We start from the raw sequence: 288,358 nt of genomic DNA on the forward strand, positions 1-288,358 counted from the left end.
CAATGATAAATGCCACCACCAGATGCGAGCAAGAGGCAAGGAAAGGTTCTGCCCAGTCATAAATGGAGCATGGTCCTCCCAACACCTTGATTTTAGACTCTGGTCTACAGAATTATCAATAGAAGAGAATAAGTTCATGTTGTTTTAAGCTGCCCAGTTTTTAGTTCTTAATTACAGCAGCCCTAAGAAATTTATACAATTACCATATACTGTTGTTGTTTTTTACAAAAAGGACACAAATTCTAAATTGTTATTTGGTACCTAGTAAGTTAATATTTTTTCATCATATGTTTACTGGCCCTCTTAATTATTTACATGAATGTTCTGTTCACACACTTCCAGGAAAGGAAATTCTTGAGGCTAAGAATTAATCAGCACTCCAGCTTAGGGCTCTGGTGCTTTAGGAATAACCACTTGGCCAGCCCCAAGGCTCTTTGCTTGACTCTGAGTAGGAATCCAATGTTCTGAGAGTTAAAATCTGATCTCCTCCATTGTTTCTTAGTTTCATTCCAAGGTGTGGTCTGGCCACTGACCTAAGCTTTGTCTTTGTCATATAACATATTTATTGCAAAATTATTCAGCTTAAATTGCTTCCAATGTTTTGAACACGTTTCCTGTTCCAGAACCATAGAATGAACACAAGTACAATAGCTTTAAAAAAAATTAAACATTGCATAAATTGTCCAATGGGCTCTCACTATAGTAAAATTCTTGGCTGAGCATGACTAGAATTGAAGATGGGTCCAACTGGGCAGGATGTATACTTCTTCTCTACCCCATTCCATCCTAAACCAAGCCCTCCTCAAAGCCCCAACACTTTGGAGTGGGAATTTATAGAAATGAGAATCTACAGAGTTGGCTCCTTCTACAGTCTTCTTCCCCATTCTAGTCAACCACAGGCTTCCCCCACCCCCCACATCCCAGAGGAAGCTGACCACACGGCCAGGCTGATGAGGAGGGAGTGGGGCATGGTCATGTTACAGGAGACACACTGTGGCATCAGTTACATACCCAGTAGCTTCAAACTATACACCCTTCTAATATGTAGGGACTTCTAAACATCATTTGTAGATATAATTTTTCCACAAGAAATCTTTATCTGTTTTAATCTCAAACTAATGACTTTCAAATTAGGAATTTGCAAAGCAGTTCAAACATAAACCTTGATTCTATGATAGCCATTATCACTCTGTGTTGTTGTATGTAGGTGTATAAATTTCCACACTATATCATTAGATTAGAAATTCAGAGTCATGGTTTACTTAGAGGATGTTAAAAAGCATAGAATCTTAGATCTCAAAGGGATAAATCTTAATTTTAGATGCATTTCTATAAGCCACCACTTAAGGACACCCAAATTAGGAAAAAGAGTGGACAGGATTCTCCATTCTTTCTGTTGCTAAGGTTCCAGGATTCACACAGCAATAATACTTCTACTCAGATTTGACTAAGCAACTATAGGACTGTTTAAATACCCCCAAATTTGTGGTCCTGATGCCCAAGTTCTTTTTTTAAAAATATATATATATTTTATTGATTTTTTACAGAGAGGAAGGGAGAGAGATAAAGAGCTAGAAACGTCGATGAGAGAGAAACATCGACCAGCTGCCTCCTGCACACCCCCTGCCGGGGATGTGCCTGCAACCAAGGTACATGCCCTTGACCGGAATTGAACCTGGGACCTTTCAGTCCGCAGACCGACGCTCTACCACTGAGCCAAACCAGTTTCGGCCTGATGCCCAAGTTCTAAGCCATGTGGCAAAAGGTGAGATGGAAGTTATTGCACCTGAACTAACTCTTAAATACCGGGTGCATGGTTAATAGAATACAAAGCTATAGCACCTAAAATAACTCATATATACTGGATAAATTAGGTTAATAGAATCCAAAGCATGAAAAGAATCACAAAAAATACTCATTCTTCTCTATTTCCAAAGACAGTGTCCAGGTTCTGAGCCAGAGGATCCTGACTAGATTGTGTTATGTAACCACATTCATTATTTCTGACAAGTCAAGTTAGCCACACTGTTTCTAACTTGGGCAAATCACATTGCTTCTCAAATTTGCTGCTCCCTAAGAGAAGATGCAATCCCTCAAATTTCCATTTCTCCTTTATGGTCTTGGTGGTCATACGAGTGTCATATCAATGACACATAACTCTCCTGTAATGTTTTTATAGCATCATGCTTGAGTGGGCCTTAGGCAAAAGATGATTAATGACACCCCATCCTCCTCCTCCTTCAGTGAGGGGCAAATGAATCAAACACCATACCAGGAAGCATTGGAAATATGAATCAGGTATCTTATTTAAAGTTTTATCTCTTACTAGTGATATAATCTTGCAAAAGTCCCACTAGGCATCATTGATTACCTCATTTAGAATGAATTCCCCCTTCAAATCTAATTGAATTGCTATTTATTATGAAATAGTTTTTTATATTTTCACTGCTTAAATATTTTGGAGGACAAAGTACTCTATCCAGGTATTTAGACAACTGATGACTAAAACACCAAGCTGATGCACATAAAATTTGTCTCCATAGCAGCAATTTAAAACAGAGGAAGCCTTTGGCACTAATTGCTCCACAAAGGAGAGAAGCTACTTTGTACAGGCCATTTTGTTACATGAATGTTTTTAGGGCATTTGCATACAGCTGGCAAAGTTATAGCCAAGGTAAGTTGAGAAAAAAAGTTATAGCACAGATAACTGGCCTCTGAAATCTTAATACAGAATCATCGGGATGCAACTACAGAAGTCCTCATACAGTTAAAAAACACCATAGATAATAACTCTGAGTTTGCCACTCAAGTGTCTTCAGTAGTAAACATGTCTCATTTATGGTCTCTGTTTTCTTCAACCACCTCAAAAGGCGCTATGACATTATTAATCTCTTCCTTTACCAGCCACAGTGTCTAAATGCAGTTCATATGATGTGTCCATATTCTTCACTATTTGACTAGAGCAGTCTCATCAAAGAGATGCTCAAAAGCGCCGGCGGATGCTAAAAGGTCTGGGCAAACTTATTCAACAGGAACATTTCACATATAAAGATCCCCTTACAGAGTTTATTGAATGCTTATGTTAACTTTGACTTTGACGGGGCTCAGAAAAAGCTGAGGGAATGTGAATCTGTGCTTGTAAATTACTTCTTCTTGGTGGCTTGTCTTTTCATATTTGAGATTTTTATCACATCCACCAGTGTATCAGCATTTACATGTTGGCAGATAAATTGAACATGATTTCAGAAGAAGCTGAAAGGCAAATTGTAAATTTGATTAGAAATGCAAGACTGGATGTCAAGTTTGATTTCAAAATAGGTCATGTCATTGTGGATAACAATGCAGTTTCACCATATCAGCAAGTGATTGAAAGGACCAAAAGCCTTTCATTTGGAAGCCAGATGTTGGCCATGGATATTGAGAAGAAACTTAGTCAGCATAGTAGACCAAAGGCTCCTAACTGGACAACTCGAGACTTTGGCTTCTATCTTGAGTATGCATTTTGGAGAATTAGTAATATTGGCTGTATTACAAAAAGAATAATAAGAAGGAGCAATAACACACAGTCATTTTTTCCTCCAAGAAGTAAATGAATTCATTTATCAGAATTAAACCAAGTCTTAGTCACTTGATTCCCAAGAAGTAGAGACATTTAAAGCTTTTTAAACTACCTCATTTATATTACTAAATATACTAATATTGGTACTTATAGTGTTTATATTTGCCACAAAAAATGAAAAAAAAGAAAAAGGGAAATTGTCCACCTATAACCCACAATTTCTTCTTTGATCTCATTGCTAATATAGCCATTTCCTTTGATTTTTCTCAGGCCCTTTATTGACCAATAGATATAAAAAATTGCCAACCCCTCAGTAATAAATTTAACTTGATAAAACTATACACTAGAAAGGGGATGCTTTGGAATATTTTAGAAAATAAATTAAAAGTTGGGTAAGGATTTTTTTTTAACAATGAGCTTCTTTAGAGCCCTGGAAATCATAGCCAATTTTGTGTCCTGTCACATAGAATTCCTTCAGCAGACATGCTGTCAACCAAGCATAATTTTATGGATCACCATCAACTTTGAACATGAACCAATTATCTATAAGTCAGTTCATGGCTCAGCAACTTTTCTTATGATTCAAAACTGAACAACTAAATCTGACATGATTTTCAAAACTGCCTAAGGCTGTAAAAGTGAGTCTGAGAAATATGTACATAGCCCAGGTTAGCCTATGTAACAAGTCCAAAGGTTTCCTGGTAGGCAAAGGTTTAAAAAAAAGGGCATCAACACTTTCCTTCCATCCACCAAGCAATGCTTTTTGAATGAAATTACTTGAGGACCTCTGCCAAGAGCAGAGCTAGAGATAATCTAACAAATTCTAATTCATTGACTCCATGTTTGCATTTCCCCTCTCACTCCTGATATTACCCCAGAGTTATGAATTGAGTAATGGTGAAGGTGAGTTAGAACAATAATCAAAGACTAGTCCAAGTATAAAGATGGACAGAGAATGGCAATTTAGAGTCAGGTGAATTGCTATATTACTCCATTTAACCACTGAACCAGTTAATACGCCATGCAGCAAATATGCATGTGATCAAACATTCTCAGTGGTAAGTATATGTCGACTTTGGAAGCATGCCTCATTTCTCCAGAGGCCTATTTAAAGTTTGGTGGCCTCAGCAGCCAGGGTGAGGTGAGAAATTCACCGAGTCAGAGAAGCTAAGATCTGTGGGCATATTGCCATTCGCCATTCACACAACATAACACTTGGCAGGAATGGGAAGGCCAAGTCTGCACTCTTCCTTATGATTATAGGAGGAATTTCATGCTTCGCCAGTCACAAGGATTTATTTCTTACTATACTTTCAAGGCTTCAATGCAACAGGCCTAGCTATGACCTACCCCAGAAAGCAACTGAATGGGTTTTAGCTTTTTGAGAAACAACCAAAAACTCTTGACTATATTTGAGAAATATTCTATCCCCAAACATCTTTTACATACCAATATCCATATACTATGGTGCTTAACCAACATATGCATATATTTAAACTTTTGTCTCAACTAAAACCTTATCCTTGACTCTAAAGCCATAGTATAATGACCTTTCTGTAAGCAGCAACCGTAAGGTATACCTGAAACCTGTATTTAAAACTCTCAATCCTTGTTATCACATAAATAAATATATCCCAGTCCATTCTCACATGATATCAACTGGTTATAAAAGCTTTTACATCCAAAGATTAGACATGATACAAATTAAAACTTGACACATCATATTTCTATCACACATCATAAAACTGCAGAAGGAATCAGTCATTATGATTACAAATGTTTATTGAACATGTGTTAGGAACAAGAATTAGAAATATTTGAGAAGTTTCAAATTTAATCAGGAGAGGTAGGACATAAACAGGGGGCAAGAAAGAACCTGGAGGTAAAAAATCATAGATATATAGAGTTATAGGGGTCCACAGTGGGTATTTCTTCAGCCCCATCTCTGAATTTCCTCCCTGCAGTCATAAGTTCAAAAATCTCACTTATGGTTTAAGATCCAGATCAGTGGCCTTCCAAGATTTATTTGATTTACCCCCCAAAGAAGTAATTTCCCAGTTCCTTCGGCTCCAAAGGCAGCTTATGTTTTCTCCTAGAGCTTATTTAAGGAAATAATATCTAAGAACTTCTAAATATGAACAGATCTAATGGTAGTATAGACAACAATATAATAATGGTAGGGAACTTCAATGCCCTGCTTTCAACAATGGATAGATCATTCAAAAAATAATCAATTAAAACACAGTAGACTTGAACTATACTTTAGACCAAATGAACCTATGGAAATATACAAAAAATTTTATTTTGTATATTTCCAGCCAACAGCAGCAGACTGCACATTCTTCTCAAGTGCACATAGAACATTCTCCAGGATAGATCAATGTTAGGTCTCAAACAACTCTTAAAAATTTAAAAACATTAAAATCATGCCAAGTATCTTTCTTTCTTTCTTTCTTTCTTTCTTTCTTTCTTTCTTTCTTTCTTTCTTTCTTTCTTTCTTTCTTTCTTCCTTTCTTTTCTTTTCTTTCTTTTTCTTTTTTTACCAAAATGTATGAAAGTAGAAATCAAGAACAGGAGGAAAGATAGAAAGTACACAAATGTCGCCGAGACCAGTTTGGCTCAATGGATAGTGCATCGATCGGCTTGGGGACTGAAGGGACCCGAGTTCGATTCCGGTCAAGGGCATGTACCTTGGCTGCGGGCATATCCCCAGTAGGGGGGTGCAAGAGGCAGCTGATCGATGACTCTCTCTCATCGATGTTTCTAGCTCTCTATCTCTCTTCCTTCCTTTCTGTACAAAATCAATAAAATATATTTTTTTTAAAAAAAGAAAGTACACAAATGTGGAAATTCAATATTTATGAATAACCAATGAATGGGTCAAAGAAGAAATAAAAGGGAAATAAAAAAAATATCTTGAAGCAAATGAGAATGGAAATACAGCACACCAAAACCCATGGATTCAGCAAAAACAATTCTAACAGGGGAGTTTATAGCAACAAACACTCACAACAACAAAAAAGAAAAACCTCAAATAAACAACCTAATTTTATACCTCAAAGAGTCAGAGGAAAAAAAGCTCAAAGATTGCATAGGGAAGAAAGTAGCAAAGATCAAAGCAGTAATAAATGCAATAGTGACCATGAAAACAATAGAAAAGATCAAAGAGAAAGCTGGATTTTAAAAGAAATAAGCAAAATTGACAAAATGTGATATACCATATTAATATAAGGAAAGATAAAAATTATATAATGATTTCAATAGATACAGAAAAAAATTGACAATATTTTTTATAATAAAAATGGTCAACAAATTAGGCATAGAAAAAATATACCTTAAAATAATTAAGACCATACAGGACAAACCACAGATAGCATCATACTCATCAGTGAAAGCTTAAAAGCTTTCCCTCTAATATCCAGAACATAAAGGTGCCTACTCACTATATCTACTTAGCATAGCACTAGAAGTTTAGTCAAAACAATTAGGAAAGGGGAAAAAATAAAGAACATCCAACTACTTATAAAAGCTTTTTCCTCCAAAGAAAAAAGTAAAACTGTATTTGTTTGCAGATGATATGATCTCATATGTAAAAAACCCCCAAAGGCTGCACCCCCCAATAGAAGCTGTTACAATAAATGAATTCAGTAAAGTTATGAAATCAACATACAAAAATTATTGTGTTTCTATACACTAGCAATAACATCTCTGAAAAAGAAAAAAAAAATCCCACTTATAATAGCATAAAAAACAATGAAATATTTAGGGATAAATGTAACCCAGGAGTTAAAAAACCTATACACTGAAACCTATAAGCCTTTGATAAAAGAAACCCAGGAAGATGCAACAAATTTAAAGATATCCCATGTTCATGTATTGGTAGAATTAATATTGTTAAAATGTTCATACTCTCTAAAGTAATCTATAGATTCAGTGCAATCACTATCAAGATTCCAATTACATTTGTTACAGAAAAAAATAATAATTCTAATACTTGTATAGAACCACAGAAGATCCTAAATAACCAAAGCAATACTGAGAAAGAACAAAGCTTTATCCATCGCAATTTCTGACTTCAAGCTCTATTACAAAGGTATAGTAAAACAGTATGATGCTGGCATAAAGAGACACATAGATCAATGGAACATAATTGAGAGCCCAAACATAAAGCCTCACAAATACAGTCAACTAGTATTTCACAAGAGAGGCAAGAATACTCAATGGAGAAAAGTCAGTCTCTCCAATAAATAGACCTGAGAAAATTGGATATTTAGATGCAAAAGAATGAAATTGGAGCCTTATCTTATACCACTTACAAAAAATTAACTCAAAATAGATTAAAGATTTAAACATAAGACCTGCCCTGACTGGCTTGGCTCAGTGGATAGAGCATTGGTCTGCAGACTGAAGGGTCCCAGGTTCCATTCTGGTCAAGGGCATGTGCCTAGGTTGTGAGCACATTCCCAGTGGGAAATGTGCAGGAGGCAGCTGATCGATGTTTCTCTCTCATTGATGTTTCTAGCTCTCTATCCTTCTCCCTTCCTCTCTGTAAAAAATCAATAAAAATATTTTTAAAAAAATAAAAATTAATAAACATAAGACCTAAAATCACAAATCTCTTAGTAGAAAGTTTCCTTACCATCGGTCTTAGCAATGATTTTTTTGTATGACAACAAATGTACAAACAACAAAAGCAAATATAAACAAATGGGAGTAAATCAAACTAAACATTTCTGCACAGCAAAAGAGACAATTAGCAAAATGAAAAGCAACTTACAAAAAGGGACAAAATATTTGCAAGTCATATATCTGATAAGGGGTTAATATCCAAAATATATAAAGAACTCTTACAACTCAATAGCAAAACAAACAATTTGATTTAAAAAAAAAAAAATAGAGATATCTAGCCTTGATTGCCTGCCTCAGTAGGCTTTTATTGGAATTTTTATCTTTAGATACAACCAGTAGGGAGAACACATGTGTTTACATTGTCTTCTAGGCAAAGGCATCCAGGGATTAAGCATAAGGATTTCAGTATACACCTTGGGGTCTGCCTATGCACAGGCTTGTTTGGAAAGGTCAAGGAATAATCAGGGGTGCCATCTTTGATACACCCCTAAGTCTGCCCTAAGTCGGAATTCCAATAAACAATTCAGGTAGCCTTCCACACACTTCCCTTTTCTCAGAATGTCCTCCTTAAACTTCCCAACCAAGTCTCTGTGCTCTCCCACATATACACACAATGGAATATTATTCAACTACTAAAAATCCTGCCTTTTGTGACAACGTGGGTAGATCTTGGGGGCATTATGCTAAATAAACATGTCAGACAGAGAAAGACAAATACTATATGATCTCACTTACATGCGGAATCTAAAAAAGTCAAACTCATAGACATAGAGAGAACAGGTTGCCAGAGTCTGGAGAATGAAGGAAGTGGATAGTTGTTGGTGAAAAGTTGCAAACTTTCAGTGATAAGATGAATAAGTTCTAATACACAATATGGTGATTCTAGTTCATAATGCTGCATTATGTACTTGAAAGCTGCTGAGAGTAAATCTTAAAGGTTTTCACCAGAAAAAGAAAGAGCAATTAGGTAACTACTTCTTATCTTATACCACTTACAAAAGGGAAATGTTAAGTAATACTATGGTGTAATCATTTTGCAATATATGTGTATCAAATCAACACAGTAAACCTCAAACTTATACAATGTTATATGTCAATTATTTATCAATAAAAATGGATGAAAAACACAGGAAAAATAACCATACTATGCAGATGTACCACTCTGAGATCCTGGGACAGCTCTTCAGGCTCTGAACAGACATTTCCATTCTAACCTTAATCTATTCCTTCTCCATCCCCAAATAATTCTAAGAAAGGACTTGGTTGACTTTTTCTGCTAACTAAAGGAAAGCTAATATATTTTCCCTTCCAAAGAGAAACTTATAAGAAGAAACTATTTCAAATGCCAAATATTTTCTTCTAGCACTGGGTTTACAAGATCAACAAAGGTCCTATTGTTAATGGGAGAGAAAGAAATGCAAAATAAAGCAACTCTGTTTGGGTAAAGAGCATGCCTAGTACTCCTTCTATCACCTGGTTCACCTGACTAAGGCTAAGTGCTGCCACCACTCACATACACTAAACCTTCCATCAATACTGATCTGAAAAGCAAAGATTCCCTGCAAAAGGGGAGGCTGGACCTCACAATGGTCAAACAGAATTTCTCAGCAACAGTTTTTCAGAAAATGTGAAACTGGATCTTGATAATTGGGAACCTGCCATCATCATTAAGCAGAAAAAGCAGACAGACATCTGTTCTGTTCGGGAACACAGAGAGCATACTAATTACAAGCCACTGCCTCGTACAGAACACAGTAGCCTCAGCTTGGACAGGCTGTCCACCAGGAGGACAGAGGCTGAGAAAGCTGCAGTAAGCCCAGAAGCATTGCAGTCTACCATTGAAGAGTCTGGTGGCTTGAGACTGCCTCTCACCAACAAGTGAATGAATCATATGGCACTCCTCCATCACTGCCCCATCCTCCTCTTTTGGACCCTGAATTTCAGGAACAAATCTCTTAACTGAGCCTGCATGATGAATAGTGCTTTTCATTCCCTAACCCTATCAACATACGCTCTTCTCTCCTGCTTTTTCCCAAAATTTATCCACCTGTCAAGGCTCACCTCTAGATCCACATCATTCATTCACTAATTTGTCCATTCACAAAAAATGAGTACTTAATTTGCACAAAGTAATGTACAAGTCACTTGTAAAATACCAAGTGAATTGTGGATAATTCCTTCCTTTATGATTTTCACAAGCCTAATGAGGGAGAGTAAATAGATACCCAAATGCCAATCCAAAGCAAAAACAAAAAACAAAACACAAAGTGGTACATAAGACAGGTATAACCAAATGCTTTAGGGGTTCAAAGTAAAGAACAATGAATCATATTCAAGCATATTCAAATAAAGCTTTATTGAAAAGGAGGTGTTCATGCTAGGACTTGAAGTAATGGGTTATACTCAGAGACACACATATATGGGGGAAGACTCATAGAGAACCACCAAAGTAAATAAAGGGAAGGAAAAAAATACAAGTGTTTTTGAAAAACACAGAATATACTCAGTATGATAAGAAATGAACTTTTAAGGGAAATCATGAACTGTAAGATCACAGGGCAGGCTAAAGCCTAATGTCAGCATCCCTTCGGAAAACCACCCAGGAAACTACAACCTCTGCTGAGACCTCTTCTCTGTGACTTTCCATAATGCTTGTTTGGATCTCACCTTTTGTGCTCTAAATGGCAGACATTCAGTAAATGTGTGTTGAAATAATGAATTGAGAGAGTCACTGGTTAATATTTCTGTGAATGAATCTCCATACAACAGGGAAATTGTGTGATATGTTGTAAATGAAAACTTGGTTGTTTCAAGTGATCATCTTTGTTCCTTCATGTTTGCAAACCTAATAAATAAAAGTTGTAGTTTGTGAAAGGTGAGATAATGGTGGAAATGTAGTACATTTTAAGGTTATTTTGGAATGTGTAAATCTTAACTCACTAATTCAACAACTCCAGGTTGAGAGAGAAGCAGAGGTAGACGTGCTAGTGGAAGGTGGTAGACCTGTGCTGCCCTAAAGTGCCTGGATAGGCATGTGCACTTCTGTGCCACTCCATCAGAAATTTCCTCAGAGAGGCCAGTGATGGCACAAGTTGGAAGTAGATTTGGTAAAACAAGAGATGAGGCAAATGGAGAGTGCTTAGAAAACCAAACTTAGAAGATTTGAGTCTCCATGGTGAAAATTTTCATAGACTCCCACATTTAGCTAAATAATAATAATCTATATATAAAAGCCTAAGCCACTGTTATGACTAAATAATTGGAACTACTGGTTGACCAGTCACTATGATGCACACTGACCATCAGGGGGCAGATACTCAACACAGGAGTTTCCCCCTGGTCATCAGTGCGCTCCTACAGCCAACCTCCCGCAGCCTCTCCCCCGAGCCTGCTGGCCCCCATCGGCCCCTGGTGCTCAACCATTTGTAGAGACCTGATTGGGGTTTTGTATGTAGCAGAACAGCTTCCTTGCTATGATCTATTGAAAGTCAGCCCTTGAAATTATAGTCTGTCTTTCTCCCATCCTCTTCCTTCCTAGAGGTCCTCCTGCCCACTGTGGTGGCAGTACAGCAGTGAGGGAGGAGGGGAGGAAGGAGGGAAACAGAGGGGTATCAGGGCATCCATTTTTTCTGTGCCCAGCCTGGTGACCATTGCCTTCTCTCCCGACCCTATTGGGGCCTTCAGGTCCCAGGATGAGACAGTCAACTGGGAGTGGGTGGCAGTGGACATGGCCCCTTTCTCAGGGAGGCTGAGAGATGGCTCCCTCCTTGGGGCCAGTGGCTAACCTCCTTCTGCAGTCTATCCTCCCAGGCCAGCCATCTGTGAACACCCCATTCATAAATTTGTTCACCGGGCCTCTAGTAATATTTATAATTTATTGACTATTATGTTTCAGTATTTATTGAATATTTGTTGTAATAAATACTTTATAAAAATAACTTCACTTAATTCTAACTATAAGAAATATATATTATTATAACCGTTTTATAGATGAATATAACATGGTACAGTTTGGTGAAGAAACTTGACCAGATTGAATAGTAGGAATTAGCAGTGTCAGGATTAAAACCCATGTCTGTCTAATGTCAACTCCTATTTGAACTACCTTTCTGAATTAATGGATGATGGATTCTTCATGTGTTGTCAAAAGAGACCAGGTGCTTAGCAGAAACCAGTAAGGTAGACATTGAGAAGTCAGCCCTGCCCTTCTTGCAGCCCAATCTCTGACAAAAGTATCACTGGGAACCCCCAGATGTTTGCATGTGTGCTGATTCTTATGGGCTTTCATGGATGGGAAAGCACACGGGTCATGTCACAATCTAAGAATAAATAATTATTCAACAGATCCACACACTAAATATGAGAATTCAACAAGCAACTTGTCAAAGCTTCCAAAAAATGCACTTTCATGAATACTGAGAGGGGAGAAAGAAAAAAATGGCACCTAACAGACTTAAGTAGTGTTGAAAAGTATAGTAATCCTCCCTCCCCATCCACGGTTTTGCTTTGTGAGGTTTCAGTTATATGCACTCAACCGAAGTCTGAAAATATTTAGTGAAAATTTCCAGATATAAACAATTCAGAAGTTTTATGTTGTACACTGTTCTGCATAGCATGACATAATCTCACACCATCTCACTGTCCCACCCTGGACATGAATCATCTCTTTGTCCAGCTTCTTCACACTATGGGTGCTCCTGCCTGTTAGTCACTTAGTAACCATCTTGGTTATGACGTCAACTGTTGAGATTTCACAATGCTTGTGCTCACATAATCCTTATTTTACTTAATTATGGCCTGAAAGTGCAAGAAAAGTGATGCTGGCAATTCGACTATGCCTCAGAAAACCGGTAAAGTGTTCCCTTTAAGTGAAAGGTAAAAGTTCTTGACTTAATTAGGAAAGAAAAAATCCTAAATTATAACTTGAACTTTGTTACAGGTGTGTGTGCGCGCGCGCGTGTGTGTGTGTGTGTGTGTGTGTGTGTGTGTGTGTGTGTGAGTGTGTGTGTGTATTTGGTATATACAGGGTTCAGTGCAACTATTTGGGGTCATGGACCACATGTTACTTGGATAAGGGGGTCTACTGTAGTGTTGAAACTGGGGTAAGACTTGTGAACTGGTAGAACAAAGACACAGCCATCCCTATCCTTGATTCCCCTTGAAACATTTGCTCAATAGTTGCTTTGGTTTGTTCACTGTTTAATAAAAATAATTGTTTCTTGTGATTTTTAGGCAAAATATAACTTACACCCTAACTCCTCTCCAGGATATAACCCTGTAGATTCCAGCCCACCTCTCCCCTTTAATGGTGGCCTGCAACGAGTAATTGCCAGCTTGTATCATCATGGATACAAGTCATTTCTTTCTCTACCTCTGCCTCTTCATCTGTAAAACTGGGGTAAAAAGGAAGACTTACTACTTAGGGATGATCTGAGGATTTAATGACATAGAATGTGTGTAATTAATGTGTGGGTAATGTGCTTAAAGCAATAACTGGCATATAGTAAACACTATGTAAATCAGGCATGGGGAAATCTTTTCTGCCAAGGGCCATTTGGATATTTATAACATCATTCATGGGCCATGCAACATTATCAACTTAAAAATTAGCCTGCTATATTTGGTCAAACATTTAATTAACTCACCCCTAACACCTTGGCAGGGCCAGACCAAATGAATCCGGGTGCTGGACATTCCCCACCCCTGATGTAAATGTTAGGTGTAATTATTTATATGTAGAATGGTTGTTTAAATATTAACTACCCTGGGAATAATTTTCATTAAATGCTACTTACCAGTGCTACAGAATATCTCATGAACCTAGGGTCATTCATATAATCTCTTGTCTATACCCACACAAATTTTCTGATTTATTCACAGGTATTTTATTTTTCTGGTGTGTTGTTGTCTTCATGCGTGTGTATGTGTGTGTGTGTGTGTGTGTGTGTGTGTGTGTTCATAAATATCATCATTTAATCCCTTTCCTTCATTGTTCTCCCATCTCATCCATTGAGACTTCCTGATGTTGGAGTCAAGGGCAAGATGTGGAACTGAAGGCACCCGATGCAGACAGAGGGGAGCAGGTTCTTTCCTCTGGGCAGCACTCTGGGCGTCAGAGAAGCTCTTCACCCATGTCTCCTGAAGGAAAAACAAAACAAAACAAAACAAAACAAAACAGGGTGGGAGAAGCCTCTACACATCCTAAATGGGATGGTGGTGGAGAATCAGACATCTGTCTACCTTCTCTATTCATTAAAAAATATACGTGTACTGAGCCTGGTATGGCCAGCCAATGTGCTGGGCAAGAGAAGAAAAGGGTGGACATGCAGAAAAGCAGACAAGGTGGCCGATCCTAGCACCATGAGCTTCTTCAGGGCACAGTGACCAGACTTTCACATAGCAGATGCTCTCTAGGGAAGTACAGGCCCTGAGTGCTGGCCAGAAGACGGCCCAGGCACCTCAGAGCTCGGGACCCCGCCCACTCACCACTCGGGACCCGCCCACTGGATGCTAGCCGACACAGCTTGGATCCCGCCCCTTTGGCGGCAGCAACAGCGGCTGCGCAGAACTCGGAGGCACAAGCACGAGGGCACCCAGCTGTCAATCAGGCGCGGGGTGAGCTTGGTGCGGCGGGAGCGGCGGGGAGGCGGCGGTGGCGATGGGACCCCAGCGAGAGATCTGCGGCTAGCAGGCTGCACTTGCTCCACGGGTCCAGGGATTGGAGGGGACAGGTAAAGCCCAGGGTGCGGTGATCTATACTCGGTTTGTCCTCCAGTTCTCCCTCTCCTTCCTCTCTCTCTCTCTCTCTCTCTCTCTCTCTCTCTCTCTCTCTCTCTCTCTCTTCTCATCTCTCTCTCTCTCCCCCTTCCCTCCCTCTCATTTCTCGTCACGTGTATTAATGTGCATAAATCTACAAAATCCACGAACAAATCAGGGTTTGCAAACTCCATGCTTTGACGATTTGTTATGTAAGAATTTGGAAGGTATAGGGGGAAACTTAAGAGTTTCTTAACTGTGAGACAAGGTAAGTTGTATATTAAGTAAGAGTAAATGTTGTGTATTTGGAGTTTGGGAAGCTGGTTTGATTTGTTTTCCAGGCTGAATTTAACCCCCACTTGCTCTCCCCACTCCTTTGCCACTTCTGAAAATGTCTAAGTATTTTGATATTATCTCAGGACCTAATTCTTGTGTGGTTAGAAAGGGGGGTTGAGTAGGGGTCATACTAAGGCTGATGACCTCAAAGAAAACGGAGCTGCAAATTAAACAGCTGGTTTTCTGTTTGTTTTTTGTTTGGTTCCTGGCTCAGTAGCAGAAATGTTTTCAGAACCTTGGAGAGCTCCTTGGCTCCAGGCCAGCCTTTGGTGAAGGGCAAGTGTGGAGTCAATTCCTGCAAAGAAAACCGGCAGGGTGGGGGTGGGGGTGTGTGTGCAGCAACTGATAAAGAATGGAAATTTAATTGATACAGGTACAGATGAGAGAGAGTGGGTGGGTGGGCGGGTGGAGAGAAGGGAGGGAAGAGGAGGGAAGGCGAAAGGGGAGAAAGAGAGGGGAAGGGAGGGGAGGGGAAAGTAAGGGGGAGAAGGAAGGGAAGTTGCTTGTTTTCTTTTGCTTATCAGATTCAGGATATCTACAAAATAAAAATTTGGAGCAAAGAAAGGAACCTCGGAGAAAATTTGGCTATGATTCATATGCACTGAACCTACAAAATACTGAAAACAGTTAAACAGTTCTCAACTAGGTTTATTCAACCTCAAATCTTTGAGGTTTTCCTTAAATAAAATGGGAATTGTTCATCAGAAAGAATTCTTAATGATCTCTTGAAAAATATGCCCCCAGTTATTATTTTATTTTGCATGACTAGAGTAATGCATGAAACCAATAGCTCTATTGCTGGCAATGACTTTTTAATTAAATTTTGCATGGGCACCTGGTTTTCTTAGTCAGATGAAAAGTAAAATTATCAGGATAGGAAGAAAATAGATATAGGAGTGAAAACCAACCTAATGGGTAAATCAACCAAAGAGTCTTAATAAGTCTATAGTGTATGTACTAGATCAGAAAGTTCAATGGCTATAAAACTCACTTATTTTATAATATAATAGAACAGGCACCAAATAGATTTCTTTTGGAGTATCTAGGAAGCATGTAATCTTTTTACTTATAATTTGTAAAGTACAAATGAATCAGTCTAAGTGGTATTATTTACTGCATGGGATATAATTTATATAAAAATCATAATAGTGTTTGCATAATGTGTTATAGTTTACAGGGCTCTTTTCATTTGTATTATCTTATTTACTCTATAAACTCACAAGAGCCCATTAAAAAGTTACAAAATGTTATACTTTTGTTAAAAAGCTATCTCTTTTCTTGAACAAGAAGTTCTTTGTTAATGTTTTTGTTAACATTAAAATGATTCTTTATAATTTGTAAAAATGGCTTATGAAAGTTAGGTTTTTATCTAGATCACATTCTTCAGAGATTTTTTTTTTTCTTAAATAGGCTTGAAGAATGTGCCATTAAGAAGAAAGGTCAAAGAGTAAATAACAAAAAGAGGAAGAGGACTTCAAAGGTCAGACTCAAACCTTGTCACGTGTTGATTTATGAGCACCTTGTCATTTGCATGTAGACAAATAAGAGATTTTAAAAAATATGGGTTCTTTTCATTTTGATTTTAGACATTATATAGTTTTCTTAAAAATACATCTTGAAGGAGTAAAATAATAAAATAATTGCATGTCATCACCCCTCCTTTAAAAATTACCTGGTAGATGCATAGCCATTGATTTCCAGGGTATAAAAAGCTCTAAGATAGAGCCATGAACTCTACCACTATTACAGGAGAATGAAATACCTTTGAAATGATCTAGAAACACATTTTCAAGTTTCAAGGTTATGCTTATATAATTCTAGGATGTTGCTTAAGAAATGAAAAAGCTGTGAACAGGCTTTCACTTCTTCCTGCATCTACTGTGAGTCTGAGTCTTTTAAGTGAATTGACCTTTTGGTTTGGTGCTGGGTAAATGGTCTAAATCAGCCATGTGCCTATACCTTGCAGAGCTGGCCCTGTGGAAAAGTGGCTCTAATGGGAACCTCACTCTCATTATCTCAGAATGATTTTATGAGAGAGAAAAGCAGTATGAAAATGGAATGATATTTCAAGTAGAATAAATAGAACAGGGCCTGTGCCTGGACTCAACAACTGACTCACACACAGAGCCATGGGAAAACACTCATCCCTTTTATGCCTCAATTTTCTGTCAGTCTTCTCTCAAGGAGGCCATGAAGACAAGTAATATAAAGTCAGTAATATTCTTAGAATTTCATGAGGCATAAATATTTATTTCTGTTTTCATGGCTATGAACATTTTTTAAGTAAAATAAAAAGTAACTACATATACTAGACAAATTCAAATTTCCAACAAATTGACACTGTAGTATATTGGCATACATAGAAATCAAAATAACACATGTGTGAGTTTATTTGCCAAATAGAGGAATTGTTCAAGGGATTCTCAGTAATTGTACTTCTGCTGCAAATGGAACGGTATTGATACTTGTTCCACTGCAATTATTGCCTTATGAGGACTTCTCCTTCAAATCCAAGGGTCTATTGAGAACAGACTGTGCCCTGCTCATCTTTGTAACAGTATCTCACATAATCTAGCACATAATTAGGGCTTTAGAAAACACTGAAGGAACAGAGGAATGACAAATGAAGGACCACTCAGGCCATCACCCACATCAACCCAGGCAGAGCTCTGTGCCAAGAAGTTTCAAAGTGCTTTAGATCAAAGTGGTAAACAGGACAGAAGTCCCTGCCCTTGTGAAGCTCACAGTCTATCATGTACCTGGCCTTCATGGCATACATAATGGATATCAGGTAGTAACAAAAACAATGAAGACAAACAGATTTTACAGGGAGATAGAGATTGATAGAGGGTGAAATTTAATATGCAGATTGCAGAAAACCTCTCAAAAAGAGTTTGGAAGGGAAATGATTTTCTCCTCTTATGGGTTTCTGGGATATGATAGGTATGCTGTGCTGCTAAGAACTGAATATCCATTTAATGTATAAGTGTACATGCAATTGAGATAGAGAGATTACAAAAAAATTTAAAACAAATGGATGGATCCTCACTTATCAGTACCTAGAATGTCCTCAGGAAGAACAAGAACAACTGTCTCTTCATAGATGACCAAGAAACCAGAGTTGCTTGAGCTCCATCAAAAGGGCCATGTTAGTCCATTAGACATGACTCTGACTTATGAACTGGGAGGTCAAAGTTCGATTCCCCAGCAGTGCACATGCCTGAATTATGGACTTGATCCCCAGTGAGGGTGTGCAGGAAACAGATGCTCAACAATTCTCTCTCATCATTGATGTTTCTCTCTCTTTCTCTATACCTCTGCCTTCCTCTGTGAAATCAATGAAAGTATATTAAAAAAATAAAAAAGATGGCCATGCTGGAAATGAGGATGCAACAGGCTCCACAAGAAGTGTTTATAAAATGAATATTCACAGAATTCATTTAAATACAATACTGGAAATATTTTCACTCACCTCTTCCACCCCTTTTCATGCATTTCTTGGGGTACTAAGGGTTTCTTAAAAAAGGGGAGCCCTCTAGGATCAGTCACTTCACAACAGTCATAGATTTAACATTACTGTTTTTGCTGTTGATACTGCTATAGCTATTGAAATACAAATATCAGAATTCTCATGGAACTTGCTCATTAAGCAAATAATGAGCCAAGCTCAAAAGCCTTTAATATATCTTCTATTTCTTCTCTAATTACTCAGTTCTTAATGAGGCCCCGTGTATCCTATTTATGATACTGGATGTATTATTTAAGCAGGTAGATTCCAATTACTGTAACATTTTCTATATTGGGCCAAAAGTTGCTGGCTTATGTATGAGGAATGTAACTCTTTGTTGAGATTTTGTAGGGGAAACATTCTCATTCCATTTTGTTGTATTTTAACATTCATGTTCTTCCCAGTGATCATTCTTCTCTTGGAGTTAATCCAAAGTTATATGTATGAACCTCTAAGGCCCCAGGAACTACTATTGTGGGCTACATACAATGATACTGAAGTTAATTTATTAAACAAACCAAACACAACCATTTATTCTACTAAATACCAAGTAACTAACCCAATTAGTAGCTTATACGCTCTTTTGAACTGAAGTTCCCTACATACAATAGTAAAGCAGAATTTGGGACAATGACAATCAATTAATGAGAGTTTAGAAGGAGGTGGGAAATTAGTAAACCCCATTCTTTATCCAACAAAAATAATTGACCCTCTCTGTAGATTCACGGCCAAAGACTCCTGCACCACTATATCTAGACAGAATGAGAGTACAACCATCTTATTTTAAGGTTTAAAGCCAGAGCCCAGAGTGGTTAATGAGTTTGCCTGAGATGACATAACCAGTAAATTGCAGATCAAGAACTAGCATTAAAGTCTATTCTCTGCTCTGATGGGTTAGCACAGTGCAGACCACATTGCTGTGCTTGGAGAAAGGAGAAAGGCTCATTAGGATTCCTTTTCTGGAATGTATCTAGCATCACTAAAATCCATTCTGACTTAGAGTATAGCCTTCCATCACTCAGCCTCAAAAACATTTGTTTTATCACACTTCCTGTCTCTCTTATGATTTTACCCATGTTGTGTTTAACAAAGTTGCATTGTGAGTCTCATTCTATAAAGCAGAAACAGTTAATCTGGTGTGCTGGAGACAAGCTGTGCAGGGAATGACTAAAATATATCACCCAGTGCTACTCTGCATGAAAGCTCAATCCCAAGGAAGAATGACTTCAGAAACAAAGAAAAATAAGTCTTACTATTGCTATGAGGGATTCTTTTTCTCCCATAATATCTATTTTTGCCCTTTTTTATGTTAAAGTTCCTGACACTTTATAGAAAAATCTGAAAATATATATTTGAATAAGTTGGTTCTAATCATCTAAGTATGTGACTCAGTGCATGTATTGTCATGTTTCATCTGCTCCCTGACTCATGGTATAACCTTTAGCAGATGATTCATCTATGCCTCAGTTTCTTCAGTAGCAAAGCAGAATTGGTAATAATAATCCTATCACCTTTTGACTGAGATTTTGTTAGAATGTCTTAAAAGAAAGTGCCCTTAAAAGTGTTCTACTTGTAAATCACTAGTCATAGTCCTTATTAATCATCTTCATTTTACAAGCATTAAGTAAATAGTACTAAAGAAGTCATCCTGGCATTTAAAATATGAAAACTAGGTTAACAAAAGAAGACATTGGCCATGAATCCACAGACTGAGTCAATGCTTTTTGTTGGATAAACAACTAGGTTTACAAAATCTGATCCATCAGACTTTGCTGTTCTAATTAGGCAAAGTACATTCTACACTCTTGATTTGAAATGTTTAAAAGCTAAAAAAAAAAAAGTCTCTCTTGATCTCTCCTCCTAGATCAGTGGTTCTCAACCTTTCTAATGCCGCAACCCTTTAATATAGTTCCTCATGTTGTGGTGACCCCCAACCATAAAATTATTTCCATTGTTACTTCATAACTGTAATTTTGTTACTGTTATGAACTGTAATGTAAAATCTGTGTTTATATCATGGGGCAAAAAAGTGTTAAATATCCCTGGCTTCAACTTTGCTTTTAGCCCATGAGTCTAGTATGTCCAACCAAACTAAGTGGCCACACAGGGACACTGGATACAAATTTACATTATTTTTTCCTTGTGGATATGCACAACTACTTGGCTTCTTGATAAGTAATTCGAAATATTTATTATATCTTCTGTTAACTTGAATTATAGCACAAGCCCTGGTTCAATTGTGAAAATGCCCTTCTATATTGTTCCTTGCTTTGCATTTTGAGATTATGTCCACACAAGGAAAACAATCTAGAGGATAATTGAAAAATCTGAACAATATTTTATACCTCCAGCTACACAATACTCTGTTTATATGGAGATCAGAAAACCAAAGAAAAAAAACAGAGAATAACTGAGAATTTTCTTGCTCACTAAAATTGTTATCCCTCATTAATTACTTTCCCCCACTATGGATTAATAATTAAATGCCTTTCTCCATGGGTAATGATTAGGTCAACCAAGAAGAAGGCAGGGTCCCAAACAACCTATCTGGAATATAGTTTCATTTAACAATTATCTGAATTCTTATTCATACTAGCCACTTCATAAAAGATAATAAAAGCTGGGTCTACTCTCTACATTATGCTTTGGCATCTCACATGGACAGATGTAACCACAAATAATTACTGAACTACCTGATATTACAGTTATTGAGGTGTAAATTATTGCCCAAGTCATTTGTGATTAATAAAGCAGAAAGCACAAGTTTCTCAGAAGCTTTTTAATAAAGCTTCTGTACAACTTGATAATTAGTTAAAATGTTAGAGCAAGATACATTAGATCCAAAGGCAGAATTTCAAACTACTAAGAGTAACACCATCTAGTTTCCACAAGGGAACACCATTGAGCATCTGAGAGGACAGCCCAAGACAAATTCCATCTGTAGAAAATAAGTGCCTACCTATTTCTTTACAAATAAATATAAAGACTATGGGATTCCAAGAGATTAAAGATTACTTTGTCAAGACAATGAAAACTCAACCTCTTTGTTGCCATTTATCATGTCCTGCATGCTTACATTTTCACATAGTTTAAGTGAGCTATGATGTTATGTCTGATTTTACTCATGGAGAACAAATTCTAATCATTGAGTATTTACAGAAAGTTTGCATTAAGCTTACAAGAAGGCAGGTTTGAAAAGTGTCTTTTCTCTTAATAGCATTATTCAAATAAGCTGACACTACTCAGCCTGGTTCTCGTCTTTAATATGCCTTTTGATCCTGAGGCCAGAGCCCATGAGGCTGATGCACATGGATATTGTCATTCCAGCTGGGAAGGATGAGTTCTTGCAGCAATGTCTGTGGGTCCAAGTCAGCACCAGCTGCTGCTGAGGGCGGGTACCAGCGCTATGGAGTCCGGTCTTATCTGCACCAGTTTTATGAGGACTGCACCACCTCAATCTGGGAGTATGAGGATGATTTCCAGATCCAGAGATCACCTAACAAGTGGAGCTCAGTATTCTGGAAGGTAAGTCAGAAGCATGTGTTTAACTTAGGAAATGCAACAGCTATTGGATATGGTAAGTACTGTAGAGCTGTAGAGAACACTGAGGTTAGGAACGGAACTAAATTTGTGCATCCCTCCTGGAGATAGTAGATACAGTTTGCTTCCCTTAGGAAAGTAGAATATAAACCTTGAGCTGAAGGAAGTCTCTAGACAGCATTTTTGTTGATTTTCAGGTTAAACATTAATAAATACAATTGCCCTCATTAATTATTATTTTTGCTACTGTTATTAATGTGTCACTAAATTCATCAATTGTGAAGCCATTCATTGGCAAAATACTATATGCTTTCAGCATCTCTTACAGTCTTGGTGAGTATTATTTAACAAGTTATAATAATTACTAGAAAGGAAGTAATTGGGTATTTAAAGAGGGTAAATACTGGGACATAATAAAGTGGTCTGTATTCCAGCTCGAGCTCTACCAGATATATGATCATCAACTTCCTCTAATGAAGGAGCCTCACTGGACAGTATATTCAGTTATTCAACATATAATTAGTGAGCACCTATTCTGTGCCAAAATGTTGCAAAATGCTGGAGATTTTGGAGGGGTAAGCAAGAGGGGTAAAAGCCCTTGCTCTCATGGAACTTACCATCTATCATGGTAAACAGACCATAAAGAAAGAAACCACATAATAGAATGTCAGGTAGTGACAAGTACAATGAAGAGCAATAAGTCAGGAATAGAGGACAGGGAGTGGTGGAGGACAGGTATGTAGATATGCTGATCATAGAAAGGTTTCCATGGTAGATATTTGAGCAAATATGAGGATGAGCTGAGGGAGCAGACCATAAAATTATCTAGGGAAAATAACATATCTAAAGCTCTGGAATGAGAATAAGTTTGATGTATTTGAAAAAATAATAAGAGGTACAGTCTTTTTGGAGTGGAATGAAATGGGGAAAAGGAAAGGTGATGGATTCAGGAAAACAACAGGGCTCAGATGACATATGTAGAGCCTTAGAGATGATAGTGAGGACTTTTGACTCTTACCTGGAGAACCATGAGAAGCCATGTGAACATTTTATGCAGAAGAATTATGTGATCAAATTAGTACTTTAACAGGATAATTCTGGCTAGTATACAGAAAAGAGGTTATAGAAGGAAAAGCATAGAAGCAGCTAGTATAGGAGCTATTAAACTACTCCAATAAGACATAATGATGACTTAAGGTGATGTTAGTGGAGATGGTGATAAGTAGTCAAATTTAGCATAAAGTTTGAAGGCCAAGCTGTCAGGACATGCTGAACTAGATAAAAGTAAAAGTGGAGTCAAGCATGACTCCAAGGCTTGTAGCCTGAGCTGTTTAGTGAATGGTGTTATCATATATTGGGATGGAGAACACAGGAGAGCAGTGGGATGAGTGGGTAACTAAGAGTTTGATTCCAGCTATCCAACCATGTTGGTGATGCCTGTTAGACACGCAAATGGAAATCTCTAGTGACAATTTAACTATACAGATCTGCAGTTCATGAATTGAGAGTCAGTGGTATAAAGAATGTATATAGCCGAAACTGGGTTGGCTCAGTAAATAGAGTGTTGGTCTGTGGACTGAAAGGTCCTGGATTCCATTCCGGTCAAGGGTATGTACCTTGGTTGTGGGCACATCCCCAGTAGGAGGTGTGCAAGAGGCAGCTGATCGATGTTTCTTTCTCATCGATGTTTCTAACTCTCTATCCCTCTCTCTTCTTCTCTGGAAAAAATCAGTAAAATATTTTTTAAAAGAATATATATAAAGCACTAGACTAGATGAGATCCCCTAGGAAGACAGTAGGGACATAGAAGAGAAGGGTCATTGGGACATGCCAACATTTAGAAATAAAGAAAAGGCTGAGGCCGAAACTGGTTTGGCTCAGTGGATAGAGTGTCGGCCTGCAGACTGAAAGGTCCCAGGTTCGATTCTGGTCAAGGGCATGTACCTTGGTTGCAGGCACACCCTCAGTAGGTAGTGTGCAAGAGGCAGCTGATCTATGATTCTCTCTCATAGATGTTTCTAACTCTCTATCCCTCTCTCTTTCTCTCTGTAAAAATCAATAAAATATATTTTAAAAAAACGAAAAGGCTGAGGATTTGGGAAGGGGTTTTGAGAAGATACAGCCTTGCATGATGTTTCTGGTCCCCTCCAAGTATAACATTCTGTTCCCAGGGGTTTCCAATCATTCTGACTTTCTCCCACAATATCTCACAATTTTAGACACTGATATTGACATAAACTTGCAATTTATTGGCAATAGTGTAACAAGAGACAATGCAATATTATGATTATGAACATGGACTCTGTCCTCAGACTGCGTGGTTCAAATATCAGCTCTTCCATTTAATAGTTCTGCAACTTTGGACAGTAATTCACCTTAGTGGGACTCTTATGGTAATAATTATAGTACTAACTAGATAAAGTTGTGAGAATTAAATAAGATAATATTTACCTAGTGCTTAGAACAATGTACTCACTCAATAAGCATTCAATGTAGTAGTTACTATTACCAGGTGCCATATGGAACATTAAATCCTGAATTGGAAATAAAACTGGAAATCTAGTTAATAAACAAAATATTGGATAACAGTTGTTAACATAGATTATCCAAGACCTGTATTAATTAAAAATCTCACTAGGGTCATGTGCTCTGTACTAGAATTGGTCAAGCTATCATCCTTGCCCTGTCACCTCTGATGAATCCTTACTGGCCTGGACCGATGAAATAAAGAGCCAAGCTTGGCACATACTGTATTTACCCACAAAGTGGGTGGTTGCTTCAGTATGTGTCAAAAAACAAATATTTGCCTCACAGATCTGTTGTGCCAAGAGCCTAAAATGCCACTGCCATACAGAACATTGTCAGCATTTATGTGGATCCAAAGCACTGATGGTTATGTGATTTATGCTGCTGTAAGTTGATCAAATAATAAAAAAGTTTGTATTTGAAATAAAGAACTCACAGTAAATTACCAACCCCAGGTTTCAGATTTTAATATTCAATATTTTCTCCCTTTTATTTTTATTATTTTTAAATATATTTTATTGATTTTTTACAGAGAGGAAGAGAGAGGGATAGAGAGTTAGAAACATCTATGAAAGAGAATCATTGATCAGTTGCCTATTGCACACCCCCTACTGGGGATGTGCCTGCAACCAAGGTACATGCCCTTGACCAGAATCAAACCGGGGACCTTTCAGTCCACAGGTTGACACTCTTCCACTAAGCCAAACTGGTTTCGACCCTTTTATTTTATACAAACAGAATCAAAAAGTATTCTTGTAGAGAAGAAAAACAGGCAAAATCCATAGCCTCATAGAGATTATATTATAGCAAAATCCAAATCTTAGACTCATATTCCAATCATTAACCTGGACTGGGCATTCAGAACCCTTCATTCAACGTGAATAACCTAGGAATCACTGTCTTAGAGACCTCACCCCTACAAATGGAATAAACCAACCACCCTTGCCTTTCCTCATTGTAAATATAAATGAATTCATTTCAGTAGATTTTTGAAGTGCTCTCTACCAATACAGAGAAAGGAACTGTCTATGCATATGTTTCTGTTATTATTCTTTTTTATTTTATTTTATTTTATTTTTTCATTTCAAATTGCATATGTAGGTGGTTCAAGCTCTGAGCTTCCCCTTCCCCTCTTCCATTATAATGTTGCCATGGTCATGTTGATATCTCCCTGGGGACTCGGCTCATAGTGTCTCAATGGGACTCTGCCCTCAAACCAGCTCCCTGGCAGTGGGCAGCATGGAGGGGTTAATGAGAATGGGGATTGGAATCAAATGGGGCTGAGGTAGATTATTTGCTCTGTCATATGAATCTACATAGCATCCATCTCACTGTGCTATTCTTTCTACAGATGTTTATAGGTCCACTATGCACAAAATATGTGTTAGACTCTGGAGTTCAATTGTGAATAAAATGCTATTCTTTACTTGTGAATAAGGCAAATTACTAATATAGCAAATGGAAAAGATAGACACATACAAAGATTGTTACAATCCTAAATTCTAAACATTTCCTTAGAAGTAGTCAAAGTAGTTAGAAGCACAGGATGGGGAGAACCTGATGCAGCTGCTCCCCCTCTTTTCTCTCTAGACCTTCCTCCTATCTGCCCCGATCTCTCCATTTTCCCCTCTAAGCTAAGTCAGAATTTAAACTTACTTTTATTTCTCTTCAAAGTATTACTAGATATTAAGGAGATGATTTCATACTAGAAATGAGAAACACTATGGAGGCCTCTTAACAGACAATCCATGTGATGTTCGTTGTATTTTTAAATGTTTTTCTTAGGACTTGAAGAATGCATTAAGAAGGATATGTCTACCAATGGAAACCATGAGAATGCTATTGTGATTATCAGAGCAAGATATAGTAATGGTTTGAGCCATTAGAATAGCTGTGATAATTCAAGGTTCAAGAGAACTTTATGAGATAGAATCCATATGATTTAACTCACTATTAACTATCAATGTAAGGAAAGAGTCAGTGAATGGGTGGCTGGCAGGAACACAGATAGGAAAAATGGAAAGGAAGGAAGGAGTACCATTTTGAATATTTGGGTTGATGAGTTTTAGGGATATACTCTTGTCTCTCCCCCCACTTCCCCACTGAGTGCTCCCAGTTACTACTATGACTATTTTTAGGGGAGTGTTTATCATATAGGACTGTAACAATCCTCCTATTGACTTATAAATATGAGGCTAGAGACCAGGATAATTATTTAGGCTCAAGTTGTGAAGATTTGGAAGTCATTGGTATATAGGTGGTATTGAAACAGATTAGGTCAGCAGCAGATTAAACATTAGAAAGAAAATATTGAACAAAGGGTATGAATCAAGGTGGAAGCCTCGAAAACACCAATAATTAGGAACAATGTCTGGCAAAGCAGGATGAGAGTAGGTTGTTAAAGGGGAAGATGTAAAAAAGAGAAGAGAGTTGTATCAGGGGTAAACAATAGGTGAGGATTTGAAGGAAGCATGAGTGTTTAACACAATGACTGCAGAATATTCAAATGAGATAAGAAAAATCACATGGCATTTGAAAATTAGGAGGTCATTAGTGACCTCAGAGAGAGAAATTTCATGGAGGACCAAACTTGGCTGTCAAAAGCAGGAATGACTTGAAGCAGTAGCTAGTGAGGATCACAGAGTTTTAGAACAGATATTGAAGATTGAAGCAGCTGGATGTGTTCATGTGCGAGAGAGGAACAGAGCCTCTGTGAAGTAGAAGAACTAATGCAGGATAATGGGTACCACCACCCAGGTGAAGGGAGCTTGAACCCTGTAGGAGGTAAGGCATGTAAAAGGACCTAGATACTAGTCTGGCATAGGTTTTCAACTTTGTAAAGCTCAATGTCTCGACAGGTAGGTCAGGCAAGAAGGTCAGGGATTAAGCTAGAATTTGTTATCTCTGCTGGCAAGCTGACACTACTCATAAGTCAGCTCCTGCTAAGGAGAGGTCAGCAGCAGCCCTCAGGGCTAATGAAGAAGAAAAGCCAGTCTTCACTCTTGATGTGCTTCCCCTGAATTACCTCTAACCCAGATGGCTCCTTTCACATTTAGCTCCATCCAGCATTTCCCCCCACATGCTGCTCTTCCCTGCCATACTAGTTCTTGCTTCCAACAGTCATTACTGCCTCCTTGCTGCCAGAACAGCTGCGTTGCTACTGCTGCCAAATCTGTTCATTGGAGTAAACTGCATTTTCAGAACTCATCAGCTCACGGAGATACAACGAAGGGGATGTTGGTCAAAATAACAGCATTCTCTGGCTTGTTGCCCCCAGCAGCAGAATTTCTGGAATCCAAGTTTTCCTCCCTATCCAGTCCTCTCTTCCAACAGCAAGGAGTGAGTTTTCACACATGCTCCCTCCCCACAGCCAGGGGAATCACCAGAAACTACAGTTGAAAAACTGTCCTTGCTGCTGTCTTTAAGCTTTGTCACAGCTTGGGGAGGTCTTTCTCTCTCACTATTGGTATTAATCTGAGCACCCCACAGCTCTGGACTGCTCTGGTATGCCTGGGGAGGCCCTTTGCCACAAAGTATTTCAACTCTTCTGCGTGGCCCTAAACAGGGCTGCTTTGCTCTCTTCAACCCTCTAAAGATCTATGTATTGCATTTTTTAAAACTCCATTTAATAGAGCCCTTATCTTCTTAGATCTAGGACCACTGCAACTTAGAGACAGTGTGATATTGAGCATCTCTCTCAAGATTTTTTATTCTTTCCAGTATTCCAAATTAAGCTGATGCATGCCAGCATCCCTCCCCATCTCCATTATATGCTGAGGGAAGTTAAGATGCAGGGAAGTTTGATTCCATCTATGCTCCTTCATACTTACCATCCCAACTTCTCCCTGATGTGTTTTAACAGGTTTAGAGTGCCTCTCTTGGAGCATCTCTTAAAGATTCCCATTAGACTTACATTCGTGGTACCTTCAGACTCTTTGGAGGTAGCTTTTCATTACATCGTATTTCCCTCCACAGATGGTAGGCATCTATCTCTCTGGTACATGGATATCACAAGGAAAAGGGAGAAGGCTCAGGGAGGCCAGCCACTTTTCAGTTCTTAAAGTGAGCAGACATTTTGCCATCTACAAGTCATAGTTTGCCTTTTAGCCTTTGACGGCTATTCCAAAGCATGAATTTTGAACCCTAGAGCACTGCTCAATTGAAGAGCAGACTGCTCTGAGAATCAATGACCTGGCTCCATATTCAGCAGCCTGGTGGTTCATGTTAGCCAGTCAGGAATATTTATTGAGCACAGGCTGGAATCAGAGCTGTGGAGAGACAAGACAGAAATAGAAGCTGGAGAGCATTGGCCTCAGTTACTCTTAAGAAATTTAGAAGCTAAGATGGATACATTTTTGCTGCCCTCAATTTTTGAAAATTATTGCCAGTTCTTAGGGAGGAAGGTAATTTAGTGACATATGAAACAAGTCACCATGGATATTTAAGTTAATTTAGTTTGTGCATTCAAAATTTTCCAATGTGAGTCATTTTTTAAGTTATGTTTAAATAATGGTTAGTCTTTGATGGTGAATTTATTCACCACCATTTTTAGAAAAATGTAGAAAGCTATTTGAAATTATAAAATAGAAAGCTATTTTATAACCCAATTTTTTTCTGTACTACTTATGTCTTATGGAGAATAGTTTCTCTCTCTTTTTTTTTTTTTTTTCAGAAGAGATTATATTGACTTTTTTTGTTTGTTTTTCAGTTTCCTCACACTATTACATAATGGAATTTTGTCCATTTCTGGTAACAAAACTTTGTTGTAATAAAAGCAAATAATATCAGGCAGCATACAAAATCATAATTGGTGAAGTATCATGGGAGAATAAAAGAGGTGGAGAGCTTAGAAGACCTGGGATAGAGGCCAATCAAACCATTTGCTAATTATAGGACCTTTAACTATGCTTCTTCAACCCTATAAAACACAGCGTTTGATAGGTGAAATAGGAATAAAAATATCTACCTCTCGTAAGGCTGGTGAGGATAAAGTGAAAAGCACATCTAGCACTAGGCCTAAGTGATAATAGATGTTTTCAGCAAAAGATCACTGCCACCATTCCAATGCGAACAAGAGTCCCCAATGCCCAGTGTGGTAAAAGTAGAAACTTTACTCAGTTAAAACAGTTTGCAAACTGGAGAAACTCAGCCTCCAGCAGAAACTGAAAGTCAGCTCCCCAAAGACCAAGGAAAGGTTGCCTTATATAGGAAAAGCTTCCACCTTGGTCCCAGATTAGTCTATTTTTATGTAAATCGGGAATCCAAATTTCCACAGTTCGATTGGTCCAAATAGCAGTGTCTCGGTTGGCTGGAATCCTATTCTGATTGGTTATTATGGAGCTGCTCTGATTGGTCAGTAAATATGTAAATGAGGGGATAGCTCTGTAGCTCTGATTAGATGAGGCAGGTCTCAGACTATTGGTTGAAATATGATGCCAGGAACTCCTTTATAAGAGTCAGCTCATTTTGAGCAGGAGTACAATTCAGGTGACTCACAGTTCAGCCTGTGGCTTTCTTATGAGACCTCTGCCAGCAACAGTTTTTAGACTCTGATTATGAATTTGAGTCCAATTAATCATCAGTTCTTCTTTGCAGATATATTTCTTCTTGAGGTTCACAATGCTCACTTATACTAATTTTCCTTTTGCCCTTTTGTTAAGGTCATGGGTTTGCAAATATGTTTTTTTTTTCTATTATATAAACCTTCTTTATTAGTGTATTACCATGGGATTTAATTAATAAATAAGTTAAGTAAACATACTTTAAATGTTCAAGATTAAATAGTGTTATGCATTTGGTTATTTTTCCTACCTTGTTATTCTAACTAAAAGCAATTAGAGACAGGAGGAAATGAGACATATGTTTAAAAAATAAATAACTATGTTAGCTGTTCTTTATTCTAAGTATTGAGCAATTGTAATGTGGTTGCCAATGTAGCGTAATTTTAAAAGAGGTACATTTCCAAACAATAACTACTTATTACAATGTATTACTTAGGCAAAGGACTAAGTCTTTCATGAATATCTCTTAGTCCTCATAACAACCCTATGAGGTGGGTACTATTATCATTTATCATTTTATAGGTGAGGACATTAATAAGACTATTTAAGTAACTTTCCTTATATGATTCATTGCTAGTTGGCAGTGCTAGAATCCAAGTCTGTGTCTGTTAATTCCAAACCTCTGAGTTTAAACCACCAAATGGTATATTACTTTCCATCTTCAGCATGTTACATTTTATTACAACTTGAGCTCATGTGGTGTAATTTCCATCTGCTATTCCTACCACTTCTCAGCATCTGCACAAGCCCAACCAAATAGCTCCCTGTTAGAGAAAGAGCACTGGCCTGGGGTCAGATATGTGGCTTCCAGCCCTGCCTCTGCAGCTTGCTAACTGTTCATCCTGGGTCGTGACCTACCCACTGAGAGGTTACATCTCCTCAACTTTAAATGGTTATGGTTCCATCCCCACAGACTTGGAGAAGGGGTAAGTAGTTAGTTACACAGACTGTCACTGTCTTCCAGCCAGAATCACCAGGAAATATCTATATGTGAACAGTTAACTTTATTAAGCATCATAGGGAGAGAGATGACACAGTAAAGGCTCCTGGACTATTTCAGTAAGGGAGTGTGAGGAAGGACATATAGGATGTGGGCTTTAGTTAGGTGAGTTGGGAGAGGGCCTAAGGGAATAAGAGCTCCCCCTAGATTGTCAGGGGCAATTCTATGATTGAATTTCTTAATGAGTCTTATCTGCAGGGAGAGACTAAAGCTGCAATTGGTCTAGAAGCAGCAGTCATTCATATTGGACGAGAGGAGAGGAGGTGTTGGGTATTTGACCTTGTTTTGGTCTGTGCTCAGAGAAAACTGCGAAGTAGTCTTACTTCATCCTGGGGCAGAAAGCACCTGTCTGTTGATGTTCTGTGGGACTGACTGTGCCAACAGGAGGACAACGTGGCCTCTCTGTGAGTTCTGGGCAGCTGCTCACAACATCAAGGCCAGGGTAGACTCAGGCCAGCTCCTGGATATCAGGGCTGCTTTTCTCTTCCTCGAGACCCAGTGAGACAATGTAAGCAGAAGGGAGCTTTGTCAACAACAAAGCATTGTGCACACCGAAAGCTCAGAGGAAAAATTAAGACAGCACTGCAGTTTCTGAAAGGTGCTCCTTTCACTGTCTTCTTTACCAGAAAATTATATAGGCTTCATATATGTATTTGGGGCTGGCTGGGAAAATCCACTCTCCCTCTTCCCCCCAAAACAAGGCCCATCCTGGACGGCTCGGGGAGAGCTGAGGCTCTGTGCTCACCTTTCTCGCTTTATTGTGTCTTTCTTTCTCTAGGTCGGACTCATCTCCGGCACCATCTTTGTGGTTCTCGGACTGACTGTTCTGGCAGTGGGTTTTCTTGTGCCCCCCAAGATCGAAGCTTTTGGTGAAGCCGATTTCATGGTGGTTGACACACATGCTGTCCAGTTTAATGGAGCCCTTGACATGTGCAAGCTGGCGGGGGCCGTGCTCTTCTGCATCGGGGGCACGTCCATGGCAGGGTGCCTGCTGATGTCAGTGCTCGCAAAAAGCTACTCCAAAGAAGAAAAATTCCTGCAGCAAAAGTTTAAAGAGCGAATCGCAGACATCAAGGCCCACACCCAACCCATTACAAAAGCTCCGGGCCCCGGGGAAACAAAAATACCGGTCACTCTGTCCAGGGTTCAAAATGTCCAGCCTGTCCTGGCCACCTGAACCCCTTCCCCCACCCTCTCCTCTCTGATTTACACACATGGCTACCATGGAGCAGGCCAGCGTTTGAGAAGACAAGGGTTTGGCCTTGATTTGCCCCGTGGCTGTCCTAGGCTGTGGGCAGCAGAGGGCATGAGTTCACACTCACTGGCTCAGTGGCCCTGGTGAGGGGGATGCCATGTGCCGACCGGAGCACAGGCACCAGCTGCTTAGAGGGTGCCTCGGTGTGCCCCCAGGAGCCCCCTGAAACTCCCCTCTAGTAGATTGTGGCTCCGTGTCATTTCCCGTGTTATTGGAAAGCCCTGGACATTTTAGACCAGCCTACCAGTCACTACCGTGACCCCTTCATTTTCTAATATTCGTTTTTCTATTCTTTCCTGTGTGGTGCTGCCTTCTGTTCCCATCTCATTACATGTAAGATATTGTCATATGTGTTCCTAGAAAAATCGAGTTCCCCGATTTTAACCCGAACATTATTAGTCTTTTCACTATATCTTAACATGAGGTACTTGAGATTGGATACATTTGTCAGAGATCTTTACAAATCCTTTCTGTTTAGGTTTGTTTGTTTGTTTGTTTGTTTGTTTCTCACTTAAGCTGAAATTGCCAACTCTAGAATCTTCAGAAAGAAGTTTATGTTGGGAGAATCTATGGACACAATGTACCCAAAAGCACATAATTAGAAACCAAGAAATTTGGGGACTTCCTACTGCTAACTAGCTGTGAGACCTTAGGGGAATAATTTAATTCCCCAGGCCTCATTCCCCCATCTGTATAATGGGGGTGCTGGGCTGTGATGTCTGAGGTTCCTTTTTTGCCATCGTCGCCAGGCCTCCCCCAAGTATGTTCATGATGCCCTTCGGTTCTCACCATGGTGAGGTGAGATTCTTTGAAACTTGGACTCCAGGAAAGCCTCCAAGTCAGTGGCCTCCATCCATCTACCCTTCAATATCCAACCCTGGCAGTTTCTAGGAGGCTGCCATATTTTTATAAAGACAATAGTAAGCCATCCTCAATTAAGAAACCACTGAGTAGATATTAACCTTGAAAGGGTTTTTTTTTCTCTCCAATAAGACATTTTATTCTCCAGCAAGATATTTGTCTCATCCCTTTGACTTGTATTAAATATGTGGATCTAAATGGACTGAGGAAAATGGAAGATGTGACCTTGGTATTTATTCTCTCAGAATTTGTGCCCTTTGGTGTTCTCCACCTCCCCCCTCCCCTTCCTTCACTGGATAAATAAAGTATGTGAACCAGCAGAACCCGAACTGCATTGTCATTCCTTCAGTGTGGCTATTTTCTCTCCATCATGTAATTTTCCATCCTGAGACTGAATGAGCTCTGCTGTTCCCTGGCTAAATGGAGGAATAAATGAAGCAATTAGTGCTCTTTTGTGCACACTGTTTGTTTTGCCTAGTCTAGCGTAAAACACGGGCAAATCGGTCCTCAGCAAGGATCACTGGCCAGATTTGGGAGAAATCCTTCCAGTTCCTCGTGTTCTTTACCTCCCTATGGAAATATTTTTTAAAAATTTATTCTTTGAAGCCTACAAGCCCCCGAGCACCTGCTCAAGGCAACAGCATTTGAAACCTCCCAGCAGTGCTTCTGTGTTGGGTACCAATGAGTCTCTGAGGACGAGACTGGACTTTACAAAAAAAATTATTGGTTGATTTGAGAGAGAGAGAGAGAAATGGACTTATTGTTCCAGTTATTTATGCATCCATTGGTTGATTCTTGTATGTGCCCTGATCTGGGATCAAACCTGCAACCTTGGCATATCAGGATGATGCTCTAACCTACTGAGATGGCTTTTAAAAGCCTTCAAAATGAGAAATAATAGCTGTAGGGCATGGGAGCTTTGGGGTATAGGCATGCTGGCAGCCACTAAAAAGAAGTTCTATTCCTCAAAGGCCTAAAAGGATTTGAGATGGATACAGTAGGATCTGGGTCTGAAAGATTAGCTTAGCCTAAGCCTGTCCTTCCTGTCCTGCCCGGGCCTTGAGAGAGTGGGGACTTATAAGGAGGAGGGATTGAGAGATTTTGTAGGAAAACAAAAGAGGCTGATTGGTATAGAAAACAGAAGTTTTTTTTGTTTTGTTTTTTAATTTATATAGGTTATAGATCCCCTAACATCATTAATTGCCTTACTTATTCAATGCATAAGCACATGGGACCACAAGCCAGAGATCTTGTAGGAAAGCAGAAAAGGCTCATTGGTATAGGAAACATAACTTGATCTTTGAAAAAAGCACAGGTCCTGGGTAATCTGAGGGCAGGGAGTAGCAGACCAAATGCTTTCTAAAGTGATTTTCAGGCTTGGTTGGGGAGACCTTAATAGTATGACATACCAGATGTTCTTAAAGCATTGGCCTCAGCCTGTTCATTTGCACTGAGCCAAGCCTTCCCGTCTGTACTGAAACTTCTGGAGGAAAGTGTAATTACGTACCTATGGATGGGGACAGAGGCAGGAGAGAAGGTGCTGGAACTGAGAAAGGAGATCTGGCAGGTAGATATGTAAGCAGAGGCACATGGAGTTGGTAGAAACCTTATGTTGGCCCACCCCAGGCAGAAGGCCCCACCCACCTCAAGTCAGCACTGATCCAGCAACTTCTGTCCAGTTGGGCACCTCAGTGGCTGAACCCTACTGCCTCAGAGGGTAAGCCGCCACATCTTATTAGGGCTCTGTATGGCTAGAAAGCTTACTCTCATGTCTTTCCAAAACCCATCTTTCTAACTCTTCTGCACATTGGACCAAGTTCTAGAATTCAAAGTTACCTACAAGTCTAACCCCTTTTACAAAGGACCACCTAATTCACCACCTACCCTAGGCTATGAATTTTTTTCATTCCATTATTATTTTTAATCCTGACATCTCCTAACTGTCATCTTCAGAGAGATGGTCCTTTATGTTCTCAACGTTCCTAATTGTCCATGCCAATGATTGAATGGGGTCCCTAGAAGTTTTTTTAATTTATGTAGGTTATAGATGCCCTAACTTTGTTAATTGTCTTACTTATGCAATGCATAAGCACACGGGACCACAAGCCAGAAAACTGATGACAGATGTGAAAGCAGCTCCTCGTGCACTTCCTTGGCCTCCTGTGACCTGCCCCATCCTTTCCCAGTTTCATTCTGGCACATGTGCTGGAACCTGCCGCTCTCTCAGCCGCTCTCTCCCCAGAATGTGCCTGCATTTTCTTGCCACCCTGCCTCCACTCACAAAGCTGACTTTCCCAGCAATAACCATGGGCCCCTTCTCTCTACTGATCCTCTCATTTAAGGCCACATCAAGAAATACAGTCATAGCAATAATGATGAGCTAATATGTATTGAATGGAAGGCACCATGGAAGCATTTTATGTATAGTAATTCATTTACCCCTCACTAACACCCTAGGAAGTCAGGCTATTATCATTTGCCCATTTGACACATGCAGAAATAGGCAGAGATAACATATCTAAGGAGAAGCAGTAAGTGATGATGGAGTCGGGATTCAAATCTGAGCAGCCTGGCTCACAGGCTGCAGCTGCACTTTCGTTCAATAACAGTTCTGCCTCTGGAAATGTCACCTTCTCTGAGTATCTTTCTCTCTCACTCCCGCTCCGTCTCCCAGGTCATACTTAATGTCTCTTCCTCAAGTGCCAGCACTTTGTACAAACACATTCTGTTGCACTTATCTCCCTTTATTATAGTGATTTGTTTACACATCTGTTTCTTCCATTAGAAGCTAGACTATTAGTTGCTTGCGTACAGGGAGCATGACTTAATGAGTGGTGAACCCTCAAGAGCAAATGCATAAAAGCTATGGGCTACTATTACAGGGTCATTTAAAACAATTATTGCATTTTTTTTAACCTAGAGCTAGACATTGTGCTAGCACTACAGAAAACAAAAGAGATGTTTAATAGGGAGACTAAAAGATTTTATATTTAATGAATGTGTGTGTGTGCACGCGCGCGCATTTGGACTGAGACTGAGAATATGGCTATGAGTACCCCAGAGCAGAACTTCTTCTCCAGCTAACTTTGGGGTTTGGGGGACTCCAGTCTAATGGTTATCTTGCCATATCCCATCTAAACGCAACATTCTCCAGCCAATGAGCCCTGCTTGCTGACAGAGCTACCAGTCTTACCTCCTGTTCCTGGGGGAGGGTGATGGACGAGCTGTGCCTGCCTAGAGAAGAGCAGAGTCCATAGTCTCCAGCAGCTCTGGATAAACACCTGATCCTTCTTTCTTACATAGGAACGTACAACTGGAACCATGACATCTGAGGAAAACCAGCATCTTGAAAGAGGATATACATAGAAAATAATAGACTCCATGGGAGATATAAGTATTTCAGAAACCATAGGACAACTCTAAAAAAGTCTAGTCTTCAAGAAAAAAAAAATTGCATAAATTAGATAAAAATAGAATACTATGAAAAGGAATATCAAGTAGTTTAAAAACAACACATTCATAAGAGAATAAGTTGAAGGTATTTTCCCAAATAAAATACCTCCCATAAAAATAAAATTATGAAGCAAAAAAAAAAGGGGGTGGGGAGTAATATACAGAGAATCAGTCTAAGAGAAAAAGATAACAGGAAAAAGTAAAGAAGAAATTATTAATAAAATAATAGAAGAAAATTTCTCCAAGCTCTAGAATATAGAAATCTTTATATTGGAAGTGCCTGCTGAATACTCAGCAATGTGAATGGTTTAAAAAAGTCATTTTTGACAATATACAGATGATGTATTATATATATGTGCACTTGAAACATATATAATTTTATTAGCCAATGTCACCCCAATAAATTTAATAACAATTTTTTTAAATCCAAATAAAAATTGAAACATTCTTATGAATTTTGAGAACACAAAAGATAAAAAGGATCTAACAAGCTTCCAGATAGACCAACAAGAACGAAGCAATAAAACTTAGATTGGAACGAGAAAAACTGTGATTGCATGCAACTGATAGTGAGGTAACTTTTAGTCTACAAAAAATAGATATGCTCTATGAAATAGAAAAGATAAAAACCATAGAAACTCCAAAAATAAAATTTTAATATAAACTGCACAAGAAAATTACAGCCCAAATATTAAGCATGACTGTGGAATCGTGGGGGAAGAATTGATAGAGTGCAAGAACAAAGGAGCCATTTGAACTTTGACCTTCCTATTGGGCACATCCATTTCTAGTAGAACAGGAGCTGGATGCTGAGGGCTCTGCAGACACAAACATTTCACAAAGTCCAACCAGTTGTTTGCTTCTTTCCAACTTCCAAAGTCAAACTATGTACAAAAGGAAAATCTAAATAATGATTATAAAATAGACTGCATATGTGATAAATTTGAAGATATTAAAATAAAGGTAGATGAGGAAAAGGATTAAGAGGAGATTATGGTGTAAATACTAATGCCCTCATCTAATTTAGTGAGGAAGCAAGGGTAATTGTCTCAGATTTATGAAAAGAAATAATGGCCTCCTTTATAGTGTGCAGTTATAAAGCTAACCCAATGAAAGAACAAAAAATGAGACATTACAAACTTTGGAAAGAAGGGGTGAGCATGAGATGTAGAGAAATTAAATTAAACCCTCCTCTTGCATGGTAGGAAACCAGTCTCAGTTATAAATCAGGAAATAATAAGTATGTTATTTACAGTTATGGAAGAAGCCAGTGGAAGAGTTCCAAATAGGAGATATTAAAAGGTTTCCTCTGAGAGAGGCTGGGGGTGGGCGTGGGGAGGGAGGTTGTCGGAGAAGCTGAATTGTTTATATTCACAAAGTACAGACCAGGACAGACAGTGTCTGACCCCGTGCCCTTTATATAGACTTGAAGCAAATCACTGATGTATTAGAGGCTTCAAAAATAAAATAAAAAGCATCAAGGGATTTTGTTTACATGAAGGGATTTATTCTAGATAAGATTCTAGGCAAGCTTCCCTGAGGACATGATATTTAAACTTTATCTTGAAATAAGAGTAGAAATGAAGCAGAGTGATCCTGGCCTCAGGAGGAATGTGGTCCTTTGGGGATTGGGGATCGGCAGTGGACTATGGGAAGAGAGAGAGAGGAGCTTTCAAGGCAGAGGCAACAGCACCTACCGACTCCCAGACCAGTTGGGTACATTACTACAGATGCCCTGGGGAGAACTGGCATCTATAGTGACAAGGTCACAAAGCTCTCCAGCTCCAATGTGAACAGCTCGCTCCAGGGCTATGCAAAGGGCCAGACTGGAGGATGAGGCTGAATCTCAGTGGAGGCTGAGGTTTCCTCCAGAAGACCAAGATCAGGCCAGAGAAGGAAAGCTTGAGGATGGTAGTAGAGCAGCCCCAGTGGGAAAAGCTGCAGGGCCCAAACCCTAGAGAAGGGAGAGGGAGTGCTCTGTACCCTAGCGCTTAAGGTGGCCTTGGCTTTCTCTCAAGGTTTCTGTCTCCACTACAGCATCAACTGCAGAGTCTATTCCAGAGGAATTGCTCCCTTGTTACTTCCTTTGCTTTCTCATAAATGGAATATCAGCAAGAATTGCTGAGCCTGTTGTTTCTATATCTTTCCCCTGGGCCAATTTACTATCTGCTCTTGGGGAGTGGGGAGGGGGCAGGAGGAGATGGGAGGATGTATAAGCTTTGTCTTGCTGGAGAGTCTCTTTCCAAGTACTGCTTGAGGAGATGGAACTCAGAAGAGGAACAATGCCAAGAAAACAATCAAAAGAGCTTACATGTATTGAGAGCTTTCTCAGTTGCACGCACTGTGATAAACATTGCCATGCAGTTTGCATTTAATTTATTCTTGAAAGCATTCAAAGGGTGACTACTTTTATTTTCTCCATTTTATACATAAGGGAGTCTAGGTTTATCCAAGAACATATAGCCAGAAGTGATCAAACTAGCATTTACACTGAGGTGGGCTGACTCTCAGAGGACATCCCTGTGAATAGATTGTTCTAGAAAGGATGAGAAAGTAGCTGCATCTCATCTTCGTCCAAAATGTCCGAGTTTAAACATGTCCTTTATCACAGAGCTCTGCACTTGCACAGAGCATAAAATGCTGGCAGGAAATATACACGTTACTTCTACATGGGAATCAGCTCAAGTAATGGAGGTGAGACTCCCTAATGCTGAGTTTACAGAAGATCAGTCCAAACTGCTATTTTTGTTTTCCCAGAAATTTTATAAAAGGTAAACCTGCTCGTCAGTGAGGTCCTTGAAAGTTGATATTATGTCTTACTCATATTTCTGCACAACACTTACCAAGGTATCTAGTTCACAGGAAAAGCTCAATAAATCCTTGCTGAAGTGAGGCTTTTTAGCTAAAAAAACGGCAATAATTTTTCTTACCCACCCAACCTCCTGGTGACCTCCACACTTTGTGTGACATGGGTAAGAACACATTTCCCATGCAGCACCTGAGAACTTTGCATGCTTTGACCTGTCCTAAAATGTGGTTAGGGAATTCCTGGATGGTTTTAGTGCCTTAAAACCCATGGGTGCCATGTGTACTTTTTTTAAACGTTATTTTTTGTTGTTGACACTATTACAGATGTCCCCACTCTCTGTCCAGCCTCTGCCCCCACTGTCCCTGGCCATCACTGCACTGTTGTCTGTAGCTTTGGGTTGTACATATATACCCTTTAGCTCATCTCTCACCTTCTTTTAAAAATATATATTTTTATTGAGTTTTTACAGAGAGGAAGGAAGAGGGATAGAGAGTTAGAAACATTGATGAGAGAGAAATATTGATCAGCTGCCTCCTGCACACCCCCACTGGGGACATGTCCGAAACCAAGGTACATGCCCCTAACCAGTACTGAACCTGGGACCCTCGAGTCCACAGTCCAATGCTCCATTCACTGAGCCAAACCGGTTTTGGCTCACCTTCTTTTACCCAGTCTCCTCCACCACTTACCACACCCCTTCCCTCTGACAGCTTTCAGTCTGTTCCAAAAATCCATGCCTCTGGTTCTATTTGTTCATCAGTTTATTTTGCTCATGATATTCCACATACAGGAGAGACAATATAGTACTTGTCTTTATAGTACTCATTCCATTCAGCATAGTCATCTCCAGTTTCATCAATGCTGTTGCTTATACATTTTTTATTTTTTAATAGATTTTTATTGATTTTAGAGAGGAAGGAAGAGGGAGGGATAGAAACATCAATGATGATAGAGAATTATGGATTGACTGCCCCTTCACCTCCCCCCCCCCAACTGGGAATAGAGTCAGAAACCTGGGCATGTGCCCTGACCAGGAATCAAACCATGATCTTCTAGTTTCTAAGTCGACGCTCAACCACTGAGCCACACTGGCCAGGTGCTCATGCATTTTTAACTCTGGGAGCACAACCCAACCTGACTGAGGGAGACATCAAAGCCTTGAGGTTAAGCGTGCCGACTCTCCACTCACACGCCATACATTTAAAACTTAGCTCTATCACTTTGCAGACCATAAAAGTTTGGCCAAATCATTACAACCTTTTGTGACTCAGTTTCTTCAGCCTGTACTTACCAGGATTGCTGATAAGGACTACATGAGTTAATGCATCTAAAGCACTTGGAAGAATGACTTAAAGAGAGCTAGCCCTTAATAAATGCCAGCTGTTAATACCTTGGGTGTGGCTCATTCAAACTGTACCCGTGTCAGGCTCAGGGGACTGCATAAGGCTCTCATTTGCCTGTGTACACATTTTCTGTCAGCCCTACCGTTATCCCTTCTGACGGGTCTGAAGTGATTTGGAACCTTCCAGACAGGGCAGTGACCTTTTCAACATCAAGTTAATTAAGGCTGGTGAGTAGCTAAAGTGTAATGTTTCATGTCTTTCCATGTAGTTCAGAGAGAAAGATTTATTAACTCATTAAAATGTCTTGTTAGTTATTTTCAGCTACTCAGAATGACTGCTCCTTCCAACCAGTGACTTATACCAGAAAAGACCAAGAATAGAATCTGACTTTATTGACTTCCTAGGTTGGCATTTGCGTCACTAGATTATGTTGCTCCAACATTAGGATAAAAAGCTTAAACAAGTGTGATGGCTGATTGACATTCACCTGCCTCTGGCGACATGCAAAAGGCTATGGAGGCCCTGCCAGACTGGTGGGGTATGTACAGTGCAGCTGGCTGAGCTGGCTGAGCAAGCCCGTTCCAGGAGCTGGGCCCCACGAGGTACTGATCTGGCTTCCTGCAGACCAGCTGGCTGAGTCCCCGACCTGTCCAGGTGGCCAGCCAACTGGTCCTTTTCTAAAACAGAACCTGGGCTGCTTCCCTGTCTGCCTCACCCTATTCCCTCAATCAAGTTGCAAATGAATAGTCTCCCTGTAGAAGTTCACTCTTATGAAGACAGCAGAAATGCTACTCGACATGCAGCTTCCCCAATTTCCACCTCACCCTCATCCTGCAAAATGTGCTTACATCTCATGTGCAATAATACATATATGCTGATATTTTTGGTCTATATGTGCACACACTCTCCGTTTTCCAGTTTTTCAGGTTAGATCATTGAAGCAGCAGAACATTGATAATGTAAGCTGGGAAGGGGTGAATCCAGACTCTTTGATACACCAGTTGTGTGACTTTGAGCAAATTATTGATTTTGTGTCTCATGAACTTCAATAAAATGGAATAATAGTACCTTCCTCATATGCCTGTTATAAGAATTATTTAAAAAAACAAAATAACTAAGATGCTTAGGATAGTGTCAAGCAAGAGTTAAGTATCAAGTTAATACTGTCATTTTTGTTCTTACAGTTGTTACAAGCTGCTAGTGGACAGGGGTCCAATCACTTCCTCATAGTGCCAAGCAGAGCTCAATATTTAATAAAGTACTTATGATAATGGCTATTGATGAGAATAAGAATGAGGGGCAAAATGCTAAATAAGGTGTAGGTTTGTAATAAAGTAGGCAAAAATGATTCCCTGAGCAACCAAATTTCTGAATGTGCTTCTACCATCATCTCAAGCTTCCTATTTATTATGACAATTTCCTGCTTTCAAATATTGAACACTAAACAGGAAATTAGTTTGAGGATGATGGTCTCCAGCCAAAGAGAGGAAAGCAATTTCCGTGGCTAGTAACCAGATACTCTTCTGAGGAAATTTTCTTCAGAAAATAAATATTAGAACATGGAGTTTGAAAAATCTCAGTGGACTTAAAAACTTCACTCCTAGAAATGAAAGGCAAAGTTGCATTTCCTCATCTGAATAGCCCAAATAATCATCATTGATTTTATTTTATTTTCTAATTGGGGATTGCTTTCAGACACACAAAGAAGAACCAGAAAGCAGGCGGCTCTCTGGTGACCCCCCCACTGTGTGGAGCCACTTAAGGTGCAGAGGCAGAGAAAGGAGGAGGCAGAGCTTGGAGGTGGAGCACATTGCAGGGCGCACAATAAATATTTTATTAAATACTAAGATGACAATTTTTAAGACTTCACAGAAACATGATGTCCAAACAGGTATCTGGTTACCCATTAGTATTTCAGAGGAAGCCTAATGTTGATTACTTCAAAGATGATCATATTGCATAATAGAAACTTTCCAATATGCATTCATCTATGGCTATTCCACATGGGCTGGAATCAACAGTAATTAAGGCTCCCAGGTACAGTGGTGCCTCACACAACGAACTTAATTCGTTCCAGGAGCAAGCTTGTTATGCGAAAAGTTCGTTATGTGAAACGTGTTTTCCCATAACAATACATGTTAAAAAAAATAATTCGTTCTGTAGCATAAAATATGCTAAGATGACATAAAAAAAATATGCTAAGATGACATATTTTTATTTAGATACATCTAAAAACATAATTTTTTTTTTTTAAAAAAAAACACACATTTTTTTAATTTTAAGACAGACTAAGTAGAGTCTACCGAATCTTGCACATCTTCATCCATTTTCTGCTTTTTGGCCGACGGTTTCATGAAAAACCTGTCCAAAGTTCGCTGTGCGAGGCGTTCGTTATGTGAGGCACCACTGTAAATACAAAGGCAAAACCCTTGAATTTCACACGTAAAACAGTTTGTGTGTTCAATATTGTGAAGCTTACCAAAAACCAATGCCAACATGAAGAACATCAAGCAATAAGAGCTTGATCTATCCTACTCTCATACATCCACACCCTCATACACGGTCATCATCATCAACCCATCCTCCCCTCTTTACATGGCATATCCTGAAAACTAATCAGTAGCTCTAGAAATAGGTTGTGAACCTAGCCAGCCCAAGGTAATACAGGTAGAGATGAACAGAGCTTTGGGGGATATTTTTGTCATTAATGGCAAAGCCCCAAGAAAAATAACTCTGGCTCCAAGGTGGATAGTAAAGAAGCAGTAAGAAGCCAGAGAAAGTTGGCAGAGCTTTAAAAAGAAGGTGCCAAAAACCAAGTCAGAAAGCTAATAACCATAATATCTAACAGCTGTGTTGTGCTTGCTCTGTGCTGAGTGCTGTAATTGCATTCTCTCTTTAAATCCTCCAGGTCAACAAAGTAGCTACTATTATTTTCTCCTCTGCAGAAGTGAGAAAATAATTAGCTTGATTCTGGTATATATATATATATATATATATATATATATATATCCATCACATTACATGCCTTAAACATATACAGTTATTATTTGTCAATTGTACCCCAGTAAAGCTGGAAAGAAAATGACTGGTATTCATTTTTAGAAGCTCTAGTTAGTTTTTCAAATTTGTTCTTTTGTTTATTATGAGGTCCTGCTCTTTTATTATGTTTTCTATCCATTTTATAATTTTAATGATTTTGAACATACTTAAATATTCAATTAAAGACCCACAAGACTTTAAAAGTTATTATTTCTACTTTCTTGGTGTCTGTTTCCCCACTTGTATCTGTTGCCTTGACCTCATGAAGGTCATTTCTTCATGTGACTTGCATATCATTTTGGGGAGCTGTTTGTGGATTATTTTGTGTGAGGATTATATTCCAGGATGTGGAAGTGTCTCTGTAGAGGCTTTACATTTCCTTTACTACTGCCTTAGAGGTCTCATGGTTCTTTTACGTACATCCTTTATTTTAGGAGTCCCATACTATACAAATAATATAAATTTGAGAACCTATGAACGTTGCAAGACTGAATTTTTATTTTGCATATATATATTTACATATATATATTCATATATTTACATATATAAATATATATATATATTTACCACCAAGAAGCTAAGGTGGTACCAAAAGGCCCATGATATTTCTAGGAGCCTATGAGCACAGTTATCTAAGAACATAAGAATGGTTGAACATTTGGGAAAAAATTAATGTAATTCACAACATTTAAAAAACTAAAGAAAATAATAAAAACCTTAATGAATTCAGAAACATTTATCCTTTCAGAATTTTCAAGTAAAACACCTCTTAGAAAACTAGGAATAAAAGAGAAATTTAACCTGATGTAAAGTATCTACCAAAAACATAAGTAAATGTCATATTTAATGTTAAGTACTGAAAGCATTCTCTTTTTTTTAATCTTCAATTTCTTTATTGATTAATTAGGTTAATGGGGGGATGAGAACACATATGGAAGCATTCTCTTAATGTCAGGGGAAGGCAAAAATATGTGCTATTGCTTGTAATAACAACAGTTTAACAAGGTGCTAAATAGAAAAGCAACTTATATAAATCAATGACAACTCTACATATCAATAAATAATTGAAAAACAAAACAATTTTAAAAATTATTCTATTCATAATAGCAACAGAACTAAAATATCTGGAAGTAAACGTCATAAAAGATGTGCAAGATCTTTATTTTTAAAATTATACCAATTTTTGGAAGGACTTTTTAAAAACTTGAATAAATGGATGCTTCAAATTTATAGATGGGATATCACAATATTATAAAGGCCTATGAAGTTACAGTCAAAATCTCAACAGGCTTTTTCACAGAACCTGACAAGTTGATCTTAAATTTTTATAAGTAAAAAGACAAAATATTTTAAATATATTTTTATTGATTTCAAAGAGGAAGAGTGAGATAGAAACATCAGTGATGAAAGAGAATAATTGACCAGCTGTCTTTTGCATGTCCCCTATTGGGTATCAAGCCTGTGCCCAGATCAGGAATTGAACCATGACCTTCTGGTCCATGGGTTGATATTCAACCACTGAGAAAACTGGCTGGGTGATACAAAATAATTTCAATTGAGAAGGGAGTTTCACTCAACCAGGCATCTCTTCTTATTATAAAATTATCATCATTTATAATTTAGTGAAGTTTTGGTAAAGGAGCCTAGTAAAACAAAATGAAAACAGAATATCAGACTAGAGAATCTATGGATAAACCTTCTTCTATAGACCATTTTTTTTTAATGAAGAATCTTTCCTTCATCTATGAAGACAAAAACTTAATAGGCTATCACAGGAGAGCTAGTACCTCTAGACTTGGGTCATTTCCATCCTCAAAGATCATTATCTAAAAGTTACCAAAAAGGGAAGGCGTAAAACATGGGAGTACAACATGCCTCTTCATACTGCACTTTGTAATGATCATTTTTGCATGCTATTTTTATTTGTTTGTTTGTTTGTTTGTTTTGTGTGTGTGTGTGTGTGTGTGCCTTTCAATACTTTAGATGGCAACATGTTTCCCATTGTATTTTACTTTTGTCAACCATCTATAATATAATAATAAAAGCATAAAATGCTAATTACACCAGACAGCTGACCTACCTTCCTGATGACTTTCTAGACAAAGCCAAGGCAAGTCACTGCAGCTATGAGGGCTGAGCCCCTTGCACAAATTTCATGCATCAAGCCTCTAGTCCTGGATATAAAAAAAATAGTCACTACATAGGTGAAGAAGCAATGTCCAGATTATATTTGAAGAGCTGGACCCCATGCAGCCCTCTTTGGATCCACTCCTCCACTTATACAGCCTCCAAGATAATCCCCTGCCAAGGGTAGCAGCTCATTAGCAGAAGACCAAGAAATCAATATGGATAAAGGGTGGTAAAAACTTAATGTTATCTTGAGAGTAAAACAAAGAGAAGTTTGGGGAGAGGGGAGACACTTCTAAACTACTATTTTCTATTTTCTATTTAATATTCACTGACCCAAAAATAATAAATAAATAAACCCCTGTTATATAATTTAGGACTCAGCAAGGAGAAGAGATTTGGATTAGTCTGCTCTGGCTGCCATAACAAAATAACACAAACTGAGTGGCTTAAACAATGTATTTTATTTTATTTTTCTCATAGTTCTGGAGGTAGGAGTCCATAATCAGATGCTGGCAGATTTGGTTTCTGGTGATGCCTCTCTTGCTGGCTTATATGGCTTTTGTCTGTGTCCTCATATGGCTTTTCCTCCATGAGCTCTGGTATCTCTCCCACTTCTTACGAAGACATCAGTCCTGTAGAATTAGGGCTCCACCCTTATGACCTCATTTACCTATTATTGCCTCCACTAAGGCCCTATCTCCAAATACAGTTACATGGGGGTTTGGGTAATTCAACATACAAATTTAAGGGGACACAATTCAGTTCATAATAGGAATCTCCTCCAATCTTGAATCAAGAACTTCCCAAAATACAAATGAGAACTGGACTTATTTCTGACTACAAATCAATGGGAGGGGGGGGGCAGCATGTTTAATAAATAGTGCTAAGATGTTTTTTTTTTTAACCATATAAAAAAGTATAAGAAAACTAGAGGCACAGTGCACAAAATTTTTGCACAGAAGGGGGGTGTCCCTCAGCCCAGCCTGAACCCTCTCCAATCTGGGACTCCTCGAGGGATATCCGGCTGCCCGTTTAGGCCCAATCCCAATAGGATCGGGCCTAAACATCCCTCTTACAATCCAGGACTGCTGGCTCCCAACTGCTCGCCTGCCTGTGTTCCTAATTGCCTCTGACCGCTTCTTCCTGCCAGCCTGATCACCCCCTAACCACTCCACTGACAGCTTAATTGATGCCTAACTGTTCCTCTGCCACCCTATTTGCTTCCAATGTCTCTCCTTTGCTGGCCTGGTCACCCCTAACTGCCCTAAACTGCAGGGTTGATCACCTCCAACTGCCCTCCCTTGCAGGCCATCTTGTGGCAGCCATCTTAGGTTCACATGGGGGCAGGATCTTTGATCACATGGGGGCAGCCATATTATGTATTGGAGTGATGGTCAATCTGCATATTACCCTTTTATTAGATAGGATAGAGGCCTAGTGCATGGTTGGGGGCCAGATGGTTTGCCCTGAAGGGGTCCCAGATCAGGGTGGGGGTTCCCTTGGGGCATGGGGCAGCCTGAGTTAGGAGCCTGTGGTGGTTTGCAGGCCAGCCACACTTCCTGGCAATCCAAGAGGTGGCCCTGATATCTAGAATTTATTTACCTTCTATAATTGAAGCTTTGTAGCCTTGAGTGGAGGCTTTAGGCTGGCAAGGGGAGGCAGAAAGCTTGGCTTCTTCTGTTGTCTGGAAAACCCAAGCCTCCCTCCTGCTCTGTGTGGCTGTAGCCATCTTGGTTGGGTTTATTTGCATACTTGTTCTGATTGACTGATGGGCATAGCTGGTGGGTGTGGTTTCTGGGTGTAGCAGTGATGGTTAATTTGCATATTACTCTTTTATTATGTAGGATTAAGCCCTAATTCCCATACACACACAAAAATACATGCCTAGACAGATAAAGTCCTAAACGTGAAAAGCAAAACTTTAAAAAATTAGAAAGTATTACAGAATATAATTGACATTGAGGTTCAGACAAATTTTTAAGTAAACTAGAAAAACCCTGTAAAATTTTTTTTAAAATATATTTTAGTGATTTTCCACAGAGATGAAGGGAGAGGGATAGATAGCTAGAAACGTCGATGAGAGAGAAACATCGACCAGCTGCCTCCTGCACACCCCCTACTGGGGATGTGCCCGCAACCAATGTACATGCCCTTGACCGGAATCGAACCTGAGACCTCTCAGTCCGCAGACTGACGCTCTATCCACTGAGCCAAACCGGTTTCGGTGAAACCCTGTAAATTTTTAAGATATTAATATATTTGACTACATCAATATGAAAACTTTCTCTAGGCTAATATCATTTTTAGAAAAGCAAAGAAATTAAAACATAAGCTGACAGAGATATTTGTAAAGCACATAACCAGCTAAGGTTATGAAGAATTTATAAAAAAAAAAAAAAAAAAGCCCTTCAAAGCAATAACAAAAAGCCCAAAACCTAGGGGAAAATGAGGGAAGCATGTGAATAAATGAAAAACCCTCAGGCAAAAATACAAGATGAGGAAAATGCCTATTAATACAAGTAAACAGTGAAATAACATTTCTAAGTATTAGATAAATAAACAACATAAATTTAATGACTAATTTGACATAGAGATAATGTCAATACTTTAAGATGACTCCCAGGTTTGTAGTTGAGCAGTAAGGTGCATAATTAACCAGGATAGGCAATATAAGAATAGAAACATATTATCAAAAAATAAAACATTTGAGTTTGAGGTAACTAAGGAATATACAACTGAGATTTATATACCCAAGTCTGGAGCTCTCAGGGAGGAGAAATTTGGCCCAGATTTCAGAGTCATGAGCATGTAGATAGTTATTAAGATTACAATTGTGTTTGAGATTGCTCATGGAGGTGGGAGAGGATTATAGCCAAAAAGAACAAATACAATGAAGTCAAGGGGAAACGCCTTATTGGTGTTTTGTGTGTGTGTGTGGGGGGGGAGAGTGTTTGTTTTTATATTTTAAGACAATTTTATTACTGAACCAATGCATTTAAAATGCAGGGCATTCCTGCCTCAGTTGTCTCTTTAATAGAAGATGAGTTTGTGTTGGAATTTGAGAGACCATGCAATGATTCAATAGATTAATTAAAGACCCATTAGGGGGAGAAGAAATACTTGAAAACCTGCAAAACTATATGTTTATTTTCATAAACAAGAATTTTTATCCAATGCATGTTAGCCATTTTACCATACCTTGGAGAAATTACCATTTCTGTCATTGTTGATTATAGGAAGTTTCTAATGTTGATTAGCCACACAGTCTAAAGAGATTTGGCTTTGGAAATACAGATGCCTCCTTTGCTGTGGAGATTTGCTGTTTTAGTTTTATTTAACAAACACAGAAGGTCAACTGCAGGAGAGGTGCAGTACTGTCTTCTCTTTAGTTAGCGTCTCAAATCACATGTATTTTGTTATTACATATCAAGATCAAGAAGGCAAAAATATTGTATTTAATGGCTTTTGTTTCTCAAACATGAAGGGAAAAATATCAAAACCACTTTCGTCAATAGAATGAAAGCAGTGATATTCCACAAACTGAAGCAGAATTTTAGCCAATATCTTTGTAAAAGTGTAAAGTTATTCTATAGCTATATCTATATAAAATGTGTAATGTGTGTAAGTTATTCTTTGTTTTTAAATATATATTTATCATAACAAAATTTCTGAACCTATGTCACTCTAATACCATTTCATAAAAGAAAAACCAATGTATATATCTAAAATGTTTACCAACTAAACATGTATATGAAGATATACAAATTGCTTTCTTTATATAATGAAGTTTAATATACATGCCAAATAGAAACAGAATAATCTTTTAATGTGTTAAATTTCTACATGGTTTAAATCAAAAGGTTTCTATTGCATTTGTGAAAAATGTCATACAAAGAATTAATACATGAACTATTAGCAACACAACATCATAAACAAACAATATACCATCCAGGCCCATTTTAATTTTAAAAACACAGATATATTTACTTAAAACATACAATGAACTTTTATGGTTTATAGTGAGCACTGACATAGAAGTAAAAACCTAAATGCTCATAAATTTGATCAAAAACAACAAGTTTCTTTACAAAGAGAAATTCTAAACATAAATCATATAAAAAACATGAGCTCAACTTAATCTTTACTTACTACATTGATAATCACCCATTATCATTGTACATATTAGAGATTTAAAGTGCAAGAAAAACATTGAAGTAAAAACACAGACTAGATTTTCTCCAAACTTCTTCTAAAATTGGCTATAGTCATTCCCTTTTCTCATATGCCATTACATATGTGACACAACTCACTCAGTTATACTATGTGGTTTAAGCTGATGAGACTACAGATAATTCATGTGGTATCATTCATGGATTTAAACTAAGTTGAATCAATGAAACTAGCTCCATTAAGTACCTCCTGATTTGATAGATGCTTTATGGTTATCCAGACATTTTAAAAGTCTTCCCTGATTCCACACATTCTACAGGATGGTATACTTCTTCATAAATGGTATTTTTCTTCCTTATCAACTTATGGGGACACACTTTCATTCTCCATCCAAGTCACTTAGACTTCATGGTGGGAAATATACTAATTTCATATGGTAAGAACAAAAATCAGACTCATCCATATACCAGGATATTTTCTGCAAAGCAAAAATCTTATAGTATTTATCAAAAAATATATTTAATAACAAAAACTAAATAAACTAACCTTTTTTTTAAATGGGTCTATTCTAGGATATCACATGCACACAAGGAAGCTACAAAGCTTCTGCTCTGAATTTCAACACTAGACAGCCAGTGGTCTAGTTGCGTTCTATTTGTACTGAACTGGCTGCTTGTTAGCAGAGTCCTCTTTACATTTATGTAAATCACACAAAGCAGTAATGACCTTCTGACAGAACCTGTGTTGGTATGGAACATTCTGTTCCTAATGTATATGGTACATAAGAGTGATGACAAAATAACTAAAAAACTGTATGCTGTAGTTGTTTCAGGAAAACAGGACTAAATATCTATTAAGCCCTCTCTTGAATAAAGTTTTCATTAAAACGGTAGTAACTTCCTTATTTTGAGAAGATTTTCATATCTCTGAAAGTCTTTGGGAACTAAGTCTTAAAGCACCATGATATATGTAATTTATTAGCATTTCTTTCTCATGTGTTTTTATGCATTCGCTCAAAGGAGACTTTATTAATAACTCTGTGCCTGAAGAGGCATTTGCAATATTTTAAAGTGTGAGAGTGCATGTGTACAAGTATGTGCTGTTAATATATGTATATCTATACATATATAAATATATGCAGTCTATTTCTATTCAGATTGGCACAAGTTCAGATGTCATGCTTTCTGTTTAACAACTAATCTAGTCTACTTTTTGAAATTTTGTTTTTGCTACATACTGAGAAAAAAAATGAATGTATAAAGCAAATTCTGTAGGAGAGTCAGTAAATAAGATAAAGATGCCCTCCTGTTGTTCTGCAGCCACAATTTAAAAACACAAATGTTTCCCAGATGAATTAACGTCATCTTTTGTGAAGAAGGTAGGTCATTTAGTGATATTTTCTAGGATATTGGTTTATTAGCTATAAGTTGGAAGAGTCAGTATGAATAACTTTATATTAGTATAGCTTCACAACTGTGAACCTACAGAGAGACCTGACTGCTGCAAGCCACACGCACATATAGGCTAGTTCTTTTATAGACTATAGCAGGGACTAACACTCAGCATTAGACAGAATGCATGGAGTATCATATGATTCTGGTATTCAAATATTCCCCAAAAACATAACCAAAAATGTTTTAATAAATTTAACTAAATGTTTAAAATTACAAACTTTGTTTTTAGTAAATAAAAAGACACCCTTTGGCCATAGGAAAAAAAATGAGTAAAAAATTACCTTATGGTCATAGTACCATGTTTCATAACTAGAAGTCCATGAACTCTCAATAGTTCATGGTGAAACATGTGAAACTAGAACAGGTGAAACATATTTATGTTTTTAGTTAACATCTCCTTTATTTACAGTGGTGCCTCGCATAACGAACGCCTCGCACAGCGAACTTTGGACAGGTTTTTCATGAAACCATCGGCCAAAAAGCAGAAAATGGATGAAGATGTGCAAGATTCGGTAGACTCTACTTAGTCTGTCTTAAAATTAAAAAAATGTGTGGTTTTTTTTAAAAAAAATTATGTTTTTAGATGTATATAAATAAAAATATGTCATCTTAGCATATTTTTTTATGTCATCTTAGCATATTTTATGCTACAGAACGAATTATTTTTTTAACATGTATTGTTATGGGAAAACGATTTTCACATAACGAACTTTTCGCATAACAAGCTTGCTCCTGGAACGAATTAAGTTCGTTGTGTGAGGCACCACTGTAATCTGAAAAACTCCTAATGTTCCAATTCAACTAACAAACCACTTGTTTACAAATGTCATAAAACCAAATTAAGATTATTAAAGGAGTTCCATAAAATTAAAACTGAAATATATCATTAAAAACAATTATCTTAAAGCCTTTTATTGGTTATCACATAAAAGCTATAGGAATATCCATAGCCCCTTCTCTCTATAAAACAATACCCAAAGCCAAACCAAGATCTCTATTGCTCACTCACATAATGGCCTCAAATCTGTCAGTGACTCAATTTGTGGGCTACTCTGAGGCCACCAAGAGCACCATTCCCACATACAAAGAAATTTCCACATTTGAAAGGTGAATTAACTTTCATTATTTATGGTAAAGTCATCTCCAAAATGAGGCCCACAATTTTCATTCTCTGTGGATGATTTCTTCCATGGTTACACAGCATATTTCAGACTTTTTTAAAAGTGATTAGTTGTTCATCCCCTCTAGCATATACACATACACAAGAGAAATATCACATCCCCACTTTTCAATTTTTTGCTCCAGTTATTGTGGACTATCACCTTCTTAAAATATAGTTAAAATGCCAAACTTGGGTTTTAATGTAAAATAACAGTGTTTTCCATTAAGATGATTCTGAAAAGTTTCTGCAAATCTAAGCTTTATAGTATGATGGAAAGGAGAAAAAAGAGACACAGAATATCTATATTAAAAAAGGAAAAGAGAAAGAAAAAACTCATCAAAGAAAGAAAAGAGAAAGAATCACCTTGACAATTAGTTATTATTTATTATATTTAATATCTTATTTTTATGAATGATTTAAAATAGTTAACCCCAGGCCCAGGAACAGTATGGGAATTTAACATTAAAAAAAACACGTAGTCTATGTCCCTAGCAGCACAAGATTATTTCGTGTAGCCTATGGTACTTTTATTGTCCCATCTGAAAAATATGCCTATGAGTAGACAGCACCGTCTAGATTTTAAACTAGAAATATAGCGCCCCATTTATAATTTATTCTCCCAGATTAATATACTCTTATATCATTGTCTCTTTCCAATACTGTTACATTATGGTGTCTGCTTCTACTTCCTATTTGTGGAAAGTATTAAAATAGCTGCTAGAAAAAATACATCCATTTTCTATAGCATTATTCAGTACTTCCTATAACTTCTTTGACTCCAAATGGTTGGTTATATAATCTGGTGGGGAAAATATTTTAAATTTATGATCGGTAATGAATTATATGAAAGCACTAGAAATTTAAATTTATAATTTCTACATAACAAAATATTCTTTAATATTACAAAAATATATGAATTCTATATTTAAGGAAAACCTGCCTTATCTCTTGAGAATTAAAAAACAAACTAATACAACCATGCTTTTCTCCATATAAACCTAAAAAGGCAATCGTGAGTAAATATAATCAGTCCACAAACTAGTCATTGGAACTAGTTTCATTATGATAATTTTATAACTTTTTTCCCCAACAATTTCTATCAGATAACTTCTAATTATACAGAAAGGAATCTTTTAGAAAATCTAAATATAACTGGCTTGAAAATAAATATTTGCTGATATCCTGAGGGACAAAATATGGCAAGGCAATCCTAATAGAAATAAGGCAAAAAGCAAGTGAAATTGAGTAGTGACAGATTCTTCATAAGCCTACATTTTCCTTTTGTAAAAAATGGGAGCAAATTCAATCTTTGGAACAGCCAATATTGAGTTCCCTAACATGAGGAAGAAGAGAGGTATATTACTGGTAAAGGTAGATTGGGTCACTGAAAATCCATACAATGCCAGAATTTGCAAACCATCAATCTAGGCTCAGTAATATAACTGGATGTTCTTTTATAATTCCTTCCTGAGTTATGTGTTATGAAAGCCACAAGGATTAAAACCTGAAGCTCTTAAGGGAGGAATATGACAATATTAATCACTAATACACTGAATGAATACTTCCTCCTTCCAAAATGAATACCTTGCCTTCTTTTTAATTCTTTTAAGGTGGATTTTGGCTAAGGAGGAAGAAAGAATGGAATGCCAACAGTCATGGAAACATTTTAATCTACTGCCATTTCCAAATTATCTCTGAAACTAAATCATAAATTGTTTATTCAGGAGTTTATTGCTTTAAAAAATAGTACATGCTTTCCTATTATCATTTAAAATTATATGCCTTCTTAGACAAGTGCTTTAGCATAGGCTGCCATCAAATATTCTCACTTCTAAATTTTTAAAAAATATATACAATAGGAGTAATTCCATTCTTTTTCATCCTTTACAAAAACAAATACTCAGCTGTCTTCCAGGTCAAATTCTCCTCTATCTAAATCTCTTAATTTTCTAAATGACTTCTAAAAACACATCCCATAATGAGAAGTCACTATCCTTTTGTAGCTATTCAAAGTTATCTGGTCTTTCCAATAGGTCTCTAATTTTTAAATTCAGTAGGTAGTTTTCAACCATATTGTCACATTATGTTTAGCAAGGACTATGTACTTATTATTCAAGTATTATAGCCCTTCGTTTTTCTTATAATCAATACACTCTCTTTTTTAAAATTATCTATGCTACGACAGCATAGTCTTTGCTTTGTTCATTGTCCTCATTTTCTTGTGGACCAGTGATTTTTACTTCTGGCCTTGGTGGTCTTTCAGGGTCTAAGTCAACCTGGAGGAAAACAGATTAAAACAAGATATTTAGCTCTTTAGTTACAAAGATAATAAAACTTATAAGGAAAAAATATTCAATATTCCATTTAGTTATATAAATATTCAACTAAGAACAGTTCCTTGGGTTCCTTTGTGTTTTAGTCTCTCATCACCCACTGAACACACCAGTCTCAACACCACTTGTACAGTGGCCCTTTCTGGGACCATAACCCACTCTATGCTTTAAGGGGGGCACATACTTATTTCCTGTGCTTCAGGCTTTATTTTTCTTGATGTTTTCCTTTATTTCCCTTTGAGCTTTTCAACAGCGTATTTATATTTTTCATTTTCCCATTTTCAGAGAAAAGGGAAGAGAAGCATGTAGCAATTCTACCCTCATGTCTCATTAACCCAGTCCCATACTAGCTGTTCTTCTATTAGTTTTCTACACGAGCTTACAAATTCTTTGTGAATATGGTACAAAGTAGCATAAAATATCAAGCAGATAAGAGCAGGACAGGATATGAAAACACAGAGGCAGCATTTCTCCAACAGCAGCCTTTGTCCTTGCCACTGGGGCTTCTCCTATGTTATTAATGATATTGTTTTATTTAGTCTGTCTTTTGCCACTAGTCTGAAAACCAAGGGGGTGAGATCAGAGTTTGTGGTTCCCAAACTCTGTTCCATGGAGTCCTGGAGGCTCCATTGCCCCCACAATGGTCACCTGTGTAGAGAGAACAGGACCAGCTCCAAGTCCTCCCCCTTTACAGGCCTTGATTTATGTTCTAATAAAAACAAAAATTACCAAAACTATATCTTATTTCACATTCTCAAATAACTCTCATGGAGTCTCATGAAGTGTTTCAAATGGCATTTTGAACACAGTACAAGAACAATAAATGCCAGTTGGTTATTGTGTATTTGTCATTTATTTCTTGCTGTTTCTTTCAATTTTACCACACTTTGCTTAAGAACTGTTATGTGGAACAAAATGTTATATAGTGAACTGAATTTTTAGTCATTTTATAAATAGAGAATCCTTTTGAAAAATTTTATTATTAATGTCTAATTTATAATTCATATAAATCTGGCTTTTCATGTAATTGGTTTGCTTAGAGTACCTATACTAATACAAATAGTATAAAAACAAAATATATTATCATTATTAGAGAGATGAGTCAAAAAAGAGTGAATCTTTTGAGTGTAACTGCTCTGTCTTAGGTATGTGCATAGTCCTTAAAATTCCTAACTAGTTATGTATCAGGCACTTGTTCATTTGATTCCCAATACACACCCTCGATATACTAGTATACTTCTAATACTTATTCTTCAAATTATATAACCTTGATTTTACTGATACCCAATTCCTATGAAAGGCCTATTTTTTAAAATTAATTTTATGGGATGGTTTTATAGGTTTTACATTTATAAAAACCTATTTGGGTCATAGCATTAAATGAAGCGAGGCTACTGGAAAAATGCATACTTGGATTTACTATCTAGGTCCCACATAAAATTTTACTTTGATTTTATGCTATAAGCATTCATCAAAGGCTACTATAATAACGAAGAACTTCATGACAGTTGGCATTATTGTGTTTTCTATATGAGTCCCCAGACAAGAGATTTTTCTTCCTTTGAGAAACATTTATTTTTTCTTTTGCCTTCCTTGAGAAATTAATTTTGTTTCCTTATGGAGATAAAAGGAATCATGAAATTGACTGAATTCTTTTTTTTTAATTTAGCTACAAACAACTTCAGAATAAAAATTTTAGCTAAATTTTAATAACCATGTAGAATTACATATGGGAAATTTCTTATAGAATAGGGCCATGAGTATCTCATGCTGAGACAAGATGAGAGACACATTGAGTGTTTTCATTTAGTTGTTAAGAATGTTTTTGCAGCCTGGCAGGTGTGGCTCAGTGACTGAACATTGACCTATGACCCAGAAAGTGATGATTCATTTCCTGGTCAGGGCACATGCCCAGGTTGGGAGCTCCGGGGACATGCAGGAGGCAACTGATCAATGATTCTTTCTCATCATTGATGTTTCTGTCTCTTTCCCTCCCCCTTTCATTCTGAAATCAATATGTATATCCTATCTAATGAAGGGGGAATATGCTAATAGACCATCACTACCTCACAAAGATGGTGGTGCCCACAGCCAATAAGGAGGGAATATGCTAATTGACTGCCATTGCCCTCAAAGATGGTGGTTCCCACAGCCACAAGATGGCAGCGCCCAGTCCCCTTAGTCCCCCAGGCACCCAGGGCTGGCCCGAGGTGCAGGCAAGCCTCTGATGGTGGCTTCCCAGCTGATGCCTGAGGCACAGGCAAACCTAGGATGTCGGCTGCTCAGCCATCCAGGGTGAGGCACAGGCAAGCATCAGATGGCACTGACTAGCTTCCCTGAGCTGCCCAAAACTCAGGTAACCAGGGCCAGCCAAGGCTTGCACTGCTGGCAGTGGTAGCAGCAGATTTATGATCACCTCCTGCCCCTGAGGGCTCCCGGATTGTGAGAGGGAGCAGGCAGGCTGAGTGACACCACCCCTCCAGTGCATGAATTTTCATGGGTCTCTAATATATATATCCTTCCTATCTAATAAAAGATTGATATGCAAATTGACCATACCTCTGCTACACCCATAAGCCACACCCACCAGCCAATCAGGAGCAAGTATGCAAATGAACCCAACCAAGATAGCTGTGGCTACAGAGTAAACTTCCCTGGCAATGGAGGAAGCCAAGCTTCCCCACACACTCTGGCAGGCCCTGGACTCCACTCAAGGTTACAAAATTTCAATTGTAGAAGATAAATAAATCCCAATAAAAATGGCTGTGGCCACAGAACGAGCAGGAGGCTTAGGGGGTGTGGCTGGCCTGCAAACCACCACAGGCCCCTCGCCTAGGTCACCCAATGCTCCAAGGGAACCCCCACCCTGATCCACGACACCCTTTAGGGCAAACCAGCTGCCCCCCACCTGAGCACCAGGCCTCTATCATATCTAATAAAAGAGTAATGTGCAAATTGACCATCACTCCAACACACAATATGGCTGCCCCTATGTGGTCAAAGATGGCTGCCCCTATGTGGACACAAGATGGCCACTACAAGATAGACAGCAGGGGAGGGCAGTTGGGAAGGACCAGGCCTATAAGGTAGGGCAGTTAAAGGCAATCAACCTGCAGTTAGGATTGACCAGGCAGGCAGAGAAGGGAAGTTGGGGGCGACCAGGCCTGCAGGGAAGGGCAGTTGGGGGGGGACCCAGGCCTGCAGGGAAGGGCAGTTAGGGGCAATCAGGCTGGCAGGGGAGCAGTTAGGCATCAATTAGGCTAGCAGGGGTGTGGTTAGGGGGTGATCAGGCTGGCAGGCAGAAGTGGTTAGGGGAAATCAGGAAGGCACGCATGCAAGCAGTTGGGAGCCAGCAGTCCTGGATTGTGAGAGGGGTCCCAGATTGGAGAGGATGCAGGCTGGGCTGAAGGATTCCCCCTCCCCCCCACCATGCATGAATTTTGTGCAATGGGCCTCTAATCTGTGTGTGTGTGTGTGTGTGTGTGTGTGTGTGTGTGTGTGCTTAAAGAAGTTTTTACATAAGCCATACAGTAGATTATATCTAACTCTGTACTAGTTACTGAAACCTGGCTACAAAAACATTTTGCATTTTACCATTACTAAACTTGGTCTCTCTAAGAAAGATAAAACATAAATCATTAATAAGTAATCAAGAAGACCCCATTCACTATACTGGGTTGTAAGGGATGAACAGACCAAGGCCTATGTTAGAGGCTACAGCTTTGAGGGAGGTGGGCCTTGAGCTGATGGATAGACAGGAAAGAAGGGCATAAGCAGAACAGCAGATGGTGAGAATGCTGTGGAGTATAGAGCCTCTTATACTATGAGACTCGACTTTAGCCTGTTCAACAGCATCTAAATTAATCTATCCTATTGAGTTTCATGTGATTCTATGGAAGAATGCCAGGACTTGAGAATATCCTGCTCCAGGGATGTTGTGGAAAAACAGGCTGGGAAGGAGGCTTCAGCACATATTCCTTCACCCTCACTGCATAATGAATAGAAATATATATTATTAAGTGCCTGGGATATTGTGGACTTAATCCATTTAAAGTGGGCTAACCAAATTAAAGTTTAATATTTCTAGAGAACAAAGAAACACACATAATAGAGATGATGTTCTTGATTTGATTAAACCAGTGGTCACCAACCTTTCAGACCTCGCATACCATCAGTGGACATTATTTTGAAGAAGAAAGAGTTGAACCATGAATTCCTATATCGTATCAGATAAGTGGTTGACAGTTCTTTTTTTTAATATGTATGTATGTATGTATATATGTATGTATGTCATTATGTATTTTTTAGAAAGAGGGGAAGGGAGAGGAAGAGAGAGATAGAAGCATCAATGAAAGAGAAACATTGATGAGCTGTCTCTTGCACACCGCTACTGGGGATCAAGCCACAACCAGGGCATATGCCCTGATCTGGAGTCAAACTGGTGATTTCTCAGTGCATGAGATGATGCTCAACCAACTGAGCCACATTGGCTGAACAACAGTCCTTCTTAACTTATTGAAATAATATAGTGAAATAAATAGTATTGGATCTTTCCCTACTCTACAAGTGATTTCAATGCAAGTTTTAAGTGCATGAATAATTCCCTAATTGCATACACACACACACACACACACACACACACACACACACATACACACACACACACACGAGAGCAAAAGCAATAGAAGTACCTCCTCTTGTCCACTGCCAGCTCCTTGAGACTTTATTTCCTCATCCACTGCTTCCTGAAGCTCATTACTGACCGGATCCATTTCCTCGCCATTTTCTTCATCAGTGCCTCCATTAACACGAGTGGTTCTTCCCTGCTCTTCCACATGCCCCGGCATCTCCTCTTCTGTAGCCTCCCCATCTCCTTCCTCTTCAACTTCACCATTCATTCCTGAAAACTCTTCTTTCTTTTCTGCATCCTTGCTTTCCTTCTCTCCATCTTCTTCCTCATCTACTATTTCTGCTGGCCTCTGATGGATCAAAAGAAATAATGGATAACAGTAAGAAGTACAATAGTTATTTTCTACACATTATAATAAGTAATAGTTATGTTATAGTCAAGTAATACTTCCTTACATTTACATAGTACTTTAATGTATGTAATGTGTTAACCTTTACTGCTGCCTATTGAATGTCACTCTTCACAAATATATTCTCATTTAATCCTCATGATAATCCTGTGAGGTTGGTCTTATTCCAATTTTACAGGTGAGAAAACTAAGATAAAAAGACATCAAATATCTAGCCTAAGGTCCCACTGTTTATAAATGGAACGGCCAGAATTAGATCTAAGCATGTAATTCCAGAACCAATGCTATTAATACCCATGGCAGAAAGAAAACCACACTGCAGGGTCCATGGCTGATGTCAAGTGGAGTGGCTGGCCCTGAGGAGGAGGTGAGGGAAATTCTCTGAGGAGATAATAACATACTCACCACTTACTGCCTACTGTGCATTCATATCTCTAAATACAAAAAAGGCAATGTTGATGGCACCAGAATGTGAATCCACCAGGTTTTCTAAGGAGCTTCAGACACTTTATACACAATGCCCAATGAAGTTGACAGTATACCTCCAATATCAACAATGACTGTTATGTAGATATGAGACTAAGAAGCTTTTAGTCCCTTCTGAAAAAAGTAATAAATGCTCAAGTATTTTATAAAGTCTAGTTAGGCATTTTTACTGTTATTTGAATACATGTAAGCCTGCTTTAAAAGAGAGCAGGAGGCTGAATTCTAGAGCCAAGACTTTGGAGATAAAGTCCTGGCCAGGCTCTTACTGGCTTTACCTAACTTCTGTGAGTTTCAGATTCCTACTTATAAAATGGAAATATAATAACACTTCCATGGGGATCAAATAAAATAAGTTATATACAGTGCCTGGCACATCACAAATCCTAAAAAAAAAAAAAAAAAAAAAAATCATATCCCTTCCCATTTGTTATAATACATTCTTTCCTAAAGCTATCTTATTTCTGAATTGCCTCCAATAAAATGTGTGTGTTTTGTGTGTTTCTTTTTTAAAGTGTAGGTAGAAAAAAAACTCAGAATGTTAGGACCTCAGACCTGCCTCTTTCTCACTGTGTAGGGTTGTACGGGGCACTAAATACTCTGCCATCTGTTACTTGAGGGTTTGAGGCACAATGAACCCTGACCTCCCTTCCAGCTCTGGAAGTCTGTTCTCCTCTTAGTGCCAAAAGACTACTTATAGGACAATTTACACAATAAGTGAACACAAGCTTTCGGTTTCTGAAGTGAAGATAGTAATAAATGAGGACGGGTAGGTTAAAGTTCAGGACAAATTCCACACTACATTATTTTGAAGAAGAAAGAGTTGAACCCTGAATTCCTATATTCTATCAAAAATAAAGACTCAAATTTAATTACATGACATCAAAGATGCACTTTTTAAATGAAAGAGAAAAAATAGTTGATTTTGAGATAGTACAGAAAACAGTGTTTATCATCATGCAGACTAATAGTACACTGAGGCTGTGTCTTTCAAATTTTCATCTGGGTGCCTAACGTGAACCAGCATCAGCAGGGTCCGAGCCACACCGAAGCATGCTGCCCAGGGCAGGGCCCTTGAGAAGGCCAATCCAGAAACCGGGGTGGAAGGGTGTAGATGGGTCAGGTGGCTTGAAAAGGGAAGAGGTTCATGAAATGTAACCACAGGGCTTGCTAAGGAATTCTGGGTTTTATGTATTAAGACCAAAATAAATAAAGGTGAGGAAAAAAAAACCCAAGTTCCAAAAGAGAAACAGTATGTTCCCATCTCCACACCCATGTCCCACACCCTCTCTCTAGAACAAATGTGCCAAAGCCTTGAGGGGGATACACCTGAAGTGCGGGGGCGGGGGGGGGGGGGGACGGCTTTCCCAATAAGACACTAAGTCAGAGAGGGGACTTCAGACTGGGGAGAGCTGGATGAGGACCAAGTCTGAGAAACACTCTGGTGGCTCTCCACGCACATGTCAGAGGCGGCCAGGACAAGGCCTGGGGGGAGCATATTCCTTTCCTGGTGGCTCTGGGAGATTGAGGGAGATACTCACCATGGGACCCTGACAGACATTTGGGGGCTTTCATCACAATGACTCGAGCAAGTGGACATAGAGCACTGGTTTTCACTAAGCGGTACTGCAGATACTGGGCGTTCAGAGACAAACAGAGTCTGTGACAGCAAAAAGCTCAGAGCAGTACAGAAACAATCATGCTATGACAGGGCATGAGGAGAGAAGCAATAAGAGCGTATGGCAGGAAAGGGATATCCAAGGTGGGGTGTGGCAGCCTGCTGCCAGGTGTCACATGGCTAGTCACTGAGACATCCAAAACCTGGTGCCAATGGTGTTTGTGGGTAAAGATAACAGACAAGAGGCACACCCATCACCTGTCTGTGCCAAAGGACATGTTCAGTAATTATGCATTCATCATTCTATATAACCTTCACAGTGACCCTACTAAGCACACTTGGTATACCCATTTTATTATAAGGAATCACACACCACTTCTAACATCACACCCGGGTAAGCAAGTAGGGCTAGGATTTGACCCCAAGGTGATCTTGCCTTAAAGTTCTGGTATTTATTCTCCCTTAAACAAACCACACAAATAATGCTGCTTTAAGCACACTCAAGTGTACAGTGGAACCTCAGTTCTCGAACTTAATTCATCCCAGAAGGCTTTTCAAGAGGATTTGTTTGAAAACCGAATCATTTTTCCCATTAGAAATAATGTAAATTGAATTAATCTGTTCCAGACCCTCAAATGATTCCCTGTTTTAACCTTCCTTATATACAGTACATGTCTAATGTACTATTTAATCTATAAATAAATACTTCTTTTCTTAAATTTATGGAACCAGCCCCCTCCCTACTAGCCTTAAAGGAATCACATTCAGCATTGTTCCAGGGGTGTCTTTCAGGTCAGCATGGAGCATCTTTGCTTGTTCACATGTCATTGCCTCCCAAAGGCTGTCTGTCACTGGCTATCTGCTTTTGTTTATCCAAACCAGCACAGTTTTTCTACCTCTTCAATTGCCTGTGATCACTGCTTCTTTCACACCCTTAGCGACATTAGCACTTCTGATGGCCTCTTTATGCTTTCCAATTGTGCTAATCCTTGACTCCCAGGCAACAAAAGTGTTCTCTCCTTTGTTTGTTGCCCGAGAGATGCTTTTTGTGGTGCTGAGGCATCAGCATGAAAGGGCTATCAGTTAGACAACTGACCTCTGGTTGGACAACCAAGACATTTTTTCTGTGAGCAACTTGGTTGAGAACCGAATTGTTCGAGATGGGAGACATTTGAGAAACAAGGTTTGGCTGTACTTGCAATGGTCAGCCTGCCATCTGCAGCAGGCAGCACTACTTTTCCTGTTTAAAGAATTTCCAACCTGAGAACGAAACATCTCTGGATTTCTGTTGAAGATTCATGGTGTGATAGAGGGAGGAAACACTGTAGAGTTTGTTAGGCAGAGTACCTGAAGCAGTACATTAAAAAAATCCAGAAATACTATAGCACTAATGGCCAATCAGAGATTCCATTTTAAATTATCTCTGAGAATTGGATAATTATAAAGCACTCTCCTAAAATTTTTATAATCCCTACTGTGCCTAAAGTTCCCTATTCAGAGCAAATTTGGGTTTTGATTTAAAGAGAAGTTATATATTATGTTCTAAAAAAAAAATCAGTAATAATAACAGGAAGAAAAAAAACCAACAACCTCAAAATGTACTGTAACCATTTAGAAATGTGGATATGTTCCCTGACTCTCTGGGAATATATTACACAGGCTTACTAAAGTCTGTTTAGGTGATTGCCTTCTGTCTAACTGGAGAAAAGTCTGTTTTCCTTTCTTGACATCAGAATCTATACCTGTAAGTTGCAAAACAATTGTGTGTTGATTTTTAGTTTTGTATTTTCTCACTTACCCTTTTCTTCCTGATTCCGAAACACATATACCTTTTTTTCTCCTTTTAATTCAAAAGGCTGGTGAATACCCTAATCTCTTTTTAAGGAGAAGGAAACACCAAGCCCCTAATTCCAGCTCTGTTCTCTTTGCTATTATAACCACCACTACTAACAAGCAGGATTATGCTTTCATCCCATTATTTGTATTAAACTTCCCCAGAACAGCTATTTCAGTAGTCATCAAATGAATCCACATCTGGTTAGCTCAGCTTTAAGAAATGCAAGATTATGGTGCTGAAATATCATTTTGATCAATTTAAATAAGACAGTAACATTCATTAAAAGGCTTATAATTCTTTAAAATATCCTGAGTGTAAAACAAAATTTATTATTACTATGACACTACAATTCAGGGCAAAAAAAAAAAAATTCTTCTATGACAGATCTGTAATGAATAAATGAAAAGCAATGTGCTTTTTGGTGTAATCTCCTTTGAAGTAGGCATTAAATTATTAAAGGTGTTTCCAGTGTATACATCAATCAAACTATCCCCAGAAGGAACACTGATTTTTACACGCATGCACACATACACACAGATAAAATCTATACCATCATGGGGCCTGCAAAGAAGAAAAAGAGCCCTCCTATAAGAGGGAGGGTGTCCTTTGGGGGAGAGAGCTATTCTTTAGGGTAAAAAAAAATACAACAGGCAAAGTGAGTGAGTTGCTCACTTCCTCAATCCCCTTTCCTCCTTCTCTTGCTATAGAAAAACTTGTGTTTTTTTTTTTTATTTTAAAAAATATATATTTTATTGATTTTTTACAGAAATGAAGGTAGAGGGATAGAGAGTTAAAAACAATGATGAGAGAGAAACATTGATCAGCTGCCTCCTACACACTCCCTACTGGGTATGTGCCCGCAACCAAGCTACATGCCCTTGACCGGAATCAAACCTGGGACCTTTCAGTCTGCAGGCCGACTCTCTATCCACTGAGCCAAACCGGTTTCGGCTAGAAAAACTTTTGAACCTAGTACCCCTCCCACAACCCAGAAGTGTCATCCAACCCTGACAGTGGGACTCTCACATAGGAGAATTTACCTAGGTAAATGGGATTCTTTGGAGGCCACCAGCAAATCTAAACTTCTCTCATCTCAAAGCTAAAACAACTGTTCTGAGAGTCGGGCTATCAGCTAAAGAGCTATATGTGCAAAGCCAGAAACAGACAGTCACATATTTTATGATTTAATTTATATAAAACATTCAGATGGGTAAATCTATAAGAGAAAAGGCAGATCAGTGGTTGCCAGGCTTGGGGAGAAGGGAGAGGGATGAATGAAGATTGAAAGCTTAATAGGTCCTAGGTTTCCTTTTGGGTGATAAAAATGTATTGGAATGAGAAAGAGGTAATATCAATACTTGCACAACATTGTGCGTATACTGAATGTCACAGAATTGTATATTTTAAAACGAAATGGCTCATTTTTATGTTATGAAAATATTATTTCATTCTTATATATATATATAAAAAAAAAACTCTTCACAGCCAGGTACCCATTTACCTGGCCACATATATCTGTGTCTACTAAGATACCCAAAGAATAAGCCACTTAACTTTGGGACCAACCTCAGATTATTCTCCTGCTTTACTCCACAAGTTGACTTTTGACAACCACTCCCCTTGCTTCAGGTATATAATGTTTCCCTTCACAAAATATCTGGTGATTCTTGGTAGTAGGTCAATGGTCGTATTGCATGAACTAGAAGGCTGAAGAAACTAACAAAGAAATCTGAGAACTGCAGCTTACTTAGAATTGAAATATAGAAAGTGCTTGAAAAATGTTTATTTGAGAGCCACATTCTATTTTAATAATATGTGTTCCTACTCCCCATCCCCCAAAAACAAAACAAAAAACAAAACCTTCCTATTTAATTTCTTCAAAATCCCCAGGTAGTTCTCAGCCTCCTCCCATTTAGGTGAACCAGCCTGATTGCCTGGCAAAGTGAGACAGTCACAGCTGGAAAGACACCAGTCTCTGCTCATCAAGTAAGAGATGCCATATGCCAGCAGCCAATGTTCCACTCCCTCTCAAGGAACCTTATGAATATTCTGATAATGTTAATAGTTTAGATAGAGAAAAGTAATCACAGCAACCAAAAGGGGGGCATTAGTTGGGGAGTGAGAGGAGAAAGGAGCAGGGGTAAAAGCAAGAACTTGCAAATTAAGTTTGAGAGAGTGAAGGAGGAGGAAGAGAAATAAGAAGGAAGACCCCTTGCAGTAAAGGGAAGCAGAGCTCCCACGCATGACTTCACCTCTCCTCTCTGTAGAAGCTAGTTCTCATGTGATCCCAAGAGACTGTGTTTATATCCGAAGAAGATCCCTCAGTTGGGGACGGGTGCTCTGGACAGGATTTATGTCTTCTAAGGTTTTCTTCAATGGGAACATCAACTGGCAATGTAAAATATATACTGCACAGGATGAGGCATCTATGGTCTGGTGGTTACACCTTCAGGACAGAATTCACCTCACCTGATCTCAGAGTGCCCTTTGGAACTTGAGGATTATAATAATGACCTCACAGGGCTGTAGTAAGGCCCAAATGATATCCTATACATCAAAGACCATTATAAGCTGAGCAAGCCATATCTGTCTATAATAATAAAAGCATTATACAAATCGACTGGATGGTCAAACAGCGGAACGACCATCCAGATGACCTTCTGGACGAAGCTGAGGCTGCAAAGGCCTACTCTTGCATGAATTTCTGCATCAGGCCTCTAGTCTATCTATATATGTGTATGTATATATATACACATATGTGTGTGTCTATATATATATATATATATATATATATATATATATATATATAATTGTTGTCACTCCATTTTTCTTGCCATTGAATGGGAGGAGTTGAGAATAGTTGTAAATACAGTATTTACACTAATTAAATTGTAAACTAGTGGGCCACTTAGAACACTATCTCTTCTAAATTTCTTAAAAACAAACAAAAAGTGATATTAAGTCACTTAATAATTGTCTTGCCCTTATCAATTAATACAATGAAAGGCAGGCTGATGTTCAGTTACTGATTCATATAAACTAATTGTCAAAACTAATCATCACTTGTCTTATGTTTAGTCTTGGCTTCTGAGTTCTCTGGCATGCATTTTTCACAACAAACTTGTTCACTAATAACTTTTTGTTTCTTTCTGAACTGCTATCCACTCTTAAAAGTAATACAAATGTACCAGAGAGACACCAAACAAGGATGCTTTACATAAATTAGTATAGGGACTTACATAAAACACAACTGTCTTCAGTTGGAATGAGAGATTGGCAGCAGCCAGTTAATAATGACAGACGTTTAGGTAGCACATTATGTTCCTGCAAGCACATTCATATCTATATCTTTTGTATCTTCCCAAGCAGTAGGGCAGGCATGATGGTCCCCACTATGCAGAGTGGGAAACTGAGCCTGAAGAAAAGTTAAGCAATGTGCCAATATGACCAGTGGATGACAATATCTTTCATTTACATAATAGAAAATAAAATAAACAAAAGTTTCAATTGAAACACTGTGGTCCTACTAGTAGTTTATAATCTGGTCACCATGGAAACCACTCACCTAATCAGCCCCACCCCTAATATATGACTAATGGGCTAATGATGCGAAGGACATGGCTGGACTGAGCTGGGTTCCATGTCTTGCTTTTCCCCTTTCTATTAATGGCGGGTCATCTTTCTTACAGACTTACACTTTAAAAGCTGACACTGTTCCCTATTATTTTTTTGGCTTCTTAGGCAGCATCAAATCAGAGACGAACCCCTTTTTCTCACTGTTTAGGGTTAAACTGTATCCTCTCAAAGTTTATATGTTGAAGTCCTAACTCCTGGTAAGGAACTCAGAATGTGACTTTAAAGAGGTAATTACATCAAGAATGAGGTTATTGAAGGGGGCCCCAATCCAATATGACTGATGTCCCTATAAGAAAGCAAGATTAGAACACAGACACATATGGAGTAGAGACATGTGAAGACACAGGAAGAAGATGCCATCTACAAGCCAGAGACAGATCTTAGAAGAAAGCCACTCTAACATCTTAATCTCAGACTCCTAGTCTCCAGGACTATGAGAAAATAAATTTCCACTGTTTAAGCCACCCAGTCAGAGGTATTTTGTTATGGCAGGCCTTCAAACACCATTATCTTCTCCTTCTCACACATTCATATTTATGTGCATATTATTTCCTCTATCTTCCTTTGTCTTCTCTCCTCTTTTTCCTTTTCTCAAAAAGTCCTTTGTGCCGAAACCGGTTTGGCTCAGAGGATAGAGCGTCAGTCTGCAAACTGAAAGGTCCCAAGTTCGATTCCTGTCAGGGCATGTACCTTGATTGCGGGCACATCCCCGGTAATGGGTGTGCAAAGAGGCAGCTGATAGATGTTTCTCTCTCATCGATGTTTCTAACTCTCTATCCCTCTCTCTTCCTCTCTGGAAAAAGTCAATAAAACATATTAAAAAAAAAAAAAAAAGCCCTTTGTCCAGTCTAGGGAAGTCAGGTTCATCGTTCATCATAAAGGAAGAGGGCTGACTGGTGTGACAGAGAAGGAAGGCCAACCCAGCCCTGCATTCTGAGAAAGCAATCTGCAGGGAGAGGCGGGGGAGGGCATGTCCTCTGTGGAGGAAGTGGAAAGAATCCTGGCCGGTCCCCTTGCACCATACTTATTATTCATTCTGTTCCCTATACATGGCCCAGAAAGCTCTCCTCCTCTGCGTTAGACATTTTACCCTCCCAGGCTTCCTGGTTTCCTCAGTCAATTGTGCCATCACCACGCCTATCAAATTTCTTTAGAACACTCTAATCACAGTGTGCACTTTTTCTCTGTTTAGGTGTGATATGAAAATAGTGAACATAAATTGCTATCAAGTAGAACCTCTAACAATGTTTGGAATAATTATGAAATGGGGAAAATCAGCCTTGTCTCAATGGAAGTTTCTAGAGACAAAGCTCTTTAAAAAAAAAATGTTTTTATTGAATTTAGAGAGGGGGAAGAGAGAGGGAGACAGAAACATCTATCAGCTGCCTCCTGCACTGGGGATCAAGCCTGAAACCTGGGCATGTGTCCTCAACAGGAATCAAACCAGGGACCTTTTGATGCATGGGACAACATTCAACCCACTGAACCATATCTGCCAGGGCAAGAGTCAGGGCTCTTTCTTATCCCATCACCATATTTACTATAATATTGTATTATCACTATATGTCCATCACCATTTATTATACTATTGTATTATCAGTTGTCTTAAATTAAACACAAATGTGTCTCTCACAGATAAAAGCCAGCATCATATGTGCCCTCAGGAAAGTGGATGATAATGAGAGGCTCACATTTATTGGATATTTTACAGATACCTGGTATTATGACCCATGCACCTCATATGCACAATTATATTTAAAATAACCTTATAATCATTTGAAGTAAACACTATTATCAATGTTTGCAGATAAAGAAAAAAAGCATACAAATTTAGGTAAAGTTGTCCAAAATCTCAGGCGTATCCAAAAAAGAGGAAATCTTTTTTGACCACTAGATTGTTGAGCTATTTTCCCAAGATAACGTAAAGAGCAATACCCCAAACTCAGTATGATGCTTATAGTTACTTCTAGACTAGTGTTCTCTAAGTCAGTGCTTCTCTATCACCTGGGATCTTATTAAACGCAGATGCTAAGCCAGCATTTCCGAGGCTCTGCATTTCTAACAGATCCCCAGATAACCCTGGTAAGCCTCTACACCACCTATAAAATAAGACATTCATAAATATACAACTTCAAAACAGCATTTTTGGTTAAAATTCCTAATTACAGTAATGCCTTGAAATAATCTCTCTTTAAATAAAGATTGTACTTTTATCTTAAAAAACATCAATTTTATTGAAAGCTGGAAAAAAGTAGGATTGACTGTTGACAGAATGATGTTTAGACATAAAGACAGGGTTACTAGATTTATTCTAAGTTTATCCCCATACCACTGTTTATTAAGAGTCATGTTATAAAACAGAAACACATTATTGCAAAAGTAATACATTAGGAAGATATTTTTACCTATGCTTAAAGTCTTTTGTCCTGACACATCAAATTTTGGTCAGTTTGTGACTAAAATTTAAAGAGAACCAGTTTTAAGGAAGAAATTGTTCCTCCAGGGAGTACAACCATCCATCCTAAAACTTCAGGAGTAGCTCATGCCCATGAGTAATTATGGAATACTATATTCTTTAGAAAGCACAATTCTTGTGCTCCACTGGAGACAAGAAAGGGTATTCATTATATTTTACTCTATATATTCACTAAGTTGAAGTACATTATGTGAAACTATGATCTCAGAAGTCACCCAGGTGATCCCAGCCCCACAGCCTCTCTACCATCAAGGACATCAGAGCACAACCAGATTAACATCCATAGTACACACATAGGTGCAGTTACAGATTATATGTGCCCTTCAACATAGAAGTGTTGGTAAGACCTCTGTGAGGTTTTTTCCCTTTCTGAGACTTTTATCTTTTAAAATCCACATTATCAAGAAACTAAGATGGCAGCATCAGTAAACACCTGAACTTGCTGCAATGCACAATCACTTCAAAACTACAACTAAAAGACAAAACGGACATCATCCAGAACCAAAGGAAGGCTGGCTAAGTGGAAATTCTACAATTAGAAGGGAAGAGAAAAGCACACTGAGACTCAGAGGAGCTGCAGAAGGCAGAGGTACTGAGGCACACTTGCAGAGAGGATTGGCAACTGAGTACACAGCTGGCTTTTTCAATCCGCAGGGAGACACAAGCTCCCAAGTGCTCTGAACTCCAGTTCCAGGTGAGACTCTGGGGACCCAGAATCACGCAGGGAGAAATTGGATTGTCTGGTAGCAGGCGGAACTTGAGGACAGCTTTCTCTCAGAGGTTCTTAAAGTGACTACCAAGGGACACTAAGACCCAGAAACCTCTTAGGGCAGGGCTAATGGGAAGCTGTTGCTGTTTGCTCTGCCCTGAGACTCTGCCCCATCCAAGCTGAGTTCAGAGGCTTTTGCATATGAATGGCCTGATCCTTTGAAATCTAAATTTACCTAAAAACTGCAGCTGAGTCAGAAAGACCCAGAACATCCAAAAGAAGGCCCAAGGCTTTGCAGCAGCTCCTATTGCTTAACAGCCGGGCCTCTTTGGGCACCTCCAAAATCCAAACAAAAAAGAAGAATCTGCAGATCTCTCCATAACTCCTGCTGGGTGGCCTCAGGCAGAGGCTAAATTAGCACCTCCTTGGAGATCCAAGAGCCAGTGTACCCAGGGGACAGAGTAGGACCATCCAAATTACAACTCCTCAGATCCATAAGGAACACACTCAGAGGGCAAACTCAGTGAGCACCAAAGCCCAACTGAAGCAAGTCTTGCCCCATATGGGTGTGTACAGCACAGAAGTTCTCCCATCGTAGACACAGCTGATCCTCACAACCAATTGGCCTGGAGGACTCAATTCCTCCCAGTGATACCAACAATAATCAAGGCTTAACTATAGCAAGACTGTGTACGCAGCCCACAAAAGGGGTACACCAAGAGTGTCCACCTCAGGTAACTGGGGAGGGTAAGCCACTGGGCCCTATAAAACACTTAGCACACAAAGTCAGGGAAGCAGCCAAAATGTGAAGAAAAAGAAACAGGTCATAAATGAAAGAAATGGAGGAAAGCAAACTATTGGATATAGAGTTTAAAACCATGGTTATAAAATTTTTCAAGAATTTTCTAGAAACATTATGCTGAGTAAATAAGCCAGTCAATGAAAGAAAAACATCACATGATCTCTTCATTTATGGATAATAAAGAACATTATAAACTGATGAGCAAAAAAATAGATTCAGAGACAGTAAAGCAATAAACAGACTGTCAAATTATAGCGGGAAGGTTAGGGTGATGTGTGGGAGATAAGAGATCAACTGAAGGACTTGTATGCTGCATATAAGCATAAGCAATGGACACAAAACTCTGGGGGGTAAGGGCATATATGGGAGTGGGGAGGGGCAATGGTAAGATATGTACACATATAATACCTTAATAAAAAATAAAGAAAAAATAATAATTTTCTAGAAAAGGATAATAAATTTAGTGAGACCCTCAAGGATATGAAAAAGGACCAACTATAAATTAAGCATACACTGACTGAAATTAAAAATAATATACAGAGATCCAACAGCAGAGGATCACAAGAATCGAGTCAAAGATTTGAAATACAAAGAAGCAAAAAACACCCAACCAGAAAAGCAAAAAGAAAAAAGAATCCAAAAATATGAAAATAGTGTAAGGAGCCTCTGGGACAACTTTAAGCATACCAACATCAGAATTATGGTAGAAGAAGAGAAAGTGAAAGATACTGAAAACCTATTTGAAGAAATAATGACCAAAAACTTCCCCCATCTGGTGAAAGAAACAGACTTACAATTCCAGGAAGTGCACATAACCCCCCAAAAAAGGAATCCAAAGAGAACCACACCAAGACACATCATAAGTAAAATACCAAGAGCAAAAGACAAGGAGAGAATATTAAAAGCAGCAAGAGAAAAACAGTTAGTTACCTATGAGGGAGCACCCATATGATTGTCAGCTGATTACTCAACAGAAACTATGCTGGCCAGCTGGGAGTGGCAAGGAATATTCAAAGTGATGAATAGCAAGAACCTACAACCAAGATTACTCAGCAAAGCTATCATTCAGAATTGAAGATCAGATAAAGAGCTTCACCGCCAAACCAGTATTTTATGAAATGCTGAAAGGTATACTTTAAGAAGAGGAAGAAAAAGAAAAAGGTAAAGATAAAAATTATGAACAACAAATACATATCTATCAACAAGTGAATCTATAAATCAAGTAAATAAAAAATCTGGTGAACAGAATAATCTGGTGAATATAATAGAATCAGGGGTATAGGAAGGGAGTACACTGACAATCCTAGGGGGAAAGGAGTGTGGGGGGTGTGGGAAGAGACTGGACAAAAATAGTACACTTATGGGTGAAGACAGTGGGGGGATGGGGTGGTAAGGGCATGGGGTGGGGTGGGAACCGGGTGGAGGGGAGCAATGGGGGAAATAAAGAGGAACAACTGTAATAATCTGAACAATAAAGATTTTAAAAATAAAAACCACATTATTGTATGCAATTGCTGTTAACATTTATTAGAAAAGTGACAGATTTTACCTTTTACATGACATCAACATTAGCATTTCAGGTGTTTTTGCCTGAGTTTGCCTACATGTGTATCTTACTATTTATTTTGTGATGAACATTTTGAGAAAATGGTTGATTGATATGGCAAGATAGAAAAGGCCTGGTAGCTATTATCGCTGGCTACCTCCTTGCAGGGATAGCTCAGGGGAAACCATACGTATTCAGCTTTCCTAGAGAATATGCATGTAGTTACTGAGATTAACTCAGGATTCCTGAGTGATAAGAAAAAATAAGATGGAATATGGAAATTACATGGAAATAAGCTGCAAAAAAGCTTATTTGAAGCTATTTTCACAGACAGATGGAGCTGCTAAAATGATTTACACTTTAAACTCTGACAGTAACAGCAGCCCCAAAAATTAAAAACGGAAAAGGCATACAAACTCAGTCTACAGTTAATGTTAAAGTAAATGTTGATGTTTTTTATATTTACATCAGAATTTCCTGAGGAATATATGTTAATATTTAAGACCTTTCTCTCTGAAATAACAGCACAAGTTAGAACTTTCTAGTCAAGATACCCTACTTAACCACCCTCTCCTGCCCACCCACATTCCCACATAGCTGGTCTTTCTCCCTGAAATAGACTATGCCTAGAAACTGGAGATCAGAGAAAAAAAAAAAAAAAGAATAAGAAAAAAGAATAAAGAGCCGAAACCAGTTTGGCTCAGCAGTAGAGCATCAGTCTGCAGACTGAAAGGTCCCAGGTTCAATTCTGGTCAAGGGCATGTATGTTGGTTGCGGGCACATCCCTGGTAGGAGGTGTGCAAGAGGCAGCTGGTCAATGTTTCTCTCTCACTGACATTTCTAGCTCTCTATCTCCCTACCCTCCTTCTGTAAAAAATCAATAAAATATATATTTTTTAAAAAGAAAAAAAGAATAAAGAGAGCAAAGAGAAGAGAGAGGAGAGGGGAGAGAGGAGAGAGGAGAGAAGAGAGAGGAAAGAGGAGAGAGGGAGGGAGGAAAAGAGGAGAGAGGAGAGAAGGAGAGAGAGAGAGAGACAGAGAGAGAGAGAGACAGATAGAGAGAGAAAGGATTACTTTAGATGTCCAATTCTCAATGTAACTTTTGCTACATCTGACATTTTATAAGAGTGAGGATTCTTTACAAGGTTTGGGCAGGAAGTGTAGATGTGGATTTTATGGCAGAGTTCAGGCATAGATGTTGAAAGTATAGAAGTAACTGCACTTGTTTTATATTTCTGTCCCTATGGAAACTAAAATCATTTCCTATCCAATTTCAATGAGGTTTTTTTTTGAAATAATCAATTTCAATTTTTCATGTCAGCAAAGTGCTGCTTCCTGCTTTTAGCTTTCAGAGGCTTACTTTCACACAGGGGGAGAAATTGTTTTATACCTATATGGTTCGAAGTACAAAAACCTACAGAAAGCATGGAGCTCTGGCCAATCACCTGTTCACTCAAGCATGCCCATTCAAGCTTTACCAGTTTTTGCAACAACCATATGAAAAGATGTGATACATTGAAAACTTAACCCTAGGTAACTTAGGTAGCAAGGGAATATTTAGTCATCATTAGAAAAAAAATTTTACATTAAGTTTTCTCACTTTAGAAGTAAACATTAATTTTCTTTCATTTACATCAAAAATCCCAGGAGGCTACACTTTAATGTTTAACACCATTTTTATCAATTAAACACAAATCTACAATTACAATGTCACAAAGGGCCTTGATGATGAACACAGAAATTAAGAAGCAAGTCACCTCCACCTTCACTCGTGCAGCTGTGTGTGATGCTTATATCAGCAAACATGAATAGGATTCACTAAAAGGCTATGACTTAAGAATAAAGATGGATGAAGATACTGTTAGGGCATTTTTCCTTTCAGTCCAGGAAGGCAGTAAAGGCCGAGTGGCCCCTTACACAGATGGAACATGTTGTTGTGTGTGAGATAATAAGAAGTCCCTAATCTCCCACTTCCCTACCTTGAGGTAGGTGGTAAGAGAGAGTACCAGACTGAGGCCAGGAGCCCAGGGCACCAATGTAGGCTCCCCACCCAGCAGCTGTGTCTTTGTGGGAAAACGGCTTTTCCCACTAGGGAGCTTTGTTTCTTCAATGGCAAAATAAGGAGTTTGAATGAGCTTCCTTTCTGGTTCTACATGCTTTATAATTATTGTTTAATAAATATATTTCATTGAAGCAAATTTAGAGGTCTAATCAGAGGAAGCAGACTCCTTATCTTTTTGTGTATTTTATTACCTATGAAAACTAATACAAACAAGCTCTCTATTTAGCTCGCCTTTCATGAGAGAAGTAGTAGCTGATTCTCCATAAGTAGCTGGTAGAATATGTGATGAGACTAGGGCATGGAGAACAAAACTATGTCGATGGGCATATTTGGATTTCAAACTTCCTTGCTTCCAGGTATAGTCTCTAGGCTGCAGATTTTTTTTTTTTTTTTAAATAGCACTATGTTCTCTGCGTAGACCAAGAATCACAAACTCAAGTGCTCTCAGGGGCTGGGAAAAATAACATAGATGTGAATTCGGGACAGGTGTTTGATAATAGGAAGTGCTATGGCCTATGGCAAATTGCAGAACATGTGGCCTGCTGAAGAGGTTCAGGTACTGTAAGCTCGGTGCTCGCCAAATAAGTCTCTCTCGCAGATCTGGTCATGGGCTGCCAAGCTACCATCCCTCCTGCCAGTTCTATAAAGATGAATTAGTGTGAAAGTGATTTCTGGTTGAACACAGAAGATTGAACAAATGTGGTTTTTTTCACTCCCTTTTAATAACCCACAATTCTGAAATTGGAGATCTAACCGATAAAATGGCAAAAACCAATCACCCTACAGTGCAACTCCCCCAACCTGATAAGCCTTGACTATGAAGGCTTTACTCTAAAATCTAACCAGATATGCATCTCAAATTTACATAATATTTTATATCAAACATATTTCAATCTTAAAAGAAAATAACCAATTAACCAGACAGGTAAGAAAAGCCTCTGACACGTAGACAGAGATAAAAACATAGAAATAAAAAGAAACTCAGAGGAAACAAAAATAGTATTAAAAAGAAAGGTGAAAATAATAGATCCATCCTTGGAAAGATAAAGTACGATATCATACCCATAAAGCAGGAATAGGATGCTATAAAAAGGAATATTCAGAGAACTTACAGAGCTCCTAAAATTTCAAAATATATAACTGGAAAAAAAATTCAACAGATGGAAGAAAACACTAGGCTTTTTTATTTTAAAAAAGATTGAAAAAGTAGGAAAAAATCCATGGAGATGGAAAGTAGGAGAAACAAGTATAGGATGAGTCTAGGGGGACCTATATCCAAATACCTGTTATTCCAGAAAGAGAGGAGAGAAATGAAGAGAAGTTATCAAAAAAATAATTCAATATATTTTTCAAGACTGAAAAGCAAACATTTACATAATAGAAAAGCCCATTAAATGTCCAGTTCAATAAGCAAAAAGACCTGCACCAAGGCACTAAATTGGAAATCTTCAGAAAACCAGGAACAAAGACAAGGGCCTGAAAGCTTCCAGATAGTGAAAAGGGGTTATTTTACAAAGGCCCAGGAGACACAATGGCACCAAACTTTCCCAACTGCCATTCTGAATAGGAAGGACAATTGAGCAAAGCTTTCAAAATTTTGAGAGAAATTATATCTAACTTATAATTTTATTCCTAGTCATACTTAGTCAGGTTAGGATAGAGAACAAAAGACATTTTCAGACATGTAAAGTTTTGTTGTTTTTCAAAAGTGTCTTCAGTGACGCTTTTCTCAGTGGGCTCCTGAAGGTGTAACCAAGAAAGAGGAAGACACAGAATTCAAGAAATGGAGGATCCATCCACTGGAGAAGCAAAGGAAATTTCCAAAATAATGGTGAAGACAAATACCAGGGTAACCCTGAAAAGCATATCTATAGAACAACTAACCAGCTTGAGGAAGATAAATGAAAGGCTGAAAAGATGAAACTGAGATTTCAATATCATTACACATGTTTGAGTACACCAAGAAGAAATCAACAGTTCTGACATAGTTTGGAAATGGCTTGCTAATAACTACACACAAAAACTAAACAAACAATGAAAAAGGCAATTACTAAAATAGGGAGGAGGAATAAAGGGTAACCCAACAAAGGATATGTACCTATATGGCTCAGCTAAGACCCCCCTGGTGGTCAGTGCACATCATAGTGACTGGTTGAATGGTATAATGATTGAATAAACGGTTGGATACTTAGCATATTAGCTTTTTATTATATAGAATATAAAAGGCTAATCGACTGTCCAACTGTCTGACCGGGAGGTAGGTCTGATGTACACTGACCACCAGGGAGCAGACACTCAACACAGGAGCTGCCGAGCTACAGTGACTTGGCAGCAGCAGTTCTCGGGTGACGCACCCCAGAACCAGAGAGGAGGGAGCCCGATTCCTCCCAGGGTCCCACAATTCCACCTTTGGCCACGGGTTATGCTGTTGCTGGGACACTGTTGGTCCCAAATCTGGTTTACTGCACACTTGTGTTTGCATTCAAATCCCTGTACAACAGCAACCTGGCAGAGTGCCCTCTCATACTCTGGGACCCCTGGGGGATGTCAGAGAGGCAGTTTTGACCCAATCCTTGCAGGCCAGGCTGAGGGACCCCACCTGCTGGAGGGACCCCGCTCACTGTGCAGACGCCCTTCCAGCCACGGCACTGCTCCAGGTGCAGCCGGCCAGGAAGGGGCTGCGGGAGGTTGGCTCCAGGCCCATCTTGCCCAGTCCTGCCCTGCTGGCAACTTTCTAATTAATTTCATTTCAATGTGCATGAATCCGTGCACCAGACCACTAGTAGCATTATAATGGGAAGGAAGAAAGGGCATGTAGCCAAAACCGGTTTGGCTCAGTGGATAAAGAGTCGGTCTGTGGACTGAAAGGTCCCAGGTTCGATTCTGGTCAAGGGCATGTACATTGGTTTCGGGCACAATCCCCAGTAGGGGGTGTGCAGGAGACAGCTGGTCGATGTTTCTCTCTCATAAATGTTTCTAGCTCTCTATCCATCTCCTCTCCCTTCCTCTTTGTGGAAAATCAATAAAATTAAAAAAAAAATGGAAAAGGCATGCATGTGAAGTTTGTGCACATAGGGCCTTATTTGGGGAGGAGGGGGTGGGAAGGAGTTGGTAAGAGATTTAAATAATAATCTTCCATAGTCATTAGATATAAAGTTAGTAAATACTATCTAAAATTGGAAAAAATCAGCAAATGTACTTTATCAAATTTGATATGTCACCAGTTAAAAGGATCTCCATTCTGTGTATCTCTTAGAATGGGGGTGGGGAAGCTAATTATGACATAGTTTGACATTGTAAGACCCAAAGATCTCAGAGGTATTAAAATGGAGGGGAGGAAGGAAGAGAGGAATGGTGTAGAAATACAGCAGTGTATTCCATGAGAAACAACAAACTGTTCAAATAGGGTACCTCTGTGAAGAAGGCATCAAGGTGGGGAAAAGTGGAACAAGAGGTCACCATTTTTGTTACATCTTTTAAAAATATCATATGTGTAATTTTAATTAAGAAGTTTTAAACAAACACACAAGTGAACAAATAAATCCAATCACAACCTACAATTAAAAAACAACAAAAAGCTTTCATTGCTCCAGTGCTCATGATGCTGGCTAAAATGCTATTTAATGAAACTATTTAGCATAAAAAACATTTTGAAATTCTCATTATTTTATTACTGAGAATCAACTACAAACTGATGGGAGAATGCTATAAAACAACCCCAAATCACTCTAAGTTACTGTCCCCATCTTGTGCTCTCTTCTGTCAAATGGAACGAAATCTGAAACATAATTTCTTATTTGCCTGTTTTATAGGCCTGTGTTTCTGATTGGTGAATTCTCCTTCCTAATTCTCACTTATTAGGTGCAGTTTACTTAAATATAATGAAACAAGCCCATTTATTGATTCCTTAGCCTAGAAAGGCATCATTTTTATAAATAGAGCATATTGTCGCATGAATCATCAGTGCCAGGATACAACCATAGATATTAGCTAACCAGGCACCTGTCCCACTGTTTATGGAAAACCAGATTGATTTGGAATGTGCATGGTACTCTAATAAGGCTACCAAATTCTTATTAGACCTAAACTCTCCCTTAAGAAAATATATTTGTTCTGGCCTTCCTGGATATGTAAAGTAATGTGACATTCTTCACTTTTCCACGAGTGCAGAAGTATCATTAACTTGTCTCTAAAAAATGAAGAGTTCTGGATCTTGGGACAGAGTTCAGATTCTTTCTTGACTAGAATTTATTCATGAGGCCCCATTACACACACACACACACACACGCTAATTGTTGCCAGGCTATTGAGGTCTGAATTATTCCTCTTGCCAGCTAACAAATTAGCCTGCCAGTTTCATGGATGCTGGCAGAAGACATGAGACTTTCTTTTGGGTCAGAGATAGCTGACTCAATTGCTCACAGCAATGCCAGTAGCTAGAAGATCACCACTTGTACTCACTCCCCAAAGCCCCACTCCCCAGGGCAATGTAAGAGGACTAGGTAATACACATAGTAGTCTGCTTTTCAAAGGCAGAATCCAAAGCTTAAAGAACCCAAATCTTTTATTTCAAAATATTTTTATTTTGTTAAAATATACATAACATAAAAATTGCCATTTTAACTAGTTTTGAGTATACAATTCAATGGCATCAAATCTTCTATGTTGGATAGTAAACCTGCCAGATTTTTACATCACATGGAGACATGATCTTATTATACTAGATCAGTGGTCGGCAAACTTATTAGTCAACAGAGCCAAATATCAACAGTACAACAATTGAAATTTATTTTGAAAGCCAATTTTTTAAAAATTTAACTTCTTCTAATACCACTTCTTCAAAATAGACTCATCAAGGCCATGGTATTTTTGGAAGAGCTGCATGTGGCTCTCGAGCCGCAATTTGCCGACCACAGTACTAGACAATAAACAAAGCTCACCTTTGTTCTACAGCAGGTTTTCTCAATCTCAGCCCTACTGACACTTTGAACTGAATAATTATGTGTGTGGGAGGGAGGGGGGCTGTTATATACCAAGATATTTTAGCAGCATCCCTGGCTCCTAACCATACATTCTCTTAGCTATTAACATAACAATCAAAAATGTCCTCAGAAATTGCCAAAATCATATCCAGTTGAGAGTGACTGCTCCCAAGAAAGTCACTATCTCTGTTTTTCAGACCTGTTCACTATACAAACATCCTTATAAAGATAGTCCAGAACTAAGGCAATCGGTGCCTCTACTCATAAGATATGGAGAAACAGAAGAGCTCTTCAGAGCATTGGTTCCCAAATGAGATCTTAATATTTACTCCCAAAATTTGATTTGCTTTTCAGGCATAGATAAATTACTTAGCACATGACATTTACACACACACACACACACACACACACACACACACACACACCTTTCTTCATGGAACTTTGACTAAAGTTACAGCATGAACCATTTAGATGACAGAAAACCAACTCAAAGTAGTTAACTAGGATTGGCCTGAAAGGCAGTGTGTGTAAGTATCATTTACAGCTGAGCCAAGTCATATAGGATGACTACATTTCCTTTCTGACGCAAGAATTTTTCAATCCCTGGGTTAATCATTGTTTTGTTGTTGTTTTTTTATTTGTTTCTTTATTTGTTTGCATTCACTACTCTTCCTCTAGATCACTCCTGTGCTTTGAAGTTTGATAGACCTGCATTCAAATCCCAACTCCTTTGACAATACCATCTTGGACAAGTAATTCCACCTATGTGAGCTCCCTTTCTTTTTCTATATAAACTGAGGATTATCTCACAAGGTGGATATCACAATTGCATGAGATAAAAGTGCCTACTACAGTGCCTGGCACTCATAGATACTTAATGAACAGTACCTTTGTTCCTTGAGACCACCATTAGGGCACATCCTCAGAGCTGTTCTGACTGTAATGAATATTACTATAATGAATCTTCACACTAATTTCTCCACACTCTCACTTAGTTTTTGACAATATTTATAACAGAGCTGCTTAGGACATAGTGTTAAAAGTCACCAGATCATAGAGAGAATGACTCTACACCCTAACGTGAATAGCAGCTTATGCCAACCATATGAGCTGGACAATCCAAACTCTATTAAATCATAGTGTCAATTTTCTTACCTGGTTTTATTTCCTTCAAACTGACATCAATTAGTTAAAATTGCTCAGCTTTTATCAAGCTGTCAAGTCAGTCTCTTTTGCATACTTGTATGTTTATAAGTTAGCACTCTTCAGTCAAATAAGAAATCAAGCTCCATGGTCGAACACTTACTCAAGGCTGCTCAGGTTCCAGCACTGATCTATGCCCCCTTCTAGTCACCTTTCCTTGAGATCATTAAACTTATGTGTAAAAAAAATACCTATCACAGATTTCATAACTCATTAAATGTTTAACAAAGAGATTTCTCCTCTGGAAATAATGCTACGATTCTTTTCTTGATATCTGGCATTCTGACTTTGGAATATAAATTAGTCTTGGTTTCGGCAACTAATAGGTGTTGTATATTCATGATGATTACTCTTCTTTGTCTTATAATATTTAATTACAGCTTCACAGAAGACATAAAATTCCATTTAACCTCAGAAAAAAAATACCTATCACTGAAGTTTATAAAAAATTATTAGTTGTAGCTAAGCCTGGATAATAAATTGGATTTTTGAAATCTGTGGTTTTTAACACATTGGGCTTTTCATTGGGAAGGTGATACTTACAGAAAATGCCTGTGCAATAACCAAGCAGTGACTGCACTGGCTCACTGTGAATGCAAACACCATTGAGAAGATCATCTATGGAATTTGCTGGATTGTGAAATTTTCTTTTTGAAAGGGAAGTATCACATAACTAGAGGCCTGGTGCATGAATTTGTGCATAGGTAGGGTCCCTCTAGGTGGCCTGCAGGGATGAGGCCAAAATCCACAATCCAATGCTCCCTGCAACTCCTACCTGCTGCTCCTGCTCATCCTCACCCCAATGTGCCTGCTGTGAGCTCCTGTCCAATCAGTCCAATCAGGAGAGGCTCACTCTTCCAAGTAGCAGCACTTGCCAGCCACGAGCCCTGGGTCTGGCACCCTCCTAAGGGGAGGGGCCTGCAGGATCTGGCTGAAACCAGCTCTCTGACATCCCAAAGGGTCCTGGATTTCAAGAGGGCACAGGACAGGCTGAGGGCCTCCACCAGTGCATAATCAGGCCAGGGAGGGACTGTGGGAGGGCTCCAGGGTGTGTCTAGCCTATCTCACTCAGTCCAGATCAGCTGGACTTCAGCAGCAAGCTAACCTACCAGTAAGCATCTGCTCTCTGGTGGTCAGTGCAGGTCATAGCAACTGGTTGACCAGTTGACTTTCTGCCTCCTGGTGGTCAGTGCATGTCATAGTGAGCAGTTGAGTAGCCTTCACATATCATTAGCATGTAACGCTTTGATTGGTTGTTCAGTTGTTCTGCCATTTGGTCTATTTGCATATTACCCTTTTATTATATAGGATAGTCAGAGGACAAGTGGCAATACCTAGTGACTTCTCCTTCCCTTGAGCCTGGGATTATGATTTCCCCTCCTCACCTAAATTCCCCTCCTCCACACAGAATTGTAAGAAACCTGGTTGAATTGTCTTTAAAAATATGTTTTATTTCTGGCATAATTTAGCTAGAATTAACATTGCTTAATTCCTTCTGTAAGCACACATGAGTGTAAACACACACACACACACACACACACACACACATACACACACACACTATTGTGCTCCACTGGCCTAAGAAATAAAATCAATATATACATAGCAAATATTTGAGTTGCATTTATACAAGTACTTAATATATGAAGAAAAACAAAAAACAAAAACAAAACAAAAAACAAACAAACAAAAAAACTCCAATCACAACTACTTCAAGGACCCTAAAGGAGAAAACACTTTTGTTTTTAAAAACAAAACCAAACAACAATACCCTAATTTTCTAAAAAAGGAGGACTATTTTTGTAGATAAAACCCAAAGCCAACACTGTTTGGTCCCCCCTCTGTCAAGTTTCTCCCTTTTTATATCTCATTCTTAACTCCAATCCACCAAATTCTTCAATGTTGTTTTTAAAAGATATACCTTTTTTCTGTAATCATCATCATCATAAAAGACTCCATCCAAATGGCTATTCCTTGTGGGAAAACTAAAAAGAAGTAAAGGTGTTTTGTTTTGTTTTTAAGGTTTTCAGCCACACTACACCTGAGAGGGTTTAACTAACATATGAAAAACTTGAAATAAAAAATAGCAATTGCTTATACATCTTTTTACAGGCATAGAGATTACCTGATCAACTGGAATCTCAACTTGAGTGTCTTCATCTTCTTGGACTTCTACTGCCCCCCGAGTTTCAGATCTTTCTTCTCCAGCTTTGAAAATGCCTTCATCTGTTGAGACAAATACACAGTGAAATCAAAATCCAATTGTGACATCGTGTGGCTGCATATAGAAATTACAATCAAATACCTGATGAAAACATTTATGAAATAGGTATTTTGGTTCTCTTTGTCTGGACAGGATTTTTATAGCTTCCCTCCCTGAAGTTCCACTCCATTTTCATTGGGAAAAGCTTTAATAGCCTAAACAAGGCTCACCCAGCAGAACAGAGATCTGTCCCAGATTCCCCCTCATATGTTGGCTCGGATTTAATACAACACTGTAAAGGTATTTAGATGGAAGAACTTCACACTTACTATCTCTGTTCTCCCCTCCTATCCACAAAACAGTGATGATGCTTAATGCTTTAAAATATTATTTTTATATTTTTCTTTCCAAAAAGATACTGGAATAATTCTCTCTTTTCAGAATAATATAAAAAAGAGTATTTTTACTGTAATAGAATCATAAAGCTGACTCTGCATCACACACAAATCAATCTTTTACTTTGAAGATTTCCACAGGATTTTTCCAATCTATTTTTAAAATCCCTAACTATAAATGTAACCTAAATCTCTAAGACTTTCGGTTAAGCATCTTTGACTTGTTTTCCTATGGAAGCAAAAGGAGCTATTTTCCATATTTTAAAGAGTTTTAATGTCTTATCTCTCAGTCTTCTCTTCTCCAGGCCAAGGAATCAAAAAGTCACAGAACCATGGATCATTATGTCTGCCTACCTGCCTCACTCACAGATGTCTCTCTGTCCAATTCTCTGGGGATGGAGAGTTCCCTTCCTTGTTGGTAATCTATTTCACCATGTGCAACCCATAAGGTCTAGAAAATGTTTTTTTTAATCTTTTTTATTAATACCACGTCTATTTCTCCAAAGAATGCTTATTTCCTAGAGCACAGTTATTTAACATCTTCCCATAATATTTAATGCTGTTAAAGAATGAAATAATTCTTAATTAAATGTAAAATATATTTTCATATATGCTGGGGACTAATTATCTCTAAGCCACAATGTAACACTCTAAGACAGTGGTTGGCAAACTACGGCTCGCGCGCCACATGCAGCTCTATGGTCCCTTGAGTGTGGCTCTTCCACAAAGTACCATGGCCTGGGTAAGTCTATTTTGAAGAAGTGGCTTTAGAAGAAGTTTAAGTTTAAAAAAATTTGGCCCTCAAAAGAAATTTCAATCGTTGTACTGTTGATATTTGGCTCTGTTGACTAATGAGTTTGCCGACCACTGCTCTAAGATACGAGTGGGATGTAGAGTGTTCCTTCAAGTCTACTACAGACCAATGCGCATACAGAGATATAAACAACAGAGTTCTGTAATAGATCAGTGCTATAGCAGAGCCCTATGGAGCTTAGAAGATGCAGCCAGGTGAGGAAAGGAGGAAGGGAGGGTGGGAAAGAAGAGAGGGAGAGGAGGAGGGAGACAAAACCCAACTCAACTCCTTTTCATTTCTCTTAAAGAAACCATGTTCCTTTTTAATTACTTTTTTTGTGACTTGACTGGATGATGGCTTCTCTACTCTCCTTTTTAAAAAATGGGGACAGCAGAGCACCACTAACAGCTGATTCTCCATGTTAAATTAATTCACATGGATTAATTCATTTAGAAGATTATCTACAACAATCATTTAATCCCAGGCTAGATTTTCCTATCCTCCAACAAAATAGTTTCACTCTCTTTTCTTCCATCTGGTCTTGTATGCTTTAACAAAGCAGAGCAATGTTTCATTCACTAGAATGGTCTCAATTAAATCACTCTGCATGTATATGTAAACTGCACATAGACATACATAATAGGATACACTACAGAATCATTACCCAATGATGACTTCAGCATTGGCAGCTATTTTGGATTATCTCTACAACTAACTCACGTCCCCTGCCCCCTAGGACAAGGCTCGCACAGCATGTCCAAGGATTACGTCCTGACTCTGATGTTTCTCACAACTGAGGACAAGGATCCAAAATGAAACTGCAGCCAAAGTTCAGTGATACCAGAAGAAAGAAAGCAGAAAATAAAACAGAGAATGTGGCGGTGTTCTCACACATTCAGGCCTGGAATAAATGCTGAGCTTGCCATGCACTCAACAAAGCACAGGGTGGGACACTCTGAGGGGCTAGTAAAACAACATTCAATCACTGGGTCCTAAAGGAGGAAAGTGAAAGGGAGGAATCCAAGCCTATAAAACTGGAATCAAAGGGACAGGGTAAGGCGATACATGTCTCTCCATCAAATTCTGGAACTTGGAACTCAGGAAAATAATAATAGAAACAATAAAATGAAATAAAAATCTGTTCTATTCACATGTGGAATTCATAACTCAAAGATGCGCAGAGGCAGAAGAAACCAATTTCAGAAAAGGGTTATACAATTTGTTAGCTGTTACCTTCAAAAGGGTTTAAGAAGGAAAATGAGATATGTTTGACTTTCTACCTTCTAAATTACCTTAGAAGATAACAATCTCTCTCATCCACAAAATGTGCCTTGAGTTAACCTTCAGAGGCAGATATGGGATTCATTAGACTATAGCTATGACCTCTGTGCATGACTTTTTTGGATGATATTTTTGTATCCAAGTGTTGCACTTGCTTTCAAAGAGACCACAAAGAGAAGCTACAGATACAACAGAAATATATTCTTAAATACTCACATTCGATGAAATGTTTAACTGTATCCAAGCAGTGCTATGAATGGCTTGCAGATGTGTTTTAGAATAAAAATTTCACCAGAAAAGAAGAACAAGATCAATAATCACAAATAAAATAGAATTGAAAGTGCACTGGAATGGAAAATGGCAACTATAAGAAAATATAGAGCAGAGAGCAACGCTCACTCTGTGCACAGGAGCACAGAGAGAATACAGAGGTAAAAGAGTCTGGCTGACGGTGTGGGGGAGGGGACTGAGAGGTGTGAGCACAGACACAGAAATGAGTCAGAAAGAAATACGTAAGAATAAATGGTGAGAAAAAAGGAATAACAGCTAGAAAGTTACTGTGATAGAAGAAAGCCTATTAGGATTTAATATTTAACTATAAATGCTATGTATAGTTAAATATTTTAAATAGCATTTTATGACTATAAATATGTTTATATAACACATATGCATTTTAGAAAACTTGGAAGATGAAGAAGATAAAACATCCAAATCTCTTGACTCAGAGATAACCACTAATATTTTAACAACAGACATCCATCCTCTCTCCCTCTCTCACACACACACATTCATAAAACTGGCACCATATTATATATATTTTTAAAGTGTTTTTTTTTACTTAAAAATCATATTGTGAACATTTCCCATGTTAATATTCTTTTAACACATAATAAATTGCCACATGTGGTAGTAATTAATGAATGATGCTGAATAATAAAAAAAACATAAATTTTTAAATTAATAGGGTAGATTTCATTTATTCGACTGACTGGTAAATACAGTGAATTTTTAAATAACATAGCTTCATTCAATATCATCTTGTATTAATGTTGATGAGAGAAAATACAGATTCCAGCCCGTTGCCATTGTCTGTGTGCTGTGTGCACATTCTCTTCAGGTCTGTGTGGGTTTTCTCTATGAACTCTGGTTTCCTCCCACACCCCAGAGCTGTGAATGTGAGCTGAAGTGGCCTGTCTAACTGATCCCAGTCTGAGTGAGAGTAGGTGGAAGTGGCCCTGTGATGGAAGGGGCTGTCCAATGTGGATCCTGCCTTGCAACCTGACCTGCTGGGTGAGGCTCTGGCCACCTTCAACCCTGACCTGGAATCAGAGGGGTGGAAAATCATTATCTGATTTGCTTTCATTCATCTTAAAAAGTATGTAGCACTCACATGTATTTCAATGTTTAATATTAGAATTTTGAGTCTTTATTTAGGAGTTTGGTGGGGTTTTTTTGTTTTGTTTTTTTACCATAAATATGACATAGGAACTAACTCTTGTTTTTATCAATTAAAACTATGTTACAATTGATTTCATTATATGTCGTTTTGCTTAAAGTTGCAGGTTCCAAGACCCTATGGATGATGTGAAGTGAGGACTTACACTATGTTTATCACGATCTACTGTACAGAAGTCATTCTGGGAAACCTGAGAGGGCTGATCTTCACAGGCTTAGCATCTTGAGTTAAGATCAGAGAGACAAGCATTTTTTATCTTTCCATGAATATACCCTACGGCTTTTCCCTGCCTGCTGAGTCCTGTTTCCCAAGAGAAAGCATGGTCCATGGAACACATAGAGACCTCAATAAATGTTTGTTGAAATGAGACAAGAGACAAGTTCCTGGTTTAATCCCTTCCTCACATACTGATTGACTCCCTTCCTGCTCAATGTCCTCTACAACCCTCCACCTCACGCACTCTTCCGGGATTTAACTCTTCCTTCCATAGCCTTCCTCTAGCATGCTGACAATTAGTTCTTCTAAATCCTTAGCCTTTTCACTGGATGCCCCTTCTACCTCTCTTTACACGAAGCCTCACCAGCCCAGGTTCCTCCCCATCCTGTATCCTAGCATCTCAGGAATTTCAATGCCCACACGATGAGCTGTTCTACTGCACTGACAACCCCATCACTTCTACCTCACCATGTATCCTTCCCAGCATGTGGGGAGACTTCAGTCATGTGCGATCGTGAGCAAAGAACCCAGAGGTCACAGTGCTGCTGTGCTAGTTTTTTGTCCCACGCCTCTGCCCTCAACATCCAGTTTACTGCTTTCACCTTTGTCCCTGCCTGGCTGACTATTGGAGTCTACTCATGGTTCAAATCCTATTCAGCTCCACAAAATCGCCTCAGATATCCCCTCATTGCACAACCAAAAAGAATCATTAGCTTTCCCCATGCATGACCTCCCCGTGCATGCTTCTTCTTTCTAATTTTCTTTTTAAATCCTTACGAGAGGACATGCTTATTGATGAGAGAGAGAGAGAGAGAGAGAGAGAGAGAGAGAGAGAGAGAGAGAGAGAGAGAGAGAGAGAAGAAAAAGAAGGAGGAGGAGGAGGAGGAGGAGGAGGAGGAGGAGGAGGAGGAGAAGAAGAAGAAGAAGAAGAAGAAGAAGAAGAAGAAGAAGAAGAAGAAGAAGAAGAAGAAGAAGAAGAAGAAGAAACATTGGTGTGAGAGAGAAAAAGAAAGGTTGATATGAGAGAAACATTGATTAGTTGCCTCCTGTATGCAGCCCAACCTGGATTGAACCTGTAACCCAGATATTAGCCCTGACCAGGGATCAAACCCACAACATTAGGGTGCGTGGGAAAATGCTCAACCAACTAAGCCACTCCAGCCAGGGCATCTTCTTTCATTCATGAATCATGCTTACTTTTAATTATGTCTTTTACCAGTTCTGACCCTTTTATCACAAGCTCCTTCAATCACTGATCATAACGTTTGTCTTTTCAACTCCTGTGCCTTGAGGCAGAATGTCAGCCACAAAACAGGTTGTGAAAAGATGTGTTAAAAAATACGTAATATACAAAACATTATGTAAAAACCAAATTTTTGGCTTTGTCTAACAGTATTGTTTGTAATAGAACTTGTATGTGTATATACTTCGTCCAGGGCCAAGATCAGTGAGCCAACATAAATGTTCAAAATTATGTGAATATTCAATATGAAAGTTCAAAGGCATGCCTTAACACCACAAAATTAAAATTATTAACAGCAAAGAATTGTTAAAAAGGTCAAACTATAATGGAAAAGAATTCAAATTATACAATGAGAGTATGTTCCCCTTCTATCAGTGCCACAGTAAAAAGCAATTAAAGACACACTCCAAAAAAGAAGGCAAAGATAAAACATTACCAATTTAAAACCCCTGTTGCCAGGATAGTTTCCACAAGAAATTTGCAAAAATATTAAGTTTTTCATCAAGGGCAATATTATTCAAACACTTCAAAACCTTACCACTCTCCTTTTATTATTACTGTTAATAAACTTACACATTAAATTGGTGAATTTAGACCATAATGGAAATTTTTATAGCAATAGTTGTATGGTTATTGCTATAGATACCTCAGACATCCCAACAAAAACTCACTAAGGGGAGGTAGCTCCAATGAGACATAGAATTAGTTTTAGCATTACTGTTTCCATCCCTCACCCACACACTTTCCCCCATTCTTTCTAATTCAACTTCTGCAGCAGCACACCATAAGGACTACTCTTGTCAAAATTATCAGTGATACAATGGTCATCTTTATGTTCACATCTCAATCTCTCAATTGCTCTTTTAATACAGGTAATCTCTCTCTCTCTCTCTCTCTCTCTCTCTCTCTCTTTCTCTCTCTCTCTCCATTTCATTCCCCTGGTTTTAGCAGTGCTTCTTCATCTCCTTGGCTGACCCATCCTTCTCTGTTCAACTTATAAGTGTTGGACCACCCCAGAGCTGCATTGTGAGTCTACTTCACTATTCATATACTCTTCCTATATAATAAAAGCCTAATATCCTCAGTGTTTAGTCATCCAGTCATATATTCAACCAATCAAAGCATAATGCTAATGATATGCTAAGGCTGCTCAACTGCTCACTATGACTTACACTGACCACCAGGGGGCAGAGAGTTGATTCGTTGGCCAGTTGCTATGATGTGCCCTGACCATCAGGGGACAGACATTCCGACCAGTAGGTTAGTTTGCTGCTGGGGTCCAGCTGATTGGGACTGAGCTAGATGGGCCGGACATGCCCTGGAGCCCTCCTATGGTCCCTCCCTGGCTGGCCAAAATCCTGCTTCCTCCCTGGCCCCAATCATGCACCAGTAGAGTCCCTTGGCCTAGCCTATACTCTCTTGCAATCCAGGACCACTCAGGGGATGTCAGAGAGTCAGTATAGGCCCGATCCCTCAGGCCAGGCTGAGGGACCTCATTGGTACATGAATTCATGCACTGGGCCTATATAATAAAAGACTAAGCGACTATTATAGCAGAATGACCAGAACAATCAGTCGCTATGATGTGCACTGACCACCAATGGGCAAATGCTCAATGCTCCCCCCCTAATGGTCAGTGTGCTCCCACAGGGGAATCGAGATTGCTGCTCAGCCAGAAACCGGGCTCAGGACAGTGTGATCCCACAGGGGGATCACAGCTCAGCCAGAAGCCCCTCCTGATGCCACAGCAGCAGGTACAGCAGGACAGGAGGAGCACAGGTAGCACGTGGCCCAAATTTGGGCTCCTCCCCAGCCAACAGTTGTCACCCTGCCACATCCGTTGGGGGATGTCTGACTACCAGTTTGTTTAGGCAGTCAGACATCCCTGAGGGGTCCCAGACTGCAAGAGGGTGCAGGCCAGGCTGAGGGGACCCCCAACCCCCACCCCAGTGCATGAATTTCATGCACTGGACCTCTAATCTTAATCTCATCAAGATCTTGGTTTGAACACCATGAAAATACCAATGATATTGTGATCTATATCACACTCTTTATAGACTTAAAAACTTATATCCAATTGCCTAATTTGATGTCTTACCTTGAGCATTTCAACCTCAACATGGTCAAAACAGAGCTTTGATTCTCCTAAACCTCATTCATCCTCTGTAATCCCCATCCCAGGAAATGGCACTACTACTCAATCCTGAAATCTGGGAATTATCCTTATTTCCATTTTGCTCTCACTTCTTATATACATTTCATTGGTGTCTTATCAAGTCAACCTCTTTTAAATATATCCCAAATTCTTAACTATCATTTCCATCTCCTCTATCAGCATGGTATAATCACCATTATCTTTTGAATTGGCAATTGCAATTGCTTACAAATTACTGTCTCACTTTTACTCTTGCTACCCTGTAATTCATCCACTATATAATAGCCAAGTGAACTTATAGATTTTAAAAATTATTTAGAAAGTCTCTACTGTCATTCCTCATATGCAGAATCTATGTTCTTTCCCCTATTTTATAAACATGTGATCTGGCAGGTAACTCCCTCTTGGATCACATTTCATTACATTTTCCCTTGATCCATTAAACTCCAGCTACCTTCTGTTTCTCCAACAGAAAATTCATTCCTATCTTATGGCCTTGTACTTCTCATAACCTCTGCCTGGAATGTTCTCCATCCCTTTCACCCCCCACAGCCCCATCCCATTACAACTGGCTGCTCCTTGTCCTTCAAATCCTACCTGAGTCCAATTCCAGTAGCCAGCCAGTCATTCCCATTGCTCTGTCTTAATTCTCTGTCTAGCATTTCTTAGTACCTGATATTTTTATTTTTTATTTTGTGTTTTAGTGTTTGTCAGTCTCCACCAAAGTGTAAGCTCAATGTCCTATCTCCCATGTGCAACAGAGCTCAACACATAGGTGTTCAAAAGTTACCCATTAAAAGAATGAAGAACAGAAACTCAAAAATATTTGCTGCATTGAGTAAGTGTGTAAGAAGCATAGAATTTGAAGACCACTAGACCAGTCCATTAATTATTTATATTGTTATGGTGGTTTTGCCCCAATCTAGTGACACTTGGCAGTATAACAATTGGATGGGTAGGGAGGATGAGAAGGTTGCCAGGAAGGAAGACTGGAGTACAACCTACACAGTATCTACAAATTACACTGTGTGGTGAGTAAAGTAGTAGCACACCCTGCCCAAAGATGTGTCCATCCTAATCCTCAAAAATGTTAATATGTTACACTGCATGGAACAGGTGAATTCAGGATGCAGATGAAATTAAGGTTGTGAATTAACTGACCTTGAGATGGGGAGGTTATCCTGGATTATTTGTGGGGATCCAGTAATTACAAAGGTCGTTAGAAGTTAAAGGGAAGACAGGAGAATCCGTGTCTGAGTGATGCACTGTGAGAAACACCTGACTGGCCATTGCTGGCTTTGAAGACAGAGGAGGCCATAAACCAGAGAATGGTAGACAACTTCCACACACTGGAAGAAGTCAAAGACACAGACATTCCCCACGGAGATTCTAGAAGGAACACAGCCAGGCCAGCATCTTGATTATAACTCAGCAAGTACCACATAGGAATTCTGATCTCCAGAACTGAAGATAATAAATGTGTGTGTTGTTTTAAGCCACCAAGATTGTGGTTGTTTGTTATATCTACAATAAGAAACAGCATGTATTCAAAAATTATGATCTACAAAGAATATTGGGGGCAACAACCACTGCAAATCCTCTTTCTGACCCCTGCAGATACCTGCTGGGCAAGGGCAAATAGCTAGACACCCTCTACTCCCTCCTCCTGAGAGTCTGCTGCCTTTGGTTCTCCTTCTCTGCTGTTAGGCCTCTTTCTCACTCCCCTACAAGGGGCAAAAACCATCCCCACACCCAGGCACCCACACATCTTCCTGGAGAAAAGGGATTAGACTTTTAAAAAGTCTTCCCCTCCTCTGAAACCTTTGTAATAAAAGATATTTGCTAACAAACTAAAGAGCAAGGATAAATTTGATACACAATATGCTCTCATTCAATTACTACACCGAGGATCAAATTCAATGCTTGAATGCACACTGCACTCGAATTCAGCTCAAATCTATTCTCTTTGAATCATGAGTAGATACTTTAGTGTATATTACACAGTAAAGCAATAACAAACACTCTAGTGAAAATAAAAATGCTCCTCAATTATTTCTCACTTATCCCTTATGAATTTTATTGCCTAAAAATGGAAAGCAGAGCTGCTGAGGTAGGGCAGTCATATCATTACTGTGTAGTTCCTAATAAATATGAATCTGTTTTCCCCACAGAAATGGGAAACAGATGATTGCACTTTTTCAGCTTTTCTGCAACTAGAACCACTGAAATGAAAGCATTTCTTAGTTGCAGTGCATTGGTATTGTAGCTTATTAATATTACAATACTTCAGTGTTCTCAAATAAGAAAAGGTACCAAATAATTAATGAATTATATGCATGTAATTGATGATAATCAGTATTTAGGCCCAATAATCTTACTTAAAGAATACCTTCTTACCAAAATTATTAAAAATTATTTTAAGTATTATTATAAACCATATTTTAGTATGTTCAGTGTTTTAAACTGGTTGAAATTCATCAGGATAAATATGATCAAAAATAACAAAATAATACACAGTTCTGATTACTTTATGGAAATGCTAGATATCTATTAAGTGAAGAATCTATATGTAAACAAGAAAGTTTAGTGTGACTATAAACATTTTACTATGGTTTACAATTGAGATTGACTCATAAAAACATTAAATTAAAAAACAAAATGTCACCCTGGTTTGTGTGGCTCAGAGGTTAGATCATTAGCCTGTGCACCAAAAGGTAACTGGGTCCCATTCCCACTCAAGGGCACATACCTGGGTTGTAGGTTTAATCCCAGGCCCAGTCGGAGCTCAGGGCTCCTGCAGGAGGCAACCAGTGGATGTGTCTCTCTCACATCGATGTTTCTTTCTATCACTCTCCTCCTTTCCACTCTCTCTAAAAATCAACAGAAAAAAATATCCTTGGATGAAGATTAATAAAACAAAACAAAAAATATTTTAATTTTAAGAAGCCACTCATTAAGCTCATCAGTAGATTATTGAGAAAAATGTGGGAAACAAGGGGTTTATGGCTTTTGCTATATAAAATAATACTCTAAGCAGAAAAAAACATTTAGACTTCTAACAAGAAAAATCATGCCCTCTTTATAAGTATCACATATGTTATCAGAGATAGAATTAAAATTAAAATTGGTAAGAATGTGACATAAAAATGATTTTCATTAGCTAATGGTAATGTAAACTACATTCACATGTGGAATGCATTGAATTTCTAATACATAACTCTTCATAGATACAGATTGTTGTCATCAGAACATCTTACTGAAATTGTACAAAAACACTTCTGAAAGCTGAGCCAACATGAAGCAGTCTTTATGAAGTTTAGCAAAGGGTGAGGTAGAGAGGAGAATTTCAGCCAATCCTCCTTTAATCCTTACCACAACTTGTATATTATCCTCCCACACTCCTCCTCTGAACTAAAGTATATTATTATTAGGAAGAATGAAAACTAACCAAATAACAGCTATTGTTCTGAATGCATCTAACTTAGTACAGCAATATCATCCAAATTATTTTTAATCACTTGTTTTCTCCATATGTCTCATTATGGCCCATAAATGCAAGTGGGAACACTTTACAGAAACAAAAATATTACAAGTGATTTTTTTTGGCAATTTAGAATATTACATGAAAATAACTTTATACTTATAAAGGCTGAGTTTTCTTGACTGCAGTTTGAAATATTTGGCTTCTTTCTATTCCCTGACTCCCACTTTAGGATATTAAATATCACCTATTATGCAATTGCTGTTTAAATTTGACTTTTAACTCTTTGCATAGAGTTTATCTTAACCACCATGGTTATTTTACCTTGACTTTAAATGGGTGTAATGAGTTTTGTAAGTGTACACAGAAAGCATAAGTAGAATTATTATCCTTGATTTCCCCAGATTACAGGTAATTCTGCTCTTATCTCTACATTTCTATTTTAATCTTTTTAGACACAGATGTTTTTGATTTTCATCAAAATCAGAAATATTGAGAGTACCAAGAATAAAGCACATATTTATTTGTAATATATATAACTCACGACTTTAACCTTGTATATAACCTATATACATTTTGGTATAATTTCCAAAGTTTATATTAGGTAGGTAGGAATGAGAATAATAAAGTACCTCTGATTTTGTTTAGCTAAACTAACAAGTATATACAGTTTTACTTTTTATTTTTTTATTTTATAATCTTATATAAAAAAAAGTATACTGCAAGTTATTTTTAGTTCATCAGAATAATTGAATTGTTCTCAGTAACCCAGTGTCTTGGAGTTATTTAATAAATGCCCTAAGATTCATGATTCCTGTTCTTAATTCTGGATGATCCAACTACTGACAAATGACTGTTGCATATTCAAGTCAATAAAAGAGCTAGCCATACTTTAAATACTTTTCTACTCTATCATATGTATCATGATAACAAATTGAGTAGGACAGAGAAAATGCAGTACTCTTAAATTCCTCAAAATTGTGTTCATTCATTCAGTTATATGGAAATATTTACTGAGCCTCCCCAAGGTCAGACATGCGGCAGATATCTTCTTTCTGCGGCAGATAGAAAGATGAGCAAGGGCTGGCCTCAAGATGCTAACTGTCTGCTGGAGAATTTAAATGGGAAAATAAACAGCTCAAAATGGTAATTTTAACAAGTGCTACACCGTCTGTCAAGAGTGCACAGGAAAGGGTGTTGAAGGGGAGTGGAGTGGCAGAAAAGAAGACTTCTGAGAGACAGAGGCTGGAAATTAGAAGGCAGACAGAATCTGTTCTAGACAGAAAGAGCAGTGTATGCAAGGACTTGAAGGCACTAAAATGCATGGTATGATTCAGGAACTGTAGGCACATAAGCTTGGCTGCCGCAAGGCTGCAGGGCTGGGGAATGGCAGTGAGGAGGGTAATAGCTCAGACCACACTGCCTGATAGGACCAAGAGTTTGAACTTGATCCTGAAGATAATGAAGAGCAAGTGAAGGACTTCAAGTTGAAAACAGGGCACACAGGATTGGGGGAGTGTCTTAGAAATAGGGGTGAGGATTCATGTCATGGTGTGTGTGGAGAGGCAGAGATGGGTGGTATCACTCTAGGACCATACTGTTGAAGGGAAGATACTGGGTCAGAGTGAGAAGATTAGCTGAGGCTTGTAATATAGTCAGGTTCAAGTGCCAAAAGGCTGGTAGCCTGGAGAATTCAAAGCAATGGCATGGGAAAGAAAGCATGGGAATATGAGCCAGGAGATTCTGAAGCACACAATTCTGTAGTGGTGGGACAAGCGCTGCTCTGTTTGATTTTAGCACTATAGTAGACATGGATATCATCAATGAAAGCAATGACAATGTGATCGACAAAAGGGGGCTCACGGGATAACTCTATATGTTGTATCATAAATCAATGAGATAGATACAAGATGCCTTAATAAGCCAATTAATTAGGAGTCATGTATCCGTGTTTCCCCGAAAATAAGACATCCTCTGAAAATAAGACCTAGCATATGGAAAGATAAGACATCCCCTGAAAATAAGACCTACCGCAACTTTGGGAGAAAAAATTAATATAAGACACTGTCTAATTTTTGGGAAAACAGGGTATTACATGTGGCCCAGAGGGAGATGTTTCTTCCAAATCTTTGAGCAAAGACACAGAGGAAGTTTCCCATATTTATACCTTTCGGGCTCTTTGTCTGCAGATTTTACAAAGAGGTCTGTGTGAGTTATTGTTACAGACAGTTTGTAACCCTGGATACATAAAGAACAAACATTTGGCATAAGAATATGGAAGTTATTATCAGTATTAGTCCATTACATTAGAAGGCTAGCTTGCATTGTCAGACAGTTAACTTTTTATCTTTTTTCTATTATTTAAACTAAAACAGTTATTTTATAGAATAAGAGACTGTCTAAAAATGACAGGGTTTACAGAACAATGGATTATCAAACAATAGCAGAGAATTTTTCAAAGAGCAGTTTTTATATAAGATGGAGGTAACTATGCTTCATATAAATTCCTGGACATAGGAGGTGAAACAGATGAAAGATGCAAAGGAGGACTCTAAGGTTTATGGTCCGGGTGAATAAGTGGTTAGTAGTGTTGTTTGCTAAGACCAGGGAAAGAAGAGAATAGAGGTGTAAGAAGTGAAATGGTAACATTTAGTTTTGATATTATGGTTTGGGTTACCTTGGAGCACCATTATAGAAATTTCAAGAAAGTAGTTGGAAATGTAAATCTGTTCTAAGATTTAATCTAAGATAAAGTTCTAGGATAGGATACAGATTTGGGAACCATCAGAATACAGTTGGTAGATAAAGTGATAGGTCTAGATGATAATAGAAGGTGGTTGGGGACAAAATTCTAGGAAACAATATTTAAGGGATGGGCAGAAGAGAAGCAAAGATTGAAAATAAAGGTATAAGAAAAAAATAAGAGAGTGAGCTGTTAAGAAAAGCATGGGAAAAATGAAAGTAATAAAAACAGAGACTAAAGAGAAAGCAGGATTATACATTTTCAAATTCTATTGCAGTATATAAACTTGAGATGGAAGACTAAATTAATTCTCTAAATATCTGTTTACAAATGATATACATAGAATATACATAAGGAATTAAATACCTAGCTTAAATATGAATATAAAAATGAACTGAATATGCATTTTCAAAATTTCGTTATTAATCCCAATTATTACTAAACTACAGCTTTGGTACTCTAAGATTCCAAAATTAACTTTTAACTATTAGCAATAATATGATGTAAAATAATATGCTTAATGATGCCAATACTACTATAAGTATAAAGTAAGTATCACCACTTTCAAAGCTAATCTAATGGTGAGACAGATGCTAGTGATTATGTGAATTGTGGTCCTCACTCAGGATAAAGTGACAAGCAGTGCAAATGTGAAAATCAGTTCCAATCAGTCATCCTGAATGAAGGGATTGAACTGTTTTTCTTCTAATCTAATTGGCACAGGAAATATCCATGAACTGTTCATTAAATCTGCTTGAGTGTGTTTTCAAATAACTGGTTTCAGCATTTTATAAACTAGTATGCTTCTATTTGCTTTAGACAACCAAAGTGAGATCTCTGGAATGTTTCACATTTCCAGTGTTTATATAGGCTCCACAGTACTTTTTTAAGAGGATGATAAATTTTTATCAGAGTTGATGTTTTGCTAAAGATATAACTTAACTTCGATTGGCATCTAAGCTTCCATCTTAACATAAAATAGCAGCTTCAATTATACTCAATTTAGCCTATCTTCTTTGACTATGCATGAATCCTACAATTCAAGAAACTACTATCAATAATGATAAAAACAAATATTCTTATAAGATATTTTTATCTGCAATATCTACTATGTTCCAATTTTTATTAAAATGTTCTGAGATGTCCATTTAAATTATTCTATTGAACTCCATTTTAAGATTATCTAATCACAAATCAGCAGCTGATAATCACATTCATTACAAAATGCCCAAATATCAATGTAGTGCCAAATTTGAGAGAACCAAGTAAATGTAAAATGCCAAACCATCAATAGGAAAAGATCTCAATAGCCTCAATTGATGATGAGAAATATGCAGCTTACGTACAAAAATATTTTTATGAAACTATCAAGGAAAAATATTCAAACAGATCAAGACAATCAGCCAACATTTTGCTCACTTTGATTTAATGTTGCTCCAACAATAGTTATTAACTGAGATTCCACCAGATTCTGGACTCTTCATTTAGTGTTATTACTAAGGGATTTACAATAGTTGCTAGCTATAACAAAAATCTATATATGCTAGCCTTTTGAAAAAATAGAAAACATCCATGTCGAGCATTTTAACCTATCCTATATAATAAAAGCCTAGGTGGCGTCACACCCTCGCATGATGTCACCACAAGATGTCCACCTTGACATTGTCACAAGATGGCCACCACAAGAAGGTCACCACATGATGGCTGGCAAGGGAGGGCAGTTGGGGGTGATCAGACTGGCAGGGGAGGATAGTTGGGGGCAATCAGGCCAGCAGAGGAGGGCAGTTGTGGGCTCAATCAGCAGTAGGGGATGTGCCCTTGACTGGAATCGAACCTGGGACCATTCAGTCCTTAGGCTGCTGCTCTGCTCTATCCACTAAGCCAAACCAGCTAGGGTTACACCTAGTGTTTTGTTTTTGTTTTTGTTTTGTTTTTAAATGCTTACTAGGTGCTGAGTACTATGCTAAGCACGTTCCTCACAATTCTGTATGTCATAGGTATTTTTATCCTACTTTATTAATAAATAAACTGAGGTTTAAATAACTTGCCTAAGGCTTCACAGAGCTAGGACTAAGGCTAAACTTCCCCATTACTATTCCTATACATGACACTCACATTGGAAAAACCCTGGAAAAAGCAGCACTACTATTAAGGTAATCAATTGCAACTTATACCAATTATTTCAAACCTGAGCAAATGTTTTAAGAGTCACAGAGGATATTTATTTTACTTTTAGTTTTCAGGCTGCCTTCTAAGTTATGGATGATAAGAAGTGTATTTAAAAGTTAAAAATAAAAATACCAGGCTTGGGTAGGGAGGTGGAGGAGCATGTGGGGAAAGAGAAGTAGTTTTGAGATCATCTTAAGACAAAGAAAAACAAAGAGAATATTCTTTAAAAAATAAATCAAAATTTTAGGAAAGTGTAAGGAATTAAACTTTTCAGGAACAATAGAGAACAGAGAGCTATCAATTAAAAATATTTTTGGCAGCTCAGGCAAAGAACACAAAGCATGAGTATGGTGTGTGCTTTAGATGGAATTGAGAAAGAAAATGTTTTGTCTGTTTTTTGCTTAATGAATAGAAAGTTAAGAACTCTGTGAGTTTTTCTTTAACAATTTTAACCTATTATTAAATCTCCTAACTATATTTTTAGGATAATTCTTCTTCCAGATGAAGTAAAAGTATATTTTTCATAAGTTGGGATTTAACTGTTAAAATCCTTCTATAAAAGGCATAATTGCCAAAATAACTGCAGTTTTAATACCTGATTATATCAGAAATCCCAGTGGAAATAAAAATGCTAATATGGGATATTAGTGTAACATGCACTAATATACAGTAGAAACCAACCATAACTATTTTATTCTTAGCTCAAAAGTGGAAAGCAAGAGATTTAATTTCAGGGGAAGGATATTCTGAAAAACCATCTGTTTTCCTTAGATATTCCTAAGGTTACATATATTCTTTTTCACTGAAAGAAGAGTTAAAAATAAGAAAAGGATAAGTTGAGCTACATCTATATATATATATATATATATATATATATATATATATATATATATATATATATATATATAGATGTAGCTCAACTTATCCTTTAAGCAACCATATTACAGCTGAACCACTGGAATGAACAGTATGATTGGTTGACCAGATGCTATGATGTACACTGACCACCAAGGGGCAAATGCTCAATGCAGGAGCTGCCCGCTGGTGGTCAGTGTGCTCCACAGCCAACCTCCCGTGACCCCTTCCCCCCAGCCAGCCTACCTCCTGCAGCCCCTGCCCTGCCATCCCTGCCAGCCAGCCCCCTAAGGGGCCTCGATCATCAGCCAGGCTGAGGGACCCCACCCATGCATGAATTTGTGCACCAGGCCTCTAGTATATAATAACAGTATATCCATAGGGCAGTAGAATAAACTAGAAAGCAAAATAAAACCAATCAAAACATTAATAACTGAAGTCAAAGAGTTCCATCATAATCAAAGCTATATTCATGTCTAATCATATTTACTTATTTGAATATATTTTCCTATTTGGGGAGCAAAAGCTGAATTTTTATCGGGGGAGGGGGGACTTATTAAAGCATATATTTTCAAATGGGTGTGTGTATAAGAAAAATCAATACATACCTTTTCAAAAAGTCAGTGGCCAAATGAATTTAGCACATGTTAATGAATTCTACAGATGGGTTTAAATGGGATCTGGCAAACTATATCAAAAAAAAAAACTCTGAGAAAAGCTTTTAAGCAAAGAGGGAGCTCATAATATTGAAATGGTGTCAAAGTGAATTGAGTTCATTACAGATGCTATTCTAAGAACATTCACACAGTCCAATTTTATATTTAAATGTATTACATGTCCTTAAATACATTTTAAGCTGCATATTTTATAACTAGATGATAAAACCATATGCCATGGTGTGGCATGGTCACAAAGGAAGCAGAGGTTGACATTACTGCACATATGTGAGCAGAGCTAACTCTGTGCCAACACAGAGAGCAGGTCATTGCTCCTGCTTAACTCCACAACCACAAAATTACCTTTTATGTATCAAGTATCTTCTCTCACTTTTCTAAATTATCTATTTTACAAAATTCATGCAGATTGTAATAATTTACCTTAAATTTGGAAAGGCCTTTGAATTGTAAGAGAAGGTACACACTGGCAAACTAATAACTAAAGCTATAAATGCATAAAGAATTTTTATGTTAAATAAAGAATCTATGCAAATGTTTTTCACATCTGACATATGTCTTTGAATTTATTAGCCTGCAAAAAGAAGCAAAAAATTGTATTTCATAGAGATTGTGCCAACCAGTCTGTTTATAAATTATTCTGAGTCTGAGGATTTGTAGCCAGCAATAGTTGCCATACTTGCCTGTGTAACCACCAAATTGGCACTTACAAAGAAAAGCAAAATTGACAAAGAGCAAATGGTTAATACTACTATTCATCTTAAAGAGTTTAAGAGTAAAAATTACTTAAACTTCATTGTACTAAGTTTTCCCATCAGTGGGAAATAAAAATGAGAAGTTTTATCTAATGCATTCAATGACCTTGACATTCCTCTTAACAAAGAAGAGTGAGACAATCTGGATCCTTTTCAGATGTCCATCCCACATATAAATTCTTAACCCTCTCAGGAAAGAGAAAAGAAAGGCTGTGAGAGGCCGAGGCAACATGGAACAGCATCAGCAATGTTCACTGGGAATGAGCTCTAGATCCAGCTTCACAGTTTATAAACACTTCCAGTGGTTTGTCCATTCGTTTGTTGACTGAGCACCAACTTTATACCAACCACTTCAGCTGCTCTTTTGGGGGACTCCAAGAAAATGGCAATATTCACAAGTCAGCATACCAGGTGTTCTAGAGATTTAATGGACATCTGCTTGGATTATGATGGTGCACAGAGGATAGAGTAGCTGAGAACCCAAGGTGAGAGGCATGGAAGAAAGAAAGAGCAGCATGAGCAAGGTCATGCAAGCTGTAAAGCCCACTTGACCAGGATCATTTGAGAAACTGCAAAGGATGCCTTATGGGTAATGCCCTAGCAGTGAGGGATTGAGTGGTGAACAAGAAGATGTGCAGGATGGGCTGGGGACAACCAGTGGAAGAAGCTTTGGAAGCCAAGTAAAGGTTGTGCTACTTTAAAAGGGAGACTCTAGAAGGCGTTTAAGCAGAGAAGGAATAGATAGGCTGAGATTTGCATTTTAGAAAAACCATCCTGAAATTTTTGGGACACAGTGAAAGCAGTCCTGAGAGGGAAGTTCATAGCTCTACAGGCCTACATAAAAAAGCAAGAAAAAATGGTAATAAATTATCAAACTGTACAACTAAAGAACTAGAAACCGGACAACAAGAAAAACTACGAGTATTCAGAAGGAAGAAAATAATAAAGATCAGAGCAAAAATAAACATCATAGAGACCAAAGAAAGAACAATACAAAATATCAATAAAACCAAGTGCTGGTTCTTTGAAAGAATAAACAAGATTGATGAACCTCTAGTCAGGCTCACCGAGAAACAAAGAGAGGGGACCCAAATAAACAAAATTAGAAATGAAAGAGGTAAAGTAACAACATGAAGGATTACAAAAAAATAAAATACTATGAACAACTCTACTCCAACAAACTGAACAACCTAGATGAAATGGACATGTTCCTAAAAAAATACAAGTTTCCAAAACACAATCAGGAAGAATCGAAAAACCTGAATAGGCCAATAACTACTGATGAAAGTGAAACAGTAATCAAAAAACTTTCAGCAAACAAAAGCCCTGGACTGGATGGCTTCACAGGGGAGTTTTACCAAACATTCAAAGAAGTGCTAAAATCTTTCCTCCTCAGACTATTCCAAAAAATTCAAGAGGAAGGCTCACTTCCAAGCTCTTTCTATGAAGCCAGCATTACTATAATACCAAAACCAGATAAAGACACTTAAAAAACAAAAGAGAGAGAGAGAATTACAGGCCAATATCCCTGATGAACATAGATGCTAAAATCCTCAACAAAATTCTAGCAAATTGAATCCAGAATTAGAAAAATCATACACCATGACCAAATAGGATTTATTCCTGGGATGCAAGGATGGTACAATATCCACAAATTAATAAACATTATACACCATATAAACAAACTGAGAGACAAAAATCACATAATCACATCAATTGATGCAAAAAAAATTTTTGACAAAATCCATCACTGTTCCCTGATAAAAACTCTCAGCAAAGTAGGAATAGAGGAATCATACCTCAACATAATAAAAGCTTTATATGACAATCCTACAGCCAACATCAAACTTAATGGGCAAAAACTAGAACCATTTCCCGTAAGAACAGGAACAAGACAGGGATGCCCACTTACATCACTCCTGTTCAACTAGCCATAGAGATCAGACAAGAAGAAGAAATAAAAGGCATCCAAATTGGAAAAAAAAAGAAGTAAAACTGTCATTATTAGCAGATGACATGATATTATACGTAGGAAACACTAAAGACTCCAAAAACAAAACAAAAACAAAAAAAAACTACTAGACTTAATAAATGAATTTGGCAATGTAACAGGATCAAAATTAACATTCAGAAATCTATGGCTTTTTTTATACACCAATACTGAACTCACAGAAAGAGGAACTAAAAAACAATCCCATTTACAACTGGAAAAAAAAAATTAAGATACCTAGGAATAAAATTAACTAAAGAGGTGATAGACCTGTACTCAGAAAATTATCGATATAAGACATTGAAAAAAGAGATAGAGGAAGACATAAACAGATGGAAGAGCATACCATGTTCAAGGACTGGTAGAATAAACATTATTAAAATGTCTATACTAACCAAAGCAATATATAGATTCAATGCAATCCCCATTAAAATACCAATGGCATATTTTACAGACTTAGAACAAACTCTCCAAAAATTAATATGGAATAAAAATGACCCTGAATAGCCACAGCATTCTTGAGAAAAAAGAACAAAGCTGAGGGGATCACAATACCAGATATCAAGCTATATAGCAAAGCCACTGTTCTCAAAACTGCCTGGTACTGGCACAAAACAGACATATACTATTAGATCAATGGAACAGAACAGATAACCCAGAAATTGACCTAAGCCATTACACTCAATTAATATTTGACAAAAGAGGCAAAAGCATACAATGGAGTCAAGACAATCTCTTCAAGCAGTTTAGATTTGAATTGTACTGAGGAAAAGGGGAGAGAGGAGAGGCCTGGGGGTAAATCAGTATGTGAATCAAGAGCATACAATGGAATCAATACAGTCTGAAAGCAGTTTAGATTTGAGCTGTACTGAGAAAAAGGGGAGAGAGGAGAAGCCTGGGGTGAATAAGTATGTTCACCAGGGATTTCAGGGACAAACTCTCAGATCTTAACATATAAGGGGAGGCAGAATAAATAAGAGGAGTCAATGAAAAGGACTGCAAGAGCTGAAACCGGTTTGGCTCAGTGGTAAAGCGTCGGTTTGTGGACTGAAAGTTCCCAGGTTCGATTCCGGTCAAGGGCATGTACATTTGTTGCGGGCACATCCCTGGTAGGGGGTGTGCAAGAGGCAGCTGGTTGATGTTTCTCTCTCATTGACGTTTCTAGCTCTCTATCTCTCTCCCTTCCTCTCTGTAAAAAATCAATAAAATATATTATGAAAAAAAAAGAAAAAAGAAAAAGACTGCAAGACACAGAGAGGTAGACGTAGGGGAGAAACAAAGAGGGCTGTGAAAGTTACCAACACAGAGCTTAAAAAACAAAAGAGTGATTAGAAGATTTAAATAGGCCAGCCAGCATGGCTCAGTGGTTGAGCATCAACATATGAACCAGGTGGTCAATGTTCAATTCCTAGTCAGGGCACATGTCCAGATTGTGGGGCTTGATCCCATTGTTGGGTCTGCAGGAGACAGCCAATCAATGATTCTCTCGCATCATCAATATTTCTATATCTTTCTCTCTCCCTTCCTTTCTGAAATCAATAAAAATATTTTTTTTTAAAAAAGAAGAATCCTATCTAGTAAAAGACTAATATGCAAATTGACCATACCTCCACTATACCCACAGGCCATGCCCACCAGCCAATTATGAGCGAGTATGGAAATTAACCCAACCAAGATGGCTGAGGCCACAGAACAAACAAGTAGGAGGCTTAGTTTGGCTCAAGACTACAAAGTTTCAATTATAAAAGATAAATAAATCCCAGATAGCAGGGCCTCCACTTGGGTCACCAGGGGCATTGCCAGACTGCAAATTAACACAGGCCCCTTGCCCAGGCTGTCCCACACCCCAAGGGAACCCCCACCCTGATCTGGAACACCCTTCAGGGCAAACCAGCTGGCCCCACCCATGCACCAGACCTCTATCCTATCTAATAAAAGAGTAATATGCAAATTGACCATCACTCCAACACACAAGATGACTGCACCATATGGTCAAAGATGGCTTCCCTTATGTGGACACAAGATGGCCTCCACAAGATGGTCAGCAGAGGAGGGCAATTCGGAGTGATCAGGCCAGCAGGGGAGAATAGTTGGGAAGGACCATCCTCCAAGGGAGGGCAGTTGGGGGCAATCAAGCCTGCAGGGGAGGGCAGTTAGGGGTGACCAGGCCAGTAGAGGAGGAAAGTTGAGGGCAATTGGGCCTTCAGGGAAGGACAGTTAGGGACAATCATGCTGGCAGGGGAGCAGTTAGGTATCAATCAAGCTGGCAGGCAGAAGTGGTTAAGGGGCAATCAGGAAGGCAGGCAGGCGAGCAGTTGTTGGGAGCTGGCAGTCCTGAATGTTGAGTGGAATGTCTGCCTAAATGGGCAGTTGGACATGCCTCAAGGGGTCCCATATTGGAGAGGGTGCAGGCTGGGCTGAGGGACACCCCTCCCCTATGCATATATTTCATGCCCTGGGCCTCTAGTATGCCTAATAAAAGAGTAACATGTAATTGACCATACCTTTGTGATACCCACCAGCCAACCAGGAGTGAATATACAAATTAACTCAACAAAGATGGTAGGTTAATTTGCATATCCAGGCACCAAGTGGCTGGGGGGGGGGGGGCGGGATGCTTGCATCATCGCCATGACTACGATTCAGGAGTTCCATACCACCTCAGCCACTCCGGGCCTCTGGGCAGCGTGGGAAGACAGAAAGGTGGCTCCAACCAGAGCAAAGGCGATGCCCACAGCCAGAGAAAGGAAGGCCCATTCTTGCAAAGATCTTTGTGCATTGGACTTCTAGTTAAATATAAAGAAGACCTTATTATGCTTGCTTTGTACCAGGCACTTTGCATATGTTAACTCAATTAATACTCATAGGCTGTGATGATGATAATAACTTTACTATCACATTTTGTAACTGAGGAAATCAAGGCAGAGATCATTTAATTACCTTGTCTAATATTACCCAAGTATTAAGGTACATAGTCACCTACGCAGGACAATGAGGCAAAGTAAGATGAAGCAGCAGATACCATTGGATTCAAAATTCGGGAGGTCAAGGACAATCTTTGGTAGCACATTTTTCAATGGAGAGTTGAAAACTGGAAAATAATTGTAATATGCTGAAGCAGAAGTTGTAGGTGAACAATTAGAGATACTGAGGTTAAAGTAATCTTTTATAGAAACCAGTGAGATTTGAGTCTTTACTAATATGATCTGCTCAGATGTCTTTGACTAAAGCATTTGTTGAGTGTGCATGTGAGTGTGTAAGCTCATGCACATGTTTGTACATGCATCCATGTAGCATATGTCCATGCTTGAAACTGAGGAGGTGGTAGAAACCAGGTGAAAAAATATCCTGGAAGCCTCTGTCAGGATGACAGGGAGCCACTCACACAGCCTAACTCTCTCCTACAGGGACTCCTATGGCCTCTCAGTCTGGTTTCAGCCATCTCTTTTCTGTGCCCACAGTGCCCTGGGCCTGCTTTCATCACAGGTAGCACAAACCACTGGACAACAGACTAATTATCAGGGGTCTTCAAACTACGGCCCGCGGGCCACATGCGGCCCTCAGAGGAGTCTGATCCGGCCCGCCAGGTTTTTTGGGCAGTGAGCGCAGCCGAGGTGTTACAGTAGGAATTAGTAGTTCATATAGTCCGGCCCTCCAGCTCTCTGAGGGACCGTGATCTGGCCCCCACTTTAAAAAGTTTGAGGACCCCTCAATTAGCTCATCTGACTTTGAATGCCTTGAGGGAAGAGACCACATCTTGTTCATCTTTGTACCTTTAGAATCTAAAGAGTTATGAACATCAATAAAAAAAATGAGTAGGCATTTCATCAGATATACACTTGCTTTAGAAATATTCCTCTTGGAGCTATGAAGGACATGGCATTGGAAACGAAGACATTTCTTTTAAATAATAAATACCTTTTCTGTTGTCAGGTCTCCTGCTCCAATTAGGGGTTCCCTTCCAAATTAAAAAAAAAGAAAAGAAAAAAAAAGAAAGAAATGTTGCTGAGGGTATCTCAGGGGAAAAAAATTAGAAATATATAGCTTCTGTGGACTCTGGGTGCTTTCTTTAATTTTTAAAATGGAACTAAATGTTAGTAACATTTCAATTACATATATAAAGATAATTGTGTTGCTGGTAATTTTGAACATCTGCTACCTGTTAAACAATGTATTAGCTGTGATTGATGTAGAATAGGCAGTAGTGAGAAATAAAGCGAGCCTGTCCCTGATATGGAAAATCAAGCAAGTTAAACTGAGTAAATACACATGCATAAATGTGTGTGCAGATAGACAGACAAAGACATATCCATCTGAAGATGGATAGAAAGTTTACAGAGGAGCACTAGAAAGTGAGTTTTAATATGTTTACTAAATTAGTTAACTACACTGAATATATTAATTGGTTCCCCTTCACAATCAGCACCCAACACAGTGAATCAGATTGTTTGACTCTTCATTTATATGGTATGGAGCTTCTAACACTGGAAAGCCCATGATTTACTTATATTCTGTGCATGACACAAAGAGAGTCTTAGCTCAGAGTGTTGCCTATCCAGTGGTCAGCAAACTCATTAGTCAACAGAGCCAAATATCAACAGTACAATGATTGAAATTTCTTTTGAGAGCCAAATTTTTTAAACTTAAACTTCTTTTAACTCCACTTCTTCAAAATAGACTCACCCAGGCCATGGTATTTTGTGGAAGAGCCACACTCAAGGGGCCAAAGAGCCACATGTGGCTCGAGAGGCGCAGTTTGCCGACCACTGGACTATACCATTACAGATGCATGCATGCACACAAGAATACTCATGAGACTATAGCACTTAAGTAGGTCTGAAACTCTGTTTTCTTTTTTACTTTGACTACATAACTTAAATAAACATTCCCAAAAAATCCTGGCAATTGATTTCTTGCTTTAAAATCATGTGCTTCCATTAATACCAGAGCAGTAAAAAAAAAAAGTACATTCGACCAAACCATATTGCAGCCGAGTCTCCATATACACCCTCACAATACTTTGAAACATTTACATCTAATATTTCAGCCATACACATGTCTCCTACTGTTCCACTTTCTCTTAAAGTCTTAATCACAAATGAGTCAGCAAGTATTTATTCTTTGTCACATGTATGTTCAGCGCTGTATAAGGATAAAAGAAGTTTATCAAGTCATATTTTCCTAATAGTGGGTTTGTATGCTAATTGAAAGCAAATATCCATTGATTCACACACTTTCATTGATACCCAGCCCCTATATGATCCAAGTATTATGCTAGCATTCAGCATATAAGATGAACAAAATACACAGAACGGGCTTCATAATAAATAACATTTACACAACAGATACCACATTGAAGGCCTACAGAAAGGGTTAATGGTAACCTGAAAAAAAAAAAAGTGATTACTGCTGACTGAGGGCTCAATGAAGATTTCAAAAAGAAATTGAAATCTGAGCAGGCTCTTGCAATACATTCATGAGCCCAGTGGCAGGACCATCTCCTGAAAGAAGACTAGAGCAAGACTGGTAAGACTCTGTGCCCAGATGTCTTTGGCTAAAGCTCTGCAAGAGAGACAGGCAGGACCCACTCTAGTGAACAAGAAGCCACCAAAGTTGCTAGGATGGAGTCATGATCATATTTGTGTTTCAGATAATAATTTGTGACCATCAAGAATAGATTACTCAGCTGGGGTGGCTCAGTGTTGGAGCACTGATTTATAAACCAGGAGGTCATGATTTGATTTCCCAGTCAGGGCATATGTCCAGGTTGAGGGATCCATCCCCAGCGTGGGGCATGCAGGAAGCAGCCAATGATTCTCTTTCATCATTGATGTTTCTATCTCTCTCTCCTTTCTCCCTTGCTCTCTGAAATCAGTAATAAAAGATATATATTTTTAAAAAGTAAAAAAAAAAATAGATTTAAGGGGGAACAAGACAGGAAGCTGAGATGGGGTTGCTCAAGGGCAGAAAGGATACAACCAAGGCAGTTGGGTCTGAAGGTAGAAACAATCCCAATGATAATACTGAAAACAGACCAGACAGCTTCCTGTGGGAAGTAGCAGGGAAGAAACAAAAAAGGAGAATGACTCTGAGATTTCTGACTTAGGCATCTGAGTAGAATAAACCAGGAAGATGTAAGTGGAGGGGACCCACAAAGAATGGGTTTGACTTAGAGTTTTTTAAGTTTTAAAATCCTGTGGCATCAAAGTTTGCAGGAAGTGGCTGGGATGCAGGACTGGTGCTCCAGGGAGAATGGAATCCAGAGGTACAGAAGGAAGCACCTGGGCTGTAACTCTGAGGGACACCACGCTTAAACAGAGAAGGGGGTGGGCCTTTCTTCTCCGAATGAGAAGGGACAGAAAGTTAGAGGGGAAAGAAGCCATCGGAAATGTCACAAAAGTCCTAGGAGAACGTTTAGAAGATGGCAGGATAACCACTGTTTTAATTAAGCAATATGTAGCCTGGATACATTTTTTTTTAAAAACGAACTTCTATATATGATGCCAGTTTTGTGACTCAGTGTGCAAATGTGAGAGGTTACGATTACAGAGTAGGGATTATAGGCATAGATGTTACTTCCTCTGGATTTTAAGTCCATAGACATGGAAAAGAGAAACAGAGGAGTGGGACATTCTAGGCAAGAATTAAAAATAGGAGCAGAGCATTGGAGAATCAGGTACCATCAAAAGTCCTAACCAAAGAGACCAGTTTCTTGGATTCGTGCCAGTGGGTGTGGGAGATGAAGCAAGGCCCACCAAAAGGGCTCCTGTGCAGAGCTTTGAGGGTCAAGTAGAGACACTGGGCTCATAGCTGAGCCATAGTTCCATGTGCCAGGACTTCCCTGCTCTCTTCTGATAACCAACCACAATAGCCCCCAAATTATTCTCCAAATTATTCTGCCCTGATAACTGGCTGGGCGGGAAGACAGGACGATGGAAGAATTGTCCTGCTAGGTCTGCTGTCCGCACACGCTGCAAATGACCACGACTGCCCCAGGTTAATTCGGCAAACAGAAGGGGGCATGTCAGATGTCCGGTGGTTTCTCCTCTAGAAAATTCTCATTAATCTGACTATCAGGGTGGGAAGGAAGAGATAAAAGACCTGGGCTGTCTCATTCCTGTAAAACCATTCAAAGGTGGTGATTCTCACACCTGCTGATTCTGTCTTTAAAGAGCCTGACAAGGAAAGAAAGAACACTGTTCTCTTTTTCTCCTTCCCCCCCCTCCCCGCCCCCGCCTTCTCTTCTGTGCTTCCTGCAGAAACACCCTTGTTTTCATTCATAGGTGGAATGTTAGCAAGCTTCCATAATCTTCTTTCACAATTCCTACCCAAGACATATAGCAGCAGATTATATGTGAATTATCATGATTTTAAATAACTGAACCCAATGAACGGAAAGAGGTTTACCTCTCAAATAATTAGGTGAAAATCAGTTCTGGCTTCTTTTTGGAATTTGGAAGGCGCTTCCTACTGCAGACAGGAGCAAAAGGTTACAGTAGTTCTGAAGAAATGTCTGCACCCAGCTTGCAGAAATTACACATTGGCTTTTTTAATGAAGGCACTTTTTATAGCATTAATTGGAGGTTATAAGCAGCAGGTGGTAGGATTTCATTTTATTTTGTAAGAAAAAGTCTAACAGTTGTCAAATGGCCTGGGTAGAAGTGAATTATTTTGAGTTTTTTCTCAGGCTCTCTGAAATGAAGCTTTTACTGCCTGCCGCGTAATGGCCTTCTTTTGCCATGTAAATGTGGGATCAATCTAGTTTTAAACAGAAAGATTTTTCTAATGCGTTTTTGGTATTTTTCAAGCTGTGACACAGCTGATAGAAATTCTTATAAAATGTGAATTACAGGAAATTCATATTTATAAGCTTCTGCGAGTAATTTTAGAGTGCTGACTTTTAAATGTCTGCTAATGAAGAATTCCAAGAGCAGCTCTGCGCACTCATTTTTAACATTTCCCAGATACATCGCTTACCCTGACCCAGGCCCTGGGGGAAGGTTAGGGGTCTGCACAGCATGAATCTAATTTTGAGAGCTTCTGCCCCAAAGTGAGGGTGAAACTCAAAGGGCAGACTTGGCAATGGAGTGAAACGGGGTGATGGGTCCCAATTCCCAGACACAGGTCTGCTTCCCTAATAATTCCATGGTGACCACTGCCAGGTTTGGCTGTCACAGACTTGTTCCCTGGGAGAATACATGAGCTGAAATATTTGGCCTCAAGGAGCTTGGAGGCAGGAGAGGCAACGAAAAGAGAGACAATAAACAAAATACGCAAGAATATATCATATAAGTGGTAGAAAGGGGGTGCAGTTTTAAATAGAGTAATAAAGATGACCTCATTAAAAACAAAACAAACAAACAAACAAAAACATGTAACTAAAAGCTTGAAAAGCATGAGATAAGAATATGTGAAGGGTGAATGTTCCAAGCAGAGGGCATGGCTGGTGTAAAGTTCCTGAGTAGGGAGCAAACAGAGAAGGAGTTACCAAGTAAGGAGGTTATAATTTTTTCAGTACAAAAGCCACTCCTAAAATTTGTTTGCCTCCAAAAACAAAAGATCTGATCTTTAAAAAAAAAATTCTCCTCTACAACTGCCTTCATTTTTAACCATGAGACACTCTGCATGGGCCACACCTCACTCAGTAACAGTAGGGGTCCGGTACCAGGGAGCTAAGGGAAACTAGAAGTCATCTCTGAGGGCAAGGGTGACACAGAAAAGGGGGGTTTATGGAAGGCACGCTGCCTGACTCATAACTTGCCCCTCATTCAGAAAGAATTCCAAATACAGGTGTGGGAACAATGAGCAGGTATGTGCTCAGGGCACAGTTCCTCCTCTCCCCCACGCCCCACCCTCCACCCCCGTTTCCTTCACAGCTACCTTGCTATTTGACGCTTTTGTATGTCTCCTGGTTTGTTGTCTCTCTCCTTCATGAGAATGTCCCCTCCCTAAAAGCAGGGATTTTGCCTGACTTGCTCACCCCATATCACCAAGAGGACTCAGGCCTAGTCTAGCCATTCGGTACATTCTATGTGGTATGTCCTTCCTGGGGCCAGGTCAGGAGTCCTGGTGACAAAAGCAGGTCCATGAGAAAAGATAAGACACAAGGCCAGACGCTGATTCTTTCTCTGGAAAAATACTGCAATTGCTACACGCAAGGGGAGTATACTTTTAAAAGAACACGTACCTGTTTCCAGCCAGTACAGACCTGGGTCTTGTTGGGGCAAAGAAACAACCCTCCCCCTACTACCAGCCACTACTACCAAGCATCTACTTTTTGTCAATACTTGGGGGAACTGTTATCTGAGGACAGCTTTACCTTCCTCACTCAAATGCAAAGTGGCTGAGAGGCAGAGGGAAATAACAGCAGGAGGCTTTGAAAAAACACAACCATAATTATTTATGTGATGAAAAGGTTGATCACAGGATGCTGTGCAGAGACACGATGTAATGGAACTATTCCCATCACATTAATAATAATAATAAAAAGGGCCTTCACCTCCCATGACAAGAAGCTGCAAATCTAAATAATATTATCTTCCCCTCTGAATATTTCCCAGGATACAACAGTAGCGAGAGCTCAGGGAGAGAAATTATTCACTGAGAACATTAAAATACTTCTTTTCAAAAATGACTCAGAGATAATATTTATGTGACTTTGGTAATTTTAAATATATATTTATATATACAGATATATATTTAGATACACAGATATATACATAAATTTACTAAAATGTTCAATTTTGTTGATAGAACAGTTTAAACTTCATACAGCAATTTTATCTACTGTAACAAATACAAAATGATATATGTCTATGCCACATCAGAAATAGTAATATCCATGCAGTTAAGCAGTACATTTAAATATTTATTTATATAAAATGTCATAAAATAAAAATATCCCATCTCAATTGACTAAGCACAGAAATAGTTTAACTACTGTCTTACAGTAGAATAAATATTAACTCATTAAGTTTTAAAACACCTAAGCAATGAAAGTTTTTAGCTCTTCCCTATAAACAAAAGGATGTCTTATGGTGTAAGCGAGCACCCTGTTGTTATATTCCAGAACTTTGTCTTCTGTGCAAGTTCACTAAGTCAACACAACAAGCATGTCCAGGCACTAAACAAACTCACAAATACTAAAGTGTAAGCCAGGCGGCCATCAAAATTAATTAGATTGTTACATTTTAGAGCCTCAAAGGACTCTAGCAAGCAAATGGTTCAACCCTTTCATTTTCCAATTGAGAACAGAATTGTGGAATAATTTGCCCAAGGCATGACTAGACCTATATTTCTCACACAGACAATGCTCTTTAATTTACAGTAGGCTACATCTGACTGATAGACAAAATGTTATTTGTGGTGGAAGAGGGGTTGGACATGGGAAATCAATGTATAATGCTGCTTTAGCAACCATGGAATTGTCTCCAAAGTTTAACACAGTGCCTTCCAGAAAGTTGATGCTCAAAAAATAATTGCTATGTAGGAATGAATGAATTAATAAAGTTCTTGGTATATTTGCTTCAAATTATACTTGCTTCTGGCCCTGAGAAAACCTAGCAGACTTTCCTCTCTGTGTCTACATATGAGCAGCCTGGAAAACAGCTTTCCCAGTCTGAAGTATAGCAGAGCCTGCCTATCTCTGGAAGCACTTGGGGTCCCTATGCTGAATTCTTCTCTTATTTTTCCATATTTTAAAGTGTTTCCAACTGGACACACATCCAGTAGATAATGTGCCCTGATTATAATGCTATCAGGCTTCATGAGAAAGTTCTGGTAAAATCATCTACCCCTATTTCCAAACATTATGTAATTTTAAATTTAGGTTTACTATTATGTCTATTTCTAGAATAATCCTTATAAGCTTCATAATTACCTCAACTTAAAATGAAGGGAAGTTCTGTTTCCTGCACCTTTACACAATTCCCTTCATAAATTATCCTATATAATAAAAGGCTACTATGCAAATCGAATGGCAGAAAGACAGTTTGTATGAAATGTACTGACCCCAGGGGGCAAATGCTCAACAAAGGAGCTGCCCTCTTGAGGTCATTGCACTTCCACAGGGGGAGCTCTGCTTAGCCAGAAGCCTGGCTCATGGCTGACAAGCACAGCAGCAGTGGTAGGAACCTCTCCCACCTCCAAGGCGGTGCTAAGGATGTCCAACTGATGGCTTAGGTCCGTTCCCAGGGTTTAAGTCATCAATCAGACATGCCCTGAGGGCTCCCAGACTGTGAGAGTTTGCAGGCTGGGATGAGGGACCCCCTTCCCCTCCCCGCTCCCTGAGTGCATGGATTTCATGCACCAGGCCTCTAGTTTATAATTTTTAAAAATTAAGCCTATGCCCATTCATATGTGGTGTGGTTAGTGTTTGCTTTTAAATTGTTTAAAACACCACCATTTCATAAAAATGCCAAATGTTTATCATTTTGCCATTGTTTTTGATACTTGACCACTTGCTGAAGTTACTGTTACTTATTGATGCATATATCACCTTCCTACAATGAGATTATAAACTAGTAAGAGATAAAGGTAAAATGTGGCTAGACTTCTGCACAAAGATATAGCAATAGAGACTAAGTCATTCTTAGGTGGGAACAGAAGTCAAGATCCAGGAGAAGGTTTGTAAATATCTTGGGGCAGGGCACACCTAGGTTGAATCTTAAGACAAGTTTTGACAAAAAGAAGTTTGGGTGGGGAGTTTTCCAAAAATAGAAGACTAAAAACCAAGAGATAGTATGGAGCGTGGAGGAAATCACAAGGCATTTAGTGTTGTGAAAGTGTCAAGCCTAGTTTTGGAAGTGTTGAAAGAGGATGCAAAGCATCAAGACTGTGCCTAGAGTTCAGACATAGGTAGATATTGATGACATTGGTCAAAATAAGTTTGGGGGTGGAAGGTGGTTAGGTTAGTTTTAACAAGGTTGCATACAAGGTTTTGGAATCCCCAAAATGCTGATCAGTGTTCAGGTGTTTGAAGAACAGTCTCTCTCACCGACGTCTATTTGTGTCAATAAACTTATAAAAATAACTGAATACCACATACATAGCACACTGTCAAATATCTAAATTATGCTAAGATAAAAAAAAAAAAAAAAAAGAGCCGAAACTGGTTTGGCTCAGTGGATAGAGCGTTGGCCTGTGGACTGAAAGGTCCCAGGTTCGATTCTGGTCAAGGGCATGTACCTTGGTTGCTTCCACATCCCCAGTAGGGGGTGTGCAAGAGGCAGCTGATCGAGGATTCTCTCTCGTTGATGTTTCTAACTTTCTCTATTCCTCTCTCTTCCTCTCTGTAAAAAAATCAATAGAATATATTTTTTTTAAAAAGATAAAAAAGATGAACAAGTAACAAAATCAAGACCTGAAATAATCCTGACAAGCTGAAATATAGAACAACATTAAATTTAATATGAAAATATGAAAACGGAAACTGGTTTGGCTCAGTGGATAGAGTGTCAGTCTGAGGATTGAAAGGTCCCAGGTTCGATTCTGGTCAAGTGCAGGTACCTTGGTTGCAGGCACATCCCAAGTGGGGGCTGTGCAAGAGGCAGCTGGTCAATGTTTCTCTCTCATCGATGTTTCTAGCTCTCTATCCCTCTCAATTCCTCTCTGTGTAAAATCAATAAAAATATTTTTTTAAAAAAGAAAATATGAAAAATCCTGCATTATAGGGTGGCAAGATGTGACTTGACAGATGTTCGTGTAAAAATAAATGGAAATTTTAGTAGAATTAATCTTAATATATCCTCTACTGAGTCTGAAAATTTGGGACTCCATTCATGGAAATGCACTACATTTTTTAACAATACATTTGTCCAATTGAGGTGGGCACAAAACTCTTATTTAAAGTTCCATCCAAATGTTTCACTGGCCACCACAGTCCATGAAGAGGAAAAGCATGGGCAGGTAAACTTCCCACCTGTCCAGAAAACTCTCTCCAACCAGAAACTATCTCCCTTTATTTAAATATATAAAGTAGATTTTGTGGAAATTTTCCTTTAACTAACGGTTTCTACCTCCTAAACCACTGATTGTGATCCCAGGTGTAATCATCACATTCTAAATTCTGCTCAAGTCAAACCATATTTGGATGTTCATGTTCAGTTCCAGGCATCTCATATTTAGGTGGCCACTGAAATGCCCAAAAGTTTATAGGTGGAATGTAACCAGGATGGAAGAATTGAGAAATCCATCTCACTGAGGAATGCCTGAAAGAACCAGGGATGTTTTAGCTGGATAAATAAATATTGCACCCAACTCCAAGTTTTTAAAGAGCTGTCAGACAGAAGAGTCATATTCTCCACACAGTCCTTCTGAGGAGGCTTCAGCAGGAGCACAGAATGGAGATTTGGGCTAATACAGAAAGGGATCAGACCCATTCAGAGTAATAGAAATGGTTGCTCTGTGAGGACATGGGCTCCCTGAAGGAATGCAGGCAATTCTATCTGCTAGGAAAATGTTTGCTAGCTTTAACAGCTTTGTTTTGCATCTCTAGAATTCATAATCCCAACTATATTCTCATTTTGTGCCTCAACTTTAAGGTAGCCTGCTATACTTCCCAAATTCATTCATTCAGTAAGCACCAAGTATTCTTGTCAGAACATATACACTTTCAAGCATGAATCAGACATGATCCCAGCCATTATGTAGCTTACAGTCCAGTGGAGGAGGCAACTTTTCTTACAGTACATGTTGTAGTACAAACCCAAAGATGGAATAACATGAATGGCATTCCCTTCAGGCCAAAAGGAAGAGTCACAGGATACTATCTTCCTGCTGAACTCAAGTCCCTCTAGAAACACATGTTTCCCAGTCACCATTATCTTATTTTTCAATTCTAGGTGGACTCCCTGGGTCAAAGTGTTTTCTAACTGACTCTGTAAATCTGTTCACTCTAGCTCAAGCCCGTCCAACTCCCGGCCCTGGGGTGCATGTGGCCTACAACAAATATTTTTGCGGTCCAGACTAATAAAATTTTTGTAACTTAATTTTTACAATATCCTGTTATACACAATTATTAATAATGAACTACAGCATTCGATAATGGTTGATTACTATAATCATGTTGTATTCATTTCCCTTACACACCTTACACACAGGCACACCATTTCTCTCCACTAATACTAGCAGCAAATATTTTAGCAGCCAATTGCCACATCTTTAGTCTTGGACTGACTTGTTTGTTGGGCACAACAGGAAATATTTCGCTTTCGGAGAACAAAATAAATAGGTTTATTTGTATTACGCTTATTAATCTGTGTAGTTATTCAGCATCTGGTAAGTTAGTGTTCAAGAAAAATATTAATTTGTATTAAATTGTTCTATTATTTTATATTAACAATTACTCATTTATTTCAGCCCTTTGTATTCAGCATGTCTCTATCGAAATAAACCTACATTTCTATGAAAATTGAAGCTTATTTTTTTTTTTTTGGCAACTCACATAAACTTAAACCTTATTTATTTGGCTCATGTTAGCCTTTGAGTTTGACATGCTTGCTCTAGCTATTGTAGGTATATATTTGGATGACTGTTTGATTGACAAACAATCCTTTATTCTTGCAACAAGCATTACCCCTCTAAACAATGATGTGGTCATGTGACCCAGCTAATCATAAATCATTATTTCCCACAGGACAGGTTCAAGGGGTAGACACATGATCTTAAACCTGGCAATCAGAATCCTTTCCTGTGATTTTTTTTAAATCTGAATTTAGGAACAAAAGCTAACTTTACTCTTATGTTCCTGGGCTAAAAGGATATAATCCAGGAACTGCCTCCAGCCACCTTCCCCTCATGTGAGGGAAGCTTACGTGTAATAAGGAAAATTTACAGTCCAGCAAGAACCAGATCCGAAAGACAGAAACACAATAGTGTGGATCTTATGTCCCTGGTTCCAATTTCTGAGGAACTTGGCTTTGCCCTAGTCTTTAAAGTTCTTTTTATTTTTCAATTTGGTAAGTTATCTATTTAAATATTCAAAGTCACTTACAACAAAAACATGCATATAATGAGATCACTCTAGAAAATAATATGCCAATAAAAGCTGGTGTCAAATGTGCAAAAGATGGAAACAAAAGAGATTATGTGCTTTCATTTGTGCAACTCAGAACACTTTTGTGCACTAACAATGTGACAGGCCATGTGTAGGTGCTGGGGACAGAGGTATGCAAACCAGCAAGGGCAGGTTTGTATAATGTAAATACATACAGATTTGAATCTTGATAAAATGTAGTTAAAATACACATTGGAATCATGCATGACACTATTTGTAGGTATAAAGGATGAAATATTTTAGAACCAATGAATGGCGGCCCTGAGCAGTTAGAAAACCAGAAACAACTAGTGTGGCTGTTGGCCACAGCGATAAGTACCAGCTGAAAATCAGCCCTGAATACAGTCATATTACTTCTTTTAATTTACCCTAAAAATTAATTATCATCCTTGAATCCTCAATGACTTTAAGGGGATGCATCAGAAAGCAGTAAGAGGTTAGAGGTAGCAATTGAACATGGAGTTTATGCCAGCATTTCTGATTATGGGTACCACCCAAATTATCTCCTGTGGATTGAGCTATAAAGTTTTTCCATGGGAGTTTTGGGTTAAATATGAAATTGGTGGACTTTCACAAAATTATTTGGTCAACAAGTTAAGAATAGACTTACTCAGTCATATTGCTTTTCAAGCTATTTGCACTAGCTAATTTACATAGTGGACCCATATAGTGGAAAATCAATAATGTTATTATTTTGATTAACTGGCATTTTGGAATAAAGGGCTTACAGACTAAGGGACTAGTCAATTTCAAAATCAAAGCATCCCAAAGAGGCTAATCAGTGCTCTGCCATCCCAGGCTGGACTGATAGCATCCTGCTATGGTCAGAAACAAGACCCCCCACAGAATGAAGTTCCAGAGAAAGCCAGGAAGACAAAGAATCGATCTGCTGCAGCTGAGAGTTCAGGGTATTCAGGAAGCTTCCACGGCCCAGACGCAGCAGGGGCAGCTTCATTTCAATTAAGAGAATGTGAAGGAAATTGAATATTATAACAAGATAATGGGGTCCTGCATGGGCACAACTGTTTGTGAAGTCAGAATGTCTGTTTACAAAGTGCCTGATATTGGTATCAAGACAACCAGTAACAATGTAAGAAACTGGTAAATGCTTCATCCAGTGAAATAATTTTCTGCTGGTTGTGGGATTCAAGGATTTGTAAATCCCTGTGGTAGTAGAGTACAGGCTGGGGTTTTTACCATTGGTTGAGAAGACCAGTGACCTTCAACCAACCAATGATCCATTATAGCCATGCATAGGGTATAATTAACCACAATAAACATTTAAGGAAGAAAGGATGGTTCATGTGCTTTACTCTGCAGTTCACTTACAGCCCTTTCCATGATGATGAACTGTGAGATCTGAACTTAGACAAGGCTGCATTTTCTCCATGGAGCCTCCAGAAGGACAGGATATTGACAAAATGTATGTCATGTCATCGTACACTAACACTTGACTAGGTGAGGTCTCATTGACAGGTTCCCACAAAAGGTACAACCTCCAGTTTTCTTTGTATTTTATGGGAAAGTTTCAATAAAGAAATCAAAATTAAAAGATTTGGCATAAAAGTAGGCAGTGGAACACATTTTTAAAATATATATATTTTTTTTATTTATTTTTTTTACAGAGAGGAAGAGAGAGGGATAGTTAGAAACATCGATGAGAGAGAATCATCGATCAGCTGCCTCTTGCACACCCCCTGCTGGGGATGTGCCCACAACCATGGTACATGCCCACAACAGGAATTGAACCTGGGACCTCTCAGTCCGCACACCGACGCTCTATCCACTGAGCCAAACCAGTTTCGGCAGTGGAACACATTTTTAAAATACATATATTGTTTGGAATTTTAAAATAATTTCTAAAATATTCCTTAACTACAAAAACTCTAGAGAAAATAAAACCAAAAGACAATTTTTCAATTTTCATGAAAGTTCACTTGGGAGAATATTTATATATCTTTTGGCCATGTTTTCAAAGACATACAAAGTACTCGGAGAGTAATTTCCAAAGAGCTTATTTAAATAGACTACCCTTCCCCAAGTTCTTCAAACCTGGGGCTGTTGACTGTCTGTCTGTGTTTTAATGCCTTATTCCTGACAGACTGTAGGCTATATGAGTATACTTCATATTTTACAGACTTTACAAACGGAAAATACAATTTTCTCACAAAAATAAGTGACCCAAATAGTAAATTAATAGTCTGTTTTTGAGTGGCATCCATATTATCCATAAAATAAAACCTGACTCCTTAGTCCCAAGCCCTTCAAGTTCCATTTGTGGCTTCCTGTCATTCCACCTCTTCCCCAGCCTCTCTCACTGTTCCCCAGGCATCAGAGAACCAGTTGCTACGGTTCTGGAGCAGTTTCCCTCTATTGGAGAGGGTTTATTTCCCTTTATTTCAGCCTCAGCTCCAGAGTCTCCCCCAACCTTTCCCTGCTTCACCTACCCTGAGGCAGAGCAAACCTCTGCTACAGCACTGACCACCACACAGAAGCAATGCCTAATTCCTCACAGAAGACCCTGAGCTGCCTGAGGACAGACTCTGCACTCTGTCCACCCAGCACAGAGCCTGACAGGCGCAGGCGGTCTATAAATGCTGAATGAATCAATGAATGAACGAATGAATGAGCAAATGAGTGAATGACTGTGTGAATGAATATATCCACTGAGAAGGCACTGGACACTTCCAGTCAAGATAGCGAAGGAGCCTAACTTCTGAGATATTTCCTCTGTCCAAACACGTAGCAACGACAAAGAAAACAGATGAGAAAACCTAAAGAGACAGAGCCAGATTCACACACAAGCTAAGCCTCTCGCTGATTAAAAACAGAATAGAGACCCTGCCAGGCTCCTGACACTGCCCCCAGCTCTATACAGGTCATCCGCACCCTTCCCACACCCACCTCGGGCCTCATTCAGCAGCTGGAAGGAAGGTGGCGCTTCGTGGACAGCTAAGGCATGGAGGAACACATGGAGGCACGAGGCACGGGATGGCTCTGCCCAAAATGGGTGCATGGTCAAGCCAGACTGTGTCACTCCTTCTAAAGGCCAAAGCCTCACCGTAGAAACCAAGAGCACATTGGAAAGAAAGCAGTTCTTGTGTAACCTGGGAGCGAAGTCTAAAGAGACTACAGCTGATGGCAGAAACACTCAGGCCACCTGCAGCCTCAAAACCAGTGCACAGGTTCGGCATCAGGAATGGGATGGGAAGGGAAACACCGTTAGGACCATTTCAAGAAGACTGGAAGGTGGGAAGTTAGTGCAGGAATGTGTCGGGAGCAATGTCACCTGTACTCAGATCTATGGAACAGTAGAGTAAAAATTCCATTCTCCTTCTGGCCAGGAACTAGCAATGAGGATGAATACGCTCAATGAGCAAATAAATCTCTCTTCATGTTTTATTATTATTATTATTATTATTATTATTATTATTACTATGCTTAGTTCTCTTTATCAGGAACATTTTACATGCAACTATTTCTGAGTGTTAGTTAGCAAATAAATATTTTTTGGTTAGTAAATAAATATCTTTATACTTAAAAACACACACACACACACACAAAAATGACAGACAGGAATCAAAGTGGTGAGTAAGGCTGAAACACTCGGCTTCTGAGTCCCTGGTCTGGAGAGAGGGACAGTGCAGGAAGCTCCTCACCTGCAGAGCAACAGAGTGTTGCTCACAGACAGAACCAAAACCAGGCCTCGCATGAGGCTGAGCCCTTTAGAGAGTTAAACAGACTATGGTTCACCCATGTTCTTCCACCAGCTAGCTGCATGATTATGGGAAAGTTCAAACCTACCTGTGCCTCAGTTTCCTCACTGGTGAGGCTAGTAAGGGGGCTGGGGGTTCCTTTGGAAGGAAGGCCCAGGCATGGCCTGTGGCCACAGGGGAGCCAAGCTGTCACTGACCCACTCTGCACTGGAGATCCTACGTGGCAGGGACCCCAACTTCTACAGTAAGTCCAGTTCTGACCTGCAGGGTCAGACAAACAAAAGCAACCCCAAAAACACAGGGATGGAAGTGGAGTGGGTGAGTGAAGAGAGCTCGGGAAAGACACAGATAAACGAGTCCAGATATGAAACTCAGTATGTCCTCACCACCTGTTTTATAATTTGAGTTAATTTTTACTTCCATTTGCTACGCCTGCTTTTCTTTTCAGAAGCTACAACCTATAATGAACATTAACAACGGTTATTATTGCAGCCTCCTACTAAAGAGAACTCACCTTCTAATCAAAATATTACTGCTGCAATCGAAATCTGCTTCTGTTTCTAATGTTTCTTAAAGAAAATTCAGAAAAGTGACCTCCTGAGTTTGCTTTTAACAGTCCAGATGGAAAAAAAAACACAACAACAACAACAACAACACTAGTAAACACACACACACACAAAAGTCCAGATTAAAAAAAACAAACAAAACACACACACACACAGAGAGAGACACACACAGACACACATACACACAATTAGTTGAAAACAAGACTCCCAATCAAAAGACTTTTCTTAAAACATAATGTATGGGGTTGGTTTAAAAATGAATCAGGAGAGGTGGGAAAAGGGCAGAAAACTCACCCACTGAAAAATTACATGTGATGAATAGAAACTGACCTTTCATCACATGGCTGCCTCTGCTGCCCAGACTCTCCTCCGCTTGATCTGGCCGAGTAAATGTCACTGTGTTCCATGAGAACTGTGAATTCTGCATCTGGAGGGTGAGGACAGAGTTGCCCTCTGCAAGAGGATGAAGCTGGTCTCCCCTGCCTCCCCATTTCCCTTCTGTGCTCTCTCCTCCTTTTTTCTCTCTCCAGTCCCCACACAGCAGAACAAGTTTGCTGTACTCTTTCCTAGCTCCTGTCAGTCCTTGCCAGCACTCCATGTCCCAAACCCCAACAGAATCCCTTCATGCAAACTCATGCAGCTAAAACTTAAGTAACATGAGGGGCCCAGGTGACACAGGTTCTCTCCTGCTACAAACACACGAAATCACACAGTGTGAATGCAGAAGTTTTAGTCATGGTTGAGCTAAAAAAAAAAAATGGGGTGGGGGGGGGGGACACTGAGAATATTAGTTCACCATGGAAACTTACAAATATAGTGCAGAAACTAACCATCACGAGGGAGAGTCAATAGGCAAAATAGAGAATTAGCACCCCCAAGTACAGGAGATAATAAAACCATTTTAAAAAATACTGTTTAAAAGTGCATTAATTTGCCTTCTCACCATAGTGCACCAGAGTTCCCTTTTCTTCACATCCTCCCGAACGCTTAGCTCTTGCTTTTGGATGATAGCCATGCTAACAGTAGGAGGTGAAACCTGATTGTGGTTTCCACTTGCAATTCCCTAAAAATGAATAATGCTAAAGATCTTTTCATGTGCCTATTCTCTATCTTTGAAGAGAGGTCTTCTTTGAAAACATGTCTATTCAAATCCTTTGCCTATTTTTTAATCCGGTCATTTTGTTATTGTTGTTGAGATGTAGGAGGTATGGCATAGATAGAAACTAGACTTTTGGTGGTGAACATGATGTATAGATGTTGAATTATGATGTACATTTGAAACTTATGTAATTTTATAAACCAATATTAACTAAAAAAAATCTACACTAATAAAAATATGCAAATTAATCATGGGGGAAGGTGGGGGCAGAGGGAGATAAAGGAGCATGCTCTGCCCAGGAGAGAAGACTGCAGGCTCCTGGGCGGCTGGGAGCGAAGCCAGGGGAAGGAAGGCCTGTTCTTGCATGAATCTTCATGCAACTGGCCTCTAGTTAAAAATAAAAGTACATTAAAATGATTAGGGAAATAAAAAGAGAATAGAAGCAATGCTGACAGAAACTACCATATAAACAAAAACTGGAAGATTTGGAAAAGGGTCAAATAGAATTTATAGCAATAAAAAACAATGTCACTAAAATTTAAAACTCAGTGGACAGATTCAATATCAAACAGATTATACAGATTGTCCCAACTGAAAAGAGTATTAGTGATCTGTAAGATAGATCTAAGGAAATTACTAGAATACAACAGACAAAACAATAAAAATCATGAAATCAAATTCTATCTAACCAAATTCAAAGAAAGCAAGTTGAATACTTTTCCATAAAGTAATTATAAATCATGAAATGATATAATGTTTACCCTCCAAGGATTGTTTATAGTTCTTTAAAAAGTTTATTATTCAAAATCACTAGATTTTTAGTTGTGAAATGTCAAAGAAACTAAATTATCTAATACATTTAAATCAATGCCATCTTATAGGCATTTTGTTTAATGAACCTATTTATCAGATAATGACAATAAGTCTTGGCAAGTGGGAGAAAACCATTTTGTTTTTAACTGTCTTTCCTATATCCATATATATGCTTTCTCTGGCTTTGCTTCATGGAGCATATATACTGAAGGGAAGAGGAACTCTTATGAGCCCTAGCCAGTTTGCTCAGTGGATAAAGCATCTGCCTATTGACCAAAGGGTTGCAGGTTCAATTCTGATCAAGGGCATGTACTTTGTTTGCAGGCTCCTCCCTGGCCTAGGCCCTGGTAAGGGCTCATGCAGGAAGCAACTGATCAATGTGTTTCTCTCACATCCATGTTTCTCTCTGTCTTTCCCTCCCTCTTCCTAAAAACCAATGGAAAAATATTCTTGGGTGAGGATAACAACAAAAAGCAACTGTTAAGAAATGATTCCCATTTTCTCACTAATTTTGATTATGAAATCAGAAGTGTATAACCATAGAAAAGGGGGCAACCTCCCCAAAATTAAAACATCCTGTAAAACAGCTTACTGAGGCTCAGGCTGGTCTTAATATACATAAATGGGGTCAACTACTGTTATGTTTTGAAGAATTCCAAAATAAATACACACCAAAAAAAATTTCCAGCCACTATCTATTGGCTGGAATTCCACTAAATTACTCTAACAAATGCTCATAACTCTGGGAAGAGCTAAACAATAAGACATTATTATTTGTAACTCGATGCAGCTGAGCTTATTGTAGTCTTTTCAATGTGTCGTTTTATTTGGGAAGGGGAAAGAACCAGAGATGGTCTGAAGCCCCAGTCACCTAAACATGGGTACAGTCAAGATGGATATGCCAACCAAGAGAACAAGACAGAAAAAGAGAAAGGAGAATGCTCCAAACTTTCTAAATAAAACTCCATTCAGTCACTCACAAACATATGCTGGGCTTTCTTCAATTCAAATAAGGACTGATTGCATTTCATTATCACACACGAAAAACAATTGTTTTTAAAAGGCCACTTTGGACCACAGAGTAAGCTGTGATGAACTTCAGCTATGTTCCTTAATAGCTGTGTAATCTTAATATATCCTTTGACCTCTCTGCAGCTCAGTTTCCGCACTGATAGAGTGGGGGGAAACACCTTCTGTTGTTGTGGGTATTAAACAAAATCATGTGAAGTGCTTAGTAGAAGTCAGTACTGAGTAGCTGCTCAAGAAATTTAGTCACCCTTGTTACTTCAGAAATGGCATCCTGCAGCTCTGGGGAGCAAACACCAACCCCTTCACTGACCAGATCCAGAATTTCACACAGAGACACATGGTCTGAACATCTTCCAGTCTCAGATTCCTTCTCTGTAAAACTGAGATAGTAGCTGCTTCGTCGTACTGTTATGAAAATTAAATTATACAGCCTGTATAAAGAAGTCCTTATTGACAGTAGGTATTATAATTTTTAGGCTCAATTTGCTATATAACTGAGGAGATATGTGATTAAGCAAATGTCACTGAATGACCTTTGGAATAGTAAGAAACTAAGAGGCAAACTTTAGTTTGTAATTCCCTTAAGGGCTGAAAAATCTGTCTGCCATATGGTAGATACTTCACATATTGATGGCTAACCTATATAAAAAGATGTGTTGACCCGCCTAAAAAAAAAAAAAAAAAAAAAAAAAAAAAAAAAAACAACAAATAGCCCTAGCCAGGTCCTCAGTTGGTTTGAATGTCATTCTATACACAAAAAGGTTGTGGGTTCAATTTTTGATCAGGGCACACGCCAGGAGGCAGCTAATCGATGTTTCTCTCTCACATCAATGTTTCTGTCTCTTTCCCTTTCAGTCTTCTCCCTCTTTCTCTAAAATCAGTAATAAAATATATCCTAGCCCTGCCAGTGTGGCTCCGTGGTTGAGCATTGAACTATGAACCAGGAAGTCACAGTTCAATTCTTGGTCAGGGCACATGCCCAGGTTGTGGATTCAATCCCCAGTGTGGGCCATGCAGGAGGCAGCCAATCAATGATTCTCTCTCCTCACTGATGTTTCTATCTATCTCTCCCTCTCCTTTCCTTTCTGAAATAAAAATATATTTAAGAAAAAAACTTGAGGATTAAAAAAAGACACAATAAATAAAAATGACTACAAACATTTTCAAAATATGAGCTTCTGCATAAATGTTAAATTAAAATCGAAGCTCAACAGGGAATAACTACTAAGATGTTTGAAAACATAAAGCATCTATCTTCACATTATACCAATTAGCCTAATGCCCTTATTCCTTTTAAAACTGTTACTGCCAATTACCAATGCACCATTCAGTGAAAAACTTTAGTTTGTTTTTTGCATTTAATCATTTTAGGTATTTGTTTTTAGGAATGAAATAGAAAGATGTAAAATGAAGTGACCATAATCTCAACGGTCCCTTATACTTTGGTTTTTGTGATTCTTATTCCAAACTCAGTCCTACAACAAGCCATTCATTCTGAAGGGACTCACTTAAGAATACTCGGTGACTCCCTAAACAAAGGGATTAGCAGAGTGAAAGGCTCTGCTTTATGATTCTATTAAAAAAGAAAGTTAATGTGAGCTGATTGCTTTCAATTCCACTGTAATTAAAAATATATTACCATCATAGCTTCGTGGAGATGGGTTTGAATTGCTGAAACCTATTTAACTAGTATAAATTGCTAAAATTCTACTTAGGAATCGGATAGCTTGAGTTCCATGTAGACAATTCTCTATTCACTAAGATACTTTCTTTCTATTCAACTGAAAAATTCAATAGAGCTTCCCTTTTAAAATTTTCAAATAGTAAAGCCCCAGCTTGGCCCATGACTAATGTAGCCTTTCCTGAGGGAATAATTTCAGAAGTGTATTTGGTAGTTGCAAAGTGTCTATAGCTTAAGTTTCTATCTTCATTATACCCTTGTGTGTATTTTATCCAAACCTAAATAAACCCAACCAAAAGTGTTAAATTAGAAAACAAAATTGTTAAGGGAGAGAAAGTGAGAAGAGACTTCATGGTTTGACTGCAGATTTCTTTGAGAACCACATTCCTCAGGAATATTGCACCCTCAGCTCAGTGCTTGAACACAGTAGATACTCCACATAGACTTGTTGAGTGAGTGATGATTCTGGTCCCTCCCAGACCATATTTCCCTTTATATTAACTGCATTTAAGTTTCAATGTTCTTTGAATTGTAAATTTAAGAGAGCTCTTCTTTTCTGTTTCAGACTGGGATCAATGGTTATAGTCTAACAGGATGAAATAAGTTACATAGGGGAGGAAAAATAACTTTCACTCTACCGCCTAAGATTTAGTGACTGAGGTGTGGAAACTCAACTGACTGAAAAAATTAACAGGAGGAAAGTTTTGTTTCACATGCACATGTGGACTTCACAGAGAAGAAGTGAAAACCCAAACATGTGGTTAGGGTGGGGGCAGAGGAAAGGCGTGTATACCAGCTTAACAAAGGGGATAAATTATGGAGAAGTGATTAACAAAGGAAAACAATTTGTGGATTTCTGGGGATGTTAAATTGTGAGAAATACATGAGAAAATACATGAGAAAAACTAAAGGAATAGAAAGGTTATTTTAGTAAGCTTTATTTATGTAGCTTTAAGTCAGTGCCATCTCCAGTGATAGCCCTCTCTGGTAAAGAGCTCTTCTTTTCCTGTATGGGAAAGGAGACAATTTACAAACGGAAATGTATACTCTGCTTCTAAGCAGAAAGGGGGAGGACAAAACATCCCTCTAATGTCTACTGTTTCTCAGTGGTTGTTAGCTCAAAATAATTCTTAAGCCAAAGTGGCATATTTTGGGGTGGCATATTCTGATCCCCTTTCACTCACTTTAAGAATAACCAGGATGGCCCTAACCAGTTTGGCTCAGTAGATAAGAGTTTTGGCCTGTGGACTGAAGGGTCCCAGATTCAATTCCGGTCAAGGGCATGTACCTTGGTTGAAGGCACATCCCCAGAAGAGGCTATGCAGGAGGCAGCTGATCAATGTTTCTCTCTCATCAATGTTTCTGACTCTCTATCCCTCTCCCTTCCTCACTGTAAAAAATCAATAAAATATTTTTTTTTAAAGAATAATCAGGATGTAGCAAGGAGTGAAGACAGCAGCAGCAAGCTCATTCATTGACCATGGTATGTGCCTTAAGCACAACTATAATTTGAAAGGCTTAATTATTAGGCTCAAGACCTTTGTGATTTGTTGGGTTTTGCTCCAGTTCCTGACAGCCTCCCTCTCCCATCCTCTTAACCTCATCTGATAAATCACTCAGCCAAGAGAGCAAGAGGTGGGGAGTGAGTGGTAGAAGACAAGTTCTGGCTAGAAAACCTTCAGGCAAGTTGGAGTCCATTAAGCAAGAAGTGAGTGCAAATAGTAATCAGAAGTAAAGAGACCAGACACAGATGTCAAGTCCCTGTTATTAAGGAGAAGAGAAGATGGCCAAGGGTAAGCAGATGCCTGAATCCTAGGCACTGTCCTTTGCCAGTAATCATGGCTGATGAATGTATAGCATCAGGGTGCCCCCACTGTGCTCAAAGGGCAAGGAACAAAGGAACACTATGGAAGTAATGATTTTGCAATTATATACTTATTCCTTAGAACAATAAAAATATGTCCTGAACATACATATATTCTATACATTCAATTTTTAAAAGCATATTATGCCTTCCAGTGCTATCAGGCAAAAGTTATTAGTGGTGCAATCATTATATGCACTATTTGAATACACAAATATACATAAAATATGTGAACAATTCTTAAAAAAAAAAAGACTGCTTTAGAAAAATGGATGTAATACAAATTATTTTGAAAAATGTCATTTCCCAACTTACATTCCAATCCTTACACCTATCCTATTAATTCAGTACTTAAACACACACACACACACACACACACCGACAGACACACACACACACACACACACACACACACACACACACACAGAAAATATAAATCATACTCCTAAAGCACTACAACACCAGGCACCAAAATTACATAGCATGATGATGCATAATTAGGGCACTCTCAAACAGCATTTGAGAGCGTGTCACAAGCGATGAAAAACGTAATTTATTTCTACTGACAGATATTAATTGCTCTGTGTTACAAAATTTTTGAACCATTACTGATAAGCAAAAATGGTAACAAACGCCTTGAAAACAACTGCAAGGAAAGAGCTATAGTTCCAATCATAAAAACTCCCATAGCACAAGGAAAGGCAATTTCTCAAAGAGGACATCTATTATTAAAATTCTGAAATTGCTGCCATGACACAGTGGGAAGAGGCTCAGATGTGAAGTCCCTTCCAGCAGGTCTAAAGTGTTATTAATCTCTGATCGCTCTGGCTAATTGGAATTGAGAATTTTGTCGTTTCCTTTGAAATCATCTTTGTTAAGGCAAACCTGGATGGTTGCAGGGAACCATCAGCACAGGAGCATACATGCAGAATAGATTATTCCTTTACAACTGAGCTACAACAGTCAAATGCATTTCACGTGTGGTTTAGGGGGGCCATGCTCTTGCCTTATTACTGTTAATGTGACTATTACTGTTAATTGATTTCGATCTGTTACTTCAGAGATTAGGAATTTGGACAGCAATGCTAGGTTTCACTGCCTTCCATAGCTCATGTGGCTAAACATAAGTTACCACAATCATGAAACTCTGCTATCTTCAAGAGAACTCAAGGTGAGCACCTTCACCCACTATCATCCTCACCTCCCAAAACCTGTGTCAACACCCATGCTTTTCCCTCTCTCAGAGCCGCCTAAGCTATCCCTCACCTGCCCGGTGCTGCTTCCATGTCTCTCATCTTGGGCACTGTTCTGGCACCTGGTGCCTAAATTCTCCTGCACATCCTTATGGCCCTATTTGTGTCAATATCACCGCTAGTCTTTTACAAACCTCAGCTGGATTTCTTGAGTAATCATTGAATCCACTTTATCCCTTCCCTTGAAATTCCTTATTAATTTGTTACCATTGCAACAAACATTACAATCTCAAATCATACAATTTTCCCAGAATCTTTCTGGACTCCTGATTCCATTCTGTACCCAGCTATCAGATCATTCTCCCTAAAATACTAGTTTCACCACATCAGACCACTTTATAACTGCCAATGCCCTGACTCTGTAACTGCAGGACCATTTCCAAATGCATTAGCTTGACATTTACAGCCCTTCATTGGCATGATCTGACCTCGAGGGGCCAGGCAACTATCATTTTGCTAATATTGTCCTCTCTAGCTGGTGTGACCCAGGAAATACAAACACAGAGTAGTTAAGCTTTCTTGTCTCTGGATTTTCACTCAGGCACACTCCCTGCAACTCACATTCTTGTTTCCCAGTTTTTTGTTTTAGGTCAAATATCAGGTTCTCTACAAAACCAGTTACCCCATAATGACTGCCTTCTTCTTCATACTACACTCATATAGTTGGTATTACATACCCCCCTGTATTGTTACATCTCTGTATGTGGGAGTCCTGATTCTAGCCAGATCACACACCCCTTAAGGGCATGGACGATATCAAATATTTTTAGAACCCCATAACCTGTGCTCAATGAACTCCTGCTGACAGAGCTGCCTGATCAGCTCCTATACGAAGCAGAGTCTAAAAGAAAGAAAAAATGCCATGATGGCCTGCTGAGCAAAGCCACAGACCAAAAGGGATAAGGGCAATGACTGAAAACAGCATTTTAAGCTGAGGAAAGGTCAGAGCTAATAAAACCATGTGAAAAATAGATACAAATTCAAATGCAGCTAAACCAAAAGAGGAAGCCATGGCACAAGCAAGGGCATTAATGAGCAAAAAGAGGTGTAATGGTGACCATTTCACAATGTATATAAATATTGAATCATTATATTGTACATCTGCGACTAATGTTAACTATTGATTATACCTTTAAAAATGAGCAAGGAAGTGAAAAGCAAATGGTAAGGAGGATCAGTCTGGAGTCATTCCAAAGCAAAAGTGGGAAATTCAGAAACTTGACCAGATAGTATAGGACACAGCTCCCAGCAGGGACTGCACACAAACATTGTTCACGTACCTCTGGAATTGCTAGCAAATTTGACCCTGTGCTGGGCCATAAAGTAAGTCTCAACAATTTAAAAAGATTTAAATTATTTAAGTACATTCTTTGACCATGTTGGAATCAAGCTAGAAATCTAAAAGGGGATAACTAGAAAATCCCCAACATTACTATTTTTTAAGTAAGTAATTTTAAACAACCAGGGTCAAAAATATAATGACAATAAATTTTTTAAAAATATTTTATATAAATACTGAAAATCAGACAAATTAAAACATGCTGGATACATGTTTTAATTTGTCTGATTTTCAGTAGAGAGAAAAAAATTGACAGTACAAATTGGTTATTTTAAAAGCCTAATGCTGAAATTGATTTGGCTCAGTAGATACAGCATCAGCCTGCAGACTGAAAGGTCCCAGGTTCGATTCAGGTCAAGGGCATGTTCCGTGGTTGCGGGCACATCTCTATTAGGGAGTGTGCAGGAGGCAGCTGATCGATGTTTCTCTCTCATCGGTTTTTCTAACTCTCTATCCCTCTCTCTTTCTCTTTGTAAAAACCCAATAAATTATAATAATCAAGATGTTCACGCAAGATCTAAGCACTCTTCTGTACGTATGTCTTATGCCAATAAAAGACTCATTTAAAAAACAAATGTGCATGCACGCGTGTGGTTTGTGTGTGTCTGTGTGTGTGTTTCTCTGTGTGTGTGTGTGTGTCTGTGTCTGTGTGTCTGTGTGTGTGTGTGTGTGTGTGTGTGTGTGTGTGTGTGTGTGTGTAGTCATTCGCTCTATGGCAAACAGTTGAATATTCAGGTAAAGAAAAGAACTTCCAAAAATTGGGATATTTCTGTCAGCTGGAGTTTAAGAAAACAGAGTCCAAGAAAAAAATAAACAGAGGAAAGTGAGAGGCCTGGGTCTGTGTATGAAGAGAAGAGAAATCCATCAGGAGCCTAAGGATTGAGGCTTTGTAAAGTTTTGTTTTGGAAGGGAAGTGGGGGTACAATTTAAAGGTATGCACCACTATTTAATGTAAGAAATTAGAAATGTAAATAATCTCTAGTCCAAAATGGCTTTTAAATCCTTTAATAATGGGAAATCTGATATCATGTAGACAGTTATACACAAAGAATAATTTCACATTATAAATTGAGGAAAACACATCAACTCAGTTTGGTTTTAATAGCCTCCATTTATAAGTGGTGTCTTCTTCAGGTTGTTATCTTGGCAGCACAGTGCACCAATTCAGAGGCCATTTGACCACATTTTGTTGTTGTTGTTGTTGGTGTTGTTGTTCTTTTGAAATTACAAGATTAGTTTTACAGTTTTTCTCACATACAGCCATATATCACACCTCAGCTCTAATACTGATTCCTTAGGTCAAGTAAGCTATCTTTACTCTAACCTATCACTTCTTGTTGAATTTGAATTAAAAGTCTCTGTTTACATGATCTATATCTACTTTGCCTCAAGTCTGTGGCAGGCAGAGATCCTATTAATCTCTATGCCACTGGGAGGTGTTTGATTAGAAAATCTGATTAAATCAAGCTAACGCTGATTAAGAAATATCATTATAAATAACTGCAATGACTAAATTCAAATAAAAGCACAGCAAAAAAACAACAACAACCATACACTGTTTGGACAAATTCAGACATTCTTTCATCAAATTTTACAGAGTGCTAATGGCATGTTAGAAAGGGAGTCTATGGAGGTAAGTATGGTAATAATGAGGAGGAATCCTGGCTCTAAAACTGCTCATGAACCAGTGGAGAATTGCATGAGAACAACACACAGGATTATGAAGTCTGGGGCTGCTATGAAGGTTGACAGTGTTGGGACAGTTTATAGAGCAGATGATGCCACTGTGAATGCCAAAGAGAACAAAGTTGATGGAGACTGAGATGATATTCAGGGCACATGCAAAGGGACATTGAAAAGGCTCATGCAATTAAGAAACTTGGAAAAGTTCTGTATGCCAAATGTGCATGAAGGAGGCCAGTGGAAGATAAGATTGGATAGAAAGGTCATGGAAATGAAAAATCCCTGAATGAATTTCATTGGAAGAGTATTTTATTTTTAGTGCCCTGTTCTGGAAGAGCTGTGAAGGATAGATGGAGAGATTCAGGAGACTTATCTACAAGGCTGTAGTAGTCTAGTTGGAAAACAACAACAAAAAAACAAAACAAAAAAAAAAAACAAAAAAAACAGGGCTTAAACCAGGAAAAGGAGAAGGGAGGGCAATATTCAAGAGACTCTGAGAAGGTAAAATCAATGCAAATTAGCTCTGATTGAAGTGAAAAATGAGGAACAAGAAAAATCTAGGCTGACTCCAAATTTAGTAGGATTAAAAGGATGGAAGAGATTAAAGCAACCCAACTGCCCATCAACAGAAGGGTGGATACAAAAGTTGTGGTACATATATTCAATGGAATACTATTCATCTATAAAAAAGAATGAAATCTTACCATTTGCAACAACATAAATAGACCTAAAGAGTATTATGCAAAGTGAAATAGGCCAGACAGACAAAAACAAATACCAATACCATACAATTTCACTTATATGTGGACTTGAAAGAGCAAAGTAAATGAACAAACACAGTAGATATAGACTCATAGATAGAGAACAGACTGATGGTTGCCAGAAGGAAGGGGGTTGGGAGACTAGGTGGAAAAGGTGAAGGGATTAAGAAGTACAAGTTAGTTGTCATAAAATAGTCATGGAGCTCTGAGCTGGTGTTGCTCAGCAGTTAGAGCATTGGCTTGTGACACAAGAGTCTCAGGTTCAATTCAAAAGCACATAGATGCATTGTAGGTTCAATCCCCAGCCCCAGTTGGGGCACATGTAGGAGGCAACCAATTGGTGTGTCTCTCTCACATAGTTGTTTCTCTCTCTCTCTCTCCTGTGCCCTCCTTCCCTTTCACTCTCTCTGCAAGTCAACGGGAAAAATGTCTTCTAGTGAGAATTAACCAAATATATATATATATATATATGTATATATATATATATATATATACATATATATATATATACATATATATATATATATACATATATATATATACTTTTTTTTCATGGGAATATAGTCAATAATATTATAATAACTATGTATGGTACCAGGTGGGTACTAAAAATATTAGTGAGAATGCTTTGTAAAATATATGATTGTCTAACCACTATTATGTACAGCAAAACCACTATATGTACAATACAAATAATATTGAATGTAAACTGCAATTGAAAAATAATTTTTTTAAAAGGGTGAAAGGGGTGACAATGGAGAGGATTAAATAGGAATGAGACTGGGTCTACTCATGTCCCATTTTATCACTGTAAACTGACAGAAACTATGCACTTTTCCTCTGAGCCCCATCCACCAACACAGTGCCTGGCTTGATGGTACACAGAGGCAGGGAGGATGTGAAGAAAACTAAGTGTATGGAGATAAGTCAAGGCTTGGAGAATTTTTACTTATTTTTTTTACCATATAAATGCAGGATGACTGTGAGAAATCAAGGTAGAAATTTCAAGTAGATAGAAATATGGGCTTGCCCAACTGGTGTAGCTCAGTGGTTGAGCTTTGACCTATGAACCAAGAGGTCACCTTTGGATTCCTGGTCCTGCCCAGGTTTTAGGCTCAGTCCTCTGTGAGGAGTGTGCAGGAGGCAGCTGAAACATAATTCTCTTTCATCATTATTTCTATCACTCTCCTTCTCCCTTCCTCTCTGAAATCCAAAAAATCTTTTTAAAAAAGAAATATGGGCCTTAATCTAAGAAAAGTGTTTGAGCCTGGATATAAATTCTAACGTCATGTCTATAAGGAGGCTGATGGGAATGTAAGGGCCTTTCAGTGAGTGTTGCATAATTAAAAAATGAAAGTCTATTACTAACTTTAAGGCAAAGTCACACTTCTTTGTTGTTTTTATTGGCAATGGCTTTTGGTGTCAACAGTGATGTTCATTGTTACTATTATAATTATTAAGAAGAGTACAATGGGAAATTTTGAGCTAATCTGAGAAAGTATTAAATAACATAAGATTAAACCACTCAGGAAAAGCTTTCTCACTACCACATACACAGAAAAATTACAGCAATTCTCCATTGTCCAATAAACACGTTTCTGAACAATCTCTCCCCTTCCCTGCTCTAATTTGGAGGATTAACTAAAATTTAACCACTCTTGGTTTAATATGCATTAGGGAATTAAATGCTGAAATAGTCCTGGTTTTCCTGTGTTCCCTCTCCCCATCACCAAATTCCATACCCAGAAATTCCTCTCACAAACAAACCTCCATTCACAATTTCAGCAGTCAAATTTAACTTCTCTCCTCTCTGTCCAAGCCTTTACATGTACTGGATTCTGCTACTTGCCACATCCTATCTTAACCTAGAGGCACTTTTGAGTCTCTAATTCAGTTTTTATCTTCATGAGAAGAAACCCATGTTTAACCCATTTTTATGTCTGTCCTCCAAGGAGAACACTCCCCATGCTGAAGATAACATGCTATGGGGCAGGATGGAGTGAGAGATTAACTTGGAAGCTAGCTAGAGTAAAAAAATGAATGTTTCTGGTTATTTTGAAAAATTTTATTAGAAGGAATGCCTTTGTCTTCCCAGCTGACCTTTTTCTTCTCTATCTCTTTCTACTCTTTTCTAACCCTACTAACCTTCTATAACCTTTTAATTGTTCTTCAAAGACTTTTTCACTTTTGGGCTTCAGTGAAGAATAGCAACTGAGTTTTGGAAGGGAGAGGGAGGTGCACAAAATGAAGGCAACTACCTAGGGAAAATAATTAATAATATAATAATTCAGATACTCAAGGTCCATCTTTCTGGCTTGGAGACCAGTCCAAAGTTATTTATAGCTCCTTTCATAGATACTGTTATTAACCAATAGCCTCTCTAGGCACTTTCTCCTTTATAAAAGTGTTTTTCATTCATTTTCATTAATGTCCCATTATTCTAAAAATGCTGACTGATTGTGCTTCTAAAATGATAACCTCAGGATGAACCTAGGAATAAGGTCTAAAGAGAATTTGATTATCCTCCCAACAAATTTTAAAAAAAATTAAACAGGAAACATGCCTCAAAAATGAAAAACTGCCTTATATCCAGCTGTCTATTAAATAAACTTTTTATTCCTTTGTCCCTTCTGTCAAAGACTTGCTCAGGAAAGAAAAACTTCTAAGGGGCGGACTCATTCCTCTAAACATCACTGAGTGCTGGACTAATTAAATCTGGTACTCTGTTTTAGTTAGCAGGTCTTACCAAACTGAAAATGTAAAATCTCAAATCTACTATGATTGACTCTTGTCTCCCAGAACAAAGACAACCCATACCATTGTTATAAAATTAGACAAAATTATTGAGAATTTTGATACCAATAAGGGATAAATATCAGTATTCTTTCATTTAATTAAGAAAATCAACCATTGTTCCCTTTTACTCCTAATATGTTCTTGGGCTAGTCTTATACAGAAACTATTTATTCTTTTAATTGGACTTTTTTTCTGATATTACAGTCATTCATTTTCAGATTGCAAAACATTCACCTCATACAAAAGCAATTTTAGAATTCTGAGCCATCATTTTCTTCATATCCCTCATTTGGTACAGTTTAAATCAATTTTCTTGCTTTTGTTCTTTAATGTTTCATTACTCTACGGAATGATTCGCCTCTGTTTTTGATCTGACATGTCAATGTGGTTTTTTTTTTACTTTTATTGATGCTATGCACACAAGCTTTACAACACTTCATTAGGTCAAATGCATGGAAGATCACTGCATTTATACGACTTGGGATTTAGTGCCTTGCATTTGGTTGTAGTTTTACATAAAACACACACACAAAATCTCCCCAACACATTTAGGCTATAAACAACTATAGTCTGGTTTAAGCCACCATAATAATGAGAAAAGCTCTCAACTGGGGTGGGGGGTACATTTAGATGTTATGATACCTTGGAAATACATAGCTGCCATTTATTAAATGCCTTCTGGCTTGCTGCAGGCTGCAAAATAATAACCCTCTCTTAGTCTTTAGATCTATGAAATGAAAATTGTGATTTCCACTTGCAAGTACACTTTCCACTGATAAATAATACCTACCCCTCTGTGTTTGTTTGTTCATAAAACAAGCGAGTTAATTCCAGGTCTGAGTACTATACAAGTGTTTTTCATTTCTACATCTTGGCGTCCTCTTCTTGTTCCTGCTCCTGTCAGGGTTGCCCTTTCTCTTCTAAGGTTATACACCTACCTCAGGCATCTTATACCTCACCTTGGCATCAACTCTCACTTACTGACTAAAGATCCCAGGTCTACATCTGCAAGTGGAGTCTTTCCACTTTCGGCTGACCCATGTGTATCTCCATGGATGCCATGAAGTCCCTTTGACTCAAGTTGTACAGTTTTTCTCTCCTCATGTACACATTCTCTAAGTTAGTGACACTAATCATCTCCCTTGTTATGCAAGTCAAAATGCTTACTGCCTTCTTGGTTCCCACTCATTGCTTCACACAATTCCATAGGATCTCAGGTTGTATTCATTCTGTTTCTACATATTTCTCCAATCTGTCTCATCCTCTATATGCCACTATCAAAGATTGTCAAGTCCATTAATGTCCCTCTCCTTATTAACAGCAGGCTTTCCAGACTTCTGTTCTTCTGGGGAAACCCCCTTTAATGCTCCATCCTTATCCTCTCCACCCAGTCCAGAGGTCAGCTGCCGCTATGGTAGACAGTTTCCATATACTTCCAGGCCTTCCTGACTCAAGTTCCTGAGTTCCTCTCTGCCTAAGGACTTCCTCTGGTCACAGAAACATGTTCCACTTTGGTGTGGAACAGGCCACAGTATAGGAAATTAACATGCCAAGAACAATTTTTAACCAATGGAAGCACAGGAATTGGTGAACAGATAGCCCATGTCCCCACTGCTGCATGGGACAATTCTGAAGTGCGTTTCATACAGGTACAGGGTTCCAGCGGGATTGAGCCCCAGTTGCCCACAAGTTACCCTATTTCACAATACTGTACTTATAGCTACTCTCCCTTCTATGTCGTACCTGCCCATGCTTTCTGGGATCTACTTGAACTACATGCACCCAACTCCTTTTCTCAGACCCTTACCTATTAAGCAAAGCCTTGAGGAAACATTAGAATGAACAGGAATGAGATTATCATTGGATTTCTTAATAGAAACAAAGAATGTAAAAAAAGCACTGAAATAATACATTCAAATTCTGAGTGAAAAGTATTTTTTCGACCAAGAATTCTATGTCAACCCAAACTAAAAATTAGGTGTGAGAGTGTGATGAAGATACTTTGATACATGCTGAATATGATATTGTGATATAATATGAAATATATTTTGATCTGTCCATGGTTCCTGGCACACAGTTCCTAAATCCTTTCTAATTTCCTAAGTGATAAAGAGAAATGAGAGCACCTTGTTATAACATTTGGTCTTTTGTCCTCAAATAGTTCAATAACTCAAATAACTCCATTTCCTGAAACAGCTCCAAAGCTAAGGTGACAGGAATGCCTTATTATTCGTTATAAGCCCTTTCAACCACATCTGAGTTTATGCTAATGAGGTGACTTTCAGAAAGCTCCTAAGGATGGGGCTGGTTGCCAAGGGAGCCAACCACGTGATTAGAGGATTAAAATTGTCCCTTCCACTGCCTAGCTCTACCTCTGGGGAGGGCAGCGGGGCTGGAGGTTGAGTTAATCCCTAATGATCAATGCTTTAATCAATCATAATTACATACTAATAACATAAAAATATGCAGAGAGGTTGGAGCTTCCAGGTCGGTGAACACGTGGTGGTGCTAGAAGGGCTGGAAGCTCCACATCACGACCCATACCTTGCCTCTGCATCTCTTCCATCTGTCTGCTCCTGAGCTGTATCCTTATAATAAACTAATAATCTGGCAGGTCAAGTTTTCCTGAGTTCTATAAGCTGCTCTAGCAAATTGTCAAACACCAAGAGAGGGTCAGGGGAACATGATTTACAGCTGGTCAGTCAGAAGCACAGGAAACGACTTTGACTTGAGACTGACATCAGAAGTGGAAGGGAAGGGGGAAGTCTTGTGAGACTGAGCCCTAAACCTCTGGAGTCTTCGCTAAACCCAGGCAGAGAGTGCCTGAATTTAATTAAATTGAAGGACACCCAGTTGTTTTCTGAAAAAATTGCAGCATTACTTGGCATGAAAAAACAACCCACACATCTGGTGTCAGCAGTGTTCTGGTGAGTTTTGAGTGTAGGGTGGTGAGGAGAGAAACAGGGACAGAGAGATTTTCCTTTCATGGAGTCTCAGAACCTAATGACCATCCATCTACCCTTTCTCAGGAAACTATGGGAAAGGAAGCTGTGTTCTGCCAAAATGGAGTCAACTGAGAAACAGGGAGGCATAAGACCCTGAGTACTGAGATCCACGCAGAAGATAAGCACAGGAATTCCTGAGTAATGGTAAAGGGAAATCTGGGACACCATGTGCTACAGGCCTGGAAAGCAGCCTTTGCAGACTAAAAGCCGACAGATGAGGGCTCCACGAGGCAGTGTTTCAAGAAAAGAAAGACAGAAAGACGGAAGGAAGGAAGGAAAGAAGGGAGGGAGGGAGGGAGGGAGGGAGGGAGGGAGGGAGGGAGGGAGGGAGGGAGGGAGGGAGGAAACTGGTAGGCTGCCCGGTGAGTTTTGCTCTATGTATTTTGTAAAGTGTCAACCTCAATACTCCCTTTTCCAGCCTCTGCACCTTAAGATGGCCTTTAGAAAGAAGATCCACTGTTTGTTTGTTGTTGTTGTTTTTAAAGCAAGCTTGATTTGGCCATTCACCAAGAGTAAGACAACTCTTTCTAAAATCCTGTCCTAGAAACTCAGAATTTAAAATCTCTGCTACTGGCTGAGTAGACTCTCTGTATAAATGCAACATAGAGGAACACAAAGTGCTGAGTAAGATGGTGTAATAGTGCAGGCTAAATGCATGCCTGTGGTGTGGTGCTGTGTGGTGTGAATGTGTGTGACTAAAGGGGTAGAGGACACATACTCAGTAGACAGGATACCACACCTAAGGCAGGGGTCAGAGAGAAAGAGTGGTCCTCACCTTGACCCTGGGTCCACCATCTTATTCATAGGGTATTATACCTTCTTTCCCACTGCCATGAAATCTTATGAAAATTATTTATAACCAGTGAGGAAACCAAACCTGGGCAGGCAGGGTACAAAACAAATAGTAGCCATGCCGCTTGGTATAATTGCTTGATGAGGGCTTTGTAGAGCATGCTCTTAAACATTTTCACCCCTAATGAACGTGAATATTGGCCCCTACATGCACACGCACCTGTGAATTCTGATACTGTTTGTTGGTCAAGGGGACAGTAGACTAGAGCCCTGAGAGCACAGGACCCAGAGTTTCCCTGCCTGGATCTGAGTTCACGTTGACCCAGACAACAGCCTCTACAGCCTGTAGCAGCAGGTCTGAGCTTCTTCCACTACTGGGTGCATGCCTGATCACATGAAACTTTGGAACTCCTCAGTGCTTTAGCTCCTTTATCAGTGAAATGGGGATGATGATAGCAATAGTGACTCATGTCTCTTAGGGCTGATATGAAGATTAGTGAAATTGTATACCTAAAGTGCTCAGTCAAATCCCTAGCACACAGTAAACACTCAGAAACTGTGAGCTGTTTATGTTAGCTATTGATCTAGTCAGAACAACACAAAAAGAAGGTGTATCATTTAATTTTCATCAGAAATTCCCCAAGCCCTACAATCTTCAAGGAAGCAGTAATGTATGGGAACACTGCCAATGTGCTTGCCCCATGCTTCTTAAATTGTCCTCTAGAGAACAATAATCCCACCACAGGCTCCTCAGTTACAGGGATCCAGAGTTTATATGAAAGGCTCTGAGAAACCCATTAGCAGAGAAAATGGCTTAACTGTATAATCCAACATTTCCCAAATTTATGTTTGAGCATGGAACTCTTATTACAAGAAAGATCTATCAGAAGCCCATAAAACTACTGTTCCATGGAACCCACTTTGGGAAATGACAATAAGTTTCCTGGGTAAGAGCATCCACCTTACGCTCACTCAGAAGCACAATGCAGAAGCCCAAGAGGCCATGGAGCAGTGCAGGGCCTGGGCTGCCAACCTAGGCTTAGGGGTCAGCCTCCATGATTTGGGCGAAGGCTTCCTGTTTGTTAGTATGCCACAGCACCCTCCAGCAAAAATAACTACCGCTTTGTGTTGGCACCCTTACTATTAAGCAAAACAAAGCCTGGGAGAAAGCCAGCTACCATCAGTCCAAAGGTGACAGACACACGCTCTGAACCTATGCAGCAGCAGGGGGGCCTGTCAGACCTGCTGACTTCCCAATGAAAAGTGGTTTTTATTATGGCATTTTATAGGGAATGAAACCTTGCCTGATTTCACAGAAACAATTTGGTTATTATCATACAATTGCATAGAATAAGAATAAATGGATAGCTTTAAACCTGCAAAGCTCAAAAGCACTTTATAGATATTTTATCTTTATTCCAATTGTGATATAATACTGCATGCTGATTTGCAATAAAGGTTATGTCTTATTTCAAAAACAACTAGGGTAACTGAGAAGGATAAAAACAGAGTTCATATATAAAATAGGTCACAGTCTACAAAGAAGGCCCAGGATGCTACAAGGGTGGGGACATATCCCTCTCCTGTGTTTAGCACCAAGTAGTATTCAGTAATTGTTCCAGACACCACGCTAAACACAATTAAGCAGAATGGCCTTATCATCTGGCTCTATGCTGGTACTCCCTATATGAACAAAATTGATACAGAGGCCTAGGAGATGACTTACTACCAACAAAGGAAAACATATCAATGCTTACAACACAAACGCATGTTTGCATTTATGAGTAGTGAATGGAGTTTGGTCATTGAAATGGAAAAAAAAATTGCTTTTAATTTAATTGGGAAAATTTCTTGATAAGAATAAAATTATGGCTGAAGTCGGTTTGGCTCAGTGGAAGAATGTCGGTCTGCGGACTGAAAGGTCCCAGGTTCAATTCCGGTCAAGGGCATGTACATTGGATGCGGGCACATCCCCTGTAGGGGGTGTGCAAGAGGCAGCTGTTCAATGTTTCTCTCTCATCGACGTTTCTAGCTCTCTATCTCTCTCCCTTCTTCTCTGTAAAAAATCAATAAAAATATATTTTTTAAAAAAAAATAAAATTATGACTACTGGAAGAAAATATGTAAGTGCTTAGCACTTAGTACAAAAGAGAGGAAATGGGGTCACCTTGGTGATCATTGGTCCATGGTGAGCAGGTGGTAAATGTTCATGGAAGAAACAAGTGCTATTCTAGGAGAGGAGTTCATAAGTCTAAGGATTCATGACACATGAGAAGGAAATTCAGATACAGAGAGGAGTTTGGGCTACAAAAATTTAAGTCCTAGGATATTCAACCAACTGTAAAAATATATGTACAGGGCCCTGACTAGGTAGCTCAGTTTGTTAAGAGTGTTGTTCTGATATGTGAAGATTATGGGTTTGATCTCTGGTCAGGGCACATACAAGAAGCAGCCAATAAATGCTGAAGACTTAGCCTCATTCCTGACCTGGTCTGTGTGAGAGCAGAGAAGACCCTGTATTGTACCATATTGCTGAAGAGGAAATCTCCTTGGTAGTAATAACTCACTCCTATCACTTACAAAACAGAAACAGCTCAACTCAATCATCCCCACGTACAAAGGGAATATGAAATACTGAAAAACGGAAGAGGAAAAAAATGGGAACTACTCACAATGTCTTAGATAAGCTTCAGTGTTGACTATGATACATCAACACTTAGCACTGAAGGAAGACAGTCAGAGCACACACACATCGAGGCCTCCTCACTCCCCCTGTACTCTCAGGCATTGGTGCCCTACAAATAGCACATATATTAGTATATGTCCTCCTCTTAGTCAGCTATCAGTCCGAGGAGAAACTTCCAGAAATCAGTAGCCATTGATATGCCCTCAGAAAACTAGCATCTCTTTTTCCTCCATTTGTAAAACTAGGAAAATACTCCTTAATTTCAAGAATTTGTAGATGCAACTAACAAAGTATCAGATTAAAATCCACAATTGAGGTGTTCTAAAACACTGGCATCAGAATTGTACCATTGTTCAGTGCTTAAAATTTATAGCCCTTTAATTGTCACCACAAATGTAGGTATAATGGACCTGCAAACACATGTGCAGGCATGCGGTGCACAAACACCTCCCACCCGCACCCTATGGCTAAGTGCTACTCTGAGCAGGATTCTCTGCTGGGTACTTATCTGTGTCTCCCATGTGAATGGACTGAGGAGCCTCTGATACTCCAATGGATCAGGCCCCCATCCTGGTTTTATTTCACCACAAGACTGGCAGAAGAAAGAGGAAGAGGAATAAATCACACGCTACTTCTTCCTCCCTCCACCCTGTGACCACCAGGATCATCATCTCACAGACATTCTTAACTTCAGACCCCTCCCTAACCAAGCCTCAGTCTGGATCCTACCTCAGATCCCATGATGAAATGCCCAGCCACAGTAATCAACTCTAGCTTCCTCCTGAAAAGTAGGTGAATCACATTTCAGTCTTTGCTTTGTCCAAAGTACACTTCTGGAAAAAAAAATTTCTCTGTACTAAGCTACAGAAATTTCAGAGATAACTTTGGAGACAGAATCAAGGAAATGCTATGAAATCTGTCTGGGTCCTTGATAGGCCAAGAAGGAAAGAGACTTGCTTAGAAGTAATGGGTTGCAAACCAAAGCCTAAAGCTAGGGGGCAAAAATAAAGATGAGAAAATCCCAACATTATCCTCTTGCAGAAGGTGAACTAATAAAAGAACCTGGGCCCAGACCTCAGTGTCCCCACCCCTGTAATTCTAGGTCTGGCCCCTCAACCTTCACATTCCTCCTCAAATTCAAGCCCACATAGATCCTTCACCTTGTGGTCTGATCTACACCAGTAATTTGATGGAAGGCAGTTCTGCATCATTTGGCAGCAAGGTCACATGAGGTCCTGGCATTCTGAAATGGAACTTGTAGATGACTCTCCCACTAGAAGCAACATCGCACACTGCAGGTGCCTTACATGGCATTATGAGTACAGTGCAAGAATTAAGATGCATTGTGGGTTATACAGAGCTTCATGGGCTATATGGAAATGTCATATGAGTACAAAAATATCTGAAGGGAGGGGAATGGAGGTGACTGGGTAAAGAAGGTGAAGGGATTAAGCTAAAGAACATATATGCATATCCCAAGGACAGAGACAATAGTTTGGTTAAGGCCAAGGAAGAGGAAGGCAGATTGGGTAGAAGTGGGCTACAGGGGGAGAGGAGAAAGGAGGATACCTGTGATAATGTTAACATTAAAATTTTTTAATAAAACAATTAAATACATTTCTGGAATAAAACTTCCCAAAGGTTTGGAAATACCTACTATGTGTAATTCAACAGCTAGTAATCTTTTCCTTTTGAAAACAAAAGTATATTACTACCTCAGCCATAGACTACATTAAAAAAATAGCCCCCAAAGGAAGTTTACTAAAGAGGTCTCAACCCTATATCAGTGGTTTTAAAATGGTGCTTTTCTCATAGTACTTCTCCGTCTAGTGTACAACCTGGATAAGGCAAGAGGGAAGAATATGAAAAGATTCTTTTCTAAAAAGGGTTAGTATCATACTCCTCTCAAACTGAGATAAACATCTTAATGATATTCAACCAGCCTCCAATTTTGAACCTCCCAGCAGTAACGTGAACAGCAAAGTATACACTCCTCTTCTAATTTTTATCAATAGGTTGGAATACCATAATAAAATTTTAAGAAATTACTAAAACTCCTCACTGTACTATAATTTTGTTGTACAATCTGTGATTCCAACAAAGGCCACTGAGGTATGGAAAAATGCTTAGCTTACAACTTTTTAACATACTAGCACTAAATTTGACCCATATCCCACAATAGACATTGTCATTGTGATGGGCAGTTACAATCAACAAAGGAATAGAAAATCTGTATTTCTCTGTCCTAGGGTGACTTGGTGGCAACAGACACCAGTGAATTATAAATCTTAGGTTAGCTTGTTAAGCAAAGCCAGGCACTGCTTCTATGCCTTCTCTTATACATATTTCTCCAGTGCATAATCCCCCTCAGAGGGTGAGACTCAGGGAAAGCACACTTGCAAAATGTGCTGCCTGTTTTATCTTCATAATCCCTTGTGACTGGGAACCATGCAACTGCCTAAGCTGGTTCATCAGTCGAACCAAAGACGCTCAAGTTTCAGTGCCCGTGATCTGACTCTGAGGATGGATTGCAGCAATGCTTCATGCTTGGGGCGACACAGCAAGCCGTGTGCAGGTTGTAGCTATTAGAAAATTCAAGAGCATGACTGCTCAAGGGCAGTCACCCAGCAAGGTCATAATATTCCGACATCCTTTCCAGGCACGGCACCTGCTCCCTATCATTCATCAGGAATCTAAACAACACAAGTTCCTTGGGAACTGTCAGAGAACGAGGCTGGGAATGAGCCAGGCACTGCATCAAGAAGAGTACCAGTGTGTGTGTGTGTGTGTGTGTGTGTGTGTGTGTGTGTGTGTGTGTACAGAAGCAACCCACACATGCAGAGAATCAACCTTCGAAAGAAAAGAAGTCTTGGTTTTGTTTACATTTCAATATTTTTATTTTAAAAAGTATTTATAATTATCAATATCAAATAAGCCATAGCAGTACAAACCAGGCTATTTTCTTTGCAGTTTTTCCAATATTTCTATGGACCCTGAAATCACCATGCTTCCTATGTTCTAAGCGTACTAAAAACACTAATTTTTTCATGTAGAAAATATGACTATTTCAAAACAATTATCATCACTACTTCACTCACAGTGGAGAGTGTAGCTAGTTAACAGCTTCTAAAACATATCCCAAGGCACGGCAACTCAAGTGCAAAGTGTAACAAAAACACACGCTGGCCAGTTAAGCTGGTATTTAAATGCAGCACTAAAAATGCATTTCACACCCAACTTCATCAATCACCAACCAATCTTACTTTGCATCTTGGCTACCAAAGGAAAATGGGATTTGTCTCCCTGAAGAAATATGTCACTGCTTTGCTTGAATTATTAAGCTCTACTATTAAAGACAGAAACAGGGAGAGAGAAAAAAGAAAGAAAAAGCAATAAAATTAGACCAGGTTGCCATCTACAGACTGATATCAGCACTGCTCATTCTTACAGCATTAGATATGGGAATATCAGTAAGCAGAAGTAAAGAAAAGAGCAACATTTATGACTACAATCTTAATTATAAAAAATAAGGAAGTCTACAAAAACCTTAAAAAGCCAACAACAACAACAAAAAGCCTCTTTTTTCTAATTAACTTGAGAACAGTATATAGGTAGAGTACTTGGTCAAAAATTGACACAATATGTATGAAATAATCATAGCTATTCATCCTAACTCTAAAATTTAACATTTTGAAATAAAACCAAGAAGTATTTAATTTCAAACTAAAAATACTTTCAGCTGAAACCGGTTTGGCTCAGTGGTAGAACGTCGGTCTGCGGACTGAAAGGTCCCAGGTTCGATTCCAGTCAGGGGCATGTACATTGGTTGCGGGTACATCCCCGGTAGGGGGTGTGCAAGAGGCAGCTGGTCAGTGTGTCTCTCTTATCGACGTTTCTAGCTCTCTATCTCTCTCCTTTCCTCTCTGTAAAAAATCAATAAAAAATATTAAAAAATAAAAATAAAAATAAATACTTTCAACAGAACAAACTGTTTCCTCTCTAAAATCAAATGTTTGCATTTTAATTTAATATTTATATACAATGAGAAATGATTACCACAATAAGTCTAGTTAACATCTGTCCCCTACATAATTATAAAATTTTTCTTATAATCAGAACTTTTAAGATTTACTCTCTCAGAAACTTCCAAATACAGAATACAGTATTAAATTCTTATATTTCTTACTCATTCTCTCTTGTCTCACCACATCCTTTCACTTTGCTGCAAGTCATTACTGCTTTTACTTTTGTAAAGAAGAGCCTTTTGAAATATGAATATCCAAAAGCACACACTTGGTTCTAATTACTAAAATAGATTACCTTAAAACAAAAAGCAACTGCAATAATAAATATGAAGGATGAATTAAGGAATATGAAAAGAGAAAGAGATAATTTTAATATTATAACCTGGAAAATTTCTACAAACAAAAACATCTAGAGAAAGATCTGATAAGGAGAAATAGCTAAGTTTTCAAAAGTATAGATTTAAGCTAATATCCTTAACTCACTCAGCAAACAATTATTTAATCTAATGAACAGCACAAGCCTTTTTACTTTTCTTTTTTCCCTGGAATAAAATTTGGGAATTCAAGATTCATTTTCCAGATTATATGCTCTTTTTATTAAGGTAAAAAGGTACAAAATGCTTCACCTAAACTATATTATGTGCTTCTGTATCAGTGTATAAGCCTCTTACTGGGGAAACAATTAGAGAGAAATGGTGGGTAAGAGATCCATTTGATCTCTCCCTTTGAAGTTTCAACAATTTAAATAGCTATAATTCAACAAAAACTTCCCTGCTCAATGCACAAACACATCTGAGAGATCCATGCATTGCAACATGTAAAGGTCAGCAAGTGGGACCAAACCTGGGAGGTGAGAAGGGAGAAAAGTTAAGGCGAGCCACACAGACACAGCCCTGAAGCAGAGAGCTCACAGTGGGTAGAGGGAAGGAATCAGGTTTTGGCTGGTACTCTCTTCAGCTCAGAGGAGTAAGGAGATCCAGTGAGCATTCTTATAGGAAGGGACAGTACAAGCTATGGCTGAGCTCAGTGACCTGGGCAGGGACAAAACACTGATGTGTAGCCTTGGGTGTCTGACAGTCGACATTCAAAATACAAAAACAAAGCCACAGAGCCTGGCAACCTCTTAACCTCCCAAAACATGCCTCCCTCCACCCTTGGTGTCCAGTAGCAGAGCACATTATCTGAAATCCTAGAACTGGTACTACAGAATCACCTTTTCCCTGAGCAAAGGGTGGACTTTGTTAATAATCCCAGATTCAAGTGGGATGGAGGGGGGGATGCCATGGAGGTTTACTGGTCACCACTGTCAGGAGGGTAAAATAACAGAAGAGGCAGCTCACCCTATCTCTATGTATTGTGGCTACACTGCCTGGGGCATCTGTGTCTGTGAGAGGCAGCAATGGGATTTCACAAACTTGAGCCACATCACCCACCATATTCCCCTGAAGGTTGGTCCTCTGAGACTGGAGTGACCAGATCACAGGAGAGGCACCCATATTCCAAGGGAGCACAGGCCACTTTCCACCATCCCAAGAGATATGAAAAGCCAGAGACATGCAAGAGAACTAAGCAAACAAACAAACAAAAACCTTATGATTCAGCACCACCTACTGGAAAACAATAGAAAGACTTGTAATTATCAATCTATTAGAGAAATGCCACTTATATAAAGATGCCTAGACAGAAAAAGAATCCATCAAGAACCATGAATAATCGAGGTAACAAGGCAGCTCACAAGGAAAATGCTCCAGAAAACAAACTTAGAGACATGGAAATATAGAGACTTAAATGATAGATTACAACATTGAAGTTCGGGGGGGGGGGGGGGGGGCACTCAACAAGATGTAAGAAAACCTAGATAGACAATTTAATGAGTTCATTGGGGAAAAAATCAGCAAACAAAATAAGTGCTTTACTAAAAAGATTAAACTTTAAGAAAAAACAAAAATAGAAATTCTGGAGATGAGGACTCAATAAAGAGATCAAGGATGAGTACAAAGCATAGGAAATAGATCTGACCAGAAGGAGGAAAGAATTAGTGATATCAAAGATAGGAATCTAAAAATGATGCAGAAGGAAGAAGAGAAAAACTTGAGTACAAAGAAAATGAAAGAACTCTTCAAGAACTATGAAAAAGCAATCCAAATATTTAAAAACCCAGGGTTGGTAATGTCCAAAACGACCAAAGGTTCTCCCGAACACTGGAAGTCAGTCCTGCAGTCAGTGCTGGGTCACCACAGCAACCCAGCACTGACTGCCAAGGGGGCTGTGGATCAGGCCCAGAGAGAGAGGCAGAGTCTGATCCTCAGCCTCCATGGCAGCTGTTGATCAGCCGTTGCCTCTCTCTTTCTCTCCACGCTTCGCCAGCAGTCATGCCTCTGTTTCTCTCTGGGCCTTCTTGGGGGCTGCTGATCAGTCCTGCCTCCCTGATCAGGCCCAGAGTTAGGCCAGAGACACTGACTGCATATAAACTGACCAATCAGAACAAAATCTGGGTGAACTGTGAGGAGCCAATGGCTGCCTAGGAGGAATATCTTTTGACACTGACTGGTATAGAAAGAGACCAATCAGAACCAAATTGATCTGCAGGGGAGGACAGTAGAGGCTAGATTAGGCCAGCAGGGGAGGGCAGTGTAATCAGGCAGGCAGAGGCAATTAGGGGTGATCAGGAAGGCAGAAGCAGATGGGAACGAGATCAGGCTCGCAGGGGAGAGCAGTTGGGGGCAAGATCAGGCCAGTAGAAGAGGCCAGTTAGGGGCAAGCAAGCAAGCAGGCAGAGCAGTTAGGGGCGATCAGGAAGGCAGGTAAAGTGAGCAGTTAGGAGCCAGCAGTCCCAGATTGTGGGAGGGATGTCCCCCAAAGGGTTGCTGATTTGAGAGGGTGCAAGCTGGGCTGAGGGAACCCCTCCTTCCATGCATGGAATTTCATGCACCAGGCCGCTAGTATAAGAATAATAGGCATAACAAAAGATGAAGAGAGGTAGAAGGGAATGGAGAGCCTATTCAAACAGACAATTGATAAGACCTTACCAAACATAAGGGAAGAGCTGGATTCTTGAATCCAAGAAACAATCAGAACACCTAATTATCCCAATCCAAAAAGGCCTTCTATAAGGTACACTGTATTGAAACTATCAAATATTAATAATAAAGAAAGAATACTCAAGGCAGCCAAGGAAAAGAAGAAAGTAACCTATAACGGAAAACCCATTAGCTTAGCAACAAATGTCTCAGCAAAACTCTACAAGCTCAAGAGAGTGGAACCAAATATTCAAACTACTAAAAGAGAGGAATTACCAGCCAAGAATAATATATCCAGTAGAATTCTCTAAAGATAAGGAAAGAGCCAGCATAGACTCTCCATTCCCTTTTACCTCTTCATCTTCTGGTATGCCTGTTATTCTTATATTGCTCTTTCTGATGGAGACATAGTTCTTGGAGAGTTCTTTCATTTTCTGTATACTCAAGTTTCTCTCTTCGATATCACTAATTCTATCATTGATATCACTAATTCTTTCCTCCATCTGGTAAGCTCTATTTTCTGTACTTACTAATTCATTCTTAATTTCTTTTATTGAGTCCTTCATGTCCAGAATTTCTGTTTGGATATTTTCAAAAGTTTTCATCTTTTAGGTCAAGTACTCATTTTGTTCATTGATTCTATCATTTCTTAGCACATTTAAAATATGACTTGCTTCAATATTCAATATGTTTTTGTTATTTTCATCTCCAAAGATACAATTTTTGTTGAAAACTGTGGATTTTCACAAAATCAAAAGTACTGATAATTCAACATTTTAATGAAACTTACTTTCCTGTAAAAGAGGGAAATACTGGTACAGCATCTTGTGTCCCCAAATTTCTACAAATGAGATACCTGACAGATGATGCTTCCCTTTCTTCTGAGGAAAAACTACTACATCTAAAGATTTAAAAAAATAAAAATAAATAAATAATTTTAAAAAAAAACAAACGTATTGGAAGTAGGAGTTGGGATCTTCATGAACTAATAAGAGCCTCACAGAAAATAAGCAAGTAATATTTTATTAAAAAGTCTTTAATATAAAATAATTCATGAAAAGTTTAAAATGGGTCCTGTTCCTTAGTGAGTTTTAAAGTATTACAAAGATTTCTCTATTTTGTAACTTCTATCATTCATTTCTCAGTATTTATTAAGTGTCTCATATCTATGAGAAATGTGCAAGTTGTTGGGGGATTAAAAAAATAAATTAGTAAAGCATAACCCAGCCCTAGCTGGTTTGGCTCAGTGGATAGAGAGTTGGCCTGCTGACTGAAGGTTCCCAGGTTTGATTCCAGCCAAGGAAGGATACATACCCAGATTACGGTCTTAATCCCCAGTAGGGGGCATGCAAGAGGCAGCTGATCAATGATTCTCTCTCATCATTGATGTTTCTATCTCTCTCTCTCCCTCTCCCTTCTTCTCTAAAATCAATGAAAAATGTATTTTTTTTAAAAAGACATATCCCATGGCCTTGGGAGTATCATTATCCAGTATATATTGATTAAACTAAAATACTTTTAATGCTCAAGGTATGGGTAGCTTTTTTTTCTTTCATGTCTGCTCTACAATAAGCATTCAATAAACACTTATTGACTGAATTTCACCATGGCATCCCTGTTTCATGGGCATTGAAAAAGGATTTCACAAACTTAAAGACAAGCAAAACTTTAAGGATAAATCTGAATATGAACCCACACTTTGCAGAGGGCTAATGGGGGCCAGAAATGTTTAGTGACTTGTCCAGGGTTAACAGCAGAACTAGAACAAAAATTTAGAACACTCAGCTTCCAGCTAATCTCCATCCTTTCAACCTTTGAAGATCTAAACAACCTCTACTCTTTCTTCTCTATGTAATTAGCTCAGTCATTTAGCCTGTTCATTTAACTTAGTCTCAACACATCTTCCTTTTAACTCTGTACTGATGTGTGCAGCAACCTCTAAACCCTCATAGATTTCATGCTGTCTCTTCAATTGTGAAGCCCACCTTAGCTGTAATTTCAATGTGAATCTTCATAAAGACTCAAATGAGCTGGAGCTCCAAGGCAAGAAAATAAAGCTCCGGCCACACATCTGAAACCTTCCATCCTCTTAATAGGCACCCTAGTGTGTCCCCTGAGGTGTGTGTGGATGGGTCCCAGGAAGAAGAAGCAGTCACTCTGCTGGGCTGTGTCCCAGAAGCCCTCTGCCACAGCATCGCTTCACTGCCATGTGCTCACCCCACTGAGAACACGCTTATAATGAAACCCATAAGAGCTTGTTGTCATGAAAACCTAATGGGAAAATCCACAATTCTGATAGCATATGTCCTTAGTTCATCACACTTCTATTCTGAAATTTTGTTCTAAAACAAAATTTTAAAAATTATTTTTAGACAAGCTCTTGCCTGGTAATGTAAGATACACAACTAATTCTGGTAAATATTGTTTACTAGTAAAGTTTTGTGTGTTTATTCTCTGGGATATCAGCAGAATTAGTAAAACATTTTTTGCGGGAGAGGGGGAAGCGATCTATGACTAAAAGGTAATTCGTAATGAATGTAAACAAAGGTTGTGGACACACAAGTATGAAAGACCAATGTAAAAAATGTAATTAAGCACTTTCAGTAGGAACACAGGATGGTTAAATTTACTTTGTTTTGTAAGATTGCTATAGAAATATTTCACCTCAAAACACATGCCTAACCTCTTTGTAGCACAACCTCTAATTACAAATAGAAATTAATCCTGAAAAGCAGCATCTCTCACACACACATGATCTTCTATAAAAACTCATGTATGACAAGTAGGAATATCTTCTGTGTGCCCAGAGGAACAAATAGACCTTTTTAAGCATTAAAATTGTATCACAGCCTTAACCTAAAAATAATAACAACAATATAATAATAACAACAAACTTACCACTGTCTGGAATTGGTAGTGGTGAGTTCTTTAACTTTAGATTTTGTTTCCCTTTTGTGGGTTTTTCTACATTCACATCCTCCTTTTTCCCTTTCCTCTTTGGGGGCTGAGGAGATGAGTTGTCGCTGGATCCTACAGTTGACTTAGATTGGCGATCATTTCCCTAAGTGGCAAAAGATTAGACCCTTATTATTGACTAATGAACTCCCAGTGATTCCTAGTTAAAAAAATAAATAAATAAATAAATAAATAAATAAATAAATAAATAAATAACTAGGCATTAGGTAAATGGGGCAGGGGCCAGAGATGGATGCATTGTGCTGATTCTGCTTCTACCCATTTTAATACCTACAATTAACTCTTCCTAGTGGCAAAAGAAGGGTCTAGGAGAGGAAGAAGAAAAATAACGATTGTTTATTAGTTAATATTACCATGTATTCTATAAAATTAAGTCACTCAATCTTCATACCCGGTGAGTCAGGTACTGTTGTCACCCCATTGTAAAGAGGAGAAAAGGAGGCTTAGTGCTTAGGAAGTAAGCCTTAGCCAAGGTCATGCCCTCGGCAAAGAGCACAGCAGGCCTTCTGCCCTAACCATCCCCTCCCTTCTGTGCTTTCTGAGGAATCAGCAGCTACCTATTAAATGAGAAATAGAGACAATCCTCAGCTTGATCAGTTAATCAAGAAATACCTTCTTAACTAGTAGTCACTGTGAATGTATAGAGACAGACATTTGAAGAGACATACACTGCGCTTGTAGAAATCTCCAATATTTACTCATCTGTTGGTGACTGCAATGGTCTCTATGAATTGCAAATCCAGAGCAACATGGGCCCCAGCAGTCCACATTTCTGAAAGGCAGCACCTATAATCACACCTCCAGTGGTTGCCTCCAGTCCCCAAATATTTCTGGAAATGAAGACCTTATGTTTGCAAAGTGGGCTCCTCAGCAGAAAGGTGGATTGAGTTTTAGAGATTCCTGTCACTGGCCCAAGTATGGCTCCTGTGGAGCCACATAATAGCCACTACAGTGGTGGTTACTGTTAGTGCTCAAGGGACAGCTATGCTGGTCTCAGCTACTGTGTGCCCATTGCTACAGCAAGAGACTCCCTCCTAACAAGACAGCCTTGACTCTCAGATGCCCCAGTGCTAAACTTACCTGAGTGTGTAGGGTGTGAAGCTGCAGGCAAAAGAAAAATTGTAAGTTTTAGAAACCCAAAATACCTGGTTCAGAGCCACTGCTCTGCCAGTAATCACCTATGGGAACTTGGACTAGTTCCTTCCTTGTTTGGCCTGTCTCCTCATCAGTTAAAAGGAGTTAATGTACCTGCCTTTAGGTCTATAATAAGAATAAAATGGCCCAGTTTATAAAGTAACTGGTACTGTGCCTGACATAGTATTCATTCAATGAGTATCAGAGTGCTTTCTATAAGAGCAAAGAGATAATATATTTTTCTTAAAATCCTATCAAACACACATATTGGGTGCAATCTTTATGCAATATTTGTACTATGCTAGTATCTAAAAATAAATGTAGTAATATAAAATAAACAAATCTGCCTGGAAACCTATTATAACTGCTCAATTTAAACATTTATATATTCAGTCACTTAAAAGTATTTAAATAGTTTTAGCCATCACCCAATTAAGAACAGCAAAATGCACAGCCTTACAAATGAAGCTATTTATGCTATTTTGTCACAGCCTACAAGAAAATGAATTATGCATAGATTTATTAACAGTATAAAATATGTCTGAATCTATAACACTTTTTTGCATAATTTAATTTCCTATTCAGACTGCAATTTAAACATACAGTTTCCATTTAATTATTGCATTAGCTGCTACCAGAGCTGTGGTATGTTTTTTATTCCTTTTCTTTTCTTCAATGATTCTCTCTCGAAAGGCTATAAATTGCCTGGCAGAAGAAATAGATAATATGATTATAGAGGAGATTCTGAAACGATCAGCCAGGTCTCATATTCCAGTCTATTTTCAACCATATCTACTCATTCCAAGATTTTAAAACTGTAAAAGTCTTGAATGAAACAAGTAACCCCTCTAGCAAGCCTATGGGAACATTCAGAGATGCTGTGGAACTTCCAGGGACTAACATGAAGTGTTGTGAATGAGAAGCTTTGGATCTCGGCACAACAAGTTTTATAGCTCACTTGGAAAAGTCTTGTTCACAGAGGGGTATAACAATGGAGAAGCAGAGCCCCATCCTGGAATGGAATGCCTAGGGGTTACATAATTTTAAAAACTCTCTTGTTGAACGTTCAGAAAATTCTGCTTTACCACGTTCCTGGTAGCAACACTCAGAAAGGTGATTGTGGATCATCAAGAAAGAATAGTTTATTCCAATAACTATATAGGGCATGACTTTCAAAACTGCTGCTCAGGCATTACCCAATAATCACTACTCATAAGGTGCTTTGTAAGAACAAAAATGAGAACAAGGGAAAAATTGTTTTGTAATTAGAAGATTGGTTAATAATTTAAATGCCTATCCTTTTAAAAATGTTAATTCACCTAAAATGTTAATATAAAAAATATGTAAGAAATTATATATATATATACAAAGCCCAGTGCACAAAATTCATGCACTGGATGGGGGGTTGTCCCTCAGCCCGGCCTGCACCCTCTCCAATCTGGGAGCCCTTGTCAGACATCTCTCTCACAATCCGGGGCTGCTGCTTCTAACTGCTCACCTGGCTGCCTACCTGATTGCCCCTAACAGCTTCTGCCTGCCAGCCTGATTAACACCTAACTGCTCCCCTGCCAGCCCAATCGCCCCCAACTGTCCTCCCCTGCCAGCCTGGTCACCCCCAATTGCCCTCCCCTGCAAGCCTGGTCCCCCCCCCCCCCAACTGCCCTTCTCTGCAGCCTGATGGCTGCCAACTTCCTTCCCCTACAGGCCTGGTCCCTCCCAACTGCTGGCCTGGTTGTCCCAACTACCCTTCCCTGCTGGCATGATCTCACCCCCAACTGCCCTTCCCTGCCAGCCAATTTGGTTCTAATTGGTCGGTTTCTATGCCAGTCAGTGTCAAAAGCTCTGCCTCCTAGGCAGCCATTGGTTCCTCACAGTTTACCCAGATTCGGTTCTGATTGGTCAGTTCTATGCCAGTCAGTGTCTCTGGGCCTATCAATGAGGCCGGATCAGAAAGGTAGGACTGATCAGCAGCCCTGGTGGAGGCCTGAAGAGAAATGGAAGCACAGCTGCAGGCCAGGCCTGGAGAGAGAGAGAGAGGCAAGTGCTAATCAACAACTGCCACAGAGGCTATGGATCAGACCTGGCTTCTCTCTTCAGGCCTCTCTCCAGGCTGATTCTCAGCCCCCTAAGCAGTCAGTGCTGGGTCACTATGCCTGCAGCATAGCAGTCAGTGCTCAGTCATCATGGCAACCCAGCTCTGACTTCTGGTTGGTCAAGCCCTCAGTTGTAGCAGACCCAGGGTTTTTATATATTGGGATATATAAAGAGATACATATATCCTAAGAGAAGGGAGAGAGAGAGGGGTGGGGGTGGAGAGAGAAAGAAATGAAGAAGGAAATTTTCCTTCTTTTGGAGACTTCCACCTGTGACTAATTACTTGAGCACATATAGTCATTACTATTTTGGGAATAGAGTGAATAGAGAAGTTAGTTTTGCCGTCTCACACAGCTATGCCAATTGATGACACAATGTTATTGAGTAGCTCTTATGTGCTAAATACCCATTAACACAAATATTTCCAAATTTATAGATAGATACAATTGTCATCACTTTACAGATAATAAAGGAACTTAGTTTCTCAAGATTACCCAGGTCTGATTTTTCTGTTACACAAGAGCTTCTTGATGCCAAAGCACTAGAAACAGCTATTATATTGTATGGTTCCCTAAAAAAAGCCACCTGGAAGTGACACAGTGGAAAGCAGCTAATTTTACAGCATGTCTTATGCAAAAACTTGACTTCAGTCGTACTTAAACCACTGCCCTGCCTTTTACCTCACACATATCTCAGCTTATTTGACAGGAATAGAAAAGTTCAAGCTCAAACTACCAAAAAAAAACAAAACAAACAAACAAACAAAAAACAAAAAACAAGAGCCTGGCTGATATGGCTCAGTGGTTGGGCATCGACCTATGAACTAGGAGGTCATGGTTCCATATCCAGTCAGGGCACATGTCTGGGTTGCAGGCTTCACCCCCAGTGGAGTGTGTGCAGGAGGAAACTCATCAATGATTCTCTCTCAGCATTGATGTCTCTATCACTCTCTCCTTCCCTTCCTCTCTCTGAAATCAACAAAAATATATTTTGGGGGGAAAAAATAACAAGAGCCTTTCTATCACCCTCACTCTACCGAAACTGGGATTTTTATGTAGTTCCCAAAGCAATGTCCAACAAAATCCAAACAGCTCAGGTTTATTTCATTACTGCAGAAACTCATTTCCAGCCCCCACAAAAACATGTCATAAAACATCAAGTTTAAAATAATTCTGTGAGGGTTTTGCCTATTGGAGCAGCTTTTACCACCTGTGTCTCAGGGATGCCCCTGGGAGGAGGACTTGAAGAGCAGGAACTGGACAGCACTCAGACTGGTGCTGCTCTCACTTAAGCATCTGGTGAGAGCACGTGTGAGAAGCCCTCCCATCTACGCTGAACACAGCTTCTCCACCAGGTAAATGGTGGTGCATTTTAGGAGCATGTGGAACTTTTCTTGCTTCACAGTGACTCTGTGATATGTGGATAATGATGTGGGTGTCTTTTAAAACAAAACCTTAACAATTATAATATCTTAATTTATAAATCATTGATCACAAGATGTATTAGCCATATAGTCATTAAAAAAGTCTTCGGCTTTAACTTTCAAATACTTCTCTGATTTTGCACCTCTCCCACTAGAGGGCACTCTGATTCTATATGGAGTGGCCTCACAGATAGAGAACAGCCTTTTGCTGATGGGTTTATTTTTCAAACTTTGTAAAACTTAAGACAATTCACTTAAATCTTCCTTTTGTTTTCAAGACTAGGGCCACAATTTAAAAATATTCACAACTGCCCTGGCTGAGTGGCTTAGTTGGTAGGAGTGTTGTTCCATACACCAAAAAGTGGCAGGGCACATGCCCAGATTACAGGCTCTTTCCACAGGAGGGGATGCGCGGAAGGCAGCAATTGATGTTTCTCTCTCATGGATATTTCTGTCTCACTATCTGTCTCCCTTCCTTTCTCTCTAAAAAAAAAAAAAAATCAATAAAAACATATTTTTAAATACAAAACAAAATAAAACATATCCTCAGTTGAGAATTTTAAAAATCTATAATAAGCACTGGTTGGTTTGGCTCAGTGGATAAGAGCATTGGCCTGCAGATTAAAAGGTCCCGGGATCAATTCTGGTCAAGGGCATGTACCTTGGTTGGGGGCATATCCCCTGTGGGAGAGAGGGGTGCAGGAAGCAGCTGAAAGATGTTTCTCTCTCATTGATGTTTCTAACTCTCTGTCTCCCTTCCTCTCTGTAAAATAATCTATAATAATAAAAGTGCTAATTAGACCGGACAGCCTAACGACCTTCTGGGCATCATTCTGATGTTTTTCCGGACAAAGCAGTGGCAGCGGGGGCTGATGCGGAAGTGGTTAGGGGCAATCAGGCAGGAAGGCAAGCATTATAGGTGGTCAGGAAGGCAGGCAGAGTAGTTAGGGGCAATCAGGCAGGAAGGTGGGTGGTTAGGAGCGATCAGGCAGGCAGGTAAGCAGGTTGGAGCCAATGGTCCCCAACAGTGAGGGGGATGTTTGACTGCTGGGATCGGGCCTAAATCTGCAATTGGACATCCCCCAAGGGGTCCCGGATTGCAACATGGTACAGGCCAAATTTCGTGCACCAGGCCTCTAGTATATGATAAAAGTGGTCCCAATTTGCTCATTTCAGTAACTATCCCAGCACTCAGAGTCTGTATTAGGGTGGTTTCTGGTCTTGCCCTGCTTTGTGCAAGGCATTCCCTGGCTGATTTGAAAGAATCTGTTTGACCCCCAAGAACCCGTCACTCCTCACATTCCCTACCATAAGGGTGGAACTCTGCTGTCCAAGTCACTGATGCACCAGCAAACTGTGGCAGCTTTTTCTCTCTTTCTTTAAAGTTCTATCAAGCCCTAACCACACTCCCCTTCATTATGCAATAAAGCAATCCCTAGAAAGCTGTGTGGAAAAATGAATTCCTAAAATCCAGGTCTGTGTACCCTTTGATGTGCACCATGAGTTCAGGGGTGCTTTCCCGCTGATTTGGCAGTAGATCCCCAAGTTTAAAGCCAGCTTTCCCAGAGTGCAGTTCACTCACCCTCCCCACCCCCCAATTCAGTGCCACACAGTTAACGTTCTTAAAAATACATGCACTCTCCAGGGCACCAATTGATTAAAGGAAAGGAGTAAATTAATCCTTCTGTTAAAAATAGTTTGTGACTCTGGAATTCTGACCTAAGATGTTCTCTCTGTGGGGTTCACTGCCAGTCACACACACATCCACTAACCAGGTTCTGAGAGCCTACCATGTGCCAGGTGAGGTATTCCTCTCTGCTCAAATATGACCTCATAAAAGAGGCCTACCCCACCCACCAGGATGTTATGACACTTTCTCTCCCCATGTCTTTTTTTTTTTTTAATATATTTTTATTGATTTCAGAGAGGAAGGGAGAGATAGAAACATCAATGATGAGAGAGAATCATTGATCAGCTGTCTCCTTCATGTCCCTAACTGGGAATCAACCCTGCAAACCGGGCCTGTGCCCTGACAAAAAATCAAACCATGACCTCCTGATTCTAGGTCAACACTCAACCACTGAGCCACACCAACAAAACTCTTTACTTGTCTTCTTTCTAAAATATATATATTTTATTGATTTTTTTTACAGAGAGGAAGGGAGAGCTATAGAGAGTTAGAAACATCAGTGAGAGAGAAACATGGATCAGCTAGCTCCTACACACCCCCTACTGGGGATTGAGCCCACAACCAAAGATATATGCCCTTGACTGGAATAGAATCTAGGACCCTTCAGTCTTCAGGCCGATGCTCTATCCACTGAGCCAAACCTATTAGGGCTCTTCCTATGTTTTCTTTTTTTTTATTTTTTAAAATATATTTTATTGATTTCTTACAGAGATGAAGGGAGAGGGACAGAAAGTCAGAAACATTGATGAGAGAGAAACATCGTTCAGCTGCCTCCTGCACACCCCCCACTGGAGATGTCCCCGCAACCAAGGTAGATGCCCTTGACCAGAATCGAACATGAGACACTTCAGTCCACAGGCCGGCGCTCTATCCACTGAACCAAACCGGTTCTAGCTCTTCCTATGTCTTGATGCATTTTCATCGAGGTTCTCACTAATACTAAATATATTGTGTATTTGTTTCTCTTTCTTCTTCTATATGTTCATTGTTTTCTCAGGAATCTCTGCCTCCCACTACCCACCAAGCACTAAAACGTACTCAGTAAATGCCTGTGATGAATGTATCAACCAATAATAACAGACCATTACAACATATTCAAAGAAGAATTATCATAGATGCTCATTTCCCCTGCTGTCACCTGTCCAAGACACCTGCATCATATTCCTGGACACCATCTGTCCCACAGCCTCTTGCTCGTATTCTTGCCCCAACTCACTTTCTGTAGAATTGTCTTTTAAAAATGTAAAGCAAATGGTATCACCCTCTTCTTCCAACCCTCAAATGGTATCCTATCAAGGAATAAAACCCAAACCCAGGTTCTGGGCTGCCTGCCGATTTTATCGCAGACCACATTGGCCTTCTTCCTGCCCTCCTCACTTGCCAAGCTCATCACCAAGAGCCTCTGTAATTCTTCCTCTGCTGTAAAGGCTCTTTTCTCCCCTGCCCCAGCTTTGTATAACAAGCTCTCACATTAAACTCTGTCTTAGAGAACTTTTACCCATAGGTTCCCTGCCATGTTTTAGTTAACACATTGCACTTATACCATCTGATAATGAAAGTTCCATCAGGTCTGAAACCTGCCTATCTGTTCACCATTATATGCCTGGCACCTAGAGTAGTTCCTGGCACTTAGTAAGTGCTCCATAAATGTGTTGAGTGGATAACTGAATGAGCAGATGAATGGATGGACAAATGTGCAGCCTGCTTTGGGGGTATTGTGGAAAGAGGAACAAGCTCTGCTATCATTTTATTTTTCTAAGTCAGAGGAAGGAAATATAAATCTGAGTCTTTGCTTTCTATAAGATGGAAATAGTCTGTCATTATAGGTTACTTACTCAAAGAGGCCTTTCCGGACATACCTTTCTAAGGTAGTTCTCTTTTGATTGCCTCTCATATTCCTCAGCACTGTTCTTTCATTTTCATCACGTAATTATCCATCTATTTTGTGGAATAATTTAATCTTTGTCTTCCCAATTAAACCACAAATGAAGAGAAAGCACCGTCTCCCTGTGGCTTAGTTCCACACCAAATACATGGAAAACCTAATCAACCATTATTAGATGACACAATATTCATAGCACAAATACTAAATTGCATGTGAGTGCCTCCTGCACATGAATTTTAAAGCAGAAAACTCTTTTTAAATAAACATTTCAGACATTCCAAATTACAGAGTAGTAAGCACATAATTCCAAAGTTGATTTTTATTGTGAATGCAAAGAGTTGAGCCACGATCTTGGTTCTAACATCACCTTTCCCTGTGACCTAGGGTCACTTATTCAACTACACTGAGTCTCTGTTTAGTCATCACTCTTCCAGTTGTAATGGGAGAATAAATGAGCTCATGTTTGCCTGGAACACAGAAAAGACTCCACTACAAAGTCCTGAAGAAGAATAAGAGGACAGCCGAGGCCGGTTTGGCTCAATGGATAGAGCGTCGGCTTGGGGACTGAAAGGTCCCGGGTTCAATTCCGGTCAAGGGCACTTACCTTGGTTGCGGGCATATCCCCAGTAGAGGGTGTGCAAGAGGCAGCTGATCGATGACTCTCTCTCATCGATGTTTCTAACTCTCTATCTCTCTCCCTTCCTCTCTGTACAAAATCAATAAAATATATTTAAAAAAAAAAAAAAAAAGAATAAGAGGACAAAATTTTCAAACCCTAAATTTATGGGTTTATTTAGCTTTAGTGGCTAACATATTTTTCAACCATTGGAATATTCTCCATCTTCTTTCTCTCTCTACCCTTTTTATTTGTCTCAAACCTGAGGCCTCTGTGGTTCTCACTGCACTCTCTCAACAGGTGCCACTCACCCAACAGCATGAAGAGGCCTGCTTCCTGCCAGGCTATGCTGGGTGCCAGGAAAGAACACTACAATGACAGGTGTCTGCTCTTCAATTGTGACCATAATGTGGATAAACTTGCAAATATACATCTAATGACTACATCAGGTCTCAGACTCCATCGTTTATAATTGCTTGCTGAACATTTCTACTAGATTTCATAATGACACTTCCAACTTAAGCAGGTCACTATTTTTCCTGATTGCCTTCTTCTTGGCCATTGTATTGCCATTTGCTCAGGCATCCAAGCTCAAAAACTTGCATTTATCTTTATCTCTAACCTATCCAATAACCCCATGTGTCCAATCACCAACCAAATGCTTTATTTGTTTTTGAGCAGTAATCACCTCCTGCTACTTCTACACCTACCAGTCTACACTCTTATCACTTGACTACAGGTCCAATGCATTAAATTTGTGCATGGGTAGGGTCCCTAGTGGCTGCCAGCTGCTGGCCAGGGCCAGAGCCTCATTTCCCCATGCTGTCTGCCTCTGCATCCGGCTGGGACTGGGCCAGTCGGGGGCAGGGGCAATGGGCATTGGCTGTCTGGCCCTGCCCCCTGATCAAACTCCCAGTGGAGGGGACAATTTGCATATTAGGTTTTTATTATATAGGATACCAAGGCTATTGCTTGTAATTGTAGCATAACTGACATCTCACCTATGGCCTTTCACCACGTTAAGTCTTTCTGCACATAAAAGATCTAACCTTCCTAGAATGGACTTGGATTAACATGTTCACCTCTCAGAAGCCTTCATGAGATGCCCTCTACTTAAAGATAAAGATTAAAGATAAAGATTAGATCCCTCATTCTGACATTCCAAGACATCTAACACTGCCATTACTACCATTTCAGGCAATCAACATCCACACCACAGAAGAAAGACCTTCTGTTTCAGTCACCTGAGCAACTCTTTGTTCCCTGGGGTCAGAAGCACAAGCTTCCTCCAGGAAGGCCACCTGGTCGCAATCCCTCCCCTGCCAGTTGCTCAACAGAAGCCTTTAGATGTGGTACTTCCATGATCTGCTTCCTTTTCTTATTTTTAAATGAAGTAATAATAGTACCTGCCTCATGGGGTGAAGATTAAGTAAATCACACCTGTAAAGACCCTGTCATAGTGTTCCCTAAGTATCAGCCAGTATTATTGCTTCTCCTTTCCTCACACTGTTCCTTCTATCTGAAGCCCTTTCCCCCTCATTGACTTTCCCTTAATCGTAAACATTAAGGGAAATTAGACTCGAGTCTAATTCCCTTAATTAAACATTAAGGGAATTAGACTCGAGTTATGCTCAAAGGCATAACTCGAGTCTAATTCAACTTTCTCCATGTGCACATTGATGCCTTCTGTCTCTCTCATGTTTACCAGTCCCATCACAAATTTGGTTTTTAGCTTGTTGGTTACCTTTTCAAGCTATCTTCCCTATTCCAATGAGGTTGCACATTTCTTGAGGGGCAAGTGCTTTGTCATAAGTTGTATGAGTTCCAGTGAATGAGTAGCTAATAAAGGTTTGCTGTTTGTTATGCTGAATTCAGCACTACTTCTTCACGCAAAATTATTTTTCTTTTTTTCAAGAATTTCACATGATATAACCAAAAGGATGGAGAAATATCTAAATCATCACTAGGAAGCAGTATCATTGCCAAATAGCCATTTATTTCACAAAACACCATAATAAGAATTTTGCTTCCTTAATTCAGAAAGGGGAATATTAAATCAGTCCTGACCACTACAGGTCTGGAAATTCAATCAAAAGGGTGGAAAGAGACACCTTAGCTAGATGTACTCTGTCAAAGCAACACTGTGGCATGACATAAATCTCATCTCCTTGAGAACTACAGACAAAAAATACAAAGACCTTAAGGAATTACCTACTAACTGTGTGTCACAGTTCCCACATAATAGGCATTTAATAAACTTTGTTGAATTTGCAAATAAATGAATGATGAATGGAAAAGATTCAGATAGAGGATAAGTATTTGAAATGATTCTCAATCTTTTAAAGAACTATATGTGAGGGTCACTATTTTCTTACAAAAACTTCTTTTTTAGTCTTTGTCATAGATAGGAAATAGGACTGGGTGGACCACTAATGTGACCTACCCAGCATTTCTTCTAGTTTTATGTATTATTGCCTAGATTTCAACTGTGATATAAGTTGTATCAGGTCTATACACAAGGAAAAAGATACCTATTTCAAAATATATATACTAAAAATGTTAGCTCTCTTATAAGACCTTAATTGTAACATCAATGTTCTAGTGTTGTTTCACACAATTGTTTATATTTTATTTCTTCAAATTTAATTGAAATCCAAAGGACAGTCTCAATGTATTGTACAGAAATACAGGACATTATTGAGTAAACCATCTGATACTTACACTGCCTTTACACTTTCTGGATCCCACAATAGGAGGCAGTGAAGAAGCTTTCTGACTGCGAAAACAAATTGCAATTTAGAAATAATGAGTGTTATTTACAAATAATATACAACGCAAGACAACTGTCATCCTAATTTGTTATCCCAATTTGTAAGTCAACTGTTTACTGATATCAGTGTTTCCCAAAAGTACTATATACGTTCCCAATTTCACAAGAACCACCATAAATTTCAAAATTCCACTCCAAAATATGTTTAATATTTTTCTGCACACTATTGTTATTTATACTTAAAATAAACCTTTAGTACCATAGTATATTCTTTCACAGCATTTTTATTTAATTCTCAAGCTGAGTAATGATTTTGCTAAATTGAGTTTAAAACAATAAATTTATCTCTCTTTTTAAATGCCTATGCTGTCTGCCTCTGATAGGAGCTCAGAATGGTAGCATTCAGAGTCTTTCTAAACTAGTCACTCTTGTAGAAAAATAAAAAACTCTCTTCAACTATAGGAATGCTGTTTCACGGATGTCTATATTATTAGAAAAAGATCTATTCTGAAACTCTGTAAATAAGAGGATTCAGAGATAAATGTAATCTTACTAATATGCCTGAGAAAGGTCACCATGAGTTAGAGTTTTCCCACTGCCATCAATTACACACTGAAGCTAACAGCAGACTAGTCCAGTGTTGCTTGGCAGGCTGTGGAAGGATTTGATTTCATGGATGGGTAAGGATGGTTAGCAATAAGTCTGCTGGTGAGTAATTCTAAAGTGCTGGAAAACCATGTGCTCTTTCATACGTTAAACAACATCCCTGAAATTTGGTTTCATCTAATACTTATCTAGAGACCTTCAGCTAAGCTCTCCATCAGGCTTCACAAAATGTGAATTAATGGACAACATATTGGTGACATTCTGCTCTGTCTCTACCAGTATCACCCACCCTAGCAGAGAACCACCAAAATATTCCATTTCCAATAGCAAAATGGTCACGGAATATCTATAGAGGTAGATCCTGGGGCACCGTGAGCAAGCCTAAGGGAGGGTCCCAGCATGTGCCAGGAGCCAGGGCTCCTCAGGCATGCCTATAAGGTCCAGCTACTTGGCTGAAATAAAGCATATTTCACCAATATATAACATCTCATAGAGAAAAAATGGTCCACAATGTATTAGGAGCAATTATAATTGTTATCTATAAAGTTTTGCATATATTAACTATAAAAACAGTTAATCTATTCTGCACAAGTGGAATTGTATTGATTTTGTATTTTAAAATTATTAAAAGGTGTATAAAATATTATGGTTTTTTTAAAAAAACACCTTTAGATGTTTTATATGCACCAGCTGAAAAATTATTTGACCCAGCTAAGTAGTTAAGAAATTCTTAAAACTTCTAATAATGTATGTTTTAAAGAAGCTAATTGGCCTGCCATTGTGGCTCAGTGGTTGAGCATCAACCTATGAACCAAGAGGTCAAGGTTTGATTTCTGGTCAAGGTACATGTCTGAGTATGTACATGCTCCTGCTCAATCCCCAAATATGGAGTATGCAGGAGGCAACCAACCAGTGATTCTCTCTCATCACTGATATTTTTCTCTTTCACTCTCTCTTCTTCTCTGAAATGAATAATATATATATATTTTTTAAAGAAGCTAATTGCCATGTATCTTCTTCGTAAGAGTAAATCTTTATATTTTTTATAAAATCATAAATGAATAGCAAGAATATATATATAGTAAAAAAATATATACTATTTAGTCTTCCATAGATTCCCAAAAATTATTGTGCAATATATCTCAATCTCCAATCATGGCAAAAAAAAAAAAACAAAGGTCAGTGTATATCACATATGCTTTGCAGTCTAACTGATAAACTAGATGATGTAAAATATACCAGTGGTCAGCAAAAGACTCAATGCTATTGTATTTCAAGTGATAACTAAAGTATGAGAAGTAAATGAGGATTAAAACTTACCCGTAAGACCTTCTCATGGTTGACTTGTCAAAAAGTAATTCACTGTAAGGCAATTTCTTAAACTTATCTCTGCCAACAGCCACATAAAACTGTCCATTCTCCAACTCTGTCCCACTTTCAACCAGTTTTCCTTCTAAAGTATAAAGTCTGCCAAGTATAAAGTATGAATGCCAACAATTAAAATTTTAACAAGCATTGAAAAAACTGCTTAAAATTACAAAGTAAATAAAAACATTCTGTTCTTATTTTGGCTCATCTGTTACTATCCCAATTATTGAATTACAAACAGCCTCAAAGTCTAGCTGTTTCCAGATCCACAGCTATGCTGCCTTTTCATTTCTTGCTATAAAAGTTAATTATGAATTTTGATTTTTCTATTTTGAAGGAAAAAGAAAAAAGAATGCCCTTCCTTTGCTTCAAAGACAGGAAATAATTAGATTCAACTAAATGCCAACATTATAATGCAGACACAGTTGCTGACTAGCTGCACAGTGTTTCATCCCAATGAAATGACTATCTAACATGATATCCCTAAGGCTGCCATATTAAGATTTCAGATGGGAAGATTTAACTGATACAGAAAGTGGTGCCTTAAATAAAGCCCAGCTTCTGTTGAAGTTTGATTGTCCTATTTACACTTGGTAAGTACTTTTAAAATTTATTTTCTTAATTTACTTGTCAGAACTATATGCCTCCTAAAGCATTCTGTATATGAGCAGCCATCAGATTACATCTAAGCACACAAAACTGGGTCAGAGAATAAGAGGTTGAGAGGGCAGGAGGTGAAAGAACCCATTGCCAGTATTAATGATGCAGAACCACATAACATTCCTGCTTCTTTCTTTTTTCCCCCTGCATTCCCTCATCTTCCCAGAATAGATTTCACAAGAACCTCCCCTTACTGTAAAACTGCTGCTGCAAACTACAATTAATATGTTACTTATTCAAAGAACAGTGATAATTTTGTAGACCATTTAAAGTATCCAGAGAATTTCTTTAAAGAACAGGGAGGGGGAAAGCCTACTAGAAAACTATACAGAAAGACAATGCAGATGTTTTGAAGGTTATAAACAAGAGCAACTACAATAGATAGATTTCAAGAAAATCATTCAAAAATTATCCAGCTTCCTATACTGCATATTAAAGGTTAGTAACATTTGCAAAGGAAATGAAAAGTCCATTGACCTGTCTGCTTGTTTACTGATTATATTGTATAAAAAGAAAATAGCCACCAAAATCCTGGAATGTGTTTGTGTTGAGTTCGTATCAAGATCTTTTCTTTTATAACATTGTACTCCTCTCCCTACAAGTCAGCACTTCACCCAGGGTTCTGGTTTTCCTGCTTTGACCTAAACCAGGGTTTCTGAGCACTGTTTGGACAAGACTATGCTCAGTTGAAGAGGTGGGGAGGCTGTCCTGTGCACTACAGATAACAGCACCCTTGGTTTCTACCCCATAGGCAGTGGTAGTAGCTGGCCTGTTCCCATCTGGGGCTACCAGAAATGACTCCAGACCCTGCCAAATGTCCTCGAGAGGGAGACTTCCCCTGGTTGAGAAGTACTGGCTTAGATCCGGACATTCTTCTTTCATTTTTCCTTCAAAATAGGAAGATTGAAATTCATAATTAACTTTTATAGCAAGAAATGAAAAGGTAACATAGCTGTGGATCTGAAAACAGCTAAGATATTACTGTTTTCCTATACAGGTGGGAAAGAGGTCCTGCATAAAGCCTAGCCCATGATTTCAGCCTTTCTTTATGTGACTCTTGTTGACCTTCCTTTGCTACAAAGATAAGAAATGTAAATAGGAAGTTGAACCAATTTTTATGAAATGTTTTTCATATATAAATAAATTGATGTGCAGTGTAGGATCTAACCGTAAGATTTTTTAATGTCCCCTTAAGGAAAAATAGGCATATCCCAAGTCAACAGCAACCAAATTTTACTCGTATTTGGCATTATATTAAGAATAAACTTTCTCTAAATATTCAAATGTTCAGGGATATATAACTATATTTTCTTTGCTATATTTGTACTTGCATAAATTTTATTTCTATGTATGAATTTGTTCATATGTATAATTAAGTATATCTTGGGCATGCAGCTGTGTATATATATTTTTTTATGCTTTATATTTTTTTATTTAGTGGGCTTATATTTATGTATATGTCAAAAGATGCAATTATATCTAAAAAAAAAAAAATCAACATATAACAACTAGAAGCCTGGTGCATGAAATTCGTGCACTCAGAGGGGGTCCCTCAGCTTGGCTTGTGCCCTCTCACAGTCAGGGAGCATTCGGGGGATATTCAACAGTCAGACATCCTTAGCGCTGCTGCAGTGGCAGGAGAGGCTCCCTGTGGGAGTGCACTGACCACCAGGGGCCAGCTCCTGTGTTGAGCCTCTGCCCCCTGGTGGTCAGTGCATTCCATAGCAGCTGGTCAAATGGCCGATTGACTGCTCCCTGGTGGTCAGTGCACATCAAAGCAAGCAGTTGAGCAGCCTTAGCATATCATTAGCATATTATGCACTGATTGGTTGAATGGCCATCCAGAAGACTGGACACTTGGCATATTAAGCTTCTATTATATAGGATTGAGATCTGTGTAACTCTTCATCCCAAAATGAAACCCTGAAGGTTCAAAGTTTCAAATGAAATTTAAAAGTATGAGACAAAAACATAGAAAAATATTTTTATAATTTTGGAGAAAGACCTAAACTAGTAATAAAACTTAATGATCAAAAGAAAAGATTGAAAATTCGACTGCATCAAAACTCATTATGTCTGTATACAAAAAAGAAACATAAACAGTATCAAAAATACCGACTGGAAATATATTTAAAACATATGACAAAGGGTCAATTTCCCTAATGTGTAAAGAGTGCCTACAAATCAATAAGACAAATATGCAAAGGCCATGACAGATAGTTCATATGTAATAGAAGATAAATATGGGCAATTATTCAGAGAATAATTTAGCAATGAAGAGCACAGGCTCTGGAGTCATACAGCCCACTAATCTGGTTGAATCCAGTCCTGTTTGTCATTATCTACATAATCTTGGGCAAGTGAGTTACCCCCTCTGTGTCTCATGTTTCATTAAAAGAGAATAATAACACTATTTACCTCATAGGATTGGTAAGTTAAGTTAACAACATAAAGCACTCGAAATAATGCATTGCACAAAAGAAATGCTCAATGAATGACATTATTGTACTTTAAATAAATAAAAATCAACAAAAATAAAATAATACTTTTACCCAACATGAATGAAAAAACAAAATATTAATTTTACAGCACAGGTGAAAGTATGTACAACAGGCACTCAAGCACTTTTAGTGAGAGTGCAAGTCAGCACAAAGTCTTTGGAAGACAGTTGGCAGTATCTAACAAAATCTAAAATGCATTTACCAAAAGATACAATTCCACTTCTAGACTTTATTCTGCTGATAAACTCTATTTATATGCAAAGACATGAACATGCAATAGTGAAAGTTTGAAAATGATCTGTTTCCATCAAGAGTAGAATATTAAAATAGATTAGGGCACACTCATAAAATGGAAATTTTACAGTCATTAAAAATAATATGATAGAGCTATTTGTGCTAATAAAAATCTCCAAGATTTGTTGTCACAGTAAAATGGGGAATACCTATAATATAGTAAACAATAACACAGTCTAAAAATAGGTATATTTATATATTTATTTGTGTGTATGTGTGTTACCATTTGTGTGTTTTTTTTAAATAAGAGATTTATAGGCTTCTATATAAATGGAATATTTCTAGAATAATGCTGGTAGAGGAAAAGGGGAGCCAGAAGGGAGAGAAATGGTTTTTATTTATATTTTTTGTCCTGCTTGAAATATCTTTTAACACAGGTGAAGTTTTGCTTTCAATTATATTTATATACTAAATATATTTATTTATACCTAATTATATTTAAAATCTAAATGGCTATGAAACTATGTATGTTAATATATGTTAATATGAACACACATTAAACTGAAAGACATAATTATTTTATCACATGTTTCTATAGATAGATATATAAAAATGAAAATGGGCAGAGTATAACTTTTTAAAATCAGGAGTATGTTCTACCAGTGGAGTATGTTAGAGAGTTTGGGATAAAGGCAGAATTCAAGAACAACCAGAAAACTTTTGATTAGATTTCAAGTTTTTGTGTATATTATTAATATGTTCTGTACTTGTATATATTATTTGTAACCCTCCCACTTTTAAGGAACTAAATAAGTGAGCCTCTATCAAGGGATATTTTCATAGGCTTCACAATTTAAAAGCCATAACTTTAATCTTCCCTTAAATTTCAGAATTTGAGAAAAATGCTTTTGATTTCTCAAGTTTAGGCAATCCCACTTAATTATCCTCTCTTACCTGCCTCTTCCTTAATTGCACTAACAGCTCCTGAGGTCTGATTCTTTATGCTAGGCAAACCGTTTGGACCATCAAAGAATTATAAATATCTCCTGAATAAAAGGACATGTTAACTAAGAGTCAAGAAAAAAGTTCTCAACAAAATGAATGTTACCTAATTGCTCTAAATTAAAGGAATAAAAGTAGTTAACATTTGTGCCAAGAACTGTTTTAAGCTCAGTATGTGGCTTATCTTATTCCTTAAAACAATCTATAAGGTAAGTATTATTACATACCCATTTTACAGATAAAGGAACGAAGGCATAGAGAGCCTAACGTGGTGAGCCAAAATTCAAATTTGGGCCAAATGACTTGAGAGCCTCCTGGGAATATTTTCACAGTTCTAAAAACCATCCACTGGCAAGATGATTTTGACATACCTGTGAACAGCCCCACTCCTCAGAGTTATTTTTTCCGTGACCATCTGTAGTACATGATCCCACTGGTTCAAGGCTTTTCTAGGAATGAGGAGGCGAGATGCTGGGCTTATGAGGTCTCCATTTGCAATCAAGCTGGACAAAAAGCAAAGCCAGTGAGCCATATTGTCTGACAGAGTGATGCCACTATAATTATAGTGCAAACCCCAAACTATAAGGAAACCACCAGCCAATTTCAATTTGAACTGTAAAGGCCTCCAACTTACAAGATAGTACAGGGTTCCTGAAGTGGTTTTCTAAATCGAGCTGACACGTTGATCCTGCTGTGGATTACTGGTTTTACCTTTAAAAGCAAAGAAATACAATTCACTGAACTTATGTTAGTTGCTTCCTATTGAGACAAAACTACAGGTTTCCAGGGAACTAGCTGAGACCTGTTATGCCTGTGTTAACATCTCACTGGGCTCATCCTCTATCAAAATTATGTGGCCTTAACAAAGCTCTCAAGAAAAATGTCTGCCCCTGATCTTACTAACACAGACACTGTTGGGCTGTTATGAGAATTTCAGTGCTTTTTGGAAAACAAAAATCCTATAAAATACTGAACCCTGAAGTTCCCTCTGGCCACACATCTGTCTTGTCACCTCTCCTCACTTCACCTACTTCCTGAATCTAGACCCCATGCAACTTGACCTCATACTATTCTCTTCAGACTAACTCTGTCACTTTTTCTCAAATTTGCTTCTTCCTTATTCATCAGCTGCCATTGAGCCAATGCCCTCAATTCCTGAACTCCTTGCATCTGGATGGGTCTGGTAATCTTTCCATCCCTGTTGCTTCTAGAATCTAGGCTGCTATTAGCAAGAACCACATGGCTCCCTGGTAGCTTCTCACCAAGCGTTTGCATCAGCCAGACTCATCCTCCTCCCAAGTCCATTACTTCTTACATTTCCAACAGTGGATAATCCAAATACCTACCTCTCATCTTAAACCCTAAAATCCCACCCCAAATACTCAGCAGATCATTTCTTTCCAACTGATCATTCTCAGCAGATTAAACTTTAAGAAAAGAAGCCAAAAGGCCTGCAGCCTTTTACCCTCTGTATCCTGTCCATCCCACCTCATCTGCATCTTCACTGCTTTTCACCCTTCTGCCTGTCTCATAAGAAGGATCTTCATCCCTTTACAAAGCTCACCCCCACTGGAATGTGTCCCCTTATGGCTCTATTTCTCCCATTAATTATCTAGGCTCCTCCACTGCCACATGGGATCTTCAATTTCTCCCTTAGCCCTATCAAGCACTACCCCATCCTCATATATCCTCCTCCTCCACATTCCCACTTCCTCCTGCCCACATCCTATCTCAGATATTCTGTTATCCAGTTTCCATCTCTACCACTGAAAGATAATGCCCAGCTCTTAGGCATTGCCTATAAGAACCCCATGGCCAACCATTGCTTGCTCAGTTTCCTCGCCTCCTACCAATACTTCTTCCATGCAGACCCCTGGTAGTACATTTTACATAAACTAGCCTACTCCCCTCCATTCCCCAAGCATGCCAGGCATCCACCTCTGTGCCTTTGTGTATTGTGCCCCTCTGCATACAATGCCCTCCTCATTTCTCCATTCGCTGGGCCTATCTCATTAATCATGGGTCTTCCTCTATTCATTCTTCCTTTGCTTTCTGTCTCAAACTGCTACTGGGGGCTTTCACTCCCCAATTTGAAAAGAAACTTATAAGCAAAGGAAACTGATAAATAAAAACAGCTAACAGTTATTGCACTAGATTTAATGGAAAGCACTGTGCTAAATTTACATGCATTATATATTAGTTAATCATCAAAGCCATATCCCGAAGTACAATAACTATTGCCCCATTTTACAAGGGAACAAACTAGAGCATAATTAATTTGTTTAAAATATTGCATATAATAAGGAGCCGAGTACTTAGTAAGCACATATATAGGAATTCTAACTATTGGTTATATACTTTACTAGTTATTTTAGAGATCAAATATTAACCCTAAATAATTTATAGTACTTTCTCCTTTTTCAAAATATATTTTTTTGAGAGGGACAAAATGCATGAATTTTCCTGCCTCTCACTAGTGACCAAAAAAAGATTTGCAGTGCCTGCTAGTTGTATAATAAATGTTCGTTAAAATTTAATTAAAAGATACACTGATCTAAGGCACATGAATCAATGAAACAAAATAGAGCTATAAAATAAACCCACACATATATGGTCAGTTTATTTACAATGAAGAAGACTTAAATATGAGACCTAAAACCATAAGTCCTGAAATAAAACATAGGGAATGAGCTCCTTAGCAAGAGATAACAAGTGTTGGTCAAAATGTGGAGGAAAGTATACCCTTGTGCACTGTTGGTAAAAATGCAAATTGGTTCAGACAATATGGAGGTTCCTCAAAAAATTAAAAATAGAACTACCAAATGATCCAGCAATCCCACTTCTGGATATTTATTTAAAGGTAATGGAAATAGGATATTTGAAGAGATATTGGCACCCCCATGTTCATTGCAGCATTATTCACAGTAGTCAAGACACAGAAACAATTTAAGTGTCTGGATAAAGAATATGAGCACACACACACACACACACACACACACAGTGGAATATTATTCAGCTGTGAGAAAGAAGAAACAACTCCTGCCACTTGTGACAACACAGATAGAGCTTGAAGGCATTATGCTAACTGAAATAAACCAGACAAAGAAAGAAGGAAAAAAAACTGCATGCTATCACTTATATGTAGAATCTTAAAAAAAAAAAAAAAAAAAAGTCAAACTCATAGAAAAGGAGAGTAGAAAAGTGGTTGCCAGGGAGGATGAGGAAATGGGAAGAATAACCAGATATGAATGTTCAGCTAGAAGATGAATAAGGTCATAAGGTCTAAGGATTCAATGTACAACATGGAAGAAAAAAAGATATTCCAATACAGAATAGAACATTTTTAATTCAATCAAAATAATTTTACATTTTAAACCCAGAGATTCTTGGACCTATACTAACATTTACAGTGAGGTTGACTTTTTTTAAAAAAAAAAAAATATTTTATTGATTTTTTTACAGAAAGGAAGAGAGTGGGATAGAGAGTTAGAAATTAGAAATATCGATGAGAGAGAATCATCGATCGGCTGCCTCGTGCACACCCCCTACTGGGGATGTGCCCGCAACTAAGGTACATGCCCTTGACCGGAATCGAACCTGGGACCTTTCAGTCTGCAGTCCGACGCTCTATCCACCGAGCCAAACCGTTTCGGCTGATGTTGACTTTTTTAAAAAAGATATTTAATAGGAAAGGCAGGTACCTAAACAAAATTCAAATAGTAAAATGGGGCAAAGGGAGAAAAGCAAATGCCCTCCCACCACCATGTTGCAACCAGAATCAGAATGTTAGTCTACACATAAGCATATTATCTCATCCTTACTAATAAAAGGCTAAATAGTCATCTCGCCCTCACGCGTAACGCCCTCATGCCATCACCAGATGGCTGCACACACAGTGGAGACATGCTTCCAGTGGCCCCGTGTGTACGTCGTGGAGGCGGGACCCCTGGCTTCAGCCTGCCTCTTTGGGGCAATCCATCAAGGAGCCCTGGATGGGTGGGTGGGGCCTACCTCTTTGGGCGATAAACTGTGGGGCTCCCGTATTTTGAGAGGGCACGGGCCAGGCTGGGGGACACCCCCACACCCCAGAGTGCACAAATCTCATGCAATGGGCCTCTAGTGAACATATAATTTTTAAACACAGGTAATATCCTGCTATATCCCTTCTTCTGCTCCTTCCTTTTTCACGTAGCAATGTACCACGGAGACTGTTCCATAGTGGTACTAGAGAAAGGGTTGCTTCATTCTTTATAGCAGCTGTGTATATCCCACTCTGAAGACATGCCATGGCTTATTTAATCTGTCCCTTAATAATGGTTTCCAAACTTTTGCAGATTTTGTTTCCAAACTTTTGCTATTGCAATTAGTGCCATGATATGTTTCCTTGAAGATACTCATTTGCATAAATATGTAAGTACTAGAGGCCCAGGGCATGAATTCATGCACAGGTGGGGTTCCTTGCCTGGCCTGTGATCAGGGCCTATGGGGGAGGGGGGGGGAGGCTGGCTGGGGGAAGGGCCAGGAGAGGTTGGCCGGCCAGGCCCCCACATCAGGGCCAATCAGGGGAAAGGAGAATGAGAGCTTGGCAGCTTTGGGGTGGGGACTGAGGGAGGTTGGCTGGCTGCTTCCCCAGCATCATTGAGGCCAATCTGGGGAGCCAGCTGTGGGGAAGAACTGCAGGAGGTTGGCCAGTTTGGGGGAAAGACCTCGGGAGGTTGGCCAACCAGGGAAAGGGACCATGGGAAGTTGGCTGGCTGGCCTAAGGGAGGGACCAGGAGATCTTGGCCTGTTGTGGGAGGTTGGCTGTGGGAGTGCACTGACTGCTAGGGGGAAGCTCCTGTGTTGAGTGTCTGCCCCCTGGTGGTCAGTGCGCATCATAGCGACCGGTCAACCAGTTGTTTGGTCATTTAGTGGTTCGGTTGCTTAGGCTTTTAAATATACAGATGTCTGTAGAATAGACTATTAAAATTGAGAACTTGCTAAAGAAATAAGCTTTTCTGTTGTTGTTAAATGGGATTTATTGAAAGCTTAGTCTTTTTTTTTCTTTTTTTTTCTTTTTTTAATATATTGATATTTTATTGATTTTTTACAGAGAGGAAGAGAGAGGAATAGAGAGTTAGAAACATCAATGAGAGAGAATCGTCGATCAGCTGCCTCTTGCACACCCTCTACTGGGATGTGCCCGCAACTAAGGTATATGCCCTTGACCGGAATCGAACCTGGGACCTTTCAGACCGCAGGCCGACGCTCTATCCACTGAGCCAAACCAGTTTCGGCTGAAAGCTTAGTGTGATCAATCTCAAGTCCCTTGATTTATTTAGTTCATACTATAGCATAGACAATACATCCATTTATAAGGCTTGCTGTAATATGGCCAGGTGTGGTTTACAATGTCTTTAGGTAACTACAAATCCCTCTCTCATCAATCAGATTGCTTACTCGTAAGGTCAGCATGTTTAACTGCATGTAACTTTTACCAGTGTGAAGGACAGGCCTTTCTGACTCTGCTTGTGTTAACAGTGTCTTCCTCTTGAAATCCACTTTTTAAATATAGCTACGCTGCCTCCCTGCTCACTTGACGTAAAGCTGTTACCACATCTCTGGTTCTCTGTTGCCTTTTGCTGCTTATTAATTTTTTCCATAACACCATCATCTGACACATGGTATATTTTATTTATTTGTTTTCAATTTTTCTGGTCCCTATTGTTACTTTTTAGTTACTCTCAATATTAACTACTAATGTACTGAGTACACACTTCATACTCAGTTGTTAATTTCTCAAAAGTCTTGCTTACCAACCTTAATTGTTCAATACCTTACTGGATTATTGAATCCAAGATGAAGATGAATAAGTTGTATAAACAAATAACTTAAAAACTTTTGAGTTGGCTAAAATATGTTACTCCTTTTTAGAGCATATGTATTTATAACATACAGAATTTCATAAATAAACATGATTTTAAAAATAATTATATAACTTTATCCTAAGTCTATAAGTTGTTACTTGAATTAAAGCAACGCATCTGCTTGGACAATTTTTTTTATTCATTTATAAGACAAATATTTCCCAAATGTTCATGATTGACCAGCTGAACTGAAGCTTAATCTTAAATATATATTTCTTTGAGTCATTATAGTAAAAATAATGGAAATAGTATGTTTTCAGAAATACTAATAAAATAATCGTAAGAAATAATCCAAGTAATATATCTGAATTTAAAAAAAAAAAAAATGCAACACCACTATATGAAATAACTGAAACTTTTTGGAAATTTTTTCCTTTAAAAAGAATTTTTCTACTGACATCTTAAATAATAAATAATAAAAATTTTAAGTTAAATCTACTGCATAGAAGGAGTTTTCCAGAGTCCTTATCAGGTCACTTGGTGCTAATCTAGAAATTTCAAGGGGTTATATAAAGGGAAACATATTAAATGAGAATGTTTTTAAATTTGTAAATTTTATTAGTAATCCATATACTTTCCCTAATCCTTTGAAAATAAATAGCATTTAAAATATGAGAATAATGTTAAGTGTCAACACATCTAGATACAGAGGATAGATGCATAGGGATGGACTAGGAGGTACTCCCACTCAGACCCGTAGGTCCCAGGAATGGTATTAGTTGTAAAATTTGTGACCATGAAAATATATCAAGACAAAACTCAGACTTTGGGTCCAGCAGAGCTAATACTCCTATTTGGTTGTGTCCATTGGTGAGGGAATCCCCACCAACCAAAAGTAGGATATGCTTATAACTGACTTATGCCTTTAGTCTGCACTGGGCCAAAATTATCTTAGAAAACCCATTTTATTTGGATATTGAAAAGTAGGCAAACCTGGTGAACCAGAGAGAGGGGTCATTCTTTGAGTATAATGATAGATAGATGGATAGATAAATAGATAGGTAGATGATAGATAGATGAGATAGATAGATTAGATTAGATTAGATTAGATTAGATTAGATAGAGATAGATAGATAGATAGATAGATAGATAGATAGATAGATAGATAGATGATATATAGAGATAGATAGATAGATAGATAGATAGATAGATAGATAGATATAACTGACTTATGCCTTTAGTCTGCACTGGGCCAAAATTATCTTAGAAAACCCATTTTATTTGGATATTGAAAAGTAGGCAAACCTGGTAAACCAGAGAGAGGGGTCATTCTTTGAGTATAATGATAGATAGATGGATAGATAAATAGATAGGTAGATGATAGATAGATAGATAGATAGATAGATAGATAGATAGATATAGATAGAGATAGACCACATATTTGTCTAAGATGCTTCTTGGAAGTCACAGGTGGCAAAAGTGACTTAACCATATTCACTTGGCTGGAATGAGGTAAGCATGCTCTAGCGCAGACCTTTGGTAACAAATCTCAAGTGCTTTCCAATATATCAGTCTGTCTCTGGTATCTTAGACTGCATTTATGTCACAAATGGTCATTCCTAAAACAAAAATAAAAACCCACCAATGCTTCTTGTGAAACTGATTAGTCTAAGTATGTAATTTACCTTAAATTCACAAATTCCACATGATAACATAGCAGGACATCACAGTGACTGTGTAAAATTCAAGTTAAAATCTTCATGACTCAAAAATATGAATCTACTTGTTATATATTAAAAAAATCAACAAAACTAAAAGTGTTGCTGTGGAAATATATATATTTGAAATAAGAGCAGAATCTACAAACTGAGTAACTAGTTCCAAATTCCAGGACTAATTGCCAATTCAATACCTCCTATCTTATTTTCTTGCTCTGTAAAAATAGGGATAATCCTACTAAATTAGCCCAAAGGGATGCTCCATGAACTAATTAATGAAGTGGCAATACAACCCCCTGAGGCTGTTAGGCTGCATGCTTCAAAGAATCCATCTGCCTCAAATCTCAGCACTCGCCATTTCCAGAAACCCTGTCAAGAAAACTCAGTCTAAGGACCTGCAGAAATGACGTTATTAAACAAACACCATCACAAAAGCCTAATGACCACTGACTTCTTGTAAAAGCTCATCATACAATTTGAAAACTCAAATCTGAATCATATAGAAAAACTCAATTTTAAAGAACATATCAGGACTTTGTGACTGTCTATAAGACAGACTTAAATATTTTTTAAAATATATTTTATTAATTTTTTACAGAAAGGAAGAGAGAGGGATAGAGAGTCAGAAACATCGATGAGAGAGACATCGATCAGCTGCCTCTTGCACAGCCCCCACTGGGGATGTGCCCGCAACCAAGGTACATGCCCTTGACGGGAATCAAACCTGAGACCTTTCAGTCCGCAGGCCGACACTCTATCCACTGAGCCAAACTGGTCTCGGCAAGACAGATTTAAATATTAAGGAAAAAGTTAAATAGTAAAGTTATATATTTGCAAAATATAGGCCAACCTACACAAAAACACTTTGTCTTTTATTCTGTGGATTTAAGAAAAAGTGAATTCTCAAAATGGTAACCTTGAGGAAATTTTTGTTACTGATTGAAAAAGACAGCACATAGCATAGAAAAGAACAAAGTCCTTCACAAAATATGTAATCATTTTCTACCACTTTTTTATAAATGAAAAGGGATAACAATTTTTAAAAGACAACAGAGTAAGAAAATAACTTACCCTAGAGGTAATATATCTGCTAAATACAAACTATCGTTTATTCTAAAGAGCTTCCTTAAATAACCACCCATGTTTTTTCAACATTACTATTTTTTATATGGAAGAAAGATCAGCTAAAATGCCTGATGCATGGTGATGGTCTGACCCACCAGGTTGAGCATGTCCTGTGTTGATAGTATGTATCATAACTAACAATTAGAAAGTGCATTTATCAGAGGATAGTTGATGCCAGGAACATCTTTTAGACTTCATGAAATGAAACCATTTATGATGAAGATACCCCAGATGCATGGACTACAAGAGAAACTCAAAAAACGAAAAGTTACATAGCAAGAAGTGAGGACAGTAACCAAAGTTTTCCAAAGGAAAGTTGATTCACCTTCTTCTTGGATTTCTACTGATAGTGTTACATCAAATCTTTAATAATTAAAAGTTTTGCCTTATCCTAATCTGCAGTTTAACACAGATCTTCTGAGACAGAAAAAATACATAATTTAATTATCATTATCTGTCATTTTTTCATATCTCAAGAAATAAATTCTGACAATTGATACAAAATTTAATAAATAAAATGCATCTGCTGGGCTTATGTCATTTTCATCATTAAATACGTTAGTGCTTTTCTTTCCATTTTCAAGTAAACTAAGAGACAGTTCCACTTTTGGAGGTAGAAGGTTGTAGAAGACTACTGTTCCCAACATGACAACAGAAACTGAGAGATAAGCTAGAAACCATAAATTTTAAAAGTGCATCAAAGAGCTTGAGATGCAAAGAAGTCTGAATGAACTAAATTCCAGAAAGGGACGAACCACTCCAAGTGAGAGGAAACCTACAGCTGCTTTCATACCCAGGGGCACAGCAGGCAGAGAAACATACCTTCCCATAAATGGCCAGCCAGTGTGTGAACTGGCATAACAGAGAAACCCAAGAGCAGGTCTACACTGCCCACCAATTCTCCCCCATGAGGTTGTCTCTAAGTGCACATAAGTGCATCAAAGCTAAGAGCAGGGTAAAAGAGCAGGGGGGTGGGGGAAGCCCCATGGTGTGGAAAGCTGGGAGTGGAACTAGGAGGGAATGAGGGAGAGAGGCAGGGAAGAAGGGAAGAAGAGATGAAGGAGAGAGAAGGATGTAAATAGCTAAGAGCTAACAGTTGAAATAAAAGTAGTGATATCTCTCTAGAATTTCACCAGTATTAAACCCAAAGCCCTGCTGGAGAGGGGGAAAGGCCTGATTCACCCACTAAATGTTTGAAACCACTGGTGAAGTAAAACTAAAGCTACAATTCATTCTACACCCAGCTCAACAATGGCTTACACTGAGATTAGTCCCTCACACTCGCAGCTCAACAGAAAAAGTGGTATACTTTTTTCCTGTGGGTAAACACAACCTACTTTAAATTTCTACAGATTTTATACAAAATTGTATACAGAATACCAGTATACAATGAAACTATAAAGCATGTAAGTAAAGAAGACAATATAACCCGTTATTAAGAGGAAAAAGTACAGTCAAACTCACAAATGATTGTGATGTTGAAATGAGCAAATTAAGATTTTTAAATAGTTATTATAAATATGTTACAGAAATCAATAAAAAGGATAGACAAATAGATGAAAGATGGAAAACTTTTTAAAAAATATTTTTATTTCAGAAAAGAAGAGGAAGAAAGAGATAGAAATATCAATGATGAGAGAGAACCATTGATCAGCTAACTCCTGCACGCCCCCTAATGGGGATTGAGCCCACAATCTTTGCATGTGCCCTTGACCAGAATCAAACCTGGAACCCTTAAATCTGAAGGCCAACACTCTATCCACTGAGCAAAACTGGCTAGGGCAAAAGATGAGAAATTTTAGCCTAGTACTGGAAACTATAAACATACAAATGAATATTCTAGAACTAGAAAACAGTATATTTGAAATGAAGAATTCATTAGATGGGCTTAATAGCAGATTATACATAATAGAAGAAAGGATGAGTCAACTCTAAGACAAAGATTATCTAAGGTAAAGTACAAGAAAGTAAAAACATAGTCAGTGCATCAGATGATTGATGATTTAGCATGTATAATTGAAGTCAGGGAAAGGGGAGAGAGAGAATGAGCCAAAAGAAGTATTTACAGAGTAAATGGCCAAAAGTTTTCCAAAATTGATGAAAGGTGTCAATTAACAGATCAAAAAATTTCAGTAAGCCCCAATCAGGACAAATACAAAAAGAATCACAGTTAAACTGAAATCACAGAAAATGTGCATATTTAAGTCAGAGGAACCAACAATAAGAATTATGACTGGCTTCTCTAAGAAACAGTGTAAGCCAAAACACAATATAAGGATATCTTTACTAGTAAAGTGCTGAAAGAAAAAAAAATGTTAACATGGAATTTTATATCCAGAGCAAATATCTTTCCAAATGGGAGGTAAAATAAACATTTTCTTTCCAGAGAATTTTGTTAGCAGGCCCACACTACCAAAAATACGTAAAGCTCACTCTTCATGCTGATGGGAAGTAATATCAAATGAATGTCTGGATCTGCATAAAAGAATGAAAGACATTTGAAGAAAATGTAAAATCTTAAAGACTATTTTAAAGCAAATAGAATAGTAATGACTCATGATATTTGTAACATGTAAAAGCAAAATATTTCACAATAATGCAAAGGTACAAATGAAGATAAATGAAATTATACTGTAATCAACTTCTTTGTCTTCATAAACTGGTAAAATATTTGAAAGCAAACTAAAATAAGTTAAGAACACACACTGTAAACTCTAGAGTAGTCACTAAATAAATCACGAAGAAGCATAGTTAAAAAGCCAATTAAAAGATAAAATGAATTAATTTTTCAAACATTTCATGAATCTAAAGAAGGCAGCAAAAAAGGGAACAACAACAATAAAAACAAACAAATGTCACTGCAACAACACGAACAACAATAATATGGCAGACTCAAAACAAATCATGCCAGTTAATTTGGTATATGTAAATAAATAAAAACTTCAATTATAGAGATGGTCAGACTGTATAAATAAACAATACCCAAGTATATACTGTTTATAAAAGATACATCTTAATATAATGACATGAGTAGATTGAAACTAAAAGGATGAAAAATATGCCATGCAAATATTAATCAAGGAAATCCAGATTTTCTGATGAATGCAAAATTATAAGAGATACATAATGCCCATTTGTTCTATTAATTTTCATAACAGATTCATATTAAAGGGGTTTCAATTAAACAGGTATATAAAGTTGGATATTTCCTACAAAATATATTCTATATAATATCTGGCATACTAAAATATCTTTTTCTAGTATTATACTGTTTTAAACTAAGGAAAATTAATTTCCAAAAATACCATTAATCTGAAATATTATAGCTCCCAAATGTTTTGGACATATGATCTATGATATGGAAGAAAGCACAAATAAGGAATGTTAACTAGAAACTCCATCATAGCTCGGCAAATGTCTGAATTCCATCATTCTGTGACCATTCTCAGTTTCCTATATTAAGATCTGCTTTTCTGCACAAGCCTACATGTCAGTACTTTACCCAGGGTTCCATCTCTTTGCAACTTAAACATACTCTCTCCCTGGTCAAATTTATCTAAATCCAATGTTATTTATTATCAACATCATTTTGCTAATAATGACCAAATCTCTATATCTGTAGTCAGCTCTTTCTCCTGATTACCATCAAATATCTATCTTTAGTCCAGATCTTTCATCTAACACTAAACCTGTATAACGAACTAGATAATGTCTATTACTTTTACAACTGTTAAAAGACAGTTAAGCCCAGCTGGCATGGCTCAGTGGTTGAGTGTTGACCTATGAACTTGGAGGTCAAGGTTTGATTCCCGGTCAGGGCACATGTCTGGGTTGTAGACTCCATCCCCAGTGTAGGATGGGGCATGCAAGAGGCAGCCAATCAATGATTCTCTTTCATCACTGATATTTCTATCTCTTTCTCCCTCTGAAATCAATACAAATATATATTTTTTAAAGGACAGTTAAGACAAAGATTTGTAAAATTTGTTATATCTAAGCACTCATCAATTCATCAGTCTCTATAAAACAAGAATTATTTTGCATTATTAAAATTTGCATAAATATGCAATCGTTAAGGCACTTGAAAAAATCTAACGCAAGACACATCATTACTCCTACATCCACACAATAATGAAGTCCAATAGCTTCTCCCTCCTCAAAATTGCTTCATCTGTCTCCTCTATACACCCCATGGCCCAGGGTCAAGGTCCTTAAAAATCCTGCCATAACCTACATCCAGCATGCTCTAACCTGTATTTCTTTCCTCTTTCATCTACCTACTTCTGAATTAGCCTTCCTGAAGTACAGATGCAAACAGGTGACCTCCCTGTATTAACAACTTTGAAGGCTGCCACTGACTTCATATAAAGTTAACATGTCTTAGAGCTGAATATTTGAGATCATATTTGAGTTGGGGCCATCCTACAACACTCGGACCTCATTTCTCAAAATTCTTCACTCAGCTGGATATAACTCTTTCCTCAGAAATTCCATACCATTAGTCTGAATATCTCATGCAACATTTCTCATAGGTATAACATATTCCCTTATAGCACATGTGTCAAACACAAGGCCCGCGGGCCAAATCCAGCCCGCCAGGCCTTGCAATGTGGCCCGCACCGCGCTGTCATCACTGCACTCCGCTGTCAGTTGATGACATTGTCAGTTTATGACTGTTCAGTAAACCATTCGGCCCGCGATTTAGGCTGGATTTTAGATTTTGGCCCCTTCTCTGATTGAGTTCGACACCCCTACCTTATAGTATCAATATTTATGTGGACCACCTCTCTTTTTTGTTATTTTAGTAAAGAGCTCCATCTATAACTCAAAGATCTATTTGTGGTGCTTTAGACATAGAATTCACTCAGTAAATATTTTAATTAAACAAAATCAGAATCAATTAACATATATCATGCCCAGAACTGTATCATATCGGGTCTAGTAATAATTAATGTCGTTTTTTAACATTCGTTTAAAATCTTGCTTGGGGTTGACTTGTATTGACATAACCTTCAAACACGTGGTATCTACAGAACGTGTGAAGTGCAATTAACAAGTTTTGCTTGAAAAAGTTTGTGTTTGGTTTGGTTTTTGTTGCAAAACTAGGGCTAAGAAGATGGCGGATGAAGAGCATATTCGGCACTGCATGCTTTACGAGTTCCAATTAGGAAGAAAAGCAAGTGAGGCTGCAAAAAACATCTGTAGTGCTCTTGGTCAAGATGCAGTTAGCGCCAGAAAATGCCAGCGTTGGTTTGAGAAATTTTGCGAGGGAAATTTTTTGTTAGATGACAAGAGTGGTCGAGGCCGTATGTCCAATTTTGATCAAGAAGCTCTTCAAGCTCTTTTGGTGCAAAATCTTCAAATTACCCAACAAGAGCTTGCAACAACTTTAAATTGTTCACAAAAAACAATTTCCAATCAATTGCGTGCACTTGGCAAAGTCCAAAAGTTTGGAAAATGGGTTCCTCATGAGTTGACCGACGACAACCGTAATCAAAGAGTCACAATTTGCAGTTCGCTCCTCTCTCGTCAAAACCGTTTGCCGTTTTTAGAGCAAATTGTTACCGGAGATGAAAAATGGGTGCTGTATGTTAATTTGAAAAGGCGGCCTCAATGGTGGGACAAAAATGAGGCTCCGCAGCCCACGCCAAAACCTGACTTGCATGCGAAAAAAGTGATGTTGTGTGTTTGGTGGAATTTTAAAGGAATTCTTCATTATGAACTTTTACCATCTAACCAAACCATTACAAGTGCAGTGTATAGTGCCCAATTGGAAAGGTTAGCCCAAGCTTCCCGCGCTGATTAATCGGAAGGGCGTAATTCTTCACCACGATAATGCACGACCGCATACTGCAAGAATCACTGCTGAAAAACTGCGCCAGTTGGAATGCGAAGTTCTCCCTCAACCTGCATATTCTCCTGATATTGCCCCTTCCGATTACCATTTGTTTCATTCTTTGCAAAACTTTCTTCTTGGAAAAAAATTTAATAATGAAGAATGCCTCAAAAATGCATTGACCGAATTTTTTGCATCAAAATCATAAGAATTTTACAACAGAGGGATTAAAATGCTTCCTGAGCATTGGGCACAAGTAGTAGAAAACAACAGCAACTATATTGTTGATTAAATTTTGTTGTATTGTTTAAATAAATTCAATTTAAAAAAGTATTAGAAAACGACATTAATTATTACTAGACCTAATATATTTTCCAAATGTTACCTTGACTTTCATAATACATTTATAAATGCTATTTTCAAATAAGTTTACACTGAAAAATACATTAAAATTTATAAAATGTTTTCATTTATAGTGACATTTGTTTATCAAAATAACATTATGAGGTTAGTATTATTCCAGCTATTTAGGTAGGAAAAGTTGAGCCTCTTTACCCCTCAAGGGCACACAATGAACAAAGAAGCAGGCACAAGAAGCCACTCCCGATTCCCGGTCCAGGGCTCATTCCTGCTGTTAATGTTGCTCGAGACAGAAACTGGCCACTAGAAGAAGACGTAGACACATATTTACACCCATTTAATTAATAAGACATTTCTTGAATTACACATCAATGAAAATATGCAAACATTTATATATTGGCATATCTAGACGGCCCTCTTATTCAGTGATCTCAGTGTCTTTTCAAGACTACTCAAGTTTCTCTTTCCTTGGCTAATACCTGTCAAATAGGCTTTACATGATTATACCAGCATAATTTATGGAACTCCAATTTAATTAAAATTGAAATCATTTAAACCCCCCCCCCCCCAAAAAAAAAAAAAAAAACCTCCTAGAAATTCCAGAAAGGCAAGTGGCAAAATCTGTACAGCCACTTAAATATTATGGAGAGAATATTTTCATCAACAATGTTATATAATAATAAATATCCCAATCACTCAAACTTCAGTGAGAACCTAGTTATAAAAGATGTCTCTAATTACAATGAACAGAACATTCCCAGAAGGGTCCAATTAGTTTCTCTGAGCTGATGAAACTGCTCTTCTGTACCTGGGTCCCCTGCAGATCCCCATGTTTGTTCTACCCCGTCCAGGGCCTGATTCCCTGAGGAAGGGTGAGGATTCACCTGTTCAGTGAGGATTTTCATCTCTTATTCAGAGGGTTATTTTTCTCCCAATAAAGGATACATTAGCATCAGTCAGCAGATTTGTCTTTTGAACTGTTCTCTAAATTAAAACAGGAAACAATTCAAAACAAATGTTGAATATGGGTTCATCAATTGTAACAAATGTACCACTCTGGCAGAGGATGAGGATGATGGAAGAGGCTGTTCATGTAGGGGCACATGGGAATCGGTACCTTCCTCTCAATTTTGCTGTGAGCCTAAAACTGCTTTGAAAAATAACATCCACCAAAGAATGTGACCCCCCCCTCCAAAATTAGATGCCCATGATAAGTAATATCCTTCTTGGAAATTCTTAAGTAGAAGCATATATTTAAATAAAATGTCCATAATGTTAAATCTTCTCTTTAAAAAATTGACAATCTATTTTCATCAATTTTGAACCATCAAATCAATTTTCCAGTGTACTTCATTTTTTTTTTAAAAAAACTATTGGCATTCTGGTTTAATTTTCTCTTAATTGTACTTTGTGGGCTGCTTTTTAAAAATCAGTTAATCCTAAACTTAACTTTATTTACAATGGCTACTTTATCTTATAGAAAACTGAACAGGACTTGAGTCATTTTTAAGGCATTCATAAGTTAAGCCTACATGAGCTTCCGTAATGCTATGCTAAGAGAACAATATGACCCCCATTAAGTTAAAAAATAACCCATTAACCCAGGAGAATTCTTCGGAGAAATTACAGGAACTACCACTAACCAAGCATTAAAAAAAATAAGTTTTTTAATGGTCACTCTTCTTTTGTATTCCTTCTTAACTCACTAGAAGTTACTTTTCACCATTGTCATTCGTTGTTTGTTTGGTTTTCCCAAACAGGATTTGGGTTACCAAACCAACCTAGGCAATGGAATGTAAAATTTCCACTAAAAATGCAGAGCCACTAGAAGTGTCTACATAACAACGCAAGATGAAAGTTAGCAATGTTGAGTATGCAGGGGCAGTCCATGTGGGTGGAATGCAGCTTCCACCTGCATTTAAATAAGTCACTTGGTCCCCAGGACTCCCGCTGAAGAATGTGCCAACTGTACACGATCTACATTCAGTCCTTCATAAATTCCAAGAACACTATTAACCCAGCAACTGATAGCAAGGGAAATGCCACTAACATGTTTAGCAACTATTAGTTTTTCACCCACATTGCACTGGCTCTGTGCCCCATGCTGAGGACTCAATACTGAGGAGGGCAGACAGGGGACTCCACTCTTACCGAGCTTATGTGTGGGGTGCAATGTAGGTGTGAGAGACAGTAAAGTAATGAATAAATGGCATAGCTTTATTCAGGGGCACTGGACTGGGAGGCAGCTTCAAACCCTAGGAGCTCAGCTCCTCACTGAGTTACCTGAAGCAAGTCACTTCACCAACCTGTGTAGTCTTGTCTACTAAGCTATAGGATGAGGGGACTGCACTTTGAGCATCTCTAAATTCCCTTCAAGTTTTCATATTCTCCAAAAATATTAAAGTGTTATTAAAATACAACCTTACAATAAAAATAAATGAAAAGGTTTTAAAATTAAACTGAAAATTATGACCTTGTTAATTCTAAGTGTCAAAGACTTACTAAAAGCAATTGTGATCTCTATGATTTGGAACAGAACATCATTATTTACACCAAACAGAATCTGATATACGTCTCTTCTCATAACTTATAGTAAAATTGACTAGGCTAACTAGGTTTCTGATAAAAATCATTTACAAACTTCAGTTTCAGCTGCTGACTAGAAACCACATAAACAACCATACGCTTCCCAAGGCAAATATGACCGTCATTAAATTGGAACTAACAAGAGTCAATCTTTCAAAGTCCTGAAGACCAGAAAGGCTCCCTAACGTGGCTGTAATACTTCATGCGGTTTACAGAAAACCCATGAGACCACTGACGCCATTGTTCTAACTGGTTTAAAGGTAGTTCCCTATATCATTATCTTAACCAAAACTATCTGATGTTCTAGTGATGCATGCTTGAGACCTTTTAAAAATATTTTGTTTTTCTTAGACTAGTGCTACATCCTAAATTTTAAAATTTAATCATATTTCCCTCTCAGATTAATCTAGCATCAAAAGTTCATGTTCTCCTTTCCCATCTTTATTTAATTACTATACTTCTCTAAAAGAAATATTGAAATACACTTTGTCTCCCAAGAATACTCTTTAAGGTTTTCAGGCTATAAAATTATACATATCTACTTATTATTTTTTTCACATGCCCTGCCCCATAAATCGTCCCAGATAATGTGTGTTTCTGTAGCTTCTTAGTAAGCACTTTCGAATGAAGGAACCTCCCAAGAATCAAATCACCCACATCAACCACCTACCATTATTGCCATAGTTGAGGACACACGAAGCACCAATGCCAAGAAGAAAGAAACCTGTCCATGGGAGACACTCTTCTTCCAAAGGAAGAGGCAACTACTAAGAGGCACCCCACATTCAGAAATCTGAAGCTGTCTGCAGTACAATTATCTGAACATCTTATAGTTTATCTACTGTCAGCATTGAGTGTCCATTCATTCAATGACGTCTATCATTTATCAGTAACCTACTCTGTGCCAGGCACTGGGGCAAGTGTTGAGTTCTCATCCTATATAATAAAAGGCTAATATGCAAATAGACCAAATGGCAGAACAACTGGAGCAACCAAACAACCGGTCACTATGACACATGCTGACCATCAGCAGGCGTGCACAGAACATGGTGGCTGTCAGCCATAGAGGGATGGTGGAGCAGGTGAGCAAGGGCACCAAACCAAGGTGGGGTGGCAGTCACTGTCATTGGGGCGAGCCTCTGATGTTTACTTAAAATTCTTTGCTCCCACACACCACAATCCCACCTGGCACTCACACCCACTGCCAGCACCACCCTGCTCACACCCGCAACAGGAGCCAAAGCTGCCGCTTGCACCTGATGCTGGTGATTAGTAAGTCATGAAAAACAGGGGAACAGTAACACAAGTAGAAACTAAGGCAACATGACAACTAAATGCAATGTGAGAACCAAGATTGGATCCAGGATTTTAAAAAAAAATAAAAATAGCCAAAACCAGTTTGGCTCATTGGATCCAGCATTAACCTATGGACTGAAGGGTCACATATTCACATGTACCTTGGTTTCGGGCACATCCCCAGTAGGGGGCGTGTAAGAGGCAGCTGATCAATGACTATCATTAATGTTTCTAACTATCTCTCTCTCTCCCTTCCTCTCTGTAAAAAATCAATAAAATATATATATTTTTTAAAAATACATTCATGGGCAAAATTCTACTAAATTTTGTAAATTAAGTGATTGCATCAATTTTAATTTCCTGTTTTCAATAACTAATCTATGGTTATATATGATGTCAAGAGAGAAAGCTGGGTGAAGTAGGTATATAAGGAATTCTCAAATAGTACAAAGACTACTACTATTTGGCACTTTTGTCTCAATTATTTCAAAATAAAGTCAAACAAATGTAATGTTTATCATAAATTAAACATTTGAAACATAGGAGGCCTCCCTTGTCCTGTTTTCACCTCCCTCACCCTGTTTTCTCCCAATAATCAGCCACAACCAACTCTCCATTTATATAATAATATAATGTAATATAATGTAATATAATATAAAATATAATAATATATAATAATATAATTTTAAAAATACCTCCTGAGACACACAACAATAGTTTTTATTTGTAACTAGAATAAATTTATACACTCTGATTGCATTTGACTTCGGGTTTAGTTTCAAAGAAACTTGACCCTATATTGCTTTATGAATCCAAGAGACATGTTGAAAAGCACAACAATAACGGATAAGCTAAATTTGACACTAAATGACTTCTTGAGCCACTCTAACAGAGAAAACACAGTTATCTCCAGCAGATCAGTCAAGGGTTTTGTTACTAATATGCAAAAGGTGGGAGGTCTTTTTTTCACATAACAGGCTTACCAGCTCAGAACAATAAGGAACAATGGTTCATTGTTAACCAGTGAACCCTTGCTTAACTGGGAAAATATTTGCATTCTCTTAGGGTACAAGTAGGTCAAAAGACCCTCATTTCCACATCAAAATTGCACCATTCAGGAGGTCAAAGCCTGTGATGTATTGTAGATAAGATTCAGTAAAGGATTTCCTTAATTAAAAGCATAAGAAAACCTCAAAAAAGCAACAGTTTAAGACTAGCAATGGCATCTGGACCCTCCTTATGTAATTAGTCCACTGTGAGCTTATCTCCAGCCTGCCCCCAATGAAATACATTCACCTGAGAACAGAAAATGAAGGAGAGGCAACTCTTTTAAGGAAAGCCACATGAAGAAATTAAATTTGCATTTGGCCCATTAAGACCTGAAAAAAAAAAACAAAAAAAAAAAACCCCACAAGTTTGATACTGTGTGTCTTACTTGGAATTATTAGCAAGAACATCAAAGTTTATTTCCTCTTTTGTCCCATCCTTTTCATAATTTGCTTCCTTTTCTATCTGGGGTGTTTAAATGAGTATAGTACATTAAAGAGCCTTGGCATTTTGGGATTTAAAATATTTCCAAAAATCACACAAGAAAGAGAAGAAAGGATTTCACATCAAATGTAATTAAGTAAGGCCAAGTTCATTTTACTCCCAATCTGCCTGTTGCAAGGTTAGGCTTGGAATCAGGAGGTCTCTGAAGTGAACCTTGATTCTTGGAATAATCCCAAACCAGAATCTCCAGAGCCACCAGGTCCAAACTCAAATACTCCACATCTAGGAGTGAGGGAGCAAGATGTGCATTTCTTCACACTCTGCCCTTTTTCCACCTCAAATTTGCAGGCCACCATCTTTAATTACTCTGTGAAAAAAATTGCATTGCAATAAATAATAAAGTCTTCCTGGTGATAAGAGAATCAGCATGGAAGGTAGGTTATGATGTCCAGAGGAGAAACTTGAAAAGTCTTAAAACCTCAAGCAACTCTCTCTCCACCTTGGAAGGATAACTTACACCTGGGCTCCTATTTGCAAAGGCAGTTGGGCTTTTTGCCATCGACTCTGTGAGACAGATGTCCCTCATATTGTAACCTAATGTGTACATGAAATATTGTAGCAATCATACTTGGGTAAAAACTGCTGTTTGAATTTTAAACCTGCTAAGGCAATTTTCCTGTGCCTGGGACCATAACCTTTGAAGATTAACCACTGAATTCTGCTTCTGCAAGATAGGGCCACATTCCAATGTCCAGCAGGATGTGACTGGGAACGACCCTGCGGGCTGACCCCAGTTTTTAGAATATAGTCTTTAGGATTTAGAATTTAGAACAAAGGAAAATTCCTGTGGTTTGAACTGTTGCAGAGTTCCCGAGTGGTGGGATGGTGCAGGGGGTGAGTTTGAAGAGACTTGCTTTGTTCATTGACCGATGGGCTTAGGGAGGATGAATTCAAATTCTAAGCAAGGTTACAGGCAGAACTTCCTTTTTTTATTAAAGAGCCAGCCCCATGTGCACTTAATAGTTATCTTGATGCTGGCCTTGAAAACAATACAGTTCTATCCAATTGAAAAAGTGCATCTGGCATGATATTGAGATTATGGGCATATCTGGTCTCTGGCCTACAAGGTCAGACAGCTAAGTTTATCTTCATCATTCTTTTTTTTTTTTTTAATATGTTTTATTAATTTTTTACAGAGAGGAAGGGAGAGAGATAGAGAGCCAGAAACATCGATGAGAGAGAAACATCAACCAGCTGCCTCTTGCACACCCCCTACCGGGGATGTGCCTGAAACCAAGGTATTATACATGCCCTTGACCGGAATCAAACCTGGGACCTTTCAGTCCGCAGACCGACGCTCTACCACTGAGCCAAACCGGTTTCGGCTATCTTCATCATTCTTTAAACGGACTAAAGCAAACTAGAAAGCAACATTTTTATCTAGGAAGAACAGCAGAAAATTCCAAACAGCAGTTTGTTGCAAAATAGGGGTTTTCCTTTTCAGAACCTTTAAAAAGAACTACCTGTCCTTGGTGGTCCTTGGGAATCACAAAGTCTGGGCATAACACCCTGAAGCAGTGCAGTTGTGTGGAGTCCGACTGCCTGTGGTGCTCTTGCGACTGTCCTGGCCATATATTTCAATAAATCTTCGCCTGCTTTTTTAATAAATCATCACCCTCCAGTGGTCTTATTTTGAACCCAGGATGCGACCTCACAACAGTACACACACACACACACACACACACACACACTCACTCACATGGCCTTACAGGTAGCCTAGCACAGACTTTTATTCAGAATTCACAGTTTTACTTAGATTAACCTGCAAACCCACTTAGATCACCCTAAATGTTATAAGGTTGACATAACCACATCCTGTAATTTGCTAAGAGTTTAACAAAAGGGCTGAGACTGGATTAAACTTTCTTCCATACCTATGCCATTCCTGACATTGACAATGGCCACATCTGTCTTCTCAGGGAGGGGCCAGGTTGATTTGCAGACCCAGGGGCTCAAAATTCCTGGGACTGGCCAAGAGGCCCAAAGGACCCTCTAATAATCTCCTCATGAACTTTTCCATTACGCCCTCCCTATAATACTAAAATCTCTCCCCAGGGTGAAGATTTACCACCATTTTTGAACATACAATGTATGTACAGGCATGTTTTAGAATGCAAGTGAACAGGAACGTCCCCACCTAGACATGTGATGACAAAGCTCACCTTGATGTTTATGCATGATTTCCCTGAATAAAAATGGATCTGATGTTTTGTTTGGGGACAAACCACTTTGAGGAAATGACCCTTCTGCCACATCCCTTTATCCCCCCTCCCCACCCCCCTCAATGTATCCTTGTCTGCTGGCATACAATAAAGTACATTCCTTCTCATAAAATCTTAAAGTTGTCTTTTTAGCTGGAAACTACTGAGTAATAGTTCAGTATGGTAACAATATCCTGAGGACACCACCAGGGAGTACTAGCACCCTCATCTCCACAGGTTGCTACACAAATAATAAATGAAAAATTTTAGTTATATTAGCACCATGTCCTAGACCAGAAGTTTTCCACAAATGTGTTCCACAAAATGTTCTGTAATTCCAAGGTACGTTTAGCTGTCAGAGTGGATTTTTATTGTTTTGAAAAATAAATTACCAGCAGAAACCGGTTTGGCTCAGTGGATAGAGCTGTAGTCTGCGGACTGAAAGGTCCCAGGTTCGATTCCGGTCAATGGCATGTACCTTGGCTGCAGGCACATCCCCAGTAGGGGGTGTGCAAGAGGCAGCTGATTGATGTTTCTCTCTCATCGATGTTTCTAACTCTCTATCCCTCTCTCTTCCTCTCTGTAAAAAATCAATAAAATATATTTATTTAAAAATAAATAATAAATAAATAAATAAATAACTAGAGAAAATCCAAAATGTTTCTCTTCCTCCATCTCTCTCATCTTTGTCATTATACTCACATTGCAGCCTAGAGCAGGGTTTATTTCTTAGCATAATAGATAGCAAGGTCTGTTTATACTAAACAAATGCATACCTATAAGTGTGAGTTGAAGCACATTTATTTTACCATCTCTCTGACTTTTAATAAAATTAAAAAGACTTAAAACTGTTTTTTAGTCTCATACTCTCCTTATTCTTATTACCATAATATTTAACTGGCCATTTTTTCAGGCCTCCCTTATCCTGCTGAATCCCAGAACAAAAACTATTATAATGTGTAATTATTGCCATCATATATGGGCATATAAAATTTGATCAGTTTCAAATAATATTCCAAAACAGGAAGGAAGGAAGGAAGGAAGGAAGGAAGGAAGGAAGGAAGGAAGGAAGGAAGGGACTTCTGTTCTGCTCAACTGAGGTAATTGAAGAAGCATATGTATTTATGCATAATTTGTAATTTTGTTTGCCAGCACACTTACACAAAACTTATAATGCTCCCTGTTGATGGAGAAGAGAAAAGATATGGATAGTCAAAGTACTAGATACTCCAAACATCATTCAAAATTAAAAATCATTAAATCAGCTTTTTTCATTTTGCCAATATATTCACAATCTCGAATCAAGCAAACCTAAAATGATTCTTCAATTGTACAGCATATAAACCAACAAAGGGCATCCTCTCGTAGCTCCTAGGACAGTAAATAAAAAATACAAATTTTAAAGATCTCTATAAATAATCCTTAAAATTGAAATTTTCATAAATATTATTAAGAGCCAACTGACATATTTTAGTTATAAAGGAATAGAAAAGAAACCAAGTTTATCTAGCAGAAGAAAAAATATCCCACCATCATTCATATCAATAGAAACTAAGAATAGAAAAAAAATAAGAATGTCTGAAGAACCTTCACTTACATCCTCATTTAACCCATGCCATACAGTGTTCTGCTAATAGTATTTGTTGACTGCTGACTCCCCAGAGATGTGGTTTCCTATGTGTATCAAGGGATTCATTTTATAATATCATCACCCCTCCAGTGTAACCCGGGGCCTGGCACATTGCAAGCAACCACAGCAAACATCTATAGAGTCCTCTCTATGACCATAAATAGGGGACTCCTGGACTCTGAGAGCTGACAATTAACTGGACAGTGTGTGCTTGATGAGTTAAATAGAATTACAAGAAAACCTCAGTTAAGACAGGTATTGTCATAACCAATTCACAGTCAAGGAAACTGAGTCCATAAAGCAACACAATCCACCATTTTGTATTAATGTCTATGGTGACCTTCTTTGTTAAACTGCTTACTTCAAAGTAATCTCTTAAAATATCTTAAGGGTCTTTAGGAACTGGCAGTATTTGATATGTCTGAATTTCATGTATATAATTAGTTTTCACTGTAGCAATTCACTTTTAATCAATCTATTAACATTATAAACTAATGATGAAGATATAGGATGTTACTAATAAAAAATATTTTTTAAATAAAAACAATTTAAAAAGACTAATCAATGTGCTGATTAGTCTTTCCTCTTGCATTTATTAGTCCCTGCTTAACATATATTTTGCTTCATTTACACTTTAATGTCCAGCATTTGTTACTCCCCAGTAGATGGTTAACATGGCAAGCACAATGAAATGAGATCTAGATTAATGTTCTTCCATTTTCAAGGAAAATGGTTCTAGTTTCACTACTTTCAGAAGCATACAGTCCCTGAAAAATGAACAAGAAGATCCGTGTGTCACAGCTGTCTATAAATGTTATTTGTTCAAGAACCAAAAGAAGAATACTTTCTCCAAGAGCATACATCTCCTCCATATATACAGAAACTCGATAAGCTCTTCTGCTCAGGTAACAAAGTAATGCTTTATCTCCCGTCTGTTGGCAATGACTTGTCAACAATTGAAGACTTCAAAGTGGATTCTCCTGTGTAGATTTACCTTTAGGGGCTCTTGGATCTCCAGATAATAAAGAGTTTAGATTTCTGTAAAATATCCCAAAAGGGGTATATTTTAGCATATATTTTGAACTGGCTGTGCTTTGGACACCTGACTATGCCTGCAATGCTTATGAATTCAACTAACAAAGGCCACAACTTACATAAATATCTTTGGGCAGAGGGAGAATAGTTGAGAATCACTACATTGGTGACTTGTTAAAGCACAAGTGCATTTCTGTCTTCCCTGAACTATTTTCTATTCCATCAGCATTGCATTTATAATGAGAAATAAATAAATAAATAAACAAAACATGAGTACAATGGGGAAAGAAGCTTGTTTGTGCTCAAGTTCCATTTAACTACAGTACTTACATAATATGAGATACTAAACAATAAAAAGCATATTTCTTTATGAAAGCCAGTCTCTTTCACTTTCTTAGATATGAAGAAGGGGAAAAACAGCTACTTAAACCTTTAAACATAAAAGAATGATACTTCGTGCAGTGTTTCTTCCCACTGAAATCTTCTTCCATGGCACATTCCCAGGGACTGTGTAATTATTTTCTTTAAAGTTCCACTAAACACGCTTCACAATTACTGTGCCCTAATTAGCAATAACCATAAACTAGAAGCCAATTTTGTTTGCAAGGGCTATCTAGTCAATTCCTGGCTGATCCCTCCTGGTATTACTTTCATTATGAGCACTCAGATGAATAACTGGATGGCTTGTTGTTGCAATTAGGTTTCTAGGTTACCAACTACCAAACAACCCTGAGCTGAAAGTAACTTCCAGACATACTGTTCCGAAGACTCTAAAGCCTGCCATAGGCATCAAGAGATAAACTGCAATCTTCACACCCATGGGGAGCAGAATAATAAATCACAGGACAGGGTCACCCTGTGTAAACAGTATTGGCTGGGCAACCTTGCACTAAAAAGTCATTCTGTCTGGCTTTGAAAGAGGAGGAATTTGGCCTCCTAACCTATCTGAAAACGTGGCCTTTTAAAATGGACCACCACGAACACTTAGGAATTTTTATCATGTAAGTTTACGTTGCTAATGTGGAAAGCAGGCTACCTCTGGATTCTATGTTAGTCCATCTCTTTCATGATTACTGTGGGCAGAGGGGATCCCACAGCTCAAAAGGGATGAAGAGGATCTGGAAGGAAAGAGTGGAGAGCCACAGCCACTGTGGGGCAGGGAAGTTGGATCCATAAGGAATAAGGTTTTAAAAGAACGCTATTCATTCTGAATTAGAGAAGGAGGGGCTGTGGTTTAATATGTCTGTTTCCAACCTGTGATAAAACTTGCCGTAGCACAGAGGTGCCCAGTTGTGTTCCCAAAAGGCTTAAATTGCAGGTTTAGAAACTAGGAATTTTCATTATTAAAGTGAGTTACAATGAAAACCACTGGACCATTTTCTTTACCCTGCAAATACAGTATTTGGGCAGAAAAGAAATTCTGAAATAAAAGGCAAAAATTGGATGCCCATTCTTTGTGCTTTCCAGTTTGATAAACATACATAAATCAGCTTGCCTTCTTGTGTCCCCAGCTCTTTCTTTTACTCAAACAACTACTGTGATCTCACCCACTCTATAAAATCTTTCCTATATAACTAAAGACTGGAAGAGAATTCTCTCCGGTGATAAGTAATTCCCACAGCTTTTCTTTACACACAACCTTACAATATGCATCACACCACTGCTTCTACACAATGTTACTAAATCAATCAAGTCTTAGTCCAGTGTTTTAACTGGCCTTATACTTTTATCTGCACTTCCTACCTGTATTACATTACAAGTTCTTAAATAACTGCCACTCTCTTCTTGATAAGCAACCTAGCAAAACCGTAAGGACTTTGGGACATCACAAGAAAGAAGCAGACATGCCCTCATACGGTGCAAATGACTTGACATAAACAGCATTATTTTATAATTCCATGTGAAGTTTTTATTAATTTAGTAACAAGGAATAAAGTTTTACAGGCATTTGCTTCTGAAAAAGAAAATATACTTCACATCAATAAAAAAAAATCCTTATGTGGTTTAAAGAACAAATGAAATTGACACATTCTTATTTGCAATCAACTATTCAACCCCACAAAGATATATTCAGCTGTCACCAGTGCTACAAAGCAGAAAGGCTCAAGGCCTACCAAGGGGAGTGTGATCCAGTTAGAAAGATCCAGGAGAGGGGTTCCCTGAGGAAATGACACTTGAGCTGGATTAAGTATGAGCTAATGAGAAAAAGGGAGGAATGGGGGGAAATATTCCAAAGTCAGAGAAAAGAAATGCACAAAGACCTTGAGGTAAAAGGTATGCTTATACACTATGAACAGAAGGAAGGCTGGGAGTCATGGAAAATCACTTTCATTGCATTTTATTCTTCCAGGTAGTCCAAAATTCAATCCAGGTTCATGGGAAGGAAAAATAGACTCTTCCTCTTGATAGGGAATGTCATATGAAAATGGAGCAAAAGGAAGGATTAGAAGAATGGATCTTGAAGAATATAAAGACCCAAGAACACATAGGACAGTATCTTTCAAATTTATTTGTGACTATATTTATATTATATTTATACTAAAGGCCTGATGCATGAAATTTGTGCAAGGGCTTTGGCCCTGATCCCGCCTGCTGCAGCCGGCTGTGGCCAGGGGGCCTCTGCCGCCTCTGCCTCGGCACCCTACCCACTGCAGCTTTGCCTAGAAATAAGGACATCCAGGAGGATGTCCAGTTGAATTAGCATGTTACACTTTTATTATAGATTTATCACAACAAAATTGATTTTTCAGTGTACTAAAGGGTCATGGCTTGAGGTTTGATAAACACTGATGTAAAGTCTTACAGGTTAAGGTATTTATCTCTACAGAAATCACTGAAGAATTTTAATTTTTGTTTCCACAAATACAAAACAGTATGCAGAAGAGGCAAATGGAGAACAGGTGGGAGACTGTTGAGGTGAATCAGGTATATAATAATAGCTTGAATTATGATGGTAGTAGAGGTAGAGGTGGAAAGAAATGGATGAATTTCAGATACTCGGGTGTTATACCTGATGGGAGTAATTAATTACACACTGAAGATGAAGGAGGTTTTTTACTCTCAAAACTGGATGAACAGCAGTAACCTTCAGTGGAAGAGACACAGGACAGAAACCAAGCATGGAGCAGCTCTTGCAAACAAAACTGCCTTCTTGCTTATGGTTACTGCTCATTGGGGAAGTCTGAACCATGTTTAGTGGAATTTTAAAAAAAATAATTCCACAGTCCCTGGTAATCTATTTACTTACAACTTTACTTGAGACTAACATTGGATGAGATATCATTCTTTTATTACCATGGGTGTAATTACTAGAGATTCTGGACATGACATACTCTCTTGAGCCACTAAGAAAAGCCCTAAATTTTTGCTTAGCTAGTTGACTAAAACTGGGACTTAGTGATGACCCTCATGAAACAAAGTCAGAGCAATTTGGCAAATTATGGTCCATATGCCAATTTCTGCCTGTGTTCTCTTTTCCAATAAAGTTTTATAGGAATACAGCTATACCCATTCATTCACAAATTGCTGCTTTCATTCTATAACAGCAGAGTTGAGCAATCATAACTGTCACTACATGGCCTGTAAAGCCTACGATAGTTACTGTCTGATCCTTTATAAGTCAGCTGACTCCGAGGAAGGGATCCAAAGATTTGAGATAGAATTGGAGCATATTTTTTATGATTGTTCTACCCACTAATTTCCTCTCAATGGGACTCAAGTAAGGATACCAAACACATTCCATTCCATGAGGCCTTGAGAAACACATAGTAGAAAAGAAAGTCATGAGTACAATCTCCAGTCTCATTATTCTTAATTCCTTTCTGGTGGTGTCATGTAAATATCCTATTTCCCCCTCTGTACCCCACTGACTTACATAGGTAATAATAGTTACATTTACAGTTTAGCATATAAGTTGCAAAATACTTAGATGAACTAGAAGAACTAGGAAATAAGCATCTATCAGAGATCCTGACTCGGAACAGGATGCAGTAACTAAGGAGATGTGAGTAACTTCCTTTAGAAGATGAAGACGGGCAGTTTTCAGAGGTCTGAGAAACATCAGCATTGATTTGGCAGAAACAAAATATATGCTAATAATATTGGACCATCGAGGAAAGATAGTAAATATTTGTCATATGTTGCCTTTCTAGCATCTGAACATATTTTCTCCTTGAATAGAGTTCCCACCATAAGAAACATGGAGGGAAGCAGACCCCACCACCCACAGAAGGTAAAAAGGCTGATGTTTATCTTATTAGCCCTCTGGCAGTGAAGCCTTCAGAACATGACTGTTGGTTGGCCCAATAGTCCTCCTCAGAGCTTTTACACCCATATTAGGAATCCAACAAAGCAGAGAAGGTAAAAGTTGTGCCCTCGATAGCAATGAAGTCTCATTTTTATAGGTAGTGCCTACAGCATCCACTGTGAAAGGTTGGGGCAGTGATCTAAGAAACTGAACGTCTCCATTGTTTGATGGTGGTGGCAGTACTGTCCTTATCAACATAATGTGTTCTGGGTTCTGGCTCATACACTGAGCTGAGCTGAGCTGAGTTCTCCTCCTCCTCTATCAGAAGTTATAAAGGATATCTAACATACTTTCAAAAATCTCTTTCTGCTAAAATAAGACACAGGCATTTTCTTTTGATTACTGAAAATATACTAGCTAATTCACATGTATATTTTTTTAATTTCTCTATATCTCGGTCTTTATGAAATTATGTAAATCCTCAATATTTAAAGAAAAACTCCAAGATTCAGTCACACATGGAAGTTTATTGCATGCTATTTATTTACTAGTTTATTTACTTGTTTATATAATAATAATCTTAACCATTTGTCAAAGTGGTACTCCATGGTCACTCCAGTTGGAAGGAGTACTAAGTATCATCTAGCATGATAGAGGGTTTTAGAGTTGAACAAGCACTTACATATACATTTTTATCCTTTGTCCAAAGGCTGTAAAAGCATTCAATATGGTGTTTTATTCCATTTACAGCTACTCAAGTCACATGACTCTTATGAGCATCAGCAGCAGCATAGCATAATTTCCATTTACTGAGTTCTAACTATATGTCAGACATAAGGCTGGGGGCTTAGTACATGTCTCAGTATTTCTAATTTTCACAACAATTATTTAAAGAAAATATTATTATTTCCATATTTGAAATGAAGAAAGTGAGGCACATAGAGGTCAAGTGATATTTTCTTGACATCTTGGTGAAAAAGAATACAGTTTGTTTCCAACACATGATGAATCCTTTCCTATTCCCTTCCTCCAATTCCACAAGTTGCTTTGATTGTCTGGTAACTTTCTATATGTTATTCAAAACATCTGGTCAAAATAACTAAAGAAACCAAATGGTCCTTTGAGAGTAAACATAATAAAAATAAACAAAAAATATTTTTTCTGCTAAAATAAAAAAAAAGTTATTTATGATTCTTGGCTCAATATCTCTCTAATCTCTTCACACTCTATGGTAAATTTCTATGTAAAAATATTTTTGGTTTCCTGTAGGAGCCCTTTTAAAAGCAGACCTGCCAAAGCCATTGCAAATGCTGTATTGGAAACATTCAGCATAAATACCCCATCCTACAGGGAATAGTAGCAAAGGTAAAAACAATGCAGTAAATTAAGAATAATACAACTAAAAAATTCTCCAGGCAAGATTTTGTGATTAATGATGACTTGTTAAAGAAGGAAATTAGAAAACTGTGCCCCTTTTCTGGGTTCAGTTCCTAATTTTATTCTTTTTTCCCCTCATTCCTATTATCATTAAATTAAAGTATAATAAATAAGTCCCTTCACCTACACATGCCCATTCAAGAACAAGAAAATACTCAATGATCAACTTTAATTCTTTAAACACTAACACATACAAGTTAGCACACAGTCTGTCTCAACTATGAGCTCTGTAGGACTATGTCTTAAGTCACCAACTTCCTCCTCCATAAAATAGGAATAATAACCATCCCTACTTCATAAGGTTGCTGTGAGGATTAAATCGGATAATCTTTGTAAAGTGTCTAGAACACTACCAAGCACACAGTAAAGAAACATCTACACTTACAGTGAGTTCTGGTTTTGTACATCTTCCAACATTTGGATTGGCTTGATGTTCAAACAGTTAACACTGCAAAGCATCAGAAACATTCTCTTGACATCACATTTGATGCACAGGACTCCGCTAACTTGATGACTGTCACAGTTATCAAAAAACTACTTTTCCCCCTGTCTCATCTATCCAATGTCTCAGGCCAGAACTCCAAGAATTATCCAATTGCTCACTCATGACTCACATCCAGCCAAGCACTAAATCCTGTCCCTCAAATCTGATCCTTCTACCACCTCCACAGCCTCTCCCAGCAGGAGTACCACATTCATCTCCATTAAGTGGTCTCCTGGCATCCAACCTTGCTATGGCATCAAGAGTGATCACATCAATCCAGTGCTGAAAGTTCTTAAATAATTTTTCAATTGGTTTTCAGATAAAGTCAAACTCTTTTTAAAAACACTTTATGGCTTGGTTTCTTTTCCATTTTCCAAGTCTCATCTCTTGCATATCTCCACCACACTCTTCCATCCCAACACCTTCCCATGCTTCAGCCAAACAGAACTCGTTGTGCATTTTTTTAATGTGCCATATGCTCGCTCATATGCAGACATTCACATATGCTGTTCCCTTTGCTTGGAACACACTCCTCCCACCCCCCAACCCCACCTCACCCCATCCCAGCCGCCCTGTTGCCCTGGCTGGCATCTACTCATCCCTTCTAAATCTTAACTTAAATATTATTTCTTCCAGGAAGCTTGTGAGGACTCCCCTGATTTATGGTAGTGCCTCCTAGCACCCCATGCCTCTGTACTCTCTGATATAGCATGCTTCTCCAACAGACAGCAAGCTTCATTAAGGCTGTGACTTTGTCTGACTTCCTTGACACTGTAAATTCAATTAGCATGATGCCAGAAACATAAATAAGTACTTAAAATATTTCTTAATGAAAGAATTTGTGATATTAATTTTTACTACCAAAAGGAACTGTAAATATGTGATTAGTGTCATTCCCTTGAGCTTCAAACACATGCAAGTAAGCCTAAAATAATAGCAAATAGCAGTGGCATAAAGCAATTCATCTCCAGATTCCCCTTCCCAAGACTCTGCAAAGTCATCTTCTATAATCCATTAGAATAACTGGAAGGCAGCCATTATGATTTTATAACTCAGACTTATCAGATGGTGTCTGGGGCACATAGCTAAACTAACATTGCTACAGATTAAAATGCAGAAGTTTAACCAAGATTATCTCTCTATAAATGAATATATTTTAATAAGCATTGCACAGATCCTCTTGACATCAAATTTGATGCACAGGACTCCACTAACTTCATCTATAATAATAAAAGTGTAATATGCTAATTAAATGGGACAGCACAAGGATCTTCCAGACATCCTTCCAGACAACCTTCAGGACAAAGCTGGGGCTGAGGGGGCCAAGCCCCTTGCATGATTTTCATGCATTGGGCCTCTAGTATTATAATAAATAACAAAGGGAATTTAATCCCTAAAAAGATAGAGAAATACAATTTGAATACCGACAAATACCATAAGCAATGAATTAGGGAAATGGGAAAGGGGAAGAGTTTAGAAATAAATAAGAGTCATTAAGTAAAAATGCTGAAAGTTCCCAGCAACAAATCTCATTGCCTATATTTTATTACATATGCACATGATTGTGTTTAGATTGACTAATAGGTAAAACAGCCAGACAAATTAATCAATATTATTGATTAAATATTTGAAACAATAACACAAGAAGCTAGCAATCTGATTAGAAGAAATGCCAGCTGGGAGAAAGGTAATTTAATTCAATTTCCATATACCACCTAATTAAATTTAATATCAGACAATTGAGCATTCATGAGAAATGAAACAACCTATACATTTGCGAAAACCATACTAAAACAATGTCTTTGCTATAGTAATATATATATATATATATATATATATATATATATATATATATATATATATATATATATAATTTAAAAACTAATATTTCCAATTATTTTTTAAATCTAGCTTTTGAAAACCAGCTGTGGAAAACCCGATACTAGCTAATGCAAAATTGGTAGTACTGGAAAATGTGTACCTGCTCATCTCTAGGAAAACAGGCTGTAAATGAGGAGTTTTATCAATTAGCATAAAATTTATAAAATGCAACTTGGGTGATATTAGATGACTTATATTTTATAACAATTTCTATACATTAAGTTGTATCACTTGAAACAGCAAAGATGGCCATGGAGGTTTATAAATCTTTGAAACTCAAAAAAAAAAAAAATACTTACTGCCAGGAGGTGAGAAAGCACAGATAGACACACACAAAGCAGCATAGACTGCCTTTAGAAATTTCCTAGGGAGAAATGTTCCAGTTAAACATTAGACATTGCAAATATAACAAGCCAATTTAGTTTTCTCTTTCCCACAATCCCCTTACCACTCAGTTTTGCCCCCAGCTAACAGATGGGCTGAAATCAACCTTATTTCAACAAACCAAACATCCAAACTATGTAATCATGGATGACATCTGAGCTGGATCTGGCTGGCTGCTTAAAAAGGAGTCTTTCACAATGACAAATGGGAATTTTTATTGTTGACCAAGCTAAACACTGAGGCACACCACCTTCATCCTTCATGCTGAAATCAACCAAAGGCAAATAAATATCCCTGACTTTAAAAAATGTCTCCATCCATCCATTCTGAAGGATGCTGAAATATGTATTATTTTGTACACAAAGATAAGACTAACCAATATGTTTTTCCAGCATGGTGATCAATGAAAAGCTAAACTACACATACACTCTTATACATGTCTTATCTAACACCACACCTGAAAGGACAACATTTTTTAGACTGTTGGGGGCCAGTCTGGGGCCAGGGACTGAGTCCCATGAGGCTCAAGCCCAAGCCCTTAGCACAGTGTTCATTAGCACAGTGTTCTCACAATGCTAAATATTCTACAAACCCTTTTTTTTCATGGTATTGCTTCAATCAAAACACACACACACACACACACACACACACACACAAAAAAAAAAAAAAAATCAAAACATTCTGGCTAGAAGTACCAGCACGTCACAGCACTACATGCTTATTACTGTCATTGAAACTTGAGGAATCATGGCAGAAGGGACCAACATGGATTGCTGCATTTCACTCCCCCAGTTTTCTCCCACAAACTGCTTCCTTCACAGAAGTGGGTCCTTTTGGGCTCTCCAGGAAGGTTCTGGCAGCAAATCCAACCCACAAAACCTTATTTTAGAGGATATTTTGTAAGCTCAATTGACCTCCATTGATCTCCATCATCTTGGTACACAACTGAATTATACAAGACAGGAAAATATATTTACATTTTATAATAAAAGATGTAACTCTTTCAGTGAGTGCTTAGTAATCTTCACCAGATTTTTTTTAAGAGGGGAGTTTCCTTTCAATCTGATCTAAACTCTTCAACCAACAGCACAGCTTAATTTTGTTTCTCCCTTTTTGGCACCAGCAGTGATGGAGAAGTGCTAGTCACGATATTCTTTATAAACACTGAAACCAATTATTAATTAGGTCCAAATAAATAATTTTCTTCCCTTGGGTTAACAATCTCTGGTATAGTTTTTCATTCACTTTATTCTTTTTCTTGTAGATTTTCTATTGTTTTAATCCTCACCTAAGGATATATTTTTATTGATTTTACAATTTTATTGATTAAACCCCAACCTAGGTATGTACCATGACCGGAAATTGAACCTGCAACATTTTGGTGTAACTGAACCACCTGGCCAGGGCTTGTAGTATTTCTTAAGATTCTTTTTCAGAGTCCTTCAACAACAGTTACCTTATTAGAATGTCTGATTCACACTTGGTCAGTATTTTTTACATCGTTATGGTTGAAACCTAGCCCACTGCCTGGCATTCTGCAGGCTCTCAATAAATATTCTTGATAAAATGTAAAATCACATGTGAGTAATGTTCAATAAGTAGTACACTATACTTTGTCTTCCTTGGCTATACTTTGAAATGTATATAGGCATGTTTTCCTGTTATTCTGACCCTTTGAAAATAATCATACTTCCATGATGAAGAATTCTTTGACTTTACCAAAAAGCTCCATAAGCTCCCTCTAATCTCCTTCAAACAATGATCCTAAAATGCAAACTGAAGGGGTGATTTTCTAGTAAGGAGGTACACAAGTATCCATCAATCAAAAGCCTGGTGAGGCTTGGCAGAACTTCAAATCATACTACATAGTCCTAAAATTTCACCTTCTATGTTTCTGACTTTCATGCAGACTAGGAACAAGAAGTTCTACTCTGTTTGATAAGGGTTGTTGCTGGAGTTGCCAAAGGGACCTTAGATTAGTGGGGACTTAACTGGAATTTCTTTTAAAATATATATTTTATTGATTTTTTACAGAGAGGAAGGGAGAGGGATATATAGAAACATTGATGAGAGAGAAACATCGATCATCCACCTTCTGCACACCCCTACTTGGGATGTGCCTGCAACCAAGGTACATGCCCTTGACCAGAATCAAACCTGGGACCCTTCAGTCCACAGGCTGATGCTTTATCCACTAAGCCAAACCGGCTAGGGCTGAAATTTCTTATTCAGTATAGTTTGAGACTTCAATTAAGTGGCATTTTTAAGCAGACATGTTTAGCTGGCAATTTATTAGATATTTTTTCTATTTTTTTCTTAAAATGTTGATAATTATTTACTAAATGTTTAATCGAGTTATGTCTATTTAGAACAGCTTATTACTAGAAAAAAAATTATAATGCTCTAATTTGCATGTCTTCTAATTTCACAGACATTAAAATCATGTCTACTTGCCAAATAGAGAGAATGCAAGATATTTGGAACAACTGCCAGGATACATGTTAATGGACAAACTAAAATCACCAAACTTTGTTTTTTAACAGTGCTAATTGGTGTTATCAATGGATACTTTTCATTACATCAATGTTTTCCAGGTTGATATAAGCACTTCTTTCTCACTCTTATTCAAACATTACACACACACACACACACACACACACACACACACACACACACACCACAGAGTTCAATACCGAGAAAAGGGTAAAACAAAAAAACCATAAAAGAAACTGCAGTATAGCCAGTTGTCTGTAACAGAAAATCTGTCTTCACTGAGCCTTGGCAAGGTCAGACTCACCTCGGAATGGCCATGACCATTGATGTGAACTGGCTCCTTAAAGAAATGCTTCTTACTTATTCATTACATTAGAGAGGTGGGGAAAGGTGTAAAATAAAATAGTGGGAGGGTCTTCAATTACTGCTGAAAGAACTCACAAAAGTGGGTTTTATTTATTTGATTTTTTAATAAATTAGCAAACCTGACTAACATAATCTGGAAATCTTTTCCCAAGTTAAAGAAATGCTGAGGAGTTTAACTATTTAATAATTCCCCCTTTGAACCCAGAATTCCCAGGCTAAAGATTAGTGAGTTAAACCACACAGCCCCATACCTTTTTGCAATAAGGTTAATAATTAACATGCAATTTAATGTCTAGAATCCCATTCCCAACCAAAAACCTTTAAGTAGCATATCTGATAGTATGTTTCATTAGAGATTCTGCCTAATGATTAAACTAAAATGTGAAGTTTTAATAATGATATTCAAAACTTTACAGGCATTCACTGGAGTAACCAAACAGAGGTATAACCCATGCTGACAAGGCAAAGTTTTGAGGTTTCAAAAAACTCGCCCTCTCTTTCCTCTTCTCTAAGGTATTCCTGCAGTGTTCCAACCCACCAAGAAGAAACAGTGTTCATAAATGAAAATCCAAAGTGAGAGGGGAGTATTCTAAAGTATTCAGTCAAAGGCTTTTCCAACAAGGAGGCTCCCCTCCTTGAGAAGGCTTTCATTGGGGTCTGTCTTCAGATTTCATTGTGCAGGTTTCTCTTCACGGCAGCACTTGTAGAAACTACATAGGGCACACTTATCTGTGGATGAGCATGACCTTAGAATAAGGTGAGCATAACCTTCTCTTCCCTCTTCTTGCCTGTCAGTATGTTTATGACTGGCATATTTAAATATAAATGTGAGGAAAGGGGTAAAAATTACTCTTTTCTGCTGACCCTGAGAAAAATTAACAAAATAAAATTATTCTGTACTAGAAATCAGTAGAAACTTTAGGTGGAGATGCCAGGGGTTGCAGGGAACAGAGGAGAAGGAGAGGAGGGCAAGAAATTGGCCAAAAGCTGAAGACTAAATTGACATATAAGATCAAGATATTTTTTAAGAATGAAAAAGTCTGATATTCAGTTTTGTGTTGTTGACACTTCTGTACAACCTACAAAACCTACTTCATTTTGACAAACCAAAGGTAAATTTCATCACACACAGACCTGTGTGAATCAAGTGTTTGTGTGGAATCAATGGAAAGATTTTACCTCTGAGTTGGTGGGGTCTTTGACAGGCAGAACCAGTGTAGGGGAACAATTCAGTCCATAAACTCAGCTAATACTTTGGAAACAGAAGCTCGTGAGATGTGAGCATGAAGAAGGTAAGAATCCCTGCAGAAATTCACAGAAATCTTGGGAGAAATGTTAGACATTGCAAAGGCTAGGTGATATAGGTTTAAGCTAATTTTATCCTGAGAGAAGGAGATGGGCAACTGCAGCTGTTAATTCAGGTTATAATTCATTTAGGTGTTTATAATTCCAGGAAAACAGAACTACTTTTCCAAATATTAGGTGTTTATTACTCCTCAAAAATTAGTCCCATGATTCCCTGACCCATCAATAGTAAAGTTAAAGAATTGTTTAGCTCTCAAAATATGACCCCTCAATCAAAGAAGTCTACTTTATACCAAGTTCTGCAGCAAAGATCAATGATGGTAGAGTTAAAATCGAAGCACAGCAGGCAAGGAAGACTAAAGAGTACAAGCTCCATGCGGTCAGGGCCATGTTGTATGGTCCCCAAAGACGAACCCGGTGCCTGGAGTACAGCAAGTACACAGTAAATCCTTGTTGAGTGACCAGAACTTCTTTAATATAGCTCTAAATTATACTAACATGACAACAAATGTATCACACAAAGGTTTAACTACTAATTTTATCCCTAAAACAAAATCTGAACAGGTAGTGGCCATGGTAACTGTTAATATGGTTACAGCAAAGCAGGTCTGGGAGTGTCAGCAGTAAGAAAGCAATCATCACTTCAATACGGGGCCCTCGAGGCCTTGTATGGCTGTTGCCGGACTGTGGGAGAAGCACTGTTCTCTGCTAGCTCTGCAGCTGGCTCGCTCAGTGTCTATCATCCAAACTTGACGATGGCAAAACAGCCTTTGTCTCTTCCAAGTCAATTTTCACTCTTTTAGTCAGAGATAGGCTTTGATTCACACGTAAAAGTATTAAGTAATACTTTTTAGTCAAGTTGAAGAAAAGAACACTCTCAAAACTTTAAAAGAAACAGGCCAAAAATAAATTCAATTATATTTAAACCCATTTCAAACTGGCTGACACACACCCCCTATCCCATTTGTACCTTCTCAGTCCTCTGAGAATACCTCTAGCCCAGCATCTGTGCCCTGTAAGGGTTGTTACACATCATGTAATCAGAGAATAATGAGAGTCAAAGAGAGGACTGGGAAGGCATACAGAAGGGATAAGCTATCAAAGCCAGAAGATGAGAAAAGCATCTCTATGGTGAAGGGGAAGCAGGAAGATAGCTATACAAAATGACTGAGGAGCGGAGGTGAGCGTGCAGGGGTCTCTGGAAGATCTCTTTATCTGAATGTTAGTAGAACCAAGCCAGGTGTGGAGAGAAGCAAGGGAAGTCTGCTCTGAGCACACCCTGCTGTCTCCAGAGCCAGGGCAAACCACCACAGAGTCACCTCCCATTTGTCTTATTCCTGTCACCTTTTTCTTCTCCCTCTTTTTTCCATCTCTTCCTTTTCCTCCTGCTGCCAGGTGTGTTGGCCAAATAAGCCCCTGTGCTTCTCCTGGGTCAGTGGAAGAAGCCCATTCGAGTCCTGCCTTTCTCTGTATGAACCACTTTCAAGGAGGAAGAGGAAGAGCTCTGGCTGTACTTTCGGTGTGTCTTCAAAGGTGATCTTCGTGGAACGAAAAAGGGAGGAAGGAACCACAGAAAGACCTTCACGTGTCAAGGTGACATGCACATTCTAGTGACAGTGACCTGCAGTCAGCAAGTGGATAAACATTGTGTCTAAATTATTAACTAAACAGCAACCAGAATGCAGGATGCACTTGGGGAGGGTGCTCTGGGAGGAAAGAATGCTGCCGACTCCCAGGCCGCACTGCTGCATTGCCTGTCACATCTAAAACCTTGGCCACAGTGGCCGGGACCTGATGCCACACATTCTACGATATCCCATCTAACTGTAAAGGTAACATACACTGATATGATGGGCTTTATTATCCAGCCTGGCACTGAAAATTCAAACAGGACCAGATTACTTCAGATTTGAGGGAAATCCCCACAATTTTTAAGTAATTTTACTCACCCTTCGCACTGAAACATCTTGGAATAAATAATGTTCGTGCTCATTCTTTAGCGGCAACATAAACTCAATTAAAAAAAACAACATATACGTGTCTATTTTAAGTCAAAAGCTTATCACGTTCACTAATAAGCTGCTTAACACACATTGAAAACCTAACTTACAAACATGGACATTAATTATATTTAACAATGTCTGGGATTAGCACCTCTTTCTACAAATTATTTGAATAATGAAATTAACTTCACATTCTTCAAATATTGCAGAACTAGAACTTCTGCTTATGAAGTTTTGTTTGTTTGTTTGTTTGTTTGTTTTCTAGAGAGACCTATTTGGTCCTGTTGGGTATAAACACAATGCAAGAGGAAATGGGGTAAGTTGAGGAGTCTCTCTAGGGCTCTGCACTACAAATGAGAAAATGCTTTTACTATCAGCCATTTCTTGCCTGGCACCGCACACCTTGGAAGCACTTGTCTACATGGGTCAAAATGGGAAGAGGGGAAGTCTGAGCTGGGGAAAAGAATAACAGTCTGGGATGAACTATAATTTTCCCTGTCTCACTGGGACATTGAAGTTTGTTGTTGTCTTAACTTTGTTTTCATCTATTTTCCATCCACTAACTAAAGAATATATCCTACAAGATATCTGAAAATTCCACTAGGGATTCAGAAACTATATAGAAACTATTTTAAAAATCTATTTCACAAGACTCATTTTCAACCTTCATGCATGCTGCTAGTAATTACACTCAAGTGAACTTCAATGCCAATTAAAATGGAGGTGTTTTCCTAACATCAAGAGAAAATCAACGGGGTCTCTTGGAAGCCTCAGGGCAGTCAGGGTGATCATGGCAATTTCAGACAGAGGGTGGCAGAAGCAATTGAAGACAAGGAAGTAGATTTAGTAAAGATTGGCATAACTGTGCTCAGAATCTCCTTTCACTTGCCAGGATAGTTTCTTTGGATTTCAATCAGAAAACACATAGCTAAAACACTTAGCTAAACACAAGAACATGTTGTGTCTAATCCTACATGTTTAGGATACCTACTCAGTCTCTTCATTTCTGATAATGCTCCAAAGTAAGAGTGATCTTTGTCTTAAAATATATAACATCCTATTTATAAACACTAGACAACTAATCTGTTATGATTAGAATAGCATCTAAGTCTCTGCAGACATCATAAGAAACACAAAAATAGCACTGTTATTTACTTAAAACTTCAAAATATTACTAGTTTTACCTCTGTGTTAACAACTTCCATTGGTCTTTTCTTGATGTCTCCAATGTCCAAGTAACTGCAGGGCAAAACAAACAAACAATAAGGGTTTCTTTTATTGAGTTTGAGTCAGTTGTACACATTTCTTTTTTAAAATTATTAAATAACTAGAGTGCACAAAATCCATGCATTGGTTGGGTCCCTATGCCTGGTTGTTGATCAGGGCCCATCAGGTTCCCTGCCTCCCTGCCTCCCTACTTCCTCCTTCCCTCACTCCCTCAGAGCCCTGCCACCACTGCTGGTCACCTGCCATGTTCTGTGCCGCCCACTGGTGGCCAGCACATGTCATAGCGAGCAATTGAACTCCCCTTCTCCTGGTCGAACTCCTGAGGAGAAACTTTGCATATTAGCCTTTTATATAGATAGATAAAGCAAGCTACAGGAAATAATTAAGCCTTCAGCAAAAATCAATAGCTACTAATTAAAAGCAATTGTAGTAGAAAATTATTTCAGCATCACCAAACAGAGCTGACACATGTCTACTCTAAACTTCAATGTAACTGAAGTCTTAGAAATACATACTTCTATTGGGGAACACCCCCATTCTCTCCCGCAATAATTAGCTGCTTATTATGTATATGGTATTTCTGATTCTTATGGTAATTTAGATATGAAGACTAGTTTGTCTTTAAAGCAGCTTAATAGTTTCATTAATCACAGACTTTAGGTTTAAGTACACATAGCATGAAAAAGAGTAACAACTGTGAAAGGTTGGCAAATCTTTTTCCCTAAGAGAGCACTTTAAAATGACACAGAAATGCTCAGCCACATGGGATGGTTTAGTAATTGGTTCAAATGACAGACAGATGGTGGACTAGTTAACCTGCAGAGACCCCTGTTATTCCATTAAGATTTGCTACCGACATTAAGTATAGTGATCATTCTTTAGTAGCTATGGCATAAGCACAACTTGAAAATTATATATCTGTGTCAACTTCAAGCTATAAGTCCATCACTGTGCGCTAGTTCCACTGTGCGCTAGTTCCACTGTGCTTCATACATATAATGTGCTAAATAAATGCTTCAATATAAAAATAAATATAAATATAGCATTTAAGCCGAAACCGGTTTGGCTCAGTGGTAGAGCGTCGGTCTGGGGACTGAAAGGTACCAGGTTCGATTCCGGTCAAGGGCATGTACGTTGGTTGCAGGCACATCCCCGGTAGGGGGTGTGCAAGAGGCAGCTGGTCTGACGTTTCTAGCTCTCTATTTGTCTCCCTTCCTCCTCTCTGTAAAATATCAATAAAATATATTTTTTTTAAATCTAGCATTTAATTTATAACCTTAGATAGAAAGATAGGTAGGTAGATTCTCTACCTCACCTACTGTAATTAATGAATTGCGGCTAATTTTATAATGAATTTTGGCTGTTTCATTGTTGTTGTTTGCTTCTTTGTATAGAATGCGTTAGTTAATCTATACCCCTGGAGAGTATCATGTATGTCCCTCACATATTAGTATTTACATAAGGCATTGTAAATACTCACTCTGTTTAGCCATTTATAAATGGCTCTTTTGCAAATCTGCAGGCTGATTTCTGACATAAAATAAAAAGTTTGTCATGAGCAAGAAAGTGATCTCATATCCACAAGATTAATCTAGTAGAGTCAACTCCCACAAATGCACAGACAATAACAATTTCTAGAATTCTCTTCTATAAAACAAAGGTTTTATTATGGCTTCAAAAATATCTGAGTAAAATAAATTGAAGAAGATAGTTGATCATTTTCATTTGAAAAATATTTTTCCACCATTGCTACCTTTCCCAACAACATTTAGGCTCTAATTCATATAATTACACTTGATATATTTTGGACTTTCTTTTGTTCTCATAGGTGGTTCATGTGTTATATAAACTTACAACTGCTAAGCTTTCAATATAATCAGCATTTAAATCTTCTTGGCTTCCATCAGTATAACTATGGATACCACTACTTTAACACAAATAAATTAACTATTCACCTGTCAGCATGGAAAACTAACCATGGAAACTGTCGTAACAAGCTCAGTTGTGTGTGTGTGTGTGTGAGTGTGTGTATGAATTAAAAGTAAGAATAACCATACAAATCTCATATATAAAGAGCAATTTTGAAGGTACCTTCTATATATTTGGTTTGAAACTGTACCTGTTTTTATCTTTTGAGCTGGTGCCACATAAACAAAAGAGAATATGAAATACTAAAGTGAATCTACAATTTTGAACTGTTAGTAGATTCTGAAGCAGATGCCCATTCCCATGACATTGCTTTATGTGGAAATTATTTAATGAAAATCACCAAAGTATATGATGAAAGGAATTGGACACAGTGACGCTTTACATTTATGTAACGTTTTGGTGTTTACAAAACATAGTTACATCTACAGCGTTTACGTTTTATCACAACACTGTGAGGCAGAAATGAGGATGTTCCCTTTCTGTGTGAGGAAACTGATGAGCCGAGTCAAGTGGTTGACCAAGGAGCTGATAAACAACTCATTCTCAAGTCTCCTGATTTTCAGTTTTAAGTTCTAACTTTCTCTAAAACACGCAATTTCATTTGGTTCTTTTCTAGAAAGTTAGACAAATACACTAAAGGAGGTTTCAGGGAACAGAAAACTATATCCAAATGTATCCCTCACCTTCCATAAAAAGACTGTCTGGCATAACAAGAGCAGAACACCTAGAACTCAATTTAAACAAACTTAGGAAAAGAAGGATGACATAACCGTAGACAACTTTAGTGATATTCAGGAAATACTATGTACAGTTAAAATCAGAGTTCACAAGCACAGATTTTATGATAAAGATTTTTTTTTTCTATTCTGAGGCCAAGCTGAATTTTAATTAAAATGTTATATTAAAAACTATGGAACATAGAGTTTCCTTATGATCCAGTCATTCTATTCCTATGTATATACCCAAGAGAAATGAAAACTTGTGCATGATTGTTCATAAAGCATTATTTATACTATCCAAAAATGAAACAATTCAAGCATCCATCAACTGATTAATAGATATAAATAAAATGTGGCATATCCATACCACAGAATGCTATACAATGATTAAAAAAAAAATGAAGAACTGAAACATACTTCAACATGGATGAGGAGCCTTGAAAACATTATGTAAAGTGAAAGAATCCAAGAACATAAAAGAGCACATATAGTATGATTCCTTTTATATGAAACAACCAGAACAGACATATCCATAAAGACAGAGAGGATTTGTTGTTACCAGAGTATGGGGTGGAGGGGAAATTAGGAAGTATAGGGTTTCTTTTGGGAGTGACAGAAGTGTTGTAACATTAATTTGTGGTGATGGCTGCACAGCTCCATAAATATACTAAGACCCACTTAAATGGGTGAGGTTCATGTGACATGAACTGTATATCCATAAAGCTGTAAAAAAAGAAAACAACCTATGGGATGTTAAATTCTGCCTCCAATACCCAACCATACCAGAAATAATCTCTCTCAACTCTGCACTCCCACTTAACTTGAATTGTTTTTCTAATTGCACTTACTCCTTTATGCTCTTAAATCGTTGATGTGCATGTAGGCTCTCTCCTGCTATAATAGATTGTCAACTCCAAAAGAAGGACAAGGAGTCATGCCTTAATTATCTTTTTTCCCCTCAGAGACCTGAACACAATTCGCTCATTCACCAAGCGAGCAAGCTCCTTGCCAGGAACTTGGAAAGAGCAGCAATAATGACCCCTGCCCTTGAGGGTCTGGCCATCAGGTACTTAGAGACAGACCTGTGGACCAATACAGTAAGCCAGGCAAGTTTTCCAAGTTGTACACCAACAGCAACAACATGCGGGCTGTGATGGAGGACGGTCAGTGTGGGGTGTGGTCACTTCTACTTGGAATGAAAGGTTGAAAGAATTTAAATGGGGTTAAGGGAGGGATGCAGAGAGCGATTTTCTCCTCTAGCGATTATATAGTATCTAATACTTAAAAATGATTTTAACTAAGTGTCAGGTTCAAAAAAAAAAAAAAAAAAAAAAAAAAAGAGGGGTGTTGGGGAGGGGAAAAAAACCCAAAATGCTCAAGTATCCGTTTGGTCACTTTTGTTTTTTTGAAGTTTCCTGTTCCTTACACATAAGCTTTAAGATTGTTCCTATTGATGTCTAAGTGAAATTCCTTTCCAGTCATTCTCACCCCACCCCAGGAGCTGTGAGAGGCACCAACCCCGCAGTCCCAGCCCCTCCACCCACGGGGGTTTGGCTGAACGGGGTCCTTCTTTCCCGGCGCCCACCACCGCACACCCTCACCGCACACTCCCGCACCCAGCCGCGGCGGGCGGGCGGCGGGGCGGGCGGACTCACTTGAGTTTCTTGAAGGCCTCCTGGCCGCCCGCCACGTAGTTGCCGCCGCTCTGGATCTGGTCCAGCTTGCGGATGCGGTGGCCGGTGCGCGGGGTGTACAGGTTCCGGACGGCGCCAAAGGGCGCCTGCACGCCGCCCGTCACCTCCTTCAGGAAGATGTCGAAGCTGGCCACCTTCTTCTCGTGGATGACGACGCGGCGGCCCGCGAAGAAGGGGTCCCCGTTGCGGTACACCAGCACGCTCTTGACCACCGGCTGCGTGCGGTGGCTGGCCCTGGCGCCGGTGCCGCTCATCCTCCCGCGACGCCCGGCCGGAGCCAGGGGTCCCGCCGCCCCGGGGCCGGATCGCCGGCTGGAAGGACCGGAAACAGACCACCCGGGTCACAGCGAGCAACGGCCGAGCGAGCGCCCGGCTGCGCCCCGCGGAGCCCACGGGCGGCCGCGGCGGCGGCGGCGGCGCCGTCACGGACTCGGGGGCCGCGGGCCAATCAGCGCGGCCGCCGGCGCCGCACCTGCTCCCGCGCGGCGGGCCCAGGTGTGACCGCCCAGGTGTGGCCGCGAGGACAGCAGCGCGTGGGCGCGGGGAGGAGCAGTGCGGACACACGCCACACACGTTACAGAAGAGATGAAGCTCAATCCCTCCCATCCCGTGTGCCTTATCCGCTTAGTGTTCTCCGGGCACCCTCACCTCTCAGGCTCCCGCTGGCTCCCAAAGCAAGGAAGGTTCCGGCTGGAGTTACCCAGATGTTTCTTTGCCCAAAAATGAACCGCAAAGGTGCGTCCAGAGACAGAGGAGACTGGAGCGTCCAGGACACGCCGCTCCCCAGTCTCCCCACCCCCCTCTCTCCTGTGGCCGGTGCCTCCCGCAAAGCTCCCAGGGGCGCCTTGGGAATTGGCGGGCGGCGGGCGGGAGAACCGTGGCAGGGCTGGGGAGTGGGGGTTGTCCCCAGCGATGCTGAGGTCCCGCGGGGGTGGGACAGCGAGCGGGGCGAGGGCTCCGGTGGCTCTGCAGTGACCTCGGAGGCGCGGCCCGTCACTCACACCGCTCTGCCGCTGCCACCGCCTCCGAGGGCCCACTCACCCCGAGTTGTTAGTTCCCGCCGTTTCCATAGCAACTGCAGCCGCGCTGGGAGCAGGTTGAGTGGACTGGGCCCACACTCCTTGTGGGGTTTTGCTGCCGCCTGGGGCAGAGGGGAGAGAGAGGTAGAGGGGTTGGGGGCTGAATGGAGGCCCGGTGGCATCCTATAAGTGGACGCCTCCCTTGCCAGGCATGGTGCTGGGTAGGAGTTAGGGAAACATGAGTTTGTGAAGAGAATAACCTGGGGTGTTCTGCGTGCCTAAGACATGCCTAGCTTTATGCTGAGAAAGGCTTCTTCACAGCCTCAGGAAGGCTGCGTGTCTACATTTTGCCCACACACAATGGCTAGCAAAGAGTGAAAAGAAGCAAGTCCTAAAAAATGGCAGGTGTGAAAGCATAAGGAGGAGGAGCTGGAGCTGCTGGTGGAGAGGGAGAGCACTTCTTCCTTCAGTGCACCCTCCAGTTGCTTCTCTATCCAATCCTGCTTGTGGTGGGCTAGAGAGAAGCGGTGTGTGGGCCCTTTTAGCGGGGGGGGGGGGGGGGGGCGGAGGATCAGCCAGGCTTCTTACACAGAGAAGCCTTGTCAGGGGACAGTATCAGTTTGTTGTCCAGAAAGAAGCAATAAAGGAGCAGTTCATCCTCAAATGTGCGTGGGTCCAGGTACTCTCTCAAGTTGACCCAGTCACAGAGGCCAGAGACAATTGAGGAAAGGAGTCTTCAGTGCCTTCAACTTGCTAGTGGTGTACCCGTGAGCTGCCTGCAGCTGGGAGCAGTACGTGGGCAGATACACTTTGCCAATCCATTCTCTGTCCCGGAGCAGCCAACATTGTGCCCAAGAGCCCACACCCATGCTGTTGGTGGAGATTTAGATGAGATAGGGAAGAATGAGGATCTTTGAGAATATGAAGTTCTCTCTGGTGCAGACATATTGTCGGATCAGGAAAATCGTTTTAAAAAATTGAAATCTTCCAGCTCATCAATGCCAGGGTTCCATTCATTCCTCCTAAGATCTTGCTACTATGTGTCATGTGCAAATTTGATTGTTGGGTGTTCCTAAGTCATCATATGAATAAAATAATCTTTATAATAACTTACCATGAACACTTACCATGTGCAGGCATTATTAGCCACTTTACGTAGATTATCTAATTCAATGTTCTCGATAACCTTCAGAGGTAAATACTAGTCTTTTCTCAAACAAGGAAACTTGAGATGTAGAGAAACCAAAGAAATTTACTTCTGGTCACAGCAAAAATTCAAACCCAGTCCTCTGATCCCAGAATCACTTTCACCACCACGTAATACCAAACTGAGAGGTGAGTATGTAGAACATTGCCATCTGGACAGAAACATTTGTATTAAAAGCTACTTAACATATTAATGCCTTGCAAGTTAACAATATTCCAATGAAGAGTAAAGAGAAGGGAGCATTACAGAGGGAAAATAGCAGGAAATTCTGTGAGCTGGTTGGGAAGAATATGTGTGTTAAGGGAACCAGTGGGAATATTTGCATAAGCGCAGCCAAGTAGGTGAATTGAGACAGAATAGCTGTTCTGAGGGATGGATGGCACCTAGATCAGCCCAGTGCAAAATGAAAACACGTTGTTTGAAAATTAATAGTTTTAAGAAGGCAAAGGCAGAGCATTAAACCTAGCACCTCTTCCTTCTATATATAGGCTCCTGTTGCCAGCCCATGAAGCTGCCCCAAATCTATGTTCTAACTCCCACATCAGTATCTCCATCCCAGATTTGTCTCCGGAGCCCAGACCCATTTATCCAGTCACCTCATAGACAGTGATATGGTGATAAATGTTCATTACACGTTCATTTAATGTTTTTAATGTAATGTATTTAATTATGCATTTATACAATTTAATTTTTAATAAAGACCATGTTTTAAATCCTGGATGTGGTGGTAAATGTCCACATTTTTTTTGTTTGTTTTTTATTTTGTTAATCCTCACCGGATGTGTTTTTTTTCATTGGTTTTTAGAAAAAGTGGAAGTTTTGGGGGAGAAAAAGAGAGAGAAAGAGAAATATCGATGTGAGAGACACATGAATTTGTTGCCTCCCAAAGGGACCCCAATTGAAACAGGGATCAAACCTGCAACCCAAGTATGTGCCCTTGACTTGGAATCAAACCTGCGACCCTCTGGTGCACAGACCAAAGTTCTAACCATTGAGCACACTGACCTGGGCAAATGTTCAATGTTTTAAAAGTAATGTGTTTAATTTTACATTTAAATGATTTATCTTTTTTTTTTTTTACTTTATCTTTAGTTAAAAGTATTACAGATGTCCCTTTCCCCCAACCCCCATGTGTCCCCTCCACTCTGTTCCCACCTCCTCCCCAGGCCTTCACCAAACTATTGTCTATAGATGGGTTATGCATATATGCATATAAGTTCTTTGGTTAAGCACACACACACACACACACACACACACTTCTTTCTGAAACAGAATATATGATTTAATTTTTAATAAAGACAATGTTTAAAATTCCTGGAAATTTAACAATTGACTATCGCAAGGCACTCCACAAAGGCTGTCAGGCCTGATCATGAAGATCAGGGCTACAATGAGGTGCTTTTTCAGAGAGATGCTGGCGGACTTCTGAGAACACACATAAAAGGAATGAGCGGCAAGAGAGGGTTTTGTTTTTAAGCTTCTTCTTAAATGTGTGAAAGGCACAAGAGAGTGAGAGATAGCAAAAGAGGACTCTTAAAGAAGACTTATTGTGCATTAAACGTAATACCATGAATATATTTGCCATTTCCTCACAAGCCTGAGTAAATCTCTGAAATACTTCCAGTTATATTTTTCTTCTAAAATAATTATTATTTTAACCTAATACTGCACTGAAAGCAGACCTGGGTTTATAAGGGTTCTTTAGTCAGTCACCAAATTTTATCGATTCTATTTCTAAATGTTTCAAGAATCTATGTGCTTATCTCCAAATCCATTTCCACTTCCTGAATTCCAGGCACCGTCATCCCCTAAAAGGCACCCTGTATCCAATACTGCTTCCCTATTATCCGTTCTCCACAGAACAGCCAGTCTGAAAGACTGGTGAAAAACACAGATGTATTTGAGTCACTTTCAAGTTTAAAACTCTTCAAATCCTTCCCGCAAGTCAACAAGTCAACAAATGACAAGTGCTGGGAAGGATGTGGAGAAAAAGGAACCCTCCTGCACTGCTGGTAGGAATGCAGACTGGTGCAGCCACTGTGGAGAACAGTATGGAGTTTCCTCAAAAAACTAAAAATGGAACTCCCATTTGACCCAGTGATCTCACTTCTAGGAATATATCCCAAGAAACTAGAAATACCAATCAGAAAGGATATATGCACCCCTATGTTCATAGCAGCACAATTCACCATAGCTAAGATTTGGAAACAGCCTAAGTGCCCATCAGCAGATGAGTGGATTAAACACCTGTGGTAGATCTACACAATGGAATACTATGCTGCTGTAAAAAAGAAGGAACTCACCATTTGCAACAACATGGATGGAGCTGTAGACCATTATACTAAGTGAAAAAAGCCAGGTTGAGAAAGATAAATATCACATGATCTCACTCATTTGTAGAATATAATGAACAACATAAACTGATGAACAAAAATAGATCCAGAGACAGAGAAATATCAATCAGAATGTCAAACCTCAGAGGGAAGGTAGGGGACAGTGGGGGTCAGGGGGGGAGATCAACCAAAGGACTTACATGCATGCATATAAGCCTAATCAATAGACACAGACAACAGAAAGGTGGGTCATGAATGGGAGGTGAGGGGTAATGGGGGAATAAGGACACATATATAATACCTTAATCAATAAAGAAATTAAAAAAAAATCCTTCCCGTTTTTCTTAAGAGAAAATCCAACATCATCAACACTGATTACAAAGCCTTGGGTATTATGCTGCCCATATTGCTGTGACTCCCATCTCTTCTCTCAGGACTCTCCCTCTTCCTTTTCAGTCAAGGTCTATCCTCCCACTTCCTTTAATATTCCTTTGGATATACGTTAGGGTTGCTTCTCCCACTTTGACATTTTTTTGGCTCCTTCCAAATAATACTTCAAGCTCCAACTTAAATGTCATTTCTCCAGGAAAACTTTCTATCCCCCTCCCCAGATTAGAATAGTCCTGCCCATATTATATACAGTATATGTTTCTTCATACTTCTTACTAATTATAATTATAAATCCTTGTACAATTATGTTTGATTAAGATTTTTGTATACTTATATATCTAATCTTTATAGAATTATGTATTTATATGTGTAAATTCTCTAAAAGAAAGGACTGTGGCTGTTTTATTCATCAACTAGAAGCCCGGTGCATGAATTTGTACACGGTTGGGGTCCAGCTGGCCAGGGGGAGAGGGCTCAGGAGGTTGGCTGGCCAGCCTTATCCCCAATCAGGCTGGTTGGCTGGCTGCAGTGGGCAACATAGCAACTACTCCTTCCAGTCATTCCAGTTGCTTGGCTTTTATATATACTGAGTGGCCAGATTATTATGACCACCCCATCAGTACTTTGTTGGGCCACCTTTTGCCTTCAATACTGTGGCAATTCTTCTTGGCATTGATTCCACGAGATGTTAAAAGGTGATGCAAGGAATCTGACACCATGCCTGATGAATAGCACTGTCCAGTTCTGTGAGATTTGATGGTTGTGAAACCAGCTGCCTGATGGCCCTTTTAACTTCGTCCCACAAATGCTCCATTGGGTTGAGATCTATTGATTGTAGGGGCCTCCTAAGTAAGGTAAAGTCTCCCTCATGTTCTTGAAACCACTCCTGCACAATATGACATTGTGGGATGGCTCATTGTCTTATTGGAAGAAACCATCTCCATTGAGATACACCATCAACATGATAGGATGAACTTGGTCAGCAACAATACTTAGGTATGTTGTGCTTTTCAGAAGTTGTTCCACACAAATTAAAGGCCCCAAATCATGTAGGAAAACATGCCCCTGCCATAGCACTGCCCCCACCAGCTTGAAAGGTTGTACTTATGCACGGGGGGTGCATGTTTTCATGCTGTCTCCGCCAACTTCTCACTCTGCCATCTGCATGATGGACCACATGACTTTTTTTTTCCAATGCTCAACTGTCCATTGTGTTCCTGTGCGAATTGGAGACGTTTTATCCTGGTAACTGTAGACAGCAAAGGTGTTGGAACAGGCCTTTCGTTTCCATATTCCATATGATGCAGTGTACAGTTAATTTGCCTACAAATGTCAAGTGGTCATAATTATCTGGCCACTCAGTGTAGATGTACGTATATTATTCATCAGTGCCTAGTAAAGAGGATGAATAATTATTTAATGAGTGAATGAATGCAAAATATGTAAAGTGTATAAATTAAGAAAAACTTTTTAAAAATTAGAAACTGCTCCTCTAGAAGGAAGCATACTTTCAGATCAGTAAATAAAAAGGTATTTCACAACTAAAGAGATTCCAAAATTGATGGCCTAGTTTTAGTCAGAAAATGCCCAGCAAGTGCAGAGGCGAGCACCTACACGGGAAAGGGGGCTCTCTTCCCAGCCTCAATGGCCATAGTCTCCCAAGGCAATTGAGATATTTATGAAACGATGGACATAGTCTGCTAGTTTTCTCAAAAGAATGTCATCACCTTTATAATTGAGTTCATATCTCAACCCCCAGAAAGGGTGAGAACTTCAGCTTTTGGAGACTTTGTTTCCTAAATGCACACTTGGACAGTGGTGACAGTTTCTGATATGCCCTGAGTGCCTGTGTGGTTAACCCAGTGCATGTGATAATGAATAGCTAATAGTTCTTTATATCCATGAACTGGGATGCCTACCCCAGGTGGCTCTATTTAAAATGCTTAAAAGTGACTGTAGTAAGGGACCATTCTCATCTCTGAAACAACCAAATCATGTAGATTCTACTTGCTTAATAATCTGAAAGCCTTATCTAGATGTAGAGCTTAGTAAAAAATTATGTTCTGTACATTGCCACTTGACTAAGAAGTTAAGAATAATAAAGACTATTATTTTCCTACTTTAGTTGATTTATTGCCAATTAGAGTGAGATGAGTAATCACAATCTCCTAAAACAATAACTACTGAAACTTCTATTATTTTTATACTAGAGGCCAGGTGCTGAAACTGTGCACAGGTGGGGTCCCTAGACCTGGCAGGCAATCAGTGGGGCAATCAGTGGGGCAATCAGGGTAACCCCGCTGGCACCTGCCTTGGCCAACCTGGCACTGCCCACTTGCCAGTCCTCCTCCCCTTCATCACCCCACTGGTAGCCTCTCTCTGCAGGAAGTGACTGAAGGGGTGATAGGAGGGTGGCACTGGCACCCACCTTGGCAGGCCTGGGGCCTGTAGTCTGGAGGCAGAGCCTGCATTGAACACCTGCCCCCTAGTGGTCAGTGCACATCATAGTGACCTGTCGTTCCACCAGTTTGTCCACAGTTCAGTCAATTTGCATATTAGACTTTTATTATATAAGATTGCTTCCTGTCATAAAGCAAACCCCAGAGAAATCTGTACCTATTTATCTTTAAATTCTACATAAACCAAATCACATTTCTCTAAGTCACTATTTTTCCTTTGAAAAGCATATGCAATCTTATGTTAAGAAATTTGATATCAGTGAAAAGAGTGGCAGCTTATTAAAATGGCAAGTTTAGAAGCAGAGAGAAAAATGAGAGAATTCACATAAAGTGCTTCTATTATCTCTGTGCTGCAGAAAGCAATAATATCTTTCCTGAATCTTCCAGCACTTGTGTCGTGATAAAGGCAAGTTTTGAGCAAATATTTGTTAAATGAATTAATCTGAGAGTAAAGGGTAGTATGGACATGAAAAAGGCACCTTGAGGAGAATTGAAAAGCTACTATGGTATGTCTAGCATTGTTTCAGATGCTGTTGTGTTCACAACATACATGGTCCCTGCCTTTAAAAAGAATAGTGATAGAAGTCCCTTTCCAACAACATGCTGAGTAAATACCTTGAATCACTCTCTGTTTAAAATGATTTTTAAAAAATGCTAGATTTTTTTAATGTTTAATTTAAAAAATTGCATTTCCAATTTGGCAAGAATGAAAATAATTCAGAAAAGCATAAAGCTGAGTGAAAACAGAAACATTGGTGGGTAAGCAAGCACTGAAATCAGCTTTTACACTAAATATATCTGTCCATGCCCTGGAGCCCTGGAATTGTCGTGTTGATGGCTGCATAGGGAAGCAGGCAGAAGAGAGTTTAGATCTTTCCCAAGGTTGATAGTGTAAGAGGAGCCCCTCATGTGAATCTGGAACCTCAAAGAGTTACATAAATAAGTTGTATTTGTGCTAAAGGCAGAGGTTCGAGGGAGGGATAAGGAATTTTCCCCTGATAATGCATAATTATAACAGCTGAGTCCTGGTAGCTATTGAACCTAATTATTCTATGTTCACCATCTAAAAAGCTGGGAAGCAGAGAATTAAATTTAAAGTGATTCTGGGTTGGAAGTGCTCTCAGATAGCTGAAAAAACACAAGGACAAAAAGCAAAAACAGACCTGCAAAGATTTAAGATACTGGAATTTATCCAGTAAGAGGCTAAAATACTAGAACATCCACACCATGAAATATTTTTCTCTCATTAAAAGTACTGATGCATTAACAACATGGATATGAAAACGTTACACTAAGGGAAACAAGCCAGGTGCAGAAGGTCACAAATACTGTATTGTGTGATTCTGTTTACACAAAATGTCCAAAAAGGTAAATCCATACAGACATAAAGTTGATTGGCAGTTACCAGAGAATAGTGGGAGGGGTAAAGGGTATTTTTTGGGGGTAATGGAAACATTTCAGAATTAGATAGCATTGATGATTGTATAATATTGTGAATATATTAAAACTACTGAATTATACATGTCCTAATATTACTGTTAATATTCTATAACCCTCACATACATTTAAAATATTATTGTTATATATTAGAAATTAGTATTAATTTTTTTTCAAAAAGAGTTTAGATGAATAAATTTATACTTATTTAAAAGAAAGGAAGGAATGGAGGAAGGGAAGGGAAAAGGGGGGAGAAAAAGATAAACCGCCAGGAGTATATAAGGAAGATTCTAGGTGCTTGTGGGCATTCAGCAGGAAAAAATTAATGGGAGCAATCACAATCAAGGAGGGCCACCCAGAGGAGGTGTCCTCAATTAGGCCTTGAAGAATTGACTAGATGTGATACAGTAAAGAGGGAGAGGAAATAAAAGGAATACTTGTGAAGAAAAGAAGATGAGAAAGACAATATCTATGATAATCTATAATAATAAAAGCATTGTATGCTAATTAGACCAGACAAACGACCTTCCAGACATCCTTCTGGATGAAGCTTTGAAGGTGGGGGCCTAGGCAGAGGTGGTTAGGGGCAATCAGGCAGGCAAGTGGTTAGGGCAGTCAGGCAGGCAGATGAGTGGTTAGAGATAATCAGGCAGGCAGATAAGTGAGCAGTTAGGAGTCAGCGGTCCCAGATTATGAGAGGGATGTCTGACAGCAGTTGGAAATCCCGCAAGGGGTCCTGGATTGCAACAGGGTGCAGGCCAGGCTGAGGGATACCTGTGATGTGCCCCCTCCCATCTTACCCCCCCCCCCCAACCCCATGCACAAATTTTGTGCACCAGGCCTCTTATAAAAGAATAAAACTGGGAAGACTCCAAAGGTAAATGGTCAGCTCTCCAGGCCTGTTCAGGAGACATGAGAAGGCCTATGTCTGCTGGGAGCCTGTGCTGAAGACCAGTGACGTTCCATGGCAGAGACCCAGGACAGGTCAGTGAGGCTGCCTGTGAGGCCCCTGACCCCCATGCCCTCATGGGGGTGCTAGTGCTCCTTGGGTCCCTTGACCATCTTGGGGAATCCAGGTTTTATGCTCTTGTTCTATCAGAAATGCCCCTAGCGATTGAAGCAATCCCTGCTCTTCCTCTTCTAGAGTTTAATTATGTGGGATCTGGAATTCCCTGAGACCCAAGGGGACAAGGGTTTCCTACGCCTTCTCTCCACTGAGGCTCTGCACCTGGACTGGGATTTCCCTGGAGCTCCCCTCCCTGTGGAGTAAGGTTAGTAACCTGAAAACCCTATGCCAAGAGGCCCCATATGCAGCACTTTGGGAGTGTGGTTGAGCCCAGGAGGGATCCCTACAGGCCAGGGCCCTGTGAGATGGGGTCACTCCTATGACCTCACTCCAGTTGGCCTCCAACATCACCCCTGGATGAGTAAATCAAGACAACCAAGAATGGGTTCCCACTCCTGGCATCTTTTGGGAGCAAGGAAAGCTCTATAGTCAGATTAGATATCCCTTATAATAAAGAGGTAATATGCAAATTGATCATCACTCTAACACAATCCATGTCGTCAAAGATGGCTGCCCCCATGTGGACACAAGATGGCCACCACAAGATGGCCAGCAGAGGAGGGCAGTTAGGATGGATCAGGCCTACAAGGGAGGGCAGTTGGGAGCAACAGGCCTGCAAGGGAGGGAGTTGGGAGGGACAAGGCCTGCAGGGGAGGGCAGTTGGAGGGGACCAGGCCTGCAGAGGAGGGCAGTTGGGGGAAACCTGACCTTCAGGGGTGGGCAGTTAGGGTGGACTAGGCCTGCAGGGGATGGTAATTTGAGGGGGGACCAGGCCTGCAGAGGAGGTGGCAGGGGAGGGCAGTTAGGAGTTACCAGGTTGGCAGGGGAGGGCAGTTAGGGGCAATTGGGCTGGCAGGGGAGGGCAGTTAGAGGCAATTGTGCCAGCTGGGGAGCAGTTAGGCATCAATCAGGCTGGCAAGGGAGTGGTTAGGAGGTGATCAGGCTGGCAGGCAGAAGCAGTTAGGGGCAATCAGGAAGGCAGGCAGGCAAACAATTGGGAGCCAGCAGTCCTGGATTGTGAGAGGGATGTCCAACTGCCCGTTTACGCCCGATCCCACACTGGGCATAAACGGGCAGTTGGACATCCCTTTAGGAGTCTCAGATTGGAGAGGTTGCAGGCTGGGCTGAGAGACACACAAACCCTCTGTGCATGAATTTCGTGCTCCAGGCTTCTAGTCTTATATAATAAAAGTCTAATATGCAAATTTCCCCTTGACTAGGAGTTCAACCACTTACTGTGACGTGTGCTGACCACCAGGGGTTGGCACAGAATGTGGCGGGCATCAGTGATGCAGCACTGGCAGCAAGCGTTAGTGGAGGTGCTGCCAGCCCCAGTGGGCTCCAATGAGAGTGGTACCACAGCAGGATGGTGGAGCAGGTGAATGGGCAGCTCCAGGCCAAGGTGGATGCAAGCGGGGGCTTGATAGATTGACCCGTCGATCACCCTGCATATAGCAACCAGTGGCTGGCAGGCCCTGATCGCCCAATCAGCGCCCAGCCTTGGACCAGGATAGGAAACTGGAAGTGGCTGGCAGCAACCAACCTCCCACAGCTCCTGGGTGAGGGGCTGTGACCTCTCGCTGGCTACCTGGGGTGGGGGTAATAGAGACAGAGGTGCAGTGAGAATGTGTGGTGTCACTGGGCTCGCTCTCACTCCCCCTGCTACCCTTCTCCAGGATACCAGGCAGGGCTTGTCAGCCAGGGAAGCCCCCATGCTCAGGTGCTGGGCGCCTGTGAGGAGCCTGCCCCGCACTCACATGGCCTCTTTCGGGTGAGCCAGGCCACAGCCGCCAGGACCACAGGGGCCAGTTGGGCTCCCTGTGGGTTTGCACAGGAGCCAGTCTGCCAGGCCGGCCGGGAGAGAGCGTGCTGCCTGCCCAGCTTCCGGCTTCCATGTGTCGCTGCTGGGCAGCCCAGAGGCCCAGATGCTCCCCAGCCCACAGCATCCAGACTGGCTCACCACATCTCTGCATGGGGACTCGGGTGCCATGACTCAGGCAGAGGGGGATGTGCAGGGGCCCTGGGGCTCAGATGCTGCCCAGAGCCCAGAGGTCAGCTGGGACCTACCATTCCATGCCAGACGCTTGCACTTCAATCTCAGGCAAGGCCTAAGGACTGCATCCATGCATAAATTTCATACACCAGGTCTCTAGTCCTATATAATAAAAGGCTAATAAACAAATAGATGGAACGGCAGAATGACCGGTTGCTATGACACGCACTGACCATCAGGGGAAAGCCACTCAACACAGGAGCTGCCCCCTGGTGGTCAGTGTGCTCCCACAGGGAGAGCATCATTCAGGCAGAAGCTGGGCTCACAGCTAGTGAGCACAGCGGCAATGGTGGGAGCCTCTCCCACCTCTGTGGCAGTACTAAGGATGTCCAAATGACAGCTTAAAAGCCATCAGTCAGACATCCCACAAGGGCTCCTGGGCTCTGAGAGGGTGCAGGCCAGGCTGAGTGACACCCCCACCCCTCCCGAGTGCACGAATTCCATGCACTGGGTCTTTAGTTTACTATAAATAAAGATAAAAAATACTGGTATTTTGTCTGCATAGGATGCTTAGATTAGGGGTTTTTATACAGTAGAGTCATTCTTGTCACTGATATCTGAGCCAAATGTCTATCTTATCAGAAAGGATTCTAATAACACTATGTGAAGTGCCCCCTAGTCACTGTCTGTCTCCATGTAAAATGTCCCCTAGTCACTGTCCATCACACCAACCTATTCTATTTCCGATTCACAGCCTTGCCACGCTAGATGGTCCAGGAAAGTAGGGCAATGTGTATTTTGTCACTGCTCCATCTGAAGTGCTTAGAGCAGTGCCTGGCACCCAGCTGGTGCTCAGTGAGTGAATGAATATCATATACACTAAGTGGCCAAATTATCATGATCTCTGAACACATAATAATCTGGCCACTCAGTGTACATCCTATATAATAAAAGGCTATTATGCAAATTGTCCCCTTGACCAGGAGTTTGACCAGCAGGCAGGCAGGCCAACCGCCCATGTCTCCTCTTCTCCCTAGCCAGGCTGGCTGGACCCCACACATGCACGAATTCATGCACTGGTCCTCTAATACACACACACACACACACACACACACACACACACACACACACAGAGTGGCCAGATTATTATGTGTTCATAGATCATAATAATATGGCCACTCAGTGTATGTATGTGTGCAGAAGGAGAGAGATCAAAAAGAGGGGAGGGAGGGAAGGAAGGGGGGGAAGGAGGGAGGAGGGAAGGTAGTATGTCATAACCTGAGCTTCAGCTCAGTGTCCACCCCAGGGACTAGCCTACATCTGAGCATGTTTGCCAGACTGTTAAGTAGGCCACTAGGAATGTGCTTTTGTGAGAAGCAGGGGGATCTCCTGAGGAGAAAATAAAATACTCATCCTGAAATAAAAGGTAGTAAGAGAAATAAACTTGGTCCTAGTAACAAAGCCTGGATAGAGAAGGGCAGACTTAGGTTTAGTTCTCATTGGTTAGCTTCCCATCCCTGTGGAGTCATTCAGGCTATCAGGAAAACCTGAAATGAATTTTTCACTTCAAGTTCTCTAAAGCATTCAGTCTAAGCAACCCTTCTTTCACACCATGTGTAAAATATAATTTGGGAGTGGGAGGGTGCAGAGTCACATTGGCAGTGCCGCCCTAGATCTCGAGACCCCTAACTGCAGTGGTGTCTGGCCAGGACTGCATCATCCCACAGTGAGAAATATGTGCAGGGGCCACACCTGGCTTCACAAAGGCGGTCTCCATATTACAGCACCAATAGGAACTAGAGCAGGGGACGGGATGAGGGGCATACCGAAGCTGTGCAGACTTAAGGGTTCTCTCCCTGGGAACTCATAACTGGGGGAACTTTGAGGGCAGTTATAGGATGTGCATGTACTTTTCATAGGAAGCAGGAGCTTGCCAAGCTGTGCCTCACTCATTCTGGCTAATTTTATCCCCTGGCCTGATATGTCTGGGAACATATAGGGCTTTGAGCTGTGAGAGTGAGGGAGAAAGGTGTATGCAAAAAAAAAAAAAAAAAAAAAAATTAAAATGAAGAGAACCATGTAAGAAGCAAAAAAGACAAGTTAGTAGCTATTTTAAATATCAATGTGGGTTTTTAAGGATGAGAAACAACTCTGCACTAGAGCATTTCATCCAGAGATTCTGGGATGCAGCATCTGAATGACTCCTCCCCAGACACTTCTGGAACTGCCACTCTAAGGGGTGTGATTAATGAGATCCTTTGACCAGTAAAGCCATTTATAAACCATGGAAATCCTCACAGGGACTCAGCAGCCCTCCATGCCTTCTGGAGGCATTTAACCAGTCCCCTGAAGGACTCCCTGTCTCTAGACAATTATTTCAGAGCAAGGAAGAGAACAATTGCCTGAGGTTTTCAATGCAAGTCAAATTTACTGGAGCCAGCAAATGTGTCAGAGATCTGTGGAGCGGCCACAGGTCAGTTAGGCACAAAGCTTTAATCTAGAAAGACTGCTCTGTCCTATACTAGAGAGTATGTACATGCTACCCAAAACCCCAAATTTCAGATAACAAAGAATCCGACCTCTGAAATGGACTCACTCAATAGTTCTTGGTAAGAACAGACTTTTATTATAGGAGAGAAATTAAGAAAACTGCTGACTAGAGTTGTGTTGTAAAAGGCATACACATTGCACTGCATTCATCAAATTATTTAACTCTTGGACTTACAAAGATTTGCATCTATTTCACAGGGATGGTGTCAACATCGATTTTAACGTTTCGCCGAATACATCAATATATTTCTAAATAGATTGTTTGTGTTGTTTTATTTATACACTAGAGGCCCAGTGCACCAATTCCTACACCAGTGGGATCCCTTGGTCTGGCCTATGGGATAGGGCAGAAACTGGCTCTCCGACATCTCCTGAGGGGTCCCAGATTGAGAGAGGGTACAGGCCAGACGAGAGACCCCACCAGTGCATGATTGGGGCCAGAGAGGGGTGCAGGAAATTGGCCAGCAGGGGAGGGACCATGGGAGGGCTCCAGTGCATGTCCGGCTCATCTTGTTCAGTCCTGATTGGCCGGACCCCAGCAGCAAGCTAATATACTATTTGGAGCATCTGCCCCCTGGTGGTCAGTGCACATTATAGCAAGCAGTTGAGTGGCCTTCGCATATCATTAGCATAGTACAATATGATTGGTTGAACTGATAACCGAATGACCAGACACTTAGCATATTAGGCTTTTATTATATAGAACTAGAGGCTCAGTGCATGAAATTCATGCATGGAAGTGGGGTCCCTCAGCCTGGCCTGCATCCTCTCCAATTCAGGACCCCTCAGGGGATGTCCGACTGCCTCTCTCAATCCGGGACCTAACTTCTTGCCTGCCTGCCTGTCTACCTGATCACTCCTAATCACCTTTGCCTGCCTGCCTGATTGCCCTTAACTGCCTCTGCCTCACCCCATACCCAGGACCCAGGATTCCCTCTTCTGGCTGGTCACAGGCACACAGGACCCAGGCTGGTTTCACCTGGGCCAGCCACAGCCACAGGGAACTGTGGGTGGGAGGCTGCCCCAGACCACAACTTCAGGCACCTGGGACTGTGGGGCAGGCACAGCTACTGGCACCTGGGACTGCGAGGACTGTGTGGAGTGGATTGTCTCTCTCCTGGGCCACAGCCCCAGCTGCTGGTGCCCAGGACCATGGGGCGGGTGGCTTGTCCCTCTCCCAGGCCACAGCCGGGCTGGTCCCATTCCTCTCTTGCAAGCTCATTTGTGCCTGGCTGGTCCCCATTCCTCTCTCCCCAGTGTTGAGTGTCTAAGCCATTATGGTGTGAAGGTGTGAGGATGTGATGTCCATTTGCATATTAGCTCTTTGTTATATAGGATGAAACCTGTAAAATGCTTTGAATGTTGGCTCCACCAGCTGTGCTACCAAGGGCATGTTACATACCTTTCTAAGACTGAATTTCCTCATTTATAAATTGTGCCACAAACCCTGTTTGTGTAGGCTTAAAAGAGATAATGAATGTTTAGTGCTTGGAGAAGTTCTTATCACATAGTATATGCCAAATAAATACTATCTCTTTTTTAAGATAAATCTTCCTCACTTGTGCAGATGAGTGTGGTCAATTCCCAACAACACATACATAGCAAATGGCCAGACTCATAGGATACAGCAAAGAGAGAAAACAGCCCTGTCTTGGTTGAGACTTAAAACCAGTTGCTACCTCAGTGTCCTGGGACCTGTGTGTCCTACTGCTGGCTTCTACATGCCACATGTATGACTCTTCTTCATAGGTGGCCTTCAGCATTGTCTGACATGACACAGAACAAGAATGTCTGAGAATGTATTTATCTCCTGTACCTCCACCTGCCACCATATCACATCAACCCACTGCCCCTTACTCTGTGATAACTAAATGAGATAACACTTGTATAGCATTTGACAGCTAATTGTAAATTCTGTGCTTGTTATATTTTGGAAAATTATCTATTAGATTTTTTTTCTAATTGTTATATCTTTAAAAAATCTTCAAATTACAAATTCTTTGTATTATAAAAGATCTTTTTTTCAGTATGATCATAAGAAAAAAGTATAATAAATATATGATAGTATTGTTCTGAAGCTAAAATATTTAGCTCATAATCCTATCTAATAAAGAGAGAATATGCTAATTGGCCCTCATGCTGTCTCAAATATGGCAGTGCCCACAGATAATAAGGAGGAGATATGCTAATTGACTACCAAGCCCATAAAGATGGCGGTGCCCACAGCCACAAGATGGTGGCATCCAGTCTCCTCAGCCCTGCCAGGGTGGCAGGTGGGCCCAACTGCTTCACATACCTGCCTTTGGAATCCCCAGTCCCCTCAACCCCCATCCACCCAGGGCCTGCCTAAGGCATAGACAAGCCTCGGATGGTGGCTTCCCAGCTGCCCAGAACCACCCAGGGCTGCCCGAGGCTCAGGGAACCAGGGCCTGCCGAAGCTTGCCCTGCCAGCAGTGGCAGCAGCAGAGGTGTGATGGGGCATTGCCTTCCCCTGATTACCAGGTTGTCTCCTGTCCTGAGGGCTCCTAGACTGTGAGAGGGGGCATGCCAGGCTGAGGGATGCCCTGCTCCTCCAGTGCATGAATTCTCATGCATTGGGCCTCTAGTATATAGATAAAATGCTATGTATTTGTATTTTTAAAGATTAGCATAACATTAGTTCTTAAAGTGAGAAGTTGCTGTGGAGGGACTTTTTATTTATAGAATATTTTTATATATTATTTATATTAGTTTTCTAGGGCTGCCATAAAAAAGTAAATCAAACTGGGTAGCTTAAACAACAGAAGTTTATTGTCTTTCAATTATGGAGGCTAGAAGTTTTAGGTCATGGTGTCCACAGGGTTGGTTTCTTCTGAGGCCTTTCTTGTGTGGCTTGTAGAAAGCTATCTTTTCCCTGTGTCTTCCCAGGGTCTTCCCTGCACACATATGTCCTAATTTTCTCTTCTATAAGGACACCAGACACATTGGATTAGGGCCTACCCTAATGATCTCATTTTGACTTAATTATCTATCTAAAGGCCTATCTCCAAATATAGTGACATTCCAAAGTAAAGGGGCTTAGCACTTCAACATGAATTTGGGAGGGGTTACACATTCAGTTCAGAGTATTCCTTATCTGTAATTTCAGTAGTGCCAATTCTAGACAATCACCACTCTTTTCATTTTCCTCATCCTAATATATGAAAACCCTGGGTCATAACAACCAGTAACAACCGAGGCTCGACCAACTAGAAGTCAGTCCTGCAGTCAGCGCTGGGTTGGTGTGGCAACCCAACATTGACTGCTTTTGCTGCCGGCATGGTGTCCCAGCATTGACTGCTGAGGGGGCCTGTGAATCAGGGCCAGAGAGAGGCCTGAAGAGAGAAGTAAGGCCTGATCCGTTGCCTCTGTGGCAGCTTTTGATCAGCACTTGCCTCTCTCTTTCTATCCCAGTCTTGCCACCAGCCATACCTCCATTTATCTCTAGGCCTCCAGTAGGGCTGCTGATCAGCCCCGCCTTTTTGATCAGGCCCCATTGATAGGCCCAGAGATGCTGACTGGCATAGAAACCAACCAATCAGAACCAAATCTGGGTGAAGTGTGAGGATCCACTGGCTGCCTAGGAGATGGAGCTTTTGAGGCTGACTTGCATAGAAACCAACCAATCAGAACCAAATTAGCTGGCAGAAGAGGGCATTTGGGGGTGAAATCTGGCCTGCAGGAGAGGGCAGTTGGGAACAAACTGGCCAGCAGGGGAGGGCAGTTGGGGGAAACCAGGTTGGCAGGGGAGGGTAGTTAAGGGCGATCAGGAAGAGGCATTTAGGAGCCAGTGGTCCCAGATTGTGAGAGGGATGTTCGACAGTCAACATACACCAAGGGGTTTCCAATTGGTAAGTGTGCAGGCTGGGCTGAGGGAACCCCTCCTCCATGTATGAATTTTGTGCATCAGGTCACTAGTCTGTTATATAGTTACTATACCCATTTATTTCCTTTCTGGAAAAGCAAATAGACCTGGAGGTTTTAGAGTGAACTGGAGCTGAAATTAAAGCTTATCATTCATTGAACTAATTATCAATTTGTTCACTCTTTGATTTGTTTCAATGGATCTGCAGTGTACACATCATTTGTATCATCAATTTGCTTACTTCTTACACACTCTAGTTTTTTAAAAACAAAGAACAAAGTACTACATTACCTATGGAAAACCAGAACCCCTGTGAGATGTAATCAGTTATGACAAGTGAGGACTAGAGCAAAGAGCTTGGCTTTTTAAATAATGCCTGCACCCATGAAGGTGTAAGTAGCACCTAGAGCCTGGATGGTGTGGCTCAGTGGTTGATTATTGACCTATGAACCAGGAGGTCATGGTTTGATATCTGGTCAGGGCACATGCCTGTGTTGGGGGCTTGATCTCCAGTAGGGGGCATGCAGGATTCTCTCTCATCATTGATGTTTCTATCTCTCTCTCCCTCTCCTTTCTGCTCTGAATCAAACACACTCATACACACACACACACACACACACACACACACACACACACGCCCAGTGCATGGATTCATGCATCAGTGGGATCCCTCAGCCTATCCTGTTTCCTCTTGCAATCTGGAACCTCTCAGGGGATGTGGGACTTCCGGTTTTGGCCACAAGAGAGGGATGTAATAGTGTGCAAAGCGGCAGGTGGCCAGGGAGGAGCCCAAGCCCAGGCCAGGTACAGTGGTGCCTCGCATAAAGAACGCCTCGCTCAGCGAACGCTGCACACAACGAACTTCATTTCATGATTCATACAACGAACTTTGTTTCACACAACGAAGTCGCCCGAGCTTCCACGATCGCTGCCGATGTATTGCATCCTTCCGCGCAGGCACTGCAGGCAGTCGTTAGTCACTGCGCTTAACTTAAGCACGTATCGCGGCAATCGTTCTTCATTACGAATTAAATCACACATTTTTTAAAAAAATGTGTGTTTTTTTTAAAAAAAAAATTATGTTTTTAGATGTATCTAAATAAAAATAATAACAAAAAATTTATCTTTTTTTATGTCATCTTAGCATATTTTATGCTACAGAACGAATTATTTTTTTTAACATGTATCGTTATGGGAAAACGCGTTTCACATAACGAACTTTTTGCATAACAAGCTTGCTCCTGGAACGAATTAAGTTCGTTGTGTGAGGCACCACTGTTACCACAAAACTCCTGCTCATCCTGGCCTAGCTGTGCCTGCCGCTGCTACTGCTGCTTGGTAGGCTTGCTGCTGCTCTCTGCAGTTTTCATGCACCCATCCTAGGGTGATACCGGCACATCCATGATCAAGAAGTGGCTGTGGGCTTATACCCAGTCAGTCCAGTTCCAGTCCCAATCTTGGTCCCAGTCCGGATGGGGGAGGTGTGTGCAGGGGGGAGTTTCTGTAGGGGAGGCTTGAGCTGCATCAGCCGCACTTGCCAGCCATGAGCCCAGCATCTGGTGCCTGTTGGCAGCTGAGCGGCGCTCCTGCTGTGAAAGTGCACTGACCACCAGGAGGAAGCTCCTGCATTGAGCATCTGCCTCCTGGTGGACACTACGCATCATAGCAACTGGTAGAATGGTTGAAGGTCTAATGATTGAACGGTCACTTAGGCTTTTATATATATAAATATATATATTTAAAGGAAGCTGCTAAAATGACTCTACTTGCCTTCAGGACAGCTGAAAGTAGGATATAATATTGAAACTTTTCATTGAGTTACTCCACTTATGACCCAATTTACTCTCCCACAAGGAGTTTGTTATGATGCTTTGATTCTTTGAACAGAAAAGCTATTTAAGCAAAGTAACTTCTCCTGTATGGTGACTTAACAGTCAAACTATAGGGAGAAAAAAGCTTTCAGGAAACTGAAAATCCTCCCAACACTTCAGACAAGTATCCATCCCCTTCACTTATAATTAAGTTATTTTTGTCAGTCTAAACAGAAGCAAGTCTTTCTTAGATTCTGAGTAAAGACTGTTACTCATTTTTTCAGCTTGATTCTATTAACTGGCAAAGATTTTAGGAAAGGTTTTACTATGATAAAATAAGTTTTGTTTTTCTATCTCTCAGTTCTCAATTATTTACTTGTATAATCAAGTAGATATAAATATCCTATTTACATAAGCCAGAAGCAGTGTTTATGAGAACAAATGAAGCCAAAATGTAGTAAGCAGTTAATGCCTTTCCCGCCACACCCAGAGAATTCAAGGTACTCTGGGTCCATAACAGGACATGCTGCCTATCCAAATTATTATCAGATTTTATTAAAGTAAAAATTAGAGCCCTGGCCAAGTAGCTCAGCTTGTGAGAACATCATTCCAATACAGCAAGGTTGTGGGTTCGATCCCTGGTCAGGCCACATACAAGAATCAACCAAGGAATGCATACCTTGTAAATAAGTGGAACAACAAATCGATCTCTCTCTTTTTCTCTCTCTCTACCTCTCTCTCTCTCTCTCTCTCTCTCTCTCTCTCTCTCTCTCTCTCTTTTTCTCCTTCCCACTCTCTAAAATTGATCAATAAAGTTTAAAAAAAAAATAGAGCAATGATATTTTTGTTGGTAAACTGTGCTAATCCCTTTGTGATTCTAATTTGGAGCAACAGAACAATGCAATGAAACTGGGTTTGAATCTGTCTCCAATATTTCAGAGGCTTTCATATTTTCAACATAATAACAGACTAAATATCTCCACTGACTTAATTCTACACAAATGAAGAACAAAATTTCTTGTCTTTCCTTTTTTTAATCCCAAAATTCAAATCACTATCCAACAAGTGTGCTCAGACAGCTGGCTCTGGCCCCACTGGCAGTGGGAGGCTTCTGCTGGGACAATGTCAGCTGTCCAGTGTGAACCATCTCTTTTTCACTTAGTGCTTTGGAAGATTTTCCTTAGTTCACTAACAATTGCTGAGTTACAACAGCACTATCTCATTGTACCTGGGAGGTTTTGTTTTGTTTTAGGGGAAAATGTCTAAGCCACAGTGAATGACAATAAATAGAAAGCTCTGATTAAAGAAAACTACCCCCTGCTGTGAACAACTAAGAGAGAAGTTAACCATTACAAAATAACCACTTTGCAGGAAATTATGTCACTGATACAGAAGTTATTGGTTAACCGCAGTCCAGTTTCTGGATTAATGGAAAGAGCTGCTTTAGTGAACTATAATGTCCTAAAGTCACTCAAAGTTTGGAAGTTCTAATTTTAAAAAATTCTTATCAGGCTTAGAAGACCATGACAAGCAGGGGAGGTAGACTAATTAAGACTAGTTACCCTTAATGTTTTCTACTCATGTATATTGATTTCTAACTTAATGATAAACTAACTACAGAAGTGTCAATGATTGCACAACATAGCATTTTTCAACCCTTAGTTTTATGGCCTATTCGATTATTTCCCAATGACATTTTTAGATGTTGCAGTAATCCATATTGGGTATGGGCTTGAGAAGCTCTTTTTAAAAAATATATGTGAACAAATGAAAATGCCTTAAGAACAATTAAATAAAAATGCACTAAAACCTTACCTAATAAATTAGAACCCAGCACACCCTGTACCCTGATGGGTTTTTCCCGTGAGTAATTTTAACCTGACAGAGACAAATGACAAAACAAGTTAATATCAGGATTTGCTCACGCCCAAGGAACAGGACAGGAAAGAAGAAACAAAACACCACATTACGCTTATTTGATCAACAGAAAATGCACATTTTCTTCACATCTTTAAACCTCTGCAATCAGGATGTGCCTTGTAGTCAAAGAAGCCTTACCGTTGTCCCTGACCAGGTGGTATATTTCATGAGGAGAAGCACCTGGCTACACCATTCACATTGCCACAGCTGAGCCAGGATGCGTGCGTGATTAGTACCTCATGTGGTAAGTTTCATTTCACTGACTTCTAAAGTAAATGTTTTTAAGATTGCACCATTACTTAGCATTAAAACAAAGAAATGTTTTAGGAATGCCGGAACCAATGTTTTGTCTACATATTCCAATTTATGTACAAGAATGTCATATGGTAAAAAACCGTCTAAAATAATACTTTCAATAAATTTAAAATGTACGTTAGGAGAAAGCATTGTGTCATCATTTATTTCAAATAGTTTTCTTTTTTCAGGATATGTAAAATAATGGTGCATTTGTAATCAGAGGTATCTTGGATTGGAAGTAGTATCCCTCCAGTTTGTAGTCAGTACTCAGAACTCTGGCCCCTGCGTTACATCTATAGCTGGAATTCCCCACTTGATCTTCCTGACAAGTCTACGTATGCCCTGGCTGCCACCACCATTTCTCCGCCTCCAAAATCAGCCTCCCTGGAAAGGAGGAGGCAATGCCAGCGGCTACTTTCTCAAAATCCAGCCATCATCTCCCACTCTCATCAGCCAACTTTGACTGTGAGATGCTATGAAAGTCAAAAGTAAGTTTACCAGGTGTAAAACCTAGTGCTAGGATATTAATCAATAAGCAACTACATTTAGAATCATGGCCCAGATTACCAAAAATTCATTTATTGTTGCAGAAAAGAACAACATCGTTTAGAAACATTCCCCATAAGAAGAGTTGAAACAAAAATGCGGTCTAACTAACCACCTATCAGCTACATCTGGAACCATTCCCCACACTTCCTGGTAAGCTTAAGTTATGCCATCCTATATTACAATTTGGATCCTATGAGACCCTTGGTCAAACTTTAAGGTTATGTTAAAAATGTCTGGGTGCATACTATCAGTTTCAAAGCATTTTCAATGTTTGGTAAACCAGAGAAGATCTAGAACATTTCCAACCCTCCTGGAAAAGTGAAATTAAATTCTCATACGATCCTATATGATTCATATTTGAACATGACTTCCATTATGTTGGCATAAGGAGTAGAAAACACAGTGGCTTATACTAGGACAGGCTGGGCTTTTCAAAGAGTAAAATGATAAAATTAAACACATACCACACCTTGTCTTAACAAGGTTTTACTCTATCTTCCCCAATCTAAATTACTTTAAAGTAAATTTTCATCAAATTTCTTATATCATTCTTAGCCATTGCCTAGAGCCAATTCAAGCATATCACAGTAAGAAGTGTGTATGTGTTTATTTTATAAAACATTCAGATGTACAGTTATTAAGGCCACCTTCACAAGCCAAAATTTTAAACATATTGACAGACACTAAATCTTTATAAAAAGGAAAAATGCTGCCTTATACTTAACACCTTCTCAATACACCTGCAGATATATATATATATATATATATATAGATAGATATAGATATAGATATAGATATAGATATAGATATAGATATATGCAACTGTACCAATTGTCAAATGTTACCATACATCATGTGTTTTCTTCAAAGGAGAGGATGTTAGTTTTAATACCTTTCTTCTGAGTTCTTTAAAACAACTGTGTGGTGCAGCCATCCTCCTTTTACAGGTGCTATCTTACACTACTGATTTCCAAAATTAGAACTAAAAAATAAATGCAGCAACAGGTGGGCATGAGCATAGATCCTAAGAATGGGGATGTGGTTAGATTCTTAATGTATAAACTGGTTGTGATGGTTAATTTTATCATCTTGTCTGAGTCACAGAGTACCCAGATTACACATTATTTCTGGATGTCTGTGCGGATGTTTCCAGATGAAATTTGCACTTGATTCAGTGGAGTCAGTGAATTGTTGTCTTCATTGTGGATGGACATCATCTAATCACTTGAGGGCCCGATATAAAAAAAAAGACAGAAAAGAATTATAAAACTAACAGAACAAACAAAAACAAAAACCTCTGGTGGTTACCAGAGGGGAAGGGCGCAAATGGAGGGTGAATTGGGTAGAAGGGGGTCAAATAAATGGTAACAGCAGGAAACTAGACTTTTGGTGGTAAACAGGCAATAAAGTATACAGATACCAAATTATAATATTCTACTCCTGATATGTATATTAACCAATGTTACCTCAATAAATTTAAATGTTTAAAGACAGAGGCACTCACCACTTTGTTTTACTGCCTCACTGTTCAGCAGGGGCATCTCATCTCCTTCTCCTGCCCTCAGACTGGCATTTGCACCACTGGCTCCCTGGTTCTCAGGTCTTGGCCTCAGATTAAATTGCATTGCCAGCTCCCCTGCAGCTTACAGATGTCATATTGTGGACCTCTCAACCTTAATCACCGTGTGGGCCAGTTTCTCAGGATAAATCTCCTTTTATCCTATTGCTCTGTTTCCTGATTAGTGTACTAGCAGTGTTTCTGATTTCCAGATTCAAAATTCCCTGCATCATTTAACTCTAAGAAGCATCCATTAAAATAGTTAAATAAATAAATAAGCAAGCAGAGGAATAGTGCTCCCTCCTGTGGCCACATGTCCTAGACATTTCAAACATGGGAAAGCAATCCTTTGCACGCCCAGTGGGTCAGGGGCCAGACTCCAGAGAAGCTCACTCACCGCTCCAGGTGTGAGTGAGCAGGCAGACCATCTTAAAAGCCAGGCTTTCGGTTTTGTATAATGAACACAAATAAATCAGGACACATGTTTACGTCATAAGAACATGAAGGAAAATAAAAACGACATTCAGAACTGGAGTAACACTGGATTTGCACTTTTATTATCTGCTATAGGTAAATAAAATGGCTATCAACACGTAAATGAACATAACATCTAAAGCAATGAAGTGGTCCTGTGTCCCGGCCTGCGGGACAACAACGGGGGCCCGCAGGAACCACCTAAGAGAATGAGGCAAACAAGGAACGCGAAAGAATGGGAGCAAGACAAGGTTCTGATCAAGCCCCGATTTTTATTCTCTGAAATGGCTGTATTTATACAGCAGAAACAAAGGGGGGCAGGGTTGCCTATGCAGGGGGATCTTTGGTACCTGGCAACACAGGATTGGCTAACTGCCAGGGGCGGTGTGACATTCCAAGGTGCAACATTCCAAGGCTGGGCTATCTAGGGGGGAGGATCAGGAAGGGGAAGTGGCAGGAAGATGCTAAGCAGGAAGATGTTAAGCTGCAGGTTATCTTATCTTCTGGCCAAGCCCTCAGGGCACCACATAACTTCTGCTAGAAGGAACTTAATTCTATTTCCTTAAGACTGAGTTGCTTGCCTCAACTCTGCTGGCTCCCAACAGTCCTGGGGCTAGTGGATTCTTCTTCTTATAAAATACAGTGGTTCTCAATCTGGAGTGATTTTCACTCCCCAGAACAGAGCAGCAATGTCTAGAGGTGTTTCTGGTTGTCACAACTTGGGGAAGCGGTGCACCTGAGACCTAGGAGGCAGAGGTTAGGGATGCTGCTAGCCATCTTGCCATGCAGAGGCCAGCCCTCACTCCCAACCACGAATTGTCTGGTCCAAAGTATCAATGGAGCCGAGGTTTAAAAATCCTGATATAAGAATATTGTAATCCCGAGACCCAATAAGAAATAATATATGCACCCCTATGTTCATAGCAGCACAATTTATAATTGCTAAGATCTGAAAACAGCCCAAGTGTCCATCAATAGGTGAGTGGATAAAAAACGCCCTGGTACATCTACACAATGGGATACTATGAGACACCATGGAGGGACCTGGAGAGTACTATGCTAAGTGAAATAAGCCAGTTAGAGAAAGACAAATACCACATGATGTCACTTATATATGAAATCTAATGGAAAAAAAACAAAAACAAAAAAAAAAACACTGATGAACAAAAGAGGTCCAGAGAGATGGAAACATGGAACAGACTGACAGATCTCAAAAGGAAGTGAGGATGAAGGACAGGAAGATATTGACCAAGGAATTTATATGCATACTAGGTGGGGAGTGGGGTGTCTGTTAGCCCAGCCTGCACCCTCTCCAATCTGGGATCCCTCTCACAATCCAGGACAGCTGGCTCCCAACCGCTTGCCTGCCTGCCTGATTGCCCCTAACTATTTCTGCCTGCCAGCCTGATCACCCCCTAACCACTCCCCTACCCGCTTTATTGATACCTAACTGCTCCCTTGCCAGCTTGATTGCCCCTAACTGCCCTCCCCTGCCAGATTGGTCACCCCCAACAGCCCTCCCCTGCTGGCCTGGTCACCCCTAACTGCCCTCCCTTGCCAGCCTAGTTTCCCCTACAATCCAGTCCCCAAACAGAGGCCAGAGTGGTCATTTATAAAGCCAAAATGAAATCTTTTTCCCTAATTCCAAACCCTTCAGTAGTTTCCTCATTTCTCAAAGGATGAAGGGAAAACTCCTTAACTTGGCTGACAAAACCCAGCAGGATCTAGCCCCTGACAACCCCTCTGGCCTCATTGAGAATCTCTTGAGCTCCTCATCTAGTATGCCCAAACAAAGCCACCTCTGATAGTTCTTCTGATGATCAGAAATACTAGAATTTTTACACTTTTTTTTTTTCCTTTGTTGGAAATTTTTCCTAGCCCCTCGTCTTCATTTGGCCAATGCTGACTAGTATGCATCCTCTGGTCTTGTAGAAATCTCTTTTACGGCCCGCATAGAAAGAGTTCCAATTCAGGGTTCAGGTTCTGGAGAAGGGCCACACACAAATGAAGAGACTTGAGACTTGAAGAAATTCAACTTGGTGATACGGGGGGGCCAGGCGGTAATCCAACTCTAGTGGGAGAACTATTATTGCTCTGGCCCTGCCATCCCCTTTTATTCAGGCTTTGGGGAAAACATCTTAGGCAACATAAACAGAAATTTACCTGTGGCCCTTAGGCAGGAAATAACAGAAACTTACACGGGGACAAAACAAGGTGGAGGTTGCTTCAGCTAACAATATCTCAACTAAAGGTTAGAGTAATTAGGTTGTTGACCAGCCTTCCTGGCTTCCTGTCAACATCTCTGTTTTAGTGAAAATGATTTGTTTTCCAGCACTTCTCCCCCACATTGCCCTGGGACAGTCACTGCAGACGCTTCACAACTGAAATGGCAGTGGAACTAGAACAACTGCGGACAGACAGGACCCCCATCTTTCTCTTCACTTTCTACTTCCCCACCCTCCCATCCCCCCACACACACCTGGGCAGGGCTGGGAGGTTCCTGTTTCCTTTCAATACTGCTGGGAGAAACCTGGCCTGAGGCAAAATCTGGTGTCCTGTCAAAACATGAGCGACAGAGGTGGACATGGAGAATGAGCAACGGAAGGGGACTGTGGAACCTGGTTACCAGCTGTAGGATGTCAGACAACTCTGCTTCCTCTCCGGGCCTCTCCGTAAAAGAAGGGAGGAGGGCCAGGCTCTTCTGTGACTCCGTCCAGCTCTGAAATGCTGTTATTTAAAGTCACACAACATAGGGATATGATTTTAACAATATCAAATTTTATTATTTTAAAACCTAACATCTAAATGATTTATTAAAACAAGAGGTTAATAAAAACAAAAGATTCTTTGAAAAGATTAGAGAAACAGGCCAGCCTGTGTAAGATAGATCAAAAAGGTTGGAGTTAAATTACGCAAAATACCTGGCACAAACTGATCTTGGGTGATGTGACACCACCTCCCTACTTTGCTCTTCTTTGTATCTCCCAGATTCCTTAGTTTTTATTCTCTTATATTTTATTTTTATTCTCATTTCCATCTTTATTCTGTCTCTGCACATTGTATCTGATACTGGTATTCACTCTGTTAGACATCTGGGGGTGATAAAGAGATTTTAACCCTCAGAAGAGTGTCCTGGGCTACTGCAATTACCACTTCTGGCAGCAGGTGGCAGTGTAAGCCAATGGCTATGTAGTCAAACCAGCCTTATAATGTGCTTTGTGTTTTTTGTGTGTGTCAGTTTCTGTTGTTTGCTTTTTCCCATTTCCAAAAGTGTGAGTCATTTAACATTCAATATGTGGATTCACTGTAGAGTTTTATGCTTCCTGAAAGATGATATTAAATTGATGTTGCTTCTGATTAAATCTTAACATTGTCTTTTTTATTATAAACCTTAGCACTATCTGAAATCAATTCATTATCTGTAGCAAATATTCAAAATCACTGAACATATACGTCCTTACTAAACAACTGAAAATGAAAATGATGCATCGTTTAGTTGTCTGAGAGTTGTTGAGGCTTTTGTGTTTGAATCCAGGCTCGGATACTTTACCAGCCCTGTGATCTTGGACACATTTCTTACCACGTATAAGTCTCAGTTTCCTCACCTTTAAAATGGCAATAAAATGACTAATTTGGAAAATTGTTACTGTATGCTTACCCCATAATTTGACTCGAAGCAGTTTCAACAACCTCCAGCAAGTGTTATATAATTTTTAAAAGCTTAGGTTAACAATGAAAGACAAAACAAACTCCTGTTAAGCCCTGGCAATGTGGCTCAGCAGCTAGAGTGTCAGCCTGCACATCAAGGGGTCACGGGTTCGATTCCCAGCCAAGGGCATGTATCTGTGTTACAGGTGCAATCCCCGCGCCTAGTTGGAAGGCTTCCAGGAGGCAACCAATCGATGTGTCTCTCTCACACCGATGTTTTTCTCTCTCCTCTGTCTCTCTCCTCCCCCCTCCTTTCCACTCTCTCTGAAAAGCAATGGAAAACACATCCTCAGGTGAGGGTTAACAACAACAAAAAGAAAAACCTGTTAATTTACAACAAATAGGGAGAACACACCTGTGCTACTCAATGAGTTAGCTGACTCGGAGGCTGGGGATACAGGCCCTGCTTTGTCTGTCACTTGGCCTAGATGACACTGCTTTGTCATCTCCAAAACTATAATTCTTGGAACAGGATCTCCTGAGGTGTTTGTAATTAGACCTACCAAATTAAACTCTCTGGAGGCAGGATGCAGATTATCTTATAAACAAGTTCTCCATATTGTTTGTAGAGACATTAAATATTGTAACTGACCTAAACTGTGGTTTCCTGTGGACTAGTGTTGGGATCATATCAATTTAGCTTAGTTTTGATAGTACTCAAGTGATATAGTTATCTTAATTTGTTTATTGAGTAGAAAGACAAAACTTAAGGACAGCTCTGGTTCCTTCTGTGTTTGGTGTTTTTTTTTGTGTGTGTTTTTTTCCCCCTGCTTCCCTTCAGTGTGTCATTCATCTTTCAAGTCAGTTCCATTTGTATGGTTTCTACCACCATTATGAGTGGGTCTTGAACTTGTAACTAGAAAACCAACAGTGCTGAGTTATATACTTCAAAATTTCTAAGAGACTAGATCTCAAATATTCTCACCACACAAAACAAATAATAATTATGTGATGAGATAGAGGTGTTAGCTAATGCTATGGTGGTAATCATATTGCAACACATAAGTGAATCAAATCAACATGTACACTGTAAACTTGCACAATGTTATATGTCAATTATCTCTCAATTAAAAATACAATATATGTTTTTTTAAAAAATGAATGGGTCTTGTATGAAGGCAACGCCAGTGGTAAAGTGTCGTCTCTTCCATATGCAATAGTCAGACAAGGAGAATTCCAGAGGGAGCGTTCTAGATAACTGGAGATTAACTTTTTAAATGCCTACACTACTTTAACATTTCTGATGAAGTTATTTATTCAACAAATACTGTTGATGGTTTCCTATGGCCCAGGCTCAGGCTCTTTCTCAGGACACAGAACGCACGAAAGACAGCATATGGCATTTGGAGCCGGGAGAGGCCGCTGGACCAGCTAGTGCTCCACACAGAGCAAGGTTTCTGGGACCAGGGCCTCCAGCTCCCTCCAAGCCCCTTGATCAAGACTTGTGTCTGGGCATGCGCTCTTCCAGCTGCTGCTTATGCAATTGTGGATCAGACTTCCAAGGCTCCAGTGATATTTATGATGCCCCTCAAAATATCAAGTTGCCTGCAGAACTTAACTTTTTTCCTCCTCAAATATTTTCTTTGGAGGCAACTTAAGGTGCCCTAAAGCTTGAATATACAGCTATGCCTATATCTATAAATGTGTATATGTATATATATATACACACATACATATATGTATACGTATATTTGGTGGCAGGTCCATCACTTCTACGCATTTGGTCTACCACGCTAGGTCAAAATCATTTTCTAGGACACAAGCTATATAAGTGATAGGAAAAGAAGCCACAGTGGAGTGAGCCACACACAGTGCTGGATGTGAGCTCTGAATGGGCAGCAGAGGACTCTGGCTGAAAGCATTTGCAGATGTGAATCAATACAGACGGCCAGAGAACACAGCTGTCGTTGTCACAAGGCTTACAACAGCACTCAGACCGTGGGAAAATCTAGAATACTGTCTCTTGTATGGGTTGGCATATCTGTTTAATTTCATAGTGTATTATTCCAGAAACAAATGGCATTATGATGAAAGAGTAGTATGGCTGCTTCAAAATGGGGAGTGATATGTGTGTCTTAACTTTGTAATGACAGAGGGTAGGATTAGAAACATCAATTATTGTACTTTGTGATCATTTTAAGAATGAATGTGAGAAATATGTGTGGGACAAGTCCATTTGTCCCGCACTGAGTAACCCAGCCCTGTCTGTCCCACTCGTGGCTCTGCTCCTGAGTGTGCCTCTTGCTCCTTTTATCTCCTTTATGCTCTCTGATGTTCCCTTCCATCTTATTAGCTCCACATCTTCCTTTTTTTAAATTGAGGTATAACTGACATAAAACATTATATTCACTTCAGTCTACAACATGATTTAATATTTATACATATTGCAAAAATAATCACCATAATAAATCTAGCTAACATCTGTCATAATACATAATTATAGAACTTTTTCTCTTATGATTGGACCTTTTAAGATTTACTCTTTTAGCAACTTCCAAATATGCAAAACAGAACTAGTAACTAATTATAGTCACCATGCTATACATTATATCTCATGACTTGTTATAACTGGAAGTTTGTGCTTCTTCACCTCTTCACCCATTTCACACCCTTCCTTTTTTTTTCCTTTCATCTCTCATTCTGAATTTTTTAATCTTAGATATGTATTTAGAGCCATTTCTAACCAAGGAGAATGTACCCTCTATTTTAATGTAGACAGTTAAATAAATTTCTCCTCACCCTCCTCTTCATTTTTGATTTAATGATTATTATTTATTTCTAAAGACAAACAAGATAAAAATATACATAAATATATTGAAACATCTACTACATATAAACAGCAACCAAAGGCATTTTTCAGTATGTGTTTGAATAGCACACAGTGGCCTTACATTTACCCCTGGCACGTGTAGTTTTTATAATGTGCTTTATTACAGCTGCTTTTATCTGCTTATTTCCAGCTCTTCTGGGGTTTTTAAATTGGGTCTTGTGCTCTGGGCTTTCCTGGGTACTTCTGAGTCAGGGGTGGCAAAGACCAGGTCACAACTCCATTGATCAAGGAAGTAGTTCAATGTGTTTCTCCAACTGAAATCAATTGCCTTTAGGGAGCCTGTGAGGCATTCAGATGGACATCAGGCTGGCAGACTGTTCTGGCTTGCAGGTCTCTTGCTATCAAAATGCAGAAGTGACATGGATAAGCATAGGTGGAGCCCAACTGTCAGAGGGCCAAGAGCTCCTCACAGCTGGGGACAGTGAACCCCACACCCCAGGCTCCGAGGCAGAGTTATGCGGGGGCCTCTGCTCCCATCTGCTTGCCCCAAACCACCTGGTACACCACAGCCAGTCTCTAGGGAAGGGCCAGGACCGGAATGAGTAGAGTGAGGCACCCAGGGAGTGTGGGAGCAAGTGCCTCCTTAAGTTTTCCATTTCATCTACTCCAGTCTTGTCCTGACCCTGCTTGGGTGGCTTAAGAAATATGTGACCCTGAAGAGCCAAACAACCTGAAAAAGAACACATGACTCTCACGGTCTAAGTGGTTATTAAGCAGATAAAAGAAATGGCTCAGAGAGCTCTACCCTTCGAGTTCCAGCCCAGCCCTGTTGGGCAACACTTTCATTAGCTGATTGTTTAATTAAATGAAACTGATCCGGGGTTTCTCTCCGCAGTAAATAAAAGTCCTATTGTGTTATGGCTGGATGAGCATTCTCTAAGGTGGCAGGAGGACACAAGGTGAAACTAAAGTGAGATAAGAGGAAGGGGAACCAAACGTGGCGATAGAAATAAAAGCACACATTTTACTGCTCACCACAAGAGAAGGCTGGAAGAAAGAGAAGGCCTACTATGTTGAGGAAACTAAACATTATATGAAGATGCAATTGCTTTCAAAACCAATTACAATTTCAAACAAAAGAGAAGTCTTGGCAAACAGTCTAAAATTTTACCTAAATGTAAACTCGGGCAAGAACACATCAGATTCTAAGGAGCAGGGAGGAGACTGTGCCATGAAGGGAACACTGGTGTTGTCAGTTGGTAGGACATAAACAGTGATGAAATAGTAATGTAATGAGAGCATACAGTTCCCTGGAGCAGAATCAACGGCCCAACCACAGTGCCTATTACATGCACGTGAATGCAATGTGCATTATGAAGAGAAAGAATAAATAAACAACAGTAAGTAAAATTAATCCTGTTGGAACAGGCTACACAGATGTGAACAAACATATAAAATAATTAATAAGTAATGGTAATAAATAAAGAAGAAGAATCAATATAGATTCTCATCTCACACCATGGCTCCAAATACAGTCTTGATGAATTAAACAGATATTGATTGTATCACAGAAAATCTTCATGGTATAAGTTTTAACATTTGTCAAATTTCTAGAAGATGAAGGGCTAAGTTTCCACATGATAGAAAGAAATTATGATGGAAAATACTTGACTACAGAACATAAATTGATGTAAAATGATCTGAATTCAAAATTAAATAGGAGATTGTTATATTTGCTGCAAAGAGTTCATAGAAACCTTAATATCTTTATTTTAAGGCATGATCATAAAGATTGTATGGAAAAACAATGGAAAAATTGGCAAAGGAAAGAACTAACCAATTTACAAAGGAAGACAAACAAGAAAATAAATACACATATGGAAAGTTGCCAAGTCCTGATATGAAAATGAAAACTGCGGTGACATAGCATAAACTGATGTGAACATTTTAAGTATACACACTTAAAAATAAAATGATCCATTGCTAGAGAGACTGTGGTATAATAGGTATGCTCACACTTAGAAGAAATTGGTTCAGATTTAGCACTTTGAATCTTCTACTATCACCAGTCTTCCTCTTTGCATAGATCACTGGAAAGCAGACTCTTATTTTGGCTCACTCCTAATAAAGGTACGTCAGTGTAGCTTCAAATGAAGTATAGCATAATCATTACCAGTTCAAATTCTGAAGTTTGATTATCTAGGCTATCTCTTACTGGTTTTCTGAATATGGCAAGTTACCAGCTTTCCAGGCCTCTGATTTTTTACCTGTAAAATGGGCATAATAATGCCTTCCTCTTTGCTGTGGGAATTAAATGAGATTGTAGATGGTGGACTAACACAGTGCCTAATACACAATAAATATTCAATAAGAGCTAGCTGTTGCTTTTCTTTTTTCTGCTCTTCACCCTAATTCTCCCATTTTAAAAATATATGTTTATCTGTATTTGCTTTTGAAAACTGCTTCAAATTATTTTCGGAACAAAGTTGCCTACAAATTAATAATAATCATGACAGTGTCTTCTTAAAGATTTGTATCACTTTATGATGTCAGTGCCAATGCAGGAGAGTAATTAGGTGAGGTGGATTGTGATATGTCAGAATCCATCCAAAGATGTAAAATGCCTATTACCTTTATGACAGCAACTTCATTTTTTGACTCTTCACATGAAAATGCTGACACAATTTTACATATATAAAAAGTTCATCCACAAAATTATTTATAACAGCTAAAACTTGAAGATAATCTGAATAGCCTTTAAAAGAGAAATTATAAATTACTTCCTCAAGAAAACTTTATGCCATTATTAAAGTGATATATTTTTTTAAATTATATGATAGCATGGTAAATGTTTATGATAAAATGCCAGGGGGGCAGAAGCAATTTACTTACTTGAGTCTGCAATATGACTACAGCAACCTGTGATAATGCATAAAGAAAGAGACTGGAAGGAACTATACTTGCATGTTAATAATAGATTTTGAGTGGAGAAACAATGGATGATTTTAAATCCCTTTTTCCATGGGTTTCTGTAATTTCCCGTTTTCTTTAGTAATGAATCTCCCCCAGACACAATGCCACTTGAGGTCGTCGTTCATAACTCATAAATAAAGACAAAGGACAGCTCAGTTTGCACTATTTTTTTTAGACGAGATGTCATCATTATTTCATGAGAAATGCAATTGCCTTTCAGATTAGACAGTGGCTTTGGGAGCTGGATGATGGAGCAATTTAATACAGATTTCTGTCAATTGCCTTGCTTGTACTGAGAAAACGAGAGAAGGCAGAACACCTTTGGAAAAGAGGGCGAGGAAGCAGAATTTTGTACCAGCCACAGAAGTTACAAGAATTCCAAAACTGGGAAAATGGAATTCCAGAGCAGAATTCATTGCCTGTTTTGGGGGGATGGGGAAGGGGGAGATCTGCCAAACCTTATCTCCTTAAAGAAGTCAGCAAAATTCCATTGAAATATGTTGTTGCTGCTTATTAGCCTGAAATCATCAAATTGAAGACATTTTAGAATCCAAAGACCGGATTATATCCTTTTATGCCATGTTGTCTTTTCTGTGTATAAAATTTAAGTATACAAAATGTGTAAATTAATGAATTAAATTTATTGGTAATCCCAGGTCCCAAAGAATGACCCCTGTTAGTTGGGATTTATGATGTGAAATGCCTCTTTCTCTCTCTGGTATAGACAGAGCCAACATTTCTTGAATGTTTACCAAGTGCCTGGCACTGCTTGGAGGATTCCACATGTGTTAACCAAGTTAATCTCACAACAGCCTTCTGAGGCGAGTTCCATACTTATCCCCATTGCATTGATGATGTTCAGCTTCTTCTCCAAGTCTGTGCAGGTGGGAAGTGGCAGAACCAGGACATGGAACCCAGCCGTCTGGCTGCAAGTCTGTGCTCTTCTCTCTCCATGGCTTCAGTATATTCATAAATACACATTTACCAAAGTGGGATCATACTTTAATATCTTACAACCTGATCTTTCTTTTTAATGTAGTGTCTGAACATCATTCTAAGTTGATAGAAACTACTTGAGTATCTTTAATGGCTGTAGCATATTTTATTTCATGAGTATCTCATTATGTGTTTAACCATAACCCAAATAGTTGAAAATTTAAAAAATTTTTGGTATTGTAAACAGCAATAGAACGCTCACCCTAACATGCACATATGCATTTGAGGGATTACTTTGTTAGGGTAGAATCTTAGATGAGAAATGTCTGGGTCAAAGAGGAGATTTTTTTAGGCTTTAAATACCTGTTGCCAAGGCCTTCAATAGCAGCTGTGCCATTTCCCTTCCCTCTGTCAGCGCAGAGTGTGCCCTCTGCGTGCTGGAGTGTTTCCAACCTTTGCACCTGGACTTACTGTAAGAGATACATTTTACATAGCGAGTCAGTGTATGCCCACACAAAGCAAACTTCACCGCTTTTTTTTTTTTTTTTTTTTTTTTTTTTTTTTACCAGATGCAATTACCTCTTCTTTCCTCTCCTCTTCTCTCCCTCTATTTCCTTTCCAAACTTTCTTAAATGCCAGATTATAGTCCACTAATTCTATGTTCCACAAAGGGGCAGTAAATCATAGTTTGAAAAATCACTATATCAGTGCTCAGATATTAACATTCTTTTTAGTCAGCCTATCTAACAATCTGAGAAAAGGACAAGGAATTGTTCCTATCTTAACTTCTTTAATTACTCAAGAGGCTGAACATTTTGGAAAATCATGTTTTTGGAGAAAATAAACTGTAATTCATTGTTTCTCAACTTCCAGTGCACATAAGGATTAAAAAAAAAAAAAAAAAAAAAAAAAGAAAACTCATCCTTTACTTAATGCTAGATAATAAACTTTAGGAACTGGGCCCAGGGAACAAAAGTTGTGGACAAAGCTGAGAACAAATGCTGTAGACAGTTACAGTAAATTAGAGATTTATGTGGTGGTGTTGTTATGATATACCTAAGCTGCCACTTTATAAAACTGCATTTGGTTTGGTGGCCCTTTGAATTTGACATTTATTTTAAAATTTACTTGACAGACATTTCAATAAATAAATATGATTAACTGTCCAAAATGTTTTTGTTCAATTATAAGAGTTCCAACTTATTAAGCACAGGTCACTTCCAAGAGTCATGTTTTATTTAAATTTAAGGACCCTAATATTTTTTACAAGCCTACTATGTGCAAAGTGTCATGTCAGACTTGTGGGGTTAGAAGATTCACCGTATAATAGATACTCTAACCTATGCATGCAAATAACTATCAGACCAGGAAGAGAGTGATAATTGCATAATCATAAGAATTTAGAAATAACACCATTAAAAACTATGTATCTTATATCCTTATAGTATAGCTCATTTATGATAATTTTTATTATTTATATCAAACTGCAACTAGAAAATTTTAGAAACTCTTTTAGCTGGATTTGAATAGACACTGTTTGTCCTTTAAGCACTACATATTTTAAAATATCATAGTCATCTGAAGGTATGACTTAACTCCATCTTAAGAATGGAGTTAAAGAAGGGCTCCAATTTTGGCTTATGAGCTACCAGCTACACAAATTACAGTTATGCTTACTTAAGTCTGATTTAGTGGTGAATTAAAGCAGCGAAACTCATGGGAAATAGCTTAGATTCTCATGAATAAAATCACATTGTGGGAAAACCACAGTGCCATTTAGTGTCTCAGAGTTTCATCAGATAGAGAGTTCCAATTGCCTACTGGTCAGTGGTTCTCGACCTTTCTAATGCCGCAACCCTTTAATACATTTCCTCATGCTGTGGAACTATATTAAAGGGTTGCGGCATTAGAAAGGTCGAAAACCACTGATCTAGGAGGTCTTCTGAAACCCCAAAGTTAAAGTATCTCCCCAATAGAGTTCTTAGCTCCCTGCTGTTTCCTCCAAAAATCCATTTATCGTCCTCTAACTGTGGCAGACTGGACAGTTGTGTGATGCAGTAAGACAGAGGCTGCTTTACATCTCTGGTGCTGCCTCCTTATGCACAGGAGGCCCTCAGAGGGCCACGGGGACCAGCCTCTGGTCACAGAACTGCCAGGAGAAGTGAAGACAGCAGGTGTCATCCTGAGGGCTGGCACAAGTGAGAAATGGAAGCAGATTCCAAAAGGGTTGCACAGATAGTGGAATAGCAAGTGGCTAGGAGGAGCTGGGGTTGAAGTTGCAGGGAATCATCCATGCTTTCCATGGCACCTGTCTTTGGTCTGCTATTAGCTACACTTGGCAGTTCCTGGATCTCCATGTTCTTCTGCTCCTGCTCCCTTAGAAGTGTGCTGTAGTCACAAAGCTTTGTCTTTGAGCAGGTTCTTGACCTTTCTGTGCCTCAGTTAACTCATCTGTGAATACTGGGCAAAAGACAGCCCTTCAGAAGGAGCAAGCTCTAGGGGCCAAGATCAGACCCCTCCACACATCCAGCTGGGCAAGTACCTGGGATCTCAGATGATTAAGTGGAGTGTCCAGCCAGGAGTCTAGGGTGCAGTGGGGGTGCATGAGTTCACTTATGTCCCCTGCCACCTTCTCCCACAGTGTAAAATCTTCACCCTTCTGGCAGCACAGCCCTTGGCAGAGATGTAGCAGAACAGGAATGGATCCATATGATGGAGCAGCTGTTCAGTGTTTACCTGCTCTTCACCTGCTTCCAGAGAGGAGATGAGCAGTCATTTAGGCAAAGGTCCGAAAGCCCAACAAAGTCTTCGAGGCTCTGATTATTGTTGGTCCTGGTCACCAGAGGTCAGTGATCAAGCCATTAAACCCAGACATCAGGTTTTTAGAGCTGGAAAATGAAAAACAAGGGAGAGCTACATCCTGTTGGGTCACATCCTATTCATGGCAGGAAGTGGGGCAGCACTTGATGGTTAGACAAACATGACGCTTAGGAAACATTTGCACGCTATGTGTGCATGTATGTTTTGGTGTACCATTTTTGAAGACATTGTGAATCAAAGCCCATATGTCATGCTTTTGGGAAATCCTCAAGCCTCTTGTGAAATAAAACTGGCTAAGAGCCAACTCTTTGTTAAATGACTGTGCTTGACTTATAATCATACAAATCTAAGAGACAGAAAAGTTCCCTATTTATCATTTGAAAACCACTGAGTGTTTCCACCAGAAACAGGAATTCAATGTTGGAAATTTCTCCATAGCAGTCCCAATGAGTGTGAGATTGTGGATCTCATCCAGAAACAGAAATGTTGTTGCCTCTTCTCAAGGGATAGATGGATTGTCCCAGCCATGGGGAGCCCATGTGGCATTGTGTGAGAGGCACCAGGCTTTGTCCACACACAGTGCTCCCTGCTCAAAGCACTGCTGTCTTTCCTTCATTCAGAGATCTTAGCTGACCAAAGAGCTTGGACTCAACAATGGCAGAAGTCCCTTCTAGTCCTTTCTTTTTACCTTCGCTGCTCCCATTCACCTTCTCTTTCTCCTCTCCCCTCCTCTTGCATGTGTTTCAGGTGGGATGATGGTCTAGCAGGGGTCTTCAAACTACGGCCCGCGGGCCACATGCAGCCCCCAAGGTAGTCTGATCCTGCCCGCCAGGTTTTTTGGGCAGTGAGCGCAGCCAAGGTGTTACAGTAGGAATTAGTAGTTCTTATAGTCCGGCCCTCCAGCTCTCTGAGAAACCGTGATCTGGCCCCCACTTTAAAAAGTTTGAGGACCCCTGATCTAATGGTTGCACGATGCTTCCATGCTGCTTTTCATGGGGGTGGAATTAAGGAGAACGCTTTGCCATCCAGTTATGTTGATAATTAGCAGCCTTCTGAGAGGCCCCTTGTAGCTTTGGGCCACCTGCTAACTCAGGACTGCAATAATGCTAAGGTAAGTCAAGCATGCTGGGAGGTGGTGCTCACATTTTTAGATTGCTGGTCCCAAGAATCTGCCTTTAAAACTGAAAATCCATATGCTTTGCAATTAGTACTCAATGATTTGCACTTTCTTTTTGGATTACCTTTGGTCGCTGGTAAGTAACTGTGCTAGGAATGGGCCACAATTAGTAGGAAATTATCTCTTAGGAATAGCCATGCATCATTGAACCAGGTGGATAGGGACTGTCCAGGAAGGCAGGCCTGCTAAAGGCTTCACTTATTATCCAGTGATTTCAGATGTTAGCATTTAGAGAAAGAACTAGAAAGAGGAAAAGAATGATACTGATTGTGCTAAGAACTAAGCATGAGTAATGTAGTTTCTTTCTAAAAATTCTAAATACTGAAAATCTAACACAAATATTACATATAATTTTATCCCAAATTAAATTGTTTTTATTTGTCCATGTGTGCTTCTCATTCTTGAGCTGTGTAATTTTAACCTGTTTACAGTATCATAATAAATATTGTACATTTTCTCCTAAATTCTTATATAGGAGATGCTCCTAAAAAAGAAATGACAATTTGAGCCATTTTGGTGCTCACAGAGAGCAGTGGAATGGCCAAACAGTAGGTTATAGGTTTCTTTTTTTTTTGGCTTTTCCTGGCAGCTTCCAATATTTTTTAGTATTTCAGCTCTGCCCTTAAAAAATGTGGGCTTAAGATCTATCACCATACAAATACATTGGGTGGGAAACTAACTGGTGCATAATTTCAGAATCACCAAGATGGAAAGATGTGGTATCAAATGCTGCATCAAATGCTGCAGTATTTAAAGGACCTCAAGATCTGGCAACTCACCAGGCCAAACTCCCCTGTCTTATTGTTCTTGTCCTGTCATGTCTGACTTCTCTTCTCACCATTCCCAACCACTTCTTCCTCAATAGCCTCTGTAAGTCCAGGTGTGAGGATCCTATGGCCAATCCCATGGTGCCTGTTCTGTGACAGGCAATGGGATAGAGTCTTTATGCATTTTTCTCATTTTGTCCTACTCCTTGATGTGGGAAATCCTATTATCCCCCTTTTACATACAGATGATGAAACTGAGCTGCTCTAAGTACTCCATTGAAGAGCAGTTGGTAAAGGATAGAGCTGCTGTTCCCACACTGATCCTTGGGTTTAGATCTTTCTAATTATAAATCAGCCCTTTCAAAACACTGTACTGCCTTTCAATGTAGAGCCTGAGACAGAGATGCTAGAAAAAGAAGACCTGGTTGAGAGTCTGGTGCTTATTCTTTTAATGATTTGATCTCTATCTCTCTCTGTCTTTTTTATCCTTTTTGTGTTTGTATCTTGAATTGACTGGCACTGCCTTCTACAAGCTGGGGACATTCATGATCAGACATAATTTGCTAGAGAATATGGTTTTACGTAACAGGAAAAGGTATTTCAGCAATGCAAACAGGAGGAAAGAAAAGCTCAGCAAGTTTACGGATGTCGGGTTTCCCCTTTTTTCTTCTTTTGTAAACTACTTGGTTGGCTCCATTCAGAATATAAAATTAACTGCCTGGAGGATAAAAATAACTGCTTTTGTAGTTTTGCCTCATATAGCAACAGCATATTGTGATTTTCCATGAAAAGATCTATTCTTAGAATGAATGCAAGGCACCCTCAGCCCTGTGAGTAATAATTGTTTGGCAAGATGAAGCTTAGGCAGATAGTCACTCTAAGCCCATCTTTGGAAGGGTTACAAAGTCTTTATTACACAATTTGTATGTGTTATTCTGTGATACGTGAGAACTCACGTAATTTAAAAAACCCGAAGGATACATGTAAGGGCTTTGGGAATTTCTTTACTTCTTGAAAATTCACAATTTATATGCACCACGATGGGTAGAGGAAGCATCTGCCTATCATTGTTTTATAAGAATAAAATCCATAAACCAGGAATGGAAACTGCAGACCCCAGCATGCTCCTCTGCTCTCCCTTGGCCAGGGGTGGCATCTGGGGGAGTATTTGAAGTCTATAAAATGAAGCCACTGGTGGACCATGAATGGGATAATCCTGGGAGCAGATGGACGCATTTTCTTTCTGATACTTAAATTCATGGCATTTACCTTTATTTTGCTATAATGTTTCCCAGGTTCAGGAGTTCAGTCATCTAGCTCAAATGCCATTAGAACTGATTCCCTACTCTGTTTGAAATATGTGAATGGCTAAGCAAAGTAGAGAATAAAATGACTAGAATATGAAGTTCCAAACATTGAGATTCATGGTTTTCTAGGATTATAAACACCAGGGAAAATATAGGGACGATTCCTGAGTTCAGTGAGTGGTTTCCTTTACCTCTGAGATTATTTCATTTTATGACTTTTTGTTCTTCTAGGTCTGGTAAGTTTTTTCTGGAAGACAATTTTTCAGCCACCCAGGATCTCACAGAGGTCTGACAAAAATAATCCACTGAACAAAAGTTCAGTGACAGGCAATCTCCTTTCTGGAGAAGCAGTGCTAATAGTAGCTGGGAAGAGCTAGTAGACCTTTTAATGAAAAATGAATTTGAAGATATGACTATCATTATTCCCACTGGAGAAATAACCATTATCTTGATGTAAAAGTTACATTTCATCTAAACCCCACTATTTTTAAATAAAGCCATGGGTTTTCTGCTACCAGAAACTCTTCCAAGGATTGTGTATTTTGTTCTGAATTTAATTGCACAGCTAGTATAGTTTGGTTGGATTTTATCCAGCTGTCTTATTTGGAGTGACAATGTAATCAATAATTCAATTAACTTGAAATGTATAGAGTTAGAAAGATATCATAAAGATGATTTGATTTGGATTTTATATTCTGTGAAAATTAAAAAAAAAATTGTTGTTGTTATTAATTCTCACCCAAGGATATTTTTTCCATTGATTGATTTTTTTTAATTTTTTTTTATTTTATTTTTATTTTATTTTTATTTTTTGAGAGTGGAAGTGAGAGGGGAGACACAGAGAGAAACATCCATGTGAGAGAGACACATCAATTGCCTTCTGCTTGTGCCCCTGTCCAGGGCCAGGATTAAGCCTGTAACCAAAGTACATGCCCTTGATCAGAATGGAACCTGAGTCCCTTCAATCCAATGATTGACACTCTAACCACTGAGCAAAACCTGATAGGGCTAAAAATCTTTTAACCACTCACAGAACTTTCCAAGAATAAAAGGTTTGCAAAGACTGGACAAATGGCCCAGTTAGTTTTACCCAAGGATTCCAAGATCCCAGAATTCAGATCCTGGGTGACACTGGACATGGAAGGCTCTAGATAATGGCTTCACAATTAGCTTCATCTCTACATTAATAGGAATAAGACATAATACAATTAGAAATTCAGAGTCTCCTGGTGGATTTTTCAGTATTTAAAATGCAGTAATCTTGGCTCCAAGTAATCATTGCTATAGACTTGGAAGCAAGATGGAACAAAAGGGATGGAATCAGACCTGGATCTCTGATTACTGTGAATTCTGGCGTTCCTACCCAATGACAGAGCCCTTCCCATGTAGAATAATAGCAAAGTAGCAAGATTATGAAGGAGATGGAATCAAAAGCACATAGCATAAGCTTTTGTATTTTCAAAATAAATTACATAATGAAGGCAAGTGGCCAGCTTTTATCCAAACTGATTCTCATTGTAAAAATGATGATTTCTGCTTGGGGAATATTAAAGCTAATGAAATGGGTATAAATTTAAATCAAGTATGTAAGAATTAGTTCAGTTTTTGAAAAAAAAATTGTTGCACTATATAATTCATCCATTGTAATTGCACAGTTTGATGATTTTAGTAATTGTGTGTAGATTTGCCTTTACATGCTACACTACAATTCCATTTTAAAACACTTCTATCACCTCCAAAAATCTATTTTTGCCTGTTTACAGTTCTCTTTCCTACTCTCAGCCCCAGGAACCACTGATCTGCTTTTTGTCTCCATAGTGTGGCCTCTTCTAGAAGTTTCATATAAATAGAATTGGGCAATTTGTAGTATTTCATGTCTAGCATTTTATAGTAACATGATGTCTTGAGTTTCAACCATCTGGTTGCATGTACTTTCCAGTTCAATAAAATATTGCTGTGTCTCCTGTTGAAAGCATCCCCCCCTCCCCCCCCTTCAAACCAAGACATCTAGACCAAGAGAGAATTAGACTGTGGGGACAAGAAGTAAGAACTCTGCTGGTGGATCAGTAGGAGTAATAGTAAGTGGTGCCACTCAATTTTCACCCCTTAATTCCTGGACCTGTGAGTCCTGGCTGTGGGTGAAATAACACCGTATATTTACTGAATGCTGGCTTAGAGTACATATAACCTCCTGGAGAACCTTGCTCCAGCTCTTCAACGTATTGCCACGTAGCTAGTACTATAACTGAGCCTTTAAAAAACCAACCCACCTGTGTCAAGATGGGAGGAAACATGGTAAGTCCAGTTATTTCCATGAGCATAACCCATCTTGCACTTCATTTGCTGTGAAATGAGTTCCTTGGTCAGAGGCAATACCATGATGGTAGATAAGGCATTATGTATGTGCATGGATGGCCATTATGGCAGAAGCATTGTGTGAGGGGAACTTCTTAGGGTGACTGAGCAGATTTTACACCATAAATCCACTCCAACTTTCTAATCTCCCTAAGCTTTTCCAGTATACCAAGACAGTCCTGGCATTTCATTTATTGTGGACTTCTCTTTGGTCCTCGTTTCATCCAACCAACCAACCAACCAAACTGCTAGAGCCCTTTCAAACCACTCAAGATACATCACTGAATCCAGAATCTCTGCGTAATGGGTTCATAATAATATGATACAAGTTTATGTTCATTCCACGTAATCTCACATCCCCCAGATTCCTGTGTAAATTGGAAAAATCCTGTACTTCTTTTGAAGTGTAATAACTCTCCTCATGGGTCACATTTTGTTCTTCATCTTTTGGGGCTGCTGGAACTTGAACCTAGTTACAGGCCTGGAATTAAAAGGGGAAGTGGGGGTGAATCCTGAGCTGAATCAACAGTGTCTTGTAAGGCTACTATCTCAGGAAAGGCTATGTGGGTCTGTCAGCAATGCAGGGTTAATCCTCTTAAATGGGGGTGGAAGGGCTGTTTCTACTGCCAACAAAGACTTATATGAGTCCTCAGTTTACAAGGAAATTCCAAACTAGTCATTTTGAGGACTCAGACTTGTCATAGGCTTTAGGTTCTAAGGCTTTATGGAGGCCCCTCTGGTCCTCTGCTATCTAATTGCCACCTGTTTACCTGTTCTATGTGATGTCCATAGGGCCAAACCTGGGCTCCAGAGATCTGTGGTGAGTCTATAACCACTGGCCATTCCTCTCTGAAGTCTTTTCCTCTCCTGATAGTTCCAGGGATGTGTTTCCTGCATGACTGCTCCTCAAGAACTTTCTTCCTGCCCCAACCTGAACAGACATTTCTATGCTCTAGAATGGATGTCTGCCTTCCACTTTGTTAAAATCCCCTTTTCAACAAATTTCAAAACTTGGTTTCCTGATTGAAATGAGTGGAAGGGGAAATACAGGGAGCATGAACACAGTTTAAAATTTTAGTGTGTTACCCCATTGTGGGCATGAGCTACCAAAATTTCTGAAGACTGTAAGGAAGACCTCCTAAGGTTTTTAGATAATTTACTTTCTCTAAATACATAGATCTGCATAGATTCCCCCAGAACTAGATGTGGTTCCTCCCTTAATATCCTCTGTTCCTCGCCTCTGTGTTTGGGAAGCTGGTTCATGTTCCAGGGTGTGTGACTAGCTTCTGGTGATAAATCTTCTGTGTGAATTGTGGGGACGGCCGGCATCCAAAGTAAATAGTGATTGTTGTGAGGAAGGCCAGATGGGTGGCCCTGCTGGCTGCACTTCGGCATTTGGACTGCTGATTGGATTCCCAAGACTCTGCTGGAAGGCTGGCCCGGGGCTCTGGGGAGTGTGCGGGCGCCCCAGCTGCCTCAGCCAGGACCTTGGCAACTTTTCCCTTCTCACCTGAAGCAGGGCCTCCTTTCCCACCATCAGGGTGACAGCAAAAAAGTTCCAGAGTCCCACACACTCCTTCCCTTGGGATCTCCTTATCAGCCCAGCACCCAGGCTGTGTTTTCTGGGCAGTAAAGACAGAAGAAGGTGATTCTTTGCAGTGTGCTAGAAAAGAGGAGAGCCCAGGTGTAGTACATGCAGCCATTCCCAGCTTCACTTGCTCATTTATTTGTCCATACCTCTCTTTTGGACATTTCCTCTGTCTGCAGTAATTTATCTTAATCTCCCCATTTCTTCTGGTGAAATTTCTATTTTTTCTTTAAGGCTCCAAGAAAAGGCCATCTTTTCTGGGAAGCCACTGTCCTTCTCCCCCAACCCTTTGCTCCTGTAGCTTTTGCTCCCAGGTCTGTTTTAATACTTAACATATTGTGTTATAGTGAGTTATTCATCTGTCTGTGTGCAATAGTTTAAAAAAAAAAAAACCTCCATTTTTAGGGTATAGGATGGTGCCTGACACATCAATGATGATAATGATGATGATAGTAACAGCTATTAGTCATCATAGCTGGGATGCCCTTAGCAGTTGCAAGGCACAGTGCTAATGAAACCAAACAGTGGGTCTGTGCTGCCTGTCACTACTCCAGCCAATGAAGCAGAGACAGGGTTAAATCATATATGAGCATTTATTCCAGTACTGCCGGCAGTATGGGAGAGCAGTTGGTCACCTACAGAAATCTGTCTGACCCCCCTTACCAGTTGGCTGATTATATACACATAAGGGAGAAGATAGCTACGTGCAGCTGCAAGCCACAAATCTAACGTGGGCTGGGGAGGGTAGAGTCTGCAGTCTGGCCTTCAGAAGCTCAAAGTTGATAACAAGGTGGTTTATCTTCTATGATCTTACACACAGCTCAGCCAGTTCCTGGGACCAGAGAATGGTCAGCATTCCTGAGGAAAACTCCCGGAAGGGGTCAGGGTGAGGGTTCAGGTGCAGCAACCAAATCAAAATGTGTCATGTTCTCAAACTGTCTTTCTTTTCTTTGAGTAAGGACCCATCTGGGCTCCAACGTGTGTGGGCTCCATCTTTTACAGGCCTGTTTCAACCTCCAGTTTCCAGGATCTGTAAGAAGACTTCTCATCTCTCATTAGTAAGGTGAACATCAGACAACTGTGGCTCTATTCTTATTACATGCCCTTCCCCCTAACACTAAGAGCGCCACACACATTATTATCCCCATCACAATTCTAAGGGTAACTGTTGGTATTATCCTAATTTTTGGTGACTTTTTAGATGTAGGCACAGAAGAGAATTTCAGTTTAAAAGAACAGCGGGAGCAAAGGTGACCAGGAAGTATGGTCTGTGGAGGGCAGGATGGGTGGTCCTGGAAGGGTGGGGAGGGGATTACAGAGGGAAGAAATTAGGCTGATACTGGTACTATATTGCAGAGGCTCTTGGATGCCCTTAGGCAATGCACCTTCTTGGTAGTCAATAGGGAGCAATTAAGGAACGGTCAGCTGATCTAGCTGGAGACTAGAAACCAGCTGTGGTTGTGACCTAGGGGAGGCCCAGGCATTCAGTACACATCTCCTGGGGGCCAATGGAGGTGGGGACATAGTAGGAGCTAGAGTCCAGACACAAGCTTCACAGAGCCAGGCCTTCTGGACTACCCACACTCAGGGGAGCTGGCAGCACAGTTGTAGGCACTCTCATAAATGTCTGCACCAAGATTGAAGGGCACACAGAGAAAACAGGGTACTGGGCCCCTGGAGCAGGGCCATTCAGGAAAACATTCTAGTGGAGGTGATACTTAAGCTGAGCCTATTTACTGGGCCAACGAGGTGGTAGGGAGGCAGGGAACCAAGGGAGAGGCAGAGGGAGGTTTAGGCAAGAAGAAAGCACTGAGGCATCTACAGTAAGACCCGTTAGTGGGGCCTTCTGGTTCTGTTAGTTTTCTAAAACTTGTTTTGCTTGTTTAAGTAATGCTTGTTTATTGTAGAAAATGTGTCAAGAAATAGAAAAACAAAAGGAACAAATCTGTAATCTCACTATTTAGAGGTAACAGTTTAAAATTAGGTAAATAGCCTATTTTTTTGTGTGTGCATGTGTATTTGAATAAAAATAAAAGTACATATATACAAACTGGGGCAAGAATAGGTTTACAGTATTGTGTACATGAAACACAGAGATTATTCTTGTATTATTACTTGTTAATTATAGTATTTTTCTCTATGAACAACTATAAACCTACTTTTGCATACATACACATATGTAAATATATCAATAAATATGAAAGTGTAAGTGAATGTGCTAAAACCTCTCTACCTTATCTCTATTTTATTCAATATCATGCTTCAGAGTTGACATTTCTTTTCTTATAATCCTCACTGGAGGATATGTTTATTGATTTTTAGAGAGAGGGGAAAGGAGAGGGAGAGAGGAAAACATTGATGGGAGAGAGAAAGATCCATCAATTGCCTTGAGTACATACCCCAGCCAAGGATGGAGCCTGCAACCTAGGTATGTGCCCGGATGGAACCTGCAACCTTTTCAGGGTGCAGAAGGATGCTTCAGCCAGCTGAGCCACCTGGCTGGGGCTGACATTTCTTTAATGTTCAGTCATTACTGACAGACTTTCCATCAGCCAGCCTGAAGGAGGGTTAGTCTTTCTCTGGGGTTTCTGAGTAATTTCTAGAACTAATCAAGAAACCCTGTCATAAAATAATATAATAATAATAATAATAACCCCTACATATTCCTCAATCTACCTGATGACACTGCTCCCCTTCGCCCCCTGCCTTATGTCTAAGATATACATAGGAGAGAAAAACATGGTGGACAGTTTATTCTAGCTGGAATAAAAATGGTCCTGGGCCAGGAATCATGTCTTTCTTGCCCACTGCTACACCCCCAGTGCTTCAAATAAAACCCACCACATACATGTTCAATAAATACACTGAATGAATGAATTAGACTTCCACTTGCTCATGCAATACACATTGAACATTTTTGATGTGCTGCATTATGTGCTGGGGGCTGGGGATGTACATGTAGACAACATGAAACTTTCATCTATAGTGGATATAGCTTGAAGTTAAGGAGCTTTTAAAAACAAACTGAGCTTCCGCGGGAGGCAGGGAGCTTCCCAGCAGAAGAATTATTCAAGCAGACCAAGGTTGTAGAGGAATTCCAAAAGACCACTAATGACGCTTGCAAATGGAAAATTTTATGATTGGATAAATTTAAGATAATCTTCTCTAACTCATGAATCATAGTAACCAAACAGATCACCGAAGGGCACCAAAGGAGATTACAAATGAAAAGCAAACATTCTCATGGAATCCAAATGTTTGGTGATAATAAATGATTTCTTGAGAAGACTGCTCTGGATAAGAAACAGATCATTTTTAAATAATGGAATTTAGCAAAGTATTCAATTACAGAATATGTTCAACTATTTGTTATTTAATTCCATCCATTTAATATATTCAGATCCAATTCTTACAAACAAAATAGCCAAGAACTAAATAGGACAATAAATCTTTTTGAGAGAGACCAAAGATCTTCAGTTTGATCACTGTGAACACTGTGAACTCTGACTTTAAGACAAAAATTTCAATATGTTGGTCTTATAGACTTGGGATTCAAAATTCATTCACTTATTTTTCCTTAGAAATATGTAGTGTGGCCAAGACCGGTTTGGCTCAATGGATAGAGCATCGGCTTGGGGACTGAAAGGTCCTGGGTTCGGTTCCGGTCAGGGGCATGTACCTTGGTTGCGGGCATATCCCCAGTAGGGGGTGTGCAGGAGGCGGCTGATCGATGACTCTCTCTCATCGATGTTTCTAGCTCTCTATCTCTCTCACTTCCTCTCTGTACAAAATCAATAAAATATATTTAAAAAAAAGAAAAAAGAAAAGAAATATGTAGTGTGAAAGTAAAGAAAGACATAGTAAACAGTCACTAAGTGTAAAACAATGTATACTGAACAACATAAATAATCCCAAAAGGAAAATGAAATAACTAGGGTATACTTGAACAGCTTTTCAAGATTTTTCATTTTATTAGAAAGTGATAATCATCCATTAGATAATTTTTAAAAAACTGGAAATAGAAAAAGATCACTCCTAATTATTTCATTTAATAAGTACTGTTAATATTTTTATAATTTGTTTTATACATGTAATTTTTATATAATTATAATATCACTATAGAAGCAATTTTGAACTTTAAAGTCATAATCTTTGGAGAGCTGGTGGAACTTAAACATGCTTCTCTAGAACTTTAATATGCGTGCCTTGGCTTTCCTTTGTGAACCTTAAATATAATTCCTTTGACTTAAAAAAAAATTATAACTTATCGGTTGGGTTTAAACCACACCAAAGTGAATTTAAAAATTAGACTTTTGAAAGTAAAATGGCCAAATTGCAAAGTTAGATTAGAGATTAATAGCTGGACACCTAAATGGTCAGAACTGACTGCCATGGTCATTGGCCTTAACAGTGCACACACAGCCTCAATCATCACTACATAATTGGTCACTTTTGTGTAATGACCATCTCCCTTATTAGACTCTAAGCTCTGAAAGGCCAAGGCACAGAGGTCCCACTTGTCCACAGCAATAGGTGCAGCTTATTGTCTGGTGCAGGCTTGGTTCTTAGTGAATATAATTTGAATAAATGAATGAATGGTTCCTTCAAATGGGAGGTTTGGGGCCGACCCATGCATCCATTCACTCATTCATTCACCCATCCTCAAACACCTTATGGAAAAGCTGCCGTGTGCCATGCACTGGGCTGAGCATCAGAGATTCGATTCAGGAAATGTGGCCTGCCCTGAGGGAGGAGCAGCTGTTTGGTGGAGAAGAAGGTACACCAGGACACTCAAACACCTTTCCCATGGGTCTCTTGCCTGTTGTTCCAGTATGGAAACTTCCTTTATGTTAAGGTATTGTGCCTTTAAATTACAAATATGATGAGAGGTGGACTTGTCACAATTTGGGGCTTGGATGAACTAGTTTCTCCAGTTTGGAGGGGAGGAGGAGGGGGCAGGCATATGGCTAAGGAAGGGGCTCTCTCAGGGAATCATTTCCTCCCTTCTCTTTAGTAGGAGGCCCTGGGCCATGGGGAGGCAGCAGTGTAATAGCAAACACACCCAGCTGGCTGAGTCTGTCACCAACTAGCCATGCGGCATCAGCAAACCCTCTGAGCCTCAGGTGACTTACCTGCCTGAAGGTGATACACATCAAATGTGGCTCCAGGTATGGAAGGGCCTTGTGAGCCAGAAGGCCTATGCTCTCCCCCATCTCCTTCATGCTCTCCTCTCTGTGCAGCTTCTCTCTTTCAGCCTTTTACGCCTAGACTCCAGGGCCAATGCTGAGTTCCAGCTGCCCCAGGCAGGAAGGAGAAAGGTCAGATCGGTGCAGAGAGGCAGGGCTTGAAGTAAACTCTTCTGTACTGTCCCACAGCAGCCCTAAGGCAGCCCCCTGGTGCCCTGCAGCTCACTACCCTGGAACTGCACCCCTGTGCCAGGTAGCTCTGACTCTCGGGGCACTGAGTCTCCTAGGAGGCTGACCACAAAGATCAGCTTGCTCCATCCTGTCATCAAGACCTCATTCTCAGCCACATTTTTGTCCCATGGGCATGATGACAGGGCAATTTTCCCTACTTTCCCAGTTCACCTGAAGTTGAGTGCATCAAAGCAATGCTGCAGGGAGGGGCCTGGAGCTGCCCTCGGGCAGGGCGAAAGGTGGAGAAGGAGCCCTCTTCTGCATCTCCCTCAGCTCCAGAGAACCCCTGGTTTCTGTCTCATTCCCTTTGTATTTCTCATGCTGCCTCCCAATGAGGTAAATTGGGATGAGAAGAAGCATACAATAAACACCAAGCCAGTGGCTCCTCAGCTGCTCTCACCAGGAAGCTCTGTCTCTCAGACCTCAGGGGAGGCAGGGAGGCAGGAAAGATGACCTTCCTATGCTGAGTTTCAAGAGAAAGCATGCATCTTAGTCCATGTGGTTTCACCTTTTAAAAATGGGAGAAAATTATAAACACACACACACACACACACACACACACACACACACAAACTAGAGTTGGGATGAATGAGGAAATGAGTTCTGTTTGTTGAGAATAAATTTGCACTCAAGGGAATAACTGCTCGTTTCCGTAAAAGTTCTCATCCAGTCCTAATTTTACCTGGTATTTTTAAAAGACCATGGGCTTGAATATTGATTTTCATGTTTAGATGTGAAGCAAATAGGGAAATTGTTGTCTCTATTTTGGGCAGATGAGGGCACGGGGGCTACAGAAAAGCCACAGGTGTCCTTATGAGTGAATCTCGAGTCCTCCCTGACTCTGTTCCTGAGGGCTGTGGTCAAATGAGCCAGTGGTCAAATGAGCCAGTCTGAGTATCGCAGAATCCCTATTACACAGTAAGTTCTTAATGAATGCCAGCCAATCAGGTGCCTCCCCCTATAATCTCTCCTGGTTTCCTGTACTTTTCCTTTATAGCATTCATTACAGCCTCCAATTATGTGCTTACTTGTTAATTGTTTAATGTCAGTCCTTCCACACTCACTTCACAAAGTCAGAGCCCATATCTGTTTTACTCAACACCTCTCTTGCCAAGCGAAGTGCCTGGCACAATGGACGGCCTTGCCAAATAAATGCTAAATCAATGAATGAACAACTGGCCTTCTCATAGCAATTCTGCACAGCTGTGACTCTTGGCCATGAAATGTTTCTGCCTCGGTTGATAACCAGTTAGATGGGGGTAATAATATGTCCTTTCTCAAAGATCAGTCGCCTCTCTTTAAGTTGGGGAATCCTTTGCTTGGGAAATGTTGATGTTTCCATAGAGGTTCCAGGCTGCTGTGTACTTGGGAGCCACAGCCAATTTATGATTTCCTCGCCCATAAATTAATTGGAAGGAAGATGTTATTATTGACAAGACCCAATAAAATGAAAGGAAAATGAGATGAGGTATCTCAGCGGACTGCTGGAGTAGAAGCCCTTTGAGGGTCATCATTTGGTGATCAATCCTTTGTCTGAAATCTGGAACTCTGTCCTTGCCACACACTGAGCCGGGCACTTGGGCCCCACTCACAGGCTGTTCTGAACTCAGCCCTGGCACACACTGGTCACAAGGACATGGTGTGTGAGCCACGGGAGGCAGGCCAGGAGCTCAGGAAGAGGCCTTCTGCCCTCCAGCGAGTCTTGAAAGACAAGTGCAAATTAGCCAGGGAAAGAAGGTGTTCCAGGTACAGAGCACAGGGTGTGAATAACAAAAACCACTAAGCGTGAGAACTCCCTGGGAGCGTGGACTCCATCTCTGCGTGTTTTCTTAGGGTTTAAGGTGTGTATGACTGAAAGGCCACTGTTGATTCCCAAACATGACAGCCGTGCTTGGAGGTGTTTGTTCCAGGTGACAATGGCTCACCCTGCAATGTCTACAGGGCAGTCACTCAGGATGCTTCTGAGAAACCAGCTGACCCCAGGGCGGGAGGAGAAGGCATCCTGTTCCCAGCCCTGTTTCCTACAACAGGGATTCCCAAGAGAGCGCTGTGTCTCTATACTTGTGATTCATTTCAGGATCTCTCCAGTTCTTTTGAAATGGAAAGGCCTTTTGCAAAGCCCTGCCAACAGAGGTAGGAACTGGAATGGGGTGTCCAGGGAGAGGTAGGTGGGCAGAGCCTTGGGGATTCCCAGAATCTCAGAATTAAAAGAAGCTGACCACTAAGCTCTGTGGAAAAGCCCCATAGGGTACTCACTTCCCCCTAGCTGGCTGGTGGGAGAAAGCGGCTTCAGCCAGTCTAGAGTGCTCACTTCAGGGTGGACCACTGGGCAGCAGGCCTGGGAGAGGCATGCCCTCCATTCAGCCTGTTTCCCCAGCTCAACAGGCTGCCTTGTTTTCCCTCCAGGCCGGTCGGTTGGCTCTGTGTTGACACTGGTTTGTCTCCTAATGTGATGGAAGGGCAGGGTTTTATTCCCATGTGAATAAAAACAATAAGGCCTGGTTTCCATGAGATCATTTTCCTCCCCCCGGGAGGTAAAGCCTCCTTTCTCACCCAGCCTAACTCAGGCTTGTTGTCTTTTAATCTTTGTCACAATAAACTGATGAGTGGCCCGTTTGCTATTAAGACTCCTGAGAATTTCCAGTTCCTAGGTCCAGCCCTCACCAGCAGCCCAGGTCTCTGTCCCAGGGAACAAATGTTCTCGATAAGCTAAGGAAAGCAGTTAGTTCAATGACTGAAAACATTTAGACAAACCTAACTTGGAAAAGTGGGCACTTAAAGTGGATGATCCCTTTCCTCCAGTCTAGTCTTCTCAGGATTTAGGATGCAGTGAGAAGTCGCTGTTATTTATCTCATATCTGGTATGCCTGAGATCAAGCAGTATTAAGTGGACGGGATACACCCAGGACTGTTCTGACACCCAGGCCCGTGCTCAGCAGCCTCCATGCCGACCTCCAGCCCTGGGTATTTTATTGCATTATTTTCCTACCCCTTAAAGGCTGTGTGCTCAGAGCACAGTGTTCTTTACGTACATGGTACTTAAGAAAAGTGTTGCCTAACTTTTTATTTGCTTGGGGATATGAAGCCGGCTTGCAGGAAATGCACTGTGAACGTGGGGCACTCGGCAAGGCATCCCCCATGACTTGCATTCTGTTTTCAAGGAATGGGGCCATGATGTCATTCATTCTAGAACGTAAGTGCAAGCTTGCTTTGAGGGTCTCTAGCACACCACTTCACACAAAAGCTAGAATTCCCCACTGACCTCGTTCACTGTCACACAGCTAGGAAGGGGCAGAGCCTGCAGTCACACTGACTGTAAGCCCTCCAATCCAGAAGTGTCTGCAGGAGAGCTCCTGGAATGAAGGCCCTTGAGCTGCCATCTCCTGCCTGACCCTGGGCTTCTGTCCTCCGTGTTCACATTCCTGAAGGAGACAGGCAAACATTTATGTCTCCACTCTTCTGCTCCCACCTTCACATTCTACTCCCGTGGGAAGGTGAAAAGGCAGGAGAGGAGGCCCAGCTCCTTCACCCACCATCCTGATGTTTGGCACCAGGGCCCACAGCCACGAGGATGATCCACGGGCTCTGGTGTGACTGGCTGACGCAGGGCTCAGGTTTCTGGCCCCGGGGTCTGGAACACAGCTGCACCAGCTCCAGGGAGGGCAAAGGCTGCTGTTGATCAACACTGAGCCTCTGGTCTACAGTGACCTTTAAGAAATCTCTCTGTGAAAATAAAACTTACGGAGAAGGATTTTTTTTTTTTTTTTAATCTTTCACACATGCGTAGATGGAATTTATTTTCACCAGATATAACTAGAATTTCCCTCCCATAATATTCCAGAAACGTTTTGTCCATGTCTGTAGAAGATTGCTTTGTTTTTTTCTGGTGTGAGGTCAATAAAAAGAATGTGACACTGAGAGTGAAACCTGGGCCAGTGTTTGAGCAATATCTGCACAAATGGGAGATTTTATTTTGTTGCTGATTTTTGTTTAACATCGCAGAGTCTTCAACAGGACTAAGCACACTCCCCGCTCTAAGGAAGCTGGTGATCTCATGACGTCACCGGCACGACGCTGATGATTATTGTGGACATTTTGCAAACACCCTCCCCACCACCAGAACAAGGCTTAATGAAATTTTTAATGCATATAAGTATGCCTATTAAGAAGGAAAAATAAAATGTCTTGAAGATTTATTATTTTTGGAGTTCGTTGATCCTTGTGTGAGGAAAAGGACTTTTTCTTTTTCTTTTTTGTTTTTAAATCAGTCCCCAAAAAACATTAAACATGGCTGGCAGAAACAAACCTATAGAATCACTTTGTAAGCAGCAATAAGCATTTGAAAATTATCAGGGTTTTTTTAGACTTAGAAACACTTTTGAGCTAGGAACAAAGTAAACCCTATTCAGCAGTTAGTCATGAAGCAGGTTGCTCCGTCACATGAGGAAGTAATCAAACGTTAGAGAGGCAAACAGTCTAGGTGAACTGAGTCAGAAGGTTCTCCCAGATGGCCGGGAAGGGGAAGAATGTACCTTCTTTCTTACCAGCAGGATTGGCTGGAAATCCACAGGTATGGTGGTGCCACTGGTGTGAGGAGTCACTGACATCACTCCCTGCCCCCCGCTCCCCAAGCCCTTTCATGATTCCCTGACTAGTCAGGCTCCACTAGACTCAAGGTGCACTCCAGAATCTTCTCTGCCACCTGGAAGAAAGGGGACTATCTCATATCTTGATGGTTTTTTTCTAGTCCATTTGAGGATCAATAGCCAATTGTGAAAATAAAAAAGATGCAAAATGAAGACTGGAACTAAAACATTGTTTAAGTAAGAAAATGGACATTATGAGAGTCCACAATTGTCATTATTATAGATTGTGAATTCCTCCAGGGTAGGGAGGAGGTCTGAGTTCTTGGTAGGTACTCTAGATGTGTGTGTGTGTGTGTGTGTGTGTGTGTGTGTGTGTGTGTGTGTGGCAGGGGCAGGGGTTGGGGGAGAGAAAGGGAAAGGAGGGGAAAATAAGGGAAGAGAAGATGACATGGAAGGAAAAGGAAGGAGGAGAGAAATATGGAACAACTAAGAAAAAGGCACTGCCAGGTTTGTCCAGAAGTCACAGCCATGTAGCCAGAACTACCCTTTCACAAATAAACTGAAATTATAGTTTGTTTTGGTCTCATTAGTTTGAAGTCAGATTTTATTACTTTGAAAATGGCTGAACATTTCTGAGTCTATTCTTTGTGGTCACATCTTCTGTATTCCCATAAAGTAGATATTCTGAGCAGGTCTTACTATCTGGGCCCTGATTGGCTATGAGGTCAATTGGGGCACCCATTCAACACTCTTTAGGAAGATAGACTTCTGTAGTGAGAGATTGTGTTTCGGGGTCTAACTTTGCTTTGCGCCATAGCCTATCTATCCAGAGTCCCACCAGACTCCAAAATTGTTTGACTATATAGGCTTTCAATATTGTGTCAGTGGCAATTTGCAGAAATTCCCTGGGAGATTCAAAAGCCAGTGCCCTGGCCATAGCTCAGTGGGTTGGAGCATCATCCTAGACACTGAACAAAAGCCTGTGAGTGAGCCAGGAAGGTAAAAGTTGGAAAAGGTAGAAATGAAATAATAGTATTTATGGAGATTGAGCCAAAAAAAAAAAAAAAAAACACTAAGGAGATGTTGGGAGTTGAGGCAAGCAACTCAGTCTTAAGGAAATAGAATTAAGTTCCTTCTAGCAGAAGTTATGCGGTGCCCTGAGGGCTTGGCCAGAAGATAAGATAACCTGCAGCTTAACATCTTCCTGCTTAGTATCTTCCTGCCACTTCCCCTTCCTGATCCTCCCCCCCCCCCCTAGATAGCCCAGCCTTGGAATGTTGCACCTTGGAATGTCACACTGCCCCTGGCAGTTAGCCAATCCTGTGTTGCCAGGTACCAAAGACCCCCCTGCATAGGCAACCCTGCCCCCCTTTGTTTCTGCTGTATAAATACAACTATTTCAGAGAATAAAAATCGGGGCTTGATCAGAACCTTGTCTTGCCCCCATTCTTTCGTGTTCCTTGTTTTCCTCATTCTCTTAGGTGGTTCCTGCGGGCCCCCGTTGTTGCCCCGCAGGTCGGGACAAGGAGAGGTGAACACTCCCCTTCCTGAAGACGTTATGAGCTTCCTGTGAAAGAAACAGTCCAGATTTGGTTTTAAGGGAGAAACTGTCTTAATATTTTGGTTTTAATAAACAATTTCTAAATAGCAAGATTAAGTTACATTTAAGAAGCAAATAAAAAATACAACAATCTGAAATGTGAGCCTCGATATCCTTTTAAAAATGCCATTGTAATTTTCCATGAAACAATTTATTTTGGGTATATAGTCAAGGAAAAGCACATTTGTCTTCTTTTCTGGCAGCCTGAAGCTATTTGGCTTCTGATTTCTAAAGGAGTCGCTTAGCTCACGGAAGAGTAACCCAGCTGCCCCATCAAATGCCCACTGCCCTCTTGGAGCTGGGCATCCCTCTGAGGTGGCTGGAGGGCACCACCACGGGCGTAATTCCATCCTGTCCTGATGGAAGCTGCTGCTTAACAGGTCCAAGGTAAGCTGAGGCCTGGGGGAGAGACAGCAGCGGCCTCTCCTGCCTGTAAGTTGAGCAGCTTTCCCCTGCCCCTTCTCTTTCCCAAAAATAGTGAGTCTTGCTGCCAAGACAATGTCCTGGCTTGTGCAGATGCAAGAAGCAAAGCAGAAAGCCACTCCACTTTGTTTTGCCTGGAAGTTAATCATGAACTCTCAAAGGAGCACTTAATGTCCGGTAGAAGCAACACCCTCCAGTCCAGCAACCCTGGCCTTCTGGAGGCCAGAATGCCATTACTTCAGCTTTGTCCTTTGGAGGAAGAGGCGGTCACAAAGCCCATCCTCTTTTCTCAGGCGGAAGGCCAGGCAGAATGGGGAGGGGACCATGTAAACACGCTAGGACACTGGTTGGAATAAATGAAATGTGATGTCAGTTCACTCAGGTTTCTGTTTACAACTGATTTTTGTTGCAACTGAATTTTTGGACTGGAACCTGGATTCATTGTCCGCCAGAGTTGAAGAATGAATCCACAGAGGGTACTATAGCAAATGTGGAGATTTATTGAAGAACAGGTACAGACACCCATGTGGGCAGGCGGAAAGGGTCCCACTGAGTTCCTTTTCCCTATAGCTTATAAAGGCTGCAGATCCTGGTGCCTTGATATCCCCTCTGATTGGTCACTGTTCCCTTAGGCTGGTTACTCTAGTTACTCCTGGGCTTCAAGGTCGAACCTCACACGGGACATGTGAGGTTAGACCTTATTGTTTTCTTATTCCCTTTGGGCTTTCTTCTTCTTCTGGATGAAGGGCTTCCTTCTCTTTATTTTGTGAATATATAGACCTTTTGTGTTCCCAGCTCCCTCATTCTGTGGAAATGTACCTGTTGCAGCTTTTCAGCGCCCCTAATTCTATGGAAATATACCTTCTGCTGCTCTGCAGCCCTGTGCTTCCTCCATGGTGCCCTTAATTTCCAAAATTTCTAAAATTTCCTACACCTGTCCTATCTTACCCCAAAAATTCCTATTTCACTGTGAGAGTAAGCAGATCTTTGCTGCAACTTCACCTTCTTGGGGCTTCTCAGGATGCATTCCTTTTTGTGCCACAGGGCACAGCCACAGGCCTGGCCTCAGCATCCCCACACCACCTGTATTCACACCCTGAGAGGGAGTCACATTTCTGTCAGTGTATGAAACTTGACTCCTCAGGTGCTGCTCCTTGGGAAAGGTGGTGGAAAGTACCCCCAAGGTGATATCTTTTATTATCTTAATGAGGAGCTCTTTAACATGCCCTGAAAAATAGTCTGGCTTAGAAAATTGCCCATAATAAGTGCATGTTGCCATTTATTTGTTTTAAATTTAGAGAATGAAGTATATGATTTTTATTCATAGAAGTTTCTTATCCCCACTATGTTGAACAGATATGCTTTCAAGGGGAATGACATTATGAACAGTCCCAGGGAGACCCAATGTCACTGTCTGGCCCTGCTGGTTTGATTTGCTTGGTTAACAGGTTCCTTCTTCGTCTTCACTCAACAGCTCAGGGTGGATGGACCATTGGCAGTGGAACAGCTGGTCTACAGAAACCAAATGTCTGCCGAGTGCTTTCTTGCTCTTAAGGTTGAGTGACCAATCATCCTGGTTTTTCCTAGACTAAGGGTTTCCAAAACTAAGGGTTTCTAAAACTAAAGCATCCATCTTATATAAAAACTGCTGTATGAAATTTTAACCTTGCTATTTGGCTTCTGTAAATGCTTGCTTGGTTAAATAATAAGGAAAATAAGACTACTCCTACTTCGGAGAGACCATTAAAGCTTCTCCAGACGAAGTTATCATTGCTGGCACCGGGCCAGGCCTTTGGTTGAGGTCTCAAGGCCCCAGCACATAGGGGCAATTTAAGAACTTGCAAAGGGGGCCAGAAACACCCCATATTTGGAAGACAAAGAAGGTAAAAACATACAAATAGGGAAAATTCCTCCATGTGGGGACCCAGAATTTGAGAGACATTTTCCTCTGGACCCATGCGTAATAAAGTGTGACTCCAAACTCTCCGGCATGGCATTGTTTGATTATTCTGGTTCTCTGTAACAAAACCAGGAAAGTCCCAAGACAAGTATGTCACCTCATTTCAATTTATGGATGGCCTACTACTCTCATAAAAGCTCATGATTCAACCTGTCTCTGCTTCATTGGCTCAAGTAGTGACAGGCAGCATGGACCCATTGATTGTCTGGTTCAATGAAGAAGCTTAAGAAGGTGGGGAGGTGTGGGATTGCGTTCTTTCTTTTGGAAACCATTCATCACAAAAAGAGTGGGTGTCCATGGTGGCAAGTTTTGATTATCTGGGAAATCCAGGCAGATAGATTTTTTAAATGAAGGGCACAATCTGTGAATGCTGTTCAACTCTCTGCAGGCATCCCAAGGTCCTTGCAGTGATGGGGAAAATAAGACATTTGGGGGGGAGGGGGGAGCTAGCAATCTGAATCAATGCCAGTAACCTAATGCACATTCTTGATAGCCTGTAATTAAGTCACTGCCCCTTTCTCCACAATCTGGTCTTGGAAGTCCTTTTTTTTCTTAAGTACTCCCATTTCACAGAGGCCATAAACCTTGAACATTACACAATCCCCAGAGAGGGTTATCAGCACTGGTGCCAGGCCACGCCTTTAGGTGTGGTCTCATGGCCCCCATCCCAACACACAGGGCTTTTTGTAAAACCCATGAGAGGTCTGAAGTCCCATCCATATTTGGGGACAAAGAAACCAAAGGGTATAAAGGGAGAGCTTCCTCCGTATTGGTTTGCTTAGGATTTGGAGAGAAACAGTCTCCCCTGAGTCACTACTAATACATGGGAAACATCTAAAAATGAATGGGTTTTTCCTGTATCTCCAACTACTCCTGTATATTTTTCAGTCGCCTGGTAAATTCTGTAACAGCAGGGACACCAGATGCCTGAGGGGGCTGCGGGGAACCTGCGGTTCATCAGACCCTCCCAGACACGGTATCAGGCTGCAGCCTCTTGGCATGGTTTGTGGAAAACTTCCTCGCACCAGCCCTGGGGCTGCAGGCACATGTGTTTCAGATTAGTGTTAACAGTCTGCTTCTGAAGCTCTTATTTCCTGTCATTTGACCTGCAAATTTTTGCTGAGTCACTTGACCTGGATCTTCTGAAACAGTGGTCACATGAGCAGAGGAAACTGTTGTGGGCACAGAGCTTGCCTGAAGACACTCTTTTTTTTTTTTTACTCCCATTCAACCAATATTCACAGATCACATACTGCACGTTCCACACTGAACCAGAGACCTGGAGTTTCCTGGGAGGGATATGGCCTGGCTCTGTCCACAAAGAGCTTGCTTTCTAGTGGGGAGAATAGGTCCATATCCAAGGACTACAGTAAGACCTTAGAGAGTTTTATAAACTTTATATAGACCATGTCACTGGGAAGGGCAGAGTAATCCACCAGGGAGAATCGCAAAAAAAGGCACATCTAGGTAGGCTTTGGAAGGACAGTGGAAAAGCAGGACTTTGACAGGCCCAGAGAGGGAAGAAGGTGGTGGTGGGCAGAAGGTGAGTGCAGGTTCAGACATCTCGCCAGATGACAGCATGCTTGACTGGACCACAGGAAGCATAGAGGCAGTTCCTAGGAGATCAAAGGAGCCAGCTAAAGGAGGATACAGAATGGGTGCATTACAGAATTTCTTTTTTTTTTTTTTTTTTAAGAATTTTATTGACTTTTAAAGAGAGAGAAACATTGCCATGTGAGAGCAAACATTGATCAGCAGCCCTCTGTAAGCCCCCCACTGCAGTTCCAGCTCCCAACCCAGGCATGTGCCTTGATTAGGAATGGAACCAGCAACCTTTAGGTGCATGGGACACTGCCCAACCAACTGAGCCACAATGGTCAGGACCAGAGCTTGCTTTTTATTCTATATGGAAGAGGGAAAGTTTTTGAGTGAGGGAGTGGTATGATCATAGCTATGTCTTAGCAAATGAACTGGTCAAAGAACCAGTCTGTTGGCAGTTAAACACAGGGTGGGAGAAGATAAGAGAGAGCAGAAGTATTAGTTTCAGAATGCAGGTAAGAATTGATGGAACTGAACTTTGGAAGTGCCAGAGAAAATGGAAGGGAGGGGAGAGAAGAGACTAAAGAAGCCTTTGGAAAGTAGAAAGATAAAATTATCTACATCCAATTCCAATGAGCAAGATGGGAGCATCAAAGAATGAGAAATCCTTAACTGGTTTGTCTCAGTGGATAGAGTGTTAGCATGCGGGCTGAAAAGTCCCAAATTCGATTCCGGTCAAGGGCATGTACCTTGGTTGCAGGCACATTCCAAGTAGGAGGCATGCAAGAGGCAGCTGATGGATGTTTCTCTCTCATCAGTGTTTCTAACTCTCTATCTCTCTCCCTTCCTCTCTCTCTAAAAAATTAATAAAATATATTTAAAAAAAAAAAAAAGAATGGAAAAGCAAATGGATGACAACCTAAATAGAGCCACAAAGATGATTGGTAGTGATGGTGAGAGAAACGGGGTTGGTTCATCTAGAACAAATGTTGAACAGCGGCACCACGATACGAGTTGTTATGTCTATGAAACAGACCAGTAACAGCCCTTTCTCGATCTCCTCAGAAAAAGGCTCAAGTTAAGCTCTAAAGAATTTAGAGGAAATGTAAAAGAAAATTTCCAAATTGAAACTTGCCACATGGGCACCCAAAGCTTTTAAAATAAAATCCATTTTGTAATAAACAGTTTCCAAAAAGAACACAACCTTACCATTTCCCACTTTCTTAAGTGTCATGAATATGATGTGATGGTTTCTTGAGAGCAGATAATTTGCCTTCAGAACAGGTTTTGTTTCTGAGCCAAAATCTCTGCATTGCTGCCTGGAAATGGAAAAAGAGGCCTCCTTCCCCCCAACAGCCCCTTACCCCCCACCCCTTATGGGAAATCAGCTCAGTCCCTCTTTGGTCAGTGGTTTCCTCTTTGACCAGAAAGTCAGCATCCCTGTTACTTTAAGGCAAAGAAAAAAGTAATGGAATGGATTCACCATTGGAAATAGCTGTACTAAATTCCCTTGTCAATTTAAAATAAGTGTTTACTGAAAATAACAGGTACAACTGGGTTTGTGGTTATGCAACTCTCAAATTCAATTCCCTTCAGATGGCTCATAACAAAATGCCATTTTGAAACAGCACTGGCAGATAAAAAGATATGTTGGAAACCATGGGGCATCTCAAGTAAACCAAGACTCACTGAGTCCTGAGATCCCCATTCATTTCATGCTTCTGCTTTGCCATGAATTGAATACTTCTACCTTTTCATGCTTCTGCCTTTCCATGAATTTGTGATCTTCACCCTTCACTACCCATAGCACCTTTATGGCCTATACACAGGTAAAGAGGCCAGAAACAGCCAGATCATGTCTCTGTATTCCAATTCCAATTTCCTGGGGACTCTCCCATCTGAACAGGTCACAGAAGCTCAAACACAGCAGCTGAAAGGTGCACACTGCTGTGGACAGAATGGGGGCAGTCCTTAAGGAAGAATGCCATTGGCTGGAAATGGTCATCTCCTAAAGTCTCATTATAAATCATGGCAGGATAAAAACTTTAATCTTGTCTGAGTATGTAGCAGAGTATTTGAAATGTAGAGACCAGAAATATGTTAATAAACCTAAAGAACTTCTGGAACAGAATCATTTAAGAAGGTCATCATCCAGGATTGTAAAATCATATGATGCAATTAAATTATCTACAAATGTGGTCTGAAAGAAAACATTGACCAACCTTTGACATTCTTGAAACATAGAAAGAGTCAACCAGCCATTACTGTTCTATGAACACATGGGAAACACTTCTGAACTTTCTTCAAGCATCAATTCGCGGCAGCTTTGTTTTGATTATGCCACTTCCCTTCTCAGAAAGCACATGCATTTCCATTTCGGGGCATCTTCAAACTTTTTAGCAGGAACTTCAAGGCCCATACCATTGCTCCTCACTACACTCCATCCCAACCTATTCCTTTAGATTCTTTTTGCTTATTTTCTGTTATATCCAACCTCAGTTTCAAATGCAAGCCAGTTGTATGTTAAATTCCTACATCTAACCCCTGAAGAATTTCTTCTATTTTTTCCTCTTAAAAAATATAGTTTTACTCTTTCCACTTAACTTTGTGCTTGATTTTGAGTTAATTTTTGTGTAAGATTTGAGGTGTCAAGATATTGTTTGACTATGGATGCCCAAGTTCTCCTGCACCATTTACTAAAAAGGCATTTTTTTTTCTTCTCCTTTTAATTGCCTTTGCACCTTTGTCAAAAAATCTGTTGGGCATGTTATGCAAGTCTATTTCATGGTTCTCTATTTTTGTTCTATTACTTTATGTGTCTATCTCCCTACCAAAAACCACAGTATCTTGATTACTTTAGATTATATTAGGTCTTAATATTGGCTAAACTGATTCTTCCCACTTTATTATCTTTCAGGATTGTTTTCGCTATATTTGAGTCTTTCCCTTTCCTTACAAAGTTTGCACATATCTACCAAAAAAAAAAAAAAAAAATTCTGAGGTTTGGATAGAAATTATATTAAACTTACAGATCAATTTGGAGAGAATTGACACCTTAACTATGTTGGGGCTTCTAATTCATGAATTGGTATGCCTGTCCATTTTTTTAAGATATTTTAAATTTTATTTTACTAGCATTTTGTAATTTTCAGCATGTAGAGATACTATACATTGTTTTGTTGAATGTATATATACACATTTTATTTTCTTTAAGTGATAATAAATGGTATTGTGTTTTTAATTATGGTCCATATGTTTACTGCTATATAAATGTGGTTAATGCCCTGGCCAGTGTGGCTCAGTTGGTTGGAATGTCATTCCGTGCACCAAAAGGTCATGGGTTTGATACCTGATCAGGTTGCATATCCAGGTTGTGGTTTCAATCCCAAGAGGCAACTGATCAATCTTTCTCTCTGTCATCAATGTTTCTCTCTCCTTCTCTCTCTCTCTTTTCTTATTTCTCTAAATCAATGAAAACATATCCTCAGGATTAAAAAAAAAAAAGAAGAAGAAAAAGAAAAAAAAGAAAAAAAAAGAAATGTGGTTTATTTTTGTGTGTTTATCTTATAATATTTTCCTAAATTCACTAATTAATTATAAAAGGGTTGTAGGGAGATTTTTGTAGATTCCTTGGGATTTTCATTATAATAAATCATGTCATCTGAAAATAAGAACATTTTATTTCTTCCTTTGAACCCTTTCTTCCTTTGAACCCTGTATGCTTTTCACATTTTTTTCTTACCTTACTGCTGTGATTATAATTTCAGTTAGAATTTCCAGTATTATATTAAGTACTGTTCCAGTCTTGGAGAAAAAGCTTGCAATCTTTGATTATGATATTAGCTAAAGGTTTTTCAAATATAACCCATATCAAGTTGAGGAAGTTTCATTCTATTCCTCATTTGATGTGAGGGTTGTTGTTTTTTTTTAGCAATGGTTGTTAAATTTTGTCAAATGTTTTTTCTGCATCAGTAGAGTTGATCATATAGTATTTTATGACTCTGTTAATATGAATAATTACATTGATTATTATTCTAATATTAAACCATCCTTCACTCCTGGAAAAAACTCAATTTGGTCATAGTGGATTGTTCTCTTTATATATTGTTGGTTTTGAGTTGCTAAATGTTGATTAAGAATTTTTTGCATCTATGTTTATGAGGGTTATTGATTTGTAGTTTTCTTTTCTTATGGTGTACATTTCAGTTTTGTATCAAAGTAGTAGTGGCCTAATAGAGAAAATTGGGATGATTTCCCTCTTCTTCAATTTTCTGTAAGAGGTTTTGTAGAATTGATATTATTTCATTCTTAAATATTTGGTAGAATTTCCAATGAAGCCATCTCTCCCTTTTTTCTTTCTTTTTCTTTCTTTTTTTTTCTTCTTTTTTTTGATTTTTTTTTTTGTTGTTGTTGTTTTTGTTTTGTTATAGTTAATTCTTACCTGAGGATATTTTTTCCATTGCTTTTCAAAGAGAATATAAGGGAGGGAGACACTGAGAGAGAGAAACATCAATGTGAGAGAGAAACATTGACTGGTTGCTTCCCACTTGACAGGGTGGTTGGAAGTGAACTTGCAACCCAGGTACGTGCTCTTGACTGGGAATCAAACCCGAGACTCTTCAATATGTAGGCCGGCCGATGCTTTAACCATTAGTAACACTGGTTAGGATGAAGAAATCTCTTCTTAAAAATTGCTTTATGAAAAGATTTTAAAGCATAAATTTAATTTATTTAAAATTATATTTTCTTGAATGAACTTAGATAGTATCATTTATTGTATTTGTCTATCTCATATAAGTTGTTGAATTTAATGGCATAATGTTCATAATATTCCCCTATCATTTTTAATATCTATAGCATCCATAGTGATATCACATTCTTATTCTTGATATTGATGATTTGTGTCTTCTCTCTTTTTATCCTTATCAGTCTAGCTATAACTTTTTTTTCTTCAATTTGATTGATCTTCTCTTGAGTCTGATTTTGGTTTCAATTGCTTTTTCCGATTTTTTTATTTTTGCCTACTATTTTTTTTTTAATGAACTAAAGTATGAAAATTGAATTATAAATAAAATAAACAGCAATGAGTCAATTTTTATCTAATATCTTTTTCTGTTCCAGCATTTCATCCAGGATACCACATCAAATTTGTGGTCATCTGCAAATAGCTTCTTTTTCTTAGCTGTGACAGTTTCTCGGTCTTTTTTGTGACTATTTTGTGGAATTGGTCAAGTGTTTTGTAGATTATTTCTCAACTTTGATTTGTCTAATGCTTTCCCATGATTATATTGGGTTATAATAAAAATTATTATATTATTTGGAAAGGAAGACTACAGAGGTTAAGTGTCATTGTCATCGCATCAAATGTACATACTGTCAGCATGACTTGTCACTGTTGTCATAAATCCTGACCACCTGGCTAAAGTAGTATTTGTCATGTTTCTTTACTCACTCCTTCCAGTACTGAACCCTTTAGAAGGAAATCACTCTGTGCAGTCCACATTTAAAGAGTTGGGAGTTTTGCTCCACCTCCTTGAGAGCAGAGTATCTGCATAAATTATTTGGAATTCTTTTGCCTGAGAGATTTTTCTTTTCTTCCCCATTTATTTATTTATCCAATAACTTATTTATATCAGTATTGACGCCTTGCTATTTATTTTATTTATAATTCAATGTTAAAATATTTATTTTGTTCCTCAAATTGTTCCAGCTTTGGCCTTTGGGAGCATTTTCAGTTGGCTCCTGTGTCCTTTTAACATATCCTCATTATTGTGGGTTTGCTTGTTTTTTAAAACTCTTTTACTTTCTGTCACTGAAAAATGCTCTAAGACAGTGGTTGGCAAACTCATTAGTCAACAGAGCCAAATATCAACAGTATAAGGATTGAAATTTCTTTTGAGAGCCAAGTTTTTTAAACTTAAACTTCTTCTCACGCCACTTCTTCAAAATAGATTTGCCCAGGCCGTGGTATTTTGTGGAAGAGCCACACTCAAAGGACCAAAGATTTCATTCCAGTATACATGTATAGCAACATGAGAATTGTTAGGCTGTACCCACTGGGGAAGCAACCGACCTAGCTTGCAATGTTTATATGCTACTCCTTTCCCTCAGTTCTTACCAGCTTCACTCATTTCCAAAGCTACTTACATTAAATATCTCCCCCCCTCTTTTTCATGATTTTTATATGATCTTTAATATTTCCTTTCTTCTGATAACACTGCCTCTCAATTTCCTCTTTTTTTCTAATTTCTTAAGATCAAAGCTGAAGTCAATGATTTGAGACCTTTTCTTTTTTTAATATCAGCATTCAGTGCTATAAATTTCCCTGTATGTACTGCTTGAATTACATCCCACAAATGTTGATATATATATATATATATATATATATATATATATATATATATATATATATATATATTTTAGTTTTCATTCAATTGAAAAATATCTCTAATTTCCCTTTAAGTTTATTTTTTGAACTACAGGCTATTTATAAGTATGTAATTTAGTTTTCAAATATTTGGAGATTTCCCATATATGTTTTTATTATTATTATCTAATTTAATTCCATTTTAGTCAGAAATATTTGTATAGTGCCCTGAATCCTTTTTTAAAAATATATATAATTGTATTGATTTCAGAGAGAAAGGGAGAGGGAGATAGAAACATCTACCATGAGAGAGAATCATTGATTGGCTGCCTCCTGAAAGCCCCCTATTAGGGACTGAGCCTGCAACCCAGGCATGTGCCCTAAACAGAAATCAAACCTCCTGAACCATGGATCAACCTTCAGCCACTGAGCCATACCAGCTGGGGGTAACCTGCATCTTTTTAAATTTAATGAGACTTGTTTTATAGTTTAGAATATGGTCTATCTTTGAAAATGTTTCATATGCAATTGAAGGAACGTATATTCAACTGTTTGGGGGTGGGAATGTTCTCTGAATGTCAGTTTGGTGAAGTCGGTTGATAATGTCATCAGGTCTCACATATTTTTAATGATTTTCATTCTACTTTTATCAATTATTGAGAAAAGAGTGTTGAAATATCTGACTATAATTGAGGATGTGTCAGTTCCTTCTTGTGATTTTATTCATGTTCACTTCATATATTTTGAAGTTTATTTGCTAGAGGTATAAACATTTATAATTCTTCTCTCCTCTTTATGAGTTATGCTTTTATTATTATTAACTGACCCTTCTTATCCTTGTTAATATTTACTGCTCTGAAACTTATTTTTTATAATATTAATATAGCCACTTCAGCTTCTACTATTTTATTAGTGTTTACATTCTTTCAATTTTACTTATTTGTCTTTTTATTTAAAGTGTGTTTCTTATAGGCAGTATAGTGTTTGATCTTTCTTTGTTATATCCAATCTGGCAATCTACTTCTTTTAATTGGAGTTTTTAGAACATTTACATTTAATTGGATTATTGTAAGGTTGAGTTTAAACCTTACATCTTATTGTTTGCTTTATGTTTGTTCCTCCTGTTCTTTGTTCTATTTTTCCCTCTTCTGCTTTTTTAGGGATTTTATTATCTATTTTATCTCTTCTCTTGGCATATTACCTGTAATTATTTTAGTGCTTTTTTATGGCTTATAGTATGAATTTTATTGTTATTATTAGTTACTACTAATATTTTATCTATAGAGTTCATGATAAAGGGCTCCAAAAAAGCTTTCAGCTAGTTTTAAATTAAATAGTGAAAACTTGACTTTTTAAAAATTAAGTTTTGGTAAGACAAAAACACTCTAGGAATTAGGCAAAATTAAGACATAGAAAGGAATGTGTGTGTGCATATATGGATGTTTGTAAAACGTTTTTAAAAGTTTGATAATCCACCTTTTGTCCTTCTACAAAACAATAAAAAATTTATGCAATTAAATATATATATAATAAAGCCTCTCCTACTGATATCAGTAATTCATTTAACAAATATTTGTGGGTACCTAATATGGACCAAGTATGAAATATTTTAATGACTCAATGTGTAACAAGTATTGGGGTTATACAATAAACAAAAATAACTTTCTAAATAACTTTCTAGTGGGATTTGCAAAGGAGATAACATATCTCTTCAAGCAGAGGTCCATTGCAAGAGAACAACACAAAATTTGGTACTTAGCCCTGGCTGACTACACTGGGTTAAGGATATGGTTAGAATAACTTTTCTTAAAAGAGTGTCTTGCATGTCCTTTAAAATCACATTTAAAGTTCATAAATCTAATAGTTTTGTGTCAGTTTCTTCTTGTGATTTTATTCATGTTCACTTCATATATTTTGAAGTTTATTTGCTAGAGGTATAAACATTTATAATTCTCCTCTCCTCTTTATAGTATATGTGCTGCCGAAGCGAGCACTCTTCTCTCCTCTTTATGAGTTTATGCTTTCATCATTATTAACTGACCCTTCTTATCCTTAATGAGTTTCCATATTAATGTCAGTTATGTTTCCTAATAAAATATATGCCTTTTTAATTTTTTCATTTCTTAAGAAATATTTACCAAGTATCTTCTGTGTCCATTATTACACAGGTGCTGAGGATTCAGAGGTGAACAAAGTAGACCCCTTCTTGCTCTGTGAAGTGCAGTTCAACGTGGCCCCACACCTGTGTTCAGAGGCATAGGGTGGTCAGTCTAATCTACATCTTGACAGATTAGGTGTTCAGATAATGAAACACCTGGCACTTGGAACAGACAGAAACATATTTCATGTGACTGTAGAGGATCATCTCACAACAGGTAGCTGAAGTTAGGGAGGCATTTAGACTCAGTGTTAGCAAGACCGCCCCTTCAGTCAGAGCCCTCTGAAGGTAAAATAGAACTGAAGATAAAACGACCTTTCTTAAAACATAAGAGTGTCCTGTCATGAGGACTGTTCAAGCTCTGGCTTAGTAACCACTTGGTGGGAATGTTGTAGAGGAAATTCAGATGCCAACTGGTGGGAGTACAAGTGGACAGCAATACAATCCCATTCCAGCTGTTGATCATGTGGTTTCATGAACTCTATTGCCCTTGATTCCCAGTGCTCTGGCATTTCCTGTCTGCAGCTGGGAGGCAGGCTGGGCTCACCCCACTATCTCGGCCCAGCACTCTTCCCAGGAGTTACAGCAGAGGAGCTGGGCAGCCGATTGCTACCCAGGCAGGCAGGCAGCATGCCATAGGACCTGCTGTAGCATCTTAGACCCTTAAGATAGGTCACTGCTCCATGCATCATGTGCCTGACACATTATGCTTCCCAAATCCCACCCCCCATGTGTTTCTTCTTTAGATGTCCCTGGGGCCACACAGCAGGCTGTTTTGTAATTGTTTCTTAGTCTGTCCAAGTTTGTACTTTAAAAAAAAAAAAAAAAAAGTTTTTTCAGGTGTTTTTTTTTCTTTTTAATTAACTTGAAAACAGCAAATTATATTTTGTCAAGAAAGAAAAAAAATTCCTCACCCAGAGGATTTATTCTCCACTCACTCCTTAGTAAATACTGTTCTGAGCAAGTTTCTAGGCTGACCTGGCACTCGATCTACTAATAAGATCTACTAATGAGCTCTTCATTTGAGAAAGATTTAAAACTTGCAGCCTTGATTTGAAAACTATCCCGACTATACTGCTGTTGTATTTAGCCCAGGAGATGAGAAATGCTTATGGTGTGTGTGTGTGTGTGTGTGTGTGTGTGTGTGTGTGTGTGTGTGTGTGAAAAAGAGAGTACTGCTGTTTTTGTGGGCTGTGCATTTCTACTCTACTTCTCTGAATGTCCACTCCCTACCTCTGGAA

At 39.3% G+C, this 288,358-nt stretch overlaps 2 protein-coding genes across 3 annotated transcripts; one reads left to right on the forward strand and one right to left on the reverse strand.

Annotated features, from left to right (window-relative positions):
- The first annotated feature begins 14,764 nt into the window (after window positions 1-14,764).
- NRSN1 (neurensin 1) lies at window positions 14,765-33,854 on the forward strand. 2 transcript variants are annotated; one of them, XM_084875200.1, is made up of 4 exons: window positions 14,765-14,919; window positions 16,691-16,760; window positions 22,116-22,313; window positions 32,194-33,854. In XM_084875200.1, exons 3-4 carry the CDS (start codon window positions 22,125-22,127, stop codon window positions 32,590-32,592), a joined length of 588 nt encoding a protein of 195 aa, XP_084731326.1. In that variant the 5' UTR covers window positions 14,765-14,919; window positions 16,691-16,760; window positions 22,116-22,124; the 3' UTR covers window positions 32,593-33,854. The 2 variants fall into 2 exon arrangements, with proteins under 2 accessions (XP_084731326.1, XP_084731327.1); XM_084875201.1 differs by lacking the exon at window positions 14,765-14,919 and adding an exon at window positions 15,192-15,212.
- An 18,852-nt stretch (window positions 33,855-52,706) lies between these two features.
- Window positions 52,707-218,505, reverse strand: DCDC2 (doublecortin domain containing 2). The gene is made up of 11 exons (XM_084873434.1): window positions 218,369-218,505; window positions 217,682-218,032; window positions 213,336-213,390; window positions 173,003-173,079; window positions 172,740-172,871; window positions 167,924-168,070; window positions 165,949-166,003; window positions 154,308-154,470; window positions 83,943-84,043; window positions 60,116-60,403; window positions 52,707-55,367 (listed from the first exon to the last, which is right to left on the reverse strand). The coding sequence occupies exons 2-11, from the start codon at window positions 217,972-217,974 to the stop codon at window positions 55,263-55,265; spliced, it is 1,416 nt and encodes a 471-aa protein (XP_084729560.1). The 5' UTR covers window positions 217,975-218,032; window positions 218,369-218,505; the 3' UTR covers window positions 52,707-55,262.
- Window positions 218,506-288,358: the final 69,853 nt, after the last annotated feature.

Source organism: Pipistrellus hanaki (genome assembly GCF_964339955.1).
Source record: "Pipistrellus hanaki genome assembly, chromosome: 2".
NCBI classification, from domain to species: Eukaryota; Metazoa; Chordata; class Mammalia; order Chiroptera; family Vespertilionidae; genus Pipistrellus; species Pipistrellus hanaki.

Excerpts from the sequence above, each read along its gene's own strand:
- NRSN1 (XM_084875200.1), top strand. The coding sequence starts at position 22,125 with ATGAGTTCTTGCAGCAATGTCTGTGGGTCCAAGTCAGCACCAGCTGCT. Across the intron at positions 22,314-32,193 it reads GGAGCTCAGTATTCTGGAAG|GTCGGACTCATCTCCGGCAC; the intron begins GTAAGTCAGAAG and ends TTCTTTCTCTAG.
- DCDC2 (XM_084873434.1), bottom strand. The coding sequence starts at position 217,974 with ATGAGCGGCACCGGCGCCAGGGCCAGCCACCGCACGCAGCCGGTGGTC. Across the intron at positions 166,004-167,923 it reads ACCATGAGAAGGTCTTACGG|TCAGAAAGCTTCTTCACTGC; the intron begins GTAAGTTTTAAT and ends TTGTTTTCGCAG. Across the intron at positions 55,368-60,115 it reads CTGGCAGTGGACAAGAGGAG|GTTGACTTAGACCCTGAAAG; the intron begins GTACTTCTATTG and ends GTTTTCCTCCAG.